We start from the raw sequence: 277,645 nt of genomic DNA on the forward strand, positions 1-277,645 counted from the left end.
TTGCCAAACTTTCATTAATGGCTTGGAATTGCAGTTTTGGGATAATCAATAAAAAGCAGCAAACTGTAAGCTTGATTTTTCAGGAAGTGTATGCTCAGTGCTTGCTCAAAATAAAACCACCTCTATTGAGTCTTCATTATGGAGGCCCTCACAAATCATTAGTATCCTTAAAATCTTTTTTTTTTCCTGACTGTCAGTAATTTATATTAATCATATTAAATGAAGACACTTCTGAACATTTGGGAATGACTTTGCAACTCATTGGGAATGACTGTGATCAAAATCTATTTCCAATAAACTGGAAAACTAAATGTGCAGAAGTTAATTGAAGATCAGCTATACATAGCCGCAAAAGTCAACCCTGACTCTTTATGAGTTTTTTTCATGTTAATCAAGAACAAAGTAGTACCATTACAGAAATAAGACTGTGATCCATCCTACTACAAAAAGTCCACCTAACCAGAGTTTAGACACTTGAAACGGTCTGGCAAACTTTGATATTTTTGCTTGGGAAGACAATTTCTGTTCCTACGTTATGTGAAAATGAAGGAAGACCAAGAGACACTTAGGTATGCCTTAACCTGAGACCTCTAGGAATAATTTACAAAACCTGAGAAGCAGTACACAGCAATATCAAGAAGATTGACCTCTAACATGTATTATACAGTAGCAGCTAGGCATCTTTATCAAAATTAATGACAGACACAGCATTTAAAAAATTCAGACCCATTTTGAAAACCCTATGTCATATTTTAGTTGAACACATAATTAAAAGCTTTAATTGAAGCTCTCTAGTTCTCCTCAAGTCCCTGGTAAGGCTCCTAGTGCCTTCCAGCCCATTCAGACTTACAGGTGCTGGTTCACGCCCTTGGGTAATTTAGAGGGACTGAACCTTAGGCTGCTTCAGCGGGGAGGCAAAATCCCAGCCCAGAGAGAAGAGGTTCATAGACTCTGTGTTGGAGGCAAGAGGAGTACCTTCTATAAATCAGGAAGGAGTAATTTAATCTACCTCTAGGTCAGGCATCAAATTTTTTCCCTTACATCAGTGACCCCTGGGAACTTCTTATAACTGGAGCCTCACTTGGGAGGATTAACAATAGCTCATGCCTTATGGCAAACCAATAAAGTTGTTCCTCTTCAAAACAAAGCACCATAAAGAACCCCAGATACCTGCAAAGGAACATCTCAAACGAGCACCACCACAGCACCAGGAGTGACCCTACCCTGATTACACCACCAGCTGTGGGGCACAGCTGGTTACAAATAGCACCACCTCTTCCCCCCCCATTCCCAGATTTGCCGGTGGGAGCAGGGGAAAGGCAGGACCAGACCTGTGGGGCTAGGGCTCCCAGGCTGCTCCTTGCCGCGCATCCAGGCTCTTGCTGCTCACCCTGAAGAGGTGCACCAGAAAAACTGCAGGAGGGAGAAGATTTCTTTCAGATGTTCCCATTTCGGTCCAGGAAACTAGACACCATTGTAAGTAACAGGAGATGAGTACTGTGGGAAGCACATTCCTCTTTCTAACGGGGAAGATGAAGTGGCTCAGAGGTTCAGGCTCCCAACTTCACGTACAAGAATCTCAACAATTTTATTTTCAGTTGTTAATCATTTTTATGTTTCCTCCGTGGAAAAATGCTTAAATATAATTTATATTCAAGACACCAAAAAGTTATAAACAATTCCCAGGCTGAAGGTTGCCGAACTATGTCAATTAAAAAAAAAAACAAAACAACAAACAAACAAAGGTATTCTTACAAGAAGTACTGCTGAAAAATCTGCAGTCTGAGGAAAATGCGCCAGAGAAATGAAACAATGGGGGAAAAATAGCCTATTTCCTTCAAGGGCTGGGTAAAAATCTCTGGAATGTGTGTAGCCTCCACTGTGTATTTCAGGGCAACCTCTTTCTATGGTTCACATTTTCTTCAGCTTCTTTCTAGTAAGAAGGAGACTCCATGTGTATGTCCAGGTCCTCAGCTGGGGTACGTCAGCTTTGTTGGGTGAAGTCTGTAAGACCAAACTGATTTACAGCAGCTGAGGCACTGGCTCATTGCTCACCAGCTACCCTGAGCAGCATGCTGTGGGCTTTGCCCTGCCCCGGCGCTGGTCCAGTCATGGACCATCAGTGGGACTTGCACAGGGTCAGGCTGCGCTGCGGAGGGAGGGAAGGCTGCAGACAAGGAAGAAATTCTTTACTGTGAGGGTGGTGAGGCACTGGAACAGGTTGCCCAGAGAAGCTGTGGCTGCCCCATCCCTGGAAGTGTTCAAGGCCAGGCTGGATGGGGCTTTGAGCAGCCTGGTCTGGTGGGAGGTGTCCCTGCCCGTGGCAGGGGGGTTGGAACTAGATGATCTTTAAGGTCCGTTCCAACCCAAACCATTCTAGGATTCTATGACAAGGATTGCATTTCCTGAAACTGTGAGTCTGTTGAACTGATGTAAAATTCCTGCCCTGTGGTATTGCGGTTGTTTTTCTCTATTCACCATCTATATGTGCAATAAAGCACTGGATGTTTAGCTGATTTGAAAGTTGAGGTGGGGTATTCTATGTTTACTCCAACCCTGAATAATGTTATCTTTCTTCAGCATCAAAACATAAACTAAAAGGAGACAATCACTGAGTTTGTTAAAACTTTGTAACAGCTCTTTGGTTCATGTTTTTGAATCGTTGCCAGCTAAGGAACAGAAGTTACACCCCTTAAAGCACTATACAACTCCCCCTTCCCCCAAGTTAAGCACCAGGTACTATACCAGAGGTAAGAAATCACCTTGTCCTTAGGGTTTGCACCTGGAACAGTCATACTGTTTATCAGTCTACAGGCTATATTAAGTAATTTGCCAGTACCTGTCTGAAACCTACATAAACAAAAGTATTTTTTGCTTTAATTGTAAGTTATTCTGCCCAACAGCCAAGTAGAATTGTTGAAGGGGATAAACACACACCTGTAGATGTATTTACTGCAGACTTTTTTGCTAAAACTCTGCTTGTATATTGGCTATACCACAATTACATCTGTTGTCTACACCATAAATACAACCAATAAATAAATAAGCACTCCAGTCAAAACCCCACCTAAATTTAGGTAGTATTCAGAACCTGGCTTAGAGTGAAGAAGTTAACATAAGAATTTAGAAGCTGGAGTTTGCCGTGTTTTGTTACGTTCTGCATAGTGTTTGCTCTTCAGAAATTCCCAATTAACGAGTCACACAGAGGTAAACTTCCTTGCTTTCTCAATTCCTTAGTTTTGTGCAGTTCCTTAACTCTGCAGTGATACAGCTTTATTTTTAAAATGTTGGAACCGAAGTTTGGGGGTTCCACAGTACTTGAGTACCATACTCACCTTGGGTTTAAGATAAGATTATGGAGAATGAGCTTTCTTTGCAGCTCTTAAACTTTTTATGTACTTTTGTGCAAGCACTGCAGGACCCAGATTATCAAAGGTATTAATTCATGCTCCCAGATGATTTCAGTAGGAATTGCACACCTAGATAAGGATCCATGCTGTTGTCTTCACCTTTGTGCCTCAGTTTCCAGTCTATAAAATAGAGGCAACGCTTCTTTATTTACAAACCTCGGGATGTTTGCAACAACTCACTCCCTGGTGTCTCTGAAGGATGGTCGGGCTGAGAGCTGAAGAAGGCAGCTGGGCATGCTCTTGGTTTGGTTGGGGTTTTTTTTTTTTGGTTTAACAAAATACTGAAGCACACCAGTCCCACCTGAAGACTTTCCTCCGAGGCAGAGCCTTATGTAAAGGGCCCCTTTTCTGAAGAAAACTGTCCACAGGCTCTGAATTCCCTGGACACACTTTTCCTAGCTAGAGGAGATTTCTTTCTCCATACCCCTAATGCTTTAAGCACGTTGAAAACGTGGCCTGCCGCAGGTAATAAATGGGGGGTGGGGAGACGGGACTGGAGCTCTAGTGCCTTGTTCTTGCTTTTGTTCATAGAACAAAGCATTTTTGAGGGACTTTTTGCTGGAGTGACTGCAGCACTCTTTTGCCATGGCTGAACGACCACGGTAGTATGGTTCGTAGAGCTGTTCTACAGCAACAGACCCCCTGAGCAGGTAGGAAGTCTAATACCTGCTAGTAATTAAGACCAGAAAGAATAAGAACCAAGCAACTGAGTGGCTAATGATGTCCCATTTATAGCTGATCAACTGAAAGGCATCTCTTATGACGAGACTACAGGATGTATGAAGGCGGATTATTTATGTAGTTTGCAGGCAGCCACACTCCAATTCACTGCGGTGGCAGCTGCTCAGTAAAACTTGCTGGAAAATCTGGTGGAGATTAGGTTTTGATGAAAAATGTCAACGTGTTTTCCTCTAGTAGGAGCAAGCATAAACCTCTTGCTGATCTGCAATATAAAATAAACCCAAGATAAGGACGTTTTCTGTCTAAGTGCATGGAAGGCACTGGGGAAATGTGTGGTGCTGCCACTGCAGGTCTGTGGGGCTCTCCAGTGCCAGGCTTCTCCCCAGTCCTGTTCAACAACATCTGCAGGCTGTCATTAGAGGACATGGCTGCAAGTGCCAGGGAGGTGCTCAGGAGGCAATTATCCATTTCTCTGTTAGGACTGACCGCAGCACTAGCACTTGAGCGCGTTAAAGGAAAACACTGGTAGCAAAACAGGATGTTGCAATGGGTACGGAGCTTTCCCTGACCGAGGAGAAAGCAACGCAGCGCACGACTCGAGGGTGTTGCTTGACGTACGAAAACGCTCTTGGCCAAGCGATTAGATGGTACGCGGCATGGCTGACTTGAATTTCTGGTTCTACTTTCTGTTCTCCCTCGTCACCACGCGCAGGGCTGGAAGTTGTGGGAGACAGCTGGGAGGCTGGAAGTGGAGGGAGAGATCGCCTAGACACAGCTTTACAGCTATATATATGTGAAATGGGAGGTTCCAGGGGCTTAACATCCAGTGAGAAAAAACTTCCCTGAACTAGTTTGAACGAACGCTTTTAGATTAATCCCGGGAAATCTCTGTTTTTGTTGCTGGCATCATTACATGACATTGCCCAATTATCAAACTGCCCGACAGCGTGCGCCTCTGGAGGTAAATCGAGCTGTTAAACGGCTTATCCCGGACAAGGCGTGCTGGCAGAGACTGGGGCCTGCCCCCCACTGCTGCCCCCAGCCGAAGGCTGCGGCCCACCGCCTCCCCTCCCCGGCGCAGGCCCGGCGGGCGAGCCGCAGCCGCCGGCACTCTGCCGGGGCGGCGGGAGCCGCAGACCGGAGGCGTCTCGGGGTCCGCCCGCCGGCGGGGGCCGGGTCCGCCCGCGTCCCGCCCGCAGGGGAAGCGGCGGCTGCCAGGGCGGGCGGAGTCGGAAGCACGACAGCACGGGGCGCTGGGGCGGCGCTGGGGGCGGCGGGAGGAGCTCGGCACTTGCTGCCGTGCTGGGGTCGCGGTGCAGGGACGGAGCGGGGCAGCGCCGCCGCCGGACCCGCCGTAGCAGCAGCAGCAGGAGGAGGAGGAGGAGGAGCCGCCGGAGCCGCCTCCCGCCGCCGAGCGCGGGGAGCCGCCGGAGCCGCTGCCCCGGGGCGGCTCATGAGCGCCGGGCTGCGGCGCCGCCGCTCCGCCGGTGAATGAACCTGTCCCGGCCGGCGACGGCGGCTTCGCCTCGGTCTGCGGCACCGGCCTCACCCCCCCCATCACCGCACCGCACCGCACCACGCACAAAATGGACGGTTTCGCCGGGAGTTTGGGTGAGCGGCGGCGGGAAGCGTGAGGGAGAGGGCGGGACGGGACGGGACGGGGCCAGCCTTGCCGGCAGCCGCCCGCCCTGCCGCCGGGCCGGGGGCGAGCACCTGCGGCCGGTGGGGGGAGGCGGCCCCGCCGGTTGGGGCTGCGCGGAGCGCGGCGGGCGGCGGGGACCGGCCCGGGGAGGCGGGGGGGACGCGGGGCCGGGGCGGGCAAACACCGCCCGTGCGGTGGCGGGAGCGGAGGGGAGGGAGCGGAGGGAGGGGATGCCAGCGCGAAATCTGGTCAGCTTCAAACCATCTGTTGCGAGAGGCTCCGGCTGCACTTGCCTCCTTTGTTCTTCCGTCGCCGCCGGCTTGCGCTGCCCCAGAGTTAGTTGCTTGGGTTGGGGCTGTCGTTGGGGCTTTTAAATTTTTCTGGGTTTTCTTAATTTTTTTTTTTAATGTTATTATTTTATTTTTCGTCCCGCCCTTTTGCTCGCTCGCACGCCTTGAAAAGTTGGCGTCGGTGGTGATGGTGGAGACACACGCACACCCCGCGCCTTCCCGGTGTCCGCGCATCCCTCCGTGCCCCCGCGGAGCCCTCCCGGGTCCCCCGGCGCCGGTCCCCTCCGCACGGAGCGGTGGCGTGAGCCAAAACTATCCAAATATGCCCAGAAAAACGGACGGGCTGCGTCTTCTTCGGGTCTGATGGGGCTGCGGCAAATTGTCACACGTTTCTTTAAGAGAAAACACTTCACCCGCTTTCTGAATGACTTGGGGGACAGATTGAGTGTAGCGTGAAGTCGTCCTGATTGAAAGCGTGAGCTGGAAATGCGTCCAGATGTAAGAATTATAAAGCGTGTGCGTTCCTTTTTTTTTTTTTTTCTTCTTCTTCTTTTTCCTGCAAATTATAAGGGTGACGTAGGTCTGACCGCTCGCTTCGCGGTGACATGACGTGTGGTGCCTTACCTGCGCTGCTGCTGCATCTGGTGCAGGCGTGTCGTGGTGGAGCTCACCCCATCTTTTGTGGGAGAATAACTCCGTGCCTCTGAAAATCAGAGTAATTCACTTTTACAGCCCTCCCGTGAAATCTGTAATCACAGTGAATAGTTGTCGATTTTTTTTATATATATATATATTTTTTTTTTTTCGGAAAAATCGACTCATTTGAACACTTCTGAGCGTGATCCTAACCTTTCAGGTTTTTGAAATGTCAACTGGGGCGTCTTGGGCACCCGTCCAAACCAAACTGGCGCACCGTAATTAAGAGTACACTTCGGTAGTTTGGCTCTTTGCCCGATACACTCGCCTTGCTCAAGTAACTTCCACGGTCATTTTGTATCTGGCGATCAGAAAGCGACCCACGGAGGAACTGTACGGGTTCCCGGTTTTCAGAGGGAAGATTGTGCCCGTGGGTGACATATGCAAATGTGCCGTCGTTAATATTTATGAACCCCTTTACCCAGTTGTGGAACTGATCACCATATCAAAGGGCACCGATATGGCTTTTAACTCATGCAGCACTGGCCCCGCTGAGGTCGATATTTAGAAATAACTGTTTTGTGTTGTAAGTGGGGGGAAAAAAGGCCCCCACAATTATTTTGACATAATGAAGCATTTTTCCCGTGTGCAGGCTGCTGGTGGAGCCATGGGGCGGGCTGGCTGGGTGGCCCAGCACCTTGCCCTGGGCTGGAGCGGTGGTGGCTCCTCAGAGCATCCCACTTGCCTTATTAAGGGAGGCTCCAGCTGGACCTTTAATTTGTTTCACTGTTTGGTCAGGAAGGCACTGTGATTTATATTAGAATTTAATGAGGATTAAGCTTAGCTCAACATTTTAAACTGTATATCATGATATTCACTGTTAGTTGGCCTTTGGTTTTGCTTTTATGGCAAGCACTGATGCACAGTGGATTTCTGGACCTGGGCTGAGGAGAGGGCATTCCCAGAATCTTTAGCTTTGAAGCATGAAACTGTATGTGACTTTCTTGTTTTCAGGTTTGAATCATGCTGCTTAGTCCTTCCCTGTATTTGTAATCACTTGTTGGTTGCTTTAGCTGCTAATGAGCATGTAGTGTTCACAAAGATGTGTGAATTGTTCTGAGATTTTTTTTTTTTAAACATCTCTAATTAAAATTTAATGGCTTGAATTTAATTAGCTGTCCGCTAAATGTCTTTTAGGAAGGCCATAAATTAATGTAATTTAGAATGAAATGTAAAAATTAATTAAAATTATTGTTGGCAAAACTGCTATCTATGTATGTGCGTGCTTAACCAGTAAAGCGAGCTTATTAAAGAGCAAGTTGTCCTTTTAATGCCTCCTGTCATTATCTGTAAGGCAAAATGTTATTACAGATTGTGCCCTCCAGCACAGGCAGAAATACCTTCTTACATGTCTCTTGCAGTTGAAAATACTTTACGCAGCTGCTTTCCTTTGGCTTCGACGTTGAAATTTTTATGAGAATAAACAGATGAAAGAAACCATTTTATATGTCATTTAGAAAATTGTTTTGGTTATTGGTTTAGTAAATGCTTATGTAGCACTCTACTTAAGAGTATACAATTGCTGCATAAAGTAAAAAAAAAATAAATCTATGTATTATGAGTTAACTTGCACAGCTGAAATGGGTATTCATTTACTCTTTTGATAAAACACTGAGCTATTTCACATTTACTGGGGCTTCAGTACCTTTTGAATATCACCAGTAGCAAAGTAGTTATCGAATCCTGTTCATTGTCTCAAGTAGGACAGTCGTACCTTACATCTGAGCATTTCCAATGCGAGGGTTGTTGGAGGGCTCAATGGGTTTTGGCCATCTGCTTTTTCAGATGCATCCCTTGAAGTGAAAGAATGTGCTTCTGAATGGGAACAAGAAGTCCGGGAACTTGGACCCAGCCCTTGGGCTTCTGCCTCCTGCCCGTGCCGAGACAGGAGCACAGCATGGGTGTCTGGCTCCGGCTCTGCCAAGTTCTCTCGCGTCCTAGGGTCCTGAGCAAAACAACCCGAAGGCAGCATCTTCAGGGGAAAGAACGCGCTGTTAATACCACCAGAAAAATCAAGCAAGAGAGTTCTACCAGAAAAAAAAAAAAATGCTCTTTGTGCTGCAAACTACTGCCTTGCATCTCATCCACCCTCACACTGGTGCCTGTGAGCCTGTGGTGGGCTGGTTCAGAGAAGCCTAGCGGAGAGGCTTGCAGGAGTGTAGAAGGCTGACCGTTTTGCCAACAATAATTTTAACTTTTACATATCACCATGGATTACATTCATTTATGGCCTTCCTGCTCGCCCCAACTGTTTTGGTGGGTTTCTGCCTAATTGGCTTGTTGGAGAGCAGAAGCCCGATGGGTGGTGGGAAGGAAGTGGTAGGAGCTGAGGGTAGGTGGGACGTGGTGGCACTGTGTAGTTGGCTTTGCTGTGTTGTGAAACTGCTGCAGCATGGAGGGTGATGCCTTTCTTGGGCTTAAAATGTAACTTTCTGGTGCAGCTGATGCCCACCTCCAGCAGGAAGGTGTCTCAGAGTGCTGTCTTTAACGCGAAGCATTTGTCACTGTGTCACTTCTCTCTGGCACCTTTTAAGCCATTCATTTCTCTTTCTTACTTTTTGTAGGGTTAACTGGCTAAGGTATGAGATCTTTCTGATCCTGCTAGATTTAGGCTGATGAAGAGTAAGCCACGACCAGCTCCCTGGGGCTGGTGCGGGGTGCTATTTGGTGGACGGTTTTCCATTGCTGTTAGCTGTTGCATTGTTTTCCCTTCTGAGAAAGCTTCTGCTAATTGAGCTCTGTAACAATAACTCATTGTAAACAAAGATATGGAAGCATTCATCAGATTATGTTAAAAAATGACTACAGCCATTTCCAAGTTTGTCACCAGCGTATGATAACAACATGGTATAAAGCATTTCAGTAGGACTCTCTCCAGCGATGAGGTCTGTGGCAGAAGAGTAACTCATAAAAATAAATAAAGTCTCAACTTCTGAGTTCTAACCATGTTTTTTGTGCAGCTGTGCCGGTTGCCCTGAAGCTTAGAAGTACTCTTTACTGAAAAATTCTCTATGACTGAAAATTAAAAATTAAAAAAAAATTAAAAATCAGTCCTCTCTTGAAGTCTCAGGCAAGCAGAATAATTTATTTTTTTTTTTTTTAAAGAAAGAATAGTTGAGCTTATGCATTTTTTTTCCCAGAGAAATAGAAGGCAAAGGAGAGCTGTAATGACTCAGTGCAGGCCAACGTTTTACCCTGCTGCTGATGCTATTGGAGGGAGAAGTGGAGAAATAATAGGAAAGATTCACTTTTTTCATTTTATGTAGGATCTATGTATTGTTCTGTCACTGTATATGTACTGCTGCTAACTGCAGTATATGTACCAGCTATTTAGTGGAGGGGTGGCGTGTAGGTCATTTCCTAATTTTTTTTCGCCATTTGTTATACTGGGTGTCGTATAGAAGTTGCTGGAGAACGCTCCTGTTCCATAGGTATGGCAGATCTGCATGGCATAACTACTGAGGCAGCGTGATGATTTGTGCTGCCGTTCTGTGTTTGAGGAGCCAACAGAGTCTGTTGAACCCATGGCTTTGCTAAAAACCCGGTAATTCTTCTCTGAAGCCCCCAGTGATGGGCCGGCAGGGATGCTGGAAGGGTCAGGAGAGCTCGAGCAGAGAAGATCTTGTGGTGGCCAGTGCTCTCAGCCTAGGGAGCCTGCGTGCATCATGATTCATCTCTGGCTGGGTTCAGTACTGAGAAAAATGAGCAAGTGGAATGACTGGCTAGAGCACATTGGGGTATTTGTCACTTATTTGGGCTAGAAAATGAAGTTTTACGGTTGCCCGTCTAGACTGCAGAAGCGACTGTGGTGCCGCAGTGCAATTGCTCATAGCGACAGCGAGCTCAGCCGAATCCATGGGGCTGCGTTCGTGGGATCACTGTGTGCCATTGTCAGTGTGCTTGTCTTCTGAAAAATAAAAAAAACTTTGGCAGGACGTCAGTCTGTCGTGCCGGAGAAGGATGGCCTTGGCTGGTGCCAGGGGTGATTAAACTGCAGCAGTGAGGAAGGCAGGCTGTTTGCTGTAGAAACTCCCGCGGTGGCCCACCTTTTCCTAAATGGGGCTTTAGTTAATGGGCAGCGAGGAGGAACCCTGTGCTCTGTAGCCAGCTGGGAAGCAAAGGATCTCGTGTTGAAAAAACAATCTTCTTCTTTTTTTTTTTTTTTTTTTTTTTTCACAGAGCGATTGGCAATATTTGGCCTGGTTGTGAGTAACGCTCTCGCTTTTGAAAACAAAAAAGAAACAGAATTCCAAACACAGGAGTCTCTATTCGAAAGACTCTCTTCTCTCTCCTTTAGAAAGGCTTTTAATGCCTGGGATGCTGAGAGGAGTTTTTGGCCTCACAGTGTGTTTTTCATACTCTTTAACTGAATGTTTTTGATATGGTTGGTACGGTTATCTGACAGGATTTTCTCTTGCCTGAAGAACCTGCTCTGAAAGGTTTTTTTTTCTCTGTGCTTTATATCATGAGGGATGCAAGAGGGGAAAAAATTGGTCAAGAGCAGTGCTCTTACAAATCCTCCGAAGCATTGTTTTGTTTTGTAAGCAGCGTTATGCTGCTAATTGTGCTGTTAGTAATGTACAGGGAGATCTGTATGTCACTCCTTGCTCTTCAGAGGAGCTGCTTCCCTTCTTGGTGTAGTTTCTATCAATTATTGAGGTTTACTTTTTCCCTTCTCTCTTTAGGTCCTTGCTAAATCTCATCCTTAATGAATATGGTTTGAAGGGCAAGAATGTTGTTCCCTGTTTTACCCACACATAATGTAATAGGAAGGGTGTTAGAGGGTAATTAATTTTGTAGCACGTAGCATGTATGATGACAGTGCAAGTCTCTCTGCTCCTGCTGGTGTTGAGCGTTTCTAGTAGGGGCATTCTTCTGTTTAGGAGATGAGAATCACCTGATAAACAACTTTTTATAAGCTTCACTAACTTCCTTTTCAAGAAATCTTCCCACAGTTACTTATGAGCTCAGGTGGAGCCACTGCTCACCTTGTTTTTCCTCTCTGTAAACAAGTGAGCACAGGCACCAACAGTTTAAAGAGGAATCGTTAGCCTTTTTTTTTTCTTTCATCTGCTTGTTGAAAGGGATGCAGAATTTTGGTTTTCTGGGTTTTTCTTTCATTGGGTGCTGGAGGATGGATAGCTGGAAACATCACACGGTGATGTGCAAGCTCTTCTGAGAGTTTTGAGTTGTCTTTAGGAAACACACATGTGCACTGAGACTTGCAAAGGTTGTGTTCGTGGGCAAGCTTGCAGTCGGAGCTGATAATCCAGTCAGTGGCAGTAAATGGGTGGTGCTGCTGGAGGGGTGGGATGTGAAGAGAGACACCAGACACATTAAAGGCCTGAGTTTATTGCTAAATCTTGGAACATGTGAAATGTTTTTCTCTTCTGGTTTTGCTTTTTTTTTTTTTTTTTTCTTCCTGGTTTTTGTTTCTCCTCCTTCCTGCTCCCCTTTGCTTCTTACTTGTATTTATTTATTTTTTTTTTTTTTCCCTATGTTGTAAGTATTCATGCTACGTGCCATCAGTGAGTATTACAATATTCTTCCTAAGCTTTCTGCCCTAAGACTTCTTACTGGGTTGGATGAACTAGGTTTTTTTTTAATTAGTTTTTTTGATTGTTTTGCCTCTCAGTGGGTTGCCTCTTCTACTCATCCTCAATAGTTTCAGTCTAACTTGTTTACTAAATATAGCTGTGTCTTGATGTTCTTTAACTGTTGGTTTCCCGACTACTCTCCTGGCTTTTTTAGTGTCTCTACTGCTCTACTTTGCATGACAGTGGTGTTCATTGGGAAGGACAATTATTTATTTTTTCAGCAAGTGTTGGAGAATCCAGTTTCTTCCTTTGGTGATAGTCTACACTGCCTTTCAGACCCATCTAATGATGTGGATTGCATGCTCTTGCAGCTTTTAGGCAAGATAATTTTGAGTGCAAATATGTCTTATCGTAGAAGTAAGCTTGCTTCTTGTATTTAAATATGTTTTTCTTAGCTTTCTGGAGCTGCTTATGCATGTGAGTGCCTCTTAGGCATAATAAAAATGCAGTGGAAGGACAAGAGATGGAAGCAACATAGCCATGCTCTCTAAACAGTTAGGATATATTTTGGAGAGGTTTTTACCTTGGATTTCAGATGTTGTGTTAAATTAAAGAAAAATACTCTCACTGTTGTTTCTTGCCTGGTTCTCTCTTGTTTCACTGAAACTCAGCTTGTTGCTGTGAAAGCAGTGCTCCAGCCTGGAGCTGGTTCCCACTTCTCCTGCCAGTTTCTTTGGGCTAAAAAAATCCCCAAAAACAAACAAACAAAAAAACCCCCCAAAAACCCAAAACAAGGGTGGGAGAGTGGGGCTGAAACCAAACTGGTTTATGTTTGAATGTATTTTGGACTTGTGTAAACAGTTTTAATGCATCACGCTAAATTGGCAGGCTTTCATAATCCTCTGGGAAAATTGGGAGTTTGAAACCCAGTGGATAAATTAAAGTCACAAATGCTTCTAAGCCCCAGATTTGGCTCCCTAAAGGGACGCTGTAAATTAGTTAGGCCTAGAAATGTGGTTTAGTTAAAGTAAATGAAAATGCTTTTTCATGAGAACTTCATAATTTTAAAGACAAAAGAGTAGGATTTCTTTATTCTGAGTTGAGGACACAAAAGCAAGAAAATGGCTATTAACAAGAGAAATTTATATTTGCTGTCCAAACACAAGAGGTAATGATTTCACCACTTTTCATGGTTTTTAATGAAATTACGACATAAGGGCAATAGAAATTGTTTTAAAATGCGTAAGTTCAGTCAGCTGCTGAGGTAAGCAGGCATTCGCAAGCGTAGCTGAATTAACATTCCCAGATATACATAAAATGAATGGTAGAAGTATTAGATTGCTTACGGTTTACTGTATGGTATATATTTTTCTTTCCTCTCTTGAGAACAAAAGAAAAGCGTTGCTTTTACGTGGGGGCTCTGACGAGCGTTGCGCCCGTCGCTGTACAAATGAGCAGCAGTAGGGTGGGCTGCGGTTTGTTTCCTTCCCCTTATTCAGGGTCAGAAGAAGACCACACCGTTTGCTTAAGAGGTTTCCTGTTGTGTGTGTCGTGTGGATCTTTAGTTGATGAGGCCCCTGAATTTCACTGGCAGGTTCTGCTTAAACATGGCAGAATAAAGACGAAGGCTTTCTCTTGCAGGTTCCGTTTTTGAGGTTGGATGTCACGTCTGAAAATTAACCATGCTTTTTAGACTGTTGTTATACATCTTGCAGCACCTCTGGCTTTTATAACTAATAGGCAAATTTTGGAGTGGCTTGGAACTGTAGGCTTAATCCTTTAGGTAGGGCATGGTTGACCTAATTCCTTTCCAGGAGCAGTAGATATTGGAAACCTGACCGTGTGGAATGGAAGGAAAGATGTTGCTGTTAGAGATGCATGAGAAGATCTCTGTTTTGATATAGCTGTGGTGAAATCATGTGTTGAGTCGGAGCAGTTCTGAGATGATGGCCACACATGTATGTCTGGGCTTCTCTGGGAGAAAGGTCCACTTTGGACGTGTTAACATGCGTTACAAGTGTTATGGTTTAGGGGCTTTTTTTGGATGCAGTTTGATTGAACAGCATTTCAGGAGAGCATTCCTGAAAATGTGCTGCTCTGTTTTCAGAGAGAGGTGTGGAAAGGAGGAACCTTCAGCAGTAGGAATCGTAAATTAAACTCTTTCAGCTGCAAGGCTCGGAGACGTGGCAATACTCGTGTCTGCATAGTATCACTTAGCTTTTTTTAAACAAGAGCTCTAACAAGGAGAAAATTACAACTTTGTTTAGCTATGAAATTCTGCATTGAGCAGCTATAGCCTCTTCTCCCAATGTGTACTGTGCAAATGCCATCAGAGATCTAGCAGGAAATCGGTGGTTCACGTGGCTGTAATACTTGCTTTTTTTTGAATTGCAATACTTTCTCTAAACGCGTCTGTTAAAGTCATGAGGCAAAGGGGACAACAATAACAAGCAGTCCAAGCTTTTTGCCTTTTTTTGCATAGGATAAGCATAAAAGAGCTCTTGAGTCCCCGTTGACAGGTTTGCCATAGCTGTAATAAACACTGCTTTGAGATCCTTCTTGTTTTTAGACACAAGTGAATTGGGATTGGGGTGACGGGGAGGGTTTCTGTGGGTCTGTTTTCTAAACACTTAACCTGTGGGATGGCACTTTTCAGTGAAAATGAAATGACTTGCTGGCAGTACTGTTTCCAGATCTGGATTTTGTGTTGTATTTTCAATGACCTGTGACCACAGTGTTTTTTGAAAGGTGCTTGGAGGGGTGAAGGCTTGGTTAGAGTGGATAAGGCAGCAGTTCTTGGACCAAATCCTTGTTAGAGGAGTGAATGTATATAATTAATGTGAATATATAAGTTGCTTTTGGAGGTAGATACAGTGAAATGCTTAGGAACTTCATTTCTTTGAGTTTATTCTTTACACTAAAGAACCGGAGTAACAAGACCATTTATTTAGCCAGTGTAGACTTGATAGTGATATTCCTGATGTAAATGTCTGTCTTCTTTTCTTAAATATTATTTTTTGAATTAAAAACGTGTTAGGGGAGATGCTGTTTCTATCTGTTCACGCTTTTATTTTAAATGGTTTTATCTTCTTTTTAATTGGCTTGATCTGCAGAAACTACTGTAGCTTGGGCAAGTATTTAGTGTGAAGCTAAGAAATACCCAAAATCTTGTTCTGAGTTTAATATGTGCGCTGCTCTTTCAGAAAAGACATTCTGGAGGATATATACCTTTTCTGCAGATCCTCGCCCACGTTGTTTTCCTTTTAGTATTTATAAGCATTGATGAGGTCCCCTCTCAGTCATCTTCTCTTCCCCGGGTTAACAGGCCCGGGTCTCTCGGCCTTTCCTCATAAGAGAGATGTTCCAGTCCCTTGATGATCTTTGTAGTCCTCCGCTGGGCTCTCTCCAGTAGTTCCTTGTCTTGAACCGGGGAGCCCAGAACTGGACACAGTACTCCAGATGTGGCCTCACCAGGGCGGAATAGAGGGGGAGGATGACCTCCCTCGACCTGCTGGCCACGCCCTTTTTAATGAGCCCCAGGAGACCATTGGCCTTCTTGGCCACAAGGGCACGTTGCTGCCTCATGGTCAACTTCTTGTCCACCAGAACTCCCAGGTCCTTCTCTGCAGAGCACCTTTCCAGCAGGTCAGCCCCCAACCTGTAGTGGTGCATGGGGTTATTCCTCCCTAGGTTCAGGGCCCTAAATGCCCTTGTTGAACTCCATTAGGTTCCTCTCTGCCCAACTCTCCAGCCTGTCCAGGTCTCACTGAATGGTGGCGCAGCCTTCCGGTGTGTCAGCCACTCCTCTCCCAGTTTTGTGCCATCAGCAAACTTGCTGAGGGTGCACTCTGTCCCCTCATGTGGGTCATTGATGAATATGTTGAACAAGACCGGACCCAGTACTGACCCCTGGGGAACACTGCTAGCTACAGGCCTCCAACTGGACTCTGCAAATGGTCAGGTACAAGCATTAAATAGGTGTGTATCCATATCTGTTACTGCCTGCGTGCCAGCGAGGGTGCTGGAGATGTCCCCTTTTCAGTTCTGGAGGTGAACCGTGTTCAAGTGGTACAGGTATGGCCGGGTGACTGGGGTGCTCGGTGGATCATAAGCTAAGGAGTGTCAGTGATGTGCCTTCTCCAGGGGCCTACCGTACCGTGGAGGAACGGAGATACAGAAATTAATTATTTCAGATCTCTTGTACGTGTGTGCAAGAGATTTGGGAGCTGTTGTGTCAGGAGCTCAGTCCTTATCCCGTGGTGGGTTTGGGAGGAAATGATTGCTGACCCCCAGGCGCAGTAGGTCCTCAGGAGGTGCATCTCCAAAATCTACCCAGCACATTAGTCAGTAATTGTATTACAAATTGATAAACGTTTTTATGATTTGATTTCAAAGTGCAGAGAATATAATTAATTTCTGCGTGAGATTAACATCTGGCCTCAAGCTTCTCCATGTTGGCTGGTTTAGAAGCAAAGAAAATAGATCTAAGCTTGCAGTCTGCAAATTTATAAACTCTGATGTTTAGAACAACTGAAGCCAAGAATTGAAACACAATCCAACTTTATTCATGATGTGGGAAAATTATACTATAAGTTAGTGTTTAATGGCAATTTTAATTCTAAAGTAGACTTTTTGTTTTTGTTTTTAGATGCCAAACCTGCTTATGGAATAGTTGTTAGTTATGTAAATTCTGTTGCAGATGCAATCCCTTGTTTTAAGATGTGTTGTATGGAAAGTACCTATTTGTAGTCGATAACAGTGCAAATATACCCAATGAGTTACTTAAAGACTTCAGTGTAATAAATCTTGTTGATTATACGTGCTAGCATTGGAGAAAGGAAGTGGGAAAGATACTGATGCAGCTTAAGGGAGATAAATATTCCAGGTAATCTGCATCAATTATGTCTTGAAGTACTTCTGTTTGGTACATACCATGTACGGCACAGGAGGGAAGACCCCCTCCTCTCCTGGTCTTTTAAGTGTGGACAATTTAATACGCTTAGATTTAATATTTGCAAGAATCCTACCTGTAAGAGGGGGTAGCCCTTGTTATGCTGTTGCGTTCCCTTCTGGGCTTATAGGCCAAACAGCTTCATCACTGCAGGTCTTGCAATTATTTGGGGTGTGTTTTGGACAATTTTTTGATAATAACTTGAAGTATGGTTCTACTTTTCACTATGTTGCTGTTTAAGTAGAGAAATGGGATTCTGTGCTTTGGTGTATCAGTTAAACATCCTACTAGAAGTTCTATTTAAAAAATATTTACAAAGTAAATCTTAGGCCTACTTGGGGATAAAACCCCCTTGGATTTTTTTTTTTTTTTTTTTTTTTTGGTGCCAGTCCAGCATGCTTGTGAACTTTTAAGATGTGTTGAGGATGCTGGCAGGAATAATGAAAGGTACGTGTAGGGTCTGTTGTGTGTAAATGCATTGCCAAGGTAACTGGTGCAAAGGTATTCAAGCTGCGGGCATCAGATTGCCAGTTGTTAATCGATCTCTGTGTACTGCAAAATGGTTTCTTTTGGATTAAATATCCTGGTGTGCTTTAGAAAAGCAGAAAGCATGGTTTGCTTGGAGGAATCTTACATTGCTTTTTCATTGGGATACTTTGTTAGTGAGTTGGGTGGGACTTAATCTGGCATCCTATTTTCTGCACTGGGATGAGACAGGTGGTGGGTTTTTTTTTTTTATATCAAGTCATCTGATTTTTGAACAGATTTTTGATCATTCATTTTGTACGTGTGTGCCAAGCCTGTGGTTTTGCTACAAAAAAAAGTGTTTGCATGTGTGTATTGCGCTCTGCTCTTAGAGGAATATGGGGTTGAGAGAGTATTTAATTTGAATTTTGATAGTCAAATGTTGAAGTAGTTGTCTCTCTCAACCGTGAAGACAGGAAGACAACCATAAGCTGTTTACTACTGCATTAAGGTATTTCTGCTGTAAGTGTTAAGGTATTACTACGGTGTTAAGGTATTTCAAAACCGATGTGTGTAAAGCTTGCCAGCTCTGCAAGCACCAAGCAGTGTCTCTTCCTCCATACCTGCACAAAGCCTTACAGCTGAATAGGTGACCTGATCCTGAATACGGCTGGAACCGCGAGAGGGAGGGGAGGCTCTGGCTGATGGATAAGCACTGCCGTACCTGTGTGCTCCCAACCGCGGGCACTCACTTGGGACCAGACAGGAGTTTTTTGTGGGAGGGAGGAAGCTGCTCAGTGGATTGGGCGAGAGAGCATCTCTAAACCAAGTGCAAACGTGCAGCTTCTCCCCACACGGGGACCACTTGGGATTTTTTCCTTTTGCTTTTACAGGGGGCTTGGATCTTTGAGGCCCCTGTATTCGGTCCATTCCCTCCCATTTATTTGTCAGGTCTTACTACTTTAAGTGGTACTGAAAGTGTGGGCCATAAAAGTCTGTCCTTTAACTCAGATATTTATGGGTTGTAAACTGTGCATTTGAAATTCTGGCCATGCTGAAGTAAATAATAATTAAAAAAAGAAAAGTCCAGTTGGCATTGACAGAGCAGAGATTTTACCATTTGTTTCTGTCCCCTGACAGAGGCCTCGTTCCTGTCCTTGTCCTGCTCTGATTCTGTGACTTTTCTTGTCTGGGTTGGGGGATTCCCCTGTTGGCCCCTGCTCCGGCAGAGCTGGACACCCCTCGCTTCCCCAAAGCCTTACAAATTCGCGGCAAGGGCTGGGGAAAGGTAAAGAGGGGAGGTGTGACGTCTGTGCAGGGGAGATGGGAACCCCAGGTGGGACTTGGCTTATTTCATCATCTCCTCTCCGCTTCCCAGCATATCTAAAGATGGTGATTTGAAACCTTCAGAAATATGAAAATGACAACCATTTCAGTGTGCTGTCTGGATACCAGTTCAGTTATTGCCTAGCTAAACAATACAGGTATGTGCATAGAGGTTCTTGCTAACGTGCTTTTAATTATCAGTGTTTACATAATTATTATTTGCAGTAGAAACATCAGTTTCTTGTTCCTATAGCTATAGCAGCTTTACCAGGAAAAGGGCTCTGACTTGGTTGCTGTTTTTGTGAATTAATGGCAAGTTTTGCTGTTTACATTTTGTAGACCACAAAGGGATCTTATTCCAAAGCTACAGATAAAGTGACAAAGGGAGTTGCGAGAAAGCAAAGGGGGATCGACAGTAAAGCATACATAGAGCATTTGCAGCTTAGAGCATGGATTATATTTACCAGTATATATGCATTTGTGTTTGATCTGCCTTTCAACCTTTAACCAGATAAAATTTGAGTCCTTATTTTTGTTTCCAGAACTAATTGGGAAGCTTCCATACTTTGGTGTGTGTGCATATGTATTCCTCGTTTTATTTAAAGGAACTGAAGTCCGGCCTTTTTAGTTTGTAATTGAGCATTTAAAAGAATGGTAACATCTTACATTTTCAGCAGCAACTACAAGTCGTCACTTTGTCTTCTACAAAAACGGCATAAAATCATTATATAAGGCTTCTATAATCTCATTGAAGTATACATGCATTCTTTAGTTGAAGCATTTCTGTTATATTGTGTAGTCCTGTTTTCACATACTTTTTGGATGTATGATTAATATGTCATCTTTTTGGTATTATTGGTTCTTATTTATCTTATGCATTGTAGTATGTATTTTGTTTTTGCTAAACTTTGAAGGTAGCCTTATTCCTCTTTGCCATATTGCTACTTACAAGTCTTTTGCATACAATATACAGATTAAAACTCAAATATCTTCAAAATTAAACTAAACAGCAGGCAAAGGAAGATAGAAATCTTTACTAGAAAGAAGTGACTTGCTTAGGATGAACAAAAAGCTACTTTTTGGCAAACAGCTCTTCTGTACTACCGTATGATCTTTGTGTATGTATTTTTAGAAGAAAAATGGGTAGGGTTGATGTCATCTAAGAGTTCTCTGTTCACTTTTAACTCTTCTTCATCAGCTTAATTACCCTGCAATGTTATGGACCCTTGTGTTGCAGTACTGGCTGAACAGCCTTGGGTACTGGCTTGTGCTTTTGATGGGCATGGTTCTCTATTATGGAATGGGGTGTAGAAATAACGATTTCACAGTGATTTTCATCAGCTTTGATATATACGTGTTAATGTCCCCTCTTCTGTGCAGTGCATAGTACATGTTGTATCCAACGTTTTCCTCTAAGCACCATGAGGAGTGGCTGGTGGTGGCCTTCAGCCATGTGCTACCCATGGGCACGGGCATGCTGGGAAGCAGAGCGGAGTCCCTGCTGGCGTTTTGGGGTAGCCCATTGGGGGGAAAACTCTCAAGGCGTTGCTCGAGATGAAAACCATCCCTGTGGCTGTTTAACCCGTCTGCACGTGCGGTCCTAAGCCGCATCTGGGGAAGCTGGAGGTGGGTCATGTGACAGCAGACTTCTGTTTGTATGAGGCAGGGATAATGTTAATCATTGGATATTAAATGCAGCTTTGGCTTGCTGTGAGCGAGGAGCATTGTAGTAGGGAAGGGAAAGGCAGTTGTCCCCCCCTGGAAGAAAGGCCTCTAATGGGAGGCCGTGGGAGCCACCCTCGGCTGCTCTCTGGGAAGCGTCGCTGGGATGCTGAGGAGCCGCAGCTGGCTGGAGCGGCGCTCTGCGGAGCAGCTCCTGTTTCTTCCTGTTGTGTTAGGCTGCCATAGCATGTGCTCCTCACTGTAAATACCTGGATTCTTCCAACACTGTAGAATTTTGTAAAACTTCCACCCCCCTGCAGTATCTGTATGGATGTTTTGTTGTGTGGTGGGTGGTTTTCTTTTTTTTAAACTTTTGTTTCTTGGGGAATATAACTTTGTTTTTCACTGACCGCCATTTAACTCAAGTTTTTGCTGGAAAAACTCATGAGCTGGGTCCTGACACTTCTCGCTGTTAGCTGCAAGGCTATACTCTAGTCCTCCGAGAGGAGGCAGGAGAAGGTGGTGATCATTCTGCCAGCGTACTTGACAGCAGAGAAAGATGCTGCGGCAGTCTGCCTTCGCAGTGCTGCTGCGCTAGGGAGAATGAAGGGAACTGGAGGTGACACGCACTTTGTTTCCTTTTATACATTAAAAATAAATAAATTGTGAAATGGGGAGGCCTGTGGATTCCATAGCCCCAGCTGTTGGCTGCGCTCCTGTCGCTGCTGTGCCTCGGTTTCCCCAACATCATGTCCCTGACCTCGTGGTGGTGATGGAATAAAGTGGTGCCTCCAATCTTGGGACCATTGCTCCATGCAGGCAGCAGGGCTAGCACAGCCCTGCTCTGCAAGTCTGTTTGTCAAAATCTGGTGGTGCACAATGTGTCCCCCGTGTTTTCCTACTGCGCTCTTGGTTATCGTGGGCTATTTTATGTCATGTCACTCTTCTAACCTGTGCCCTCCTCGGATGCTGACTTTGAATGGCTTCAGCATTATAGAAACAATTTTCTGTCTCCTGGAAGCAGCTGTTAGAACAGGTTTTAGGAATCTAACTTTTGTGCTACATTAACCATCGATATTCTCGAAATGAAAAACTGAATCATGTTGATGCATCCAAGAACTTGATGTGTTGCTGGGCCGTTTCCAGGGAGCTTAGAGCAGGAGGGTGCTGCTGCTGCTGCTGCACCGAGCTGGCTGTTCAGACCAGTAAGGATCTTCCTTCGGTTCTCCTCTAACCAGAACCATCCTTCTTATTTAATAAGATGATGCTGCCATATGGCTTTCTTCTTTCCCCTCTTCCCTTCCTTTAATTTTACATGTGCGTTTATGTAGTAAAAGCATCAGGAAGAGCATTTTCTATACTGTTATAACACTGAAAGTAGGTAAGCTTCTACTTGTTCTTAGGGACAGTTTACTCACAGTTTAGTGAATTAAGAAAATGTTTTGTTGATGTTTGTAAACTATACTCCCAGAGTTCCTGAAAGTTTTTACATTTGTGGGGTTATTTTGATGTTTAGGTTGGTTTGTTGTTTTGTGTGCTCCCCCCCCCGAATGGTTAATGCATTTTAAAATTACTTTTAACTATGGAACTATTACACAATTTGGTTTTGCAAAATAGAACTATGCTTTTTTTAACATATGACATATAATCTTATTTTAAAATAATTTGTAGTGGAGAAGCTTTTTTTTTTTTATACTGTAAGGTATGTTACACTTCTTTGTTAATCATTATGGTTTGATTATTTTGTTTGACGTTACTCATTTTTCCAAGGACATTTATTGCAGCAATTACACACATACAACAGGAAGCCTAGAAGGAAGTGCAACATGATCACTGAAGATTCTCTGCTGCTTTTACAGCTGATTTTTATGTTTTGTGGTGTTAAAGTTAATGATTTCTTGCTGTGTGTGTTCTGTTTCACATGCACAGTGTATATTGTGTCTACTTTATCACTGAGAATATTTTTTTTTGAGCCCACATACGTCAACATAATTGATAGGAAACTTATCTTTGGTTTTATGATTGAACACACAGTTTCAAGTGCTGCTTCTTTTGTACGAAGTGATCTGTAGTAGCCACATAGAATAGTTACAATTATCAAAAAATAGTGCAGCTCTTCTGCTACGTGTTGTGGTCTTGTTGTTGCCATATGTGTTCTTCTGCAGTAATTTTGCATTCCTCTTTCTGCTGCCTTTTGAGTAAGCCTGAGAGAGGATCTGCATATTGAGCAGTTCAGCTACTTTCTACCTACCAGAAAAAGCTCAGTTTTAATTTTGGGGCAGTATTTATAGTCCTTCGGTAGGTCCTTGTTCCTGTTTGTGTGAAAACATTACTGAAAGTGTCAGCGAGGGCAAACCAGATGGACTCAAGTTCCATCTTCTGGGACCACGGACGATGCGCTGCTGCCTTCGGGACCGTGCTTTGCTCTGTGTGTGTAAGCTCATCTGTGTGGTACCGTGTCGTGCTTGACCCAGCCTGGAGGTGTTCTCCAAAACTCGTGGCTCAAACCATGTGGTGCATGGGGTGGTGTTGGAGGACCACAGAGCATTGGTGAGAGGCCACTCGGGCAGAAGAGGACAATGGGCTGCCCAGTGCTGTTCAAGGAGAAGGCTCTTGAGTGTGGTTCTCCTGCCTCTTGAACCAAAAGATTGTTTTTTTTATTTTACTAGTCAGCTCTTGTAAACACTCTTCAGGTGAAGACTGAGTAGTGGCTGTGTTTGAGCGCAGAGGGATGAGGAAAACAGAAGGTAAGTGCTTGAAGCCCAAATGATCCCTTGAACAAAATGTTTCGGATTAGCTGTATGCCTGTCAGCATGGGTACGTTTCTGCAGAAAATACGCTAACTGGGTTGCTGTTAGTGGCTGTACAGGAGGTTACCAGGAGGATAAATTTGTCACCTTATCTCTGGAGCACAGAAGATGTGAGTCTTACAAGTGAGTGGGCAGGTGGTGGTCTGAAACTCTGGTTTGGAAAGCGTAGCGATAACGCCGTGCCTCTGCCCTTTTGAAGATCTCCTGAGTGTGGGGAGAGAAGTGAGAAGATGGTGCTGGCCTGTTGCGTGCTGCCCGCTGTGGTCCGGTCCCCTTTGCAAAGACCCGTCTCTCTCTGTTGTGGAGCTTCTGTCTGCCAACACGGTGAAGTTGTTTCCCTTCTCACCCCAAAGCGGAAAACACCTCCTCAAGGCACGGCTATGGGGCTGATGCTGCGAGGGAGGAAAAACTACTCGGTGTTGTCGTAGAGCACTTGGGGAGCCAGTCGGGTGCTGTTGAACATCCTTGTTCCTCTCCCCAAAACCTAGCAGCTTGCTTCTCCCTCTCTGCCTTTTCCTCTACTACTCCCTTCTCCTCATGGACTCTCCTCAAAAAAAGGTGTGTGAAAAGAGGGACTGGGCGCTCCCATCTTGGGAATGGATTTACCTTTCCAAAGCTGCCTGAAAAAGGTGGATGCATAGCATTAGGCTATGTCATCGTGTAATCTCAAAAATCATATATAAACAAATGCATTACTGTTTTTTGAACCAAACAAACCCCAGCCTCGAATGCAGCTAATGATATAATTATCTCACTTGATTATCATTATTTGTCTAGCAGTCCATGTTAAGGCAATTATGCATACGTTCCAGACGAGAAAATGTATTTTAAATTGGTTTTACTGTTGCTGCATGCTAAAAGAAAAAAGAAGCCAACCTAATTCAGTTGCTAATTCTTAGCATGTATGTTTTATGGAAATAGCCTCAAATTAATGAGTTAATAACTTTAACTTAATATTTCATTTACAAGATGAGATTGCAAGCCCCATATTCTAAAGCTGTTATGTTGTGGAACAGTTTATCAAAAGAAAGTATCAGATTACGGAATTTTTCTACGTTAAAGATATGACCATATGCGCCTTTGAATAATTGCAGATGGAAGGCTGCTGACTTATAATTCGTTGTTTTGGATTTAATGTCTTCAGAATTCTTTATTTTTTTGTAAACAAGCCAATCCATAGGTGTATTACGAGCAGAAGAAAATGAAGGAATGTGTTTGGTTTGCTAGGTGTATAAATCTAAACTTTTCACCTGTTTATTCTCCCCTCCCACCCCCAACGTTTTGGTTGCGTAGCTGAGCTATCAGGGATGTGTCAGGTTTAGATTGGTTGTGTAGACCTTTGCGTGTATTATTATTATGTAGTCGCTAAGTGATCATATTTTACAGTATGACTATTTTTTTTTAATACGTATTTTTAAGAAGCATATTCCGATGCTTATCAAGAGCGTTCCCAGAGTGGATGTGAAACCCTTTCAAATAAAAAGGTAAATATTTGAGAAAGTTACAAACCTCTGAGAACAATACTATAATGGAAATGGCTTTGCAGCCTTGGCTCTGGCTGCCAACACTAGTGCACCCTGCAACTGCTTTTGAAAGAAACATACTCTGAGAGCTTGCCAGCGTATTCTCTTTAATGATTCCCTTTTTAAAAAAGAATTAAAAAATGTAGTACTTTGTGTTTATCAGGTGATTTTAAGACCCTTTTATTACAAAAGGAACCTTAGAAATAGGCATAAGCTTGGTTCACATTGTCAAAGGCAGTGGTTAAATATCCCCTCTCAGTTAATTGCAGCTGCACTTTCCTGGTAAGGTGAGAAAAATGCAATTTTAGGTCATAGTTAATGAAGTCTTCATTGTTCCTCTACCTGAGGGCACTTGGGACTCCCTTGCTTCAGGGGTGGTTTGTGGTAATCCTCCAGTGCCTTCACCCTCCTGCCCTGGGCTGCTTGATCATTCTTGATCCCCACAGGGAATGCCTGAATAATATTTCATGTCCTTATTAGTGCTCGTTTGCTTATTCTTTATTATAAGGCACTAGGATATCCAAAGCTAATTCAGGATGATTCTTGCAGTTCTTACTATGCATGTCTGTGTTCTCTTTTTTTTTTTTTTTTTATTTGCTACTTTCTCACAACAGTTTTAACAATATTTTATAAGTCAGTACTGTAGGAAATAATAACTGCACCCATGTCAATTGCGTCTTTATTTTTAATTTCACTCAGAGCATCACATGGGGTCCATGCGTGACCTATTAATAACACAGATGATGGGTTTGGCATCAGAAGTGCCTGTTCTAAGTTGCTTTTACATCTTCATCCTTCCTTGTTTTATTTCTGCTGCCACAGTCAAATTTCTGGAGTTTAAGAAAGGCTACGTACTGTATTTACTTCATGGCAGAGAAAGGTATAGGATTTAGTCTTGGCCATGACAAAGTCAGAATATCTGGAAAACTCATTTTCATGGCTGAGAACTTTATCCTTCTTTTACTACTTCTTGGGGCTAAAAATATTGTCTATTGATTATTCAGGAGTCATGTGAAGTATAAAATAGGGCTTTCAGAGCCTTGTGGCTTTTAAGCCTTTATAAGCTTGCCCCAGTGACTTTCAACTGGTCGTTAAGAGGTTCTTCGTATGCTTTTGTGATGTATTAGCTGTTCGTGTCTGCAAAATGTGGGTTTTCTTTATGCAGTGTAAAAAACCAGAGTTCTCCGATATGTCTTTTCTATAAAAGTAAGCATGAATAAAATGTGAGTATTTTTTAAAAATCAGATCAATTTCAACCAATGCTACAAGTATGTGCGATGTAAGAGAGACATCATCTTGATTTCTCAAGAAGCATCAGATTTTATATCATCTTTGTGGAAAAGTGCAACTTGTGTAAAATAGTTTCTGGAGTACAGAACCTACTGTACAGTGCTATTTCTGAAATACCGCTAGGAAAGAGGCCAGGATTAGAAGGAGAGCAAAATTTAGCAGTATGGAGGACTGGGATTGCTAACGGTAAGCATTTTCTCATGCTTGTGACTGTAACGTTTTTACGCAGCAGTCTTTTAAAATGTTCAGAGGAGGGATAATGTGATATGCCCCTTTGGGCTCAAGTACTTCTGCGGTCATCTTTATCTGTGGCTTAGACTTTTTTTGGTTCAAATTCTGTATTTTAAAGGACTTTGTCACTTTTCTATGAAACCTTTGCCCTGGCCCTTCAACATCTGAGATGAGAACAGCCCCGTGCAGCTAGATGTTCCTGTTGACTGGCTTGTATCTCACCTGGCGTGTAAGTTTGAACATTTTCACAAGCCCTTGCGTATAAGGTGGAGGGTGTTTCCATGCAGTTGTTTTGAGAAACCAAGGAATGAATTAGCTTTTGCAATATTAGGCTTGTTTGCGTGGTCGCTAATTGTTAGAAAGCCCTCAGAAATGCTGCTTGGCAAATTAAATCCTACTTACTGTTCAGTTAATTTTAAAAATTCAAGACGATGTATTCGGTGAGCAGTTAACCTGGGAAACTTGCCTTGACACGGGAGGATGGTTAATGTGTGCAGTGTGCGGTTCTTTGCCTGCACTTTTTTATTTTTAAACAGCTGATGTAGCAGTGGTGAGGCACCATCTGGCATTTTTTAAGCTCTGTGATCATTCCTCTGCATCAGGGTTTCAGGAGGACACTGTCACCACACCCACCAGCAGCTCCTTCTTCTCTGGGGACTCCTTTTCCTTGTGTTTCCTATGGTGCCGGTGGGATTCAGCCGTTCAGTAGCATTTGTTTGACTCGTTCTACAAGGGTTTTGCTTGAGAGTCAGAAGCCCTTGAGCAAAACTGCTGCAAGCTGACAAAATCTGGCAGCTTGTGCCCTTGCAAGGGAGAAGGGGGCTGGTGGGGTGATGGTGTGCACTTAGGATCCTGGAGTAAATTATTTGTGTTTTGGAACAGAAATGCGTATATCGCTCAGTTACGTCAGCACCAGTTTTCTGTGCAAAGCACATGGAAGATGTCTGTGGGGTGGGTGCATAGACAGCCTGAAAAGTGGCTGAACCAGTTGATGTTCGGTCTTTCTACAGAAATTGCCTGTGGGAAGAAATTGAGCACGAAGAGCACAGGCCCATGTGGAAGTAATTTGCTGGAGCTATGAGGAATTAAAATTTGGGAAAAGGAAAGGGGATGCTCTAATGGGATGCTGTAACGCGACCCCCAGTGTCCCCTAACACACAAATTGGGCTCCTTCAGGTGAACGTGGGCTAGCAGAATACAAAAGACAGCATTATACCTCTGAGTAAACACGTAAGCATTGAATGTACTACATTAATCTATGTAAAACTAAAGACTTAGGGAGCAGAGGATGCATTAGGAGCTATTACAAGGCATTGTCAATGCATTCCTAAAGCGAAATGGCAGAGATGACTTTTACTTACTCTAAAAAAAGTAAAAATTAATTGAAGTACCACCAAACGTTATTACAAATATGATGATCCATGCTGTCTTCCTCTACAAAGCAAAAGTTCTTAAGTAAGTATGGATTTTTTTTAATATGTAGTAATTTTTATGCTATGCAAATAGTGTGTAGTCTCACTTCTTTATAGTCTGGGTTGCCACAGGCGATTGCTGTAACCAAAATGTGTTGAAAGATGAGGTGATGCATTGCATAAAAATCCAGAGTGTTGTTGAATGGCAAAACTTTGATACAGTTAATTTCTTCATAGATTAGTTCCTCTGGGTTACTCAAAAAACACGCTATGGCTTTTGGCACAGATATGTTCATAAATGGATAATATTCAGTCTGAAAGGCGCCTTTTGGTTACTTTGCTCTTTCTATGTAGGTGCATGTGAAATTTTTAGTTTGAGAGCTCTGAAGAGGAAAATGGTAGGCATGTTCTTGATTTTGTTAAAAGTTGCTGCAGCTGAGTAAAACAGCTAACGAGGAGCTGTAACTGTTTTAAAATTACCTGTAGGCAGGTGTTCACAGGTTAAAATACATAAATGTATAGAAATATATAGAAATGTTTCAGGCTTTTGTTTCCCTAACTGGATTAGACAGTGGTTTCTCCAACTTTTTTTTGGTGGTCTAATCTGATTGCTTTAATTGTCCAAATAAGAAAATCTTGAGTGAAATAAGGGAACCCCCGGGGGACAAAAGACTGCAATTGTACAATTAAACTTTCTTGATGTTTTTAGTAGACACATGTAAACCTCTAATCTGTATAACCTTCCTAGTTTAATGAACCGTGATACCAATATCAGATGCGACTACATACTTTCTTCAAATGTCTAAGTGGTTATTCAGTTTTTCTCTATTTTCTAAAGGGATTAACCAGATGTATCTATTGAAATCCTGAGTTTCTGATGCCTCATTATCTTGAGTCATGAAGTGTGTCTCCTTCACTCAGACTGTGTTTTCGTAAATGCCACTTGACAAGCCAGCAGGCAGGAATTTAGAAACTGATAAATGTTGGCAACTTCAGACACCGATCAAACTCTGCCATGCTGCTCTCTCAAAGGGTTTCAGTGTTCTGAGGGTTTTTTTTCCCTTCCCCTTACATCTGTTCACATTGGGCTTATTCTTTGTGTGTTAGGTGATTTGCAGACATGTTAGTTGGGTTATTTTTGTGTTTATTTCTTTGCAACCAGGGAGCTAACAAAAGCTGTTGGGATTTATGCGTACACATTGCTTACGTTATCGGTCTAGGTGGTTTTGCTTTGCATCAGTATAAGTGTTAATTTGCAACTCGTCAAGAATGGTGAGAAATTTAGCGTTTAACATCTTTCCCATGTTTTTGACAGCATTCCTGCAGTAGCTGGTCAACACGTTCAAATGTACTCCTTTCACTGGATGTCTCAGAAGGCTTAGCATTTTGGCCAGCAAAATGGGAAATTGTCCTAATGCTGAAAGAGTTTTTCCCCTCTCCCATTCTTTGTTATGTTTTTTTCCTTTTTCTTTTCCTTTCCATACATGTATGCTGATATAAATTGCACCCAGCTCAGTAACTCCTTGTGCAGTTCACGCAGAAACTCTTACAATAGAGGCTGTGTTTTCCAAATGTCAGAACTGACATTCTTACTGATGTTTGAGTACCCTCTCTGCAACATGTCTCAACCCCCATTTTTTTTATTACAGACCTTTTAGTGCATACATTCTCCAGTATTTTAACCTCCAAAGTTACTTTTCCCCAAGTCTGGTCACCTCAGTCTCCTTGATTTGCTTGTGGGCTTCTTGTTTGCAAATGCCCACAACTTTAAGCAACATGGAGCGAGTGAATATTTTTGTTGGAGTGTAGTGCTGGATAAGGCTGTTTTCTTTTATCTCCCTTGCTTCTCTCCCCCCGCCTTCCTCCCCCAGGCTATCAGAATTTCCTATTCTGGAGAAAGGGTAAGATTTAGACTCTGCACTTGACAGTGCCCTATTAACCCCCTGAAATTCACAATCCCCAAGTGAAAACAAAATTCTTTAAAATAGTAGATTTGAAATGAAAATAGCATTTTCAATAGCGTAGATGAGGTGTGTCCTTGTAATTACAGGAAGCAGGACGATCAGCGTGTGTGAAAGCCAGTTTATTGCTGGCTCTCATCTTGTCTTCAGGTTCTACTGGCACCTAAATTTTTCACCAATTTGCGTAGGTTCCTCTTACTTGTTTCACCTTGCTAGGAAACTTAAATTATGTCCGGATTCCAGTCTTCAGTTAGTCTTCTAAAGCTAGCATGGATTTTACGCACACAGTATCTTAATTACATTTATTAGCAAAAAGCAGTAATTCCTTCTATATTCTGTGTGTAGAGTAGACTGGTTTCATGTTGTTCAAAAACGTGGTATACTTTCATCCACTCACAACTTAAACTGTCGGATGCTGAAACGACTAATCTCTTACCCTATTCTCTGTAGCAGACTTTGTCATGAGGACTGTCCACCAACATAAATCAAAGTTATCACAACAGACTTTACCAAAGTTCTTTCCACACGTGCAACAAAAGCACAGCAGGCCAGATCCGCTCTCCTTGATGGGGTTCTGTTGATTAACATCAGCTGAACTTCTGGCCCAGCGTGTCCAGTGCTCTCAATTCCCAAACATAGCTGCGCTGGGTCTGTGAGACACCAGGAGGACATTTATATTGGAGGAAAGTTTGTTGTATCAGCTGTGTTACAGAAAATCTATTTTCCATGGGCTGTTTCTTACAGACTTTTTTTATTGTGACTTTGGCTAGCTATCAGATGCTCCTATTTAAGCAAACAAGTTTCTTCCCTGAGTTTTTCTCAAGATGGTCTGCAGTGAAGTACTTCTATCTGAGACAAAATGGGTGATATGTACATGTTTATTAAGTGACATCAGGATTTGTTCAAACACATTGATAAATCAGTCATTGAATTGTGACTTCAGAATAGGATCTAGTGGGAGCAAAACAGTGGAGGGCATCTTAAAAAAGAGAATTTCCATTTCAGAACCTTTCATCCCAGATGTTTGTTCCCCTTTAAGTCAAGTCCGTACTACCAGCATCTGTGCTACCTGTGTCTGTTGCTCAAGGGCGAACCTCAAAATGTATGATCTGCTGCATATAAGGTAGAAGTCCTTATGTACAGACACGTTGGAAAAAATGTGTGTTTGCATTTCTCAGTTTTTTCTTTTTTTTTTTTTTTTTCCCTTCCCACTGCCCTTTCCCAGTGAGTTTTGAGCCAGCGTTTTGGCGCATCTGCTGACAAGGGTATGTTGAAAGGCTGTAGAGTAGATCTTCTATTCTTGCATTTTGGCTGGCAGTGCACTTTGGCTTGCTGGTATATTACATTTGTAATCCTATACTGTGCATGCCCTCCTAGAATAGATCATAGAATCACTGAAAAATGTAGGTTGGAACCTCTGGAGGTCATCTGGTCCAACCCCCCTCAGCTACGGCAGCGCTGGCTTCAAAGACGGATCATGTTACTCAGGGTCTTGCTCCAGTTGAGTTTTGAATATCTCCAAGAATGGGAAGGCTACAATTCTGTGTACAAATGAAAAAAAAAATGCTTATTGAGTGTGGTTAAGAGCTAAAACAGGTTGCTGAGTTGGAGTTTCCCTTGTTGTAGCTTGTGACAGTTGCCTCCTGCGTGCCCCTTCACTGTGCACCTCTGAAAAGGGCTTGGCGTCCCTTGCTCTGTGTGGTAGTGAAGAGTAGAGTTGGATCCCAGTTCTCACAATTATGCTCATACGTCTTGTGCTGCAGCCTCCTTACCATCTTAATGGCCCTCCACCGGGCCATCTCCTCAGTGGTCAATCTCTGCTACACTAGGGGACCCCAAACTGGACGTGTGCCTAGTTGCCACCCAGAGGGGAATAATAATTTCTGCCAACCTGTTGGCTGCACTTTTGCTCATACAGCCTTGGTTTCTGCAAGGGTGCCTTGCTGACCCCTCTTCAGTTTGTCCACCTGGATCTCCAGCTCCTTTCTGCTGGTCACCTCAGCTGACACTGCTGTATGGGCTTATGCTGGTGCTGCTGCAAGAGTCTGCATTTGTCTTTGCTGAATACTGCAAGACTTCCGTGAAGCCAGTCTTCCAGTTTGTCCTGATGCTGGGGAATGGCAGCCCTACGCCCCACCATTTCTGTCCTCCCCCAGTTTGTCCCAATGGGATGTGGGTGTGTCCATCCCACCAACCAGATGAAGCAGTATTGACCTTGGTACTGACACAACTGGGACACCACTCGAAATCAAATGCCAGTTGGATCATTAGACCAGAACCACGGACATTTGGACCAGAACCATTAGAGCGCAACCACTGCATCTGAAGTCTGGTGACCCACCTAGTTTTTCACCCAACTTCTAAAAATGCTCATGTATCATCTTCTCTCACCCAATCCTTACATTTCAGAAATGCAAATTTAATAAACAGATTATTGGAAAGCTGTACAGTGGAAGAGAAACTGTTTGTATTTATACTTCTAAAAATGCATCATTGCTTTTAAGAAGGATTTGGAAGTCGTTTGTGAAAAAGACTGAGTCCAGCAGATGAATGTTTTTTGTTTTTGTTTTTTTTTCTTTTAACCAGTCTATATTCATGTTGAAAGTGGCACATTCAAAGTGATTTGAACTGGAAAGTAATTAAAGGGAGAATTGCAATTGGTTTGAGTTATTTTTTTGGTACGAATTTACGTTGTTTGAGCTTTATTGCACTGGTTGCGTGTGGAGGACCTTTATAGGAAAAGCAATTGAGGAAGAGTGGTCGCAGGGGAAATACACGGTAGTAAAACTACAAAGTATCAGGAGGGCTCAGCACATTGGAACTATTCTAAAATAATTTTTGCTTTAAAATCACTGTCTTGTGTTTCAAATATATACATATAACTGTGCATAATTCAGGTAAATCTTGCCATCACAACTTAGCACATTCATTTTGCTAACCTCAAGAGATCCATTATTACTTAGGTGTTTTCCTTTTTTTGTTTGATTTGGACTTGGAAAAGTTTGCATAACAACAAAAGTGTATTTGAATGCCTTTTAGCTAAGCCAAGCAGCTTTGATTGTTAAAAGATACACAAGTATGTTGACTTTGCAAGTGTTTGATAGGTGATCTATGGATCTATGGAAAATCTAGTCCATGAAGCATCTTGATGAATGAACGTTCATTTTCATTATGCCACAGCTGACTTGTATTATCACATTTAATGGTCAGAACATCATCACCCGCAAAAGAAAATTTGGTGGCAGAGATCAGAACTAGTGTTCTGGAAGTGAGCAAAACATTGAAAGCTTACGTATGATTTTTTTTTTTTGTCCTAAGTGTTGATACAGTTTGTTTAAAGGTTATAATGAAACTGCGTAAAACTTTCTTTCCAAATAGTTGTTTGTTTGTGTGTTTTGGGTTTTTTTTTTTTGATATATCCTAAGAATTCTTGCAGTGAATTTGGAAAAATAATTCCATTCCAGGTATGAATTTATACCGCTATGCATGGTACTAGAGATACTGACTTGTCACATACAAAGGAGGCCGGAGATGCGTTGACTTTTTATTCTTAAACAATCGGGAGTTTGCTAGAAGCACAGAATTAAATAATGATCTGTTGCTTAAGGTGCTGAACTGATGCCAGCAGGAGTACTTACAATAAAGAGAATGCCTTCAGTTTTGAGTAAAAGCCTGCTCACCATACCTTGAGGAGCAGTCACTCTCCTAAAAATAATCTGCTGTCAAATACAGGGGAAAAAAGAGAGCTGTCGATTTGCAACCTAGTTTACCAAATGGAAGATGTTTTGTTTTATATTATTTCTTTTCATTGTTGACAGTGGAAAGTGAGTGGGTTTTTTGTTTGTTCCCCCCCCCCCCCACGTGTTGTCTAAAGCTCTTCTTGTGACTGAAAGTGGAATTGGGCAGCGAGCTGTACCTGCTGGAAGGAGCTGCAAGTTCACCTTTAGCTGCTGTTGCAGCAGGAGAGGACTTTGGTGTTGGGGAAAATGGGGCAGGGTTTTGAGAAGGAAAAGCACATGTGCAGTTGGGAATTTCCCTTATGGTGCCACAGGCAGAAATCGTTGATTCTGTTCTCGCTATACGTAATCACTGGAGATCTTGGCCTTTGTAGTGACTTGGTCAAGATCATGTTCAGTCCCCAAGCTTCTGCCCCAAGTCAGTAACTATAGTTTGGAGAAGACCACTAACTTTTAAGCAGTTCTGTTGGTCATTAGGTACATGTGCCCTGGGTGTAACCCTTGATTTGTGGTTATAAAGATGTTTAAAACATCTTGGTCTGTCACTCTGATTGAAATCTAAAAATCAAGTTAATTTTGGAGAATATAATTGCTATTCTAACCGTTACTAGTAATCCAGTCGTTACTCTGCAGTTGCATCAGTTTGAGGAACATTCGTGTTGAGCTGTTGGTTAATTTGTTTTTTTGTGCTTTTAGAAATAAGCATAAAAAAACTTGTGATAAACATCTGACCCTGCTGTGTGCATGTGTTGCGTGGAGCTAGTGAGGTTGAGTACGGACAGAGCAGCTGGACTGCATGAGACAGCGGTGGCGATGGGATCCAAAACTCCATCTTACAAAGCACGCAGCTTTGTAAGAAATTCCAGAGGAAGAAACTTTTATCAGGTTTTATTCATTATTTTTTTTACAACAGAAATAAAGTTAAGAGGGCACTAGTAGCTTGAGAGCTTGGTTTCTTACTGACAGCATCACATTTGTGCTAAATAGAGGTCATTAAACAAAAACTAGTTTAGATGTGAAAACACACCGGTAGCTTGTGCATCTGATACTAAGTAGAACATATTATCAGATAATGATGTAAAAGTTTTGCTCTTTCACTAATTTTTTTTTGATATTTTTTCCCCGATGCACTAAACATGATACAAATATTGTACTCTTTTTGTCAGTTCCAGAGGTTTAAATCTTAGTAGTACTTTCGAGAAAGATCATTGCTAGAAGCTTTCATCGCAGTCCTCCAAAAGCACCCTTGTATCTCACAGTATACTGAACTTCAAATGCATGGTTCTGATTACGTATGACTTAATTTTTTTGAGGCTGTGATGTAGCTTTTTGTTTGGTGGTTTAGGTTTTTTTTCTGGTGTTCGTCTTGTAGATAAGTTTTGGGGTTTTTTTTGTTGTTGGATTTTTTTTTTTCTTTAATTCAAAGCTTTGCATAATTTCAGTGTATTCTGTGGCTTCAGCAGGTATAAGGCAGTGGATTCTTGACTAGAGCGCTTGAGCTCTGAAAACATCAGAATATACCACCTTGTGTGGAAGAAAGCTGGTGATGAATTTAATATGAATTTTGGGCTTCTCCTTGTGATGAGTTGCTGAAACAGAAAGGAAAAGTTTGTGTGTTGTTTTGGAACTGAGATTTGCTGCTTTCCCGTTACACAGTGGTCTTGTCCGAGATTACCTAAAGCCAAGTCTGTAACGCGGGAGCTCTTGTGGGTTTTCTGTTGTTTGGATGCAGCAGATCTGGAGCTGGTGTTCAGAGCATAACAGCATTACATTTTACATTCACTGAACATCATGGTAGAACAGGAAGAAGAAACCTCATTTCTGCAGGGGGCAGAAAGCCTACAATGAAAAAAAATACTATTTTCTTTGTTTCTGTGGATTACATCAAGGGGTGCCCAGAAATTATCAGAAGAAATGGGAGGATAGCTAGAGTTAACATGAAAGAGTAAATTGAATTAAAAACAAGGTTGGATCTGAAATTAAAGGCAACTTAAGAAATATGTTCACTGACGTCTGTATGATCAGTCCCCAAGATTCATCCAATTCGACAGTTCAGTCGAAACCACGAAACAAAAGAGAAATGCAGAAGTTCCCGCTACCTTCCTGAGTGGTTTGGGTTTTTTTTTTTCCCCCTTGCAGATTTCAAGTGCTGACTGAAGCTTCATTTGCTCTGTGTTTATACATGTGTGTCTACATAAAATTCAGACTGCAAATAATACTTTGTAGCATCAGAGCTTAAGAAATTAAAAGCTTGCCTTGGTGATGCATTACCGTTTTTCTCCCCCACCGTCTCTTGCCGTACTCCATCCCCCTGCTCCCCTGGCGCCGCTGCTGCTTTTTCTTATTTCCCCCCGGTGCAGGCAGGTGCTTAAAACAACTTGCTGGCAGGGACCGACAGCTTTTTCCTCTCTGTTGGCGGGATTTGGTGAGATCACATGGGCGCTTGCTCCAGGAGCTGAGAAACTGCGTTGCAATCTGTTCCAGTTAGGCTTTTGTGAGTAATCGCAAGCTTCCCATATCTGTATTGTCTTAAGGTTTTCTATTGTTAATTGGTTCAGTTACTTGAAGCTGTGACAGCTGTGATAAGCCTTGCCTTTTTTACTTCCAGTTAAATATTTATAAAATGTGAATTTCACTGAATGTGGTTTGAAAGTCAGATGGGGAGTCTCTGAATGTATTTGTTTAACCGTCTGTAGCCAAGTACAATTAGCGTGTACTGTAAGGGCAGTGGTAATTATCCTGTCTAGTAAGCACGCAGAATTCTTCCTTACTGGAAGATTATTTTAATATTCCCTTGGTGTAGCTTGGGGCAGCAGGGAGGTGGATCCCCATGCTAAAAATAATAAAGGAAGATGCGCATTTGTGTGTTGCATCAGTTTTCAGCAAGCTTAAAATAATGTCTTGTGCAAGAACATGTCTCCTTCAGCTGGTTCTCTAAAGACTATTAACGAGTTGAACTGCTTCAAACAACACCCCCCTCCACACGTACATGTACGTACACAGAAATAGTTCATACGGAGAAAGCTGTGTTCACCATTCAGGTTATAAAAGAACTCATCCATTTGCATGTATTGCTTTAAATTCAGGAGGATCTGCACTTCAGGTGCAGATTAAATTGCACTAAAGAAGGGAAAGAATCTGCAAATATTACCAAACGGTGCAAGTAAAAGGAGACTTGAAATGTCTCAGGGCAAAACAATTTTGCTTGCAGATTCTCAATGAACAAGGCGGCTACTGGTTTGTTTGCATGGAAAAGAACAGGTAGTGTTAGCTTTAACTGAAGTGTAGCATTTTGAATTTGATTGCTTTGATGTGAGCCCTGGTCTAATTAAACAAGTGCTTTCTGAAAAGGTTGTTGTTAGGTGTCCACGTACTTTCTTCGGCTTCCTTGTTCCCCATGGAAGGGAACTGGAGAATGGGTGTGTAATGTGAAAAGGTTTTTTGGAAATGGGTGTGCGTGTGGGTTTTTTTTATTTGTTTGGGTTTTTACAAGTGAAATAATATATGGGTATTTTAGCAGTCTTGGAGTTCTGGGAAGTCAAGTCTTATTCATGGACTTATTCATAGACTAGTTTGGGTTGGAAGGGACCTTAAAGATCATCCAGTTCCAACCCCCCTGCCACGGGCAGGGACACCTCCCACTAGACCAGGCTGCTCAAAGCCCCATCCAGCCTGGCCTTGAACACTTCCAGGGATGGGGCATCCACAACCTCCCTGGGCAACCTGTTCCAGTGCCTCACCACCCTCACAGTAAAGAATTTCTTCCCTATATCCAATCTAAATCTCCCCTCTTTCAGTTTGAAACTGTTACCCCTTGTCCTATCATTACACTCCCTGATAAAGAGTCCCTCCCCATCCTTCCTGTAGGCCCCCTTCAGGTACTGGAAGGCTGCTATAAGGTCTCCCTGGAGCCTTCTCTTCTCCAGGCTGAACAACCCCAACTCTCTCAGCCTGTCCTCACAGGAGAGCTGTTCCATCCCTCTCATCATCTTCGTGGCCCTCCTCTGGACCCACTCCAACAGGTCTGTGTCCTTCTAATGTTGGGGCCCCCAGAGCTGGATGCAGTACTCCAGGTGGGGTCTCACCAGAGCAGAGTAGAGGAGGGGAGTTGAATTATTGCATTGCTCACTTTAGAAATGATGTCGTCTTATTGCCTATGTGCAGGGCAGGGCAGGACAAAAAAAAGTTAAGGGATCTGGGTACAGAGTGGGGGAGATCGCTCTGACACTGAAGTACTTCAGCTTGCTGTTTAGGGAAGAGAGAACTTGTGAAAAAGGTGTTATTGTAACTTTTCCAAGTTGAACTGATTGTTACACTGGTTGATGTTTCAGTCAATACTGAACTACAGCTTCTAATATCTTTTTGTATTGGCAGTGGAGCAAAACAAACCCATTTCATGGAAGGACTCACTCTGAGCTTTTTTTTTTTATTTTAACTTGCTGTAACAGGACTGATCTGAAATCATGTCTCTCTCATTCTGTGTGCTAGAACCAGAATCTCTTGATTGCAGCTCTTGGAGATTCAGCAATGAAAGCGTCCTTCCTCAAAGACTGATTATGCACAACTGTGTGTACTTACTTATAAATTGACTAAAGAAAATGTAGTATGAAATATCTTGTACATCTTCCACAGAGGTTCTTAAAAATAACTACACGTTCCTCTCTTCTGTTTTGCTTTAGTTGTAGAATAATATTTTTGTTCTCTGCTTTGGTGAGTTTTGTTTTTTTCTTCAATATATCTGATATTTAAAAAAAAAAGAGCATAAATGGTTGTTCCCAGTAGGCTAAGTAGCTATTGACCTAAACATTTAAAGCTTAGCTCGGAGATGTGAGATTAAAATACAGCTTCCTTAAATGAACTGTCAGCTCCTGCGTTTGAGACATTTAGTTATTTTTTGCTCACTATATTATTTATTTTCTGCTCTATTTCTCACCGTGATTTTCTTTTTTTTTTTTTAGGTGTAAAGTAAAAATAATGGCATCGTTAAGAAGGAAAAGCAGTGACAATGTAATTTGCATCTATTAAGATAGTTGTTTAGAAGTTCGCATGCGCTGTTTCCAAGCAGGTATTTTCCTTCTGAGGCATCCATCCCCTCAGTTGGACTTTGCTTAGTTGTGGTACGTCGCTGCTTACCCTGGTGCTTCTCCTGTTCCTTGTAAAACAGATGGCAGCTGGCTGTAAACCTGATCTGTAAACTTCCCAGGTCCTTGTGTCCGGCCAGTGCTTATTGCTCTGATCTTCGTCTGGCATTTCTTGGGACAACATGTGTACAAATATCTAAACCCATCTGACTCGAGTGACTGGTCTGTTGGAAATACACTGCAAATACACGTTGCAGTATAGCATTATATTTTTTTAATATCAATGGATAGTAGTGGTAGTCTGTACGGTACATTGCGTTGTTGGGGAAGTACTGAATTGTGTAGTATGAGTGCTTGAAAAAACAGGTTTACATTTAACTTGGAAGCGAAAAATGAAGCTGGATAAAAGGCTTTAGAGTATGATCGTAATACTACAGAGGAGGCATGGCGCAGAAAACTGGGCTTTTACTCAGGTGGTTTATTCATGGTCGCAGAATCAGGGCATAGGTAGGCATGAAACAGAAAGTCTTTACCCTCTAAAATGTTAAAAAGAAACTCATCCCGAATAAGGTGGTTTATTTATTTATTTATTTTAAGGAAGACATGCATGTGCTTTCAAAACTTGCATAAAGAGCCGACATTTCTGTTTGTGCTTTTGTAAAACACTCTGGCATGTCTAACAAAATAGATTGAGACGATAAATCGAGGCTATTTTATAATAATCATTTTCTCTACTTGAATTGAAATTTGAACTTGAGTGTAGTTCACAGAATAGACTTTAAAGTGCAACACTGACTTTTGTCTCTAAGAAATGAAAGGTTTACAGATATTATCACACTTGCGAGTTTGAAGTTACAACTCCTACTCTGTTAAACTATATGAAAACACTGCTGTATTAAAAATAGTCCATATAAATGTGCAGAGTAGAAATGATATCATCTGTTGATATTCTGATGAACTTTACTAATCTACAGTTAAAATTAAATAAATATAAATCAACATATGATTTTTGTGGCTTGAATTTTACACCAAATTATACTATAGGGGGCTTAATCATGAGCCCATTACTCTCTACCTCTATTTATGTTTTGTGTACAGTGCAAGGTCTTTTAAAAGTAAATAAATAACCTCTATCTACACAATGAATGTTCCCAGCCTTAACTAACTACCGATACAGATAATATCAGAGGTATAATTAGGGTTGTGTACCTTAGGCTTCTTTTTTGCATATGGTAAACGGAACATTTTCTCACAGTTCATTCTAGTCAGCCGTAGGGTTTTACATCTTGTACTTCTGAGCAACACTTTTCCTTTTTGTGTTTTGCTACTCTGTGTTTCTTACCACTCTGAGTATGAAGGAGGAGGATTTTTCTGCCAGTATAAGAACTGCATTCAAAGGTATTTACTGGATTTCACTAGGACTTACTGATCTGGAAAGATGAGCTAAGCTGCACAACGTGCTTTAACAGGTTTTGAATGCCTGCCTTTTATATGCAGTAAGTACAGAGGCAGCTGATTGGGGTTGGCCAAGCTCTGCCACATCAGTCATAATTATTTAAACTAAAGACATGCCAGCTGTGATTTAACACCCCCCCCCCAAATTAACATTTTAGAAAGGTTTTCCTTTTCTATATTCCCCCCCCCTTTTACTTATTTATAGTGAAAGCACACAAGCTCAGAGTCAAAGATGTTTTGAAAATCTTTGTGATAGACAAAGGAAACTGAGCCATGATATTTTGTCTTTTTTACATATGAGAGGTTTTTCTAGCTATTTTCCTAAATATAGTATGCAAGAGTACTGCTGAAATGGTAACTCTGAACTGATAACGAATGCCATGCCCAAACAATCCCAGCAAATTTGAGGAGGAAGAATTTAATTTCTGCCCTCCTACCACTTCAGACAGAAGTGTGCCACCAATAATTTGACTCAGGAAACAAAGAAACTTGAAGAATTAAATTTAGGTCATAAAAGTCTAAGTAATGTCCGGTTTCAGAAAGGATACATATAGCTGGAGGGGCGTGGGGGGGAGACAAAAGGGAAGCAGGAAGACAGAGTGGAACACCAAGGTTGAGTCAACAGAAGCCCTTCAGAAAAGGGGAATTCAACCCTGGCGAAACCAATACAGAAAGCCATAAAATACATCAGACCAACATATGGGAAGGAAATCAGAAGGGTGATAAGTCTATGAAGCAGATGGTCTACTTTGTAAAAGCGTCATCTTACAAAAATATGAAGTAAGTGAAATAGTTCCTTCTCCAGTAGATAGTTAAAGGGAAAAAATAGGTGGGACCGTGTAGTTCTCTGGTGGCTTTCGGGTTTTTGTCTTGTTAATAAGAATGAATTACTGTCAGGCTTTAGGATGTTCAATAAAAAGATGCTTGAGCTGGTGCATTGAAGAACAGCAAACTGCCGTGATCAGTTGGATATGCCAAAAAATTCTGGTAGAATTTAAGGATGATGGGGTTGCTCTATTCTAGCCATGGGTGTTTTACTGTCAGTGTGAGCAACACGGTGAAATGACAAAAATTGTGTAAGAATAGTCAGTTACTTAACTTCGTTAAGACTAGACAGTTCTATGAGAAAATACAGAGTAACCTGATGAAGCAGCATGAGTAAGCAACAAGGAGACAAGGACAGCAAGCTGGAATAAGAGGATTTACAGAGGCTTAATTACTGTCTTAATTTGTGAAGGAAGGGGGCAGGACAAACAGGAGCTTAGAGAGAAAAGAGGACCTTGATGTAGAGCCTAAATCCAGAATTGGGCAACCAAATTTTAAGTACACGGAAGAAAATAGATTACTTTGTCTTAGTGCTCATTTCCAAGGGATCAAAAAAAAAAAGGAGGGGGGGGAAGCATATGAGACAATGGAAAGGTAGAACATCTCCTGTGAACAATGAACACTCAGCGAAACTAAATCCAAGGAAAAGGAAATACTCCCACCCACTCTTTTTCCCTTATCCTTGTTCTCACAGAATTAGTGTTTACATTGAAAAACACATCTCTGAAGCCAAGAGCTATCCTGAGAATTGAGCTGAGTTAGACGTTCGTATGAGTAGCAAGTGGGTGGTGTTACAGTAAATAATCTGTTTTTATAAAACTGTAGGATTATCATGGTTTTGGGCATAAGCACATTTCAGAGGTTTGGGGGTTTTTTTGGTTGTTTTTTTTTATCCCTCCAGAAGAAGGTATCTCTGAATATGTTATGGAGAAGCAAATGCTGTGCGTTTTTTAGAAACATGGTGTAGATTAGATTCACCAGTAGTCTCACCAGAAATATTGAAAAATTGATTTTTTTTTCAACATTTTGAAAATGTTTTTGCTGAAGTGCAGCTCGTGACCTCAGTGTGCATCAGGCCCTCCTGAGATGGGAGGAACATATTCGTTTACTTCCTTTTTTAAAAAAACAAAACAAAAACCAAAAATCAAATGCTTTGATTTGTATGTTGCTCAACTTTTGCTTGGGAGAATCATCAGGAGCAACTTGTTTTATGAGCATATGAGTATCTTCTCTCCCACTTGTAGGAAGTCGGTACGAGGCTGTAGCACCAATGGAGATGTCGTGGGCTCTTAGCTCTTTGAATATAAACAGAATTAAACAGCAGTTGGTCTGGCTGGAAATTGAACTGCCTTAGCAGTTCAAGTGCTTCCAAGCACTAGTGATTGCTGGATGCACGTTGCCTTTGTCTGCCCCATTTCAGCTACTTTGCAGCCACTGCTGTCACCAGGGAAGATACTTGTGAGGAGTTGAGATCTGCCCTGTAGCACATTAATTTCCATCTCAGATATGCAAATAAAAATCTGAGGGCTGAGCAAAGGCTGGTGCAGTAGAGTCAGTCTTGAAGTTGTCAGATCCAACCCTTGACGACTTTCTTCTCTTACTAAAGAAAAATGTAAGTTGTTTGATACCGGGTTGGGCATGTTGGATCTTCTTGTCGCTCCTTGACGTTTCTGAGATCTGTTGTGCAGTTTCAAAATATGGTGTGGAATTTATAAGCTGAATTTGTAGGACATGAGTATTTTGGCAAATCACACTGGAGAACCATCCAATCTAGTGTAGGTGGTGGCTGGTGGTCATTCCCCCCCTCTTGTGGTACCGGGAGCTCCATAGTTTGTGATTTTCTTTTAATGGTCAGGTTAAATCCTAACCAATTGCCATGAAATGGAATGAAATATTTTTTTCAGGGGGGCTTTAAACTTTATAATGCACTTAACAAGTATTCTTCTCTCATTCACTCTGTGTTACAGAGCACGTCTGCAAAGTGGTTTACGTTCCTACTGCTTTTATACTGGCTTTGTTACATTTTTTTTTTTACCCAGGTATACGTTGTGTAAATCCTTGATGTATGAATTGCTTGCGCAGCTGTGTTCAAGTAGAAACCCCATGCCTCAAAGTCTGTATGTTATGGATGTAAAGTACTTTCTTGGGCATGAGGAGGCCTCACGTCAAAGTGTTATCTCAATACGTGTTTCTGAGGCTTGCGAAAGGAAGGCGCTTAACTTTAACTTTTCTGCTTAGGGGGGGAAAAACACCTTTTATTACTGTTTGCATTGAATTACGGGAGTTAATCATTGCTCGTGTGCGTATGTGCGTTGAGCGAGAAAGGTGTTCACTGAAGGCAGTAAATCTAACAATTCCAGTTGTTTTCTTAGCTCTGCGTGCTCAGCGAGATCTTCAAGTACGATTTTCCTGTGTTAGGTGCTTTTGAAAGCATTTTTAAATCCAGTAACTAACTGGTGAGCAGTGTCTTACCAAAACTGCTCTCGTAATGTTTGGGTAGCGTTGTGTGTTCTGAAGGACGGTAGAGCTGAAGTGGAGCTGTGCATCCTGAAGTACAGTTAAATGTACTGAAGCAGGCGACATGGCAACTCATACGTTCATCAAAGGCAAAAAAAAAATAATACAGCAATCACATCGTTTTCTTCATTATCGCTGAGTATTCAGTTGGCAGTATTCAGTTCACAGTAACTGAAGGAGGAATACACAGGTGAATGAAAAGAAACTGCTGGTTTTAACAATTGTGTAGGAAAACCCATAGTAATAGTTTCCACACACCTGATGACCTTCAGTATAAGAACACACTGTGGCCTGTCTGGTCTGGTATCTCGTATTTAAGTTCAGGCGCCATCAGATAATTTCAAGAAAGGTGTAAAACCTCCCTACCACACAAGTTTCAAAACGGTGTAAAACCTCCCTGCCAGACAAATCTTCCCCCTTATTCTTAATGGTGCTTTGTGTCTCTTCTAAAGCACTTGTGTTTGGGTTTTTTTTAATACTCTATCATGTCTGTTTTTAAAACTGGCTCTTTTTTGTGATTTTTTTTTTTTTTTAAATGCATGTTTTTGTCAATAGTAATCTGAGTGTATTTATTGCACTCCTGAAAAGAAGTGGCATCTCCAGGAATGGCTGCAGCTTTTGACTTTGCATTTGTTAAATGTAAATGTTTTTATTAGTATAAATACAACAATGCTTGTAATTAGAGTGCTGTTCTGTTTTTAAGGAGAATATTGATTTAGGTTACATAGCCTAACAAATACGAAAATGCTTCTTTTCCAAATATGCATTGCATTAGGGTTACTAATATAAAGAACAGAGTCCCCGGTTAATATTTTTTTTCCCTCCTCTTCTTAAAATTGCTTTGAGGGCAACATTTTTTTCTACCAAAGTCCTTAAAACGAGACATTTAATTTTGTTTTACTGTGCCAAAGTAATAAAAAAATAATTTTGGTTGTAAAGAATGTTAAGAATGAAGTGTAATAGAGAAGAATATGAACCTCTGAAATATTTATTGCTTTTTTATGGAGCTCTTTGTTCATGTTTATTTGTGGTCAGTTGGAAGGAAGTAAGCACTTTGCATCCTGCTAAGCGTGGAAGGCTTTAAATATGTATTGCTTGGTGTTAACTTTTTTAAAACATTACTTATGACTGACACATCCTGGTGTAGTTTACTCTTCCCGCTAGTGACCTTGAAAGCACGTCTGTGCAATAATTGCTTATTGCTGGAACAAAAGATAGTTCTGTCTAAGATTTGTTTGAATTCAGGAAGCCGTGTTTGCCAAAGCAAAATCTTGGTGACGCAGCTATGTCAGGTTTCAGCAGCCCCACCTCTGCTGAGCAGTTTCAAGTTTTCAGTTTTAACCTTTGTTCGTAGCTCTATTCCTCTTCCAGCAAAACATCCGAGGCGGTTTTCTCTCTTCCTTTTGCAATGGAGCTGTGCTAAAGAATTGCAGAGTTTCGGCAGAAAAAGCAGGGGCAAGAGGTTTGCAGTAGTTTTATGTTAAGGTAACTGGGCGGCAGAAGGATAAATGGATTCTCTTCCCAATCATTGTGGTAAGGATAACGCTCGATATTCCTAAGTATTCAATGGGATAGGTGGTGTGGGTTTTTGTAGATTAGGATTTCATAATGAACTATACTTGACGTTTGAAAAACAATACGAAATGCCGTCACTGGGCTCTGATTGCCTTCCATTGCGAAGGGATACCGGATCAAATTAAGTAGGTACGTCTTTACTGCCATAATACGGTTTCCGGTGTGGCTCCGGGATATTGCATTAACATTTGTCTTTGGTATTGGTGTTTAATGCAAGAATACCTTTCTAATGAGCCGTGCTGCTGAAAGTGCTCCCTCTAGGACTGTGTGAGCGTAGTTTTGACTGCTTTATGAGGAGGATTTGCTTTTCTGTAATTATGGATTTGTAAGAATCCCTTCAAAATTAATAGGTTTTGGATAGCAATTACAGTTCTGAAGCTTATTTCACTATTAATGTGGTGAGCTGCTGAGTCGGTGCGGTACCTGCCTACGTTGACCTGTATTCCCATGCTGTATGTGCTCCCATGGGTGCGGGACCGGGTCTCTGATTAGCCTCACTTCTCACCATTATCAAACTGAAACTGAGCATGTAATTACAGATTAGCCATTCTAATTGCTTTGGGGGAAAACCAGAGTTTTGAAATCAACTCCTTGAAGGATCAGCATTTCAAAAGCAGATCCATCCAGTTCTGCCTGGAGCCCATCCATATATATGCGCCTGCATACGCAGGCGGCTTTGAATTATCAAATACCGAAGTTTTGTACTGAGACTTCTGAAATTCGCCCCTCAGATGCAAATGCTAATTTTTATCAAGCCCATAAGTGCTTCAAGCATCCTTTTTGGAATGTTTGCTGAATGCGGAGGGCTGAAATCAAGAGCCGAGCTCGTGGAGAGCATTCAGTGCGTTGCTGATACTCCTCCCCAGCCAGGTGCCATGAGAGGGGTCGAACCTTTGTTCACAGCAGAAGTAAATAAAGCAGTCTTTTTACAAATGGCTTGTTGAAGGAGCGATAGTAGTACTGTGCAGAGCCTCTACGGTTTGTCACTGCCTTCAGCTATGCCTCATCTTCACACTGCCTCCATTTGCTGCCAAATCATGGGACAGCTGCCAAAGACCCTCATTGAAAGCAGTTTGTAATCTTCTTCTGGGGCGAGTTACATTAAAATATGGCACCATGTTGAGTACAATGTGACATTCATCAGCGCAGTCCACTGCTGATGAGTTAAAACGGGCATGCAAAATTCATCATTTACAAAAATAGACATTTTTTTTTCTCTAACTTGGCAAGAATGCCATGTTTCTTTCTGTATGTTCCTGCTTTCTGACTTGACTTCTTCCAGAGTTAATCAACACTACTCCTTTCCTAAGTCCCTTGGGGGAGCTGGTGAAGGATATAGGCATATTCTGTACCTTGAGGGACTAAGCTGTAGTTTCCACTAGGCATGGACTAGGAAAATGAACTTGTGAACCTAGGGTTTTTTCATGGGCAGCACTGCCCGACTAACTCGATTGTCACCAGATTCAGAAACTGACTTTTTTTTTTTTTTTCCTTTTAAAGATTTGAATATGGTTACCAAAGTATTTAGTGTGGCTTTCCATTAGAAAAAATAAACTCAATTTCCTCATTGAATGCGTTCCCAGTCATTGATATATGCTGATATATTGCCAGTCATTGATATATGCTGATATATTGCCGGCTGCAATGCAAACGGGGATCTGCTGTGCTCAAGAGTGATCAGAGCTTGCATCTCTCTAGGAGAGAGCAGAGAGAATAGCTTCAGCTTCACTTGAAGTAAATCTGTTACGTGATAGATACGAGATACCTGGAATGAGATCCAGATGCTGAAGAGCAGTGTCTCCCAAATGGTAAACGAAAGAAAACTGTGCGTGCCTCGAGTTGTTTGGGGAACGTACTTCCACCAGGAATCAGGATAATTGCTCAAGTGTTTGATGTTTATTGAAAGTTTCCTTGAAAAAATTGATTATTTTTTTCCTATGTGTGTATGATAGTCAGAAATTGCAGGCCTCAAATTAAAATGAAATAAAAAATGCTTGCTGGAAAAGGCAGCGAGAAAGAGGAGTATACAGCAGCTGTTAGAGATGAAAAACCTCTTTCAGCTTCCAGGAGATTGACTGTTACCTTCCCCTTGGGCCACAAAGTGGTGAACGCTAAGGTGATGTGAAAATGGGATGGTAAAAGACTTGGAAAAAGCATGAAATAATCTAATTTAAGAATGTTTTAATTGAGCATTGGTTTTCTGGCTGTGTTTAGCTAAAACTGATACCTGATTACCTGGTGTGTGACAACCTCTGAGAAAGGGTTTAGGGTATGCTGTGTGGTTTTTTGCTTAGTTAGGGAATATGTAAAATTAAGAGCGTTGATAATTGAGTACTTAAATTTATTCTATACAGAGATGGTCCTTTTACTTGAAGACAGATTTACGTGATATTCACAGCCCATAAATCATTCTTGCATTGCCTCCCTGCAAGACTATTGGCAGTAGTGTGTGTTACTCAAAATATGCCTGTTTTCAATTAGCTCGAGGAAAATTCTCTAGTCATGGAAAGAACATCCATCTCTATTACCTGCTCTGAGAATTAAAGTTACAAATACATTTGCATGAAGATTACCAAAGTTTACTCTGCATAAGTAGTGATAAGTGCTGATTTTTAAATAGGAGAGGATAGAAAGATTTAACAAACTGCCTCAGAAATGTTTCTAATCCCGAGACCGAGAGTTGTGATCCGTTGCGGGATAGCTCCTAAGAAATGGAGAAGTGCAGCAAAAAGCATTTTCGGCTTGGGAAGCAGGGAAGATTTGAGAGATCCATCTGTGGCCAGTACGATGTGTGCTGGAGCTGGTCGGTCACCGCTGCGGGATGCCAGAACACGTCAGCCATTGCGGCAAGGCAAGATGCTGACTTGCTCACCCAAACTCACCCATCTCTTCTGGACGGGAGGGCAGTGCTGGTATTTGTTGCTTTTTCCTCTCTAGCAGCAGTTTTCTGTACGCTCTGTATACAGCCTTCCCCCTTTTGATCTCTGGGGTAGGGCAATAGAGAGCTTTTTGGGTTTGTTTTGTCTTGTCGTCTCCATAGAACACCTAGACACCCCTGGTTTTTATTTGTGGTTTTGCCCGTTTCATTGTGCTTTGGTTAAAAAATAAAAGGTTGTTTGGTCCTTGCAATTACAGGTTACAGCACAGATGGTTCTGTGCTCTCACCGTGTTTCTTGTATAGCTAGTTCCACCTCTCCTGCATCGTTTTTGTTCTCTTAATTGGAGAAAAGGCAAGGGACCTTGCCAACTTTCACGAAAAGCTTCTTTTCTTCCAAGGGGAATTGAAATAGTTCTGGTCTGTGACTTTTTCTATTGAAAACCAAGTTTGTGTGAATTGGCATACTTAGAAATGAACAATGTCCCATTAACGTGGTTGAACCTAAATCCCTTTCTGAAGGCAGAATGGGTGATCTTGATTTGTGTGACGTTGCCAAAGTAAATGTCAGTTGAAGTCTTGTGGCTTGCATTTAGCTGGAACAATATACCTGGCCTTTAAATAAAGCTTTTTTTCACTGCCTGATCCAGGATGAAGAGCTAATTTTATTCTGTTTTGCTGTTAGTTAACAAATTTCTATGGGTACTGAATTAATAAGCACAACGGTTTTCTATTTTTCTAATGAAAGAGGCATTTTCTTCAGGACGTTCTTCTTGGTATGTTAAACTTATGATGAAAATATAACTTCTTTTTAGGAGCATCTTGTCAGCCTGTTCTAGTGGGAAGTGCAGGCTTCTTGAGAATGCAGGCGTGTGTGTATAAATTTGGAGGAGTCTGTTTTGTGAATGTATGTCTGCTGCTTCCAGAATGTGAAAATTTCCATAGAGCAATATCGCTCCGTGTGTTTAGGTTAAAGTCATGGTGGTGTGTGTTTGGGCTGCTAGGGAAATGCTAAGCATCTAATAATTTAAGTCGTCCCCTTTTTCTTGTGGTCAAGAGAAGTGGGTCATTTTGCAATGCGCGTGAAACAGAGAGAAATACGCTCTGTGGCACGATACATTGAGGCTTGTTGCTCAGGCGTGCAAAAGATGTAATGCTAAAGAAATGCTTTCTATACATATATATATGCTCTGTGCTGGGAATTATTGACATTTTTGTTAATAGCACAGAAGTCTGCGTTCATGAGACTTTTAAAAATACTTCAGAGATCTTCACTCCGGTTATGGCTGTTCAAGAACCCGAGGCTGTGGCTGCGTCAGTAGGGGTGTCAGTAGAAAACTGGCCTTTTAATAAAGTTGTAGTAGGGAGTTCTGAAGCGCTGTATTTTATCACGGCCTGCAGTGCCCGACAGAAGATCTGTTGTGGCAGCTACCTGTTGAGGACCTTTGTCTGCTTGCATTACACTTGAGATGCAAAATGTTCTTCACTAAACCTAAAAACCTGGCTGTGCGTTGGATGTAGTATTTGGATGAACACAATCTTTTTATCCTATTTTTAGCTGGAAGGCGAGGATGGGAGAAGAGGAGGGAGGCACTAACCCTGATAAGCTGACGTGTGTAGGTCGTGAGTCAAGGGGTAGCAAGTGTCTTTTTATATATTACCTTTTTAAAATTATTTTTATTTTTATAAATTTATCCATGGCCTCAGGCTCTTGAAGGCTCAAGCAGACTAACACCCAGTAATTATCAATTCAGGTAGCAGATGAGTAGCCCTTTACTGTAGGGTTTTTGGAAAATGTAGTTTGTCCTTTACTTGCACAATAAATAAAAAAAAAAAAAATGTAGAGATGGGAACAGGTTATTTATTACCTAACTATAGGTTCTGTGCTTTAATCACAATCATATGCTTCCCTTTTGCAAATGCTTTTACCTTCTTGACTATTGTATTCTGTGTAAACATCTTGCACTTGAGGAAACTCTTGAACTTCCAAAAAACCACAAGTTTGTGGAAGGAATGGGAAGGGAATATTTTTAATAATAATAAGAATTTAAAGATCCTATGTATGTGTTTGTTTATACACACGTATGTATAAAGCATATACATTTGTGTATAAATAAAGACTCTTTTTTTTTTTTTTTCCAGCTGGCTTCAGTAATGCTTATTAAGATGGCTGATTACTGGAGTTAAAACACTTTTGTATAACCCAAAGAGAAGGAGCATGAGGGTTGGCTCTGCGGAAGTAGCTGTACGGAGCGCAGGTGCTCTGGGCTGAGCAGTGTGCAGGGAAGAGGGAAACGCCACCATCAAACACACACTCATGGTGCCATTCGGCGTGCCCGGTTGTTGCAGTGCCGGTGGCCAGGTCTACTTCAATTTGCTGATAATTGTGTCGGATACTGTTGAGGCTGACAGTTGCGAGAGGTCCTGCTCCTTTTGGAGTTAGTGGCAGCTTTGCCCGTGACTGCTGGGGAGGAGAATGGATGGACTCCCAGAATAAATTGAAATGTGTCCAAAGCTAGAATTACGCGCATCTTGGATGTCTTAATATTTTGTTGCAGTCAGAAGTATTTTCTGGAAGAACTTTTCTGAGGCATTACTAGGTTATCACCACAGCCCTAAATTAAGACTGCTTAGGATGGGTGCTATGCTGGAATGCTGCACTGGAAGTGAAAGGTAGGCAAAACTAGCCCAATACTTTGGGTTGCTTTTCACAAATAGACAACGCTCTTTAAAACTTTTTTTTTTTTTATGCCTTCCAGAGAGCAATTTTTGAATTTAAACATCCTGTCTCTTCAGGTTGTTTGGATAGAGCTCACCCGAGGGCAAGGAGGAGAGAATAGATGCTTTATGCGTGAGGAAGCACTCTGTTCAGCATGGTCAAAGGCTGATATGTGCCAAATACATAAAAGCAAGAAAACTGCTCTGTATTATGGAAGAGTATGTATTTAAAGGGGGGGGTGGGGCAGCGGGAGAGAAGAAGGAAAGAAAAAGTATGATGGGTTTCTTCCAGCCCTGACTGATAGGATCTCTGTTGCTTACATACTTTGTGAAAAGGAAATAGTCCTAATGGTTTTTCATGGATCATTGGTTTATGGGCTTGGCTCCAGAAAACCTTCTTGCGGAGAATAATTTAGTTAAAACGGTGACGCTAATCAAGTGAAACTGAGAGGGTAGACGCTCATCAAGTTCAATAACAGGATGTTGATTCTTTTGTTGATACTGTCTCCTAAGTCCAGTAATGGTGGGCTTCCTGACGTTACCTGACTTGCCTAGGTGGCACATGAGAGCTCCATCTGACTTGAGTTTTTTCGGTGTGGCTGCCACCAGGGTCCAGGCTGGAAGGCAGAGGATTCTCAGTGAGGCTCTAGATTGAAAATGGTGCTTTTTGAAACTCATTTTCCTTAACTGTGTGTCTGAGCCACCTGTGGCTCTAGCAGAGATGGTGTTTTCTAGAGGACTGAATGTGCTGACACCAGGTCCTACTGGCTTCCTCAGAGCTAGGAGCAGCAGCAGGCAGTGACCAGATTCAGTAGTGGGGTCTTGGCTCCCAACCCTGTTTGTTAACAGGTCTTTCTACCACCCTTGGTGGTCTTCCCCTAGCTTCCAAACGTCTCCCTTTTGCTGCTCGGCAATGAATACAGTTTGGGAGTGAATAAGGTCAAGAAAGCCACGAACTGTGGGACATCTGAGGTTGCCAGAATGATAAAATTCTTGTTGCCTACAAGATTTTTATTTTTTTTTTCTAAACAGTATCATAGTTTTTCAAAAGGATTCCTTTTTTACTGGTAACTCCACAAGCAGGCTTATTTTCATCAAGTTGCTAGCTTGAGCTAGAAATGGACATTTTGTTTCTTTCCCTGATGTCAGCTCCCGAGCGGGTCTCTAGTGCAGAAGTAGGTGGTACCACCAGCTGGTACGAACTTGTGCACAGGAGATGTCAGGGCTAGCAATGCAGTGGGGTGACAGTAGCTTCTGGAGCTAAAATTGCTGCTAATCACAATCTCACAATATGGAAAAACTATTGGTGATAGCTAGGTGTTTCATACGTGCTTTAAAAAGTGCTGTGGATGAGTTTATCGCGAGCAGTTAAATACCAGTGCCAGTTTGAAGCCTCCTCCGAACGACACATCGACCAGTTTTTCCAGTGGCTTGAAGGTATAATGGAGTTCCCGTAGGGATGATGGAAACTTGGTGCACCAGGCTGTTACTGACATACAGCGCCAGCACTTCTTTCACTTCTCCCTGCAACCCGTAGGGTGTCCTTCGGCCTCTTTCCAAAAGTCAAACCCAGATCCAAGTTAAGCCTGGCGATGAAGTTCAAACCTACAGTCTCTCGGAACAGTAGTTTCCTGTGTTATTAAAAGGCTAAGGATATAAATGGTTTCTTACATGCGACATGTATCTGCCGTTCATACGGGTGCCAGTTGGGTATCAACTGAAGGATGCTTCGTTATGCTGGTGGAATAAACGGTGCGAACGCTTGCTTAGAATGAGTTCCAGATGGCACCAATATTTAACCAGTGGTGGTAATAAGCCCCATATTTAGCCCCTTGCAATTGAAGAAAACAATTTATATATAAATTTTCTACAAAAATGTGTAGGGTATCAAGTGAATTTTCCTTCTCTTCCTACTGCTACGTGACACCAACAGCTTTGTTCAGGAAGAGGTGTTTTTGCTTTTTGGTGTGTGGGTGTGTGTGTGTGTGGTTGTCATCCCCAAACAAAATTAACTTGCTGTAGTATATTTTAAAAATCAATTTCTAGCTGACAAAATGTGTTAATGTGCTGTCAAAAATAACCACATGTTCCTATGGAGTAGGGAAGGAAAGCAAAGGATGGAGTTCTTATAAGTGGGACTAACTACATTCTTATAAGGCAGAGAAAACTGGTGAGAGAGAACTATTAAATAGTCTGAACAGTTTTGAATAGGTTGTATACTGTCTTTATGCTTTTCTTTGATCAAATCCAGCAAAATAGCCACCACTGCCCTGTGAAGAAAGTTTTGTGAAGCATTTCTAGTGCTTCTACTGAAAGCAATGAAAAAAGAAAAAGTAATTCCCCTGCAGTTGGAAAGTCTTGATTTTTTTTTTTTTAAAGCTGCTTGTCCTACCCAGCTGCTCTTCTTGTATCCTTGCTTACTTTATCAGATGTTGAACAGTAGAAATGTGACATACAGGTTGATGACCTTCAAACAGTAACACTTGAACATAAACCAAAATAAAACAGGATGTTAACTCTAGAACTGTAGGTGCTTAGATCTGTGTGGTATCTTTTCTTATATACCAGTCTTGCCAAGGCTTTTCAGTGAGGTTTGGACATCATCATTTGTACATAGAAAAGGATAAGAAAATAAAAAGAAAATATGCTGAAGTAGGCTTAATATAACTCGCCCTTTATTCTTCCTTTCAGTTATCTTTTTAAATCAAGTGCACTTTCCTCCTTTCATAGTTCATTTTACTGCTTTGGACCTGACAGTAGCCTGCTGCTTTTGGACAACTGCAGACCATTTTCCACAGCTTACCGTTACATAATTTATTAAAAAAATACCCCCACACCATTCCTACACCTCTCCCCCCCCCCCCCAAAAAAAAAAGTCAAAACAACTGAGGATGGAGAGCCGAAGTTCATCTTTAAATAACGTGCAGACATGTTTGCAAGTTGGAGAAGAGAACTTCTTTCAAAGCTAACTGCCCTAAAGTATTATAGGGTATGGCAAGCTGAGCTAGTCTTAAAAAAATCAAAAGGGCAAAACAAAAGATAAGACTAAGGGCATAATACATGCAAAGTAATATGTAAATCTGCTGAAAAACAGGTATTTTGGGGTATGCATATGATTTCTATTGAAGTATCATACAGATACCCTTTGTAGGCCTTATGCCTGCCTTACCAAGAATATGAAAACAAGTAACATGCATGTATGTATACCTTTACAATTTAATGATTACAGATTAATTTTAGGTGCTCCTGTGTTTTGTATATTATACCCAGGGCAGGTAGTCCTGTTTGTGGGATGCCATGCAAACTCGGGAGGAGAACAGAAGTTACTGTGAGGCATTTCTAACCAAATGAATTGGAAAGAAGCGAAGTTTTGTTGGTAGTCCAGGACAGTTAAACAAACCAAAGGTGTTCCCAGTAAAATGGGATTCAAATTCACTTTGCAACATCTAGAGTTTATGTCTGTGAGCTGCTAGACTGTGTGAGCCTGCTTTGCGGTGGAGTAAGCTGGGGGAATTCCAGTTTAGTTTTGAAAACTTATTTCTGTTTGAAACCAAAACCTAAATAAATATTTCCTTTTTCTTTTACCACTGAGATTTTTAGCAGTGGGGAACTTCTTGTCAAAGTGCTTAGTGCATACCTTGTAATGGAAATTGTGGGAGAATGTGAATAGAACAGAAATAGACCCAGCGTTTATCCGATAGTTCAACCGAAAGTAAATATTGAGATTTGTTTCTCTTCTTGTAATGGACTATTAAAATACAGCTGACTTGGGAATGAATGGAGGGCTGAAGGAGACAATTTCCCCAAACGGTCATGTAAAAAAGAAAAGTTTAAATCTAGATGGGCCTGTTGCTCACTCTCCCCACGTGTTCGAACAATTTTAAAGCCTTAATAAAAAGGCTGGAAGAGTGAATAAAGTAGTATGCTGTAGTGTGCCCTAGGGAGGCAGAAAAAAAGATCAGAGACTTTTCTTTCTACATCCCTGTTACAGCAGGGAATGTACTAAATGTAAATGTCTAGCTGAGTGAGGGAATAGGCCATACCTCAATCGCAGAACTCTGACCCAGGAAAGATTAACTCAAAAATATGAGTGAGGTGCTGTGCGACCCTGCTGAAGTTTGTCTTCAAGTTGAAGTCCAGCTTGCCCTTCATCTTTCCGTCTGGAGTAATGCCTCTTGCTCCAGGCATTGGGAGCTCTTCCACTCCTGAGACAGGCAGTGGGTTCTTGGAGAAATGTTTTCCCTGTCTCTCAGATAATCGGCACAAGCTATCAGTACAGAATTTAAATTACTATAATATAGTATGTGGTGCATTAACAAGCTTTCTTCGAACCACCTCTTGGGAAGTTGGTCAGATTGAACACCTGAAGCCTCATACCAGGAGCGCTTGGGTGGCCTTTGTTCCTCACATATTTGAGATTTCATCTTGAAATAGATTTTGCTGCTGATCCGCCCCATCCAGTTTGACAGGTGCTTCTACCTTCTGGGTTGGGACCAGCCTCTGCTTTTCCATCTTGAAAACCCCGTCCTTTCCCTGTGAGGTCTACCCTGCTTTACGCAAGACACCTACAGTTGTTTCAGCACTTAATTGCTAGGCTAGAGCATCCCAAGTGCTTTAGCTTCTCTCATAAAATAGATTTTCTCTGTCCTGTATCTTCTGAGTAGTCTTCTCTGCACCTCTTTCAGTTAAATTGGTTTGGGGGAAGGCATGTCTTTTTGTTTTGCTTTGGACTAGGTAGCCACAACTACATATATAAAATTACAAATAGTGGTTTACTAACACTTTATATAATTGATCAGTCCTGGTTTTCTACTAAAAATACCTTTTTTTTTTTTGTCTCTTTTTTTTTTTGGGTGTGGGGGTGTGTGTGTGTGTGTAGAACTACTGCAAAGCATCAGTATCAAACAGCTGTTAGAAGGGCTAATAGGGTCCTGTGATCTTTTGATGCTCTGACAGCTCCTTTCTCCCCTTCATCTCCTGTTAGTGAGTCCCAGATCATAGCAGAAGTCATTATTCAGAATTGTCTTTCACTTTATACGCTTGAATTTTGTTGCATTTATGTTACTCCAGCTAGTCCAGAAGACTAATTTCTGTGAGATGCTTTAGGAACAGCGAATTCTCCAAACTTTGATCTCCCAGAAGTTGTTAGTGGATACCTGCTTTTTTGTATAGTCACTACGTAACTTATTTAATAGCCCTGATCTCACAAACCTAAGGAACGCAGTACTTTGTCTTTGTCTGGGTATTTATTGTCTGTCTTTCAGCCAGTGCTTTGTTCCTCTTCGGAATGTTATAGGTCTGTACCTTAAATATTACTCCATGAGGTTCTTGCTTTAACTCTGGATTAAGTTCACTGCATTATCCTTTTTTGAGGAGTAAATTACCTGGGTGAAATAAAATTCTTGTCTTCGTTTCACTGTTCAGTTATATTTCCTTGATTTCTCTTGTTCGGATTTTGTATTATCGAGGTCATTCTTATGCACTTGTAGCGCCAAGACTGCTTTTCATTCTCTCCCAAACTACTTCCTTTCCCCCTCCCTCTCGTAATGATTTTTGGCGCATCTGTCATTGTGTGTGCCAATTATTTCAGCGTTGTGGGATGGAGGTTATCCAGATCCCCTTTTTCCTTTATTCTAAATGGCCTAATTTTGTTTCCACGCTGTATGTGATAATAACCGTTATCCTATCCTCATTCTCAGTGTATCATTTTACTATCTTTCTTGAAACAGAAGGCAAAATATTTGCTTTGGTGTTTGTTCCTGCTTGTTTTTTCCTAACCATCCTCTTAAACCTCAGTGTGTAGGTACCTGCCTTTCTCTCCCTCTTTTGAAGCTGTGGTGCATAGTAACAGCGAATCTCCTGTTATTTCCTTTGCATGGTTCAGCTCAAGCAGGCTCCTAGTTGGTTTTCACTCTTCTGATTGTACCTTGTAACCTCTGAGACGGGCTTTTCTTTCTTAAGCTTCTTTCCACTTTGTGGAAAAAAAGGTTTCCTGCTTATTTTTAGCATTACAGGTCAGGTTTTTATTCATCCAGGTAGTCTGGAGTTCTCCTCACCAAGTTTGTTCTTTACTTTGGAAAACAAACCCAATGAGTGAAAACAGGTTTCAGTTAGAGTGCAAATACCTTCTGAAATCGGTCTGCCTCACCAGCCCCATTAACGAATTCCAGTCGTTTCTTGAGCTTTGCCCTTCCCAAATTCCAGACTGTTTGACATGTTCTTGGGAAGTGATTGGAAATGGGCGGAATCGCCTTGTGATTACTTGAGCTACCGTTCATCTCTCCTGTCTGTCCGACAGCGTGAACCAACTCTGAGACAGCATCCCTGTTGACCTGTGACTCATGATGACCGTTGACCAAAGGAATCCTTCAGCTATCATGTCCATGCCATTGCTAACATTCATGGGGGGTTTTTTTTGTTTTGTTTTTAAATATAATAAGTTGATTTCCCAGGAGTTCACACTTTTCATTGGCAATGTATGTGGGGTAATCTATGGACTGCAGCCCTGTGTTCAGGTGTAAATCTCTGTAGAATCCCAGTTGCTCTCCGAAGTGATAATTGCCAAAAGTCTGTTGTGTTTCAACCGTTCTTTATTTCTTAACCGTTTCATTGGTATGCAGTGCCTCCTCATTCCTTTATTTATCATATTTATTTTTTTTTGTCCAGCTTGGATATCGTGCAGGCTTCGGTGCCTGTGTTGAGGTTACCATCGGTGTGTAGAGGGTAGTTGTTGCCCGTGTGCTGCACAGCAACTAGCTCTGCGTTCTGCAGTCAGCCTCATCCTCCTTAGCAGTGAGACGTAGCAAGTCAAGCTCTTAAACTCACCGATACAGTCAATTGCTCAGTCTTTCTACACTAGTCGGTTTTGACGGGTGGATAAATCCAGTGATGAAGATTTGTTTGTGTCTGTACTTCTCTTCCTTTCTTTCTCCTCCCTCATTGACTATCCTACCTGGCATCCCTACTTTGGGAAGGTATTGGCTATCTCTCAAAGGTTATGTTTCTCTGAATCTACTTCTCGCATTTCATAATGTGGCAACGACTTGTCTTTTTCAAGGCTAACGCTTTTTTCTTTTGAATCTCTTAATTGCCTGCTGTGGCATGACACTCCAGTGCTAGCGCTGTCATCTTAATGTGGAAAACGATTCATCGCGCAAGAGAAATGTGCGGCTGAATTATTTTTTGTGCGTGTTTAAAAAAAACCTTTTCTGCAGGAGGCTATTACTTTAGGACCAAAGACTGTGTGGGAGAGCCGAAATTGCTGGAAACATGTTTATAGGGGAAATTCTGGCAGATTTTTAACTGCCATACAAGAAATGTGGCTCTCTAAAAACAAGAAGTTGTACGATTCTTTTTCCAGACACGATCCCTTTACCTTTAATTGCAATTTTAGGATATGAGAAGGTTTAGGAATGGAAAGACTCATATGAAATGTCTAATCACACCAATTTTTTTTCTAATTCCATGTGCCCATTAATGCATCTGCTTGAAGGTGCAGACACTGTCTATGCAGCTGTTAGCGTCTCCTCTCTCTAAAACTGGGGCGATAGATGTTAATTGTGCTGTGTAATTGTGTAAGCTTTGAATGGTTAAAATTTACTTGTGTGTCTGGATATGCTATATTTGTTGGTATACCATTTCTGAATGCTCCTTTCGTTGAGGAGTTGTCCTCCAGACCCTCTCCTGTGCTTGCTGAGTTTTTCTGGCTTTGTTCTCTGTGCATGTTTCTCTCTTTTTTTTTTTTTCTTTTTCTCTTGCTTTTTTCCCCTCTACTTTTTTTTTTTTTTAATTTTGGGCGGATTTCTTTGTTAATTTGCTTTGCTAAGCTCCAGTAGAGGAAGATATCATCAGATCTGTTCTTTGTGGGTCTGTATGTCTGAGTATGCAGAAGATGCAGGATTTGTTTGGTTTTGGTTTTTTTGAGTTAATGGTGAGGAGAGATGGGCAGAGGGAAAGCATTAGCAAGTCTTGATGTCTATCAAGGTTTGATTACATTTGAAATAACTAGTTGTGATTTATGTCATTTTGTTTTTGATGAGGAGGAAGAGGAAGTGGGACACATCCTGCCGAACAGCTTCTTGTAATGCTCTATGATTTATCTTTGCACCATGTGCAGTAATACTGTTCGCATTATTTTCTATGTGAAAAATGTTCAGCAGTGCCAACTGTTGAGACTTCTGCCCGGTATTGTCTGTGCTGGGGGACAACTCCAGTCTTGATTCTTCTCTGTCAACCTTTGTAGCCAAGGAGCCCCAGGCATATTGTTGTTGCTGCTCTCTTAACAGGTGAGCGTGTTTGTAATATTAACGCCATCAGGTACAGGGAAGGATGCCGAGCGATTCAGAAGAGACAGGGTGAGATAAAGTCTCTGTTACTTTTTCTAGAGACCTAGAGAGATGCTAGTGTAATCTTGCCTTGACCAGCGATTCATACCGGAAAAAGGGTCTCAAAAGTTTTGAACCCAGAAACGACTCATTTATAAATATCATTTTGTCTTCTCACTTAACACAGTGCTTCCTTCCTCTTCTTTATGGTCGCTAAACAGATGCAGCCCCTGTTAAAACTTGGGTGCGTTTTACAGTAAACGCTCTCTGCCTTGGTGCTGGGTTTGTCCTTTATGCACCCTGAGTGAGCTGCTCTGTGGGTCCAGGTGGGTACCTGATACTGTAGGTCACAGATGGGTGCATATGTACATCCATATATATGCAAATTGGCCTTACAAACTGTTTTAAACTAAATTTGGGGCTAAGTCACTTCAAAGCCGTGGTGGTTTAAGGTGCTACTGACCTGGCGCAGGAAGTTGGTGTCGGGGACTGTCGCTGCGGGCAGTATGCCCCCTGAGAGCTGCCCTCCTCCATCCACCACAGCGCCAGGTCGGGGCTGCAGCCGAGTCCTCCCCAAGGAGCGGGCACGTAACCACCCCGGCACCAACATGGGGATGCTCTATGGGCACCCACTGCCTGTCTGTGTCTGTAATTGCAATGGGGGAATGAGATACAGCGGGGTGATAACTTCTTAAAGAAGTCTGTGAAATCTTGAAGGCCGCTTTTTTTGGTCCTCTGTGCAGGTGGGATTTTGTTTGCTTGTGTCACCAAGGAACCTGTTTAACCCCATAAGCAGGTTATTTTTAAGATGACTTCATGTTGAGAGCTGGGGAGTATTATAACCAAGTCCCACTTTGTCAAGAAAGAGAGCTTTTAGTCTTTATTTGGGAAAGTGCAAATCTAATTGAGTGTTGAGTTCTATTATTTGCCACTTGACAAAAGAAGGGTTAGTGCCAGGTTTTTCAGCTCTCTGCTTCGGGGCTAGGGAGAAGGGAGAAAAACAAGAAATAAGCATTGGAAATAAATCTTGTTAATGTTTGCTAGTCTAGGTGTAGGTTTCACTTTTATCAAGGCCCTTTTGGAAAGTGGAATGAAGTGTAAATTTTAAATTTCTTTTCTCTGTCTGTCCTCCAGCTCAGAGGGGGCTGGAATTGTGTACGTTGTGAGAAATCCTGGATTAAGGGTATGTTTCTAAGCAGAAATACTAAGACAAACCTTTAAATAGGCAAGAAAAGCAAAAACAAGGTAAAAGGAAATACTTCAAGGAAATAAAGGTATTCCGTTGGCCCTCTGTTCTCCCCTCAAGTTAATGTCCCCTGTATATTATTTCCTGCTTGGTGGTTAGTGTTGAACATGCCCGTTTTACACCTTCTCTCTTCCCAAGGCGGTGGAGTTACCACCTTGGTGCGTGTTGACAAAGTGGAGCAAACAGTTTTAGTGTCGTTATTTAAAGGCAGTCCCCGGAGGAATTTGGAAAGGGAGACAAGACCCGTGGTGCGAGCGCTGCGGGGAGTTCGCGGCGTCTCCTTCGGTGGTGCTCCCAGGAGATCGTCGTTGCTTTGGAGAGGCTGCAGGGCTGGTGTGTGTCACATCTGTCACTGAGCTGGAAGCAGCCCTCGCCTCGCATTCACTAGAAAAGCATTGCAGCCGAGGGTTCCGCTCGGGCTTGGGAAACAAAATACTGGCTGAAGTGGAGAAATCCATCCCATCACTGGGAGAGCGTAGGAGGGTTTGCAGGGTGCTCTGTGTTCGTGTGGCTTGGGTTTTGTGTATCTGGAATACTGTTGTGTGTGTACCTCTGACTTGCTGGGCATGTCTAATAAATTACTCCTTCGCTAGATTTTACAGTGGGGTGGAAATGTGACTGTTTCCTTAATATGGAAAACCCATGAGTTTGTTTTCATTGATGTGTTTTACTGTTTTGTTTTCATGATCTGCCAAGGAGTTATAAAATTGTAGTGGGCACAAAATTTTGGCATACATCTGGAAGAATGAGCAGAAGCAAAAAATATACAATCTTAAACTGAAATTTGAGAAAACTTGCACTGGTAATTTAGATGTGTGGATTTACTGTTGATGTGCAGCCCCTCCTAACTGTGCTGGGAATAATCCAGCAATGTCAGCAATGCCTAGAGCAGGGTATGTGGTTATTTTTTTAAGGAACCTGAAACTGTGTTAATCTGTGGGAAGGTTAGAAAGGCAAACTCATAGTTCTTCCTTATCAGTTGTGTGTTTTGAAATTCCTTTGGAAATGTACCTGGCTATATATACGGCTACGGGTTATTTTGCAGAATGGCACATGCTTTCTGATAGAGCCACTTGCAATTCAGATAGGTTCAACAGAAAAGAGTTTTAAAGGCTCTCTGCTTAATGCTCCACTCCAATTAAATCCTGGCTTTGTTTGTAGAAGATATGATCAGCATGCGTTGGAACAATTTATACAACCCATAAAAATAGGAGACTTCGGTCACTTTTGTTGTAGCTGTTCAAGTAAGCCAAACTGAAGCGAGCTTTACCAAGAGCTGCGTATTCAGGGACTGAACTCCAGCAATCCTTCTGGTAGAGGAGGCCTTGGGTAGCTCCTCCTGAGGTGGGGTTTTTTACATCACCATCTCTGTTGCTAATGGGTATGACGCTGTTGTGAATATTTCAAAAGTTCGGTTTTCTTTAAAGCCACTCTTGATGAAGCTATGAAGTATGAGGAAGAGGATTTCTGGATGCGTTTAATAAAACTGGGAACTTAGTAGCCCTCAAAAAAGCAAAAGGAAAAAGCATGAAAACGGACATCTTGGGGGTGCAGTGTTAAGGAAAAAAAAAAAAGTATCCTGAATTAAAAACACAAGATGACCAAAAAACTTTGCCCCCCTCCCAATAATTCAGCCTTGAATTTGGCCTTGTATTTCAGATCTGCTTCATAAGTTATAAGAACTTGGATGTGGCAGATACCTGTCGTATAACATATGGTTTAAACAAACTTATTAAATTTAAACTGACGCTGTTCATAGCTGTTCTGTTCAAGCTGCTGTCTCACTGAGCCGATGCCAGCCGACAGCCTCTTTCAGCTGTAGGGACTTCACTCTACTCCAGCTACCCCATTAGTGAAAAATATTTTTGCAATTGTAGAAGAAATTTGTTTTCCCCCCCAATAAGAGGCTGATATTCCTCCCCTCCCCATTCTCTGTAAACACTGCATCATTTCTAAAGCAAATCCAGAGTACTGATGGTACATCAGTGCTTTATGTCAGCTGTGTTCAGTTCAGGCAAACTGGAAACACCGATGCTCCCGCACCTCTTTAGTGTTTTGTGAAGCCAGCAGAATGCTTTGCCTAAGTTAATGCTTTGCGTGGGACCGAGAGCTGTCTTGCTTATGCTGCTTAGGTTAGATCGTAAAGAAACCCAAAGCAGTGGAACATTTGAAAAAAAGACATAGTGAAAAATGGAATGCCTTACTTGGGGAGTTAGTTTATATTATTCCATAACATGAGGGGTGGTATCTATAACAGTAGTAGGGCAACAGCCTATAGTGGGCAAAGATGACTTTCTATTATTAACTACAAAGACATTTATTTTTCAGACTTCAATTATACAATCTTACTTTTTCTGTTTAAGAGAGAGCTAAAACATAAATGACAAACCAGTGACATTTTTCTCTCTAAGGAAAATGCCTGTGATAGTAACTAGTGTTTCAGATTTTAATAATGAATTAACTGGTGTGGACCAATTTTCAAGTTTACAGCCTCCTAGGAGGCAAAACTGTCCTTAACATATTACTGTATAATACAAAATAATTCCAGTACTTAGACTCATTTACACAGCATTTTAATACCTGTTAGTGGAATTAATCTGGTGAAGAAGCAAGTCAGTAAAACCTGTGCTGGTCCTGCTTCATTGGGTACTCTAAAGCAGTTTTTTTCTACGGAATTCTATTAAGTCAGCATACTTTTAGTTTTGTCATCTTTATGAATTTATTAAACGTTTTTCTTTTCTAGCAAAGCAAGTATGAGAAATCAAAGTACTTGAATATTTTGCAAAAGCAATTTTTTTAACTGATAGAGTAATAATATTAATAGTCATTCTTTTTACGAAAGTAGATCTGATAATCACTGGGAACATGATGCTATAAAAGAAGGAATGACAGTATCGTGTCACATTTACTATAGCCCAAGTTGTCCAAAGGTATATAATACTTTATATTTAGGTGTAGTTTTATTAAAATGTTATTTTTCAAAAGACTACGAGGATCATCTCGAGGACGCCTTGTTTTGGTAACCTGTCGGAATTGCCGTGTTATGTTAAATTGTATGAGAGCAAAGGGTATGATAGCCTTGAGGTGAGTCCCCGTTCCCTTTTCAGTCAGCTGGGGTTTCTCACTGGTTTTTAGCCTCTCCAGCACCTCACTTAGGAGATGGTCTGTGTTCAGAGCACTGTCCTCCTTTTGCCTGGTGCCGCAGGCAGTGCCAGGCAAATTCCTTCGGGCAGATTTGTGCAGCAGGATCTAAAGATTTCTTACCAAATCAAATCTTCCAGCAGGTGAATCTAGTTTAAGCGGCTAATTTGCTAATGATCTAAACCAAACTCCTGACTCAAGAGGTTCGTGCCAAGTACGGGTTATTTCCACTCCAATCCTTTCACTGAAGAGTGGTACCTTGAAAGCAGTTACCTGCAAGCGTTTTCTGGCGAGTTTTCAGGGGTGGCTGGATTCCTTCCCACAGCCGGCGCCTGGCTCCGTCCTGCCTGTAGGAGAGTGGACCTGTGCTGAAAAGCCACCGCACTCTCCCCACCTGCATCAAGGTACTCCACACCATGTATCCATGTGTCTGTGATACAGACAGCCCAAGGTGTTGCTTTGGGTTTGGAAATCAGTAATGTGTTCTTGTATAGAGCGGAGGGCTTTTCCTAATTAACATTTAAAAATTATTGTCACTGCAGATTCAGGCAGCTTTTATTTTTAAAGAAAATAAACATCCAAGGTTTTCTGTAGACTAAATGCTCGTCACACGTTGACGCTGACACATGATGTCTATACTCATTGGTCTCAGATGCAGTCTACCTCTGGACCATTTTGTATGGCTCTTGGGGTGGATGATTAGGTTTGGATTGCAAATTCAGTTTACTGTTTTGCTAGTTTGTTCCTTCCAATGTCTATCCTGCCTAAGCGTAGCAATTGATTTTTAAATAAGGAAAGGAAGGAGACGATGCAAATAAGCAGTGTTCTTTCATGTCGGTTTTAATGCCATAGACCTGATTTCATCAGTGGAGACAGAAAACAGCAAGATGCTTCCTCCAAATTGTTGTTTAATTTAATCCTCTCTACTTCTCCCCACTTCCCTCCAGTACACATATCCTCCACGGGTTTTGAGGATGATGCAAGAACAAACCGATTTCCTCTGATTGCAGGTACGCTTCAAAAACCTGTAATTTACCTTAATGGAAAGTAACACTGACCACTTCATAGCAATGAAACAGATACAATCGGTTGCCTGATTACCAATCAAATGAGTTAATCATTAAATCAAATACTCCTCCTTTGGTGAAACAAAATGAGTGACTGGAATTCCGTCAAGAGACTAGCAGAGAAAAATACTGAGATATAAATCCTCTGTTAAGAAACTCTTGAAAGGTATGAAGTATAGTCATTAGCAATCCACAGCTGCTCTCTCTTGGCCTTGTTTTGGAGGGGCTGGGGGGAGCTGCCTCCTCGTGAGCCACCTCGCAGGGTGAACAGACGCTTTTCAACAAGGAGGTGTATAGTGACAGGAAAAAAAACGGCCAAGCAGTTATTTCGAGAATTACTTTTGAGATTACACATGTTCTTATGTTAAAATATAAATATCCTAGCTATTCAAGTGTAGGAAAGCTGCACAAGTGACTTGCAACAATTTATTAATTCCTGATTGCTGTAGTATAATTTTGCACTTTATTTTCCTATGGGATGGCAGAGTATTGAGCAATTTGACAGAAGAGTGAAAACGTGTATTTTTGATTGGATGATGCCTCTAAGGTTGCTTCAAATCTTTTACCTACAAACTGAATGCATCCTCAAATGATGCCTAAAGAAACACATGCCATTTAGTAACAACCTTAGAAAAAGGGACTGGAATTTTCTCTTCCTTGGTATTTTAGCCTGTCTTCTCATTGCTACTCAATATCATTCCTTTAATTCTGGTGTCCTGTAATGTAACTTGGTACCGTACGCTGTCCTGTAGAATGATTTTCATTTATGTTGGAAATAGAAAAAGCATATTCATGCTGTAAATACAGCCAAGGGAGTTGTATAGTAAAATGCCCAGCATTACAGGTTTGTTACTTTCAAGCAGATGTTGCTGCAGGCTCTGTTATGTCACTAAGTCTCTAGCACTTGGTTGAAGGAAATAGCTGACTCTTCCTGTTTATAGAGATCGCAGGCAAAACTTTTCTAACTAAGTAAAACTTATGCTGCAAATGTAATTTTGTCAGTTGCTCAGTGTCCTGTAAGCTCCTGTGTGTGTTGATTACAAACTTATTGATAAATAAATCCTTTCTACAGTTTGTCTTCTGAAGCTTTGTTTTGACAAGGACTTTTTAAAAACAATGAAACTCATTTGGCTTGGGGATAGAGAAAGGAAAAACATGTGAGTTTTGGGGCTTGAATACTGGACTGAGTATTTCGATGGTGAGATGTGACTTATGGTATATGTGATTTTAAACAATAATCTTATTGTTAAATAACTTAGAGCATTTTACTAAGCCTCGGACATCTTTTATGTCTCAAGACTGTCTCGAGATCAAGTCTCACTTTAAAATTTGGAATATGAAGGAAAAGCATAGACTGTAAATATAACGATGCTTTATTACATCCATAATTTAAAAGCTGTGTAGCCATGTGCAGTTGCAATTCTGTGATCCTCCATTTGGCTTTGTTGAGTGCTTTAAACATCATACAAGCTGACACGAGAAAAAGGGTTTACAGTCCATTTCATAGAGAATACATAATTCAAATTGAAGTTGTATGTTTAGGTTGTCTGTAGGTTAGAACTTTGTGTTGGAAAAGAAACACTCGCAAACAAAAATCCTCAAAACTTGGATTAAAAAAATCCATGTGTAAAGGTATTTGTCAAGTTTCTGTCTAAAAATCCTGTGGTGGGATTGTGCTCATATCAGTCTTGATCGTGTAAACTTGCACGTAAACAGCTAGTTACATGAAGCCTTCTGACTTCATGGATTGGGGATACCCTCTTGTATTAAGAAAAAATACAAATGCTGCCATAGTCTGTATTTCAAAATAAGGGGATGGGAGGGGGGGAAGGAGGAGAGAATAGGTTTTATTCTTTTCATTTACTTCCTATGCAAATATATATATATATTTTATATATATATAATTATTCTTTATCCTAAGCCTTTGGGATTCCTCAGAGCAGTTGGTACTGTTGTGTCTTCTGCTAGTGAAGAAGCTGCTTTTAATTGTAGTCCCATCACCCCTGGTATTTTATTCACCTAGATCATGGATTTTCATCCTTCTCAAAGAACAGATAGGTAAACTCTTCATTCGTTTTGGATTGTTCTCGTTTTCCAGCTCGTTACTTGAAGATGACTAGGTAGAGCTGGAGCACAGAAGCTTCTTGTGGTGAAGTAAGGACGTAGAGAGCTTCATCGCATACTGCCGTAACCATCCCCACCTCCTAAGGCTGGTGGTTTTGCAGTGTATGAAAATACCTCTCATGTAACACGATACCATCAAATTCCTGCTGCTTCTGACCTTTAGTAGGTGTCGGAAGCTTTGGTAAGCTGGATTCTTGGAAAATACAACTGCATTTCTTAAAGCCACCAAGGACCTTCTCCATTTTTCTTGTGTGGTGTTTTCCCCCCCTCCCCATAGTGTGGGGTGTCCTTGTCTACACCACGGCTGTTGAATCTGTCAATTCAGCTAGACCTGTACTGCTGTACACCAAAGTTTCCTCTCTCCTCTAATTAGCCATTTTGTTCTTTGCTTTGACCTTTAGCTGTCATAACAGGATTGATGATCCAGAGGAAGAAATTATTTTTCCCGACCTATAGAACGTTTTTTCTGGCACTGTCAACACACACTTCTGTAGTCAAAAGTTGACCTTGGTCTTGACCTATGCAAGAGCTACCAATTGAAATGGTGGCTTACTTGTTGTCTCTTACTGTCCTTTGGTTTTTCTCCAGAGAGGCTGGCAAAGGTATCAGCTTTGTCGGTTATTTGTAACATTACTATTCCGACAGGAAGAATAAATTGGAAACCAATACCTAATTTTGTGTCAATAATGTTATGCAGACTTTCAAGTAAGCCTGACTTCTAGTCTGGCAGATTTCATTTGTTGACTTTGAAAGGTCTCTTTTGACCTCTGTCTGTGAACCAAGCTGGGTCTTTCTAATGACAATTTTTTGTCAAACAATTCATGGGAATACTGTGGCTTGTTCTTTCCATTTTATATTCACTGAGTTTTAAAGTGAAGCTGAAATATAATACTGAGAACACTATTGAAAAACAAGAGAAGTAAACAGGAATTTCCATATTTGTCTTAAAAAAAAAATAAATATATACCTTTTATGTTCTTCCAACAGCATAGGCCATAAGCCCTGCCTGAGGATTTCACAATAGTTCAATCCCATATTTGTAAATAAACCATGATGTTTATTATTGTGACCCATTTTACTGAGAGTACAAAATCTGCTGTCAACTAAATTTAAAGGAATGACACAGATATAAAACTGTCTCTACAAATTCCCTTTAAACCACTTCGTTTAGTAGTCTGTGCCATCAGATGGGTAATTAATTTATGGACTGTACAGCTGTTATATATAATATGGCAAAACTGTGTGGCTGTAAATGATCTTTTGATAAGGTCAAACTCTGAAGTGTTGTAATAGTAAGGTCTGACACGTACATTGCATTTTTGTGTACCAGATAACATGTAAATTGGAGATACTGTGTTTGTGCGGCGTGGTCACAAATGCAGAGAGGATCACCCCACCCCTCAGGTGGAAGGTGTAGGTTCTGCTGGCATATGCAGAAGTTTGGAAGCTGAAAGGTGTTCCTAGCTATCTAGATTAAGCCAGGCTAGTGTCTGTGGGTTTTCTTCCTCATTTACGTGCCGTACCAAGACGTGTGCTTATGTCCGAGCCCTGCTCAGGGATGCATTTCCCATCCCTATCTGCTGCCCACGGACTATCTTTCTGCGCACAGCCAGAACTGTGTTGTCCCAGTGCGCTGCTGAGCCCTCGGCGCAGCCGCCGGACATCCTCAGTAAGAATTAGTTTTCTGTCAAGGATTGCCCGTTTTGTTGGTGGTGTTTTCGTAAAGGCTCTTCTACTTCCTCAGCATCTCAAAGTGGATAGTAAGTGAGAAACTCTCTGGTCTCTGTCATAAATAGTGGACTCTTGAATTCTGTTGGGTTTTTTACATTTAGTTTATTTTTAGCTACTCTTAAAAGTAGTAAAAATAGTGAAAATTGCAGCAATATGTTAGTGGAAACAGCCCCTGTTTTGAGATGTTTTGATATGCAAGAATGACGTTTAATCGTTTTTTGAAAGAATACACAACTCTTAAGCAGTGTAATATTTCTAGAAGTAGATGCTTTATTTTGAAAGCGCTTTGTTAGAAAACACTTTTGCAAGTTGGTCTCTCCCCTGCTGTTTCCCCGCTTCTGCATGACAAAAGCAGCATTTTTCCTTCTGTTGGCATGATTTAAATGATTAGACAGCAGTTACTTAACTATAGCTAGTCCATAACCATAGCTTTGATATGACTGAGACTACCAGTTAGCCGTCTTTATTAAGAGTCAAACTTTTGCTGATCGCTTTCAGAAAATGGAGTCACTTCATAGTTAACAACCCTGTATGATTTACCTGTAGCTTTAAAAATTTCACTTTTGCAAAACTTCTGTGTTTGAAGCTGCATAGGTCCTTGACCAGAGATGACACTGATTATCTCCACAAAAATGCAGACTCTACCTAACAAGGATGCTGCTGTTCAGACTCCCCCTTTTCCCAGGGGCAGGGTCGCACGTTTTCATGGTCCACCATGTAGGATACATGGTCTGGAATATATGCCCAAAATCAAATTTGCAGGAGAAACCTCTTTGTGGCTGGGTTTTAAATTTCATACCTTTTTGTCTCATTTGCTGGCTGTTTCTATATTGCTGTTGATGGGTAGGCAGGAAAGCAGCTGCAGGCAGTCTGCTGTGCAAGTGCTCCAAGCAGGCAGCGGAAGGTGTGCTACGGCTGTGGTTTGATGTTCTGCTGGGTGAAATACCAGCCTTAAACATTGCCATCCTTCCTACTCTCCACATCAGCCTGCTGCCACCTCCTTCGTGTCGGTGCAGCTGCCTCTGCAGACTAGGCTACGCAACTGATGCAGCAGAAAACCCACCTGACAAAACCATTCATTCAGGTGGTTATTCTTAAAATATGCATTTGCATTTGGTGGGCTTTGTATTGTTTGTGGGTTCTCTTTTTTGAGTTAGGCAACGTGGTTTTGGGGAAAACTTTTTTCCCCCATTCAGATGCCTTTCCTGGGATGGTCGACCGCATGGACACAAGTATGGTTTAGTTGTGGAGGACAGCCTCAGGTCAACTTCTAAAATCTGATGTATCTGTTTGAGAAAAATGCCCGTAGGATGAAAGAGCTCAGTTTAGAGTCTGGGAGGGGGTGATAAGCGAACGGCCTCCAGCACTGCTGTGTGCTCTCTGCCACGTCCTGCCCTGGCACTGCTCACTTGAGGACTTCACTCTCTTCTGTATCAGTTCTTGTTTCGCTCAGTTTTCTGGCAATGAAATGTGATTTACAAGTGTAGCTGTTTCACAATCCCCTTAAGTCATCCAGGGGCAGAGCTGCTGTTGACGGGCACGGTTCCCGCCGCTCTTTCCAAAGGGTGCTGCCCCCTCCCTGCTGCTGCAACACGGCTCATTGTGCCCTACACCATACGACTGGCCTGGTGAGTTTTCCTGTTTTAGTATTGATGGGTTAGTTTTCATGCTGTTCCATCTCCCGGTGTGCTTCCCTCTGCAGCCCTGCGAGCGGTTGTGCCAGTGGCAAGAGCAGGATGATGATGGGAAGGATGCAGAAGAAGGGCAGGGATGCTTATTTTAGCAGTAGCGCTGCCGTATGCCAACTGTAAGTGACCTTAATCGCAGCCAAAGCTCCTGCCTTCCATCGCTCTTGGTATTAATGCTTCAGAGAATGGGTCTTTAATAGGTTTTATTGCAGTGCCAGCACCTGGAGTGAAGAGGAGGAGCGAGCAGAGGCTGCTGGATCCTGCAGGCCTTAATGAGAGTCCTGGATCCTGCAAGGCTGTCCTTGTCCTTTGTAGCTCGCTAACCTCTGTACACCTCGCAAGTCCTGCTGGAAACAGGCCTGCTGCAATGAGCGTCCTTAACAGCAGTGTTATTTTAAAACTATGCTTAATTATTTTTGTCTAACTTCATGAGATGGTTTTGATCTGGTGCGCTAGTTAGGTGATTGCACAAAAATCAGGGTTTTAAAAACAATCTGTTGATTTCAGAAAGGATTTTATATTTTTCCCCCCGCTAAGGAAAAAAGAATAAAAGGGCTCAAGTCTTTAGCAATTGGGTAGTTATCAAAGAAATCATTGTTAGTCTCCCTTTTCCATGGGGTAAAGGTAATACTGGAACAGAGATGCACGCAGCTGCTGAAAGGTGGTACTGTTCGGCCATGAGGTTAATTGCCAACTAAAACATTGCTGCAGTTTCTTTTCAGAAAGAAGAAAGCAAAATAATTGAAGGATTGTTTGCCAGTGGAAACACAATTTGTTTTATACATATGAAGAAGCAGAATTAACTAGTGCTGCCCTCTTGCAGCTCAACAGCAAGAGAGTCATTAAACAAGTCTCAGTACAGTTATCACTTTATCTTGTTCAGGTACAGTTACAGCTACAGGTTTTCTGAAGGAAAGGTAGGCAGGGAGGGTTTCCAGTGATCTTTTGAAGAGACGATAAGGTGATTCCTTTGTGCAGTAGCTCTTGGACCTACAGTCTCCTAAATTTGAAGGAGATGGAAAAGACCCTTGTTCTGTGAAAACAGGCTTAGACTTCTTCCAAATTCCATGTAACTGCAGCTGTTTTCTTGGTATCAGGATCACTTGCTAAGGAAACTCAATAAATAATTTTCCTCTTTGATTTTTTTAATGACTAAAGGTGTCCTGGGGAGAAGGTTCTGCAGTCTGGTCAGTTGGGGGTGTGATGGCTTTGGTTATCGGCAGGCAATGGTTAGGCTGCAGAGCAGGGGACCCTCTTCTTCCTCCTCTTCACGTGGAAGTGATGACTCCAAAGAGTTCATGCCTTCCTATGACTCTCTTCAAAAGTTGGAGGAACTGTTTGCTCCCGCCTGTGAAGAAAAGAAGGTGGGTTGGAGTGGTTTTTGGTGCATGAAAACCTGAACTGTGTCTAAAATGACTGCTTTCATAGGTTCCTAATCTGACTACTGCCGCTGCGGTCTTTGAGGCGTCGTCTGTTCTTGCCAGGTGTGTAATGCTGTTAAATATCTGTATGTTGGGGACAAACAAATAAAAAAACCAGTTTGTACTTGCGCAATGTGCGGGGCTCTGTTCCTGATCTTTAACTGGCTTTACGATGTTAGATTGAAGAGGGTTGGTTTCTTCACGGTGTAACGTTGTACTTTGAACCACTAATATTCTGAGAGGTTTTTATCTAGGCACATGTTTTGTTCTGGTCTGTGCCATATTTTAAGTACTTGTTTCATCATTTGTGCTTACCTAAAATACTTCAGGAGTTACGTCCTCGTCCCCCACCCCCATGTTATTCATGTTGAATAACAGCAAGAAGAGGAGCTTGAGATGGTGTTTAAGCCTGAAAAGGTTAGAGGTAGACATCTGTTGAAGATAGCGAGATTGCTTACGGGCCTGAGCTGGGAGAGTGAGAAGTCCTGATGAGGAGTTAAGGCTTTCATGAGAGACTGAACGGCAAATCAAGGAATTTTAATCCAAGTCCTCAGCCCACCAGGGAACAGGTGATGGGTGGATTGAGACTGCTTCTGCCATTTTCAAGGTGAGCTGTATCCAGTGGGCCATCTGAAATCTAATTTCAAGTGTTAGCGTTCAGAGAATCATTCCGAAGGTGCTCTAACATTTGCTTTGGTTCCTTCTGTCTCACCCTGCATGCTCTTGATTCGCCAGGCATTAAGCTCTGTTTAAAATACTGCTTGAACGCAACTTTTTTTTTTCCTATGCTGAGGTAATCCATTCTTTTTAGAGCTAAAAATCAGAGTCATAGATATCTGCAAATATCAGTAATTTATGTCCTTTTACAACAGTAGGAGAGCCTAACATTTTTTTATACAAAGTGTTTAAATATGAGACATTCTAAAAAATTCTATTAGTTTGAACTACATTGGATGCTTCCTGCCAGTTGTATGTAATCTGTCATCGTTTGGAGCGCTGATGGCCACTTCAAACGGCAAATCAAGCCTCGTTTTGCTCTCTGTGCTGGTAAAGACCAGCACAAAGAATGTGTGTTTGGCCTCATGGAGGATTTTTGCCTGTAATTTCTTTCAAGGCTTCATAGTTGTATAAGGAAGGATGTTGAGTTTGAAGGAATACCAAAATGTGTGTCTGTGTGTGTTAAATAATTCTGGTGTCCAACCCACCCAAGATGAGACTCAGTTTAATCTGATGAAGATTGTCTAATCTGATGAAGATTGTCTAATCTGACGACGTGATGCAACACAGTGGTTGGGACAAGTTGATAGCACGCGTTCTTGGTCAATTGCGGTGCCATGGCTGTGCGTTGAAAACCTTGACTTTAGTTAGGGCCCTTTCCTTAGTTGTGTGCCCTTACCTTTTCCCTTTATCATCTTTCACCGTGCAGTTTCTTAGTCCCTTCCGTTTATTAATCAGGGTAGTAGTCTGGCTGGCTTCCTACTGCAGAGCTGTGCTCTGCTGACTGCCTTTCCCTTTTTTTAAATCGCTGCAGAGGTCAATTCCTCTAGTATAACAGGAGCTGCTAGAAAATGAAGATACTGCTGAAATTATGTAGATTAATAATTCTGGGGAAAACATACAAACTCTATTGTGTGCTGTCTTAACTATATGTGTTGTTATGAACCTTCTTATCAACCGTTCGTGAGGGTGGAAAAACAGTGCGGCCCCTCCTTGTTTTTTGAATGGAGGCATGGGCTTCCAACATGTTTTTTTTTTTTTTTTTTTTTTGCTATCCCACTGTTGTCTAGAAATCAAAACTTTAATCCAGAGTTATTTAATATGCTTGCAAAGCTTGAGAATAATAAACTATTTGAAGTATGACAGAGAAAAGAGGCAAAATATATGCAGTACATATTCACAAATAGTTTTGTTTTGACATTTATCTTGCTGTAGTCATTCTGCCAACTGGCTTCAGGCACGGCTACCAAAAGAATGAACACATGTTGCATTCATTAGTTCTCATCTGGCTGTGCTTCATCTTGCAAGACAGGCGAAATCATGATCACGCTAAATAGATTGTAATGCGTTTGTAATACGAGTTCCTTTCTGCAGCGCGGAGCGGAGCGATAGCTTTGCAGAGCCTGCTGCTTTTCAGCCCCGGTGCTTTGCTTCGTTTTAATAGCGTGGGGACGAGCATGTTGCTAGTGATGTAAGTGCTTTTTCGTCTCAGAAGATGTCATGTGAAAAATATTCAAATATAATACTGTACAAACAACCACCCCCCTTTCTCTCTCTTCCCCCCCCCGTGTGAACTTTTGATGTCAGGTTGTGCTGTGACTGACATCAGGTCTGGGGTGTATCAGGCACGCCGATGGAACGCGCTTTGCAGCAATAATGGTTTTATCCGGATCGGCCCGACTACAAACCCCCGTGTTCTCTAGTCGTTTGCGGCGTTTCTCTACGCTCCGAGCGCGGGCACGTTGATTGCTGTCGCCTTGTTATCGTTAATGTCGCGACTTCAACACGGGCCGTCAGCACCGTGCGGCGCGATGGCGACGGGGTAGGGGGGGTGGTGCTGGCGGGCAGCCGGCGCCGCAGCCCCCCTTCCCGCCAGGTTTCAGGCGGGGAGGGGGTGCCAGCCCCCGTCATGTCCCTAAACCGCCGCCGGTTCCCCGCCTGGGAGGCGGTGGCCGGGCCCCGCTTCTCTCGGGACGAGGCACCTGAAGCTGCCCAGGCCGCGGCCTGCGGGGGGCGGCCGCCGTCCCGCGCCCCGCCAGCGCCCGGCTGACGTCTGCGGGCCGCGGCCCCTCCCTGCGGCGGCCGCCGGGCCCCGGCCCCGGCCCACCCCCTCTCGCCGGGGACCGGCCGCCTCCGGCAGGGCTGCGCGGCCCGGGAGGGGTCTCCTCACAGCCCGCCGGGCCGGGGCGCGGGGGAGGCTCGCTCTGAGCCTGGCCGGGAAGAGCGGAGGGGCCGGGGGGGTGGGTGGCTTGGCGTCGGGGAGAGGGATGGAAGACAGCCTGCCCTGCCTGGCCGCTGCCTGCGACCCCTCGGCGCTCGTCGGCTTCTGCACGGGTAAAGTACCGCCGCCTGCCCCGCGAGGGGAGGGGACCGGCACCGGGCACCCGCCGCCCCGCCAGTCTGTGAGGGCTCCCTGAAAGTGACCGCCCGCTCTTTTCGCTCAGCGGCTCCCTTCCCTGGAGGTGTGGGGGGGTGGGAAGGGAAACGTGTGAAGTAAACAGCGGGGTTAAATATTTAAATATTTATCCGTGCCGATTAAGTTAGCGCTGCGCCCTCCTGAGCAGCCGGCGAGGTGTGCTGCACTCCGGGGCTGCGCTGCGGCATCCTAACCTTGAGAAAGTTTTAAAAAAAAAACAAACAAAAAAACAAAAAAAAAACACCCCAAAAAAACCCCATGCCTGTGGATAGGGGATAACGTGAGGGGAAGGAGGGATGAGGAGGTTAGTAGTGGTTGAGCAGAGGGCTCCGGGCGTGGGTGCCGCTGGGCGCTCCCGCCCCCACGGGACGCCGGCGAGGGGCCCGTCCCGCCGGGTCGCGGTCCGGCCCGGCCCTTAGATGGGGAGTATTTTGTGGGAAACGCCCTTCTCAGACCTCGGGAAGGAGCTGCTGCTGTGTGTCCCTTTCGTTTCGACCCCTCGCTTTTAGGGTTTTCCGAAGGAAAAGCGGGAGGGAATGCCGTCGGGAAGCCGTCGGGCCTCAGGCAGGAGGCGGTGCAGGCTCGGCCAGCGGGGGCTGCTGCGGCTCCGTGCACATGGCTGTGCTGCTGCTCTCTCTGCGAAACCCTTCAGGACTAAGAGTTTGGTCCCGTTCCCCCCCCCCCGCTTTATTTTTACTATTTTCATTGTAAAAACAAAATATTTCAACACATATATCCTTTCTTTAAACAGCTGCTATCAAGCCAGCCTCTCTTCGAGTGTAAATCGGGTAATTAATCGCAGCATTCTAGCTGTATCAACCCAAAGTATGAGAGTTAAGTCGTAAAAAGACCAACCGAACAAATAAACCCCACTAATAAATCAGATGGTATATGCATACAACGTATGTATATACAATACATAAAACGCATTGCTCTTGTATGTGGTGAAGTGTGTTATTGCGAATGAAACAAACATCGCCGAGCAGCTCTTCTTTGTTTGCTGATTCATACCCTGCGGTTTTGATACGAATAGAGCATCTTGCATAGAAAACCTTATACTTTTATCCTGAAATATGATGGTCAACAGGAAAGTTTGTTTAAAAAATAAATAAATAAATAAACAAAACCACCCAAGGGCAGGTGTTCAATGTATAAATTTCTGTGTGTATTTAGTGGGAGAGAGGAACGACCTTGCTATGGTGTACTTTCTTAAAGTGAGCAATGCAGTGTACTTTATCTGCTTCAGAATTCAAAGCATTCAGTTTAGAATTCAAGATGTTGCAATGCTTGGGAAAGAGGGAGGGCGAATTGGAAATTTTAAAATTACAAGTGCTTCGTACAGTCTTTTGCAGGCTTGCAAGGATTTTTACGGTAGAAAAGAAAGGGAAATATTTAACTGTTTATCTTTAGAACGAAATTCAAAGAACAGCAGGTTTTATGGCTGTAACTTGCAGCTTTGTTTCTGATGAGTTAAGATATTTCAGTTGACTTTAATGGCTTTTAGCAAGAGTTTCTGTGATCGTCTGTAAAAAGAGTAGCAGTGTCTCAGACTTGAGCTTGCGGCGTATCTTGAATTTCAGAAGTGAGTGTGGTGTGATGGACTTGCCTTTGAGATTTGTCTAGAAATCCGGCAGAATAAGGTGCAAGAAATACATTATTTTCTTAATGCATGCATTCTACTTTAATTTGTTTCTGTATCTTAGAAAAAAATCTTGACTGAAATCTTGACACAAGACGGAGGATTTTGCCGAAAGAGTTTAAGACAGCATTTGTAATTAAAAAAAAAAACATGGCTTTGGATACTTTTAGCAGTGTAATATATTCTGCTGTTTTAAAATTTGATTCCTTATATCATTAGACCTAATGTATCTTTATATAAAGGTTTCTGAGGAATGTGTGTTGGCTGGCAAATAAACTTACAGCGATAAGAAACTGGTATTATGGAGAATCAACAAGTGCTTTGTTCATGTGAAATTTCTAACCTTGTCCTCAAGGGCTCCTTGCCCTGAGGGCTTTTAGTAACTTTGCAGTGGTAACAAGTAGGAAAAAGCCTGAGATTAAGCTGTAGAAAGAATTTGAATTTATTTTTCTTTGTCCATAACGTGCTCATTCTTGCTTTGAGGAGACTCATTCTGCTATTTGAAGGAGACTAAGGCTTTGTACTAACAGTAGGGTAGTCCAGGTGAGGTTTTTGGGGAAAACTTTTTTAATAAGTATTCTATAGATATATGCTTTTCTACAGGAACTTCCCTACCTTACCTTTAATTGTGGTTTATTTTTATACATACATCCAATTGCTCATTTCTTGGCAAAGTTGAGAATAGGTTCCTAATTCAGCAGCGAAGCACTAGCACTCCCTTTTACCATATGGGATATCGGCGCTGATGGGCAGCTTGATCAGATTTTTAAAAAAGCTTGTTTGATGTCAGTAGGGACAACTTCTCTTTTTCTACTTGTTAAGTAAGGCTTAATTAGCCTTTTATAATTAAAACTAAGTTAAAACTAAATTAAAACTTTTATAATTAAAACTAAGGCAAAGGCTTATGTCATATTGTGTCCCTTCAGGAAGTTCTTAGCTATCACATTAGATCTGGGCTAGAATTTAGCTTAGGTCATACAGATCAGGATAGAAATTTTCAGTTTGAACACGGAAAATCCTTACCTACAAAGAAAACTTTAGTTTTGCATGCTTCTTGATTAAACTTTTCCCTCCAGTGACACTTAGCATTGTAAACAGTATTTAAAAATGGAAGAAAAAAGCCCACCAGTGTCCCCAAATTTGTAAACTCTGTTGCTTTCAGACTCTTAAATTGATTAGGATAAATTTATTTTTAATGTTAGGATTAGTAGAGAGTTTGCTGAGGTGGTGTTTCATAGCGGGGGTTTGCCAGTTGCTGGAGGCATTGATGGTAAAGGTATTGTGGGGGCTCTTTGTGGCTTCTGCAGAGGTGAAACCAGGTCTTCCTTGAGCTTGGTGCTGCTCACCGAGGAGGTGACACCTGCCTGAGAGGCCACCTTGGCCAGCAGAGGCTTTGCCTTCCACAGTGCTGGCAGGGGCGGACAGTGGCTGGTGCATGGTGCTGCTCCTGATGCTTTGCTTCCCTGCCCAGGTGCCCGAGGAGAAGTACCTACTTTGAAATAGTGCCTAACATATGGAACTTTGCTTTTAGTATTCAAATGTTACAGAGGCTTTTTTCTTTCTAGTCCCTGTTACGTAAGCAAAAATAGACAAATTTGACATAAAACCCCTACTTTCAGCTTGATATTTTACTTAAAAGGGTGGTTAGTTACTGGTTGGAGATCAGCGAAATAAACCAAGTATCAGCCTATTCCAGGGGATTACATCTCTCTAAATAGTGTTCTTCTTATAGTCTTGGACTGCCACAACTACAACGTTTGTGTTGATGCAGTGAAGACTTTTTAAATGAGACAACTTTTGCTGTAATTGCATTGAAAACTTTTGAGCTAGCCTTACTCTAGGCGCTGCCAATAATAATGATGATAAATGTAAAACTCCATATCACTGTCTTAATACTTCTAAAAAAATAAAATTTAAAAAAAGTCTGAAAGAATCTGTATCATCTTAGTTGATTCACCTAAAATGTTATAATATTCAGTGTTTGATTAAATATTTAACTTCCTGTACGTTTCAGTGTATTTGATGCACAATTTGATTATGTGAGAGTCAGTGCTGTCATAGCGAGTTTGAAAACTACTTTAAATTATTTGTTCTGAGTAATTGGGAAGTAATCAATCCACATTATCGTTTCCATCACCCAAAAGTATCAGACTCAGACTCAAGCAGTCCTCCCTTCAATTGATGTATTTTTATGAAGGAGGGGAGAGTTCCCACCAGCCTATGCTGGCTTACCTAGTATGAGATTTCCAACTGGGAAGATGGGCGAAGCCTTTTTGACGTACTGTGAGCACTGCTGTAGGTCCAAATCCAGTGTTCAGTGAGCAGGCGTTTGCCCTGGGGGATGAGGGTCAGCCTTGCCGAGTGTCCCAAAACTCATTTAAGCATTTTTGCTGTTGGGAAGTTACATTAGTGAGGAGGTTTAAAGAATGAAAAGCTATATTAGAATAGTATTGTCCACAGTCCTGGGCTAGAAATATGTTGATAGTTTGTCTGAACTTGCTTTCCTGTTTTCCAGGAAGAAAACCTATTTGATAGTAGCACTCTTAAAGAACCTCAGTGAGTTTGCTGGGCAAAGGAGGCAGAATGTTTTATTTTCTAGAAATAATGAAACGCAACCTAGCTATTTCACAAGAGCTGGGGCTCCTTCTCCCCAAGGTTATGGTAGTCCAAATGCTTTAGGTTGTATTTTGGGAAAATTCTCTGCTTCCTATTGATCCCCTGACTGAAGGGCAAACTGGTCCCTCGCAATCAGGATGGTAGTCACCAAGAAATGAATGCAAAGGGTTCCTTTTTTGTAGAAATGGCCATTCATGCTTGTAATTGAAGGGTTTAAATGCCTGTGAATGGGGGTCTCTGAATGTAGGGACAAATGAAATATTACTCTCCTTTTGTATGCTTCTCTGCTAATTATTCCATAATTTATAGGAGTAGTTGATGGCAGCCACCACTCTTTACTGGCATAATTTCCCACATCATTTCAACATCTTCAGCTAGGATCCTTGTCTCATGTATAGAGATGAAATCCCATCTCATTATAGTTCATGAAAATACCATTGCTGCCTCTTACGCAGCTGTAAGTTGACTAGAATTTGCAGAATAATGTATACTTGTTTTTAAGTTCTACTTCCTTACCAGATAAGTATGGTTTTATGTGCCACCTTCTACTAATTTGGCAGACTTAAATTAAGCTTTTATTGAGTGGTTATATTGAGTAATTATAAGCACAGCTGGGCTAAGCAGTATTTACTTGCTTGATGAGTTAGCTGAGCCTATGCTTAATGAAGTGAGCTATAAGCTAGATGAGCTAGCTGTTTCCAGGCTTCATTACGTTAAATTTAGTGTCAAAGTGCCATTTCCTCTTCAGGAACCCACTTTCCATGTAACTGAGAGAAGTGATGCGCCTGGTCCCACCCAGCTGTGTGCAGGACGGGTGGGTGCGGTGGCGTCGGGCAGAGCCATGGGGGTCCCTCTGTCAGGTCAAACACGGTGTTCGACTCTGCATGTTGTCGACTGCAGATGTGTTGTACACGTTTGCATGTACACAGCTCATCAAAAATCTTCCAATGTATGTCTCAACTGAGAAACAAAAGAAAAAGTCTATCTGGTACATACTTTGGTAAATATCTGCATTATTGCACTTTAGCATGTGACTAAATATCTGCAATATTGCACTGTAACAGCAGTGCTATGTAGATAGGACATAAAATTACGAATATCATAAAGGTCTGTAGGGGTTTTCATCTCATACTGTTTAGAAGGTTAATACTTGCCTTGACTCAATGGAAAAGTCTCACTTCTTTAACTTAATAGTTAACTTTCAAAAATGTGGTTACATTTTTTGGTGATGTTTCTTCTGCTTTGCTATTCATGTCACTTCTGACAGTTCTAGGAATAAGTCTTAGTCATCAAAAGGGGGTTGATGAGGACTTGGGCAGGGTAGCAGTTGGCATTTTCTTAGCAGTTGCAGAAAGTAATTGCAAGGTGAAGTAACTGCAAGCTTGAAGCTGCTGAAGTACCAAATTTGGTGAAATTTCAGAGGTGCAGTTGACGCAGCAGACTTTTCATTAAAGGTCAGATAAAAAGGTTCAGGCTGCACACACTTCCTTAGCACCGAGTCTTTGCTCTCAAATTTTGAGTAATGCCCAGATTAAGAAACCTAAGAAAGTATCTTTATGAGCCCTACGTCACACCCTCGCTTCACACAGGTAAGTAAATTAATCAGGAAAGCCGCAGCATTGGAAACCTCCCCTTAGTTTTGCGTGCTGCAAAAGTGCTGCTTCAACCCACTCCTTCTGCAGGGAGCCAGAGCAGCTCTGAAAGCGGAAGCTGCAATGAAACACAGAAAAACTGCTGGACATGCAAAACCCACCTGGCGAGCAGGGAAAGGAGAAGGTATGACCAGATGTGACAGTCATTAGTCACAGTTGTTTATAGTGTGTTGAGAAGATGCTCTGATGTATCATAAGAACAGATAGAATTTAGTTACTATGTCTTCTGCCTTTGCTCTTCTCTGCCCGCGCCTTTTTTGTTCTTCATATGCTCTAAAAATGCATGAATTTGTTGGGTTTTGCCCTTGTTTGCCTGTGGTGCTCTTCAGAAGCATTTAAAACCATGAGAATAACCACAGTCAGATTTCTGATACCTATGACATGCACCAAAGGGAGCGTTCCCTTCCAGGAGAAGCTGATTGAGCTGGTCCTTCAGGTTTCTGCATGCTATTGCCACTGTTTTCACCCGTTTGGTCAATGGCTTAAGTGGCACAGTGTCTTGAGCAATAAGGTTTTTGAGGAGTTGGTTTGTGTTTTGGTTTTGTTTTTAGATGATAAAGGGGCAAAAATCGGAGCTGGAAGTGGCTTTTGATTCCTGAGTGGTTTGCACTGACGACGCGCGGTTTCTGTATCGGGTTTACATTATGTGGCTGGTGGTGAAGTGGTGCCGGGGGCTGTTGGGCAGGAGCTGGCAGGGGCAAAGCCATGCTCCTGGCCCTGCTCCCTCCACAGCAGAGCTGTGACACTGCTGGCGCAGGGTCACTTGTCCTCTCCACCTGCGGGTCGATGCCGGGAGTCTTCCCCAGCTCTCTGAGGTAGAGGTACAGGCTGCGGTTCGTGTAGTGCTCTCGTACGAGGACTTCTTGCTATGCGAGTTGCAGGTTGCAAAGCACGGTCACACCTGGTTAGAGCGTGGGCTTGCACAGCAGCTGCAGAGGGCTAAGCGAAGGGAGAAACTTACAGCATGTTGACACAATGGGTTAGTAAATGTGGATTAATAGGTTAAACAGCCTGGCATTTATTCTTGAGTAAGAGCGTGCACTTAAGTAGTTACTACATGGAAGCAGTGATGCTGTCAGCTCCCTCTTGGGCTCGCTCCCTGGTAGTTTATGCAGCCGTACCCGAGGTCGTAGCCCAAGGAACACGCTCGTGCTAGCTCAGTTTTGATTCTTTCCTTGCTAACGCCAAAAATTAAAAATAAAATTTCTAAAATGAGATTATTGGAAAGGTTAGAAGATGCTGAATATGTATAAAACGATTTTGTTCTTATTGACATATTCTGTTGTGGCAGGGGGATCCTTTCATGCATGAAGGATCCTGTTATTTTGGCTGGCAGTATTATGCAGAAATAGCATGCTCCCGGATGGTTCTTTTATACGTATAAATAGCTGAATTAGTGTAGCTAATGCTTAGTAAGTGTATGTGGAATTAATCAGTCTTAAAACACAAGCATTAAAGGAATAAACTGGATAATTCTGTTGTTTAAGGTGATGGCTGTTTCCAGAATAACTATTATTTTTTGGCTTTATATTATTCCCCTCACAGATATCAAACAAAGTTGCAGAAATCTCCAGGATTTTTAAAAGGGAAGAGAACTGAATTGCAAACACCAGTGACCTACAACATAATAGCTTTTTCCAGTATGCTTTTGCAGTTCGTTAGTTGGAAGTCTGTTAGTGTGAAGCTATAAACTTTCTTTCTGTGGGCTGCAAGCAGATTTTTACCCAGCATCGCTGTTGCTGGTGTGTTACAGAAAGTCGGAAGAGATACCCCGTGTGCTGAGGGGAAGAGCTTTGCGGTTGGGCTGCCAGGGAGTGATGGCTGACACAGCGGTGGCAGGTTGAGCAGCAACAGAGAGGCTTTAAGCTCCTGCTGTTTTTTTAACTTGTGTACTTCAGCACACAATGATTCCCATTTCTGAGGATACTTTGGTTGGTGTTGGTTCTTGATTAATTAATCCCTTGATTTTGGGGGGAAAAGGAGGAAAATGGGAAAAAATGGAGCTGTTACATAGTCACAACAGGTTTAATTCTTGTTTCCCTATCAAGTATTTCTAATGCACATCCATGATCAGTCCCGTATCCCGTGCTATGTGTAGGGGTGTTTTCTTTACCTAAAACCTGTTACTTTGTAGCAAATAACGGGAAAAGAAAGCTGAAGATTTTTTTTCCACTTCAGAACCTCCATTTATTCAAAGAACAGACTATAAGTAATCTGTTTGTTTATGATACAAAACGTGATGTATTTAAGCACCTTCAATAGAAATACGGTCCCTTTTGAGAAGGAAGGAAAAGGGATCCCCCATGGAAGCGTGATGTTTTTCCCATGTGGGCAAATTCCATGCACACATTCATGATGGTTTCATATGATTTATCAATAGCGATTATGACACTTCAATTTTGTGTAGGACTTCTACATAACATATGTTCAAGGTGAAATCTTAGAAGTTTTTAGCATGCCTACGTCTTCCAAAATGTTCTGTTCAGTGATTGATTTTTCTCTGAGAAGCTGTAGCATCACATAACACTGTTTCCATGCATTTGTGTTTGTTTGCAGGTGAATTGATTCTGAAACCTGCTTTGCGTCTTAGCCTGAATAAAGATGAGACCTAATTCTTCCCTTTCCAGTGCAGTTTTCCATTTTAGGCATAATAGCGCCAGGATTAGCAACTGAAATTATCATTGAATCTGGCTTCATTTTTATGTATTCATTTCTGTGGACGCAGGTTAACTATAGCTTTTTAAAATACATGTATAGTCACACATAGAGAAGTCTGTCATGTTGTTGAGGAGTTCTTCCTTTTCATGAATTAAATTAGTTTAATCTCATTGTTACCTCATTTGTTTGTAGAGCATTTGTGGAAACTTATTGTTGGTAGTGTCCGTGCTGAGGAAAACGTGGCAGCACTTGGTGGTAGATCTGCAATCTGAATTGTTTAAAAGAGTATCTTTGTTTGCAAAATAATAAACATTAATATCAAATATTTCTACAGCTGTTCAGATGCAGCATGTTGCAGAATGGCAGCATCGATGATGGGCCAGTCCGTCCCCTGTCAGGCAGCAGCAGCCACAGCGGCAGGAAAGGTGTGAGCAATGCTTTCCACCCACACCTTGTTTATAGGCGTTAACTTCAAAGCTTCTTTTTAATTGCTAACATAATGAAACAAAAGGAGCTTAACTAAAGAACTAGTCGTTTTTTAATTGTATTTATGCTCAGCTCCCCTTGTTGAGGGTGGCTGTTGACTTACACCAGTGTAGATATTTCTGCTTGCTGTCTGGACTGAAATGTTTTCTGTGACACACGGTGTGCGAATATTCCCTTTATTTCTCAATACTTGCTCCTCTGTAGTAACTGAAATGGAGATTGTGAGTAATGTGCGATGGGTAGTTGCAGATACCATCTTACAGGTTGGCTGTGTGGGAGTCATGCAGCTTGTGCTTTATTCTTGAAACTAAGCAGATAGCTTTGCAGCGTCTATACTATGACTAGTCTGTACAGAGAAGTTTTAGTTCTTGTGTATGTAAAAAAAAAAAACAAAAAAAACAAACAAACAAACAAACAAAAAAAAAAAACCAAAAAAAACCCCAACCCAACCAAACCCACTGTTTGTTGGTTCGGTTCCACCTGGAGTAAGGATTAGCTGGCGTAGAGATGCTCCTCTAGTACCAAAGCTGCCAGCATTTGCAGAAGTTGAGGAAGCATCTTAGTGGAGGTAAACAAAAGTGGGATTTTGACTGCAGCTGTTGGAACTGCGTGTTGGATCTAGCTTGTGATTAGAGAGATTTAGTCTCACTCCCAAGAAACAATGGACTTCTAAAAATACCAAAAGCAAATCTTATGTCTGTTCTTGCCCAGGAGATACAGGAGGGGTTTAATGACTGTAAGATGGTATTCCCTGCTGCAGCAGCAAGTGAAACGTTTCCAACGCAGAGCTGGGATAAGGAGTGCCTTCTGCAGGAGATGCTTCCTGTTGGGATGGAGCATGACGCGCATGCAAGCACAACCGGTTGCCCTGGCCCACTGCGTCAGTGCCTCAGCCATGGTGGGTGGGCATGGGAGAAAGCTTAACCCTGGAATTAATACTCCCACCAGAAGGCTTGTCTCTTAATAGAGCTTATTTTTTTACAAGGGATGGAGTGTATTGTCATCCTTAGCTTTTGGATAAGAAAATGTAAAAAGGACAGGGACTTTTCAAGGTCGCTTTAGCTTGTCAGAGAGAAAGGTGGTGTTTTACTGAATAGGCTCTGGTATTAAGAGGCAATGAAGAAGCGGCTGCATAGGGCTGTGAGTAAGGGACAGGCATTCTTGTACCTGAAATACCAGAAAACTAAGATAAGACAGTGAGTTGCTAAGTCTCTTTCCAAATAGATTTTCCCTTTATTTGAAATCACTATGTCCATCCTGTGACTCGGAGAGATAAGAGCTGTCGAGTACCCTGCTGTGTACACCAGCCCTGGTCCCCTTCCCGTTGAAGCTGCTGAGCACAAAAACCCGCCAGATCCTGCTCTTGCCTGCAGAGCCAAAAGGGGAGGCTTCCCCCATGGGGGAGTGGAGTGTTTTGGGAGAGGGAGCTCGGAGAGCCCGGGGGGATGCCAGCACCACAAAACCAAATTGCAGGGGGTTGATGGCCTGTGGGGAGCCACCAGTCTCACTGGGAAGGGGGCACAGGGCTCTTCCATGGGAAGAGCATGGCATCCTGCCCTGCTGCCCTGGCACCCACGAGAGGTTCGCTGTGAATTTGGGGGAGTGCTGATGAAGAGGGCTGTCTGTGTTTTAAGGCTGAATTTTGAGCTTGAAATGACGCTGCAAAGGACAGGCTTGGGCAGCTTTCCCTTAAGCATGAAGAAAGATGAAGATCAGTAAGACAAGCATACACTATGCTCTGTGTTTGGTAGCAATATCAAGAAGTGAATCTCTTTAATGTGGCAGTATATGCTAATACTGATATTTTTATATGCATGTCCATCATTCCGATAGGAGACTCTTCTTGTTGCATAAACATAATACTAAATCTACAAGATAACATCGTATTGCCTGTGAAACACAAACAACTGCTGACAGCTGCACAACCTGTACAGCCTAGATTCACAGGCAAACATTATTGACAAAACCATATTTCTTTGGGATAGGAAATTAATAAAATAGGACAGGACTCTATTTTTCCTGACTCAATGGAGTTTTGCATAGTGGGATTTACGATAGAGTGGCTTAGAATAGCACAGAAGGAGATCAAAGAAACTTAGTTTGTACAGTGGTATTTTTGATGTTACAAATTAGATAGTTAGTTATGAGTCCTGGGGGAAGGAAAAAAGAACGGCACAATGAAGCAGCCAGTACAACAGATTTCAGAAATGTTCCAACACTTCCATTTACAGAGATAATGTCTAACTTGATTGCTAGATAACAGAAGCTGGAGATTATTCATTTGTGTTTCAGGATTTGAGACGAGTAAAATTTTGCAAATAAACACCGCATGGTACAAAATAAATTGTACCCATAAAAGAAGAGGGTATGTTGCTTTGCCTGACGTTATCATGCTGTCTCGCTTAATGATTTCAATGCTTATTTGTTTTGCTGCTGAAATTATACCCTAGAATTGATGAGAATATAGCAAGTTTAAAGAGTAGAAACAGCTTTCCTCTGGGGCAAAAATGTACTTGTTAAAAGCACACCACAAACAAACACTCAGAGAAGTTTGTTGCCCTAATAAGCAATAAATATTTAAGATGTTGGAAGGTTTCCTTAAGTTTCAGATTAAAAGTATGTTGGTACTACTGAATTCAAATGCCTCGCAGCAGAGGATATGCACTGCAGTGATGGGGAATGTCGAACTTCCCCTGTGTTTTTGCAATCTGAAGATTGAATGTTTTACAAACTGGATTTTATTTGCATGTTACTGGAAAAATATATGTTGGAAACATATTTTGGAAATACAGCGTGGAAAATCAGTGGCAACCTGTATGAACTGGGGCTTAAATTCTGGAAAAAACCCAGATACCCTAAATATACAGAGACTTCTCTGAGCAGGAACTGGCATCCTGTCTTTGACAAGAGCTGTTAAAAAATAAGTGGCCCCAGGGGGAGGGAGGGGTGCAGAGAGAGGTGGAGAATGAGATTACTGTGCCTTTTTTTGCCTCTTAAATTATTTTTTTTTTTCCATTTTTTGCCTTTTTCTTTTTTGGCTCTCTTTCAGCCTTTTTCTTTTTGTCTTTTGTGTCCTTTTTCTTTTCTACGACATTTACTGGACTTTGTCATGTTTTGTATGCTGCTGCCTTTTTTCTGAGCCTGAATACGGTTATCATCATCATTCATTTTGTTGAGCAGGTCAGTGATAGTTAATGCTGCTGTCTTTGTAGATGTATACAGTAATGAAATATAGTAAAGAAAAGTGGTGTGAGTGGGAAGTCAAAGGCTGAACCTAAAAGACAGAATTGGGGTAGTCTTTCAAGTCTATATTTAATCTTCTGGATCATATAGGTATTAAGATGCAGCCTTTAATTACTTGATCATAGCCTCCCCCAAGTCAGTACTCAGAAAAGGTGATTCTGCTTAAAAAGCAATTGCTCAGTACTTTGAGTTGCCTTCGTTTTCTCTGCGTGGCTTCCTATGTTATTTTTATGGCAAGGCTTTTAGTCTTGTTTTTCAAGGAAATGTGTGAATTTCAACATTGACTTTGCTACAACACTTAATGGTAGTGCCTCAGTAGCCCACAAGTGTTAATTAACCTTTATGTGGTGTGGGATGATGCTTGCATTTAACAGGTGAAGAGTTAAAAAAGAGATTAAGGTCAAAAGCACCTGCTAATTACCAATATTCTAATTAAGTAATTGCCCAATTTGAAACTCGGAAGACTTGATTGTCAAAGTGCATAGTTAGGACAGCCCTTTACATGTCAAAAGCCTGGTTGGTGTCAGGTACCTGTGAGAGCTCAGCACTTTTCCATGCTGATGTTTGGTGTTTCAGGCTAGGCAGAACATGCAGGTTCTTCCTTCTTTCGGCCTTGGGAGTGTGGGAGGGACGTTTTCCTGCTCTCCATGTCCTGCTCTGGCCACCTTGGAGCCCTGGGCAGTGTCAGGCCTCCGTCCTGCAAAGCTGGAGCCTGTTGAGTGTCTCCACGGGGCGGCTGGGATGCCATCTGCTTGTGGTGCGGGAGGTGAGCAGCGTCAGAGCCCTCGATGAAGACCTGAGAGATCTGGTCCAATGTGAAAAGTTGTTTTCTTAGAAAATTTTAACTAGATCAGTTTGGGCATGGGGGAGGATAGGGGAAAGGAACTCCAGGTGCTGAAATTTTTAGCCTACGTAGTTTCATGCTTGGCATAGTTATTAATTTGTAACTTTTAAATTAGCATTTTTATCATGGAAATGTTCTAACACTTCTAGCACAATGCGAAACATTTTTGACAATGTAATACTAATATATGTGTGCTGAAGTGTTATTTTCAATGCATGTGTAACTTAGAGTGGAGCAGTTCATTGCAGCTGTCTCTTTGGTTGCTATGTGACCTTCCAGGCATATGTGTTAGAAAAGCTGCTCTCTGCTCCTCCCTTTCTTATAGTGTGACATGAAAATAGGGTGCCATCAGATATTAAAAAGAGCTTGGGGTGACTGCGACTGCTGCTAAGTGAGTTTAGCAGGGGATCCTGAGCCAGGTGCCAGTAGCTACCATCAGCTCTTTCTACAGAGTGTAGAGGTCGCTCATCTGTTTGGCAGAAACACCATTTTGGAAGATACAGGCGTGTCCTGCTGGTGGAAGGCCAAGCGTTGAAGAGTCTTGAGCTTCAGAACAGTAATCAGGAGCATCAAGTGCTAAGCAATGCTAGGGGAAGAAAAATACTTAAAAACCACAAGGCCTTTTAAGTAGTGGGTGGTGAAAATCCTGTGAATGGTCTTCCTGTTGAGATTCATCATAATGGAGGTGGAGCTGATACGAAGTATGCAGTTGGGGGAGGATACGTGAGAGCGCCAGCATAATGACTTGCCTCTTCAAGTAATTATGTGGAAACCAGTGTCAAATATAAGAAGTGTGTGTAAGTGTTGGCTTTGTTTTGTTTTCTCAGTCTATGTATCAAAATTAGTATCGGCAGGTATAAAGGCGGATCTGTTTCTTCTTAAAACTTGTGTGCCCAATAAATAATAGTTACCGGAAACTTAGGCAAGCAGGACACTCATGTTGGTCAAATACAGCATGGGTGGAGCCATGCCCTGTGAATCTCGTGCTGATGTATTTCTAGATTATAAGTATTAAAAATAATGGGAGTGTTTATAGCAGCAGATGCAAAGGATTATTACAAAAATATTTTTGTCGTAACAGCTGCAATTTGTGGTTATTATGAAGTTATTTTTTCAGGATGTTTTTGTGTCATCTTTTAATCTTTCTCCTCCCCTTGCTTTTTCATGTCAGCAAAAATAATAAATAAATTTGAAAGCCTATGTGCACAAATCTGTTTAGCATACACAAGTAGAACTGCTGATTATTAGGCATGAAGCTGTAGATCATTTTAGGTGTCAAGCCAACCCTTTAAAATGAGATTGCCTGAAAACACAGGGGAGGTTCTCTGCAATATAACGGTGCAGTAGTAGGCTCACAGACAGGAAGTCGCTTCAAGTGAACCATAAAGCAGTCCACAAACAGCAAAGACCAGTAGTGGCTATTGCATTGCAGAATATTCACATGCCAGGGTAAAATCTTCTTACGAATCATCTACAGAAAAAACACTGCAGTTGTATATATGTTGTGCTTAATTTAAAAGTCCTAAGGAAGCTTTTTCTGGTGTAGTTATATGTCTTTGTTCTTATTTCAGAATTTAATGCAATGCTTTAATGATTTAAATTTAAAGTTTATGGCCCATTTTTGTTGTTTCGTTTGGGAATTTTTTGAGTTTTGGGGTGTATGATTATCTATATAGATCTGTTTATATCTGTACAGATAATTCCAGATGGGCCAGTCAAGTCATGCATAAATAAATTCTTAACAGCATAAATTATATTCCTGTCTGGGTTTTAACTGAGGTTTTTAGGCCAGTCTAGATTTTCAGACTTGAGTGAGGGTTGGGTTTTTTGTCGTTGGTTTGTCGAGGTTTTTTATGGTTAAGATCTGTTTCCATCAGTTAACATGGTGGATTGCACTGCTGTGTTTTATAAGCAGTCTTTTAACATAGTTTATGATTAATAATGCAGATTAGCCATTGGGGTGGTCACTTTTGATGTTTAAGGCACTACTGCTAGACATTGCACTTTATGGTCTGATTCTGCAGTAGGATCTGTGCAAAATGTAGACTTGTGTTTCAAGTGGCTTGTGAAAGGCTAGTGGACAGTAATACATCTTTCTTTATTTACTAGCATGTAGGGGACTAAAATAAGATTGGAGTATGAAACATTAAACAGTGTAATGATCTGCACAAGGAAGACAGTTTCCTCAATGTGTTGGTCCTCGTGCAGCGTCAATCCTGAGAAAACGAGTGGTGTATGACAACATGCATTTTTCCTGAAAACCTGAAGAAATGCCTGTGGAAGAGAAAAATCCAAGGCTTAGCTGGTTTTGGAAGTACTAAGAATGCCGCATATTTGAGAGGTGTGAGTTGAGGACCACTGTCTGTAGTCAATGACTTATCTGTACAAAGGATCTGCATTATTGTTCCACAAGAAAGTACAGAAAGAGCTTTTACCTTTGTCTCCAATAATTAATGTGAGATCAAGCAGTGCATTGTTTTTAATGTGGAATGAAAAAATTGGAACATTAGGGCAAGAGCATGAAAAAGTAAGACAGGAAGTAAAAAATTATGTGGAGTAAATCCGGAGTGTTAAAGGACAGTGTCTTGCATTTATAGGAAGGGAAAACTTGGGCACAACTTCTCACTCCACTTCCATGCCACCAGATCTAGCTTCTAGGGAAACATCAGAAGCTAATACAGTATCATTTGGGGGGAGGAGGGAGCTTTTTTAATCTTCCATGTTTAATCTTTTGTGTTGTGTGTTTTAATTCCCGTTCTCATGTTCCTTCCATGACTCACATCCTTTACAAAACCGAGATCATTTGTGTGTGTGTGCTGACATTTGGAGGAGGTGAAGGAGATACTGTGGGCAAAAGTCTAGAGTCTAATTCTACCTTTTTTTAAAAAGAGAATTACATGTTAAGAGATATGGAGTGAAATTCCTGATCTTTTATAAGCTAATCTTAAAACAAGTGGGCTGCAGAAAACTGCAGAGAATTTTATTTCACTTAACAGGGTAGGAAAAATAAATATGTCAGTTATCTCTCTGGAAATATAAGCCTCATCTAGAGTCAAATTATTCACTGCCCTTCAGAGTAAAAATTACAAGTTGTGCAAATAATACCTTCCTGCACACATGGACGGATCATAGTCCTAGTGAGAAATGGTTCTTTTGGGCCAATTATCTCTTGAAATAGTCAGCCAGATCCTTATACCAGTCCAAGTAATTTCTGTTGCATTTCTGTAATAAAAGACTCTTTACACTCTGGGGAAAACATAGAAAACCGTGTGGGTGCCTTGGCAGGCAGGGGTTTAAAAATACCTGTGGCTTGTGTGGTTTTATTGGATAAAATGTAGGATTTTCCACCCTGTGGTTTAAATTTCTATGTGCTGGAGTTTGTAGAATTTGTTTTTCTGAAATGTTGCTTATGTCTAAAATGAAGCCCTTATTTATGTTTAGTCAGGGCTGGCAGGAGTCACTCAGAGAAGTGATAATGGATGCTCTGGAATTGTTGAGGGGCCCCGGAATAGACGGTTCAGTAGTAAGATATATTGTTTTCAAATGCAGCCAGTTCAAATCTCTCCTAGGCAGTGAGTGATGAAGGGTGATGCTTTTCAAAAGCTGTTATCCTCACGTGCCTGGTTGGTGACATGTGAGGAGAAAAGTGATATGTAGGTTGGGAGGTTTGTTAAGTACCATCACTATGTATTGGATACCCCTTTCAAAGTTCCTGGCTGAAGTCTAAGGGGCGGTTTGAGCTGCTGCTTTGTTCAGTCTGCTGGGAGGGGTTTGACGCAGGTGACTGTGAGGGGTCACATGTAGTGTAATGCATCTGTTTAATGCTGTTTGTTGGCAATTAAAAATGAACCCTAATTTTTAGGCTCATCCAGATGTCTCAAGAGTGAATTGAATACAAACGTCCCATATACATCCCTGCTTACTCCAAAAGCAGGGGAAGAATTGATGTTTTTATGGCTAAAATTAAAAATCAAACTAGTGAACTATGATAAAATAACAAGACATCTTACTTTGAAAGTTACAGTTGTGTGTTTAGACCTAGCATGTTTTTGCTGTCATTTGAGTACCAATACTCGTATCTTATACCACTTTTTAAGATGGAAGGACCTTAGATCCACATCTGTGTGGATGTCTTCTCACTACGACCAGCAGGCATTGCAGATGGTGCTTTTTTTGCAATGGATGTTGTTCCCAGTGGCTACCTTGAAGGCACAGATCATGGACAGCTTGGGAAATGTGACCGACACATCAGAAAGGATGCTGTGTTGTTACAATAAAAATAACCAGATGACTAAAAAGGTCTTCTGAAAATGGATTAAGTGAATGAATCAATAGTCAATTACGCTTACAAATGTCTTGCTATATTTCCTAGTCTGGTTTCCCTCTTTAAATAAGTAAATAAATCTCCCTCTGGTTTAGTAACTTAAGAGTGGCTCATGGAAGGCCTGGATAGATGTCTGAGAACAGCATGAGGGAAAGGCCAGATGTTTAGGAGTGGGAAAAGAGAAAGGGAGGAGATGGACTTTTGCTTCTTAAGTGACTGACTTTGTACTTGCACAAGAGCTCTTACCACTCTGAAGGGGGAAGGGCATGCCCTTGAAGGAAGCTTTTTCTTTAAACTTCTTTTGAAGTAGTTCTTTAGATTATAAGAATGTATTTTTAACGGAAGAGGAAATCTGGACGAGATTTTGTAAACTTCTGCGACAAAAAAAAAAAAAAAAAAACCAAAAAAAAAAAATCCAACCAAAACAACTCTAGTTTTGCCTTGTGCAGATTTGTCAGAATGATCTCAAGGATTGCAGTTGTGTTTACTGTCAAGGCATATCCTTTTAAGCTAATCCCTACCTGACTTACTTTTCAAGACATTGACAAGAAGGGCATGTTGGAGTTCAGTTGAATATTTGCTGTCATGGATGAGGTATTTGGGTTGGGAATTGCTCGTTTTAATTCTCTAATAGTTGCCAGTGTAATGTATGATTGTCATCACTTGAAACAGATGCTGCTTCTGTAGAGTGATAAAGAACAATAAAATGTCTTCCCAGCGTGCTACTGTGTTCTTTGATCAACCAAAATGTTCTTGATTTCCAAGTAATCTTCTTGCTGTCCAACTTCTCCTTTCAGTCGCTGTGTCTCATGTGCCCTCTCTGCAGTGCAAAGCGTCCGCTGGTGGTTTGAAACCTCTTCTCTCCCGTTGTACACATGTAGCCCATTGCTTGCCTATTTTTGAATCAGATGAGTGGCTTAACCTTCTTGGTTTCCTACTCATGCCCCACTTACACAGCTACAACCTCTGACAAGCTGTTGTGATGATGTTGCGTTTGAGGGTCCTTCTGCCCCTGCATGCCATGTCTAGGGGTGAAGCCTCCATAGTGCAGGTCACAGAGGTGAACATTGGCCAACTCTGCTACCATCTCATTTGATGTGTTGAGGAGGTGAAAGCATTGCAGTTCACCCTTATTGGGCAGAAGGATTTGCTCTCCTGTTCACCTTTGAAGTTAGTGACATAACTGTAGCTTTGGGAGCTGCAGGAGCCGTCTAATATGCCCATTTTGGGGAGTGCTGGGGTTCAGCAGAAGCAGTGTAGCCAACGTTAGTAGTCAGTGGGAAAAAGGATGCCCGTGTCAGGCAGCCAGCGCTCTACCAGAGTGCTTGCTTCTGTGCTCATCAGAGAGACCGACCAACAGCGGAGCCTTTCCTGGTTTGGTAATTACTGTTATTTGGACTCCACACTGGGAACACAGTAATATCTGGCTTATAAATTGATTATTTGACATAGCTACATGCTACTTACTCTTTTTACAAATGTTTTATAGTAATCTGTATATTTATACAGCCTGGGAATTCATCCGTAATTTATCCATTATAAGACCTTTTAATAGTTCATTAATTGAGGGCTTTAGCAGGCAAAAAAGGAAAAAATTAAGCTTTCTCTCTCCTTTTTTTTTTTTTTTTAAAAAAAAAAAAAGGAAATGTTAAACTTCTCTCTTCTGTGTTTGGACTACTACTCCAGTGTAAGATGAGATATAAAGATCATAGTATTTTGAAAATAATTGTCACTATTTTCTGCAATGGTCGTTTGTCCACTGCATGTATTTAAAGGCTAATATTGTAAGGATAGGGAAAGCATTAATTATATGGTACTTCTTTCAGTCCGTTTACTTCCCTAAAATAAAACCTTTTCTTCATGAATTAATTTATGTAAATGTACCTTAGTTCCTTTTTATGTGCTGTATAGGTACATGTGCTTGTAGGAAATTCTGCTAGCTCCTTAAAACAGATGGATTTTTAAGTTTTGAAAATGGAGGTTTGAATAAAAGAATCTTACACAGTCCTTCCCAGTCTGGGGTAGCTGTCACCTGGTCTGGATTTGTAAAGTTCTATTGAGAGAGCATCAGATATGCTGGGCTGTAGAGTCGTTAAAATAACTTTTCTGCATAGAGGAGGTTCAGTTGTGGCTGGTGATATTAAAGGCATTTCGTTCAGAGTTGTTCTGATCTGTTGTCTCTGGATCTCTGTTTGATTGCCTGCCTTATTAATTCCCCTGCAGTTCTTTTTATTTGTTAGCCTGAATGAATATAGTATTAACCATGAAGTGATACACTTCTGCTTTTCGTTTAACCAAATAGTGAATTAAATCAATATGCAAAACTGTCGTCTTGTAGGAGTTGTTTTTTCAAAGTAATCTTAACTGTTCCTTTCAGTTTAATAATATTTGTGAATACATTTCACTACTACTATTAGTTTGCTGTACTAATTCCTTGTAGGAATTTTGTTAGTGTTGTGAAAGTATTACTGTGATTCTTTATTTTGGTTAGTTCAATTCTTGGTTCCTCAGTAGTGTTTTTTAACTGAATGAAAGTTGGCATTAAACTCCATAATCTCTTTCACATTTAATTCATTGGAGGGGTTTGGCTCAGTGTTTCTTCTGCATACAGTTATTTTAAAAGTGCCTTTATGCAAGTATTTCAAAGATTAAGGCATTTTTAGTGGAAAAATAGAGTTTTAGGATTGTGGCTTATATTAACTTTTTTTTTTCCTTAGTATGTCTTCGTAAGATTAGTGAACTAAAGTTTAGATTATATATAATCGCAATAATAATACCAGCTATTTACCCTTACATGTAAATTTGCTGTTTGTGTATATTTCATAGAACATGGACTTACACTGTCTGTTTGTATAATACAGGTAAATTTTGTAAATCTGTATTAGAAGTTCCTTCCTGAGTTTCTGATAAGCCTAAATCAGGATGGATAAGGAGTTCAGTACTTTGTGATGGAGCAACATATTCTTTTATGTTGGTTTTTTTTTTTTAAGTGGTTGGCCTGTGATTTATTGGAACAGCCAAATACAAAAATCTGTTATGTGTTATTTTGGCTTGGCAGAAATAATGCAAAGAACTGTCAAAGGCAAAGAGTATGCAGAAGCTGTAATTTCCTTTTTACCACTGAAGAATAGATTTGGCTGGATTATGCCTTCAATGCTAATCTATCTCTGTGTGGCCAAACAGATTTTTGGAACCTTTGTGTAGCGTATTTATTTTCTGTTCACTTCAGGCCAAATGTTATAATGTCATATATTTTTTTGGCACGTACAGGGTGGTGATGTGAAAAAAGTTAAAGAGGAGGAATTGGAGTGAAGAACTCTGATCTAGACCATTTGAATTGAGATTGACATTTGATGCAATTAGGTCATGGCTAGCTATACTTGCATGTTCAACTGCTGAATTTTATTTTATTTTATTTTTACTTTACATCTTGATTTAAAATTAAGGATCGTGTTTAAAATTCTTCAACAGTTCCAAAAGAATATATTGTGAAATATGACCACAATTTTATACCTTTTTAGTTAATTCTGTTGGCTATTTAAATAAACTTAATTTCGGTCTTCCTTCTACTGGTAAGCACTTTTCTTTTTATGCCATTTTAACAGAAAATGCATTGCCTTTTTGATTGTAAAAAGGCCACACTCCTTAAGCCTTCTGTTGAAGCTAATGATTAGTAACGTTTCTGTCTTGAACCATTAATTTTATACATTTAGCATAATATCCACTCCTCCTTTGCCTGAACATGTTTGAAAGTCCTTGTTATTTCAAAGTGATGGGACAGACGTACTCATGTTTCACGTGCTTCTTTCTGTCGCTTCTAGTTTTAGAACAAAAAGTTAAGTGCCTCTTTCTACTCTATTTTCCCACTGTACAGATGACAGCATCTCAGCTGCGAGTACGTCTGATGTCCAGGACCGTCTCTCAGCCCTGGAGCTGAGAGTACAGCAACAAGAAGATGAAATCACTGTGCTAAAAGCAGCGTTGGCTGATGTGCTAAGGCGTCTTGCGATCTCTGAAGACCATGTAGCTTCTGTGAGAAAATCAGCACCAAGTAAAGGTAAGCCTGTATTTGGGGGCTCTTTCTAGAGTCAGAATGTTATCACTTAGAATGTTTTCCGTTGATCACTTCTTTTTTTCTCTTTTCTGTCTCATTGGAAAGGCAGGTGTATTTTGAGCTGGAAGGGTTAGTTTTTTAAGAGTGGCTTTATAGTATATGGCTGATAGATATCTGAAATATGCTTATAATTATAATTTTGCTGTTTGCTAACATTTTTATGTACTTAATGTCCCTGAAAATTTACCTTACTTCTTGTTAAAAGGTTCCCGTTTTAATTTAAACCGTGAAATGCTTTACAGCTGCAATCTTTAATCTGCCACTGGAGGTTCTGGGACTTATGAACAGCTCTTGAGTCTCAGCTTTGACTTCATCTAGAAGTTATACAACTGAAGGAATCTACTAGAGGCTACATTTCCCCCTGCTCCTAAATTAAAAAAAAACCAAACAACTAAACTAAACAAAGACCCCAAAACACATTGCCATCAAATAAGGAAGTTTTCTGAATATAGTTAGGTTTTATTCAGCTACAGAGATAACTCATCAGCACTAGGTTTCTTGTAAGGAATAGCCATGTAGACGCTCAGCGATATCTCTTTTGTGTAGTGGCTAGTAACTTTTACATTGTAACTTAGAAAGATATATGATTGTTTAAAAGTAAAGAAACTGGATGCCGTTTGTGCTAATTTTCGGCATACTCCACCCCCCACCCCCCACCCCCCCCCATGAACATTTCCTTTTCTATTCTGGAGAGCTATCTGAATCGAGTTATTTGAATTTGCTCCAACTTAAAATTGTGTATTCAGAGAGAACTAAGGCTACATCTGTTTGTGGTACATATTAAGCTTCTGATTAAATAAAAGTTTAGGTCATACTTCAGATAATTCATGGTTCTGATTCACCATAAATGCATGTATGCATTTATGCAAACCATGCAGCGCAGAGTTTTCTGGGCTCAATCCCTGTATTTCAGCCTTGAATTACGCCCATTACACCAACACCAGTATAACACTGAACACATCATAGCCTATGTTTGTTTGGGTGGCTGGGTTACACGGGCTAAAAATGCAAAAGCTGAAAATGCTGAAAGTTTCAATTATTTTAGATGTGACAGAGAGATCAAATTCCTTAATCAAGTGTTTCTGCAGTCTTTCTGCCAGATGGAAGGAAGTGATGATGCCTAATTGGCTTGGGATCTGAATCCTACCGTTCTCTCTTGCTTGCTAAATGGTAGACTGTTGTCATCCCAGCTTATAAAGGCAGCTTTTTAGTACGCGATATGCATCTCTGGTCTCGTCAAGATTGAGACTTCCTTCTCTAACTCTCTGTAAATAGAGCTTTAGCAAGTATTTTGACTAAATCGATCTTTGCAGTCTGCTGTCCATTAAGACAAAAAGAAAATGTCCAAGTGGAAGACTGAGGGCAAAAAAAATGTGTCCAACATAGGACCTTATTCTTCCCATTTAAATGCAGAGGAGCTGGGATATTGCACAACCATGGCTAAAGACCTTTGTCTTGGAGCTAGTACCCAGCAAACTCCGTGCACTGGCAGGGCAAATGTGCTGTGTTCTGCAAAATGCCTTGGGGCCATGTCCTTACTGGGACTCTGGGCGTCCTGGGGCCATATGAAGTTCTCCAGGTGAATTTGTTCAGTGAAAAATAAATTAATTATTTCTCAGGGGGGAAAATATGTGGAATATCTAAATACCTTCAGCTTTGTGCTATTGCATCTTTACTGTTTAATGACAACAGCGTGTAACTGTGAAGAAAGAGATGGGGGCTGGGGCAAACATGTATGCATATGAGCTAATACATTGAACTTAAATGAATTATGACTAATTGCCACTGTATTTAATTTGTGGTGGATGTGTCCCCATTGTGTTCAGCAACATATTAACTTCATTGTTTATCATGAAATAGGCTGCATATAGATGGTATAAAGATGTCACAAAAGAGAATGTTCACATATGGTCACTGGAATTTTGTACAAGTGTAAAAGTGGACTTGAAGAATGAGCTTGAGATTAATATTGATTTAAACTTAAACATCAGTATTTTAATAAATATTTCAAAACAAGTTTGTACATAGCTTTTTGCAATACTGTAGGTTCTACTTTTGATTTCTGTATTTTAGGTTCATTCAATAGATAAAGAACCCTTGAAATGTTTTAACAAAGAGTAATGTATTATTTTTGTGGATGAGTACTATTGGCAGATCTGAACTGTCATACAAAAATAATAATCCAAGTAGTCACTGTTAATTTTTCTTTGAAGTTTTTTATGGGTACTAGTTGAGTCATGGTTGCTACAAAGGTAATTGTATTCCTCCAAAACTCTCTTTGGTGTTCGTGATCTTGTCAAGAATCTGGATTTCTGCATTACAACCATTACAGTTTCATGGTAAATATTATAGATATGGGGGTTTTTTAAAAAAATGCTGAGGATTTAATTCACAGAAATATTTGTCTCAACAGCAGCCCTTAAATACATGCTGACATAAATAATGAGCAAAGAGAATAGATGTGTATATATTTCTGAATACATTGAGAAAAATGTGTTCAATTGGCAGTATGGCAACACGGTGAGATAAATAGTTTTAAAATAAACTGAATTAGCAAGAATCATAGTACCGGAAAAAGCCAACTTGAATCTTTCCGTCAAACAAGAGTTTTAATCTGAGTAAGAGACAATATCTAACCTAGTTCTAAGGGGTCTTTCCTACTTGTTGCTGAAATGAGTTTGTCTAAAACCTCTTCATTTTTTTATCTTGTTGAAACCTCAGCAGTGTCTTTGAAGAGAGGTTTTTCATAGGCTAAAAATAAGTGTTGTGAACGGATCACTTTTTCACTGATTTTTTCACTGAAGTTGATGGCCAAAATTAGTTCAAAAAGAGATCTCTTCATCCTTTGTGTTGGTTTGTCTGCATTGCATATCTGGTGAGCTAATTCTATTCTTATTTTTCTTATCCCTTTATTTGAGATTGACAGATTGAATCAATCATAGCTGAAGCTAAAATTTTTTTGCATTATCCTTGTAGTCTTTTCCTTTTTTCCTGCGTTTCTGTTGTGTGCTTATTTTGAACTTAGTTCAGTCTTCAGTGAAAAAATTCAGGTGGGCATGGGTAGATTTTTATTTCTAACCCATGGGCTATCAGTCAGGAGGTTACTATCTAGGATTTTATCTGTCTAGCCCTGCCTCGGAAGCAAGCTGCTCTTTGTGTAGGGATAGGTGATTTGCGAACTGTACGAGATAAGCTAGAGAGAGGGTTTTTTAGCCACCGTAATGCCTCTGAGTAAAGCATGAAGTGAGCATACTGTATGAAGGAAATACAAGCCCAAGTAGGGCTTGTGACAGAATTAGCACTTTGTCATTGCACAGTGAAAAGCAGACAGGGAGTGTTTGCATGTGGCTTGTTTTCTTCTTTAGTACTTCTCAATGCAAAGTCATCCTAAATAGAGAAAATCTTTTCAAAATAAAAAGGCTACGGTAGTACTTCTCCATCTCTGCACACAGCTAAGAATAGCTACACGAAGGAGAAATTACCAGGTCCAAAGGCAGTGTTGAGGATTAGAAATGTGAAAGGGCTTGATGAGGGAACAGGTTCCCAGCAGCTACAGGGTTTGGGGGGACTGTAGTGTGTGGGTGCATTTGTGGGTTTTGGTTTGGGTATTTTCCCTTTCTTTCGCTCTTTCTTTTCTTCCTGAATAGATGACTTGGTAAGAAGAATTTCTTTGGTGAGAAGTTCTTTGCTTTTGGCAGCTCTGCGCTCTTGTTGCCACATGTCTCTGCTGTTGATGCATGATTGATGCTGTTAACGTTCACAAAAAGTTCCAAAAACAAAGATTACCTGGACACTGAAGAAAAGGAAAGCATAAAGCAGTCTGGTACTTGAGGCTGCCAGCAAGATAGAATGGCTCACAGCTGGTGCCTGGTAAACCTATTAAAATCTTCCAGGGTGTCAAAATGTGTGTAACAGGAGAATTCATCCCTCAGGCTCTGGGTGTGGAGACAAGTCTGTGGCACACAGTGGCACAAGTAAAATATCTCAGACCAATCATATCACTGGGTAGGAGCTCTTGCCTGAAAAAGTGGCCATCTACCAGAAAGTACATCAGATGTCTGCCTAGAGAGAAACAAAGAGTTCATGTCCTTTTTCTGGAGTCAGAAGTAATGAGGAGGCTTGTCACAGGTTAAACCTTTGGAGGAACATTTCCTGTTGCTTGGACAAGAGTTGGTATCAGATAACTCCTATGCAAATTCAACTCATAAAGTGAAATTGAAGCAGTTTGCAAAAGGCAGTTTGCATAAAGGGATCTCCCATGGCAGTGCAGGCTGGCAGACTGAGAGGCATTTATTTTACTTAAAGCAGTGGTTTTGGGGACCTGCAAAAGCAGCCATGTACGGGGACGCAGATTATTTTTTATTTTATTTTTTATTTATTTTTTTCCTTTGTGCAGTGGATTTTCATAATAGGGAATTTTCCTGGGTTTCCTGCTCCCTTCTCTCGTGTGAAATAGCACGTCTCTTCAATAGGAAAATCCTAAGCAGTATCTTGCATCAAATTCCATCTCATTGCACTAATGTAAGCAAAGCACTTCAGATGTAATTTTCACCTTATCTCAACAATGGTTTAATTTCAATAACATTAAGTCATTTTGGTTTATATTAACAAAACTTGACTTCATTAATGAAAGCACAACATAGACTTACATTTGTGGTTTTAGTCTTAACAAATTTAATGTGCAGAATTGTTCTAATAACTGGGTACATGTTTATGTTGTCAAATCAGTAAATGTTAAAAGGAACAGAAAATATAAGCGTAGATAGGAAAATGCTTATGGTAGAGGTAAGATACAGGCTTTTATTCACGATATTAAAACTAACCTGGCAAGCTTATACATGTGTCATTTTACTCATGGGAATAGTCCAATTGAAGTCTGCAGGCTGTATGCTCACATAACAAATAATGATACTCTTGAGGTCTTAATGGATTTTCCAGGTACTGGTTTTAGTGCCATCTGTTCTTTCTGCATTAAAATTATTTTTCCCCATTTTTTCTTTCTTCTCCTCTGTCTTTAATTTCTTCTATTAAACTTACTATTTTTGATATTCTTCATAAATTTTCCTTTTTCAAAGAATTTGGATCTAGAGGGCATTAATGAACTACAGATCCCTAACCAGCTAAAACAAGTTTAAGGAAAGAGACCAGAAAAAGAAGAAAATGCAATTATTTTTTTTTAAACTTTTGTAACGTAATAATCTTGTTCATTGGAGAAGAGATTCAGAGCACTGTAGAGGAGTGTTTTTCAGTTGTGGTGATAAGTGTCCTTATTCTTTTTCCATATGCTTCTTACAGTTTTGGGCATGTTTTCTGCATTTGCGTGCTTTTTTTAGAACAGTGTGGGCAAATTCTCCTGAGAAGTACTCTGGTGTTCTACATGATGCTTCTCAAACTAAGAATTGCAGTGTTGGAAGAGTTAAATGGTGCCACTAACTTCTTCAAATAAAGCCTCTTGTTGTTTATAACACTCGAGTAGCTCTTCCATCACTGTTTGCCAGAGTATATCAAATTGTTTCAGATCACCACAGTTAAAGTTTTATTTTGTCTGCTTGGGTATAGCTCATTTGGCAAATGGTTGAGGAAGTAGATGGTGCCTCTGGGAAAATATGGCAAAATAATAAGATGGCAGGGAGAGAGGACGAAAAGGGCTGTGTGGTTTGAATAAGTAACTGGCTGTCCCACGCCAAAGTCGTCTTCAGTTTCCCTGGGTAGTAGGTTTTAAAATGCCTGCCCAAAGAGCCAAGTGTCAGAGAAAGGGCATGGCTCCCCTAGACTCTTAAGGGTTTTATGTCACTAGGAGGACCAGTTATAGTGAGAAATGTATGTGTTGCCGGGTTAAGTCACTAGCTATTAAAAAAACTTTGTAGGAAATCTCGAAATAAATATTTAATTATTCTTAACGTTGTAGTTAATTTATCTACCAATTGGGAGGGATTCACTTGCATCTCAAGATGTTTATGCATTATCTATATTGTCTCAAACTGTTGCATAGTAACATGCCTCTATTCAGATTTCTTTTCCTTTTGATAGGAAATGACAAATAACGTAAGTTTAATAGCCAGTTGTCAGTTGAGATTTGTCAAATTGGGCTTCAATAAAAAAAGTATTAAAAGCATCTGATTTTTTTTTCCAGCTAGATATAATGGTAAGAATAATAAAGTTAGTAAAAACTTAATTTTGTCTTAAAACTGGATCATTAAACAAGATAAAGTATAATCCATAGATAGTGAACTGAATTATTTTTTCCTGATAAATATTGGTCATTATTTGAGAACTAGTATCTTGCCCTGACCTGTAATGTTTGTTCATGTGATAGAAGAAGAGGACTTTTTTTTCTACTTAAGAAGTCTCAATCAGAATTTGACTCTTACTCCCGAAGTGTAGTAGTTGAGTAAAAGAAAACGCTGAAGAAAATTTTCCCGTACCCTTCAGAATAAAGTACTCGTTTTGAAAAGAGTTTTAGTGCTCCCAAGCTATTTCTCTGCCAGCATCTTCCATGAGACGAAGGACTTGACATCCTTTGAAATGGCTCTGGTACAATTTATTATAACATCTTGAAGTAAGTTTAGGATTTGTCATAATTTCTAGTTCACTTTTGATGTCGTTATTTTAGGAAGGAAGTGCAGATAAAATCTTACATTCCGCTACACTTAGAACTATTTCAGTCTGTTTTTCAGTGGCTCACCTGTGTGGGTTCTTCGGTGACTAATCGTGTGGTTGAACCCACACTGAACACTTCTTAAGCAAGACTGTAAGAACCCCCACTAAATTGGGTTCCTGTCCTTCAATCCATCAGTTTTATTTGCACAAAACCCCATGGCATGTAATATATTTGAAATACAGCAATCTTTGTCAAGTTTTGCTGAGAATGAAGTATTCTAAAGTTGTAGAAGGACTTGGATATTGTATGCCTTATTTTTGTAAACAAAAATAAAAGAGGCAAACTTAAAGAAAAACACTTCAAGTAAATCCTTTTTTTTTTTTTTCCAACATGTGATTTGTTGAGCTTTTTGTTATAAATCCACTTGAATGAAGTATCTAGAGAATTTATTTTAACATAGCTGTAGCTATTTACTTTAAATGGAAATTACCTGAAGAAGAGAAAAGAAGGGTTTGTTTTTTCTTTGGAAGAAAGGCAGTTTACGTCTCAGGATATCAGCAAACAAAGATATGAAGCAAATCGTTCTAGTTAACACAAGTAATAACATAATAAACTATATTTTAACACAAAACCCTGTAACTTTTGGGTTTGGGAAAAAGTGAATTACTAACTGATCCTTGGCTCTAGTACCTTGTATGTATGTTTGGAAAGAAAAGCTATCATGTTATCACAGGACACACATTTTCAAAACTTACCACTGTCTCTTACAGCTTGACTTCAGTTTTTCCCCAGTTAGCTAATCAAGGCTGATAAAGAGTTGGAAATAGATTCTTGGTTTGTTGTGGTCTGTTTTTTCTAATCCTACTTATCTTTCATTCACACACTTGTATACTTGACAGATGTTAATGAAATGCTTCTTTTGAACTCAACAGATACTATTCTATGAAAATTATCAGAACAGAGATGAATCCGTTATCCATAAAAAACATTTTTTACCACTTTGATCTCTGACAATTTGGATTTAATCCTGGTCTCCATACACTGGCTTTCATTTTATGTTCAGTTTATGTCTGGCTTTTGTTCCAAACTAGCAGATAAAGCTGAGCACTATTCAGTCTGAAAAATTTCAGACTGTTTATGCTAGCAGGTGACGTATGACACGATATTGGCAGAGATGTGCAATCCGAGTGCTGGGAGAACTCAATTGGTTTAGTCTATTGATCTGGAATTTTTTTGTTCTCCTATGCCGCTTTGTTATTTCCCGGGTCTCTAAAGCAAAGTTGCTTGACTGCTATGAAGGACTATCTCTGTAGTGAAGAAGGTTTAGAGCGTTGTTAATTTTTTGACTTTTTTGACTGTAGAGATCACAGAATCACAGAATTAATCACAGAACGATTGGGGTTGGAAGGGACCTCTGGAGATCATCCAGTCCAACCCCCCTGCCAGAGCAGGGTCACCTAGAGCAGGTTGCACAGGAACGCGTCCAGGCGGGTTTTGAATGTCTCCAGAGATGGAGATTCCACCATCTCTCTGGGCAGCTTGTTCTAGTGCTCTGCCACCCTCAGGGTAAAGCAGTTCCTACTCATGTTTAGATGGAACTTTCTGTGTTCAATTTGTGCCCATTACCTCTTGTCCTGTCACTAGGCACCACTGAAAAAAGACAGAAGATGTCCAGATGCCCTAGTTAAAAGTCATGAAGAGAGCTCTGGGTGGTTTGGGACTGGTGTGTCAGCTTCCCTGGGCTTCTGATCCACCTGGGAAGATCCTGGTTGTGTGTGTCTGACCCTGTGGGCAGCCAGGCTTCACTGCTCCACTGCCTGGGATGTGCACAGGGCTTAAACTTGCCCTTCCGTCTCACAGCTTAAAATCTAAATGCATTTTCTTTACATACAATTGCAGATTAATTGAATTTTTAATTTTTTCCCCCCTTTAAAAATAGGTATTCTAGAGGTCACTTTTGAATGCCCAGTTAAAATGGAATACATAGAGAGCTTGGAAGGGGGCTTGTTTCTTAGGGTTGTTGGGTTTAGGGTTTGGGGGGGTTTGTATGGGTTTTTTTTCTCCATTGTTTTTGTTGTTTTCTATATTTTATTGCACATTGAGTGTGGCACACTCAACTGTGACTGACCAAGATTTTGTTCTGGAGTGTAAGAAAGCGTGATATATTTTTGACACTTGAAAAAATCTGCCAGTGCAGTTTTTCCTCGATCTTGATGTTTTGGTCTGTGGCCAAATGTTTCGGTCACTTTTTCAAGAAATGAGTGATTGAAGAGATCTGGATTACGTGTAATTGTTAGTCATTTTACAGAAATTGTTTTTACTTTGATTCCAAAATCTTCATCTCAAACTTAATTTTGCATGTCGCTTGTTGAAATTAGGAAGTACTCTGCAGATCTACCATCAACATCCACTTTACTGAAAAAAAAATAACCCCAAAGCTGCTGTACAGATCCTTTTGTTATTATTACTATTATTATTATTATTGCATTCATCATTGCGTGGAGCAGAGCACATTCCTGTCATGGGTATGCATTGGTGTACAGTTTTATTTGTCATCAGTTTTGTCCTTGGATGTAAGCAGGAACTAACACTTTTCATACTTAGTAGGGGGAATTCTTCTAGCTACCATCAGTGAACAAAATAGCAACGTGCTCCTTGCTTGAGAAAACGGAGCAATTTTTTTTTTCCTCCATCTTATTAAGTTCTTATACCCTGTCTGTAGTGCCCCTGTTCTTTACACTTTCTGCTGAATACTTTCCCCACTGTCGTGAGAATTACTGCTATTTTGTCTCCTGATTCATGTTTCTGGAAAGCCGTGCTAGTGCTGGTTGGAGAGGCATTGATCTATTACGATGCACAGACGGAGATGTTAAGGTCATGTGCAGTTCAAGAGTGAATCATAGGCCTTGATATTATGCATCTCCACAAAGAAAATGGTTTACTTTGTCACTGAAAAGAAAAGAAACTAATTTATAGGCTTCTAATACTAAAAGTGCTTTTTAAGCTCGTGCACTTTTGTTCTTGCGTCTTAAGTTACACAGGGGGGTAAAAATCTCTCAAGCTTTAGAGGTTTTGTACAGTATATTAACTTTTAAAATAAAATCTGTATTCCAAATGTGTATATTGTGAATAAAACGGTCTCCAAGAAGTACCAGTGGGAAGGAAGTTGATTTATGCAGAATTTAGGAAGAACAACAATGATCTTTGCAGTGTTTCTGTATTTAAGCGTGTCTTTACTTTCTTCAGATTTCCTTTATTCTCGTTTCTGCCTGGGATATTCTGCATGCTCCTTTTGCCTTTCCTCATCTGAATTTCAGATGTGGTCACGTGCTGCTTGGTGCGTTTGAAGCGGTGTACGGTTAGCGCAGGTCAGCCCATTTCTGCCTCCATACATATAGTTCTGAAATCTAATATTCCCTTGATGGGTATCTCTTGTGAAGTGCTTGTTTAAAATAAGAATTAATTTGCCTCTCAGACCGCCTGATAGAGCTGCGATGTGACAAATGGACCAAATTGCTGGTTTTGTTCAAATGATGCATCTGTGCGAGTTTGCCCTCAGTGCACAGAGCAGTCGATTCCACCCCTGACTGCTTTTTTTACTCCTCGCTTTTATCTTCAACGTATGGCCTCATGCCTTATCTATCTCACACTATTCCAAGCCTGCCGTGAACACAGACCTGTTATTTTCCTGTCAGTCATGTCCTTCGTGCTTGTTGCTGAAGTCAGGAGTGGCTGGATATCACAACCCCATGAGACACAGTAACAACTTGCTGTTTGTGAAACGTGGATGTGGCACAGAGATGGGTCAAAAGTGACCGCTGAGTTTTGGATGGTTAATGTGAGATTAGCCCAGGGATTTTTGTGGGGGCTTCAGAGGCGAAAAGCACAAGTTTAGCACTTGGGGGGGGAAGGGGGCAAAATTCTTTTCTGAATAAGACCTTAGAAATAAGGCAGGCATGCAAAAAGGAGAGACATACAATTAGTGGGAAAGGGTGAAATGTCAGGTTCGAGTAAAATGCCTTGTATTTCACTGATGGTCTGTGGCAGAGGCAGGTTTGGGAGCTGATTGCTAGGCTACTGTTCAGCTCTTTAAATAGAAGAGCCTTCGTTCCCCCCGTCTTCCTTGCAGTCCCCTCCCACATTCACTGCATAGTTTCAAACTTCTGCAATGAGTGAAGTGGGCATCTGACAGACAACAGCCTTCTTCACATATACAGTCTTGATTTGTCCCCGGAGGGAGTCTGTAATGTTCACTGGATGCGGCAGATGTTCTACGGAGTAAGCTATATCAGAAACTTAATAACTATATCATAGTGCATATACTGAAATGTCAATACCTTTTTAATGTGGAAGGGGCAGCTGAAAAACTTGATTTTTGTATCCTTAGAGTCACAACCCTTAAATGACTTAATAATTCTTTCAGTATAGGGAGGGCTTCTGTCTATAGCTTCTTTGAACTTTACTAAAAAACAAACTGAAAACAACAAACCTCATGTGGTATATTATTTGAGCTGTGATGATTTTGAACAACAGAGTTGAAATAAGCAGATCTGCTGTCCCACAGCTGTTGAAGCTACCAGCTTCCCAATGCTAGCTGTAATCTAATTCTCCCTGTGGATCACAACTGGAAAGAGAGATGTGGCACGTTGCTGAATTAAAAGTATTTGCTGGCAGCATGGCAATAGAGAAGCTGACTCCTGTCAGAGCATATTCTTGCTTTAGTGTCCCAGGTCTCCCATCTCCAGCTGCCTAGGTTAAGGCTTTCATGAATGTTATGTCACTGGATATAGGCTAGGTGGTTGTCCTGAATGCTGGGGCTGCTGAGAGGTGATACCAGGTCCACATCGGAGAGCTTTGGTTTTTTCAGATGCATCTTTGGATACAGCTGTAAAACCTTGTGTTCTTCAATTATTTTTTTTCTAGGTCAGACAAGCCTCCGAGAAGCTATCTCCATGTCCTGTATAACTAACGGGAGTACAGGAAGCAGGAAAACAAGCCACAGTTCCTCTGTTTCTGTTGCCAGAAAAGAAACTTTTTCATCTGCTGCAAAAAGGTACTGACTTTTTATTTAAATTGTTTGTTTAAAAAAAAAAATACAAAAAATTCCAAACCAAACAACACAAGAGTTTGAGTTTTGCCTCTGCATGACCCTCAGCAGAGCTTCCTGAAGTCTAGTAAGGCACAAATAAACTTTGGAGATGTACCATGTTGTTGGGCTGCTTACAGCAGGGTTCTAAAAAGAATTCATAAACGGAAAGTATTTCTGTAGTGTATAGTGTCCAAAATGCATTCTGACTAAGGGACAGAACAGGCAAATGTATTTCCAATAAAAATGGAAATTTTTTCCTTCTGGTACTCATCTGCATGTTTTTTGGTTTTTTGTTTGTTTTTTTTTTCAAGGAAACTAAAGGACAAAACTGACTCCATTGTCTGGATGTTAAATAGCAGGCAATAGCAAAATAACTATGAAACAATAGTGAACTGTGTAAGATAAAAGTTTACATTTTTGTGTAGAAAATCTTAACCCAAAATATATCTACTTAGTCTTTATGAAGAATATCTGTATCAGATGACACTGCTTGAGTATTTGTAAGTTAAATGAGCCAAGTACCAAACAATAGTTTTTTTTCCCTCCATGTAATGGTTTCATCTGCATACAGTAAACAAAGTGTTTGTTTAACTTTCTTCTGTTACTTAGTGATTATGTGGCTTCTTTAATCAGTAGGTTTTGCACCTATTCCTGTTTGTTGGGAAGAACTGGCGGCCAGATACAGACACAGGACAGAGAATACTCTAATGTATAACTGCAGTAAATTATGTGAACAAATTCTTTGCCTCTGTAGAGTACTCTGGTAACTCCAGTGGCTGGATTATCTTCAAGTGTGAATGTAAATACTGTGCTATACAACAAGACAGGGAAATGATATACTTCAGGGAATAAAAATGCTGTATGCAAATATAAACTGTATGAGAACACCAGAAAAAGCTTTAGTGCCCTTCGGAATTTGGAAAGCAAGGGTAATGCCGTGCTTTTCACTCTTCTCCATTGTGTAGCATTGCATATTTTTCTTTTTATTGACTCCTTATGTTTACTCTTCAACAATAAATCAGAAAGTGATCACTTTATGTCTCTATCTGCTAGTGTGACAGGCACTGGGACAAAAAACATTCCTGCAGGAAGGTATTTCTTAGCACTTTTCCATTAATCTTACCCCTGTGGCTCTTGGCACTTTGATGAGAGCCAGTCCGGTTCCCGTGTTGTTCAGCCTGTGTTTGTGCTGAATCACCTTCTTGATTCATTGGCTGCTCAACGCTTGACTGCCGCAGAAGAGCAGAGCGGAGTGGCCGGCATCCCTTTCATCTGAGTTAAGGTCTTTAAAAGGAGACCTGGATAGGCCACAAGAGGAAAGCCTTAATATGCAGAGGGCAGCTCTCCTCAGGCACTTTCCAGGGTAGGTTTTGGTGGATTCAACGCATCTGAAGATACACGAGTCCCTTTTTCAAGGCTTGTTTTAGGAGGGCTTAAGGTTCCCTCTTTAGTTACCTTTTCAGCAGTTCCTTTCACTCTCCTGTCTTTAGACGCTCTTCCATTAAATTTGTTTGGTATTTGGAAGAAAACAGAGTTTCCTTTTTGTAAAATTACCAGCTCAAGAAAGGTGGAAGTAAAGGTCAAATCTCAGGCTTTGTGGTTGCATGTTTTTAACAACAGCAAAACTGTTCAGTACCAAATAGTGTTCCCAGTAGGAGACACTAGGATTGACATTTACATTGACATAAGTGAATGTCAATAGTAGTCACATTTCCTTAAAGTTAGGGTAAGTGTGTCTAAAATTTTTGTCACAGTTGAAAAGGAAGGATGCCAAAGGAGAATATCTCAGCTGATCATGGGATGCTTCCGCCCAGCTTGTCCAAGCTTTTCTTCAGGCTGGAGGTTGAACTAGTGCAGCAGGTGGACACGGTCATCTGTCGATGGAGAATTACACTTTAGTTACCAAACAGCCCCCATAAACTGCCTGTAGCTTCTCATGTTCTAAATATATGTAGCCATACATCTGGTCACAAAATAACAGAAGGCCTGCTTGTGTCCAAACTATTACTGTTGTTGAAGTTTAGTGTCTGTATTTTGTGCAGTCTTAATATTGTACATTTCTGGGGCTCTGGCCTCTGTAGACCTGCCATCTCTGAGAATGTCTTTTGGTTCATTTCCTGGACTGTTTAATCTTTGTTCTGTCAACTGGAACAATGAGATCATGGATATGATCTGATGGCTCAGTAACTGCACAACAGCACCACGTCTCATTTCATCAAAGGTATGCTAAAATATCAGCTGTTGCTAAAACGAGAGCCCAGGAATGTACCACATACAACACGTAGATGATGTCCCATTGACAGAGATGAAATCACATAAATGTTGGGAAAATTTCAGCCCCGTACTCGAGAACTGAGTGGTCACAGAGGTGTCGAAACGCTTTAGAACAAAAAACATGCTGCATACCTTATATTATCACTAGGGTTGGAAGCAGGTTTGTACTTCGTACTGCAGATGACTGTCACAAAGAACTGCTTGATCATTTTCCTTAGGAATAAACATTCTTCTGAAAATGGCTTCTGGTAAGAATAGTCGTCCTGTTTCACAATGACCACCCTCCACAGTAGCTGCCAATGTGTTGTGGTCCAAAGGATGAAACATTGTGTTAAGTGAAATTAGAGAATCTGCAAAATTAGGACAGATAGTAATATGTCTCAACTACTCACATGTAGACTGAAGAAATGCCTCATCGGGTTGGGATTTGGAAAGAATTTTTGGATGCATTAAATAACTGCTTCCCAGAACAACTAGTCTTTAGAAACCCACAAGAAAAGGTGCTGTTCTTGATTTGATTTCAGTTGTCGCACACGACCTAGTTCAAGAGGTATTAGTGGGAGAGCTGCTCTGTAATAACAGTCATAATACAACCAAGCTGAGGAGTTTAGCAGGAGAGAGCAAACCAAATGAGTTCAGCACAAAGATATTCAGTACCAAGACTGCCACATATCTACATAATTTACTTTCACGTTAAAATGGCAGTCAAAAAAAGAAGCCCACTTGCAACCTGATGGTAGATACAAGCACTATGTTGGAACCCAAGGTATACCTTGTGCTGCAACTCAGAGAAACCAGAGTGGTCCAGTGACTCTCATAGTCCAACAGAGAAGTTAAGGAGTGAACTTAATGGCAAAGGTGTGAAACGGGTAGTCCACAGCTGACAAGCTCAGGGAGCTGTTGAAGAGATTCCCGCACTGAACCCGTGGATCAGATGGATCAGATGAGCTCAATGATTTGGGGTAAGAATACAAAAAATAGGAGACCGAATTGATAAGTTAGATGATGTGCTGCTGACAGCAGGTGGCATTCGCCTGAGCGTGCTGGAGGAGTGCGGAGGTGAATTGCAGGATTGCTGGTATGTCGTTATAAACAGGATATTACAAAAAGTATGGGGAAAGGGATTGCAGGTAATGACCTCACTGGTGAGCTCTTTTATGCCACCATCAGAGACAGAACATGGTGCCAGGTGTGAGCCATTGTTCTGACCAAGTAGGACATTCTTTGTAGACTTGCAATCTGGAGTTGCAAAAGTCATTACGTTTGTGTATTCTCTCTCCTCCTGCGTCCCTCATCTCTTTTACAATTATTAGACTGTATATGGGAGACTGAATGCGGAGGTCTATGAGTGTACCTGTCGCAGTAGGAGTAGAAAGACTCTTGTTTTCTTTAGTGACAACAGATTCCGAGAATTTATTTCAATGTACTGCATTTCTTGCCACAGACAAGGAAAAGATTAAGATTGCGTAGTGTGCTTTTGAATCCAGCAATGCAAGCTAAGACTTCTGATTAAAAAATAACAATAATTTTTATGCTTCTAGTTAATTAAGGACTTCTGGCTATAAATTATTAACCAAAACCCCACAGTTCTTCAGGCTTTGTTCTCTATTATCACACGTATTCCCTCAAGAAATGCGAAAGCTCTTTCTGGTTTGTTTTCATCTGTTTTTCTGAAAAGAAAATGTAACTGATGGACTATATTGACATTTTAAAGTACTTAATATGGTTTATGGAAGAAGTCCTGAGTGATCCTTATATTTTGGGCTTTATATTATTTCTCAGGTTTTGAACTGTTCTTCAGTGCTTCTTTGGAAGCATTTAGAAAAGTTGAACTCATGTAAGCATTGAGGGCTTTGTCTCTGTGGTAGACGATGTACTTTAATTGAAATAAAAAATTAAACAAAAAGAGGATCCTATGAATGTTATTTTTATTCGTTTATTTTGAATATTATCTTACTGTTTTGTAGTGTTTTGTGGGGAAAGGTAAATGGAAACACAAATAATTAAGATTATACAAGGCTTTGAGGGGAGAATTGGTGTGAGGGAATAGAAATCTAGATTCTCCCGTTAAGAAAGATGCGATTTCTTCTTTATTTTGCAGGTTACATCAAACCTAAGAGAAAAATCTTTCTTTTTACTTTTTAGCCAGTATATGTATCTTGTTTTGTTCGTGCACTGAGAAATTTATCTTGGAAGGTGTGGTTTTTTTAATCTAAAAAAAAAAAGGTGCAATAAAGAATAATCTTGTCTTTCAGGTCCTGCTATTGTTTGCGTGATTCAGTATATTGCAAAGCATGCTATTTTATAAAAGAATTTTTAACGAATCTTTCTGTTAATTTAGCGGACTTTTGGTGAGGTTCTTAATGAATTTAAGGCTGTTAATGACATGTATTTAAAGCTCTTTCAAATGTTAACCTAATACATACAATGTTATGAAAATAAAGATACATTCTTAGCTGTTGTTTATGGAAGGCATTAAAGCGGGAAGACAGTCTGATGTTAGTCAACTACAGATCAAAACAGCGATGAGTTTTCAGGGATGATTTCCTTTGAACTCTGGTGCAGCCAGGGAGAGCCAAGGGACCAGCAACAGCATTTCACTGTTTTGGTGACAGCACAAAGATAAGCGGTACCGTGCGCACCCAGCAATACGGAGAGAGAAAGGTATAGTTTCATGGAGGGCTTAAGCTAATCGGAGATAGTGCAAGTCGCACTCCTGCCTTCCACTTGCACTGAGTTGGCTGGCAGCACGGAAAGGCAGTCGGTGAGCTGAACCACAGGATGATTTTTTTTCTGAGGGACAGCAAACTGATGGTGCATCAAGTTGTGTCAGCTTTGAACTCTGTAGAAGCACCCGTGAATGAAGGACATAGTCAAATCAAAGCTGTATTCTTTCCAAAACCAGACTAAATTTACTACAACTGTGCAGTAAAAATAAGTAAATAATCTTCCATGCCACCCTCACCCTTTTTTATTTTTGAAGCTTGTGAATAAATCTTATTTTAGCAAAGTGCTAACCTGAAGAAAGTGAGTAAATAACCAAAGTGTTCTTTTGGTGATTATAATATAGTAAGTAGTTACATGCTTCTCCCATCTCTTCACAGAGGGCATTTTCTCCCACCTTTTAAATTTATTTGTTTGTTCTCTTTTTTTTTTTTCCCCCCTATGTTATACTTTATTTTACAGCGGTACAGAAAAAAAGAAGGAAAAACCTCCAGGACAGAAAGAAAAAAAAGAGGAATCTCATTCTAATGATCAAAGTCCACAAACTCAAGCATCACCTTCTCCCCAGCCCTCCTCACAGACTCTGCAAACACACAGGCAAACTCAAGAAAGCAAGAGTTCTGCTCCAGCTAAAAGGTTTTCACAGTACCACAGTACAGAACTAGAAGATGATTGCAATGATACTGAGTTCATATTTGACAAGCCATGTGGAGTAGTTCCACTCTCATGATCAAATTCATAAATGTTTTATATTTTCTGTGCTAGAGAAGATGCATTCAACATGCATTGCAACAGAGCAAATATGTAAAAATGCGGTTTTTCTTTGACTAAATTTGTAAGATTACAACGGATTTTTTTGTTCTCTGATTGAAATCCTAATATGGTAGATTACCTCTAATCAGTCATTATTCTGAAATATCTAATAATGACTCTGACTTGATTGTTCCCAAAATACACATCATAAGCTTTTCTGGCACAGCTGAATTGCAGAGTGTATTTTGCACATGGCCGTTTACTACATCTCGGAACAGCATTTAATAAATACTAGTATCATTGCAACTCTTCCTTCGGGAGTTTTTCTTCTCAAATTATTCTATGAAGTGACCCCAGTTTGGAATTTTTTTGTGGCCCTTCCCTTTTCAGCCCCCTACTGGGTTGCAGGGCGGTTCACTTCACTTTTATTCTGATTCTTTAATTGAGTGAAGCTTTGGTTTCACACCCAAATCATAGAACTACTTGACTTGAGTGAACGTAGAAGTTTGTTTAGGATTGCCTCATTAAGTTCCCACTGATTTTACTGGGAATTAGGCACATTTTTATTTTTTTTTAAATGGCTTTTCAAAATCAAGTAAATGGTTTTTAAGGTTTGGGTGATTATTTCTGAGTTTCAAAACTACACAGATCACTCAATGTGGTTTGGTTTTTTTCTTTTTTCTTCATTTGGTTCCTTGTCACCATATTGTTTTAGAAGGTGTGAAATCTTTTACTGTTTGGCATTTCGGAGACTGAAACAAGCTCTTAAATAAAATGTTCTTCTGAAATTTACTGTAGTTCACAAGATTATGTTGTCTTGCATTGCTCGGATTCACAGCTCTAATAAATATTTAAACTTTCACTTGACTGATGCATGTTGTAACACTCCATAAAGGCTCTGTCTCCATGTCTTGCACAAACTCTTCAGTTGCCTGCAGCTGAACTTGTGGCCTGTTTTTCTCCTGCCTGGTATCTCACTGTAAAGATGTTTGTCTGAAGTCTCGCTTACTAATCTTTTGCAGTGTGGGGGAAAAAATAAATGGCTTTTTTTGTCTCCTAATGGTTTAACTTGATTTGATTAACTTGTTTGTCGCAGGACCTTTCAGCTTCTTGAGGTGCTGTGGAAGGAGCTTGCCTTTTCTAAGGTTGCAGTTCAAGACTTACTCCTGCAAAAAGCATTTCTGACGGGATGAAGTTTAATACTGTTAGCAGGACATAGTCACACTCTAAATGAGCTGGTTGATGAATAATTTGAGCTAGATCAGTTTGGAACATGTTTTCCATGGTTAAGATGTGTGTGAAACTAATGAACTAGTGACTGCAGAACTTGCAGGTTCCCGTAAGTGTAAATTGACTACAATAAGAGTGCTGAAAAATTATATTAGAACTCATGGATTTAATTGTCCGTAGTATTGGGCCAAACCTAATTTGCCTTACTCATGCAAGAAGTTTGCAGACTTTTGTTTCAAAAAGATTAAAGCCATTAATGTGGTTTAGAACGGGCTGTCTGCAAAACAGCCCTATGAAGCTGTAATCTGATAGAACTGTTCTGCTTCAGAAATCAGCATGTTAAAGCTGTTGAACAGTTAATCAGGGGAAAAAATAAATCTACTTTTCTTTCTTACCTTCTTAAGTGATTATTTTTTTTTTTAATAATTTGTTCTTTAAGGCCAATATACTGTAGCCTCATTTTTTTCCACTTTTGTAATTCGTTAGCAATATAGTAATGAAGTGTAGAGTTATTCTGGTCAAGTCTTTATGTAAGAGCATTTGGAAATGGAAAGGAATGGATAAAACATTTGGCAACTGTCTTGCTCAATTGTTTTCATTCATCCAGTTAGAAATTTTTGACTAATCTTTTTTTTCCTGTTTCATGCTTCAGCTTGAAGGAAGACCTAGCTCTGCTTTTGTCTCCTGCTGCTTGATCTGTCCGTTGCATACCAGTTCCAGTTATTGTTATCTTATTATCTTGTCATTTTAAAATATATTTTTGTTTCTTCTAGCATAAAGAAATCCTTGACTGCTGAAAAACCTCACAGTGCTTGGGAGAGTTCAGATGACAGTCGTAACAAGCTGCTGAGAGTAGCGTCAACATCTAAGTTAATATCAAAAGTGGCAAAGAATGCAGACAAGTACGTATCAGTTTGATACATAAAAGCAAGTGAACTTTAGAGTCAAAATACTATGAAATTGCGTAATTTTAATGAACTTATTTATGTGTATGCTAAGGCCATTTACATCTTTGTTTTTACCAGGAGTAATTGCATAACCTGCCAATGTGGCGCTCCAGGTGCCTGTAGAATCTTAAAATTATTATAAAATGTGAGTTAGCAGAATTATGCACTTTGAGTTAAGATTTATGGCTTAATGCCACTGTTGTGAAGTTTCCAACCAGTTTTTCCCTAATTAAAATTGATATGAAAACGCAAGTGTATTTCCTTGAAGTTAGTTTACTGGTTTTGACGTAGTATGTGTGTTTCTAGCATAGACTGTAATAGTAAGAATATACTTTTATGGTTTCAGGTAGGTCTCTCAAATTAACTTTTTAACAGGCTCCTTATTGCAGGTTCTAGATATTAGGCAGGGGATCACCTTTTCAGCTTCACCTTCAGTTGGTGATGTGCTGTAGCCCATCCTTCCTCTCGTGCTCCTCTTCTGCAGGAGGTTTTCTCAGTTTGTGGTCTCCAGTGGAGGCCTCACCAGGGATGAACCGCACAGAGTAGTTACTTCTACTCCTGTCAGCACAGGGACAAGAGTTTGCTTTTTTCTGTAACTCCACACTGTTGACCCCTGTTGTGACCCGCTTCTTGTCCTCAGTAGTCTTTGCCAATTGGGCTTCCTGCTTCATGTTCACAGACTTAGTTCCTTTTTTTGACTTTGAAGTTTTGCTGAATTTGTTGAAATTGTTGTGTTGACTTTTTAACTGACCCCTTTCCAATTTGCTGAGATCCCCCCAGTGTGGTAGCAGCTTCCCCCAGCTTGATGTCATCTGCAGACTTCATACACCTGCTCATTAATCTTCATTCAAATAGCCATTAACTGGTCCAAGGCAGAACTACCTGAAAACCCCTCCCACTATGACAAATACAAGTATTCAGACCTTTCAGAGTAATTTCCAGTCTTTTTATGATCGTGTCTTTAGTGCTCTCCTTAGCTTGCATATAAGACTGTCAAATACATCAAATACATACTGTACAAATACAAGAGCGGTGCAAGTGCATTCCTTCTTTCCTAGGAACGGGAAGAACAAAAACATCTCAAATTAATCTTGGGTGTGGATATCGGTGCATTTACTAAAAGCTTTTTGCTTAGCCTGAAGAGTTCTGCAGAGCAGTGAAGTGCTCTGTGTGAGGGATTATGGGTTACATATTTTGCAAGTATTTCTTTTCCTTTTATGATTGGTTTTCAGCGTTGGAATTTAAAAGCCCTTTGGCAATTTAGATTATAGCAGGGTACGGCTAGATAATATTTTGGAATGAAAAAACCCTCTGTCTTGATTTCTACTTATCAAGTTTCTTGGTTTTTGTTATGCTACTAAAATATCTTTCACAATGTGGTATATACTTCAAATTTGCTAATAATAAAAAATAAATTTGACTTTTGTTGACATTTTGTATATTGGTTCAGGCATGGTCAAAATAGAGGTATCTTGTTTCATTTCCCTGTGGTTCTGCTTATTTTGTAAAAGACTTTAAATGCTGCTCTTCTACAGTCTCTAATGTAAAAAAAAAATCGGGTATCTAACAAAAGAGAGGACAAGGAAAGTTTGGTATTAATTATTGTTAGAGTTAAGTTGTCTGTTCAAAACTTGAAGCTGTTGTTTCTTAAAGTATTTGGCAAAAAAAGAGCTTCAAACATTATCAGTTGTAGACCATCACCTGTTTGAAGACTGGGTGTTGTATTGTTTGTGTGCCTTGTTCTTATGCTCAGATATATAATCAAAGCACTATTTGCACTCAGGAGCACACATTAACACTCATTTCTTGCTCACACCCTGTGTGCCCAACTTCTATAAGAATTGGTTGATATTGTGCTAAGACATATTGTTTTATTGCAGTTATCGTTCACAATTAAGAAATGTTGGCCTAATCTGCCTGAAGTTACCCGAGTCTTTTGCAAGGGAATAGAATTCAGCCCCTCATGTGGGCCCCAAGACAGAAATGTTTTACATATGCTTTGCACTACTAGCCCAGGATATGAACTTTGTTTAGTAAGCTCAGTCTTTAAGCCAGCACTGAGCTGTAAATCAGTTTGATAACGCCATAAGAAGTAAGAGGGTTCCCACGGCAGCCCATCATTCAGTTTTTTTCAAGCAAGACTGGGAATCCAGTTTTAATTTTTCATTTGGCAATGTGGTGAAGGGTGATTCTACCAATAGCCAGAGATGGCTTTCCTCATGCATATGCTTGACCCTTTGTCGCTGTTACAAAAATTTGACCTCCATCCAGCTAAAAATACTGGATGCCACTCATACCTTTCTGCTGATTTTCAAATGAATTCAAGAGGGTTTTTTTGTGCAATACGTTCTTCCGTCAAGGAGTGTTACTCTGGTAAGAAGTAGCTCTAATGCTGGAAATTAGTATTTCTTCCCTCTTCACCCAAAAAAAAGGATTGAGGTTTTTTGTGAGTAGTTCATTCCTGGCTCTGGTGAGGAGAAATGTCTCAGCTGCACTGCTTTGAAGACTTTGTGTTTGTTGTACATCCAGTAACGCTGCATGGATCCAATTTAAATGAAACTGCAACTTGCTTACATCTAATCCATGTGTCCAACAGGGTTAATTCCTAGAAAAATTTGTGTTGTTGTGTGCTGACAGCTTATTTTGACAGGTGTTAAATGCTTTGCATGCAGGCCTGAGGGTGTTTGGCAGCTTAAAACATTTGGTTGTTGCAAGTTTGCACTCTCAAAATGGAATTTTCCATGCCCAAGGAGTATATCCTCCATTTTTAAAAGCTTTTTGTATTTTGTTGTTATCACAGTAATTCTTAGGAACCCTTGCCATAGGTTTTAAGTTACTTGAAAGATACAGTGAACTGCATAAAGTAATGTGTGGGTTAAAATGCACTATGATGACCAAGATTAGTTTTTTAGCATCCTATATTACAGTGACTGTACATAGAATCTGATGAGATTGCCAAATGCAGTAATGTGTAAGAACTAGAAGGTATTGGCTTGATAAGCACTTCACATATTACTAACAATAATATATTGAATTTTTCCCCAGGCACAAAGATGTCATCGTCAGCCAAGGTAAATAAAAACATTTATTTTTAAATATTGGATGAAGTTGAAAAAATTTGCTTTTTCTGAATAGCATTTCCTGTAAATAAATACATTGGGGCATATGCTTACGAAATAGGGATGTAGAGCTAAAATAAATGTTTGAAATTTTTGGTGGGTGGTGGGAAGATTTGTTTTACTTTTGTGAAACAAAAAGCCGCCTTTGATTATTTTTCTCTGTGTGTATGTGCGTAAATAGGGAGGGTTATGAAAACAAAAATTTAAAGTTTTGACCTATGTGCCAGTCTTCATCCAAGCAGGTGTGAGTGAGACTTTAGAAATAGTTTTAAGATATTTTATTTCTGTCCCATAACCAGCAAAAATGTCAACTCGTGAAAAAAACAGCCAAGGTAAGAATTAAGCTATGCCCTTTGGTCGCTTTCTAATTCAGCGCTGTAACGAATCTTTTATTTGGCTTTTCACCATCAAAGAGCATCAGTGCGAGATGACTTAAAAACTTTGAGCTTTTAAATAAATATTTCAGCTTTCTTATTATGGAAACTTATATGCATATGCACGTTACAGTCTATGTGAGGATTATTTGGGGGTAGTCTAAAATAAATTACGACATGCATAATTTCCTCAGAGAGGAATGTGTGTTCAAATAAGGTTCTAGAAGTCTTGCGTTGTTGCCTAAGATATCAGAATATTAAGAACTGCCAACTAAAAGATTTGTTTTATCTCAGCTTTCTGTCTTGCCAATATTACAACATATACACACTGATTAGACAAGAATGGAGACCGAAGGTTTTAATATAGTCTCCTAAAATGAAAAATGAGTCTCTTCTCAAGTGTATGTCTTTGCACCGATGAATCTTGCATTCTGTGGCTACCTGCTGCCGCTGGCGTGTTCAGGCAGGAAAAGGAGCCATCTATCTGAACGTGGCGGGATGTGACAAGAGAAGAAATCCACTTCTTGTGTCGCTAAACTACGCTGCTTTGATGTCCTGCAAACTGTACTGAAGCATGCTGTTACCCAACTAAAGCATGTAACCTGAGTGCATGCAGTACACAACATGTATCTACGTACAGAGGTTCTGTCTCATGCTTCTTTGCTGCTAATTAACAACTCTGTGGCCTCCAAATTCTGCTCTGTAAGCAAGATTACATTATACAGTTTGATTACTTTTGATCTCCTCTGGATTTTCTTTCAAAAAATAAAAAACGCTCAAATTTTTTGGAAGTTAATATATGAATTGTTGTAATGAAAGCAAAATCAGGTTGAATCCAATTGCTTTATCTTTTTCTAATTCATAGATAAGTTATAGATTTAAAAATATTCAAAATCGATGCTTACCAAAAGCATTCTTCAAAGACAAGAGGGCTGAAAGAGAGTGAATAAGCATCAGGAACAAAGAAGAAATGTTTCTTTATGCCAGGTTGCTTAACACCAGCTGTGGAATGGTACATATGTGCAGCAATGGTTACTGTAAAAAGAGAACTAATCAGTAGCGTCCAGACCAGCTGCGATCTAGCTTTGCAAGAATTAAATAAAACTGTTATATTAAAAATACCCTTTCTACCAAACACAGCTTTTCACAAAAACAAGTTGCATACAGCTAAAGTACCTTCAATACTAATTCTTTCCTTACAATGTGCTTCTACAATTCTACGTGTTCTGCCAAGAACGGGCCGTCCTTCAGTTCCCTCGTCCTGGTGGCTCTAACTTAGGTTGGCCTCGATGCTTGCCCGGCTGTCTGTCGTGTTACTCTGCAGACGGTGTGAGCTTGCACTGACTGAGGAAGTGGGTACCTTCCACGTGTGTGATGCTCTGGTCTGTTCTGAGCCCAACTGGAATGAAAGAGAAATATGATGCAGGTGACAGTGGCCCCAGGGGTACGGAAGATGGAGAGAAAGTCTTGTCATAAAAAAGGCATTTACTAACATTAAACACACATAGTGGCAAAACATCATTCCGCCTTTAACATGGATGACGTTGCGATTAGCAGGATTCAGCCTCCAAAGATACTGTTGGGGTTTTTTTTAATGTGGACAAATGAATGTATTTTTTGACAGCTTTTAGAGTATGTGTGTACGTGTGTGTAAGGCTGTGTTAGGTTTTGTGTTGTGTTTCCTGACACAGGAGTTAACTATCTATTAGTTACCGTAATTGCAGAGGGTCCTCCCATCCCTTCCAGTATCAGCTTAGCAGTACTCAGCCTGTTCTCTGTCCTGCAGTGTCCTGTTCAGGGCCACGGACATTAGCCTGTTCTGTACTTGATAGTTGCCACATAAAAAAAACAAAACTGCTTTGAAACATGTCAATATAGTATGGAACCACAAAATGTAGAGAAGCATGTTTTTGTGTGTTTAGTTCTTGGAATCTTATTTTTCTAGCAGCAGAAGTTACTGCAGTGTTACCTGTGTTGTGACCCTCTGTGTGCGTTCGTTGTGATTTCTATTGATAGTATGTTATTAGCTATAAAAGTGAAAGACTTGAGGAGCAAGTGAGAATCTCAGATGAGCTTCTGTGGTGAAAGGCATTAACTTCAATGGCTGAATTGGCTTTGGTGTGGACCCTGGAGAGCATGCTACAGGTGTTGCATGTAGATGTCAGCAAGACCTGAGCAATTTTCTCCTCCTGCCAGCAGCGGCAGTGAGGGGAGATGCAGCCTGCAGCTGCCTTGCGGGCAGTCCCTTCAGTTTCCTCCGTTTGGCGCCATGCCGAGACCATGCGTGTTACCAGAGTTCCTCATGGACCTTCAGTCTCACCACCCAGTTTTGTTCCTTCAGTGCCTCTATCTCTTGCGCTTGGGTTGAGTTGCATCTGCTCCACGTTAAGGTTAGTCCTGAGCTGTACACACCTGGAACACTTTGGTGATGACAATCCAATGAGGGAAGTATTGTAGACACTTCCATACATTTGCTGAAAAGATTTTTGGGTTTAGGTTTTTCAGCTTATTTTTGAACATTTGTTTGCTTATCCTTGTAAACCAGGACAATAAAATCCAGTTCTAAGGAGATATTAAAATTCTGTGAAAATCTAATAAAGCTATGGGTAAAATGAACAGGTGCTTACTACAGCCTTAAAAGGACGCTAACTAAAGTTGCTATTTTAAATTCTTTACCAGCAGGTATTTATAATTGCCTATAAAAGCCATCTTGCTTTTTTGACTGCAGCAGAGACGTTTTTAAAGGATTAATCATTAAGCATTCATATTTGCATACCCAGAAGTTAAAGACCTGGCTTATTTTAAGAGAAAAGGTGATTTTTTTTTTCGATGAGATGGCGTGTTTGAGTTTGGTTTTCAGTGATAGCTCCTTTATATGAATCACTTGTTCACTTATTATAAAGTAATAAGAGTCACTTAAGACAGTTTTGGATGGCAATAAAAACCATATGTGAAAGAATTAATGAAAAACATTCACTGCATTCCTAAGTTTGTTTCTTTTTAGATTGTGCTTTATTAGTTTCCAGTACTTTTTCTTCTGTTAGTTTAACTGCACTATGGTTCTAGCTTCACAGGATGGGGCAAGTCTGAAGCACACAATGGAAAAATTTACCCTGCTGACAGTGTGTCCTGTCCACGGAGAGTGCAGAATTCACGAAATACCTCGGGTCCGATTTTTGCTCAGATTTTTCTGTCAGATGCTTATTGAAGGTGCTCACGTACCTGAGAGCAAATGGAGATCCAGTCTGTCTCATTGTTATTGGGCTATTGCTGTCATTCAGGCACAGTGCATGTTATCAGAACCATAGCTACTGTCAGAAAAATAAATCGGTATTTGAGAGTTTATATCAGTGATTCTTGGTGAAGTCAGGATTTTATTATTTAAGCAGGAAGTGTTTAGGTACAGTCTTATTGAGGTTGTGTGTGTCCAGTACTCCTTTTTGAGTCCCCCCTTTTTTTTTTTAATAAAAAGCTAGAGTTTAATATTAAACTTGATTTAAATGCGAATGGTAACTGTTGTTAATACCTAGATTCTTAATGTCCCCTGGTACATGCAAAAACAGGGTTTTAACTGTGATTTACTTATCAATTTATATAAAATTAGTAACCAAAGATCTACTAAGAAATCACACAGCAAAGCTGTAAAATCATTCCAAACCAAGGCAAATTTCTTGTCTCATCTGCTTTTTTCCAGCTGTTTGGTTTGCATTGCATCAGTGCTCAGTAGTGACAGTGCATGTCTGCTTGTCGGGTTCAGCAAGCATTGACACACAGCTCAGGGTGAGAGACGGCAGACCTGCAGCTGCTTTTTAATTCCATTGTAACTTAAAATGTAATGGTCTGGGCATGGTGGCTGCATATGGTTGTATTCGTCTCTGTGCTGTTAGCACTGGTTTAAATTAGAAACAGGCTTCTAAGCCTTTGTCCCTCAGGTTAGTGGTCCTACAGTGTTCTTGGACACAGGCCTGGAAGCAGAAAGCTTGTGGGAAAGAAGCTATTTGTAGTATTACTAAAGCATAACTTCACTGGTCAAGCAACTAGAAGGTGAAGACAGATTAATAAATGTACTCTGGATGTGGTAGTTTATTGTATATTATTAGAGAGTTCTGCTTGGCCAAGCTAGTTGGAGTCTTTTGGGGTTTTTCCTTTGCTTGTAGTTCACTTTAGGGGTAAGATTCATATGCTAAACACAAGTAGAACTGAGCTGAGGGTTTTGATGCATCAGTCCATGTTGCTCTTTCAAACTAGATGGGGTAGGACCTGTTGAAAAATAGTCACTAATAATTTGCAAGATAAGATTATTGTAATGATTCCTTAAGAATTAAACTTGCGTACAAAACCAGATAATTTTGTTATTTATTGTTATCTACTCTGTGAGTGTGTGTGTGTGTATATGTGTGTGTATGCTCATTAGACTTCCCATTATGCATATACTTTCTAGCTGAAGAGCAGTTAATTACAGCACAGGCTTGGGGGGCCACCTCAGGGTCTGTCTAAATAATGAGGAATAGCATGGTACAAAAGACATTTTTCTAATAATTTGTCCAGTTTTGTTGAAGAAATCAGTAATTGAGGATGAGGGCTTCTCACGTGCTTCTAGGAAACTACTGTGTATTCCTTGAAAATTTCATTTTAAGGCGTGTTTTTTGGAAACCAGGAGGATTTTGGTTTTGTTGTGTCACTGTCTTCAAATTTCTGAAGGACCTAAACAGTAGGTTTCGTGTCTCCTGAATTGCTCTTCTCTGTAGATACTTCTGAGTTAATCTACAAAGGCTCCTTTGATCTTTTTTTTCTCCTCCTTTCAGTTCCTATTATTTTTATTATTTTCCTCTGAAAATCTTCCATATTCCCCTAAGAATATGATTCACAGAAAGTAATAAATTGCTCAAGTGTCACTGGATAAGTCCTTCCATGCTGACTTCATGGAAGCACTAATTTCAGCCTTTCAGATGGTTTTTATTGCCATATCTTTCCTGTCTGTTATCACCTGCAGTCTTTTAATTGGTCTTACCATCCAGCTTGCTCTCCCTGAATTCTTGCGTTTTAAACTTTCTTCCAAAGTGAATTAATAGGCATTGTTTGAAGTTGAATTTTACTGTTACCTTTGTGCTGCTTTTTCTTTTCTTGGTGTTTTATTTTTTTGTTTTGGTTTGGGTTTTTTGCTTGTTGTTTTTTGTTTGATTTTTTTTGGTTGGGTTTTGTTTTTTGTGTATCAGGCCTGATTAAAAGCTTATTTATGTTAATGGGAATCTCTTTTTGGTACAAGGAGGCTTTGCAGAAAATTTTTAGCCACTGTCCACTGTTTGCCTGTTTTGTTTTGTTTGCCCCTAGTTTTAGTCCTGGATTTTTGGTGTTGCATGCTTCACCAACAGTTTTTTGTGTGCAAGGTAAGCACGCTGGCTTGCAGTGACTGTCGATAAAGAAGATACACTTCTTCCCTTGCAGATCAGTCAGGCTTCTACGGTTCCCTCTTCGTAGCAGCACCTTGTTTCACTGACATACTTATTCCTCTCTTCTCTAGCAGGCTATAAACTTTCAAAGAACCCGCAGTAGATACTCTGGTTGCTAACATCTGCCTGCAGCCTGTTGGGACCTGTTTGGCTTAGTGTTTACACTAATGAACTTAACACAGGAAAGTAGGAGCGCTGATGAAATTTCACTGATGACATGAAGCTGAGAGACCAAACCGACACAGTGGAAGCTGAGATTTTATTTAGTACAGTAAGACCTGGATGTTCCTGAGGCCTGGAGTAGTATAAGACAAAATTAAATTATGCAAAGTACAAGATCACACATGCAGGAATTGCTAGCAACTTTTTAGCTATAAACGGGTTGTCTGACAGAATTAAATGGTGAGAAAAAGGGCTCTAACATGCTAGTTAATCACACAAAGATTGAACCACTCGGTTTGTATGAAAGCACAAATGCAGTCCCAGGATGTATCAGAAGTAATTCTGAAAGAGATACACAGCCCTATGGAAAATGCTAATGCATCAAAACCCTGGCAGGTTCTTTTCTGTAACACTGCCTGCAGTTATAGCCACTCACAAGCATAAAATGTTGACTTTGTCGTGGCGTGGAGGCAGACTGAAACCTTATCATGAAAAAAAAAAAGTTAAATAGCTGGATGTTTTTATATTTGCAAAATGAAGGCTGGGAGGAGGAAGGGCACGATTGCTGTTTCCACGCTCACCTGATGCACTTTCAGACAGCAGATGGGCAGGGCTGTGCTGAAGTTAAGAGCTATGCGGTCACGCGCACAAAAAGTAAACAACCTGGCCGTGCTTTATTGTTGCCTGGAAGTTGAGGGGTTCCCAGCTATTGGGAGAAAGAGGTTTTTAGATGGTGTTCTGAAATCAGCAGAGTGTATTTGTGCGTACGCCAGTGACGGCCAAGTCCCTGCTGCTGGAAGCAAGCGCTGCAGTACCCTGATCAGGGCAAAAACCAGAGCGATGCAGGCAGAGAGAGGGCACTGGGGGGGCATGTTGAGCATCCGCTCAGCTGTGGTGTTCCTCCAGATCATTACATGGATTTGCAGAGCCTTGTGGCTGTTTGGCGCTCAAATCCACCTTTCAGTGAGCCCTTGCCAAGTCGCTGGGCTCTGTCTTTGTGCCACTCTCCCTGAGAGATGTTTTGTGTCCCTTCAGCTGACTGGGGCTATGGTGTAGTCAGATCTAGTGTTTCTGCATCTTTGGGGCTGAGTTAAAAATTTCCCCAGACCTCTGGGGATCACACAGAGAGTTGAGACCTGCATGGATTTTGCTCGGGTCCAGCACAGCCAGGGGGCTCCCACATGAGGCTAATAAGCCTGAGCCGATCCTGGGAGAAAAAAAATGGGAGTGCTGGTCCTGTGTCCCCTGGCGCTTGTGCAAAGAGATTGTTGAGGCTCCAGCGCAGAGGTGAATTATTGCGGAGCCACGCAGAGTCTGGCAAGGGCTGTGAATTTGAGCTCAAAGCTGCACAAAAAGCAGCTACAGCTGTTCCTGGTGAAGAGCTGGCCCCTGAAGCCAGAGGACTGCATCTGTGTGATGCTGCCTTGTCTAGCAGCCCTGGGCTTGAGCTGTTCCTTTTTGTGTGGCGTGGATAATCCTCCGCACCTGGGTGTGCTGTCTACGGAGCTTCAACTGTAGTTTTAGATTGGTTTGATCCATATTTGAAAGGATTTAGAGGACGTCTGCAGTTGCTGATTAACAAGTGCCAAGGGCCTTTCAGGTATGGCCTCCTGCCCCTCCACCTTCCCATCCCTCCCCAGATGCTGCTGCACAGAGGGTAGTGGGGTCTGAACATCTCTTTATATGGGGTAGAGAATTTTTACTTTCATAGCTACTGCGTTTAGACTGGTAGGTACCAGAATTGTTGAGGATTTTTTGTTTGTTGGAACTTTTTTCCCCCCACTCTCTTAAAAACTTCTGACTTTATCTCCCCTACAGCCCCCACTACGTATCTGTTATGACATGGCTAAGGCTCTTTCTTTCAAAAAGATCAAGTGAGGAAAAAAATATCTTGGCATATTGCTTTGTACCTGGAAATAGTGAGAATGCAGGAAAGAAGCACTTTAATGCTCTTGAGCATTCAGTTGAGCCAGTATGCTAGGAAAGAGTTAAATCACTGGGGTTTTTAACTTGCAAGTACAAGAATTTGGCCTCAGGCAATTAGTTGCTGTTTGAGAATGGTTTTGTTGATATGCTGCCATCCTCTTTAGTATTTCAAAAGATTTCTACATTAATATTATATCTGCCCTAAAGGTTATTCTGAAAGGAAATCTACAGTCTTAGACAAAAATCTTTCAGTGGGTTGTCTCTTATTTTTTTAATCCTTCCTCTTCTGTAGGGAGAGACTTAATCAAGTTATACCTAGCCTGTGTCTCTCTAACAAGTGTGTTAAATATGTATCTACAAAGGTAATCTTGAATAACATGCAGCTAGCTAATAAAAGCAAAAAATGTTCGTTCTTTAATGGGGAAGTTCAGAGGGCTAATTTGTATCTGAATGCCCTGCAGATAATCTTTTCCCTGAGCTCCAGCAGAGCCTCTTCTCTTCTGGCCAAAGACCTCACTGAATTCCTCTTGGACTCTTCATCTCCCTCATCTGCAGAGTCTGACAGGTGCAGCTGCCTCCATCCGTACGAATTTCAGTTGCAGCTTTTCTCCACTGTTCTAAGCAGCGATGAGAAATTTGATCCTAAATTCGTGGTGTCATTTTGCACTGATCTTGTGGAACCAGAAGTGCCAAGCTCAGTGTTAAATCAAGAATTTGACTTGTACAAATGAATCGTCTCTTCTAAATACCCTCAGGCTATGCTGTGCTTTAATTTATAAGCGTGTGAGCCCCACATTTTAATAGAAAGGTCATTATTAAGATGTTACTCTTGGGTTTGGCCAGTGTTATTTTATCTCTGTAAAATAAATACTATAAAAAATATTTTGGTGGAAAAATGAGACATGTTACTAGTTTAGAGTAATTATCTAAGTATTTGTGTCAAACTAGTGACAACACCGATCTTTAGCTTTTCTCAGCAATTCAATTAAGCAACGCACATTTGGTAAAATAACTGTTGCTTCCAGTTTAGCTACTGAGAAGTGATTTTCTTTGTTCTTTGATACTTGAACTGAGGCAAGTTTTCTACTGTTGTCAGTGGATGGACTTGCAGGGTTCTTATTCAAAGGAGCTGTATTTGTTCTTAGAAGTGGGACAATGTTTTTTAATCTTCTCGATATTTGTTCTTTGATACTGGACTTAAATGGTTCAACTTTCATTGTATTAATATTCTAAATAAGGAAAAACCTTTATGCATGTGTTAGTTTTACATTGCTCAGTTATTACGATTTGTGTTCAGGAATTATTTTTTGAGCCTGTGGGTTTTTTGCACTAGCTTTGGACTACTATTTGGACTGTCATAGGAAAATTCCCTTCTCTTGCCTCCATTGCAGAGTAAACCTACTCTCAGGGTCAGAAGCAACAAAAAATTCAAGTAAAATGAATTCTTCATCTTAGAAGGTTGACTTGAGCACACTAAAAGTGGAAAATGAGTCACACTAATCATATCTTTTAAGTATGGGAACTTGGTAAATTTGATAAAATGTGATCTGTTTCATCAAACAAAAAAAAAAATTGCCTGAACTGTTAAGCACGAAGAATCATAGAAATCCTAGAATGCCAGGTTGGAAGGGATCACAAGGATCATCTGGCTGAACCTTTCTTGGCAAAAGCACTGTCTAGACAAGATGGCCCAGCACCCTGTCCAGCTGAATCTTAAAAGCGTCCAATGTTGGTGAATCCACCACTTGCCTGGGGAGATTATTGCAATGGCTCATTGTTGTCACTGTAAAATATTTTCCTCTTGTGTCCAATCGGAATCTCCCCAGGAGTAACTTGTACCCATTACCCCCCGTCTTTTCCATGTGACCCCTTGTAAAAAGGGAGTCTCCGTCTTCTTTATAGCCACCCTTTAAATACTGGAACATGGTGATAAGGTCTCCCTTAAGCCTTCTTTTCACAAGGCTGATCAAGCCCAATTCTCTCAGCCTTTCCTCATATGGCAGGCTTCTCAGTCCTTTGATCATCTTTGTGGCCCTTCTCTGGACCCTCTCCATCCTGTCCACATCTTTGTATAGTGGGGACCAAAACTGAACACAGTATGCCAGGTGTGGCCTAACAAGGGCTGAGTATAGTGGGTTAATGACCTCTTTATCTCTGCTGGTGATGCCCCTGTTGATGCAGCCCAGCATTGTGTTGGCTTTCTTTGCCGCAGCAGTACGCTGTTTGCTCATATTGAGCTTGTTGTTCACCAGGACCCCCAGGTCCCTTTCCACAGAGCTGTTCTCCAGCCAGGTAGATCCCAGTCTGTGCTGCACTCCTGGATTATGTTTTCCCAGGTGCAAGACCTTACACTTGTCCTTGTTGAACTTCATAAGATTCTTGTTAGCCCACTCTTCCAACCTACCCAGGTCTTCCTGCAGGGTGGCTCTCCCTTCCAAAGTGTCCACTACCCCACTCAGTTTTGTATCATCAGCAAACATCATCAGGGTGCACTTGATCCCATCATCCAGATCACTTATGAAGATATTAAACAGCATTGAGCCCAGTATCGATCCCTGGGGGACCCCACTTGTGACGGATTACTAGTTTGAAAGGAGCAATTTAGCACCACCCTCTGGGTGTGGCCTGTCGGCCAGTTCCCCACCCACCGTACAGACCACTTGTCTAGATTGTAACACATCAGTTTCTCTAGGAGGTGGCTGTGGGGAACTGTGTCCAAAGCCTTGGAGAAATCCAGGTAGACAATGTCCATTGTTCACCCCACATCAACAGAGCAGGTTACTTTGTCATAGAGGGCGATCAGGTTTGTCAAGTGTTACTTGCCCTTGGTGAGTGCGTGCTGGCTTTTCCCAGTCATGTGCTTCATTTGACTGTGATAGCCCCCAGGAGGATTCCTTCCGTAACTTTCCCAGAAAGAAATCAAACTACATTGTGTTAAGAGGAAAACCAAAAATTTTTGACAAATTAAGCCATATGGGTTGTGAAATTATCATGCGCGTACTAGAATGCTTTTAAATAGCTTATGTTCAGGTGCATGGATGCATTGACCTAGTTAAGTTTGAGTAATGCTGTGACAAGTGATGTTAAAAACCACACAAGCTCATGGGTAGTTCTTTCTCTGCTTAGGAGCTACTGAATATGATTTGGTCACCGTAGATTTTTTCCCTGTATGTGTCAGTGTTGTCCAAGTCATTGGTGTGTGCTGCGATCATCACTGCTGTATTCAAAGCTAGCACCTTCTGATGTCTTAAGAGATGGGGTGGGATTTCCTAGAATTTCACACAACTCTGATAAAAGTCCTCTATGATCAGAAATACTTCTTTTTAAATAACCTAGAATATTCATCACATTTTTTTCATTAGACTGATGATTGTTGGTCTTCTATCTTGTCTAGCTGTAGAAGAAAGACCTTAAGTGTCAAGAATTCATTTCCAGACTTCGTGCCAGACTGCTTTGTGTCTTAGATGGATGGAAAGTAGTTACAGATTTTTCCTCCCTTGTTCTTTTCTGACTGCAGTAAGACAGAACGTATTTCTGCAGTTTGTATAGTAGGGGTATTTCAAATTCAGAGAAGGGTAGAGGCCCTGGCTTAAGGTTAGTCTCACAACTTTGATTATTTTTTGATCTTTGCATCTTCTGAAATATTTCTGTAAGCAAGAGACAATTTTGGAGTCTACGTTGCTTCTGCTTTCACTGAAATTATTTGCTTTCTCTTGCCTTTTCAGATCTTCAAGTTTGAGTTGGGCTATGAAGCTATAATTTTGAGGGAATAAGTCTGAGATTCTCGTAATTTCAATTTTAGATATTTTAGGGAATGAAAAACATAAAATGCACATTATTGCAGTCTGAGTAATAATTTACACTTAATTGGGGAAATATTTACAAGCATTCCCTGGGCATTTATGGGAAATGTGTCTCATGTTTGTCTTTTGAAAGAAATATAAAAGTAATTGTTTAAAGTTCTTAATTTTAGAGCACCATATTGTTTGCATCAAATGTGATTAGAGATTTCTGAATACTGTATTGCTAATTCACAACTATTCTTCTCCTCAGTCCTACTCAACTATTTACATTTAGGTTTGGAGCTCTGACTTCCCTCTGTCAGCTGTGATTTTCAAATCCCTACTCAAAAAACATCGAACTTCCAGATTCACAGCAGACTATTATAATACTTTGAATTTGTGATACTAGTTACATTAACAATGGATATTAATTACTAAAGAAGTTGAAGGGCGATAAAAAGTTACCATTTCATTGATGCAAAATTAGTGAAATACTTGGGTCTTTGACATCTGTGCTTTTTTGAAATGAAACTCCTGCATCAGCAGCGTTGGAGTTTAAAGGCTTTTAAAAGTCTCCAAGGGCTTTTCTGGCCTTCTGAAGTTAGAAAATTATTATTGTCACAGTGTGGAGGGAAGAATCCCGTAGGGCACCTAATATACTGGTTGCAATTGTGTATTGCTTAAATCCAGATGATTTACCTTCCAACAGCTAGCTAATGTGTTTGACCAAGCCACTCAGCTACTCTGTAATTAGTTTTCTCTGGTGGAAAATAATCTTATGTTCCTTGAAAAGGATCTCCTGAAGGCTTGCGAAGTGCTCGGGTGTCACAATAGAGATATGCATGTATTTTGTCACGACTATAAGCAGTTTTACAGCTGGAGTCATTAGGAGCTGTTGCTTCTTTCCATTCTTCAGGATATGATGCAGTATGCAATAGCATGCAGCTGGAATGATTTCAATAAATTAATACTTCGGGTTAGTGTATTATTTTGTGATGATATATAATTTCATATTATATTCCTCAGCAAAGCTTTTGATGCTTTTTCCTGCAGTATTCTTGTGTCTTAGCTTCGCTGTTATGATTTGGATAGGTGGGTAAAAGAATCGGTTGGATGTCTGGCCTCAGAGCGTCGTGGTTAATGGGTCATTCTCTACCTGGTGGCCAATAGGTAACAAGTGGAGTCTGTAGGAGGTCTGTCCTAGACCTGTCCTGTTCAACATCTTTAGCAATGACCTGGAGCAGGCAGCACAGTACACTCTCAAGTTTGCGGGTGACAGCAGACCACGGGGCCCTCCAGTTGATATATACTGGAGGGTAGAGCTACCAACCAGGGGTACCTGGGCAGGCTGGAGGGATGGGCCTGCAGGAACCTTGCAAAATTAAGCAAGGACAAATGCCAAGTCCTGCACCTGCGGGAAAGAAAGAGCCCCTGGCAGGGATACAGGCTGTGGACAGAGCAGCCTTCAACCTGAAATTCCTTATCCTGTGATTCTATGACTACTTATTTATTCAATTTCATTTTTTAATTTGAATTTGAAATTTTCCTTTGTAATTTAATTTGCTTGTCTAAAATGTTACATGCTCAGTCTATCCTATCACAAATTCAACTAACACTCTGTATTTGTGCGTGTGTGTGTGTTTTAGCGTTCTGTTTGGAAAAAAAAGTAATCTGGGCCTTTACCAAGCTCGCATTTCAAAAATAATTGTTGTATCACAAGCGTTATTTGCATCTCTGTGCTTATTACTTGTTCCTTTTGTGCCTATTTCTTGTGTAAACTTGCCACATGATTAATACACTTTTTTGTTTCAACAGAGGGAGAATATATCAAGATGTTCATGCGAGGGCGACCAATCACAATGTTCATTCCTTCTGATGTAGAAAACTATGATGATATTAGGACAGAGCTGCCTCCTGAAAAGTTAAAACTGGAGTGGGTGTATCCTTGATATCAGTAACTACTTGCTGTTCCCTTTTTGTCTTGTCTTGCCTTTTTTTTTTTCCCTTTAGAATCTGGTCTTGTGTCTTCTATGTTCAGAGATAAAAATTAACTAAAAGTGGGGGAAAAAGTTCAATGTAATGTAACAATTGAAATGGTTGGTAGCTATTGTATAGTACATCTTTAAGCTGCAAAATATGTAGACACAGAAAAAGTGTACTTTTTCTTTGTTTGTTTTGCTGTTGAAACTAATTGAAATTTATTTTTTGTTAGAAATTGTCTTAGGAGAGTTACTGAGTTTGAAAAATCTCCCCCTCTGACCCTCCCCCCCTTGCTTTCCATATATTAACGTAAGCTTCGTGTTCAGGAACTTTGTTAGTTTTCAATCTGTCTTCATTTTTAGGAGGTTTTAGAACTATGGAAGATCTTGAATCAAGATCCAGAATTTCTCATTGTCCTTACCTACGGATCGAGGATTGTGGAAGCAGTCATCTGCAAGGTTCTTTGCACTACTTCTGTGTTTCAACTCCGAAGTTAAGGGGTTCGCTTCTTAGAGAATAGTATGCATTTAACTGTATTTATCCTGTGAAGAATGGATTTAGTTCATGTGTGGCTGACAGCAACTCTCCAGGCTTAGTAGATCGGACATTAAGTTCATTATAAGAGATGTGCTTCTGCACACATTGGGGTTTTCCTGCAGCTCTCCCCATCTCTGCAGATTCTTCCAGTAAGCCGTGATTGTATAAGTAAGTTTCTTAGTACTTCAGTAAAATAACATGTCTAGGCAGCACTTGAGTTGATGTAATAATCTCAAGTTTGATCCTTCTGATGTTGCTGAAAGCAGGAAGATTTTTAGGAATGTTGATGATACACTGTCATGTGTCAGGATATGTACAGACAGAGGCTGCCCATACCTCCTTCAGCATATCTGTTAGTGACTGAGGCACAGATATATTTTAAGCCAGCCCTTGTTACTTGCTTTAGGAAAGAAGATTTTTCTATTACTTTTCCTGCCTTTATTAACTAATAGATGTTTGAAAGAGATAATGCTGAGTACTTGGTTATGAAGAGCAGCTGTTGAGCTCATGTCCTCTGAACTTTTCAGTCATACTGGAAGCTTAGACCATAGAGGAGGAAAGTCTTGGATTAAAAGTCTGACTAGAAGGGAAAATGGAGCTCTTATTCATGCTTTGCAAAGCTGTGGTGCCCAGCTTTCCTACTGTCACAGCTCTTGGGTGCTGATGCTGGCACTCACATGACTGTGAAGTGAACTGGGTCAGCCACTGATCTGTCTGAAATGTAATCTTTTTCTGTGGAGTTAACTCTCAGCAGGATCAACTCATTAATTTGATTTGCACCACAAACACGCACGGGCTAGCACTGGCATACTGGAGGAAGATCAGATCTACTTTTTCATCAGCCGTGAGGAGTTTGGACTGATGAAAACTGATCATTAAATCACACCCTCAGCTAAGTAGGTGCAAATCTCAGTGTGGACACACTTCTTTAATGTCCAAGGACCTTAAGTTCAGGTTAAACCAGTTTCCTGCTGAGGGCTAATTGAAGTGAAATAAATCTAGTCTAAACAGACTGTCCATATGTTTTTGGAGTCTGTTTAAGGAAATATCATCCTAAAACAGAGCAGTATATTTATGAATGTAGGGTATCTTTCGGATGCAATGGTGAGGAAAAGGCAGTAAAATTTCGAGGGCTAAACGTTGGTCTCTATGAAGTTGCATAGAATTGCTCTTCAGTTTTGGAGACAGGAAGATACAGCAGCAGAAGATCTTGTACTTCATGCACAGGTTTAGCAAGGGAAAGAAATCTGCAAGCCAGCTGTAGTTTCCAAATAACGATGGCAAAATGAAGCCTGTACACCTTATTAAAAAGGCATAGGGACAGTGATTCACAGAATATTTTAGTAATGCCAGTGTTTTGCAACTGAAAGGTCAATTGAGTGTTGAATTGTTCAATCTATAAGTTTTGTTTTGAACTCTCATTCTCCTGCCTTCTGTATGATTGTTTCTAATTGGGTTTTCCTTCGATATCACTGTGGAAGATGTTGATCAGCTATGAACAACTTCAAGGCAAAACCAGAAGGATTCTTAGGCTGGGAGTTTTATTCAGGTTTGGGTTTTTTTGGTTGGTTGGTGGGTTTGGGAGGGGGGATGTCCTTTTTAGATGAACTGTGTCCTGCAGGTATATTCAACTACTGATAGCCAGCACTGTAGATTCAACAGACCACACTTAGCTTTTATCTGTCCTGCAGATTACTGTCAATTGAAGAAACACCTAAGCTCCTTGGCAAGATAAAGTAGCTCATGGGGAAGTCTGAGCTCTTGACTGTGTCTGTTTCCTGAGTGATTTCATTTAAATTTAATAGGGTTTTTTTTGGGTATCCCTGCTTTGTAGTGCAATCTTTCCTGGTGGACTTCAGAACTGGTTAAAAGATACCCGGCGTTGCTAGGAATAGCAAAATGGGCTTATTTAGTAGCTACAGAGGTCACTGTCAGTGCTGCTGTTGACAGGCAGTAACTTTATAGATTCTTTCTTCTAATGTATAGTAGCTCAGTTTCTGGAGGGTATTTCTGACTCCATTTTATAAGCACTGGTGCTCTTCTTTTTAAGAATTGAAGCCAGCGGTAAATAAACTGTTGAATTCCGGTGTAGAGTGGATAACTTTTCATGAGGGCCATGGCTATTCTTAGCCAATTAGAAACAAAAACCAAAATGAAAAGCTTTTAAGCATATCGAATGTTGTGACAAAACAGTCCTTTTAATTGGTGAGAAACATTCACAATATGAAGACAACTATCTCTGAATTTCCCTGGTTGAAACAGTTTCATTGAAAGATTAACATTGAAATTTAGTGGAAATTAGGCATCGAAGTTGTGCCACCCCTTTTTCTGTCGAGAGAGTCAATTATTGTACTAGTATATCTGCTGCTTTGTTCTGAGTGTGTGGAGAAGGAAAGACCTGCTGTGGAGCAGCAACCCCTCTCGTTTTCTCTCAAAATAGTCTGGGATGGAGAATGAAGAAAGCGAAAAATTTCTCCCACGAAACAGGTTGTTCCTTTACACTCTCCTAAAAAACACGCTCCTAGAAAATGCACCCGCTCTTTGGTACTTCATTATGTAGGAGGGTTAAAGGAAAGGAATGGAGTGAGAAAAAGTAACCATTTTTGCAGCCTTATGAATGCCAGAGCTCAATGGTGGGTGCCAAAATATTTAGCCTTAGCTTTGCATGGTAGACTTCTGCTCTGGAAAGGCACGTTTGTGGAAATCATTAATACTTTTTTAGGATGAATGTGCAAAGATGTCAATCTTAATAAATCCTTATCAATACACTTCCTATTATATGCAGCAGATCAACAAGATCTGTCTTTCTCCTCTGCTAAGGTATTTAGAATAGCATTCTTCATGCTTCAGAATAGAAAAAATATTTTCATTGGTTTATAGCCCATTGTTTTTGAAAGTTCAGTGGTCTGGTTGTTTTCTTTTGGTTTGTGTTTTGGTTTTTTTTTTTTATAAGGGGCCACTCTGGACTTTCTTTTTGTCCCATCAGTGTTTAAAGAAGAAGAAAGTGGAAAATTCAGTGGGAAAGTAAATAGTGATGAAGGAGACACAGAGGTGTCCTTTTTTCTGCCCTCAGCATTGTGTTGCATCAGCATTTCTCTTGGTATCATTTGCTAAGCAAACCAGTGAATAATCTCTGCTTCAGCAGAGCCATTGTATTCTTCTGAAATAAATGGAAGACAGCAAGATATAAATCTGGTTTTGTTTTCCATACTCGTAAGAGATTTGATTGACGACTGAATGCAGTGTCCCTCTTTGAACCATTATTTAGTTACAGCGTGTGTTTAATTTTGCAAGTGTTCCTGTGGTACTGCAGTCCTGTTGTTTGATGGGACTAGAAAAGAGAAAACGGTAGTGTGGTGGGTGGATTTTGGGGGTGAGGGGGTGGCATTGGGAAGGGGTGTGGTGGTATTTTTGGTAGAAAGGTAGCCTTTCCCAAGGAGGCCAGGCTGCCAGTTTAGGAGGTCAGTTTACGTACTCCCAAGCGTGGACTACGGCACCTGCCTTCATTTATGAGAAGGGGCCAACTTCATTAATCCAGCTTTCTCCTTGTGGGTCTTCAGCTCCCTTTTATCTTCCTGATTAACCAGGACCTAAGGCTTGGAACCCTTCAGCTAAAGCTGCTTGATACATATCCCATGTTTCCCTTGCTGTCGCAGGTGTATTAGTTGGCAATGAAGTGGGGAGCTCTCTGAAGTGCAGGACATAACAGGGAAATTGTATTTTTTGAGGCTACAGAGCTACAATTAAAGTCTGAGTTATGATGTTAATTGTACCTAGTGGTCCTGGGAACTGAAATACAGGCGACAGCCACATTAATAGTCTAGGTGAAGAAAATTGCACCTGTTTCAAAGAAATAATGAGTTGTGACAATGTTTGATCAGAGCTGACCAAGGCTGGTTCGCAGTGTGTAAAACTTCTGAATGTTGTTAGGAGTCATGCAGGTTTCGTACAAAAATCATCCCTTTTATGTATTTTGGGTAGATGTGGATAGAATATTTTTCACTGTGTCAGTTCCTTTTGAGTTTTGTTTGTTTTAAAAATACTCTAAAACATTCTAAAGAAATATTTCCTGAACTTGGCAGCTGCTGTGCAGAAGCTTGCCTTTTTCTGAAGGGCATTAGGAATTTTCACACGCTTGTTTTAAAAGGCCAAATGGAAGTAATACTCTAGTGCCCAGGGTGCAGATGCACAGCTCTGTCGCTGTAAAAAATGTTAAGCTAGTGCAGTGAGTCCTGTACGGTGAGGATATTTATAAAATGGCAATACTGTACTTCTTTTACTTGAGTGTGCATTGTATATGTTTGGTTTTTTTTAAATCAATGAATATCACTTTTAATTCCTGAAGTCCAATTGTGTGAGGTTTGGTTTGTTTTTTTAAACTGTGTTACTGAAATTGTGCTATAGTTCCACAGGAAAAGCATAAAGGGCATTTGCTGACATGAGAGCGCCCCGGGAATCCTTTAAGGGGAAAAAAATAAAGTTGGGTGGGGTTTTTTTGTGGTATCCAGTGATTATGAAAACCTTGACTTTAAAAAAAAAAAATAAATGTATAGATATGGGTATCGTGGAAGAGACTGTCGAGCCAATGTTTACCTCCTTCCTACCGGAGAAATTGTATATTTCATAGCATCAGTGGTGGTACTATTTAACTATGAGGAGAGAACTCAGCGACACTACTTGGGTCATACAGACTGCGTTAAATGGTTAGTATATAACATTTGTATGTAAGTATGTGTGTAATAATGCAGAAATGTATTTTTTTTATTCTCTCCTACTGTATGTATGAGCTCATTAATGTCATCATAATTGTAGTTATTTTCTGTTTCATCAGTCCCAGTAGATTTCACTACAGTAGACACTGCACAAATGAACGGTGCTAGGGCAGTCCATGCTAGCTTAGGGTTTCTGGCTTAAATGTAAAACAACGGGATATGTGGACAATCTCAGAGTGCAGGATTTAGAGAAAGGCTCTTTGTGTAAATTATTCTAAGTAGATGTCCCAGAAATTAAAAATTGTTGTCAGCCTAATTCTAAATCAGTGATTTACAGGCAGTATGGCAAAGATGTAGTCTTAAAGGAGAATTAGGCAACCAAATGGAAAACTGAGCAATTATTTTACCATTTTTTTACTAGATACCCCATCCCATCCAGTATTAAGACTGTCTGGGAAATCAGAAAGACGTTTGCAAAACAAAACAGAGAAGCAGGGAAATAGAAGCCAACATCATTGTGGGTGCAAAGGTGGTTGCTGACTTTACGATGTTAGTCTGAAGAGTAATGCACATAATGTAATGGTGAACGCAAGCCCCCTACTGTACCTGAATGGAGAAGAGTTGCCATCTGAACCTCTTTTCTCCTGGCTGTGCTTTGCTAACTCTAATTGCTTCCCGTGGGAGGAATGCTGTCAGTCTTGTGTTCTTCACTTTCATTCAAAAAATGAGACTGAATTGTCAGTGCTTTTGGTGTCCATCACTTTTACCTTTTCAGTCCCCCGCCTGCTCTCCCCTTCCCATTTCAATGGCTTTCATCACCTTTGCAATTTTACAGAGAGAGCAAAAGAGAAGGTTGGTCAAAAAATCACGAGTAAGAGAGTATGTACTCTGAAATCTGGTTTTTCACATCAGCTCCAAAGCAAAATGTGATAAGCAAAAGCAGATTTTTATTTACACTCGTAGTACACCATACTAGAGAATTTCATTAGTACAATTACATCAGTAACTCATTTCAAGTGGCAGTAATCCCAGACTCCTGGGTGCACAAGCCCTCGGCCAACTTTTCAGCTCTTTTTTCCCCAGTTCCATGCTATCTGTAGGTTTAGGCATAAAATATGCCGTAGTGTTTATAAATATGGCATATAACTACATGTAGGAAGTTCATCATGAGACATGTATATTTTGTTACAGTGGACTCCCGATACAGTGCAAACCTTCGATTTGTCAGAGCACATGTGGAGGTGGTCCTTCTGGCACTCCTGGTTTTGTGCCAGCAGCCATCGCAAAAGCCTGATCAAGCCATCAGTACAGTGTGTAATGAAACAGTCTGCTGAAAAACATTCAAGCTGTCTCATTAATAATAGGATCTAGGATCTTAAGTGTCTTCATGGGCTTCTGTTGAGAAAGAAAAAAAAATATACAAAAAACCTCTCAGTTTTGAAGACCTATGACAGCAAAAGCAAGTCATATTTCTGTCTGTCTTAGTCTTGCAGTTCATCCAGACAAAATTAGAATTGCAACAGGACAGTTAGCTGGAGTGGATAAAGATGGAAGGGTAAGTAATAGAGCTGTTGAGCAGTAGTATCTTGTTTTAAAAAATCAGGAAAAAGTGTTTTGGGTTTTTTTAATCTCATCACCACCTTCTGTTTGCAGTTTATTTTATGCAGTACATTTACTGAGATACTTCGCTGTTCCTAAGGTAACAGCCGATCTCTCTAGCAAAAGACAGTAACAACTAAGCACTCAACCATACATTGAAAAGAGCAGAAGCTCATAAAGTCCTTTATCTGTGATAAAGGAAACTCAGTTTTAATTCTGCAAGCAAATGTAAAGTTTGTAATTAATTTATAAGGCCACATAATTTTTGTCACATTTCTTTCAATAAGTCTTCTCCCAGAGGAGATTAAGTCCCCAGTTCGGTGGGTCGGTGCACTCTTAAGGCTTCACGGAAGAGGAAACCAACTTTGAGAATTCGTGGAAGGTGTGTCAACCTTTCCCACGAACTTGCTCACTTGAGAGCAAATGTATTTAAATGCGTTCAAAAGAGCTCTTTTAAATGCTCTATTGGCGAACTCTGTCAGAATTTGCATAATTGGATTATCTTCATGAAGTTATAGACACAGGAAAAAAAAGGGGGGAGGGAAGACATATTATGAGGTGTAGAAGCACATTAAATAACCTTTATTCAGATGTTCAACTTAATTTCTTGGATTTTGTAAGAAATTGATTTGGGGGTTTTTGTATAGATATTGCTATGGCTTCCAATGAACATCTATTGCATCTCTTGTTGGGGCTTGTTGGTTTGTTTTTCCATCAGTGGGATGATTTATTGTGACTTTCTATGGTGAACGCTGTCCTTAAGCCAATTTAATTCCTACTTTATTTGTGATTGTTTCACATTTATGAAGCTAAGCTGGTTTGGGATAGTACTTGTATGAAATATAAACTTGGAAATTTTCATTGAGTGGTTGGTGATGGTTAGGGGACTCTGCACCAGGGTTTATTTTTTTTTATTTTTTTTTTCCCTACTTTATATATAAAAAACCATGGCTTGATCATTATTTTCAATTGTTGCATAAAATTGCTAGGTCTGGGGTCTGAAATGCAGAATGACTCTTCCATTATTTTTTTCAATGACTTAAATTGGGCAAAGATTTATTTTTCACAACTACCAAATGCCACCATACTTAATTTCTTGCCTCGATGGCGCTGCTGCCATGTTTGTAGCCCAGACATAGGGAGCAAGACTGTCTTGACTCTCGCCTTTTGAGCTTCAAGATACTATCCAGCAGCATCGTTAGCACAGGTCATCCTGCATTTCAGTCTGCGGTTTGTAATTCAGGTAGCATCTGCTTAACAAAACTTGGCACCTGCGTGTGATGCTTTCACTGTTGGTGACGCTGTTTGTCCCGTTGCTTTTTTCACGCAGCCCCTGCAGCCCCATGTTAGAGTATGGGACTCGGTGAGCCTGGTGACGCTGCAGGTTATCGGCCTCGGGACTTTTGAACGTGGAGTGGGGTGTTTGGATTTTTCCAAAGCGGTAAGACGGGTGCGATTACTTGGTGTGTTAAATAATTTATCCAGCCCTATGTAAACGGGAAGCAAACCTCTGGATGTTTTTGTAAGTGGTTATCTAGCTGATCCATTTCGGTATTAAAAGTGTGTCAGTAGAGTTTATGTTTACTTTATAGAACCAGCTGACGGTGAGCTAGCTGGAAAAACAGGAAATTGCACATGTAAAATTGCGGTAACAAACTAACATAGCGAATCAATAGCAGACAAGAAAAGCCTTAACTAGAAATTGAAGTCTGTGCTGGGTTTGGTGGTTTGGTTTTGTTTGTGAGGGGCTTGGGTTTTTGTTTGAATGTTGCGAACAAGTTTGTTAGTGAGGTTCATGAAGACAAATTGTAGTGAATTCTGATATAAAGGGTAACTTTTCTGCTTGCGCAGCTGGAGTAGGTTTTTATCCACCAACAGGAAATTAAAAAAAAATCCTAACACATTATCTTGTGCTTTTCTTCCCCAAGGAATAATTTGTTCAATTTGTGCCTCTACTTCTACATAGAAAAAAAAAATAGAAGGCTTGTTACTGGGCCCACAGAATTTATCAAAAAAATCAGTAATAAATGGGGATGTGCTACTTGTCATTGATAAAGTTGTCATTTCAAAACTGGCAATAACTTTATTTTTTTGTAAAATATGTGTATTTTCACCAAAGCTCTGAGACATACCAGACCTGAAAACCCAGGCTGTGATTCTCACATGCCAGCAAGAAGTAATATGTGTTTAAAAAAAAAAAAAAAAAAAGGCAGAAAAAGAATGTCTTTTGTATTTTGCTAACAGAAGAGGAGAGAGTCACAGGACAGCTGGGGTGGGACGGGAGGTCTGGAGATCACCTCATCCACCTTCCTGCTCACGGCAGGCTCAGCCAGAGTAGGCTGCTCAGGGCTGTGTCCAGCTGGGTTCTGGGTATGTCCAAGGATGGAGACTCAACAGTCTCGCTGGGTGACCCGTTAAAAAGAAACGCTTACACATTCTTGCTGCAGTTTCACTTAACGTTGAAATGTTGCTAGGTTAGTTATATCTAGGTTTTGTCTTTCAGTAAATATTTTTTTTTTTTAGTTTTTTTCTTTTAAGAAAGGGGGTGGCATAAATGAGATAGAATAATGTGAGAGAGGTACTGTCATTCCCGTCACTGTAACTAACCAATAAAGCTTTTAAACTCAGACACTTTTTTTTAAGGTGAAAAAATATATCTGTTCCATCATTTAAAAAAAAAAAAAAGCAAATAAACAAACAAACCAGTAAGGAATTTTTGAGGACTAGATTTTACGTTTTATTAGTTCTGTTTTGCAGCTGAAACTGATTTTGATACCTTATTACAGTCTCATGTCATTCCTCACTAGACTGAAACACTGAATCTGCAGTGTCTAGTTTACCACATAATTTCATTAACCCAGACAAGAGCTGCGTATGCCACCAATGCTGGCTTCAGGGCTTCTTCCCGCTTAATAATTGACATGTATATTTGCATATTATTGCTCATAATAGTATTTGGGAATAAAAATTTCAGCCACCTCTATTTTCATAATTTGTTAGAGAATGCAGTTGAACTGACAGAATCAACTTTAAAATAAATAAGGCCTCCTCCAAATCTTTCTACACATGTCCTTGAAACAACTGGTTTGTGCAAGTATGCGTTGCTGTGAATAAGTATGTTTTTGTTCTAAGATTTTCTGTCTGCTCTTTTAATTCTGCATAGCCATATTTACGATTTTATTGTAAAATTGTTCAAAGTAAGCTGTTTCGGTTATTTAATACCGTAGATGCCAGTATTTCTGCTCTGAAAGCATAATTTTATTCAGGCAGTGTTACCTTTGCTGCAGTTTTACCAACCACATGATGAAACTGCAGGTACTTAATGCTCCATGAGGAAGAAATGAGTTGTGCTTACAAAATTTGCTAATGTAAAGTTGTGGTGGTGTTTAAGAAAAAAAAAAAAAAAACCACAAGTGGAGCTGTGTGTCTGTCCTCTGAGACCTGAGGAAAAACAAAATATTTGCCGAATAATAAAAAGGGAGCAACCTCTTTGCTACTAGTCTGATATTGCAAACAAGAAAGCGAAAAAAAGACAGCAACGACAATCTAAAAGGGAAAGATTTTTGTCATTGGTCAATGGTCATTTTTTATAAGATTATGCAAAAATCTATGTCTTCAAGAGTAAAGGAAAATAGCAGATATACCAATCTTAGAATTCCTTTAAAAGGACTTGCTTAATTTATATTTGTACCTATGTGTGGTTTTTTTTAAATATTAATGCCCTGCTCTGTTTCTAAATGAGGTATGATAGTTCTTTGTCAGCGCTTCTTTTCTTTTTCCTTTAGGATTCTGGTACTCATTTGTGTGTAATTGATGATTCTAATGAGCATATGCTCACCGTGTGGGATTGGCAGAGGAAATCGAAAATAGCAGAAATAAAGGTAATTATTGCACAAATTAATATTCTGAAATACAAGCGGGTTTAATCCCATAAATAAAACCATTGGTGAGACACACATTTGATCTTACTTGGAAACTGCAACTATGTAATACTGATGGCTTGTGTAAGGGCACAAAAGAAATGCATTCTTAATTTGTATATTGGAAGGGGTTTGAATATTGGAGCGCTTATAATTACATTTTATTCATCCCTAAGGGCTAATCCAAATAAAGCAATTCTCTAATATTTTCCTAATTTAAAACAAATAAACCCTGGGAACTTTAAGAAACTGAATGATGATTCAGTTCGTAGTTGTTTATTTTTTAACAAAACCCCAACTTTTAGACATTCCTTATTTTCATTTTTGTCTGAATTGAGTTCCAGATGTTGATTTTCGGTCATGTGTCTCTTCTAATTTGAAGTCCATTAGTACTTTTGTAGACTGCAGTCTTGTTTGCTTTCCTGTTTCTTTTGTAACCTTTTAAATTTTGATCAATAAATTTTTGATCGATGAGAAGCGTTCAGAGGTGTTAACGCTCAATGTTCATGTAAAGTTGATTGCACTGGAAACACCCAATCCAATAATAACTTGCTGTTGAAGTCCATATTTTGAGACATCTTGCTTTGCATTATACTATATCAAGCAAGGAGATATGACATGGATGTGGGACTGAGTATTTTTTAATCTTTTTAATCATGAGTTGGCAAGTGGAATACTCTACAAGCACGTATGTCTATATGATTACAAACTTGCAATTTCAGATAACAAAATCAGGTTGGTTTGACCCATTTTCTTTAAATTATGTTGACTAATACTAATTATATTCCATTCCGTAAGTTTTAATGTAACTCTATGTCAGTATTTTTATTTCCCTGCTGATATTTAATGTGAAGCTATTTGGCATATGTCCATTTTATTTGACACCATGTTTTAACTATTTTCACTCTTTAAGGAGTTCCCTGGTGTTTCAGAATTGTCTAAAAACAATTTGGCAGGGATAACCTGACCTTCAGTATTTATTCATGTTTAGGACTTGATCTTGCAGTATCCTAAGCACCTTCTATGCTAGTGGGGTTTGGTGTGAGCAGAATTTCATCCCTTGAGCTCAGGTGCAGAATAGAAGCCTTTTCTCAGCTGAACTCAGTTAAATTTTTCAGTCCTTAGTTTCCATACGATCTGTGGATATAGCAGATCCAATCATGTGGAGGAAACCATGTATGAGAAGCATAATTCAATAAATATGGCCATCAATAAAAAATGAAACTTAAGAAGGTTGTTTTCCCAAAGTGAGCCAACAATGGTGGCGTGGGAAAGGGCACTCCTACAGGTGCTGATTCAGCAGTGCTTTTAAGTTTAATCTTCTGAAGCATGGGCTTAAATCTCATAGAAGTAAATGCGATGATGCATTGGTGTTTTTTAGAGCCATTGCCTTCAGGAGGTTGTCTTCAAAGACGGTTTGGTTTAATATACATTAGATGTTAGATAAATGACCGGTCAGGTTTTTATGTTTATAAAAAAGGATGAAATATTTGGTGAGGTGTTAGTAATTCAGTAACAATACTTGTGGCCAGTAAAAATACAAAGGTGGGACCCTATGTTTCAGAGTTCCAAGTTATGCAGGCTTCTTCTTTTTTCTCCTTTGTGAGGAGGAAAGGAGAAGAAGAAAGAACCCAAAGGAATTTTTATAGAATTTCAGAAAGAGAATGATGTATATAATCCTACTATGTTACCATTGTCTCAGTTGCCTCTGTCAAAGCTTTGTTATCTAGAATAGCAAACTAGTCTGTGCAGAAACTAAGCAGGATTTTCAACCCAAAAAAGTGTCTTTTATACATCACTCATTTTTGTAGCAGAAGTCGTAGCTATTCCAGAGGGCAGAAGCTTTCATGATTTAAAAAGTGAATGTAAACGCTTGGCTTTTCTACTGAAGTTTTATAAAGATCTCTTATGAATATAAAAAAATCAATATCTATAAAATGATACGTGCAGTCATTCAGATAGTTGATTTAGCACAGAACACTTACAGATTCTTTCAAGCATACAATGAGCTGTCTAGTTACAAGTATCTCTGTTCTAAAACTTGGGATTTTACATGTGCTTGTAGCAGTTAATGTCATATCTGAATAAACAGTATTCCTGGTATTGTTTCAGACTACAAACGAAGTGGTTCTTGCTGTAGAATTCCATCCAACTGATGCAAATACCATAATAACATGTGGCAAATCTCATATATTTTTCTGGACCTGGAGTGGCAATTCATTATCAAGGAAGCAAGGGATATTTGGGGTAAGAATGTCTTGATATCACGTCATTTTTAAGTCAATGGAACAATCTGTTCATGCTTTCTATAAATTTGCTCCGTTGTTACCATGTACTGTTTGAGCAGAGATGTAAACAAACAAAAAAGGTTAAATTCTGCTTATATGTATGCAGGGTGTATGGGTGTGGATACATTATACTAATCACATAAAGAGTATAAGCAATTATCCCTTTCTTTTGCTTATTTTGTTTCAGAAATATGAAAAACCCAAATTTGTTCAGTGTTTGGCTTTTTTGGGCAATGGTGATGTGCTCACTGGAGACTCAGGTGGGATAATACTTATATGGGGCAAAACTACTGTAGAATCTACTCCAGGAAAAGGACCTAAAGGTAGGATATATTCACAGTTAATCACAGATTTTAGATAGTCTGTAGAAGACTGTGTGTGTGTATATATATATTTAAAAAAAAATAAATATATAAAGGATTGCATTAGAAAAGGGAAATAGACCTGACTAAGGGTGTACGCTTCCTGTTATTAAGAGGTGATACTAAACTCCTTCAAGCTTCATGAATTTTCTGACTTAAGAGCAATCTAGAGTTTTTTAATAATTAATGGGACTGTGCCTGAAATTAATGAAAACGATTTAATCTAAATGTTTCGCCTTTAAAAAAAATGTGCAGTTAATCAGCTTTCCTTTCATCCTGAGATTTGAAAAAGGCTGTAGGATCAGTTTGAGGATTCTGCAGGCTACCTTTGCCTCTGAAATCTTATGTTGTACCACACTTAGTCTCAGAGGAGTACCATTAAGTGTTGAAGCTGAAGTTAATAGGACTTACATGTGAAGGAAAAATATCATGCGTAGTTGTACCAGTTACACAAATAACAGTATCTGGTTTAGCAGATGCTCAAGTCTTGGCTGTAAAATATATTTTAAACCCCACCTTATTTGAAATTTGAGTTAAACTTACTCTTTAGGGCACAGCTTTTATAAAAAAAAAGAAAGGAAAATGATTTGTTACCCAACATATGAAGACCTGGCACAGCTGAGCCCTAAGGTAACGTATAAATTCAAGGATAATTTATTTCACTTGGCAGCTATTTCAAACACTCTGGTTTAAATTGGTATGCCAGGAAAACATTCATGTAAAAAGTAAATTTTTAATGGTAAGTCTGTTTTTGTAGGTAAATCTTTTTCTTGTCTTTCAAACTAACTGCAATGGAAAAGTAATTTAACAAATTATTTGATGTTTAATTTTGAAGTGAAAAAATAACCTTTTCCCAGTATAATATTAAAAGATACTGAATAGAACATTTATTTACACTGGCTTAATTAAATATGGGATCTCTTAGTTGTTTTATTGTATTAGATTGGTCGCAGGACTTGATCTCAAACTCTTTTTCTCAGTGTTGAGAGCATGCTGACTTGAACTGACTGGAGTCATAGGCAGAGTCAGCAAAGTTAATCTGGTATTTATTTGAGTGGTGTTTTAGGCTTTTTCTGTGATTGTTATTTGAAAATATGCCAGTCTCAAAGCACCATAATCTTGCTTTTTTAAAAATATGCTTTCTTACAGTAGTTCTTTTGACACGAAGACCGAATTAGGATGCAAAAGGATTGCTACCTTTGTTGTTTCATTTTCTCATCTCTCTATCATTCTTCCTAGTGTTTTCCTTTGGATATGTTGATAGACACCAAATGCTGGTTATACTATTTTTAAGTGAGGCAACGTCCAGCATTAGATATTAGGTTTACGCATCCTGGAAACTTCGCTATAAATAATTTGCCTTTTATTCCCGTAAGACTATAGACAAGTCTTTGAGTTTCTTTTAATAAAATAACTTTAATTCTTTCCTAATAATGACTTGCTAAATATTTATTGACTCTGAAGGACAGTTTCTCTTGCATCTGGAAAAACTGTGTTCCTTGGAGAGCAGAGAAAGGAAAGCATTTTGGAAATAGTTTTTGTTCTTGCCTTCACAAGTTTTAGGACAATCAGTCTCAAAAAAGTTTGTATTCAGAAAGGCAGGTCCTTTGTTTTATCTTCTTATCCTGTAAGAAAACACTACCACCTTGTGTTTGCAATACTAAGGCAATGCTAATAGCCTGACAGTCCAAATGTAGTTATTTATTAAACACTGTTACTTTATTCTTCTGCCAAAAGGCACAGCTTCTTGTAAACCCCAGGTGGAAAGACGAGTAGTGTTCTTTATTGTTTTCTTTTTTGCGCATGTAGGAGTATATCAGATAAGCAAACAAATCAAAGCTCACGATGGCAGTGTGTTTACGCTCTGTCAAATGAGGAATGGGATGCTGCTAACTGGAGGTGGGAAAGACCGAAAGATCATCCTGTGGGATCATGATTTGAATCCCGAAAGGGAAATTGAGGTAAGAAAGCAAGAGTGACGAGGAGATTGCCTTGAGCAAGGTATTGACTAGCAAGACGGAGCCCCCCTCCCCCCTTTGGTAGTTAGGATGATAGAATATCTTCTGGTTGCCGTCCTTTGAAGTGTTTGACAATGCTTTATAATAAAAAGGTTTAAATTTTCAGCCTATAAATGAGCCTGTATGAGGTTTCAGTTCTCCTCTGTTTAAGTTGAACAGAAAATTTAACATTTTTCTTTCCTCCAAGCCCTTCCTTAGTTTCTCTTATTTGCCCCTTTTTTGAGGATTTTCCTTAGTATCGCCTGCATTTTTCTTAGGTTTGCCTGTCTGGAGAAAGGTAGTGTTACCAGGATTTGAGTTGTTGCCTTCAAAAACAAGCACCTATCCAGATGCATGATGTGGTTTTACAGATGTTCCTTTTTGTAGGTTCCTGACCAGTATGGAACAATCAGAGCAGTAGCAGAAGGAAAAGCAGATCAGTTTTTAGTGGGTACTTCACGAAACTTTGTTTTGCGGGGAACATTTGATGATGGCTTCCTAGTAGAGGTACAGGTGAGCACAACTTTTTTTTTCTTTTTTTTTCTTTCTTTTTTTTTTTTTTTTAAAAAAAAAAAACCTATAATCCAAAAACAAAGGCTTTCCTTGCTGGTGTGTTATTTTTAGAGAGTCTTTGTTTTATTCTTTGCTAAATATGTTCATAATTATAATAATATAGTTCATATGTGTTTTCTTTCCAGGGACATACAGATGAACTCTGGGGACTGGCATCCCATCCTTTCAAAGACTTATTTTTAACATGTGCTCAAGATAGGCAAGTTTGTATGTGGAACTCCGTGGACCACACGCTGGAATGGACCAGGCTGCTAGATGTATGTAATGTCATATATAAAGCTGAAAAATAGGAAAAAACATTAGTTTTCTGTAACACCTTTGTCCCATCTGATTGCAAGAGAAGCAAAAATCCTGTAGTTAGGGCTTTAAAAAAAAAGCCATTCGGAAACTTTGATAAACTTAACTATGCTCATCAGACTGTAATCTGGTTACCATTATGTGATGCCTTTGTTCTTGTAACAGTTAAACTTTTTTCCCAATTATTCAAACAAGCTGAAGATAGGGTTGTGCAAGGTTTGGCTTTAGATGTCCTTCCTTACTGTCATTGTTCATTTCATGTTTTGGCTAGTTCTGTCTGAACACTCAAACAGAAGTATGCTTTTACACAGAAATTTAGACTTTTGACTTTCAAGAAGGTCATGTAGCGCATGTCACTGATACGTTACATAAATCTGTCTGAGGATTATAAGCAGTGCTGCTAACTGATTGGTTTTCCCCGCGTCAGTTCACCTCAGGCTTCTAGGATGGCTTTGGTACGAGAGGTTTTTGACTGTAAGATGAACGATGTGTCCATGTTTCTCCATTCAGGAACCAGGGCACTGTGCTGACTTCCATCCCAGTGGAGCAGTGGTTGCGATAGGAACGCACTCGGGCAGGTAAATGTCTTTCGACTGAATTGTGATGATTGAAAGAAAGGTTAAAGCAGACAATTTGATACTACGCGTCTTCTATATAGGAATTCATTTGCTTTTTATTCTTTTTGCTTAAGGTTAAGTAGCCTAAAAAGCTTGGGGGAAGGGGCAGATCTTTCTTACATGGGTTAGATGAAGACAGAAGGATTATTTGACTGTTCTTAGGCTGTTTTGGTTTTTTAACTTCTCTTTCATGAAAGCCCAGATCTTGATTTTTGGGGGGTTTTTATATTATATTTTTTGCAGGGGTTTCCGTGAGCACTCCTTATTTTCTTTACATAGTATCATATATTTTAATATCATGTGTATGTTACATTAGTTTATAAGACAGGTACAGTACAGATCTTTCTCAAACACGCTTGCAGCCTTTTAAATTGATGTGGAGAGGCAAGTGAACAGGCTAGGATTTTTCTTTTTGTGTAAGACAAAAAGTTCAACACGGCACATTGCTGCAATGAAGTGCTGTTGAGCTGTTCATATTCTTCCTGAAATAGTTGCGTATTTGAAAGCTATCAAAACACAAGCTGAATCTTTTAACTCAGGCTTCTTTCAGTGGTGGAAAAAAATTGTTTTAATTCATAATCAAGCTCTGGCTTGGAATCATCTCACAAGAAAGGAGTCTCATGCAGTGGGTTTTTAGCAAGTACCAATTAAAAGAAAAAACAAGATATTCATAGCATTAGAAAGGTGAGAGGAGCAGATATTAAATCTACTAGCATTTTTGACCTGTTTTTTAGTTATACCTCATGGTTGACAAGTGGATGGTAAAATAGTGCACAGTGCATGTAAGGAAACTGGTATTTTTTGGGGCGTTTAAATTGCACCCTTTTATATCTAACCTCATGCCTAAAAACCAAAATGTTAGATACTTTTTTAAGGAGTTTCCTTCTTCAGGATGAAGATGCAGTCTGCACTAAATTCATTAGGTATAATATCAGGCTAGAAAACCCAGTTTACCTCCCTGAGAAGAATCATGCTGAGCTCTTGTATATTCAGTTTCCATGTTTTACCTTTCCATTTTTTCATCTCTTTCTAATGATAGCATTAAATTGAACAAGTGTTTGTACCTTCATTAAACAGAGCAGAAGATACTGGCCTAATAGTACTTGAGACAGGGAAAAGGGAATAGAAGGTCAGGCTGCATTTCTTGAGAGTTATTAGGCATGTTTGAAATCACATCAAAGCACAATGAAGGCATATTGAGTGGCCGAAGTGTTCAGTCTTTGCTTTTAACCCTCCTCCCCCACTCTCCCTCCACCCCGGAGTGTTTTAACGTTACTTTTTCAGTTCAGCACTTTTCAGTTTAAATTCATATATTTTAGTTACTTGAGGCAACGGATTTATACTGTGTTGGATAAATTTATTATGATGGCCTTGGGTTTTGGTTGGGTTGGTTTGTTGGGTTTTTTTACCCCATTCTTTTTGGAACTGAGCAGTTATATTTTCACCATTATATTTTATTGCGTTCTGAAATTACATGATTCAATGATAGGTTTGAGATATACAAATGAAACTGAATTGATACAAGGCCTGGTAAGCGTACAAGTGTATGAGAAATAAGTGGAGTTGTGAATCAAGATAAACAGAACTGTTTTAAATTTACTGCCTAACCAGTGGCGTCACGCAGTGCTTTCTGTGCCAGATAATCCAGTCCAAGGGAGTTATTTCCCAAGCAATGAGAGCTGCATGATGTATCTCGAATAACATACGAGAGAAGACAGTCTCACTCAGGCCCTTAACAAGTTATTTAATAACTTAGTTGATTCATAGCCCAGAATGCATAAAGCCAATGTTAAATGACTCTTAATTTGTTTAGAGTTCAATAAACCTTGGATGATGTCTATCTATTGTCATTTTAGTGCTGCTCTGCTTCCAGTAAGGAGGTCAGTAAGACAGGGGTAGGGAGTGGAGCATTAGGAAAGTTGGGTTTGATGGTTAAAATTGTGACAGGAAAAAGAAAACTGCATTTTCTACCTCTCTTCTCATTCTTGTCTGCTGTTTCACAGCAGTGGGTTTTTACCAGACCAACACATCATGGTTTTGGTGTGCTTTTCACGTACCACTTCCCACGATGAGTATTTCGGTATCATTTCCCTTTTTGGGCTGTCTGCAAATGGTCTGTGCTGCAGGTTTTGTTAACCACTTCTTTAAATACCTCTGTGTGCCTGATCATCAGTTGCCTGGGATTAAGCCTGCTTTGGAAAGAACTAATACTTTTTGTGGATCCTGCTGTTTGCTGTAAATGCACAGCTCAAAAACTAAAAAGGGCTGGCAATCAGAAATCCTACCAGAACAGTGGGTTTTTCGAGGCACAGTGCAGATCCTTTTGCCATGCTGCCAGTGTTATTATTTGCAGGGAAGTAGACCTTCCTGGGCCTAATTGTGTAGAATATCTTGAGTGCTGTGCACTGCAGAAAAAAAGACTAATAAGATTCTTACAAAAGTACTAACATTAAGAAAACTGAAGGCTGGAGGACAAGACCAGCGTAAGCCAGAGCCACAGGGAGGTAAATCAGTCAGTAGAACTATTAAAATTTACACCATTTCTGGTACTAAGATGTTGTGGTACTAAGATGAAGAAGCCGAAATATCCCAGGGAACTAATCTTGTAAGATTGGTTGGTTTGGTGACTCTGATTAATTAATGCCTTGCAGGTTCAACATTCGGTATTAACTAAACGTGGGAATTGCAAGTCTAAGTGCAAAAATATATTACTACTTTGGAACACTGTTTCCCCGCTGATTTCATCAGAAAAATTCTGCATTCACAGATGTGAATTGTCAGTAATAAATGTCTGTCATGGGTCAGAACTTGTTTTCCAAAGAGAGTAGTTTAAGGGGTTTTGTTTCTAAAAACATATCTTTTTTAGATAGGTTATTAGTATTTTTTTAAAAGTAAAGAAATAGGAAGGCAAGAAACAGATGAAAATGGCAAAAGTTCTGTCCTGTTTATGTGAACTCATGAACAAGTTTTATGTTATCTTCAGTAACAATTGGGAGAAAAATCAATAAAAATCAGAAAAAGCAAAGGAGCCGCTATCTTACAGCTGGGATACCCTTCGTACATTTATTTCATCCAGTCTGTGGATCAGGAGTTCACTTGGCAGCCAAGCTTTGTGTTTCACAGCCCGGTTAGGACTCTTTCAGGGTCAGCTGCCATTTGTGTGTTGCATACCTTCGTGTTGGAAAGAAGATCCTCTCCCGAAGCCCAGTCTCAAGGTGGACCCCAGCTGTTTGCGAGAAGGGCCTGTGTGAGGCATGCAGATGAACTGCCTTAGCCACTAGACTGGAGACACATTTGATGGAGATGTTCTTGCTGGCAAATGCAGTGTCTGCCACGGCATTGGGAGAGCTTGGAAGATTGAAGAGAGCATGTCTGATTACAGCTTGTGGAAGCATCAAGAAACAGCTGAACTAGACATGACCAGTGCTTCCTTTCTTAAATTAACATCAGAATTGGTGCACTGACTCTTTCCATGGTCAGCTAAGATTGCTGCTAGTACCTCTTGTTCAGAAGAATTTGTGGAGGACCGGTGTCATTAAATGCTGTCTCCTAATGCCAGACGAAGTTCAGTGTGCCGTCTTGAGAGCAGCAGCAGTTTTGCATTGTGTTTGATACTGCACAATACCACCTCTGTGCTTGCAGTAAAACAGGGGGTTTTTGCATATTTTTCTGGTTGCATTTGGCTTTGGGTATTTTTCACTTTATATAATATTAGCTGGAGGGTTACCTGGTTCAGGTAACACTCTCAAAGGACCAACCTAAAGAGGCTAGCATCAAGAGGCATGTCCCCACCACAGCAGGCTCCCTGCCCTGCCCTGGCTGTGTATTTTGGGACACGAGGGCTCAGCGCTCCCCTTGGCTCTCTGGCAGAAGCACAGTGCAGCATGGTCACCCACAGGAGGGCATGGGAAGGGGGTACCCGTCTGCTTCATGGAAGAAGGCTGCTGTTGGGTGTTACTGTGCTCATAATCAGGTTTTTTTTGGTGTGCCGCAATTATGCTGCTCGAAATGAACAAATCATGTCGTGTCATCTTGCTAGATAAATAGATTTTACAGCGTAAGTTTTCTGGTAAAGCAAAAGGTCTGTGTGTTGCCCACCTGAGCTGAAGCAGTGAGGACCCTCCACCCTGTGCTGGATTCAGGAAAAGACAAATAAGAATGAGACAGTGGGACACTGGCTTTCAGACCAGCTTCTTGTCTGGTTTTCAAGCAACATGACTCCAATTCAGTGATGCCTCCGTGTGTGTTCTTCACACTTCTGTTGTCATCCCATCAGGATGTACTTTCAGAGCAGTCTTGCCATCATGATGGAGTGATTGGTTTTCTTTCTATGGTGGCAAAATGGCATAGGTACCCTCTCTCTTCGCCCCTGCCAAACCCTTTTGTGGTTTGGAGAGGTTTTTTCTTTAATATCCACACCCCATCAGAGTTATCAGCCAGGTAACATTTTAGTGAAGTATTTGGCAGGGCCAAAGCGGGACATAGTTTGAACTAAGTAGCAGAATGGTAACTCCTAATGCATTCAGAGAACCTTCAAAGCTTCAGTGTGTAGAAACCAAAAGTCAACTTTCAGCAAGGAGCCTCAGCAGAGAAACTCTTAAGTGTAGTTTCTACTGCTTTCCAGTGCAAACATTAGCTGTTCTCCACTGGTTCCATCTGTCTTGCACACAGATTATTCAGCAGTCTGTGGCATGTGGGGCTGAGGTTCTTTTACGTGTATGTCATTTAATTTCTTTCATGTGGTTCCTTAACCACAAGCTGGTTTTAAGCCACTTGGGACCAGGCCACTTTCTAGATACCTAGCTGCTGGACACTGGATCAGCACAAGCTGGAATCTCATCTCCATCAATAGAAAGCAGCAATGGGCGCTGTTGTTCCTGGAGTTTGTTTTAGGTTATATAAGTTTGTTATGGAATAAGTGGTCCTAGCTTTAGCGATGTTCCATGGAGTTCACTAGGAGACAGTGGGTGGAATTGCCTTAGTCATTTCCACAGTGTGTGAACTCGAGGTTTGCCGCTGGGGACGGAAACCTGGCTGCAGTGTGTGCACGTGGTCGTGAGATCAGTTCAGGGCAAATAAATTAAATTCTGAGTACAGCTTTACTGTATTTAGCCATGTTGCCATGTTCCATTTTCATGATAAACATGTCTGTGTATATATATATTTATTAAATTGTTATTGTCTTGCTAATGTTCTCTATATTTAGGAGTTAGATGGGCATCAGAACTGTTGCAAAATGCCCAGGTTCTGCTGATCTTGCCCATCTTGCTATCAGGGGATGTCTCAGTGTACTGGCCACTGAATTTTTGTAAGCTTCTCTGAGCTTTTTACATGTGCCTCGTAACTAATAATGCAGCTTAAAAGTTATTGTTAATTACCTTAGTTATAAATCATCCAAGCAGGAAATTAAAAAAAAAAGCTAGGTTATGAACCATCACATTTCAGTAAATGGTTATTCCTTCTTACTTTGATAAAATAATTCATTTATGGTCTGAGGGGAAAATACCGAATTAGAATATACTTTGTGTTTAAAATGAGTATGGAAATGTTTTCCACTCCCTACTTAACTACTTTTGGTTTTGGGGTTTTTTTTAACTTTGCTTCATACAATTTGAAAGATCGGGTTTTATATTAAAGCTGTTCTTCAAAATGGGTAAGAAGTAGATTAAAATTCAGCTGTAGCCTTATGGCTTCAGGATGATAAGATGCAGTCATATTAGCTATCTGGTGGCATGTTTATCATCCAGTGGACAATTTGGTGATTACTACAATGTTCAGGGGAGGGGGAGAAAATGGGCCGTATCTAGAATCTTTTATATATTCTTCAGTGAAACTTGTATTGCTTTGTGAACCAGAAAAGCGTTCCATTAAAAACAGATGTTCGCTGTGCTGCCCTTGAGGGGCTAGCATAAGGAGATGAAGGCAGGCAGTGATTATTGCTCTTTTGCTTGCTTTTTTGTTTAGTGGAAGTGATACTTACTGGAATTCTCCTCTCCCTAGGTGGTTTGTTTTGGATGCAGAAACGAGGGATCTGGTTTCAATACACACTGATGGCAATGAACAGCTCTCAGTGATGCGCTACTCAGTAGGTAGGCAGACTTTTATGTCCAGAATAATTGCTGATAAATGAGATGTCTGTTCTGTTAAACAGCGTTAAACTACTCCTCAGTCACTAGAAAAGGCAGAGCTTTGAAAAAAATTGTTTTCACATGCTTAATATATAACTGAATACACATTTGTTTTTGTATAACTGCAAACATTACAGTCGCCTTTCCTTCACGTTGAACCCTGCTGTTATAATAAATGTTAGCTTTGCTCCCAGAAAAATTAAAAGTTCTCAACTAAATAGTTGACAGGTTAACAGAAAAGTCTGTAAAAAGCTTAGTATTTCAATGATGTTTTAATATACTACTTACTTAATTTTCAAGTTTATTAATACAAAACCATAAAACCAAGCTCAGGTCTGTCTGAAACTCAGAGCTGTTTGTTAGGTATTTCTATGGGGATTACACGGAGCCCAAGCCAGCGTTGAGTCTCTTTTTCAGACGTGATGTGACAGATCATCAGAGGCTGACTCCTCTCTGTTAAAACTGGATGGAAGAACACTCTTGTAAATCTGTTTCTTGTTTTCTTTTGGATAACATGCCATGTCAGTGGGCAAAATGTTTCTCTGCTGCTGCCACATCTGCCAAGTGCAGCAATTTATCTTAAAGCACTAAAGCACTGGTGTTCATTGACACTAGAGGCATTTGATTGGGATTCAAGGCAACTGTTGTCCATGTACTTTTTTTTTTTTTAATCAAGACAACACAGGTTAGAAAACTGCTTATAATATTTAAATGCTCCACTTCTTTAGACATTATTTAGTGCTGATTTATATTCAGCCCCCCGCCCCCAAAGCTAAGCTAACTATAGAGTAAATACTGTACTGCGTTTTTTGTGATATAGAAAACTCAAGCCTGCCTGCTGTCAACTGTTCCCAGAAATCCAGTGCAGTCTGATGACTTACACCCTGTCCGTTGGACACTTAAAAAAGAAGTGAAAGATCTTTCTCAAAATACAAACCCACAAAGTAAACAGATACTGAAAAACAACATGATGTAAACAGTTATGTATCCTTAAATACACTTTGTAAGCTCTAGTTTAATTGAGACTATTGTCTTAGTGATAAATCTGAAATCATTAAGATTTGGAAAGCAAACATTCTGTTAATTTATGTCAAATATTTTGTCTTGCAGATGGCACCTTACTTGCAGTTGGATCCCATGACAACTTTATTTACCTCTACGTAGTAACAGAAAATGGAAGAAAGTATAGCAGATATGGAAAATGCACTGTAAGTTTTGGAGCAAATATAATCAGTAGTTCTTGCATTTTGATCTTATACATAACACTAAGATGTTAAGCAGTGGATGCTTTTCTGGTTTTAGTTTTGGTTATACGTTTTATGGAGTTTTTTTCAGCACTTGATGGATTTTAAACTTCAGTCTGATGAGTGCTGCAGCCATTAGTATTAGGTGAACACTTTTGCATAAAATATGGCTAATTTCTCCAACTACTGACATTCTTTGAAATGGGAAATTAGCAGTAAGATGGAGAAATGCCTTGTTACCTATATTCTGAAACTTTTTTGGGGAAAATATTATACTTGTTTGGGGGGTATTTTCCCCCTATTGGTAAAGTACTCCTTGGACCAACATAACATTAGATGGTGGAATTTCGTTAGAATATGTAATTTTGGAGGTTGCAAATATGCACTATTTTCATCTGTAATTGTTACTACAAAATTTGGAATTGGAGGATGTGTTAACAATAAATTTCTGGCTCAGGGTGAATAAATGTAAGTGTAGCAGAAGTAGTGGAGTTTATATTAGTCCTTACACTTACATAAGGTTGTCCTAGTGCTGAAAAGACATACCTGTTTTTTTTTCCTTAAGTGTTTAGTTATCTAATGACCTGGCTTAAAGTTCAGCTATTTCTTTAGGTTATTAGGAATATTTACATAAAGAACATCTGAACCTTAATGGGATTTGTAAATGATATCATAAGAATAGGTTCACATTTCACATGTGAAATGTTGGGGTTTTTAAGGAATGCATCCCCTGCTCAAACACTGTTCACGTTTGTCACCAGTTGCATTTCTTCACTTTTAAAAATACAAGAGCTTCTTAAGCTGCTTTGTTAATTTGAAAAGGGAAGGTAAGGAGATCATAAGGCTGAAGTGTGGGGTTTTGTTTTCTTTTAATTTCTAACTTTGGTTGGGTTTTTTTGCCTTTTCTACAGCCTTTGATGCAAGTCTTGCAGTGGAAGCTGTTAGTTAGGGGGAAGGCTGGCATTAGCCAGTCCTTTAGTGCCATGTACAGTGTCTTTGAGAGATTTCTACCCATTGTTTGGCTGAGGACGCCCCGTGTTGCTGGAGCAGGGGGGTCCAGACCAGCCTGGGTCCAGCTGCTGCTGGGGGCAGAGGGCTGCCAAGGCAGTCAGGAGTGGTGGGTTTGCCCCACCCCTGTGGTCCGGAGGCTGGAAGTGGGGGCTTGGCGCTGGCATGGGATGTGGCTGGGAGGGAAGAGGCTGTTGGGTGCGCTGGGGACTCCTCAGTGGCAGGGTTGTGGTGCGGGGTGAGCCAGGGCGTCCTGCAGCCCTCGAGGAGGGTGGTGATGGGATTAGCTTCATAGCGCAATGGTCGTGAGACAAGAAGTTGGATCTGCAGCCTTCCTGGGGAGCTCAGGCAGTGAGGAAAAGGCTGAGCCTACAGGCAGGTCAGACTGGGGGCCCGGTGCTGCCCGGGGATGGCAGCAGATGACAGTGCCTCAGTACAGCATTTCACCCCATCACTTATTTTTTTTCAACCATAAAAGATAAAGTCACTCAAAGATGGCTAATCTTAACGTATGTAACATTTAGCTCACTATGTTCTTTAGGGCCTCTGTGAGCTCTTTGAAGATGTATGAGATCATTTATTTCTGTATATTATATGCATTATGTTCAGGAGAGAGCATATGGCAATTTAAACCAGCGTCGATTGATGCTTGGGCCCCCTTGCCCCTACGTTGTAGGACAGTGTTTCGGAGGTGCAATTAGTTTGCAGAGAATACCACTTTATTTAATAATGTTACTAGTAAGTGATCTCGTAATTCTAAAGCTGGGAATATTAAGCAATAACCAGTTTCCCGTGTACCTAAGTATGGTGAAACTGCATTGAAACAGAAAGCACCACCCCACTGAAAAGGATTTCTCTCCTTCCTCGCCTTTTTCCTCCTGTATGCAGCTTCTTGTCAGGCATCTGTACGTCTGTCTGTACCTCTGCCTTGGCAAGAAAGGGGTTTGTAGAAATTGGGATGGGAGAAATGAACGTTGTTATGCTCGTGCAGAAGGGTTAAGGCTCAAAGCAGATTTCAGTTAACCACTTTTTATTATTTTTTTCTTCAGTCTGAGTGACTGTGCGTAGAAGCCAAAATTAGCAGCCTGGTTTGTGTCGGGGCTGAGCTGCCCTGACCCTCCCCGCCTGCGCAGAAGGCAGCAGCGTGTCGGCTGGCCCGAGCTCGCGCTGCCGGTCGGGTTTCAGGCGCCCTGTGCCTCCCCTCAGCTGCCTGCCAGCACCCTGACGGCTCGGTACCAGCTTGATGCTGAGCAGGGGGGACACCCAGGCACGCTCGGGACCCGGAACGCTCTCCTGGCCGGTGCTGGGGCCCTGGCACCGCGTCCTTCTGGCGTTCTTCTGTCATTCAGTAGCCTTGCGGGTGACCTCCAAGTAGTATGACTCAGTCCTCCTGGTAGTCAACTTCTGGTTGTTTCTTCCAACTCGAATACGTTATTTGAATACTTTCACAAGGATTTTATCTACTGAACCGGCATCAGCTTGTGCATAAGGGCTGTATGCCCACTGTTGCGTTTAAATCCCCTTTCAGTCACAACCAGGCTTTCTGCGGCTGCCAGAGAGGCGAGCCGCTGATCTGTGAGCGTGTTTCCACGGTGAGGGATGGTGTTGGTTGGGATCAGAAAGAATTTCAGATGAGCCGAAACAACCGTTTCGACTTGTGCAGCTGTTTTTTGAGGGCTCCAGCTATGCAGACAGCAATGTGAAGGTATGGGCTGGGTTATGAACTTCCAGCTTGTCAGCAGCTCCGAGGTAGCTGGAGCTGTCTCTGTTTGTCTTACATTGCAGATATCTGTTAGCAAAGGAGAAGCAAGTGCCCTGCATTTACGAAGAGGGCCATGGAGCGTGACAGGCAGCCACCCTGCAGTATTTGATACACTGGACTTAACCTGAAATAATTAGCGTGCCTGTCCTATAGGCTGTGGGCGTTTCAGCCCTTGCACCACTTAAGTCTGAAGCAGATAAACATTGCCAATGAAGGAGAGGGGTTTTGTTTAGTCGGATAGTTTTACTAGCCAGTGATAATGTGAGTAATTATGTTTGCTGTATATAAAGGCACAGAAAAGGAAAGAGTAAAAAGTTGCCTTATCAGTGGGCAGCTACCAGAGAAAGATTTTAATAGAAAATGGGATCGTCCCATTGAAAATATTATGACAGTGTTATGTTCCAGTTCATCATTCGGTGATCGCTTGCCTGAAGGGATTTTGCAGCGTGGAGCCCCCTGGCCAATTGCTTTGTTCCCTCCCCCACCGCCCGCAGGAATTGTAACAGCTGCCAAATGTCTGGCAGGATTTAGTAAATGACTGACCAGTTCTTTTCCATGTTGGAGTTTCCTTGCAAATTTGAAGACTTGGAAAATATTGGGGGGGAGAAAAAAATCCTAGCCAATTGTGCATTTGTTTGGGTTTTTTTCGAAATACCAAGTTTGCATGTTGATATCATATATCTCACCCATGACTGCAGAGTAGTTATGTCAATACACAGTTCCTCTACTTGAGGCAGAGACTAGTTCATAAGTAAATAAATCTTAAAGGCTAGCTTTTCTCCTAAATGTTTTTGCAGTCTCACAGAGAGGACCTGGGGACAGGGAGACAGGCATGGGTGTATTTCTACATGTAATTCTGGAAGCCATCAGCATCTCTTGGAGCTGTCTCTAGTGGAAGCTGGCGTGGTGGGTGGCACGGCAGCCAGCACAGTGCTCCAGCAAGGAGCTGGCACGGCGGCTGCAGGCTGGGCCAAGAGACCTTGCAGGGGACCAAGGGACACCATCTTCATAATGCCCACTGATGAATTGGCATCTGTCACTCAAGAAGGTTTTGTTGGCTGGCAGAATGACTAGGAAGGGGAGAAAATGGATGGTCTTAACAAGGGGAAGAGGGGCAGTAAGAAGAAATGGAAGGGCAGAAGAAGCAGCGAGTGACATAGATGTCACTTTAATGAATTTTCTACCCCTTCCGCTACACAGAAATAATTTATTCCTACCTTATACAGCTTGTCTGGAGCTTCTCAAGTCTTTATTATTACTAGTAATATTATTATTACTACAAAAAAGTTTGCACACAGGAAAAATATTCTGACCAGCTGCATTTAGCTTCTCCCTGAAAAACAAAGATGGGTGTTTAGCCCTCAGGGTGCTCGTGGTAGTGATAACTAAGCAATTAGGCTCAAGTATTTAGATTCTTATATAGATGCCCCTGTGTCTATAGAGAAGACTCCTTTCGAAGCTGGCACTAACATGTATGCAGTGTAAGCAGCGTGGCAGAAACTTTCAAAAAGCTTACAAGGGTGTTCTTGTAACACCAGTCCTTGATCTTGTAGTTTTACATGGTGGTTGTTAACTGAGGTAGCCTAATTTTTTAGGATGAGCAAAGATTATTTGAAAGTGTGTGCGTTTAATGGGAGTTACTTTGAATGGATAGAGAAATAAAATAGAGTCCTATTTGTCACTTTCCTGTTGGGATCTAAAAATGATCCTGTGCAAACTACTCACCTTTCTCAATTAGTAGCCATGTATGCCTTCTTAATTCAAGTACGAATGTGAGTTCATCAATATTTTAGTAACATACCTTCCGGGAGTAAATCATTCTGGGGTCTGAGAGGGACGACACCGTTTATAAGTGAAGAATCTACCGTGCGGTGGGAGAGGCACGATGCCCAGCCTGCGGTTGTTTAGCTGTTAGTGAGCGTGGCACTGGGGAGTAAAGAGCCTTTCAAAGGAGCACCAGTGAATCGTGGCGGACCTGGGGTGGGTGGGGAGATGCTTTTTTTGCTGTTAACTACCCCATCTGTGGGTGCAACTTCTGTTTGAATTAAAATACATGTTTCACACTGGTGTTACTGCATTCTTCTCCAGGGACATTCCAGCTATATTACACACCTTGACTGGTCCCCGGACAACAAGTATATAATGTCAAACTCAGGAGACTATGAAATACTATACTGTAAGTATGATATTAAACACACTGGAAACAGAAGTATGTATTAGCTGTCAGAATATTTAGAAGAGTGTGTTTGATCAGGACTGTACAAAATGCTTACTGACAAAGGAACCAATTTGAACTTGTGTAACCCGATATCTTGATGTTATTCAGAGCTGTGTGTTACCTAATGGCAACGCCAAATATAGCTTACTTCTTTACAAGGTCATAAATCAGTTTAACAGCGTAGAATTTACAGAACAAGCGGCACTACATTTTGATGTTGGCCCAAAGTTCTGTAGATTGAAAATAATATATACAGTTATCTAATTAATGTCAACGCTACCAGTTATTTGGGGGGAATAAAATCAATGGGTCTGTGCCACTGTTCTGTTCTGGGCTTTCTTTTTTTAAACTTTCTCTTGGCTGGTGGTGTTGGAAACTAAGCAAAGCAAGGATACTACTTTAATGAGTTAGTGGTAATAATGTTTTTGTGATTGTCTTTTTTTAATAAGTGAAAATATGAATTTAATAGATAGTGATTGTGTCAAAAGTTCATCATGCATGTTGCGTATCACTCTGGTTTTAAATTGGTTTTTGTATTCTTGCCTTTCTGTGGCTTTAACGAGATCCAGGAGGATTGTAGTTCTGCTCCTGTTCAAGCAAGAAGAGCCATCCGTTTAAATATCTGTCACCTTAACATGCTCTTTCTGCGTGTTACAACTTAGGTTTCAAATCTGGATAATGCAATACCTCAATCTACCAAAAGGAAGTGTTGGTGTTTATAGCTGCCTGTGTAGGAAGGCAGAGCTGTGACCTATTAGTAGTGGGCTGGTGTATTGAAAGATGGACATTCTTTTGGGAAACAGTCTTTTCTTTTCTAATTGGAAAGAAAGAAAAGCAGCCTAAGGCTTCTCCAGCAGGAGTTTATCACTGTTTTAAAAGCAGAGCTTCCCAAATGATTGATTGAGTTTTAACACATCAATGGAGCTGGTAGGAAGGAGAAATTATTCTATTATAGATTCTGTTAAAGCAATTTGTACAGTAGGTAGCAGGGGACCCAAGCTGCAGGGAAGTGTTTTCAAGATACGCTGATCTGAAGAGGGAAATAAGAAGTAAATGTGAATCTTAAATACCAAGCGAAGCTCCAAGTTATCTGGAATTTATAAAGGTACTGGTCTGTCTTTACCTCTACGATGTGATTCCAGATTGGTTTTAAGATGTGTTTATTTACTGTCTTAGCACCTTCAAAGAGTACGTATGTAAATATAAAATTATATGGCATAACTCATCATTCACTTTTTTTACAGGGGACATTCCAAGTGGCTGTAAGCTAATCAGGAATCGTTCTGACTGTAAGGATATAGATTGGACGACATACACTTGCGTGCTAGGCTTCCAGGTGTTTGGTAAGCACCATTTAACTGGCTTTTAAGCTGTTCACACTGTGCTTTTGTGTTTTCTTTTGCTTCAATTTGTCATTAGAAACAAGCTGTTAATGATTATTGAGAATGGTGCTGAGATGACAGACCAAAGAGACTGGCCGCAATACTTGTCTGTGATACAGAGCACTGGCTGCTCTATAGACAATGTGTAATTGATTTCTATTTAGTCTTGAAGTTTGGGACTTGATTTTTCTGCTGTCATTTTAGGCTGCCAGTTTTGGAGGCACTGAAGCAAAAAGCTGATATTTTGAAGTGCTCATATGGCACATGTGCATTCTCCTTTGCTTACCTTGTTTTGGGATAGGAACAAGACTATGTGAGCATAGGTTATAGTTCATAACTTAAAATCAGGACAACACTTTTATACCTGTAGTCAAAGCTGAGTAATATATACTGCTTTTAAAGGGTAAAAATGCTTTAAAGATTAAATAGATTCTTTACCTAGTAGTTGTGGGGCAGTTTTTTAAATGTACAGAAAATTTACAAAGCTGACAGATCTGGTTTTAACAGTGCGGTTTGAGACTGCGGCAAAACAGTTCACACTGCTTTTGCTGAAGGCAGCTCTGTTGGCCATACAAGAGGAGTCTCTCTGTGAGGGGTTCAAAAGTGTGGTTCAGCCTGTCAGTGCTGTGAAACCAAGTTGTGTGAGCAGGATGCTGAATGTCTCGCTTCCACCGCTGAGATCAGAAACCTGCCTCTATTCTTCATGTAGAAAACATCAAAAACAGGTAAATCAGCAAATTCTGTAGAGGTGAGAGTTAGGTCTACAAATCTTTCCTTTTACAAGGAATTAAACTTTTGAGTATTGGTTCATATGCAGGGTAGAAGAAAATCAGGTAAGTCTTTCCATAGCTTTTGACGCCTATCGTGCGTATTTTAGGACTGTCATGTGTCCAGTGAGTAAGTAGTCGTAAAGGATTGCAGTGGATTTGTGGGTCAACACTGACACTCTTCTGTGGCATGTTGGTTGCGGGGAGGACATTTGGTGCTTGTAACCAGGCTTGATTTCCCTTCTGGGTACCAAAAATCTGAGGCAGAGCAGGGAAAAGAAAGGGATCAGAGAAGGAAGCTGAATGGTTGATAAACTGCGTAAATATTTTTGAGTTGTTTGGAGCTGGAGGTAGGTAGCAGAAATAAATAGGAGCGTGCTGTTTCTGGAGCTGAATACTGTTGCTTATTGCTACTTTGATGAAAATATTGGCTCCCATTAGCCTGAGAATCATGAACTGCATTGTGTACGTGTTTGTTTTTATTCAGTCTGTCTGGGGGAAGTAGAGAGTGGGTGGCTGTTTCCTCCTGATGCTCTGTGCATGGAAGCCTAGGCTAGCAAGGAACTGGTCCACAGCAGTCGTTTCCTCCCTGTCTTTGCTACTGCAACTGAAATAATAGTGCAACAGAAATATCTCTTTTTTAAAATGGAGTGTCAGAAGATTCAGGAGACACTAGAGAAAATGAAAAGCAAAACTCTCTGTTTGACACTACTGTGACATCTTTCTCCAGGAGCAATGAAAAAAAATTTTGTAAGGACTCCTTCTGGAATAGCCTTGGAGCTGAAGCCATTTTACATTTTATGCAGAGTACTTAAATCTACCAGAAAGGTGGAGGTAGCAGACGGTGGCTCTGTTCCTACTGAACTCTTATCACGACGTTTGGTAGTTGGTAGAGCAGACTGGATAAGGGGAGCAGCTCTGTGAATCCCAGTGCTTTCCCCGAAGTGTCCTTTACTCCTGACCTATGGAGATGAGGTGTGGGAGTGCAGAAAGAGTTTTGTTTCACGTCTAAACCATTGGCTTTGTCTCTTTAACAGCTGTTGGATAGAAGCTACTGGTGACTCAGGCGAGGCTGGAGATGAGCAGCTCCCATAACTGCTGTTTTGAGAAGCCTTTTTACTTTTTGTTTTTAAGTAGTGGATAAGTCCGCTCATCCTGTCTGCATTCTGCTTTGGATTAATATGAACTTGAACCACTCTGGATTAAGTTTAATTAGTCTCAACTGCTTTCAAAATCTTCAGTGTTCCAGAGGACCTGGGAGTGAAGTAGATAAAGCAGATAATGTGATGTTATTCTGGGGCAGAACAGAACATATTTAAACTTCCTAGCCAAGATTCATCATGTTTTAATTTTATATTGTCTGGTAGTCTGACACCCTTTGCAGAATCTTAAAATTATGGCTTGGTCTCAGACAAAGGCAAGTATTTTCCCATTAAATCAGACAGTGCAGCTAAGCCAACCTAGCAGATACTTGCTGCCCGAAGGAAAAGTCTGGCTTTGACCCCAGGGTCAGCTGGCTCAGGGATCCAAACAAGCTGGGGGCCGCTCGCTTTGATGTTCAGGAGAGAGGGTTACGTTTATGGGATTTGGGCTTTTGGGGTATGTGTTTTACTAATTAAGCTCTGTGGATAGTGTGTCCGTAGGCTCAGGCATTGAACTGTTGTCAGCAGAAGAAAGGGGATGGAAATGCACGGTTCGGATGAGAATAGCATCGCTCCTTTTTGGCAGTTGATATTACTGTATTGGCTCAGCAGTATCAGCAGTCTGCACCCCGAGCACTTGAAGTCACTCTCTCATTTACTGCACGCTTCCCACACTTCCTCTGAGCAGATTCTTTTGAGACGTTTACTCCTGCCTAGCAGAATTTATTAAAATTTAAGTGCTGCTGTCGTACTTAATAACTAACAAAGTCCTATTATTTTGGGGGGGTTGTTATTTTTACAGTTATTAAGAACTAAGAACTTGGTCATATTAATGTCCTGTTTTTTCCATGTTTGCTTGATGCATTGAAAGCAAATCCTGCTGTCTTATGACAAAAGGTTTGTCTTACCTTTAGAGCTGCTAAAGGAATTTGTGAACACAAAAGATGTTTAATAAGAGATGCAATCTTGAATATTAGTCTTTTCAATCTAAAATTGAAAAGAAGAAGAAATGGCGTAGCTGTTTGGCACAGTCTGCCTAGGGTGGTAGCTGAAACTTCAGGAAACTGATTTGAAATTCATTTATTATTCCCATCTGATAACAGTATTTTGTATATAGAATGCAGGAGAAAGTTAAAATTCATTCATTTTATGCTACTTGAAAATTCTTAAATCATATATGTTTTTCAGATTGATTTCATTGATGTGTGAGCACTAAAATATTTCCGAATACTTTCCTTAGCATTTCATGTCTTTGTGTAGTAAATTACCTGCAGTGTAATTTATTGGCGTTGTAACAAGCTTAACAAGCTGCATTTGTTATTGTTCAGAGAAAATAAAGTTCTTACTCCACCCACTGACAATGGAAAAAAAACACATTAAAGTTAAACGCTATTTGCCATTTTGCTTAAAAATAAGAAGAGATACTGTGGGAGTTTGAAAAAGATAAGGCAATTCTAAGTCAACGTTTTGTGCTGTACAAAATAGTAGACAGCACATGTGTTTTATTTTACCAAAGTCAATGGGAGGAAGAAGATATTTTCATACTTGATAATGGACATCCCTCTCAGTCAATCACACATACAGTTTTTTGGGGTGGGGGGTGAAATTTGAGGGGCAGAAAATTCCTTCTAACTCCTGAGCTAATCAGAAACCCAAGTCTGAGCTGTAAAAATATGGGACCTTTGACACAAATTAGCGTCTTATAACCTCTTGCTTACCTTTTGTTCAGCTTTTCTTGCAGATGTGAATCATAAGTTTTGTTATGGGAATCTCTAGGGTCTTTATTTTTTGTTAAAACTAGAGCCTCCCCCCTCCCCAATTTGTTCAGTGCTTTTCCTCCAGGCAATGTTGTTATTCTTTTGTCTAGACATATCAGTGTCATTCTTTTCACATAAAAGCATATTGAATTGTACTTAAGCACTTGACAGCACTTACGTCTATGAAACTTGCACAAGATGGCTTTCTGTGCAAAGTATCATCAGTCGTCTCCTTTGAATCATGCAAATACTAAAAGTTGTTCCAGTTTTAAAATAAAACCAAAAGAAATCTTTGCATAATGTACAATACCTGGGCCTGTTCCATGCTTCAGCATCAGTCTTGCTTTTAAAATGCCTGTGCATGAATGAAAGTGTTAAATTAAGAGTTGCCAGATTTAGCAGCAAACTTATAATAAGCGTTAAAGAAGACTGAGGTTTTGAAGGGGAAACGTATCGAGCCCAAGAGGTTATCCCGGCCAAGGCCAAGGGTTTGGAGGAACCAGGGGCGCGGGAGCAGCGTTAGACTCGCAAAGTATCAATGACATTTAATTCAACGCATATTCTGTTTTCCAGTTGAATGTCTTATTTACCTTTTGTTAAGCTTCCCTTTTGTCGCAGCTTTATAAATTTTATTTTTATTTATGGATTGTCTTTTAATTTGTTTCTAAAACTACCACCACTAAATATCTGCTCTTCTCTCTCCTAGGAGTTTGGCCCGAAGGATCAGATGGGACAGACATAAATGCCCTTGTCAGATCCCATAACCGAAAAGTGATAGCAGTTGCTGATGATTTTTGTAAGGTCCATCTCTTTCAGTATCCCTGTTCCAAGCCAAAGGTAAGTCTAGACCAGTCTCGTCTATGTGCTTGTTTGCATAAAGCTTTCCTTGCCAGACACCTGCTTCCAGCTCGGTTTTTTTGGAACCTGGCAGTCAAATAGCTCATTTATATTTGAGAACAGTGCTAGAGGTGAAAGCATAGTTTTCCCCATTAAGTTTATATATAAAATAGAAAATATGAAATAATACAAAATATGAAATAATATACCTAAAAGTGAAGTGGCAATAGTTATCCTTAAGTCCTGGAGCAGAGGCTTGGTGCTTTCTGTTTGCTGGCCTTGGTGTTAAGTCCATTACTTTTTGCACAGAGAACTAAATCTGTCCCACGTCACAAGACTTAAGAAGAGAGGATGTATTGTGGGGGGAAACCTAATATATATATGTAATTCTTTACTGTTATGTGAATAAAGAGCTGTCTTGAAGGGCTAAGCAAAAATAGTAGTAGTTTTAGATTTCGGTATCATGTGCTCTTCTGGTCAAGCATGTGATTTATCTTTCTGCTTGTTTTCCATAGGCTCCAAGTCACAAATACAGCGCTCACAGTAGTCATGTGACAAATGTCAGCTTCACCCATAGCGATGGTCACTTGATTTCAACTGGAGGGAAAGACATGAGTATTATTCAATGGAAACTCGTGGAGAAGGTTACCCTACCGCAAAATGACATTGTCGTAGACATCGGTGCAACCAAAGTGCCCGTCCCTGCCAGTGAAAACGCTGTACAGTCTCCTGCACCCCTTCCACAGCCTTTTAATGAAATGAACCAAAACGAAAGTGTAACTGGCAGCTCTCCGGCTTCTTTGGAGAGCAACTTGGAGCAGTCTGCGGAGGCCAGCGAGGAGCAAAGCGAGGAGCAAAGTGAGGGGAGCAGCCTGGATCCCGCCGAGCCGGGCTACGAGGAGCCCTCCAACGAGACAAGCGAGGAGCACAGTGAATCCACGGTGACTGAAGAGCAGGCAGATAACTCACCGGTGTCTTAACGCTCCCAGCTCAGGCGGTTGTTATTTTCCCTTGGTGTGCGTGCTTTCATTACAGGGTGAGGGTTCAAATAGGGAAAAGTAGCTGAGATTCATGACCACTCCAGCTTTTGAGTTTCAGTGAGATTTTTAGTCTGAGCTTCAGTTCAATGTGTGGTGGAACCATCCCAAGGGGCCTGGCTTGATGGCGTGTGTCAAGATCTGGTCACGGTTAGTAGTGAACATTACCATAGATCCATTTCAGTTCTGAAATTGCTGTCAGGAAGTGGCATGAAATATATACTGGAAAAAAGGTTAGCTCTGAGAATTAGCTGAAGTAGACCACCTTAACGATGTGAAAGTGCTTTCTGAAAGAACTAAGCTGATGGGAAGCGCTGAGCTGTTCCAGCTGGGGAGTACAGTGCTGCTTTTTCCAGGTGCAAAGACAAACCGAACAAAAAAGCAACCAAAAAGCTCTTTGTAGGGCTGTCTTCCTTTGTTTTTTCTTAACAAGAAAAATAGAGGAAAAACAATGTAACGATGCCACATGTATGGCAATGCCTTCTTGATCTAACACGTATGCAATTTTCTAACACTACTAATTCTTAGTGGAGTCTGGATGCGTTCGCAGTTGGTCTGCCCTGGGTGCTGCTAGTTCTAAGGCAAACCCTGTCGAGGAACGGTGTCAGCTGTTCCATTTTCACAGACTATTTAATAACAGACTAACCAAATACTGGCGTGTTTTCACTTTTCATGACCTGAAAGCTGATTTAAACTGCAGGACGTAATTGTCTTTTCAGAGAATTGCTTGCCTAGAGAGTTTGAAACTTAAGAGGGTCTTTACGGTGACTTTGATGTGAACGGCAGCGAAAGCGTGGCAAGAACACAGAAGTCAGATGGGCTCCAGAGTTAAACTTTAAGCCTTCAAGCAGAACTTGCTCCATCCTAGTAGGAGAAATATAAATACGGTTAACTTAAATTATTAAATTGGTGCTTAGGATTAGTATATTAAGTTGATATTTTTTTCCTCTGAATTTTTAGAGGTAACTCTAAGAATCGTTAAACTGCAATCTCTCTTCCCCCTTCCCCTCTGTCCCCCAGCTCCTTTAGCAGTTGTGATATAAGCATACAGTACTTTAGATGATGATGTGATTTTTTTTTTCCTAGACTTGCTGATTTTTGTGATTATTTTTTTTTGTTTGTTTCCACCCCACCACTCCCTGGGTTGCTCTAAGCCATGCAGCTCTCATGTGGCTATACCTGGCCAGTTACGGGATATCTTGGCATTTGTTATGCATTTGGAAAGTACTTTTTTTTACAAAGTTTGTCAGATAGCTACATTTTTTTTCTTAAGTGCATATGTTTCCTACTTTAAAAAGATATAGATTTACTGACAGATATCCATTTCCTATGTACTTGTTTATATTTTGATTACATAGAATTTTCTTTTTTAACTTGCTGCATTGTGCTGGTATTTTAGTTCTTAGTTAGAATATCATGTTTAGAAACTTTGGATGAGTTCATAAGTCTTAATTGTGCAAGCGTTTACGTGATTGTGCCATTCCAAAGTGCATCAAAACTGTCATTCCCTTTCTAGTATCTTCTCAGGAGAAATGCTACAGATCAGGTATTTAGTCATCATTTGGAAAGATAAAAACAAATGGACTCCCAAAGGACATTTAGAACATTTATATATAAAATATATAAATATATATATACACACACATATATATATATATAAAAAAAATATCCTCTTGTTTACAACAGTTCCAGAAAACCTCAAAGTAGTTCCCTTCAGATGGAGGGAGATATGGATTCCAAGCAACCCATCTGTTTAAACTGTGCTCTGTGCACAGAGTTTTGCTGGAGAGCTCTAGTATGCCTGACTTGCAAATTTGCCAAATAGCAGCAATGGAAGATAAAGGTCGACTCATCAAAGTTCTTGGTTGCAAATGAGGAATACGCTGTAGGTTTAGCAAATAATCTTAGTAAAGGAGAAAGGATTTTAGAGCTAACGAGGCACAGAGCTCTCTCTGTCATTTTTATGAACTCCACGTAAGCAACACATTTCTTTTTGGAACATCTGCCACCTGGGGTTGCCATGTAAAGTGAGAGTTATAGTTGTGATATTCTTGTGTTTGTAGTTCAGAAGACTCTACTAATATGCAAAAAGCCTTACAGCTTTCAATTGCTGGCAACTACTGTTTAACAAATAATTAAATCTGTGATAATGGATGGAAATGGGTGGGATTATGTAACTGTAGATGTTTTAGAAAAATAATTGTGAATGAATTATGATTAAGAGTGTTTCATGTGAAGATGTTTGAGCCATTTCTATCTATCATGCATTCCTGTCTCAAGGCAGAAAATTTTGAAGATAAAAAAATAAAATAATCAAAACAATACATTGCAGTGTCTTTCTCCATATCTGTTCTGCTTCCTTCTGTACTTAAAGTGGATGCTGTGATCACAGTTGCAATGTCTGGGTCTGTGCTTTTGGAAGAACCTTTTTAACTTAGGCTTTTTCGATAAACTCCCAGACTGCGTAAAAATAAGTTAATTCAGCACCATGAATAATGCCGTCGCTCCTAAATATTGACTTTGTTTACTTTTTGAAAGTTTTATGACGTTTCCCTTTTCCATTTTTGATTAACGGCCTACTAGCATTATCCTGCTGTAGCTAATTGATGGGCAGCAGAGGATTACAAATAGGTATTTGTCCTCATGCAAAGTCCAGTCGACCTTCCAGGGTTCTGCCAGAAGCTTGCTCCTGGAAGTCATGTGAAAAGTACAAGCTTATTTTGGATATAACGTGTTAAATACCTTGATGCTTCCACATTCCTGATCATCTCTGTCCAATTGCAGATCGGTGCAGAAGGTCGCAATAAGCTTAATATATTCCTTGTGAAAGATTCTCGGCCTTTTAAAACGCCTTTGAATCATCTCCATTTCTTGCAGCTGGTTTCTGTCCTTCGCAAAAGGGGAGGGTGGGGCAGAGAAGAAAGAAACCTGCAAGATAGCCAAATACCTCAAGTTTATCCTCGCTTAAAGGAAAAACAAACAAAAAAACATCAGTGCCACCCCCTGAGTTTGACTGGAAACCTCAACGTCCCCTCTTTTCCACCAAATTGTCAGGAGAATGCTGCTGTTCTAACTCGAGCAACAAGCAGATGTCCTCAGGTCATGCTGTGCTGTTTCCAGCTCGCTTGGCAACACCCCGTACCACTTTGCCCCGGGGGCAGCTGTGCAGTGATGCGCTTTTGTAGGCTCTGCTCCCTTTCTCTCCAAATTCACCTCATGGCTTTTGTTGCCGCTTCTCCTGGGATGCTTGGTAAGGCGGGAGTCTTTCTGAAGAGCAGGTCAGCTGGTCTTCTGCAAGCCTCCCTCAGCGTGGAGGCAGGGTAGGGCTCCAAGCGCCCGCGCTGTTGTTTGGGACAGCAGCATCTGCTGCCAGCTTGGGTGGCTGCAGCGATGGTACTTGTTACGCGAAGCTGAAGGTCAGGGTGGGAGCTCCACTAAGGCATAAAACTGTAGCAGCATCCCATTTTACACGATTGAACCTTCAGATTCTGCATCAAAATTTTTGTTTAGGTTGCATGGTAAAATACCTGAATAATATGAAATGCCAAGCTTATGGATTCTTCCAGTACATGTCCATGTTGGCCAGATGTCATGAAAAGTGATATTAATTGGATTTACATATAAAGGGCACTTTTAAGGATATGAGCACGTACTTTGGTTTGGGTTTTTTTCCCCCATATAAGTTCCAGGATAGGCGAGGAAGAGGCCTGGGGGTGTAATGATGAACCAAGGGTTCATCGGTAATGAATCATACCCATCATACCCATGGGATGGGTAATGATGAACCAAACATTTCTTAGGTTTGATCTCACTGTAATTCACATTAGAAATAACAAGTACTAGTTTTTGCATACGATGCGTGGCAAGTTCCAGCCTCTAATTTTTTTAAGCATCCTGAGAATGCATTGATAACGGCTTTGTCTCTGAAAATAAAGCAAAAATTAAATTTTGATTGTTATATTGATTACAGTCTGCATTGAACAGTACATTTTTCTACTATGTGCTTCAGCCTTTTTATTTCCTTCAGTTGGGTGCAGTATTTTGGTTGAATCAGGACAAAAATAAGTAGAACATCCTTGTGAAATTTAAGCTTGGCCGAGCCAAACAAACAACAAACTCTCCCTTCCGCTGCCTGATGCCAATGAAGTCTTGGTTCCTGGCAATGAAAGGATTAATATTAAGTGAGGCGGATTTTACTTGCGTGATATTTGTGCTGTTGGTTTGCTTTCCTTCTGAGCAAGTCCGAGCCCATTGCCTAATCTTTATTTCTGACAGATGTTTTATGTACTAATACTTTAATCAACGGAGAATGAAAAACTGCTTACAGTAGGATTATACAATTTGGAAGACTGGGCAGTGTACACGTTTTAATGCATTTAATGTGCGTGGTGGTGTCTTTGTACGCGTACACGTCTACAAGCATCAGGCAGATACGGCTGCTCAAGGCTGTTTCTTTTGTTTGAAAGAGGAATGTGGGTGACTTCTCACCACAGGGAATTAAGAAGGTTTAGGAGCATGGAGTAAAAAGATGTTCCCAGCAGGACAGCAAGGCGAGAGGACTGGTTTTGTAAAAGCGGACTGGACGAGGAGGCACGGTGGTGGGACAGTGGTTGTACCAGAGCTGTTTTTCCAAGGTCAGGTCCCCAGTACCCTTCTGTGTGCGGGTCCAGCTGTCCCCCTCCATCGGGGTGGGCTAAGCAGGAGCTCCTGACACGTCCTCTGAAGGCTGAAGTTTCCTAAGTGATATTTCACAAATGCAGGACACTCGTATAAATGAAAACCCCCTTCAGAGGTCTGCTAACCTAAAACTCGCTCGGTTACCTTAAACTGAGTGTAGGCCTCAGATTCCTCTTTATAAAAAGAGAGAAAAAAATGAAATGTGGAAGCTCGGGTGCCTCCAGGCACGGCTGAGCGTGTTACAGGGGTGCTGGGGAGGGAGGAGGAATGAAATGCCCCATTGAGGAGAGTCTCCAGTGGGTGGACTTCTGTTGCATTGAAGAAGGAAGGAAAAAAATCTAACCAAAACAAAAACCTGCTGGTACTGTTCTTAATGGGGGAACATTTAGACAAAACGACTAGACCAATTTTAAGGAAAGAAAGCAACATTACCACTAGATAATAAAAAAAAAAATAAATGTATAATTAACTCTTTCCACACACGTAGCCACCCAAATTGCTTTCTGCTAGGTTTTGTCTGTGTGCTAAAACCTAGAAGAGCTTTCACTTCTTCTGTTAGAAGTACTGGGTGGTTTTGAGAAACAGCAAGTTCATGGAGATTTTGGCCAGGTTTTATTTTTAACAAACAATTCTAGAAAACTTTGTTTTTTTCCCAAAAGTCCTACTAACAATCCAAAATCTGGAAAGAGTCTGCGTCTTCAAGGGGTATGTGTGGCCTTGTGATTTAAGAGGTGGGTTTTACAGCTCGGTGTCTGCTTCTGAAGGGGACCTCTGGGCACATCCCACCTCTCGCCAGACAACTGATCCCCTGCAGCCCCTGCTGCGTCCTTCTGTGTCTGTCACATTATTTGCTCTCCAGTAACCACCACACTTTGTTGGTTCTTTGGGACTGCTGTAAAAAACACTTCCTATACATTCTTAAAGACTGTATGAATTATGGTTGGTTATGTTGTCCCAGCTTTTTTTGATAAAGTCCCTTTAAGTTACTATTTTTAGAACACACTTTTGTATGGTGAGCCAAGTAAGTGCTCCACATAGCTCTTCAGACTTTATTCCCTATTGTGGGATGTTTCAGCAATTCCATGTTTCTGTCATGCATCGCTTGTTTCGCAACTTGACCTTGCTCTGCATCCTCCCCGTCGCGCAGCCCGCTCTTCGTCCTGCGTACGTCCCTGCCCTCCCAGGCTAAAAGCAAGAGGTGATGTTTGCTCTTAATGCTGCTTCAGAATTTATTTCAGCTTCCTTTAAATATGCTGTCTTGTCATTCCAGTATGCATGTGTGTGTTTGTCCCCTTTTCTCCTTCCCACAGCTTTATCAAATAAGATCAGTCCTTGCACTGGCAATAATTTTTCTTTTTAGTCTCTCTTAAGTCCGTTCACACTTTCCTATACATCTGTAACTGCATACAGAAAAATCATAGGGAAGGAAAATTGTAACCTGTCTGCATCAGACAAGGGATACAGCTTCAAAAGCTACCTAGTATGTAAGTATAAAAATCCCCAGTATTTTGTATTATATAAATGAGTGTTTCTGGTGTTGTGTGGACACTGGCAGTAGAATTGGAAACTTAAAAAACTATAGAATCCTAGAATGGTTTGGGTCGGAAGGAACCTTAAAGATCATCCAGTTCCAACCCCCCTGCCCTGGGCAGGGACACCTCCCACTAGACCAGGCTGCTCAAAGCCCCATCCAGCCTGGCCTTGAACACCTCCAGGGATGGGGCATCCACAGCTTCCCTGGGCAAACTGTTCAGTGCCTCACCACCCTCACAGTAAAGAATTTCTTCCCGATATCCAATCTAAATCTACCCTCTTTCAGTTTGAGGTTGTTACCCCTCATCCTACCATTACAATCCCTGATAAAGAGTCCCTCCCCATCTCTCCTGTAGGCCCCCTTTAGGTACTGGAAGGCCGCTGTAAGGTCTCCCTGGAGCCTTCTCTTCTCCAGGCTGAACAACCCCAACTCTCTCAGCCTGTCCTCACAGGAGAGGTGCTCCAGCCCTCTCATCATCTTTGTGGCCCTCTTCCGTACCCGTCTTATGTCCTAGGTAAAGGGAACTTGGAACAAACTTGGTGTTATTGCTACATCAGAGAGGCCTGAAGACTTGCCTCATAGCTCAGGAAAACAATAAGAACAACAAAATAAACCCAACAGCTAAAGCCTTTGGCTTCAGCAAGGCAGACCAAAAAAAAGTTTTCAATTTGACAGGGGAAGAGGAGGGAGCAAGCAGAGCTTCGCAGTGTTGTGTGTGCAGAGGAGGTGAGTGTGAGCCGGACTTGCTCTTACTGTGTTTCTCCTGGTCCAGAGGTGGGTATGAGCAGCCCCCTGCTGCGGGTGGGCAGTCTCTTTACTAGTGACGCTGCAGATTCTACCGTGGGTGGAATTTCAGTGGAAAACCTTGGTTTTCAGAACTGAGTTGATTGGAATTTTTCCTTGAAGAACTGGACAAGACAGAATTAAACTGGAGAGAGCGGTCGGCTTCTTGGCCATACACAGGTATGCAATGTTGCTAATGCTAAACAGAGATCCGCCATGAATGTTTAATGTGAAATGGCTGTAGTATACACTGGGTGCTTGAAAAGATCCTATTTGCCCCAAGTTTTGCAAATAGAAAATTAAATATCAATTGAGCCTGTGAGGCTGGGTTTCTGATGTCAAAGTTGCAATGCGTTTTTCAGATTGATTCACAAATCGGGAGATCTGCAATCCTGCCAGCTGGGATGGAAACAGATGTGAAGCATTTTAAACTTTCAAGAAAGCGTACCTAGGAGGGATTTTTCAGGACAGATGTCCGTTCTACTCTTTGCCGGGACGTTACAGATCTGCTTATATGTTTTTGTGCGTATGAACACATTAAGTTCTGCCTATATTGGAGTATTTTGAATTGACTCAATAATTCTCTAGAAAAAAAACAAAACAAACCAACAAACAATTCCATGAATAGTTATCTTCCAGACTACTCTATCAGAGGCCTTCCTAGAGTTGTGCCTCTGAAACATCTTTCCCTGAATAGGCCTCTTGCTCTGATAGATATTTGGGTTTTGATGGGGTTTTTTTCAGTTATACGTAAGGTTTCGAAATGGTTTTTCTCTTTTAAGAATAAGATGACCTTTCAGGTTATTTCCAGCAATGAAATCAGAGTCAGTCTCCCTAACCATCAAAGAGGGGAACAGTGGCAACTGGCATAGACCTTCTGTCTGCTGAAAATTTTGGCTAAGGCTTCAGCTGTCAAGACAAAGTCATCCTGTGCTGATGTTGTCAACTGTGTCAACCATGCCAACTAAATAGGGTTGGTTGTGTTTGTGGGTACCTGCAGATGCTGAAGGGGTGGGTGGAGGGCAGGGGCTCGCCGAGCCCCATCACGGCCGCCCTGTTCCCGCCGTCACTGCGCTGTGCCACCTCAGCGTTACCCACCCGCGGGATGTTCCTGCAGCACCTTCGCTTCCTTGGATGGCTTTCTCCTGGAGTGTTTCCAGTTTAGCGGCAGCAGGCAGGCTATCCCAATCCATGAATTTCTCAGAGAGGAGGGGATTATATGCAGCATTCTCATGTACTGCCTTGATTTTTTTTCCTTTTTTTTCTTCACTATTCCACAGATTCAGATTTATTTATTTTTGACTGGAAATAGGCATGCATTGTCACAAAGCCTGCCACAGGTTTGACTGGAAAGCTTATTCCTATGTTCCTCCCATGTCTTTGGAGCCTGACCAATATCATGGATTTTAATGTCACAGATAGCACGAAAGTCTGGTTTAGCTCTGCTGTAAGGAAAGAACTGGGGAAACGATGGGCTGTATCTCATTTTTGGGTCCTGAATTATTGCCAACTACAATATCTCCCCAGAATCACCACGTGGGAATAAATCATAACCTTACAGCACAGAGCAGAAAGGATTTCTGTGTGTGGAGGGGGAGGGCTGCAGATGGGGAGAGCTGCCATAAACGGCTTGCTTGACGGTCCAGCTTTTTGCTGAATTGAAAACATTTCGAGAGACTTGTCTTGCTGAAAATCAGGGGAATCGGCTCCCAAGTTTTAGGCTAGGTGCATCTGCATGAAGCTGTATCGGCAGAGGGCTTGGCCTGGGGGTACTCTGCTCTGTGCACATGTTCTCGCTGCACATCTGTCATGCCGTGTCTCTGTAAAATATGTATTTAATGAAATGGAGGGAATGAATATCATGTGTGCAAAGGAATGGGTGAGTTTTTGATCAGCCCAACATGCAACTCTCTTGTAATCCTTAACCTGATTTGTTTATTTTCCCTTGTTCCTTCAAATGTTCAAAGGCCCTCCGTGAGGTTTATTCCTGGTAGCTCTCAAGGAGTTCCAGCCCAGAGTCATTTTTAGGGCAGAGCTGCATTTAAACAGCACTAAAACGCACCACCTTTTTCTCCTGTTATCCAAAATCGATCAAGCTACTGCTGATGGTTTGATGAAGCATTACAGTAGTGAGGCTGCGTGGTTACTGCGTATAGTAGTGAGAAAAAGCCAATTCTAAATAGTAATGGCAAATAAAAGCCAAGGGCGGTAAAGGCATACTGGTTTAGTACAGGCATGTAGACTTGATAATTAGACTTTTTTGCCTTTATTGGTTGCTTTGGCTGAGCAACCCTGATGCTTGTTTTTCCTTGACTCTCATGCTCCGACCAGTGACCGTGTATGAAGATAATGGCAATTGCTGCCTCCTGACCCGTCGTGCTGCATAGGAACTTGTGACTTTTTGTTGACATCCATTTGGAAGAAGATCCTCCCCTTCATATCACGGACATGGGAATTTCACACCAGGCGAGTTTTAAACTGGCATTAACAAATATTCCCAGAAGAGATTTCACAGGTACAAATTTAAGCTTTGAAGTGGAAAGGTGGCTCTCAGAGTTGATTTCGGGAAGGAAATATGTGGTCTCATACGACTGACACAACAAAAGAAGGGGATTGCACCACTGAGTTTTCTTAATCGTAACAGACAAGTGGTCTCCAAACACTGGCATAGCTACCTGGGTTAGTTCAGCTGTGACTGTATTCTAGGAAATAATTATATTGAGTAATTTGAAAACTGAAGGGAGGTAGAAAGCTGTAAAAGGGGATTTGCATGGATGGGTCGTCCTGCTTTTCTTAGCAAAGGAGTGTGCTCACTGCTACAGCACATTGCAAGCTAGACGGTGGCTTTGTGATTCTCATTCTCTAAACTACAAGAATTTGACCTTTCAAAAGTTTCTACTTATAGTTCCTACTTATATTCTAGTAGAGAAAAGGCAGTAGGAAATATGTTGTGCAATGCTTTGTCAAAACTGGTCACAAAGCAGACTTTCCTACAGGATTTTCCTCACTGATTGTTTTTAAACATTTTTTTCAGTGCTCTTCTTTTCTACGGCCACTAGAATTAGACATACTCTCAGTAGTGCTCTTAGCATTTGTTTGTAATCCTCGTTTTCCAATACCTGTCTTTATCCGTGGATGTTATTCCATTAAAAAAGAGCTCATGGAGTCAGTGTGTGGATACAAGCTTTCTGTTCCTCAGGAATCATGCCCTCGCCCTCCCGCACATCCTCCAGGAGACTTGGATTTCATTATTTTGCTCTTCTATTCAAGCATGTTCTGAATATCTTCCTTCCCTCGGGTATTCTGTGGCTCTGCGTTAGCACTTTCCTTAACACGCAGAAATTGATAACGGTTAATTCGACCATTGCCCTTAAAATAAATACATTGCCATTTGACGAATTACGTATTCGAGTTTAATCTTTTGAACTTTGTCCTCCGATTTTCCATCTGTAATACAGGTATATAGGCTACCTCTCTCTACCTATGAGATCCTGGGATATTCCGTTTTGTAGCAATGGCCAGTCCCCTTCTTCCACCTGTGCTACAGTGCCCCTTACTCACCTCTGACCACCACCTCAGTATAAATTAGAGCTGGATTGATAGGCAGCTGTGTTGCTGCCTTTCTTACCAGCAGGTGAAAATCTGCCTGGGTGGAAAGATGCTCACACCTCCCAAATTAGGCCTGTAAAACTCCTGTACCCAATGAAGATGGGAAGGTGCCCAATGAGACTGTTTTCTTTCTCATGTTGCGCCAAGCGTACAGCTTACAAAACCCTACAGCTTTGCATAAATTTCTACAAAGTCATTCTGGATTTTTTTTTTAGATATTTTCTCTTTTTTGATGAAATATTTTGATTAATTTCCATTACCTTTTTTGTCGCTCTGATTGTCTAAGTTGGCCCCGCATAGGCTTGTGCTGAGACTGAAACTAAGCAATGCTGCACAGTTGCTTTTTAACTTTGGAAATGTTTTCCAAAAACATATCCCGTTGTGGATATATTTTTCATGTTGCTTATTTTTACTTTCTCATTCACTTACAGAACATCTGGTATTTCTCTTTGCTGCAGGTAGAAACTATTTAATCTCTCTACCAAAACTTTGACCCCATAGCGTATGGTATCAAGCACCAGGATCTCTATTCCGGGCAGTCGCCAAAAAGGCATTTCTCTTTTTTTCACCAGAGCAGACTGTGAGCATGTAGAAATAGGATTTACTTTTCAAGAACATTTAGAGATGAGTTTTTGTTGCTGGTTTTGATTGTGGTTTTATTTTTTTTTTTATTAGCAAGTTGTATTTTGATGCAGCTGGTCTATAAGGCTCAGATTTAAGCTGGTTATTTTCTGGGAAGGGTTTCCACAGGTATCCTGCTGGCACGGACGATGTTTTGTTGCTCTGTTTGCCTGTGAGCAAACTCTTCTCCCCAGCTCAATGTCTGTGTTGCAAACAACTTCTTCAAGAAACTGCGAAGGGCAAGAGAAATTCCACAAAATACCTCCAGCAACCTCTTAAATCAAAGGTATCGGTCTCTTTTTTGCAGACAGTGAAAAACCTTTCCACTGGCCAAATATAGGTGTCCTATCCTCACACCGCGCTTCTTGCTGCTGACATCTGCTTCTGTGTGTGCAGTGTGGGTGGAAACCCTTCCACGATGAGCAGCTGCACCCAGGCGCCAGCAGGGAGGCTGAACTCTGCCTTGGAAATTAAATTCAGCTGCTCGACCTGGTCATCCACAATATGGAACCAAATATTTGTATCAGTTTGCAATTTTCTTTATATATTCTGCTTCTAACGCACAAATTTCTTGCATTCAGCTTTTTCACTGAAAGGAGGAAGTAGACCTTCTAAATCAAGGGAGATATCCATGTGTCCATGTGTCTCCGTGGAGCTGTGGTGGTTTGCATCGGCTCAAATGAGCCATTTTAGCCAGGGACTCTCACTCTGCCTCTCCTAAGCTGTGAAAGACAGACTCGGTAGTGAATTATTGGGTTTGTTCTCCTGAAGGGACCAAGACTATGTGAGGTAGTGATGACTGAGTACTAATAAGCTTCTTGTCATGAAGAACAGCACTGAAAGGGTTGAGTTTTATGGAGAGGTCTTTCTGATGCAGATGTGAAGTCTGACCTGCCACCCTAAAACTGCTGTGAAGAGTCCCACACAAAGCGGGGTCAGGGACTGTCCTACCCCTGCTCTGACCCCGGTCAGCTCCAGTTGCCATCTGGGCTGGTGGGGCTTTTCCATCCCCTGCTCTCGGAGGTGGCCCTCCTGCCGTGATGGGTTTTGCAGCATTAGCTACATGGGCTTACCCTGAGCTCCGCGATATTGCAACGAATGTTGAAACATTTAGACACCAGGGATATGACTCAGATGCCTGTGCCAGATACGTGAAAAGAAAATAAGAACAAAAAGTAAACCCTCCAGAAGGACGGGAGCGCCTGCGTGCATGTTTAATTGAACAAGAAGCAGGCATTTTAAAGTCTTTTGGACAAAAACAAGCCTAAACCTTAGGTAAAATGCTCCACGGCCATTTTGAAAGCCATTGTTCCCTCCCCTCCAGCTGATAAAACAACTGGAACCAGTTTCCACCCCCATCCCTCTTTTATCTGTTTCCCTTCAGTAAAGTCTGAAGAAAGTATTTCCGTTCCCTCGCCCTCCTCAAGCCGTGAGGCTGCCTGATATCCCCTCGGTCCAGGGGAAACAGAAAGAGAACTGCGATGGGACTTGTTCCCTTACAGATGTGCACAGCCCTTTATCCCCAGGACACAGGCTTACCGAAAGGTGACAGTTCTGTACATGCCTGTGACTGCCTCAAAAACCTGGTCTGAAAAATATATATATGTGTGTATATATATATATATATATATGCTGTGGGAGGGAAGCATGAAGTTTTTAAGCACACTTCTTTGAAAATATGAGAGCTTAAGAAGAATTGGGTCACATCTGACTGCTACCATCTGGCCCACTTCACTCCAAGATTACCCAGGAATGTATTTCACATGTGCCTTTGGAACAAGATTGTGAGCTGCCAAAAAGAAAATATTTTACAGCTGAGCATTGCGTTTCGCTCTGAGCAGTTCAAATGCAATAACCCAAGGAGGAGGATTCCACCGGAGGGTATCACACAGCCTGTTCGGGCTCGGCCCCTTTGTTTTGGCTGCACAGTTTTGTAAGACGGGACTCCGTGTTGATTGCTGGGTTGGGTTTAAAGGTCCTTGGTTGGGACAGCAGCTTCCCAATGGAGAGTGATTTTTTTAAACTGGGGTGCTGGGTAGGTGGCTGACCTTGCATTAAACCGGAGTCCCAGCTTAAACAAGGCAGCTGACCTTATCCAAATGGTGCCTCAGGAGCACCAGTGAGGAAAGCGGTGGCTGGGGACACCTTGGATGGAGGCTGGGGACATCAGAGTGCTGCTCCCAACTCAACGAGGAAGCTTTCGCCAAAGGGCTTCATCCTTTGTGTCTCAGTTTCCCTGTGTATGTGGAACGAGGGCATTTCACTTCTGTAAAACTGAGGTGTGCTGCCCTGCCAGAAATAGATATATATATTTATATAAAGATAAATATTATTTAACAATATGTCTTAAAACATATAAAAATAGGTGTTGTGACGAGGATGATATTTACTTGCAAAGATGCACAAATTTCTCCATGGCAAATTGGCACGTGGACCAGGAACTTACCTGATGAAAGAGCGCGTTGTGCTTCTTGTACTTGGGCTGAAGTCGGTTCATTCCACGCAGCATGAGAAACCCTTCTCAGTAAAACGGGAAATGTGGGGGACAGCAGCACCTCCCTTTGCCTCCACCTGGGCATCCTCTAAGAGGAAAGGGGGCTTTTTCCCAACTACTCTAACCAGGATGGAGTTAATCCTCTCTCTGCCTCAGGCAAGAAGGTTTGCTGGACCAGAGCACTGAGCCAGCTGTGGAGGTTTCATTTCTTGCCAGCAGGCTGGAAATGGTGGGATGCTGAGGTTAGTGCAAGATATAGGCTCTCTGGGGGATGCTGGGATGATCCTGAGAAGAAGGGAGTGGGAGTGCATCATACCTCTTTTTTTTTTTTTTTTTTTTTTTTAAATAGAATCATAGAATGTGTTGGGTTGCAAAGGACCTGTGAAGGTCATCTAGTCCAACCACCCTGCAGTAAGCAGGGACAACTAGATCAGATGATTGCTAAATAATTGGAATCAGCCACTGTTCGAGGTCAGTTTTGTCTTAATAATTATTTTAAGTTTAGAATTAGGGGAGTTCTGCTTTTTAAGACTTAAAAAATGGGGCACTTTCATTTACCTGTAGGATATGAGCTCTGTCACACAGAGCGCAGTACGGAACTGTACGCAAGTACGCAACCCTTCTTCAGGGTGGCACCTCTCTCGTCTTTCAAGATAAGACTTTTACGTCAGAGCAGATGACTCGGTTGCAACGTGAGGACAGTAGTTCAGGTTGCTTTTGTTCATACAAGAGTGGCACAGTAGACAAAGGGTTTGAATTGCTACACCTTTGTGTTTCATTCGTCTCAAACTCGACCTTAACCAAAAAGAAAAGAAAAAGCAACTCGTGAATCATGCTAATTTCTCCCATTGCAAGGGTGTATTTGCCATATTTGGAAATATTTGCTAAGCAGCTATGAAATCTTGTTTGTCCTCTAAAACAGAAGAATTTGATAACTTTTATGCAGTCCATATTTGTAAATTATAACTCCAAATACCAACAGCGAAAGTGGTGTTTCTTGGCTTTGTTACAGTCTGAAAGCACGGAACAGCATGAGACAAGAATCAGAATAATAATTCAGAATAATTCATTGAATTATTTCTTGATCCACTCTGCCCATTTCTACTAGCCTAAATATAGGCTGTGTTTTTCATAGTAAATGTCAATTAATCTCAGCTTTCTCTCAAACACACCCAAGGAAGAAGACAGCAGCGAGCAGCAAATAGACTTTACCTCAGACTGTGTTTTCCTGGGAATATCTGCGCTCCACCCCGACGGTCTGTGGGATCCAGTTGTTCATAACCGCGTGTAGTGCTCACCAAGAGAAGGGACTGAGGCTTCTGTAGTCTGGGTATCATTTTCTGGGAAATCTTGTTTTACAAAACACCTGTTGTTGGGTATGTTGAAGATTTAAGAAATTAAAAAAAAAAAAAAGACACTTCTCAATTTTTCCTTTGTCTCAGAGAAGAACATCTACATCATGGGAACATCATCCTAGCCAGGGAAATGCTTTCCCTAGCTTAATACTAGGAAATGCTTAATCTCTGTTGGAGCTATCAGGGAACTTCTTCCTACCCCTACCCTCTCTCAGCCTAAAATCTCCCGTGGAACACCAGTAAAAGCATTTAGGGAGTGAAAGTTTTTGTGTGTCTCATCTCTTCTCGTGGATAAGGCCATTTTCAGAGCCCACAAGCAGAGCTTTCACCTCATATCTCTCCAGGGAGCTGTTGGGCGTATAAAGCTTTCAGCAGATGTTTGCTGGGGTCAGTAGGTGCCTTTCATCTAAAATAAAGAGAATGTTCCTGGCCCTGTCTGACGTGTTCAGTTCAGCAGAGGATTTAGATTGTCTCTTGGTGGGGAAAACAAATTAAATTCTGTTAAGCAAAGTTTGATATAAACATGAATTCCCCCCCCCCCCGATTCTTGGGCATTTATAAAGTAGTTTGAGCATATTCTTGTCACATTTTCTTCTTCCATTCATGTACATCGTGTTCTGTGCTAAAACCTAGACCATGTCTAACAGTCCAAATACTCTCACCTAGAAGTGCAGGGCTTTGTTAACGGCAGAGCCTTGTCGACTTTACAAAGAACATAATTAGGTCAGGCTCTTTTATAATTTTCCTCTCTGTTATTTCATCTGCTCTCCTTGCACCCTCTCAGAGAGAACGGGTCTGTTATACTACCAGTACAACTCTAAGAATGAATTTGTGGACGATAATTTCTTACAGATAAGAGCACATCTTTTGAATTCAAACCTGTTTAGCACTAGGTGGCACTCTGCTATAATCTAAATTAGTTTGCCTTAGTTTTGTAGTTTGGTAAACATTTCAGCCATGGGAACAACAAGAGGAGATTAGATTCATCAGTAAGTTACCGGGATATGCACCAATCTTGCGATATGAGGGGAATTTTAACTAGATCGTAAAGCTGTCTGAGCCTCTCTAATGTCCGCTGGATGAGAGAGCAGGGAGGAAATTAGATCCATGTACTTATTCTAATAGTGCTGTTCGTTGTACTTACTGTTGAGACATCAGTATCGTGTTTTGTAGGGTAAATAATGTGGTGCCCTTTAGGGAAGAGTTGCAGTCTGAAATAATTCAAGGCCACGTCAGTAGAGAATAGGATGGGGATTCTGGAACACCTACTAAAAGAGTGGCCGTCCTGCCCCGTTTGTTCTTAGTACATTTTGCATCATGGAGACTAAGAGAGGGAAAGCTGTGTTATTTATAATTTTCACGGTTTTGCATTGCCAGGTTGTTTTTATTTTAATGGGACTGAATGTATGGTGTCTCTGAATATTATATGGAGAGATGGATTTCTGGGACAAATACTGCCTTAGTGGGGTGCAAGACCAACTATCAGTCCGAGGGGAGGATGGAGCCCTGGTAGTGGGTAACAATGTGGGCATGTTTGCAGAGCGAATCATTAGAGGAGGAAATGAAATCAATGGATGCAGAGCTTGAGTGCTGGAACTCAGTTTCTAGTGATAAATACTAATCTGGAAACTCTGTAGTGAGGCATTGTGATCCATCCAAACTCTAATTCCAGGAAGAGGTGTAGTCTGGGAACGCTGCTGAAGTTCTCCTTTAATGGCATCAATAGCGTGACAAATGGAAGAGGAGTGTCTCATGCACCACATACCTGAGAATGAGCTCTGAAATTCTGTCTCGTGGGGCCAACTATGGGCAATAAGACAATTTCCTGGAATATGACTGAGTGAAAATCCTCTGCAACCAAATATTCCAGGGACATAATCAGGTGCCCTAATTTCATTAACGGATGTTGCGTCTATGTTAAAAATAATGTGGCCCAGCAGGAGAAAAACCCGTGGATCTAAACACTTGAAGGTGAACTCCCAGCATCCATGCTTTACAGATTTTAAGTGCATATACTTTGGGCTAGCTCTAGCCTGGCCCCACTGAGTGCCCCTACCAGGTGGAGGATGTTAGGTGTCCTCTTGAGGCTCATCTTCTAAGCAGGTTTCCCATGAAAGGAGCCTGGTTTGCAACCTGTGAGACTGCTTGGAAGTGTGAACTGAACACTCAGGTGATGACAACCAGAAGATTTGCTTTAGAGATTCTCTCCTGATCCAGGTTAAAAAAAACCAAACCCTGTGCCCTAGGGCAGCCAACATTTAGAAATTGAGCCTTCCTCCCTCCCTTGGAGGTGATCAAAGCACTGGAAGGCATTACTGTTCTTGGAAGCTCCTACCCCATCCCTCCTCGCACAGCTGAGTTGCATGTCGTAGACTGTCAGCCAGCATCAGTGAACAGCCCCGAGCAGCATAGCACAACGCCACGTATGATCTCTGCATACGCTCAAACCATTTTTATTCATGGATGGGACAGAATTTGTATATGTGCTGCTTATGAGGAAGAAATAGTGTTAGAAAACGTCGGCTTGTGAATGCTATTAAGAAAAATATGTGACTTGGAAAATGACTGTCAACAATTGATCCTTACGTCAGTGTTGTTTCTGGGCAGCTTCAGAGGAAGGGTGACCTATTGCTCAGGACAGAAACCCAGCCTGGGGATTACTGCTTTGATGTTTGAATTCTGATAATACAGACGTCCTATGTGACCATGGACACTGAGGGCTGGATTCAGTCAAGGGCTCAGCTGCTCTAGCCTAGCTCATCCCCGAACTCACCAAGTTTAAGACCTCAGACTCTGCAGCCAGTACGTGACGAGAGTTAGGATGCGAGATGGGCAAATGAAGCATCTCTGCTGCTGACCAGAGAAGAGAGAATTTTCGTTAAGATGAGGCATGTGGGGAAATTTCTTGTGTTCGACAGAGCTGGAAAGCGTGTCCGAGGCTGCTGGAGATACCTGTCCCCTCGGGAGCCAGAGATAGGGGTCCCCCCAGCGGGCAGGTAGCCAAAGGCGTTTTCTGAAAAACCTGAGAAGAACTCACTGTTCGTCCTTGAAAATGGGGCTGGCAGAGGAGGAGAAGGGCACCAGTTTTTATCAACTAATTTAGGTCTTAGATATCTTAGGCAGATATCTTGGGGACCTTGGGCTCAGATTCTTGTGGAATTGCATGCCCAGATTTGCTGTTCATCAGGAGAGCTCCAGGGTACCTGCAGCACCCGGCTGAGGAGCTGCAGGGCTTCCACCTCCCACTTGAAGCTGTGCCGGTGGGCAGGAGAATGGAGGGAAAGAGGAGAGAGCCTGGGCCAGCCTGGAGCTTAGAGTATTCACTCGGGAGGGAGGACTGGGCTTCAGGTGCCTCTAAATGCCAGACTTTGCCAAAACAGAGCAAATTTGTTTTATATAAAGTGGGTGTGTGTCTGTAAGTTTCTCGCTGGTGAATGTTGTCTTTTTAGTGCTAGTCCATGACCTTTGTGGTTTGGGCCCTGTCCCTAGCATTAAAGGCTCCCTCCTGAGATACCTTTTCTTGTGCTCCGTGTAGATCAGTTCTTATAACCCCAGGTGACTGGTGCCATTTTCCTTGGCTGTCTCGGCATATCATTTGTTTACCAGTTTTCTTCCAACAGTCACTTTACTGGGTTGTTTTCTTTTCTCCTGAATTTTAGCCCAGGGCTTTTTTTTGTGCTGTAAGACAGCTCTGTTTTCTTGGAATGCCTTTATTATTTGCTCCTCTTCAAATACTTGCAAGTAATTAACTTAAATTTCTGTTCCGTAGCAGATCTTTGGTTGTTGCGATGGCAAAAAGGGGCGTATTTTGTGAATTTCTTCCTTTCTAAGGGGAAAGCAAGCTCAAAACTTCTGTGTTTCTATCTGTAGGCATGCGTGCAAAGAAAGATAAAACCAAATGAGAGTAAATGGCTATCCGTGCATACTTGTGTAAAGGCTATTTTTTTTTTTCTTTAATCTTTCTGTGAGCTATTGCTTCCCTCCCTGTAAAGATTACATTACAAAAATTTCCATATAAATTCAGATCCTTCTGAGGTGGTTCGTGGTGAAATGTGCCTGATTTTAACTGTTCTTTGTGGTGGAATACAACTGCAATTGGTGGTTTCAAATCAGTCCAATATGTGGTGGAGTACTGGTAAAACACACTGAGGCAGCCTGTCTTCCAGTGTATATTTCTGCTGGCAGAGACCCTAGATCTCCTTGGCCAAGCATTCAGCGCTGGGATATAATCTAGATTCCCAGCAAATTCTCAGTTAAGTGCAAGATATTTCTCGAGCACGGAGCCAGAGATCAAACTGAAATAAGGCTCACTCTCAGAAATATCTTGAAAACTGTTTGAATAACCTAGTGTATACAAATATTTTAGGTCAACTCTCATATTCTCTCAAGACTTGTAGGCGTTTCTGTATGGGTGCCAGCAGCACTGCATCTCTAAAGAATGGAACCAACGCTGATTTCGTACTTCCACTCCTGTGTCAGTGAATCCACCCACGGCTTGATAATGTCAGTGCAATGTGATGGAAAGTTTTAATTACCATTTGGCTCTTGTGTTGTTTTAGTGATTTTTGCGTCAGCATTGTGAGAAAAAGGAGCGGGTAGTATCCAGGGATATGAATCAAAAAGTAAATCATCCAACCATTTGAAGACAAACTCACCTGGTCTCAGTTTGCAAAGTGGTTCTGGCAGCCGGTCTTTCATTTTTTTTTCACCTTTAAAAGCCTGCGTTTAAATTGGAGGATAAACAACCCTCAGCAATTTCTTCTGGTGCATTCCTGAAGGTCTATAGCATCACATCTGTGAATAGCACACACCCACTCACATGCCTTCCTAGAGCCACAGACACGTTTGGATACTCGGTTGATGGGAGCAAGTATGACTTAGGATGCATTATACCAAGAGATGAGCCCAGACCAACAGGCTGTACCGCGAACCAGCTACCAGCTTGGTTAAATTTGTGGTGCAGACAGAGCTTAAGCTGGTGTCTCACTTCATCACGGTAACCACTGTGCAGTCTGCTGACCAGCTATATTTAAGTATTTTGGCAGGATCCCGTGTAAAATTGGAAGGAATGCTTTTAATAGCCTGCATTTCTCTTGGAGGCCTGCACTAAGGATATAGTTGCATCCCACACATACGTAAGTCTGATTGGAAAGCACGGTATGGCATGGATGTACGTTGTGGCTTCGGGATGTCAGCAAGACAGATTTACATACCGTTGGCTGAATGACAGAAGAAAGATTCCGACATTTTAAGGTTAGAGGCCAGATTCAGGTCTTTCATATATGAGAGCCGCAGCAGCAACTTTGAAGTCAGGGGTGTTACTGTGCTGTAATGCAAGTGAAAAGATTCTGCATAGTTAATTATTTGAACCAAAGCACATCCGTGCCTTTATGTCACTTTGAGATTTTTGTACGTGGAGCTCTTGAACCTCCTAAGAAGCCACTGCACTTGCCAGCTCCTGTTCGTTTTCGCACAGGAGAATTTAGCTCATCCAGAATTCACGCAGCAGTTGAGAAGATGAGAAATCCGTTGCTACTCTGCAGTCTGTGGTATCTGGAAAGGGATGAGGTTTCCGTATACTTACAGTCAGGGTTTTGGGGTTGTTGAAAAGATACCTGGTCGGCTTCTGAGTTCTGAGAGTTAGAGAGAGAGCTCTGTGGTTTGCACGTACAATGTACAGGTCTCGCTTGGCACAAAATGTTTGCACATACTGTAACAGGGCTGTGTCAGCATGTGGGTTGGATGAAAGAGCTGTCAACCACAAGAATTCACAGCTTAAACATTAGTCCCTTCCCTCCTCCCCAATTAAATTACAATAAGGAGGATTTATTTTCATATTAAATATTTTGGCTGCTTTTTTTTTTTATGGCTCACAAAATGAAACGACGCTCTTGGATTACACTATAAAGCTTTCCTTTAGAGCTACCAGGACTAGCAACTTATTTTAAAAAACAAGTGAAAATGTATCCAAGAGATGAAAGTGAGGATCTTTCCAAAAGTTGCTGGTTCCTGAAAGAGGCTTGAGGGAGAACACCAATACCCGGAGCCTATTGATAGGACCCTGAGAAGAGACAAGAGTGAAAGAAAGGATGTCCTTTTATTATTATTATTATAATTAAGCTAAAGCATGAGCAAAATGAGCAGAGCATCAGTTATGCCCTGAGCAGGAGTAACTATTTCCTGGAAAACAGTGATGAGCAAAAGCACCTGGAAAAGGGAACGTGTAAACTGTCATCCCACCCATCAGAATTTTGCTGAGCAGAAGACAACCTATTCTACCTGATGTGCGAGTGTGTCACTTCATGATATCCTCTTTTTCTTTGGAGGATCAGAGAATGTTCTACAGAGTCTGAGTCTACTCAAATTAGGTGGTGTGGATCCAAGGTTACTCTTCAAATGGGAACTTTGATAGCAACTTAATGTTTTGTGGTACTTAAATATTTTTTTTAATGCTTCCATGCAGAATTATGGAATCAGACGCTGGTCTGGGCTGTGGATGTGGCTTCTCTTTTTTATATACAATTCCTCTACTAGTTGCAGTGAGGAACTTGAATTGTGGTCATCTCAACAACCCTGACTGCTGGCAAGCCTTTTAGTAATCCGTATTGGATATACACTGACTGCATGTGGGCAAAACCGTTTCTAAGTATAAGAAGACGTGTGAATCTGCAGCTAGGTGATCCCATCCTTAGAAGCCTTGGTAGTGAATTCTGCAGGACACCCATGCCTTTGACAGCATCTTTATGAGGACATGTGGGAGAAAGTATTGCCTGTGATTATGTTTGGACACCTACGCCAACAGACCCACCTCTTCTAATAGGAATCGTGGGACTCGCTGTGACAATGACAAATATTGAGAGGTATAAAGGAGGTATGTCTGAGAAAGGTGTATTTGTAGGTCAGATGTTGTGGGTGGAAAACCAGTCAAAAGAAGGTGAATTACAATACAATGTCTATGAGTAGACAACACAAGGCAGAATAAACCTCTTCAGGCCTCACTTGATTCCTTTTCAGATTGGTTTGGATGAGCTAATCATTCCTCTAAGGTTATGCCGAAGTTAACAAAAAATGGTCTGCAGTAAGAGATGATTTTTAAGGTAAAACAGTTAATGCTGGGGAGCCTGATGTCTGCAGCATATGCCTTGGGGGAATTTATTTTTTAATAGCTCTAGGCTGATCCTGTGGACTTGTTCTCCATTAGAACAGTATGTGCACTCCTGAAGCACATTGTCCTGTTGAATTTAGTGCATAAGGAATTAATTGCGTGCTCTGAGATATTCTTGGGATACAAACCAAAATGCAGTGAGTGAGATCAACCAGGAGATTTGCTTCAAGATTCTGCTTCTGACCCAAAGGAACACGGAGGCGCTCCAGGCCGTGCAGTTTATCCGCTCTGCACCTGGGGATCTTAACCCTCCTCATGCCTGGGCGTCCGCCAGTCCGACCTGCTGGAGGCTTTGGGAAGCACGGCCAAGCACCCCTGCCGTCGGCAGCTTGACTGTACAGAAACAGGGGATCTTCTCCATCTTGTCTGCACAGTTTTAAGTATCAAATCAACACGAAGGAAGTCAGAAAGGAAGATGGGAATGAATCCGCCTGATGTTTGTTATTTACTACACAAGCTTTTCTCTCAAAGCCAGGATACTGGAGAGACAGGGCTCACCTGCAGGCAGCAGGTTCTCCCCTGTATGTTCACACTGAATACTCACAGGCTGGATCTGAAAATCTACTCTTTGCATGTCAGTAAAAAAAGGTGCATGCTCGCTTCATTATGGCACAGTTCCTTGCATTAAGAAGTCCTAAAGCTTCCTTCCCTATTGTCTGACTTTCCATTTTTAGCTTACATTTTTATATTCCTCTGGGAGGTTCCCCGCTTTCATTTCCATACAGTCTTGAAGCTGGGAATCCCATTACTGTTGTTCATATGACCTCTGGAATGTGAGTAAATGTTTCATAGTAGTATATCTTCTTGGCTGTTCTCCAGCGCCTGTAATTAACTCCACATATATTCCTCTATCTATTGTGCCAGCTTAAGATCTGACCTAATAGAAGCAGTGGAAGACGGAATAAGAAGTAAAGCTTTACGGAAAAAATCAAATCGGTATAAAAGGGTGTCTGCCTAAAGGCCCCCCCCAGCAAGTGCCCCACTTGCTGATAAGTCTATGCGTTTACTGTTCATGCTCTCTCCTTTTAATAAGACTGCACTGCGAGGAAAACGCTGCAAGTATAAAGCAGCCCTTTTAAAATCATCACTCCCACTTGCAGTGTGCAAGAGCACGCAAAATGTTTGGGCATCCTTAGTTTTTTAAACCATGATGTCGAGCACATGTCACTTGTGAGTGGGTTCAATTAACCTTTACTTAGACAAAAAAATATTTTCATTTAATAAGTCACTTAAATATCTTATCATCCTGACTAGCTGGCGCATTTTTCAAAAGTAGCTGCTTTTCAAGTGATTTGCTTACGTCCTTTTTCCTTTTACCTGCTCTGATATTTGCTTCTGGAAAATACTTATTCACTCTGTGTTTAATTCTCTCATGATTTTACACCAAGTCCTTGACAAGACTGAAACAATTGTAGTCATGGTGGAAAAAAAAGGTAGGATTTGTAAAAGATTTAGAGGTACAACACGCATCCTTTGCTGGGATATCAGTTAATTCTCAACCAATACTTAGATCAGACCAGATTCAGATCTTAGCTTTGCCGCTCTAAATCTGGAGCGGTAACGCTGAAATCAATGCACCAGCAGAGCTGAAAGTAGAACTTGGCCTTTATTTTGTTAAGTGCCACATTAGAATTTCCTGTCTTTGATCAATTTGCTTTTCTGTGCACTCAGTTTGTCTTCCGTATCCGATTATGTATATTTAACCTTGATTAGCATAACTAGTCAGAAACAAAGGCTTTCTTACGGTTTCTAGGCTTAGGCTATTGAGATGCATTAGGCACTGCTTGTAGAGAAATGTTAGTGGCTCAGCCAGCCTTTGTATATCCCTGTTGATGGCTTTTATGTGTGTCATTCACCTGGAACAGATGTTTTTCCTCCTGCTTTCACCGTTCACTGAAAATATCTGAAAGAAAAATTAAAAAACAATTAAATATGCATGTCTATCCAATTAATTTAAATAAATTAGCATTAAAATTGATTCTGGATTTATTTAGGCGCTTTCTGCAGTAGCCAAAAATAATCTTGATGCAGGACTGAATTTTGTCAGATGCTTCAGTAAACAGCAGAGACCTTTCTTTACAAAACAGGAACCTTTACTACAGGAAGGTAATTCAGTCCTAGAACTGGCCTCTCTTTTCTGTGAGCTGTGTGAACCCTTGGGTTTTGGTCTGCTGGGAAAATGGTAGAGAAGAGCACTGAAAAACCTGAAATAAGAGAGGATGACAGTCAGTCACTCAGTGAATCTACTGAGTTTTTGGGAGAGGACAGTGCAGATCAACTGCATTGACAGTATGGACTACAAAGTTCTGCACTGAGCACTAGTTAACTTGGCGACTCCTAGGCTAGAGGTATTTCTAATACACTGGAAATATGTATTACGGGGTGTTGGAGGCTCAGGTAAGGAGAACTGTCCATCTGTGATCAGAGGATTTGACATGACAAATTTGCCAGCTCCTCTAGAGGCCATGGGCTAACTGTGATGACAATGTGGAGGCACGTTTAAAGAGAATCTCCTATGAAATAAGTCCGATGCCAGCTCCAATCATTCTCCAAGCCAAGCTACATATAAATATGTTTTTAAGATTGGCCATGATCCCATAGCTAAATAGCTAGCTGTTTTGGACTTTCCTGACTATATAGTCTTAATTGAGATAGACAGGACATAACTTTTCACGGGCTTTTAGGGTTGACAGAGTTGGAAATGTCATGTCAGTGTGGAAACCAAGTAAAATGCAGATGCCAGGGCTTTTATCAAGGCCATTTCAAACTCAGTCACAAGATGATAATGGAGTGTGAACACTAAAATATTGCCTACTCATAGTGTGAAAAAAAATCAGGAAAAGCTGAAGGGGTTGGGATTAGAAATGGCTATACGTTCTGGCATGTGTTTTCCTCCTCTCCAGATTGCTTTCTATGACTCGAGATCCGCCCTCCAAATCATGGCGCTGCAGTCTTAGGAGTGGGCTGGTGAGGCGAGAGTTGTGGTGGCTCCCGCATGTGGCCTTGGGCTCCTGCAGATACCAGCAGTGCAGAGAAGCATCCACTCCTGGCCGTGCAGTAGGTCAGTCTGGACCTTTGTCACCAAGGAAGGGGTGACACCAAGATCTCTGCTAGGACAGCTCTCTTCCTCTTTCTTTTGGATTTGATTTTGTGCATAAAACCACTAAACAACCAAGCACAAGTTGATGGAAGTTCCCTGTCGTACATTCTAATGAAGCCTATAAAAATAGCAAATAATAACAAGCCATTTTAAAAAAAGGAACAAAATGAATCACGATCATTTTCCCTTTCCTCCCCCAGAATATCAGCAGTTAATCTTGTTCCTCCCACGGGCTAGTGATATAAGATCCTTCAAACAACAGGTGAAAGCTAGAGTCGAACCAGAATACTAAAGAATATTTACTCTGAGATAGTCGGAAAGATTTACTAAGTAAGCTTGAGTCAGCTGTATTTTTTTTTTAATCTAGAGTCTGAGCTTTCAGAAAACTGATAACTTTGAATTTGTACCTCACTACAAGAAAAACAATGTAAACATACCCAATACTTGTTGTTTTCTTTCAATGAAATGATGCAGTGAAAAGACCCATTTTGCTGGCTAAATAACGGTTTTGTCAGCATACCAGTGAAAATGATGAATTGTATTGTGGTTTGTGCATACCTTTTGTGTGCAGTTTGGTATACTTCTATATGCAGGAAACTCTTACGGAATCTGCAAAAACAGATAGATAGATGAGCATGAGTCATGAAGTGCTTCCTGGTCTGTCTGTCTGTCTTTCCTGAATGATTTAGTGCGAAATTTTTGACGTGATTTGGCAGCGTATTGCTTTAATTTATAAGACCTTCTGAGCTGAGTAGGTGTGTGAGGTCAGGTGCGGGATGAGCACTTGGGATGTCAGTGCTGCTGCTTCCCCCACCCAGGGACATGCTCTGGTCAGGGTATGATATGGCAGTGCATCCTCATTCTGGCAAGGAATCAATATTAATGTCGCAGATTATGAACTTACTGCAGCGATCTTGCAAAAACGGAGACTCATTGCATGATGCAGGTAGCCAAGACAGCCATCAAAATTACCACTTTTCATTAAGGCAGAATCTTTCCCTTCTGAGGCTAAAATGCTGCTTGAGAAAGGCAGCTTTTTTTTTCATCATTCAAGAAATGTTGATGAGATGCTTGTCAATGCAAAAAGAAAAAAAATGGATATTTTTGCCCTTTATGAAAACATTTAAAAATTAATATTTGAATAGCTCTGCAACTACAAGTTGAGAACTGACATTTGGCAGGGATTATAGCTTTCATTGGGAAGGACTTTGGAGAGTTTCAGTGGAAATTGGGTTTGATTTGGCCAACTTTCTGAGCCTTTGAAAAGTATAACATGGATAATGCCCAGTATGTTTTTTTCCACTAAGCTCGTATGGATGTATTCATCACACATTCCAGTGTGGATAACCAGAGGTATTATGAAATAGGAAATGAAAGTCCACAGGAACCCACGGGGCTCGGTTTCTGGTAAATGACCCGTTCTATGAGCCGTGCAGGACACACCTCTGCGGCGAGGCACCTGGGAGCTGTGCTCTTGGTGGATGGACCTTCCCGGGCTCTGGAGATGTGTGGGATTGCAGGGAAAGGAAGGTTTCATCGTGGAGCTTCAAGACAGACAGGTGCAACGTTACTTAGAGGCTCCTCTCCATAGAGTAAACGTTGGGCACGCAGCTGTTAGGAAACGCTAACTTGGATGCTGTCACCCTAACTTGGACCTCTTAATGCACATGCTACATTTGACTGCTTGACTGTACTTGTTTATGAAAGAGCAAGACGTGGTAGCATGTGATCCTTACCGCTACCCTCGATTCTTCTGGGTTGTACTGGGCTGTGCCGTGCCTCCTGTCCCAATGCAAATGGGTACGTGCACCTCCTGGGCAAGAAGCAGCGATGCAATGGTGAGGAGTGTCATGGGGAAATTCTGCTGGCGCTTATAGGCCAGTAGCGATTAGAGACCACCTGCATTTCCAGTTCATTTAGTTTCTTTAGTGCTGTTGTTACCCGAGTTATGCCCTGATCATAAAAGCAATCCCTGACTAGGAATTTTGAAACACCGTTTTGGTAAACTGCTCCTGAGTTTCTCCACCTTAATTATTAGAATTGCTTCCTAATATCTAACTTGCACCTCTCTGGCAAGTTTGTTGTTTTTACAGATAGCAAAGTATGTACATCCTTTTTCATAAGTCTTTGAAATACCAAAGCTGTCATTGAGGCCTTTTCTTGGCTTGGACACACTGCTTACCTTTTTTTCTTGTGTTTTACAAACAATTCTTTGCTGTCTTTGCAATCCACTCTAATAATCAGTTCAGTGGGAAAAATATGTCCAAAGAAGTTTGGGAGGTAGTAGCCAAGTGGGTAGTGTTCTCACACACAAAGCAGGAAAGCTGGAATGAATCCACACATCTCATTTTTCCTACTTTTTCTTCATTTCTCAGAAAATCCTACCCATCAGGGTAAAGTAGGTGGAAGACACAGCTTCTGTGTCTCCTTTTCAAGCACTGCAGCAGCTGGTGAAGAACTCAAGATTTCAAGAGTAAGTGTGAACCTGGCTCTGCAAATCAGCGGCTTTCACTCAGGAGGAGGAAACAGTGGATTCCGGGCCACGTACGCTGTGTCTGTGCCTTTTTATGTAAAAACATTCAGGAGCAGAAATCAAAGCTGGGCACACATCCCCATATGTAACCTCATCAGTTGGCTACTTGGTGGACACTTTTCTGCAAGCAGGGATTTAGCCTCAGAAAGCTCACTGCTGAAATAATCTGCTGATAGGCGCAGCTGACGCACATCCTGGGGCTGCAAGTGAGGAACTGTGGAGAGTAAGTAAACTGGAGAGGGAAATTCCTTACCCGTTTCTCTCTAGTGTGACATTTCTTGGGTGGCTGCAAGGTCAAACGCTAGCAGGCAGCAGGAGGACTCGAAGGGGAGGAGATTGTGTAGGAGAAGCCATGCTAAAGGTACACTTTGCAATGGGTTGCCATCTTTCCTGGGAACACCTTTTATATCCCCTGGGAGCCAACATACTCTTTCAATAAATGCCTCTCCCCTCTTTATGAGGAGACAGAACTTCACAAACTAGACTCTATTTTTATTTAAAACCATTCAGTAAATTATGAATATAAAACTATTTATTCACATTTTCAAGTGTATCCAAAGAGAACGTTCTCTAAAACACTTGGCAGACTTTTCACGTTTCTTTCCATGAAAAAAATTCTATTGTTCTCCATTAACCATCCCCAAAGATTTCAGTTGCTCTCACATAACAGTATAGAGCTTTTCACATGTCAGGGGATAATTTATTTCTTGAATTAATGAATGTAATTTCATTGAGTTTAATATTTTAGCCAGGATTTATTATAGTGCAGTCTCTAATTTACGTTCAGCTCAGGTGAATAGTGCCTTACATTTGTCATCATAATGATGATTGATTGGAGGTCTCTTATTACAAAGCAGCGGTGTGATGGCTCCCATTTTATTCTGAATAGGAACGACGACAAAAAACACTGCTCTATGTGACATTTTCTTGTCATTTTTCTGCAGTCTCAGCTGAGGCTAACTGAACTGGAAGGAATCTTTTTCTTTATTTCTGAGGTCCTCTTTCAGGCCCAATTTGAGGCAGGTGCCTCAAATCTGGGACACCACCCACTCCCTGCCCAAACCCAGCATTTCTGGTGTCTGCTATGTGCCTATGGTCTTTGGCTTCTAATCTTTCATTTTCTCTTGAGCCTAAAACTCACTCCTAGGTAAAAATCTACCCTTAGTAAATTTTCATTTTTGTGAATTTGACGAAGTCCTCACTCACTTCTGCCATAACAACGATCGAGGAAATAAAAATTATCTTAACTGCATCAATGTCTTTATAACAGTAACACGAAAGCAGTGATCTGTATCTAAGAAGCGCTGGTACCTATAGTATTTCCCAGTTATATTCTCTCTCTTTCTTTAGAGGTATGGATTTTGGCTTTTTAAGTATTTGTTCAGTATTTGTGCCAGCCGTAGGAGTTAAAGTAACTACAAGTGGGATATTTGGTATTTGCAGTATAGAAAAATAACAATTCACCGATTAAAGTTGCTGCTTTGTTTGCTTGTGTAAATAGAGTAAAAGGACTGTTTGTCTCTGAGCAGACAGTGAGTAGGCACCAGAGACACAGATGAGGAATAAAAACTGTCCCATTGAAGAACAAAATGACGTTGAATTCTAAGCGTGCACACCACTCTCGACATGGACACCAAAGTCTGGTGAAACTTTATAATTGCACAAAGCATAAAAGTTAAAACCCCGTGTCTTTTTCTGGCTGGACCCTGAAACATTACAGAATCAGGCATCACTTCTACTTAGATCTGAAGACTTCTGCTGACCTAATCTCTAAGAGCATAGGGTGCCTTTAGGCCAAACTGGACCTGAAAATCAAAACTCTTGAGGTCCTTGGGTTTGCTGCTTTCTTGCAATTTATCTTGGATTAAAGCACTGTTATATAATCAAGGATTAAAAGCATTAAACTATCCTAAAGAAACATAAGCATGTAATTTTATCTGAGTTACCGGATAACAGATGTGAAAGCTTTTTTTTTATTGTTTAATTAGAGCATACTCCTTGTTTGGTTTGCACTTACTAGCCAAGCAATTTAAAAATAAATTATTAAAATCTGAGGACTTCTCCTCCTCCTTTCCATATTTGACGCTCAAGAATATGTCACAGGCTGACCATCTTCCTCATCTACTTAAGCTTCAATCAGATTTAAGCGTAGGCAGCTCACTAAACTGCAGTGACATGTATGCCTTACTTGATCATGTGGGAATTAGAGCTAGGGCTTACTCCAGCCAGATATAATCCCAGCGACCAAATTTGAAATACAAACATAGGTCATTGCTTGTACTGTATTGGCAAGCTGGGGGTATTTATTTGAAACATTCTAAACTCTCTCAGAGTTCAAAAATAATAATTTTGAATATTTGAATGTAATATTTATTTTACGTTTAAAATTAAACCTTACATTAAAATTTTATTTAACAATTATTACTATTGGTATTAAAATAAAAAGTAATATTCCATAAAATCACAAAACAGACCTAATTTTTTTTTTTTTAAATAACCTACATAATGTGCTGTAAATATTAGACTGAAATACAGAATTCATTTGGCGGGAGAGAATTCATAGCATGCACTAAGAATGACTAGGTTAACTAAGCTATAAATTTGTCAGACGGTGCCTTATATGAGCTGAAATAGGTAATAGTGGTTTGTGAGAGACGCACACAGGTACATTCAGCCAGAAAAGACCTGCTCTCCCTTTCCACAGTAGGAATGAAATCATCCCAAATCATAAAACACAAGCTGTCAGGAAGAAGTGTGTGCTGTAAGGAGGTGAGTGGCACTGACAGGGGAACAAAAATCTCCAGTGGCATTCAGGGAAATCTAGAAAAGGGCATTCAGATATTAAATCCAGGGTCAGATGCTGCGCTTAGCCTCCCACAGGTGTATGCTGGAAAACACAGGCCATGTGTTTTATATCCTAATTTCTGGTCTGATTCAAAGCTGGAAGAGTTCCTAGACTAATTTAGGCAGCTCATGGAGTTCTAAATTTTAATACCTCCCTGGGTTTGCCATTGGCCTTCATTTTCATCACTGGGTGCACCGCTGCCTTTGCCTGCGCTTTGGGCTAGCAAGGTAAGGGCAGGGTGCACCCAGCATCCACGGGCATCTGGGCTCACCAGCCTTGAACAAGGACTACCAGGGCACGCTAAAGCCTTTGTCTGAGCTGACAGCTGTTGCTTTCAACTGTTATTCAAGAATGCATTAAAAATTCAATCGTTTCTGAATTGTGATGTAAGTGATTCTCCCCCTCTACTCCGCTCTCGTGAAGCCCCACCTGGAGTACTGCGTCCAGCTCTGGAGCCCTCAGCACAAGAAGGATGTGGACCTGTTGGAGCGGGTCCAGAGGAGGGCCACGAAGATGACCAAAGGGCTGTAGCACCTCTCCTGTGAAGACAGGCTGAGAGAGTTGGGGTTGTTCAGCCTGGAGAAGAGAAGGCTCCAGGGAGACCTTACAGCAGCCTTCCAGTACCTGAAGGGGGCCTACAAGAAAGCTGGGGAGGGGCTGTTTGCAAGGGCATGCAGCGACAGGATGAGGGGCAATGGTTTTAAACTAGGGCAGGGCAGGTTTAGATTAGACATTAAGAAGAAGTTCTTTACAATGAGGGTGGTGAGACACTGGCACAGGTTGCCTAGAGAGGTGGTGGAGGCCCCATCCCTGGAGACATTCAAGGCCAGGCTTGATGAGGCTCTGAGCATCCTGATCTAGTGGAAGATGTCCCTGCTTTACTGCAGGGCGGTTAGACCAGATGACCTTTAAACGTCCCTTCCAACCCAACGCATTCTATGATTGTAGGCAGGCAATGTCTCCCCTGCTCTCCCAATAATTGGATTTTACTTGTTTGTCACTCTATTTTCCAGGCTTCTCAATACTAATAAATATTTTCTTATGTTAGTGCTCTCAAAGCCAATTTTGATGGCAACTACCTTGCCTGTGCTGATTGCTACAAGCACAGAGAGGAGGTACAGTCCCTGACGCAAAAAGCTAAGAATCAAAATGTGTTATTCTCAGTAAACGCTGCGATGTGCTCTTGTGCAAACACACTTACTAGATCTTTATTTCCATGTATTTTCTGTTCTTTGCTCTAGGAGCAGTGCACTTAAACAAGGATCTCTCTTTCAGAGACATACAACTTGTTTCACCAGGAGCTCCAAAGGAACGTAGTTGTTTTTCTACAGGTGCTCTGCAAACATCGATTGAGTCGCAGGTAGAAAGGATTTAATCTATTAAGGATTAGCTATTTAAATTTGCCCTCTAAGCATATAACTCAAAGTACCTTGATTGGAGAAACCAAATTTTCTAGGGAACTACAGATAAAACAGCTGAGTATTAAACTGGTAGCAATTGGAAATCAAATTTTTTAGCAACTGGTCACCAAATCACATAAGACTTGCAAAGAAAGACACTTGCAAAGGATCAGAAAGATTTTTTAACATTTTTTTATTGTGGATTTGCTGTAAGAAATTTTACCGGGAGTAAAAAAAAAACCCAATCCACCAACGGTTCTGTTTCATGTGGTTGCATTACACTGGTAACTGGAGTCTTAACTGGTGTTCTGCTGGTAAATCCTATTTCCAGCCCTGCAGCCTGACCGTGCCAGTAGTTTTTGGTTCCTCTTCTCCTGTCTCCATAAAGGGCCTAGACTTCCTAACCACCTTCCTATTCCTCACCAGCCTTTCTGTCAGCCATCGTATGCTGGTGCTTCTTGATCTACTTTTCTCTTGGGCAACCTTATCTTTTCTCTCGTCTTCTCTGATGCATGGCTGTGGTCAGCTCTTTTCAACTTGCTTTTCATTCACAGCTGTTCTCAGTAAACAGCCTTTCCTTGCTCCTTGCAAGCTGCAGAATAAGTTTTATCAAGATATATGTATCATATAAATGATTATCTCATAATTGTTGATGCTGAATAATCCTGGTATTCCATATTTTTCCCTAGTTTGACATCTGGTCCTTGAAGTCACGGTGCTGTAGTCCTTCACTGGTGATGACTTACAACCTGAATTGAAATCATCTCGTCTAATCTCGGCCAAAAGCATTATTTTCAGGAGTAAGTGTTCTAATTACACATCCCGTGGTAGATATTCAGTGTGGGAGTGTTTTCTAACTTGACTTTCGTCGGCAGCCCTGCCAATAATTCCATAGGACCAGAGGCTACTCTGCCATGAGCCCAGCTGTCAGCCTTCACTCTCAAGTTTACTGGTAAAATGCCATTTTCATCATAAACAAATATTTAAATTAGTTTATCTTGCATAGTCCAATAGTTTCAAATTCATCATGATCTAGCAAGAGATACTTACGGTTGTTTTTTTAAGAAAACACAGAAAGCAGCTTGTATTTGTTAAGTGTTTATTTCAGTGAATATCAAGTGCAGAAGAGTGGGCTGAGTTAGTACTGTGCGTTAACAAAGAAAGGGAGAGGAAAACACAGTGACTGATATCATTGTTCAGGCTTGTGCTCTAAGTAATGTCACATTTGTGGTAAAGAGATAAGAAGCGAGTAGTCTGAGGTACCCTTAGGGAGCTGATAAGTGAACTACTGGAACAAATGGAAGGAGGATTATGAGACTGGGAGGGAATAAAATTAAGAGTGATAACATATGGAGTCTTGCAGCTATTTCTTCTGCCTCCCAAAGATTAATTTTAGCTGATGGTATTTTTTAGAATGATTTAATAATGAACGGAGGGTTATGGCTTAAAATGCTGGCAAAGGGAGGAATTTAGCAAATGACTGCAACATGGAGGTCACAAGAGCTGAAGATGTATCAGCCAATTCCTACCAAAGCGATTTTCTTGCAAACTGAGGAGTGGTAAATTTATTTCTGACTCAAAAAAAAAAAAAAAAAATCAGTGAATAAGAGGAGGTATGCATCATGATATGTTTGATTGTGGTCAAGCACTTATATTGATTTTAAAATGGCGCTACTGCTCCATGAGGTACTTGCAAGAGGATTTGCAAAGAGTGTGACTTCTGGCTAGCGGTGGATGCAGAGTAAAGGAGGCCTTGAAAGATATTGACGTTGCTCAGAAGGGCAGGTGACAGCAGAAACTTTATGATATTGCCACGTGATACTGAACTGACCTGAGCTCAAACAGGATTCAGATTTATTCACCAGTGAACATTAATCCCCGAAAAAGAAGTAAGATAGCCTCTCTTTTGATTTAGTTTCATCAAACATACTGCAGTGAGATGTGTCTCTGCATCACCAGAGATTCACCAGAACTTAAAGTAAAAAAATAAAAAGTAGTGGGGTGTATAAGCCAAATAGACAGGATTTTGGTGGGAGTTGAATGAGATGAAATTCTCCTGTTCCTAATGCAGAACACAAATATCTGTGCAGAGGAAATGAGTGAGAAGGCTGCAGTCTTTATCGTGTCTCCTATGTTTCGCTGTCTCTCTTTTTTTTTTTCTTTTACAATTTGTAGTCTTGTCCACTGTCTCTTTTCCTACTCAAAGACTTGCTGACATTTTCTATCTCTTCAACAGTTATCCTTGCTCCTTCCCTCTCTACACTATTTAATTCTCTGCTTATCTATCTTAAACCCTGCCAAACCAATTCTGTAGCACGTTCTCCGCCACCTCAAACTACTTGTTTCCCCTCTCCTATTCAGAAAAATCCACCGAGCGATGATGATCATCAGCCTGAAGTCCTTCCTCAAGAAATTTCTCAATGTAGCCATTCACCTTCCAGGAGTCACAGATTTTCTCTTCAGAATAGCTCCTAACTCTCCTCTCCGCTGTTAACGCAGCGAAGTCTTTCCCTCCCATCCAGAAACTATCTGGTGTGCCTCATTACGTGTTAGCAAGCCTGCAGAAGCTAGAGCAAAGAAAAGAGAAGGCCTGAACATATTCTGAGTTAATGAGGCTAGTCTGAATTTTTCTACTGACTTGCCTATTATTACCCTGGAGCAAAACGGTGTACGTCTGGCTGCGCGCCTGTGAGGTGCAGCTTAAAGCCCCGGTACCCTGTGCACAGCAAAGCATTTGCGCAACCCGGGCCAGCCCAGGGTACCTCTCAGAAGATGTAATGCTGTTCTCTTGGAAGTTTTTTTTCGCTCGAGAAAAGGTTGTGGGGATAGCATCCTGAAGGTGAAGTGAATCTAAAATCAAATTGCATGAAAAAAACCAACAAATATATGAGGGGGGAAATTTTGTTTGCAGAACCGTTGCCACTAAGTCTCCTCTGTCACTCACTTGCCCATTGAGTCCCACTTGCATGGCTGTAATGAACAAAATGTATGTCTCCCTCACATTTCGCCCTTTTTACAGGTTTAACAGCAAAGTATACGTTTATGATTGCGTGACAGCTACACCTCTGAATCTCAGCAGTGCTGGTGTGCGATTTAGGCACCAAACTTCCAGCCTCGCTGACATGTAGTCCTGATCATTCTCTGACATTTAAGTGTGTGGCTTAAATCTAATCTCCTCTAAGGTGAGGTGGCAGCTGAGAAGGTCATCGCAGCTCCATCTCATATGCCTCAGAAGGGAATGCATACTCTATTTTCCTATCTTGTGGAGAGGAGATTGCTGCCAACCAGCACTGAGCCCTGTGCAGCACGTGTTTTACCTTGCATGGGGTGTCTCCTGTGAAATTTAATTAGAAAGAAGTCAAAAATTACTCTCAGGAAGGAACTGCAATTGTATTTTATCACATTGGAAGGAAAGAAAAGAATCTTCCTTACAAAAAGGAGTGACTAAATCGCTTTTTCAGCATGTAATCTACTTTACACTTGTGTGCATGGTTCTGTGACTAGTTTGTTGGGGCCAGAAATTTATGGCTTTAAGAAACTGGCTTCAAGTTTCCCATAGTTAAGAAGATAAATTGTGTGAAAATCAACAAGCTATTCTTTTGGTAGGCATTTGTTTCTTATGTCTTGCTTGTCTGATAGATCTCTCTTTTAACAAAGAGAAGAAACCTCAACTGGTGATGTTATTGAAATCAGTGTTTTTCAAACCTTTTTCCTAAAGTTTTCAAGTGGGTGCATGGACTCCATGCAAATGATGTAGGCTTAGGGACAAGGGACTTGCTTTCCTTAGTTAACTTCCATAGCCTGTTTAGAAGTATTTCAGAGCTCCCCAACAATCTGTGTACCACCGCCTGAAAAACAACCACTTGGGTTCACTTCATTTGTCTACATATTATTCACGTAACTTTTGTTATTCTTAAGGGTGAAATATAGAGAGTATTTATTATGTTTTGGCTTGTTTGTGCGTGTGGGAGCGATGGAGGGTAGATGTTCTTTGCTTTTGGAGACAGTTCCTTCTGGTAGCTTGTACCAAACCTGCAGACAGCCCTTGCATTGATGAGAGTGACCAAAACTTGTGCCATCCTGTGCCAGAAAGCAGCCTATAGTCCCTTTACTGTCCTCTCACAGAAAAATCTTTCTCTCTTAATCTAATTTGTGCATCAATCAGAGGAGAGAAGAGTTTAAAGTGACAAGGGATGGAAGGAGGTGTTGGAAGATCTAGTTAATGGCTTGCTTGAACATTTTCATGTACAGTACAGACTGAACCCCCTCCTCCCATTATTTAAACTCCCACTGTCTACAGAATGGAGCTTTTGTGCCCGTATCAGTTATATGAAAATGCAGAACAATTACAGGCTGACATACCTCATTCGTTGGTTTTGCTGGACTGCCGCTGCCAGAATCTGTCACTTCGAGAAACCTATTGTAATCCTATTCCACTGCTTTTGTAAAGCATGTTTACATAAAGCCCCACTCACAGCAGTTACTCAAACAAATGCCTTTGTGGACAGAGAAATAAAGAAGCAGCAACAGGAATATGTTAAAAGCAGTCATTAGCATGTACCTCACATCAAATAAAAAAGTACTGCAAGTAATCATAAGGACATCATTTTTCTTAAGCCCATTTTAGATTGCCGTTTTAAGTGCAATTTATGCCACACACCCACCCATGTCTATTTTAATCAAACATGTTGTTCTGATGGGTAAATTGAAGTCATGTAAGACGAGAGAGCTGAGATATGTGATAGAACAAACAAAAGGTTGTTAGACCCCTCATTCCAGCACTACAATATACCAGATAAAAAAGCAAAACCAAAACAGGTAACTTTTTTGTCAAATGAAAAACCTATAAATGTTCCAAACCAGTGTGACAAAAAGTCAAAGTAACATAACGTCTTTTCCATTAACCATTTGGTGTCACCAGAGCATCTACAAAAGAGTGGAGAAATTTCACAATTCCCATGCAGACATAAGGTTGTCTGATCACTGCTCATCTCTGGCAAACATCGTAGATGTGGAAGAAATAATTGCATTTAAATACAAATAGTTTTGTTCCACTGGCAGAGTCTTCCTGTATGACCATGTGACGAGGTCATTTGTGTCCTAGCAGTCACTTATAAATGGCATTGATCTATTGATATTCTTGGTGTAGATCTATTGTACGTTACCCAAAATTGGCTGCTACTCTTTGCTTTGAACTGATTTTGTTTTTCAAAGGGGAAATTTTCTGTATGAGCAACAGTGAAATTGGAGAGAGTGTGTCTTGGCAGCAAAAATTAAAAAAACATTGATGTAAGCTGTCTCACTATGTCACTAGCCCTCCTACTGTTTCTTGTACTTGAATTTCCTCTCTCTGAATATACCATCTATCTGCATGTACGTGCTGAAACTTCAGTCCAAAATGTGTATTAGATCAACTTCTGTTAATGAGCAAATGGGAGTGTAAATTATTCTTGGTTTTGCCACTAGTCTAGCAAAGCCTCTCTGTCTAAATCAACAGGAACCATTCTCAAAATATTCTGCCAATGACATTTCTTCCCCCCCACCCCCCAATAGAACATACTGGGAAATCATTGCTAATATTGGTATTTTTGACAGCACAATATGGTGCTATAGCTTAATTCTTCCCACCCCTCTTTTTTTTTTTTTTTTTAAATGTAGTTGATACATCCCTCTATGATGTTCTTTTCTGGCTCATTTCATTCCATTTCAGACATCTGATTACTGTTTTTAGTATATTAATAAATAGCCTAAACTAAGTTACTCTGTAGTCTCAGTTCAAAGCATTACAAGAATCCATGATGAAGTGTTCAAAATACCTGTTCTAGTGAAAATGTCAAGGTAAGTAATCTTCTGAATAAAAGAGAAGGGGAAAAAAAAAAGTCAGCTTTCCACTTGAACAGAAATTATGTTTGAAACTATGTACTTCTGAATGAATAACAAATCTGCTTCATAAATTCACTTTCCTTCAATTACTCAAACACCAGAACAGCTGTATCATGCCAAGGTCCATCTAACTTGTATCTCTGATGCAAATGATAACTAATATTTAAGGAAAGGTGTGAGAACAAAGGAGGCACAGAGTGATGGGCACATCAAGCCTTCAGCCTTGAAAATCTGGCTGGTAACTTCCTGAAACTGTAGCAAACAAGGATTTCATGTTCATGTTAATGCCCAATAGATGAACCAAAACTGGAAGTTTTCAGAATTTGGCTCAAATTTTTGAGAAACAGCATTTCCAGCACTACCAAAAGAAAACAGTAAGTAGTTTACATATCATTTTCCAAACAACTCTGATGTTTAGATGCAAGCAGGATTTGACTTTATCAATAGAAGGAAAGAATACTGCATCCCCTGCAAGGTTAATGTTACTTATTACCAATATGGACTGAATCTACTTTGGATGAAAACTCTTTGTAAATCAGAAAACCTGAGACTGTGATCCATATTTGCTAAATGGAGAACATCCTGTATAGGTATGCCTGATTTAGGGGGTTAAAAACGTTTATTTGACCAGTTCCTCCTCCTTTGTGCATCCATTTCTTCCCTTGTGTCATTAATTTGTTCTGAAGAAGCAGGAATTGCTACAATGCAGCCATTATCTGTCCAGTCTTGAGAGAAATGCTCACAGTGAACAATCCTGCTTTTTAAGCCCCAGGATGCAGTGTGGATATTTGCATTGGTATGTCCATGCCATGGGTTTCTTCACTCATAAAATATTCAGCGTAGCTGGACTCAAAGCTTCCAGGGGCATTTGGCCGCATGACAGTTAATCTTCCTTGAGCTGTCTGTGATGGGATGCTACCCTTACTAATCAGCGGCTGTGTGTGGAGAGGGGATTTGATGAGGTGATCTGGCTTGAGCTGTTTGTTTAGTTTGCTGCAGGCGCTGAATTTGTATTTATTTCATTGGGCTCTAGCCATGCAGGTAATTCACTTGCCTGGCAGTCAACTACACCCAGGCTTGGTTTTGGAGCAGATGTCTGCCACTCAATCCTGGCAGGTTAACATCATGCTACTGGGTTGCAGAAAATACTACATAATTATTGGGGAAAAGATTCATCCCTTAACTGGGTTTAGAGGACTCTACACTTCCTTGAAACTTACAGCTTTGTTCATCTCCAGAAAAAGCAGGACCACCACCAGATGTAGGCAGATAAATGTACATCTGCACTGTGCCATTAAAATCCCTCTGTGTCCGTGCATCTATATCGTGCCATTTAAAGCCCTCTGGCAAAGTTTCTGCCTGCAAACCTTGTTAATCAAGTCTTGCCCTCTTCAAAAGATTTATTACAGTTCCTAAATCTTCTTCATTGATGAACTATTTCTGTGATGCATATGTATATGCCAAGTCACCTCGAGGTTTTTTTCCTCTTCTCCTCTTGCAGCTTGTGTGCTGTCAGGGCACCCTGAGGGGCTAGAAGCCAAGGGTGACCTTGGCAACTGTGCCCTCACCGATGGTGTGCAGTCCCACGGCATCCAGGTACTGCAGGCAGAGTTGGGTGCTGCTCTCTTAGAGAGTCCGTCAACTTAGAGGGTCCATCAACAGCCCCTGATGTTGTGAGGGGATGAACCAGCTCTGGTGTCCACCCAGGGAGCCCAGCCAGGAGTAAAAGGAGACAGGGCCAGAGACAGGACTGGAGGCACAGCTGTAAGGCACATCCAAAGAGTCCATCCCGGAGGCAGGCTACTCACAGTGTAGGGTTTGAAGTCCATCCAGGAAGCAGGGTCAGAGATGGGGCTTGAGACCAGCAGTGCAGTGGTGTCACCAGGGCAGGGACTGACAGCCCTGGACTGAGCTGAAATGGGACTCCTGGACAGTGGGCGGGGAGGGGGGAGGCCCAGGGGAGGCAGGACAAGGACAGCAAGGGCTGTTAGTGCCCTCAAGGTCTTGACATCAATGCCCAAATCCTCAGTTTGTGTTTTTGCACTCTGCATATGTGCATTTGTTTAAAAACAGTCTCAAAATGTTAGTTATAAAGATATCATTGTCAAAATCCAAGCAGGAACACTTTCAGAGCCTGGAGATGTATTGTAATTCTGAGCTGCTGACTGAAACTCCTGAGAAGGAGTCAATGACCTGAGAAAGTGACTCTGAACTACGACAGGGCGATGGCATGGCCCTACACCAAAGAGCCTTCATGCCGTGTGCTCCGTGGTTAGAACACAGGTAAGAGATGGGGAGCAAGGGCTGTGGAGGGGATGTCTTGTCTCCTTAACACGCTGCAGAAAGCAGCAGGTTACGTTATTGAAGAGATTTGGGGCAGTGAAATCAATGGCAGGGTAAAGAAAATGGAACTGTATTCAATAGCCATTGACCAACAGTTCAGTGCCTCAAAGGACTGGAAAAAGATGGGAAAAATTGGTAAGAGAAACGAAAATAAAAGCCAGGTAACCATTTAACCACCAGGAAGTTTCCTTTGCAAGCTCTGACTTGTAAGGAAAGCAAAAGAAATTAAGATGGAGATCTAAAGCTGGTGCTGCTGGTAGCTTTGCTATCTCCTCTTTTTTTAAACCAGGGGCTGGGTCAGAACTCTCCTTGGGCTGCAGGAGATTCGAGCTCACTCCTCAACCTGTCCCAAAAGACCTGAACTCGGACACAGACACACACAGAGACACGTCCCGGCTCCCTGAAATCAGAATTCATACAGAACTCATTTTCCTTGCATCTCTGGCAGCCGCCCCACCTTTTCTTGTCTCTTATAGAATTTTCTATTCTTCAGTGTTTTGGTTTAAGCTCTAGGAAATTAAGAGTTGCAGAAGTACTAGTTATGTTTTTGCAAAGCCCCATTGCCTCCTCTATATGACGGATGTTAGAAGGAATAGAAATGAAAAACTGTACTAAATACTCTGAGACATCTTGATTAGCAGAACATTTTTCCATAAACAGGCTTATATTTTACAACATTTGAAACCCATCTAATTAGCACAGAACAGCAGAATGAGCTCAGGATGTTGAGAGGATCTGGAAGGCTGTTATTTTGCAGTAAATGGCTTTAATCATCCTGATAACAGAACTGTGCTTTGTGCATAAAAAGTCTTGTTTCCCTCCCCCCCCCGGGCCCCCACCAAAATATTCCATATCAGCTTTCTCTCTGAGCTCAAGCCACAGCGGATGCAGCCAGTCATGTTATATCCCATTTGCTCTGTCTGCTGATTAAACAGGAAAGATTAGGCGCATGTCATGTTACCCTTTTAAAAATTATTGCTTTTACAAGTATGTGTTCTGTATTTTAAAGACATTTACCCTTTGAAAGAGAGAGGTTACAAGAGCATAAAATCAACGTAAAGAGAGGCTAGAATTGTGCCTAGTCTACATTTTTGCCTTTAAATCAAAAAACGCCTTCATATTGTATTCTATCTTGCAGTTCTTCCGCAGCCGTAGCTGGATGCTTTGGAACAGATCATCTTTCATCGTCTCAGATGTGGATCTGGCAAGGAGCTTCTGTGTTGAGGTTGGATTCTGGGAAGCCCGAGCTCCGCATGGTTTGCTTCTGTCAGAAGGAGGAAGGTCACAGATAAAGTTACTTAATTGTGATGTTACCGCACAATTAGGATTATGAGACAATGTCTGGAAATAATTTAATCTGCAATTAAAATCCAAAAGGCAGCAGAAAGAAAGTAGTACATTTACAAAAACAACAAAAGGCGTACAGCATCCTAGGTATTGAGAGTCAGTTGGACAGATGCTGAGTATTTTTGGCTTACTTGACAATAACAGTTCACGAAAGTAGCTCACAAAAGTGATGTAAATTTCATAAACTGTAAATTTCATTGTCAGTGGGCTGCATTTATGCAAAACCAACAAATACTTGCTCTACAAAGTTGTGCCTTGCTGTGGAAGAGCATGCCTCCCCTGGGCTTTCAAACCCCTTCAGGCTGACTTCCTCACGCAAGGTCCTCTCCCTCCTGCTCCCACCGTCGGTGGGACTCCGGGATCTCTGGGGGGCAGCTGAGCCTCTGCTTTGCCTCAGGTCCTGCTTCGCAAGATGTGCTGGGTTCAAGGGAGGCCGAAAGCGATGGGAGAGGAGGAAGTCCTGCACGACAGGCTCACATGCCAAGCACTGGATGAACTATAACTTCACCTATAGACTTGCTTCATAAAGAATGTTCCTGTGACACCATTTTCAATGATCATTTACTTTATCATTATCATTACGACGGCTGGCAACATTTTAAAACACACACAGGTAAGTCTGAAGGCAAATCCCAACAGAAAGTCAGAAAGCAAATCCTAACAGGTCACTTTGCTTTTATAATCCACTATCGTAAATAAATGCACATGGTTGAACCGACTGATTGCTTCCTTTCCAGTGCAAGCACAATTATTCATTGATTCAGTTTTGACAGGCAAGTTCCAGGTCCCTTTACATTTCACAGCTCCTCATAATGGAAAAGGGAGCTTTGGCAGCCACGTGAATCACTTCACTAGGTATTTAAGAGCAAACAGGCTGTAGGAGACAGCTGCAGCAGGAGGATCCAGGAGAAATGCTGCTGCACCTGGGAGCATCCTTCTGGCACTACCCCAAAGGGGCTGCCGCTGGGCGGGCAGAGAGAGGGACAGATACTGCTGCTGCTGCGTTTGTGTTGGCTTTCCAGAGCTATTTTACACAGAAACAGAGAAAAAATACTACTATTGTGAACATCTGGTTAACCTTTTCATTTTCAGGTGGTCTTTTTCTCTCTCTGTAGATCAAGATTTAAATGTATCAGCAGAGCTGCCTGGAGAGTACCCAGGTCTTCCCCAGGACCTCAGCACGCCTTTTCTCAGTTCCTTCCAAGGAAGCAAAGCAGGCAAGGAATTTGATGGGGTAGAAATCTAGCTTGGTTGGATGGGGTAGAAATCCAGCTGGTTGGCCAGCTGTAACTGATGCCAAGTAGCATCCGTGTTTTGTTTTCAAATAACACGTATATGATACAAAGCTGCTTTTGGAGATTTTAGATTAATTTTTTTTTAATCCATTGTTACCACTAATACACTAGTTGCATCTTTGGTTATTACAGCTGGAGTTTCTTATTAAGCCATCAAGTTTGTTCCCATGGCCTAAGATCTCTTTTGAGGAAGAATGCTTTCAGCGTGCTGGTGAAAGACTTTAAAAAATCCCAAACAACTAACAGCAGCCAACAATTAGGTTACAACTATCAGGGAACTATGCCTGCCGTGAACAAATGCTAAATAATCAGTGTGGTAATTCACTACTGTGTGAGCCTGGGTAGGACTGGATAGGAATTGATAAGGTGCCACGACTCATATCTTGAAATTGTTCTCTATGTCTTAATAAATTATTTAAACTAGACACATCCCTATCCTGCTGCTACTCAGACAGTTTTGCTGATTGTTTTACTGACACCAAAGATCAACTTTCCACTGATAATGCTGAGGTCTGTATGTAAGTAGCTAATGCTTGTTATAAAATTGCACCCAAGAAGGGACTTTAAACTCCCACGAAAGTCTGATTAAGGCCAGGGTTTCTGAGAGGCGATGGCTGCCACGTAGCAGCTCTAGTATGCATATCCCTCCAGAGGTTTGCTCCTGTTCTCAGCTACCTGTCTGAAATCTGAACACCTTTGCCCGTGGTTTGGTACGATGGGTCCTATAGCTGTGCTGCTAGTGGTACCTGCATGTGCGTGTGGCTCTGGTTCCTTATGCAGCTTATTTCTTGTAGTATTTCTAGTGGGAAAACCCAGGAAAAAGACATACAGCCCAAGGTAATTAAATGCATAAATTTCTAGTCTAGTATATGGTCTACCTGACCTCAGAATCTGATGGTTTTGGTGGATTCCAGTGGAGAGGTTATGAATTAATTTCTTTATAAAGAGGTATAAAAGGCAACATAATTTTTCTTATAGGGGTCTCCCAGCTGGTGTATAGAACATCCTCCAACGTTTTGGCATCGATCACGTGCAGCCTTCAAAATTCAGCAAGTACAGAGATCTGGTAGTAGATTAGTTTACTATTAGACCTTATACAGTTGTGTTCAGTTATTTTTATTTTTCCCCAGTATTTCTGAGGATCTCTGGGGGCCAACAGACAAGGGTCATGGGGACACAAGGAAAACGCTGTTGCAGATTGTGCTCCACAATCCAGCCTGAGTGCAGGAGCTGGGGCACGTTTCTGAGGCTGTCAGATGGGGACGCGCTTGGTTTTGCTGGGATTTTGATGCCTAAAGAGGCTCTAACTTATAGCACCTTTCACATATCCTGTATGCATCTAGGGAAAAATAATGAAAGAACAAAGAGAAGGGGAGAATTTCCTCTTGTGATAAATGTCTCTATGGCTGAGCACAGAAGCGCTGGGATGAGGGAGGGTCGGGTCTATCACAGTGGTTGCCCGCATCTCCTGATGGAAGTTGCGGTGTTACTGCACAGGCTCCCACCCACATCGCAGCCACAGGCAGCTACATCCAGCCCTGTCTATAGCACTCCTAACATGCATGTGTCCAAACACAGCTGTGAATAATATTTTTAGACGTGCACAGGAAGACTGACTATTCTGCATTGTGTGATTGGAAGACTATGAAAGGTTCTGGGACGCCTCAGTAAATCCAGAAGGGATGCTTTCAGCACAGTGGAACATTAAAAGTTCCCAATATTTTTCAAGTTTTATAATGCAGTGACAAAAAATATCACTCAGACTAGGCAATCTTCATGGAAATATTTAGTCTTCTATCATGTGGGAAACAGACTGCAGCTCTTAAATTCTGTTCTGCAAATTCAGAGTCAAAGGGTAATGATTCCCCACGTGGGACAAAATTGATATATTATATGCAGTTGCTGAGAGCAATGATTAGGAATTAGGAGAAGTCCTCGCAAGACTCCTGAACTCTAACTTTTTGTTATGTCAATGATATTGCTTTAACAGAGGTAATTTAATAAGTAAAACAATACGGTCCCCAAAATGGACATTCTTCATTTTTTCCAATGCTTTGGACTTTCTCTTGCATTAGACACATTAGCCTAAATCCATCCTTGCCATAATTTCACTGGTGTGACTGGAGCAATGTGAAGGAGGTAGGCACATGCCAGCTTGCAGCCACAACACGTGAAACTCTTCATAATAAGCGGGACAGTCTGGATTGCGCAATCTCTGGTGGTTTTCCAATGTATTCTCATCCTGTTTAAACTGACGGCAGACAGGGATGGGCAAGAAACCTCCTGTTTGGATGATTGTGCTGTAGGGAGGTTCATTGGAACACCAGTATTTGTTAATTACTCCGTGATGCTCAGATTTTACTTTGCTTATGTGATCTAATGCATTTATGCAAAGATATTGTGTTTCAAGAATACTCATGACTAAATTTCATAACCACAGCTTAATTAAGCTATAGTAACTTAAAAAAACCCAACAAACCACAACACGCTCTTGAACAATATACTTATGCTATTTTTGCTTTGTGTGAAACATTAATATTTTGTACCAGTATCCTACATTTTAGCAGTATAAAGAGCTTTGAAACAATGATCACTAATATATGTTTGCATATACACCCACTCAGATGACACTGTGTATGTAGCATCTGGTAGTCACGATTAACCTTTCCAGACTGCCCAGCACAGATGTCAAATGGCACTAATTATCCCTCTCCTGATCATGTGCCAGGTTTTATATATAGAGAGAGGTAATGATGCGATTTCCACCTTTATTGAACTATGCTCTGTCTTTTTGCCTGTCTCTCCATTTCTTGCCTTGAGTTCACAAAACAAAACCCCCAAAACCCCCACAACTATTATGTTGAATTAGATATTCTTGAAATATGCCCCAAGTACCTTTTATGTCAGATTACTAGTATTACAGAAGGTATATGATCATTTCCACGTCAAATGTAAAGACAGAAAGAGATCATGTAAAATTTTCATAAACTGGAAAAGGTGCTGCCAAGTATAAAGCTTATCTCTCCTCCTTCTTAGAGCCTGGCTTTGCTGCTCTGTAGCTCAGGGCTTTCAAAGGTGAGGGGTTTTTTCCCATGCTTGGGAGAAAAAGTAGCCCAAGAGAAAAATACCCAAATCTGCTGGGTATTCAAGAAGAATTCTTCTTCTCAAAACATATGAAACACAGACCTTGGGGAGGAAGGAATGACTAAATGACACAGAAAATCTGCGCTTTTTTTCCCCACCGAGGTGGTGGGGAAAGGCGTGCTTTATGTCTGTTACAGGGAGCCACGGGAGAGGATTGTGTGCAAATGAATTTGGGGATGTCGAGTCTCCAGGTGGTGACTGTCACAGGTGCGAGGTGTTAATTAGGCAGCCCTGCCTTGCAGTGAGCCCCAGCTCTTTCTCACTCGGATGGTTCACACAGAATAATTCATTACCCAGCGCTGCTCTTTGACCGTCACAAACAAATCAGGGGCTGGAATTTTTTGCATCCTTCTCTCCACTTAGGAGACTGTATTTTCAGTATAATGAAATTTTGGCATTACAATTTTTTTTTTTTAGGGCAACAGGTCAAGAAACAAGATTTTAATATGATTTTGTTTATTCATATAGCATCTAGTGCACTCAAATATCATATCCACTTGAGGGAAAAGCCGTATGTCATTACATAGAAGCATTTCTCTCCCAGGGTTTGATTTGGTCACTGAAATTTTTTTAAGCTAAGTTTTATTTTCTATTGCTGCACTTATTCATCTTACCCAGAATCAGGATGTGTCAAGACAGTGCAGGAAATGATGTTCTCACTCTTTAGAAATAAGATGCAAAAGAAATTTCATAAGAAACTCTCTACAAATATGCCTTTTATTAATGATTGAAAACGTAAATGAGTGTGTGGATATGATAGTGATTATTCAAACAGAAAAAGAACATCTACACTTGCCTACTGTCATTTCAAAAACTACAGTGAGTTTTGCTGCAATCATAGAGAAAACTCAGTCACGTATTTTTAAATGACAGAGTTGTGGACCTAAGTCCCTTACAATCGGAGGAGCCGTTTTTCACAGATAAAGCAGAGATACGCATGGAGATGTAATTCAGTGATACACTGAGGCAGTGATGAGTAGTGTTGAGAATTGTCCTGTTATGGTTGCCACTGTGGTGCCCATATGGGATATTTCCAAGTTTGTAAACTATGAGCACCTGGGAAGGTACTTTAACTGTAGCCTGACATTTAGTGCATCAGAGACTGTGGATTTTTGACCTTTTTTACCCTCCCCTGCAGTGCTGAGACATGAGCATTGGAAAGCATGGAAAACTAAGTTGAGGACATTTGGTCTTAACTCTATGCTGAATTCTTACTCCAACATACCACAACGATTACCGCAAGATAGACAGAAATTATCCCACCTGCAGACGGCCCAGGCAAGACCTCGAAGATCAGTGCTGCAGAAGCAGCTCAGGCAGAACAGCCATTCAAGAGTCCTTTTTTTTTTTTCTTTAGACACTTCCCAGGAACTTGGATGACATTTCTAAGGTGGGGAAGGGTAATATTCCTCACACTGTGGCAAGGGCAAGCTGCGGTGTTTTCAAGGGATTAAGCTACAGCCCTGAGCATTGTTCACTAGAAAGAGGAAATTTTTCCCTCCCTGCTAACTAAAGAGTTCTCAGCTGCAAACAAAATTTTCTTGAATCACACAGAAAATAAAGAGATCTTTATTTCATCCTAAAACTTTTCATCCTAAACCTTTGTCTTAAAACATCCTGAAACTTTTTTCTTTTTTTTTTTTTTTTTTTAGGATGAGAAGAGTTAAGCTCTTGATTTTCAAAGGGAGCTCAGTTTGGCTCTCAAAATTTTATTCTTGCTTTTTCACCTGCACAGAATTATGGCTAGAAATGCATATAATTTCTTTCAGTGGTTGAAGGCTAAGCATGCATTTGTTGGCACCATCAGATAATTATCTATCCAAGTAATATAAAACAATTGTAAAGATATTTGCAGCCCACTTCACTTTACTCACAATTACCATAAAACTACAGGAATGTGAGGAATGAGGTCTGGCTTCATCTCTGAACAAAGCAGAGACCTATAGAAAATAACTTTAATTACATTCCTCCTCTTGTTGGAAAGGTTGTACATCAGGAAAAGTCTTCTGAGTCTTTTTTGTGGCAGAAATGTAGCCACCATATAAAACCCGTAATAAGAATTGTCAAATATAACAATTTTATGATGTCTGTTCGTCATTTGGGCAGTAAAAGGAAGCTTTCCTTAATGAATGCATTGATCTGACAGATGAGGGCCAAGGAAGAAGCGGCACAAAAGCAACACCATGGCTTCACAGAAGACCACAGAGGTGAATATTTGAAAGATGGAGGCACAAAAAGGTTTCACTTGTGTGCGGTTGTTCTGCCATTGCTGATGGCGACAGGTTCAAGGTGGATGCTAGGTGTGAATTCAGCCAGGAGGACTGGGCAGGGCCGAGAGCCCAGCGTGTATTGCCCAAAGAGACCAGGGGGTCAGAAGCACAGGTTATCAGATACCTTGGGGGGCATGTAAATCAGTAGCTATGTTATTGAAGTTTGGGTTCTTGGATTTCTTTAAAACCAGAGTGAGGTTACAACTGACTACAGTACATTATCTATTTATAGCAGGTTAAATAAAATAGCAAGGATTTTTGAAAAGCACATCGTTTTCTCTCTCTCCATGCTGAAATACAGCTTTAGCCTCTGTGTGGGTGGCTAAGAGAATATCATAGTGTCAATAAATGATAGGCACTTTCCTTTTTTTTTTTAATCAAACTTTGCAGGGGCTGAGAGACATTATTATTAAAACAGTCAGGACCTGAATGCTCCCACTAGCATCAGTACAAACTTGACCAAAGTGGTTATGCTCCAGTAGGATGAGGTCCTGCTGGCCATGCCTCCGGTTGTTTACACAGGTGTAAATTAAGTGTGAATCTACTGTGGTCAGCGCAGGCATTAATCATCGTGTCAGCGTAATAGAGAGTTGCCTTCAACCCTCCACTGAATTTGTTGAGGTTCCTACCCCATGATAAATGTACCATAGCAGAAGTGGTGTGGAAATGCTCATCATGCATCATGATGCCCCTTCCCATGCACGCAGGCATTTGGGAGCTGGTACTTCCATCATCACAGTGGTGCTTTAGGAAACTGCTCCGGTGTTTGTGCTTTGTGACCATTTTTGCGACAACGCTCGCTGTCGTTTGTTTGATTGGGCTCAAAATCTGTTTGCTGAAGCTCTTTGCTACTACATGAGACCTTTTTTTCTTCTCCCACAGCCTTATTATGTCTGATTCGGTAACGCCAGCTCCCGAGGAGCCGTGGTTCAGCTCAGAGGATGGAGCAGCATCTGCAGAGGACAAATTAAGTCAGCCACAGCTCTGAGGCAGTTCTGGCCCTGAAAGACAATGATGCATCAGCTGCTTGGAAGGGAGCCTTAATTCCTGGTGGAAGTCAAGATTTACATGGTAAAATGGACTAATTGCTACTACAGTAAAGTATCTGTAGGGAAATGTTGGGGATCCACAAGAAGATAGTAGGGGATATAAGAAGAATTTATTATCACGGCAGTCTAGCTTTTTTCTTTCTCACTGAATTGCAAAATTGAGTTTCATGTTGAGATAGACTCAGGTAGTTCAGATTGTTCTTAGCAATTTGTTATTGACGTTAGTAATAAAGATTGCAAAATATGGCTGTAAGTTGTTTGTTCATCTTTAAAATACAACAGGCAAAACTGTTGTTCTGAAGTTCATACTGAAAAGTTGGCTCTCGCTCTTTGTAAACACACACACAAACACAAAGGGAATGTGCCCGTGCCTAAATGGGTCCCGAGAGAATCACTGCTTTCTGCATGTGTTTTCTTTTTTATGCTGGTTTTCTGCAAGGCTGGTTAAAATGAAGTTTAAAAAGAGATATTTTTATTAAAAAAAAAAATAAATTTGACTCTTCATAACTGATGGTTTCCTTATTGTTTTGGAACGTTCAAGATGATGGATTTTTTTATTATCGTTGTTGTTATTAGGAAAGTAAGCCAGGGCAAGGACACAAGCCATGGGCTTCACCTAGAGCGTACCACTACTTGTTCTGTGTGTGTTGGAGCAGATTGCAGCTGTGCTATGGGGAGGAGGAGTGTGTGCCCGTGCAACACAACTGGTATGCAGGAATCCTTTCGGGATGCTGTGAGTGAGCCTGAGACACAGACACCGTGATCACGCTCTGCTCAGGTCAGGTCTGAAACCTTCCAGCGGGTCACAAGAATGGGCCATGTCTATTACTCTTTCCCATTTTCCTATAAACTTGGAAGAACACTGAACAAACAAGGGTGCATATTTTGTTCTGTGGTGTCCAGAAATACGGCATTGCATAGTTTTAGTCATGGAACACACTTTTCTGGAGAGCTTTTATTTTGTACTATCAGAACTTTCTGAAATCAAAAGTTCTGGATTAAAGAAAGCGTTTGGGAACTGAAGTTGAATCTTGCCAGTGGCCTTATGAATAGGATTTTTACTTTCAGATTTTAAGACTCTTCACGCGTTTTCCTTGGAAAGCTCAAATTTCTATTTTGGGGTCTGGGTTTGTATTTTAATGAATCAGAAAGTGTGAAAGCAATGCGAAAATAAGTTGTTAAGTCTTGGGAGGAACAGTCATTCAGAACTGGCTATCAATAGAAAGCTGCCTTCAATAGGCTACAGCTTTGCAAATAATGAAGGGAAAAAGGACTAACTATATAGATAGTAATCTACATAAACATAGCTGTTTTAAGACAGTTTCTGCCTTTGTCCTCAGAAAGAACAGCATGAATGAAGGCTTAGTATTTTCTGTGTTAGGTAAGTTTCTATCCACTTATTTCACAACCAACATAAAAATATAGAATGTACCTAAAGATATAGATAATATAAAATTCTTAGGAAAATTTAGAAAGAAATAGTTGAGTCACCAAAAGCCTGCTCAAATAAATTGGGGTGAAAACCTGACCTTGCCTTCTAACTGCCCAGGCAATGGTCCTGTGGCTGCCCTGGAGGTCCCTGGCATGCATTCTTTCTGAAGATTGGGTAGGCATAGGCAATGCAATGTTGCAAACAATTTTGATTTAGGAAGTAGTCTTTTTTTCCCTGTTAACTTGAAGTACCAAAGGAATTTCTTCCTTGTTTCTATTTTTCCATCATGGATGTGCTGAAGGGAGGTTGCCCAAACAGTTTTGCTCACTGATACTGTAATAAGGTTGAGGGATGAAGAAGGTGGGCATCAGTATCCCCAAGCATTCGTTTGACCCAGAAGTTAAAAAGGCCTAAATGCAACAAGAATAGAGTCAACATTTAAACAGGATAAGCAAGAATCTGTGGTGTAGTTTGGCCAGGGAGCCACAAAGAAGAAGGCACAAGTACAACTCATAGATGCAACTTCAATGAGAGATGGTAGCAGCATGGCAGCATTAATGTTTTCCTTTTTAGGGCAAATCAAATTACAGATTATTTGTCCAGTTTTTACAATAATATTCTTTCAGGCCCCAGGACACAGTATTAAAGAAAAGACAAGACTTGGGTTCAGATGTCACTGGGTTACTCAATGACATCTGAAAAGCACAGGGTTTACAAGCCATCTGGGGTTTTAAGTTAGGTTTGCCGAATGTTACATAAAACAATCAGACTTGTGCAAATCAAAGCTGTTGAAAACCATTTGCATGCTGGATTATAGGGAGATAAACCTCAATGAATATTACTACCACCAGATAATATCTGACTCGTCTCTGCAATAAGTATGGAGTACTTGAGATGACTGGTGTCACATTTTAGGTAACAGTGCTGACTTAAAATAAAAAATAGCCCTACCCTTCCTGTGACTTGAAATCTGGAAAGACCACTAATATCACCTGCAATTTTTCAAGGGCAGACAAAGGCTGTTTCATGCTGATAATTTTATTTATGTTCATAATTTTGAGATATCACGGGACCTCGGCTGTTACCAGACTCTAAGCAAAACAGGAAAAGTGTCCATTTTAAAAATCCTTGCTTAACTTTTTAGTCAAATTTACCAATTACTGTCTTCTTACGGGGGAAAAAGAATTAGGAATCCATTTTTTCTGGAAATCCTGGTGCGCTTTTTAAAGGTTTGCTTTGATTTGCCAACATGCTTTTCTTTTGAAACCTTATGCTTCTCTAGGTGGAAAGATGTAATATTAGTTCGATCAGCTCACGTGCAAAGTAGTCCAACTTTTTCACTGGGTTTCCCACCTCAGCTAGTATTTTGGATCAAGGAGAACTCTCGTGGCTTTATACCAGAACTAAATTTGGGTAAATCGGAGGAGAATTGGGGCCTCTAATGATTTATGGTCAAACGTTATGACTTGAGATGACATATGCCTCTTTTTTGTTTTCCTCAGGACGGCAAGAGTTTCGACCAACCTGTGTGTTGGTTTAGAGCAACTCAAAACAGATGAATTGTACTTGGTAACTCGGTGAGAGCTTGGCAAAATACTGCCAGTGAAAACTTGGCTGTCACTGGACGGTAGCAGGAATTTTGCCATCAGCTTCATCTGGGATAAATTTCTTCCTTTTCCTTCTCATCCCTGATGGAGTCTGCGTAATCCCCTCTTGGGCCAGCGAGAAGGAGCAGCGTCGAAGATGGCATGGTGATGTAAAGCATTGGAACTAGATAAATATTAATCTGTCCTACGCACAACCACAGAAGGCAAGGGACTGATACATGTAGCTCTTCTTTCAAGAACAGACAGAAATCCTTCTTAGATCCTTATAATCCCTGAGCAAAATTCTCAAAAATCCCCTTTATATTGTGGAAAGACTTTAAAGTAGAGTAGAAAGTTTGTTTCTTAGAGAAAAAAAAAAGCACAACTGCTTAGCATAAGAAATCACCTGTTCATCATATAAATCAATGAAAAGTCTTCTATTTTTTAATTTAAATGACTAAAGTTTTATATATGGCAGAAAGTAAATTCAGAATATATCAAATATTCCAGAACTGTATATATGTTACAAATTGCTATGTCTGACTAAATTATCCTTACTGGATTTTTGTTGCAAAGGCGAGTTTCAGCAATACTACAAAATTGTCATAAATAATCCTTAACAAAGGTGATATTTCAGCAAGGAGACCTGGCAAATGTGTTCCATATGCCAATGTCATTTCCAGGTTCATGTGCAGTCAGCGTTTCCTACAACTCCAGTCTGTCACTCCCTATTTAGGTCCTGTTTTTCAATTTCCATTGTTTTCCACAGAAATTAGCTAAACCTGCCAGAGAAACAAACGTTCTTAAAACTCAATCCAGAATTATTAGTAATAGGATATTTATAAAAGAGGCCAATTTCTGTCCCTTACAATTCTATAAATGGTAGCCAAGATACAGATAGGTATTTTGCTACAATAAAGGAGCAAATGAGGAGGAGAAAATGGTATGTGTGATAGGAGAATGTATTCCATATTCACTGCAAAGAACTGTCTTCATGCTTAAAAAAACCCAACAGTTTTGCTAAATTGCCAAGGTGAATGTTATACTACACCCAAACTGTACAATCTTTTAAATATGCTTTAAATGGATGTCTAAATACAGGTTTTATTTTCATTCCCTAGGTATGCTCAAATATTTGCAGACTACACTGGGTTTAGTCCAAATGTCCTTTCCTACCATCCAGTGTATAAGTTTACATCCAGACATTGCTTTTGATGGCTGTATCCGTTGATTCTTGTCCCTTGTAAGTGACATTGTCTTCTACACTGCTGTTTTAGGTGTGAATACGACTGTTAAATTTTTTTCTGGTCATGGTAACATTCGAAATGTAGCTGGTGAGACTGTATGTCCCCAAATACACAATGACTGCAGGTGTTCTTCCCACACGCTTCTCCTTGTGGGTGCTCTATTTGTAGTTCTTGCATTGCTGTCTTTATATGAAGCTTTGGTCCTCAGGGGCATGGGGAACGTCAGCCTGCAACCCAAAAGCTATGAATAATTTTTAGGGGTGCTGTAATTATATAAAGAAATGAATTATTACTCTGTGTGTGAGCTGCCACTGAGGTAGCTGAGAACCTCAGCAATGGACTGATGTTCTATTCCATTCGGTATTGGGAAAAACACTACAAGATTACTTACTAATTTGAATCAACACGTTCTTTTCTGGCACCTTCAGTCTCAGAAATCTAACTTAGTTGGTTTATATAAAGCACTGACTACTGAAAGAAATGAAAAAAAAACTAGGGGGAATCCATGTGGTCAAACATTCTTCAGTGATAAAACAGTTGCTTTTTGTGTGTGATTTGGCCAAATTTAATTGATATAAGTGGGAAAATTCATATGAATCCCTTAGAACTAATATGAGATCCACTGGATCTCAGTCTTGAACGAACCGAGTGTCAGGAGCATACAACATCTTATATGTATGTAAATCAATCATTCTTTGTACCCTTTAGTACAATTAAGCGTTGTTTACTGAGAAGAAAGAGTCAGAGGACTTGAAACACCAAAGACAAGAATTTGTCATTCCTTTCAGATGCAGATATTTGAAATATTAATTTGAACAGCTTGTTTCAGAGTTTGGATCTTCCGGTATATTTTTCCAGTGATCCCTTTTAAACCATGCATGCCTACAGAGGAGCAGAGCACAAAGTGTGACAGCGACATTTACATCCCATTAGAGATGATGAATTACAAATCGCCACAAAGCCATTTGTGTGATAAAAGAAAGTAGCCAAGTTTAACATCAGTCTTTTAGTGCAGCAGCAAACAAGTGAATATGCATTGTAGACAGTTTTGCTTCTTTTTAACTAAAATCTAGTTTTTGCTACAAGTAATCTTGCAAGAGCAAAAGATTATTTTTTACTGAAGAAATCTGAAATTCATGGTGGCTTAAAATTACATTACTGAAATGTAAATACACTCACCAGGACCAAAAATGTTGGCTATGCAGTTATCCAGCAAATGAAATGTAATTTTACTTGCAGCAACTACCACAGTAAACATAATTTATATAAGTAATAAAGCCAATATTCATACACCATCTAGAGTATTTACATGAACTGAAATCTCTTTGCATAAAACAGCACCTCTGTCTCCTCCTCTCTCAGAATTCAGGCCAGATTTATTGATTTCAAAGTCACAAGGAAATTCAGTGGAAGTTGAATTCATTGCAAAGTGTTGCCCAACCGCGTAGTACAGAATTTGGTCGCTAGTGACTTCCTAACCAAACTTCTGCCTGAGTGGATTCATATCCCTAGTCCCTGTCAGACTGAAATAGCTACTGGGCTATTGGTATTTTTGAGATGATGCTCATTAAGCTCCGCTTACTTACGTGGTTCCCCTTGCATGAACTGAGTCCCTATCAGCTTAGGGGAGTAAATACAGACTGGTAACTGGAGGGCCTATGGAGGGGAAGGGCTGGAGTTCAGTTCCTTTCAAATGTATGCTTAACAAAACACCTAAATAAATGCTGGAGCGGTGACAGGGAGACAAGTTCCCCACTGAAGAAAAATTTCCTCACCTTTTAATCATGCTCAAGATCATTCCCTGTCCCAAGGCATATTTAAATAGCCTGTTGAAGTTGAACTGTTTCCAAAGAAGAGATTAATAAATGTAGTAAACCAATTACAGGTGTGTCTCAGCACAGGCATGCTGGAGCTGATATCTGATGTGATAAATCAAGAGGAAGAAAAAGGAGATGGCAAGGATGAAGAGACAGAAATGGAGAGGCAAGGAGACCTTGGCAATGAAAGTAGCTCGTAAAAGTAGACTACTCTGCTCCTCTTCCTTGCAGGGCCCAACCCAGCAGATGTTCTTTGAGCGTGCCCGTCAGATCAGGCTTTGCAGAAGAGCCAGAGCAGTAACAAGTTCATAGTTCCCAGTAAGGCTCAAGACCAAGCTGGAAGTTTTTTTGCTTTGGCTTGTCCTGTCGTAGGTAGTTTGTGGTTGCCCAGAAGCAAACCCTATCCCCTCTATCTCTCTCCAGAGCACTACTTTTCAAGTGCCACAGGACTCTTGAAACAGACGAACATGGGGTTTGAGGAATGAAATTTTACTCTTGGATGCCCGGCTCAGCAGTTAGCCTAATTATTATTGTTGATTTGGCAGGCAAGTTGTCTTTCTAATGTGTTCCCACTCTTTTGAACTATCCACACAGATTGTGAAGATTTTTTTCCCTACAGCTTTAAGATGCCACAGTTCAGTTTTAAAACGGAACAGCCCAGAAGCTGGAAAGACCTTGCTCTGCTATCTAGCATAACCTCACCTCTCAAGCATTTGAAAGCCTGAAGGGCTGGGAGAGAAAATGAAGAAGCGCGTCTAACTTTCAGGGAAGCATATACTTCCTCCCTGATCTCTCTATTTATTTTGGTAATTATACAGAAAAAGGAAAAATATGTTGAAATTAATCATGTGGAGCTGATTTCTGCAGGAGAGGCCATGAGATAACTGCAGGAACCCAAGCAAAGCACAGATCCTGCTGCTGTGATGTGCTGATGGACGGGAACCCGCACGACAGCCAATGAAGCACCCTGTGACACACACAGTGTTGAGCTGTTGTCAAGGCCACAGTCTGGTTACATGGGGCAGACCAAACACCACCTGGAAGATAAAATTGAGGCCTTGTGCAGTGAATAACACAAGCAGAGAGAAGATGAGGTGGAGCTATAAGGTGGTGTTCCAGCACCAGTGTCACCAAAGAAAGTGTGGGGGACCAATCCTGACCTGCGTGCTGTGGCTGGTAGATACCAACCTCACCCCCTTGCAGGAAAGAAACTGGAAGCTTCTGGGTAAGGAGACTGCTCATATTTAAATATTTCTGCTGTGTTTTTATGCTATGATCATCACCAGAGAGAGAAATTCCAAGAGAATTAGTGTTTGGTCAGTGCTCAGTGGGTATAGGAAATGTAGGGGGGCCGTGCATTCAGCAAGCCAAGCACTGAAGCTTTGGGAAGATTTGCTCCCAGACACAAGATACCCCTGTGAAAAGCACATAGCAATGTAATCCATGATGTATGAGATTGAACTTTAAGAATGAGATCTTCCAAAATAAACTGCTAGCAGCAAGGTCTGTGCAATCCTGGAACATTTAGCTATTAAGTACTGTCTTTTTTTTTTTTTTTTTCTCATTAGCGGTATAATTTGCATATTGATTAAACTAGCCAAATATTTTGCTGAACAAAGGAGTCTCTTAGTAAACATAATTATGGTTTTGGTCTAGATGACCTTTTTCCTGAAAAAAAATATCCTGGTTACCTTTTCTATTAATAAAAAGTTGATTAATGTAGTTGGATAAATTAATAAAGAACAGATAACCGAATTAATCATACTTAATATAACAGCAAATTGCTAGGAGCTTATAGATTAGTCTAAGAATTTCCCTCCATGTTATAGGTTCATATAAATAGACTTAATTCAAAAAAATTCCATTTTTTTCCTGGCCTTACCCACACAATAACAGTGCACTAGAGAAAACTCCTGGCATATAACAGACACAGGGTAAAGCTTGGGATAAAAGAACCACAGAGGTCCGTGTTTTTCGCTACTTGTTTTTAACAGGAACTGGAAATCTATTCTGTTTGAAAATAAAGATTTTTCTTGTCACACAGAGTAAAAGTCCAGTATTGAGCCAAGATGGATTTGGAGATATTCAGACCTTGTGGCTGATGAATCAGTTTTGAGCTGCTCTTGAACTCCCCAGTTGCTTTGTTAAATAGCTACTTGTAGGTGTGTTTCCTGAGATCTGAGATAGATAGTGCAGCAGTTGATGGACACGCTTTCTCATGTTAGTATTTTAGGAGAAAAGAAAGTCAATTCTATTCTTCCTTTTCTTTTTCAGACCTTGCCATCGCACAACCTGTAATTATATCGACAGCTGGGACACATGCAGAGGATGAACAAAGCGAGGGGGAGCCAGATGATAACACTTTTCCATTCTTTGGGAGTGTGTGATTCTTCTTGAGGAAGAGACTGTCTGAAACCATTGGATTCCAATGTAGCTCAGCCTATGACAGACCCAAATGTATAATCGCAGCCCTTAAAATGTAATGAGTCCCTAACGCACAGTGAAACAATTCCAGACATACATATGTGACATGGGAAGAACCAGGTGCCAAAAATTTCTCTTTTGTCTGGCCATAAAGTGCAAAAATATTCTTTCTAAAAGGTAAAAATCCAATGAGCTCTCTAACATAAAACTTTGTTTATAGCTGTTCTTCTCCGCCATACTGCTCTTCAGAATTTTTTAAGCACCTTCAGGAAATGTTTTTATTTAAAAAAGGACTCGAATCCTCCTCTTCTGTTCAAGAGGCTGTTGTAAAAAAACCTATATCATTTTTATGCCTGCGAATGTATGAGCATGTATGTAAATCCAGAGTTGTACTGGACTTTTAGTAGCATCTGGCTCACCAGACGGTGACCAGCAGAAGAGACCTAGCCAGCTTGTCTGCACAGTCATTGGCAGCTCCCACGCTCACCCTGAGCTTGCGGAAGAGATGAGAGGAAGGATAAGGCACCACCTACCAATCAGAGACTGAGAGGTGACGGCTCTGGACGGAGAGGACAGTAGCATGAAAAAGCAGGTGACGTTCAAAAGGAGTTGTGCAATAAGCAGCTCAGGAGGCGACCCATGATTTTAACAGCTGGTTCAGCTGGACGGGGCTATATCCCATCCCACAGGTTACATGCATATGAGAAGCAGATAGGGCCCTCTTTTTTTATCTTCTTGTCTCCTTAGAACACTTAAGGTAATGAAATATCTGCTGCTAAGGTGACAAAATAGTTGAGCTGTTGGAGGCAAGCTGCAGGGTTTGCAGGGGAGAAGCCTGTCAGAGGGCTGGCCAGACTGGCTCAGGCCAGGGGTTTGGCTGCTTTGACGTCTTGCATGTTCTCAGAGACAGCGTTCAGCACGTGGGGAGGGTGCAAGAAGCACAGCAGAAAATTGAAGCAGGGCAACCAAGCCAGCAATCCTTAGTGGTTGTAATGGACCTCATCGTACCAGGCAGCTTCTGTGTGTAGTCCCATTAACCCCTGGTATTTCTCATATCAGTTTAACGTCCCGTTCTCTTTGAACTTACTAATAAATTCTGAGGCAATGAGGTCTGTAATTTAATCATGTACAAAGGATGCACGTGTGTGTGGGGAAGGAGGGGGAGGCACCTCTTGTATTGGAGTTGATGTTTGCAAATTTTCATTTTCATGGAATTTCACTTCTTTGTTAGATCTGAAGCTGTGCCCGGTGCTCTCCCTGCTTTAATTTAGTTCTAACGCTTATAAATACAAATAGCAAAAGCTGAGCAAACAAGTGGAGCAACACACTGTATTTTCTCACAATATTTATGATATGACCAGTTAAAACATTCCTGAGATAAATTTTTGCTTATCAAAGACATTTTACAAACTATATTTCAAAGATTAAAAAAATCCCAATGTTTTCATCCAAAAGCTTCTTTATATTTAGCTCCAAAATAGTCTGATACTTTCGGGCTGTAGAAAATAACAGAGTTCCCATTAGCAAACCCGAATGGTTCTAAAAACACTGTTACACATTTTTATATTTTTTTTAAAGTATTTAATCTCAAGTTTAAAGTTGCCTACAATCTGCTAAACAGCTTTCAAGACTGAGATATAAGTAGAAGGAAGGACGGTCTCTAGAGAGCTAATCTTGCAGCTAGTAATCCTCTGGGTTTTCAGCCAAATAGGATTGGAGACCGGGTTTTTCTATGAAGAATGATTAAGATGTCTATATAAAGCTCAGATTAGGAATTAAAAAAAAAAAAAAAAAGAGGCCGAGAAAAGGTTTTCATGGAAAACTAAAATCTCACAAATATCCTGTTTCATTAAAATCAGTACTCCTCATCTCAATGGAAGAATTTTTGTTTTATTTTGTTTTAATTGCATGCAATTTCCACGGTTGTACTTCAAATTGCAGGAAACTGGGTTCATGCAGGAGAAATTATGCATCTCATGATGTATTTGTTATACCCAAACCAGTACACCAGCACAGTATCCCAAACACTAAAGTGAACCAAAAATGTCCGTATATTCTTTAACAATACCATGGAAGTGCGAAAAATTTTATAGGGGAGTCAAAGAGTAGAAAAACTAATTTTTATATCTCAAGTGAGTGCAGATAAGGACACCAATGACCCAGTGGAAAACAACGAGAATTTTATGGTCCAAGAGGAAAATAAATTTCCCAAGAGTTTTTTGATTTCAAGAGTAGATTGATTTCACACATAGGCTGGAGAAGTTAAAGTGGGAAGCAGGGCAAAGACTTGAGAAAGGCAAAGCTGACACCAGGATTAAACTACATGCTGAAGTTGTTAATTTTTGTGCGAAATAGTAGGTCATATTGTACGTGTATAAAATATAAGCATTTTTCACAATATACAAAATGGGCGTGAGGTTGCAAAACGTTAACTTGATAGTCTAAGAAGAGAGGGAAAAAGGTATAACTATTCGCTGCCAAGTCCTTCAACGACTATGATTTTGGCATAGTCTTTCTGATCATATGATGTGCATTCTACTAGGGAAATCAGAGTTGTGTAAATTCTTGCAAAGTATTTTTAGAAAGCTATGAAGAATTGTCTGGAAGCAAATCAGAGGAGGAGAGAATTGCTCTAAATGACAGAAATATTTTAATTTCGTTGTTAAATATCTGAGAAAACTTAAAGAAAAAATAACAAGTGTCTCTAAAAAGGCTATAATAAACCCCTCTGTATAAATTTTACATTCCTGTGTGTTGTTATTGCCTAGGTTTGTCATTTAGTTTCTACTAGTACTGTGAGAAACCATTTTGCCTGGAAGGTTTTCAGGCTTCTATTACTTTTTGGAAACTGAAAATCCCTCTGTGAGTCCATATCCCGAACTGCCATTCTGCTGTTAGAGCTGCAAGTTTGATGAACTCACAATGTTACATTAATAACTCTAAAGGTGTAGTTGCCCAAATAGGTATTTATAAGTAGTCTTTAAAAGTGGCAGAATTTTTCTTACCGATAATTTAAATCACCATACTGCAGCTTTTGCATCTGCTGGCAAAGAAGTCCTGATCTGACCAGTTTGATTCAAGCACAGGCACCTGAGGCTATTTGGTTATATTTCCTCTATATCTGATGCAATGCGTTCCTCTGAATATGAACATTTCCAAACAAAACCTTGTTTTCATCTGTAACAGTCACTTGCATCCCTCCCTCCCAGCATTAATTATTACAAGCAGTACTAGAACATTCTTTTCTTATGTTTTGGTAGTGGGTTATTTTGTCTCATAATGATTTCAAGACTAATGGAGGCACCCGGATTATCACGGCCAAGTGCAAGACCTTGGCAGTAGAGGGGGTTACTGCTCTCTTGCTGGAGACCATCCCATCTCTGTTCTCAAAGGGTTTTTGCACATCTCCCAAACTGCACGTGACATCATTGCTGAATGAAGAAGGAAAAGGTCATCCAGGTGAAGATTTTTTTCACAGCAGTCATTAGGTGAATTTTGTGAGGTGATTCATTTTTCTTAAGTGATGGTCCTATAGATAGTGATGAAATAACATAAAAAACTCCTTTTTTTCCAGACCCAAAAGGTGAATGTTTAACATTCACTTAAGTCATTAGGAGTCCAAGGTACTCAGCAGGTTGAAATCCAATCATTGTTCCACTATAAAGAATGGAAAAACTGGTAAGAGATCGGTACGGTAGGCAGAGTGCACAACAATAACTGCAACAAGGGCAGAAAGAATGGAGACTGAAAGTTGCTGAAAGTCTAATTTTAGGAATAATCTTTATATAATCTGTTAACAACAAATGGTATGAAATCGTGTTGTATAAAACACAGTCCTCCGATCAAGATTAAAGCAGTACTTTCCTTCCTCTCGTTGCATCATTAAAATCTTTACTAAAAATAGTCTTTAGTCTTTACAGTTTCATCCTATTGCTAATGGGAAGGATGGCCAATATAAAAAAGTGGAGGAGCTATGAGAAATGTGATCACAGTTCCAGGAACAGACTGAAATCTCTTTAGAAAACTCAACAAAACAGTTTATTCCCCTTATATTAAACAGCAGCATTTGTCAATGTCTTTGGTACAATATATAATTACAAGACCCTCAGTGAATGAGCTGCTGTATATTTCTCTATTATTGTCAGTACAAAAATCCATCAGCAACAAAGTTTCCTTTAAGGATCAACAAAAACAACCTTGTAGACTCCACTTACAGAATAAATGTAGTCAAAAATAGTGAAGAAAAATGTGAAGTAAATTAAGCAAAAATTATACTGTGTCTCATCCAACTTCAAAGTGGGAGCTATCTTCATTTTATACCCTTAGTGAATGTATTTGTAAAGCCTAATAAAATACCAATCAGTATTTTTGCTCAGTGTTCCTTCCCACATTGAGCTTGGTATGTCTTTTGCATTAAGCAAGAAAATGTATGACTGTGTAAATGTATTAGTGCCAGTAAGGATGCAAGTAATGATGTCAGGATGGTGAAGCTGACTTGGATGAATGGGAATCGGAGAGGGTCTCCCTGGAAAGCAAAAGCGGAATATCTGATGGGGGTATGGGGAGAGTAAAGATGGGGAATAGACCAGGGTACTAGCTAGAAAGGTAAGATCAGAGAAAGAAATACAGCTGAACTGGGAGATGTTATACATTCTAGGATGTTGGTTAATAATACTGGAGGACTCCATGTGTATGAAGCCAAAATGCCTCTTCTTTTAAGTCAAACGGTTATATGCCACAGACTTGTCCTATTACTCCTAACCATTTTGAGTACACAGACTCCCTGGCTTTCCTCTAATCCCATCGTACAGCAGTGCAAGATTGCTTCTCCAAGCTTCAAAAAGGTGGCAAATAATGAAACAAGAAAGGCCTGGCTGAGCTGAATAGATAGCAAGCTGGAAATTTTCAGATGCAGCAGCCTCAGAAATTATGCATTAATATTTTCTCTAGTAACAGAGTTTTGACTGAAAGAGGCATCTTTCTTTATAAGAAACTGTTTTGGCTTATTTTATATTCAATATATTTTTTAATCAAAGCCCTCCAGATGCTACTGTGTTCTCCTCATTCAAAACCATCAACAGCCATATGCTACGGAACCAAAGGCTTAATTGCAAGGATGTATCTGGAATCCAACAAAGTCAGGGGAGACGAGGTGGAATTTCATGAGTAATCAGGGAAGCAGACACGGGCTAGAAGGATAAGTAGCAAAGAAATACGCTCAGCATTCTCACTACTGAACAGGCTTTTGATTGCTTCTAGGCCCTACAAAAAAGGGAATGAAATTCAGGTCTCCTGTACATGTATACGTTCACCCCTTATTTCTTTAAGTACCAGCCAGTGATTGTTACAGGAGAGGTGAAATTAGGGAATACACACAGTGGGGAAAACAAAAAAAAAATGTGAGGAAAACACATACGGCTACATTTTTGTGATGCGTCTACACTGATCTTGTGAGGAACCAGCATCTGTCCAAGAATGGAGCTGAAATGGAGCCAGCGGGAAGGTGGCATTTGGGGATGGATGAAACTGATGCATAAAGATGAAAATGTATGAGGTTGTTGAGTGAGAGTTTGTGGTAATTGATAATGACTAAGTGTTTTTGACCAACACAGAGTAAGTAGCTGGGTCTGTGCCCTGTTACAGAGCACCGTTAGCCTGTGGCTCTGTTATTGGCACATTTCACGTGCTGCCATTTTAGATTTACTTAGTTTGAATAAAACTTAAGAGCTGGCTTCTGCATGTGCAGCATAATAGGCATTGTGATTTATCACTGCTGTTGTTCTAGAGTCTGGTTTCATCCTGCCATTCCAATAATGTATTTGGATATACTTTGAGAAGAAAAGTCATGTGTAGGCAGATTTGTTTTTATTTTTACACAGTCAAGCATATAATGCAAATTAAATAAATTTTTAGCACCGCAAAATCCCATAGTCCTCATAATATCCAATACCAACTTAAAAATTATTCCAGAATTTACGCAACTTCCACTAGAGGTCAGTCAATAGATGGTAAACTTTCATGTTTTAGAAACGCATATTGTTATCTTCTTTACCTGTGTAACTTGTGCAAACATGCTGGACAAGAAAATTATTGTATGTGAAAAACTTATGCATGAAAAATTCTTTTAACCGTATGCTGAATCTTTGGAAGCTCATCCATCATTATTGCAAGGTGAAGTGTCACTAAATGCTTAGCCATCGAACAGAAAATGTGTGTGAGGAATTGCTGTTACACAGTTGCAGCACAGTCTGGATAGAAAGACGCTGTTTATTGTGTTTTGTAAATTATAGAAATTGATTGGAAATCTATATAAGCCTTTTATGAAGCTGAAAACTCAGTAAAACTACTCGGTTTTTTTAAAGGCAATTTGTCTTAACATAAAATTTGAAAGTACCAAAGCACTTTAGTAAGGCTCTGTGGAATTAAAGCTATTTGTCAGGTGAGTGGGAATTAAAAAGAGGTTGCACCGGTCACATCTACCGCTGCCCTTATTTGCAGTCTCCAAATCTGGGGTATTCCCCAGGTGTCTTGATGTTCAAGAGATGTGGCTGTTAATTTGCTTGATTTATCATGGTTTTACTTATTACCTTTTCTATAAGCAGCATGTTCAAAATTTCACTCCTTTACGTTGTTTCTGGGCATTGAGTTTAGTTTCTTTTTAATGTAATTGCATTGTTTATTGATCTTTCTCATCTTAGATGAAGCCTTGCTCAATAATGAGGTTCTCAGCCTCAGATGCTCTTCTTTGCCTCCAGACATGAAGGTCTTCAACCTAGAAAGCAATTTTATTGTCCAAGATGGTCTCTTGGGAACCATTAAAACTGGTCAATATCTGTGTTTTTTTCTCGGTGAGTTTTTACCTAATATTTCAATTTAAATGCTTCCACTATACTTGCAAAGATCTCCCATTTTCCACTAAGTGTCACTAATGATGATGACTTTAATCACGCTCAAATGCACCTTTTTGTTGCCACCCCTCTGCTGCAACTGCTCAAGTCTGAGACACAAGCAATTTCTCCTAAGGACTCACCACAACAGGGTTGATGTGTGGACTGAGAACATCATAAATGTGAGCACCAGTGCTGAATCTATCAAGATATTACATACATACAAAGACTATATTCTTTCATATCTCTGCTTGTTACTCAGATATAGATATGAGCCCTATTTGGCATTACTCAGGTACAACACTCAGATATAACCACCCAACTTCAGGAAAACTGAAGTGCAGTGTTTCTAGTTCAGGAATCATCAGCCGGCATCTGCTGCAAATCACGTGATGCATGATTACGAAAAGCTTTTAGATACTTACAACATCTTAAAATTGTTTTATAAAAGGTCATTTTTACGCAGATTCTGGTAGCCCCAAATTACAAGTCACAAACATCTTAACCAAGATTCATGAAGTAGGAGTACCATTAGCACTTGAATTGTTTCACTGTAATTGAACTTGACACTTAACTATGAGACAAAAAAAGCTCATCTCTGTGAAGCCCCTGGAGGAGCAGAACTAGCATTTTCAAAAATTCTTATTTTCCTAAAACCATCTGTTGGACTGGCCCTCTCAGTATTAAGCTAAAGTGGCAGGCACAGTTTTGAGCATAGGTCAGAGGATTTTGGAATTCAGTGGCAGTATTTTCAAAAGTAGTTGCGTCTTTTGCTCTGCTAACTGTGCTTTTTCTGACACATGACATTTGAAAATCTAGTTCTGGGTGTTTTAGCAAGAGAAGGATAAGCTTGTAGAGCTCCTGAATCCTGTTTAAAATACATTCATTTCAGTGTTTCACAGCCATGATGTTATAAAATAGCAATGTGCTTTGAGATAAGCTTGTTGAGCTGGTATCTGATAGCTCAAAACGTTAGAGTTTTTTTGTTCTTTGGCTTTCAGTCCTCAAGATCCTCTGCTTCAATTTGAATCAGCTGAAGTTTCAGTTTGTGGCATCTATGTGAAAGTGATGAAGCAAATACATCTGTAATCTTGTTCATTTACAGCAGCCAAGGATTTGGCAGTTATACCCGTTTGTGCCTTTTGGTATGACCTGCCGCAGAAGACCACCTTCAGAAACCTGCAAAATGTCACTCTTGTCATATCCCTTTTGTGCTTTTACCTTGACAGATAGCTTTTCCCGAGAGAAAGCAGGAGGGGTGGTGGGAGGACAGTAGAACTGCACAAAGTGATGAACACGCATGGAAAACTGGTAGAAGAAACTTATTTTGCTTGCGTGTCAGAAGAGATGGGGGAAATGCCCAAGGGAAGGAGGTTTCAGATGAAAGTTGCTGAACTTCTGATGCTCAGAAGTGAGCACTTTGCCTAATGGCTACGCTGGGAAATTTGCCCTGGAGCATTCTAAACAGATGCTGACTACAACAAACGGATTTTTTCCTTACCACGTGAGGCAAGGGTAAACAAATGTGAGTTTTCACTAAATCAAGCTTTTCTGAAGATGCCCATCACTCTTTGTTCTCCTGTTGGGTGGGTTTACTGAGGAGGCACAGGGCTTTGTGGACCATGGTCTCCCTCACATCACTGCTTGGTGCTGTTGCAGTCTACTTGCAGCAGCGGGGAACACCAGCCTGCCTTGGAGCTGCTAAACAGCCACAGCTGAGGCGTGTTGGCTCATTACCCCATCCACATTAATACCTGGGACATTCCCATCCCTCCTTCTCCTCGCTGCCTTAGGTCCTTCCTGGCAGGCTGAACAGACAAAATAAACCCCTGCAGAGACCTCATATTAAGGCCTTTATTCACGGTAAAAAAAAATTCCACTAGGTATGTGTATTAGTGATTTCAGATGCGCATCTGGGGTACAACTCTAGTGTAGTTTTTGCCCCTTTAGTGAAACTGCGGATGCATCATCTCCAGCTGCGTGTCCTGAAAGCAGGTAAGCTGTGGAAGTGTTAAGTGTTTCTAGGGATAGTGCCTTGCTGTGAATATCCCAAATGAGCAAGCCCACTTTGGCTGGGTTTATAAATCTTGGTAAATTATGACCCCCTCCCTCAGCATGAAGAACTCTTGAGGGCTCTTAAGATGTGCTTGAAAAAAATGTTATGCATCCTTCAGATTTATATTCACATAGCTCCTATGATGGATGTGCAAATTTTATCATTTTATACCAGTCCTGCTTCAGTCTCTGCCGTCTGAAGTTCTGGTCCAGCAAAAGTTATTAAAGAAAAAGCTGTGAGAAACCTTGTTCATTTACATCAACTGGTCTTCAGAATCAGACTGGCTGCTTGTGCAGTTTTATTTGAGGACATATTAAAAATCACCTTGAGTACATAGAGGACTAATATATATATATAGAGATGTGTGTGTATATAATGAGGTATTATAGCCTTATCTGTTCAGTTGCATTGGTCTTTGGTCGAATTCAATAGGAAGATGAGTATGGAAGGGTAAAAAGTAATTGAAAGAAGAGCTGAGGATTCATAAGAAAAAATATATCTTTTGATATGGATTTTAAGACTGGTCAGTGCGTGCTTTTTCGCATGTTAGTTTTATTCTAAGTTCAATGCTTTCTACTGTGCCATGAAGCATGGCTGTAGACAACACTGAGCAAGTCCAGCTGTTAGAATGCCAGGTAAAGCAAGACTGTGGGAAGCATTTCTCATTGTATATCACAGAAAAAATTGATATCAAGAAAATACTTTGGCTTTTTTGAACTCATAGTGGCTGGTGAGTCTTCTGAGGGGGAAAAAGGTTCAGTTTGAATACCATTCCCTTTGCCAGTACGTACAAGAGTGCAATGTGAAGAACAGAATACTTTAAAAGCTGATACAATAAGACAGCTGCAAAGTCCCACAAGAAAAAATCCACAGAGAAGCAGAGAGATGAAAACAGACTGGACATACGATACCCTGTTCAGGGCTGGGAATCCAAACCTTGGCTGCTCAGCCATAATCAACATCAGTCTGCTATCCGATCTTCTTGATTCCTCACATACCCGTGAGAGAAATTAAGAAGTACTGAGCGTTTTGATAGCTGGAGCTGCTCAGAAGTGATTGGGGAAAAAAAGAAAGGCTAATATGGTGCTGTGAAATGTTGATTATTGTACGACAAGCGTCCCAGACTTCCTCCTGCCAAATCCATGACAATGTCAGGATGCTGAAAAAAAATAGAAAACCAAAGTGTTTTGTCTCTCCGTCCCTCGTGCAAAACCAAGGAGATGGAGGATATTGTATGATTAACAGCTCACCCTCGCAATGAAGTTACCATAACTCAGCAAGTTAAGTTGTCAACCTGTGTCAGCTGAGCTGTGGCAATTGTTCATGTGTGCGGTTGACACATGAAATGCCAAGCAATGTTATCTAACTCTCTTTCATTGCATCAGATTACTCCCAGTGTGCCGTGGGTTAGGAGCGCACATTAGGAGGGATTCACTGCTCCAAATTTAGATCTCTGTATTAGAGGGGTCTAAGTCTCAGCTAGTTGTCTAAGTTCATGCTAAAGTCAATGGAAAGAAACAGGTGCTTCTGGAGTGCGCTTCACTTTATCTTGGGATAGCTGTTCAAAACAGAGCAGGTGAATCTCCCACTCTGCTGATCCTAAAAGGCATCTACATGACTGTTCAGATATAACTGTCTAAGGATAAGTGAGATTAATCTTTGGAGAGTTACCGCATCTCAGCTGATGACTTGATCATGAATCCGAGCATGAAGAGATAGTGTTTGGTATAATCTTTTGCTGGTTATAGTAAAGAGAAATTTACTCAGATTTTACTGAGTATCAGTAAGAAAAATCTTAATCAAGATATTTTTAGAGTTTAGAGGGATTTTTCTGGTTTCTTAAACTCCCTAAGTAAACGGGCAGATCATATGCTGGGCAGCGTCAAAAGAAGTGTGGCCAGCAGGTCGAGGGAGTTGATTCTGACCCTCTACTCTGCTCTGGTGAGATCCCACCTGGAGTACTGCATCCAGCTCTGGAGTCCTCAGCACAAGAAGGACATGGACCTGTTGGAGTGGGTCCAGCAGAGGCCATGAAATTGATCAGAGGGCTGGAGCACCTCTGCTATGAGGACAGGCTCAAGAGTTGGGGTGGTTCACCCTGGAGAAGAGAAAGCTCCGGGGAGACCTTATAGTGGTCTTCCAGTACCGGGGGGCTACAGGAGAGATGGGGAGGGACTCTATCAGGGAGTGGAGCGATAGGATGAGGGGTAATGGTTTTAAACTGGAAGAGGGGAGATTTAGATGAGATATTAGGAAGAAATTCTTTACTGTGAGGGTGGTGATGCACTGGAACAGGCTGCCCAGAGAAGCTGTGGATGCCCCATCCCTGGAAGCGTTCAAGGCCAGGCTGGATGGGGCTTTGAGCAGCCTGGTCTAGTGGGAGGTGTCCCTGCCCGTGGCAGGGGGGTTGGAACTAGGTGGTCTTCAAGGTCCCTTCCAACCCAAACCATTCTATGATTCTATGATATAGAGAGATCACTCAAACAGCATCTGCTGTATTTCCTAGCATTCTTCATGTTTAGGTACATACTGATTCCTCCCAGACTCTTATTTTTTTTATCTTGTTGCTTCTAATCTTGCAGAAACTGGATGAATTTATATTTTGCAGTACAAACAGACCTGCCACTGCAATCCAGCGAGACTGCGAACTCAAGCAGCACTAAAGAAAAAGTACAGCTCCTCATCTGGTATGATGACTCATTTTTTTCAACAATTTATTGTCAGAGAATTATTTACTGGAGTTTTACTTCATACAGTGTTTCTGAAAGCCTACGAGTCCTGAACATCCCATGTGGTTTGGTAGTTTTTTTCTTGTGGTAAACTTGCAAAATGTCTGGAGACCTGGTTTTACTGTCCTATCTTAATCGCCTTTGCCCAAGAGTGATTCCTACAGGGTATGGAGAACCCCTGCTCCAGCATCCCATCTTCTCTGTTTCACGGTGGGAATGGGTGAGAGCTTTGGGAAAAAGAGCTTGGTTGTTTGAAAAGGTATCTGAGAGTATTAATGATAAAATATAGGGCAGCCTCCAGGTTGCTTTATGCTTTATTCCCATTGCTGAATGTTATTAGGCGGATGAGGTAAAGCTGCCTTTAATAATTGCATTCCACTTACCTAATCTAGCTCAGTCTCAACCTCATCCTCTTTTAATGAGTTATGTGAGTATTACAAATAAGTTATACTGCAATATTGGCTAAGCAGTTACCACTTCGTTCCTATCTCACGTTAGGCCATCCAGTCCTGTTGTACACACTACCTTGTGCTGCCATGAGATTGATTATTAAAAAAAACAAACAAACAAATAAAAAAAACCCAACCGCATTTGGGGCATCATTTTTTCCACATGAATCTGTCTCACAGTGTAGCTGCCCAAGCACTTGCCCCAGCACAGCGCAAAAGATGGGGAAGGAGGAGAGCCGCTCAACGCTTGAGTACAGACTCAGGACTAAGGACAGAAAATTGTTGTTTTTCCCTCTAGCAATATACAAACAGTGGGGGGAAAAGAAAAGTTCCCCCTCATTCCTAATAAAAATGAAGTTTAAATTTAGGATTGTGACGCTGACAAGTTACAAAAGCTTTAACTGCATGTGAGGGCGATATTTGGCTTTCTTCCTCAAACTCTGTTTTCTCTCAGTGCAGCACTTTATGGCTTATTTGTCCTTTCCAATCTTTGCACCATTTCCTTCATTTATGGTATCTATCAGCTAATTAGTCATAAGAAACCTAAATCTAAGCTCAGCCTCATATGAGACTCTGATTCCATCAGGAAAACCCTGATGGCTGGCTTGCAGCCCGTCTCCCTCTATGTTCAGAGACACCCCTCACGTCTCTGGAGAGGCTGGCTGCACTCAAGTCTTCATGCAGAACTATGCATGATCACATTTTACTTCCCTCGTCTTGGGGTGTGCCGCAGCTTTTCTTGCAGCCTCCTGTGTGTACAGCTGGATAAAATAATGCACGGGCGGAAGTGAACGGGATTTCAGTCTTTGACTTCAGCGGTGTCAGAACTTGGCTCTGGATTACTCCTGATTACTGGTGGTCTTGTGAAATAATGTGATATACCCTGTGTATCTTAACTGTGTTTTGTAAAATACATGCAAATGTAATTCAGTTCTCTGTGAAGAGTTCATCAAATTCTAGAACATCAGTAATACTTAATTTACTTGTTAAATTCACAGAGGATACATTGGGGTGTGTTTCAAAAGCAGCGGCACTCAAGATTTCACTGACTGCTTCTATAGGCACAGGGGAAAACTACACCAATTCCGCTAGATTTCAGTGAGTTACTTAGGGCCTTAGTCTGTGTTCCTTCACTTTGTCTGGACGTCTGCAGTGAGGTCAGGTAAACACACAGGGATTTGCCATTCTTTTTTTGCAATGTTTCCCATCTCCCCCGCGCTGCAGCAGGCAACTGGGCGATGGAGGATCTGATGCTCGGTGGGTACCAAGTGCAAGTATTGCCGTATCTTGTCATGGTTAGCACTGGCTTATTTCAAGTGGTATTCTATCTCATTTTATACACACCATCATGCTGCTTTTAATTAAAAATGGCACAAATTCTTTTGCGGCACATAGTATAAAAGGTTTGATAAAGGATTTGATATCCTGGCTGACAACTTCCTCTGAACTGATATTTTGAGGAGGAAGGTACTATAGCTTATAGTGGCTTTTCAAAGCTCCCTTCTTCAGAGAGCTGGGTTTTTTTTTTCTGCTTTGAGAGAAAAAAAATCATAATTTCTTAATTAGTTTCATCATTTAACATGACATGTTTGTTGATTATAAATGTAAAAGAGGTCATTTGCATTTCTATGACACATACCGGGAATATACTGGCATTGAATATGCACCTGCCATGTTATTCTTACAGTTTCATGGCAGAAATACATCCCTTATATAGGTTAAAAACAAACAGAAATCAAGGAGAAGGTGTTCAGTAGGAGAATACTTCCTGTACTTAGGTTTAGCAGAGAGTTGCTGCTCTCCTACACAAGTAATTCTTCCAGTATTGGGATCTAACCTAATTGATTTTTAGAGAGATTTGTTAGCATTACACTCTGGCTCTGCAGATAAGACTTTTAGAAAGTATAGGTTGTTAGTGTAAGAAATGGCTAAAATGACTGTGATAAGCCTGTTTCCACGCTGTCTGAGAGGGTGTTATGTGAGACGCTGGCCTGAAATGTTTACGCTTGCACAGATGATTGACTTAAAATCCCAGCACCTGTGATCTTTATAATGTTCAATCTATTTGTGCAGCTGTTCCTCTGAGACCGTTACATGCAGTAATTGATTAGTTCAGCAGTTCTTCAACAGCATCGCAGCGTTATGAAAGCTGGTGAATTCATAAACTACATTTCAGCAGTGGACAGCCTCTTCGTCTCAATTTGCATGATACTTCTCAGGTACCAATATTTTGCTGTAGACGCCCTACTTTTCCAAAATGGCTAGAACACTTAAAAATATGGATTTTAACATTAAGAGGAAAAAAAGCTTCTGTCTTCATCGCTTCCTTTCACTAAGTCAAATAGTCTTTCTATATCTCTAGTCTGTCTGTATCTGAAGATAATTATCTTTAAAAGAGGACAAGGAGGTGGAGGAAGTTCAGTGGAGAACAAGAAACCAAGATACCTTGTCTTTATTTCTTGTCTGAGGGGAAAATGTCATGTTTGAAATAAAGTGATGATGATAGAGTTTAACTGTATTCACAGAATTAATATAATGTTATTGTTTTTGAGGGACTGGTGTGGTGCGTGGTGCAAAGAAAAAATGGTCTTAATTAATCTTTTCCCATGTTATCTAGTTGTCAGAGAATACTTCATTAAATCTCCCACACATAGTATTAAAATATTCTCTCCTACGTAACAATGTTTAAAACTATGCTATCACATAGTCTGTTGAAATTAGAAAGGAAAATAGCGCAGTCTGTGGTCATTTTCCTGTTTGATGTGCACAATTAAGTCTATTTTTCAGACTAACATTTTTCTAGGAATATCACAGCAAACAATAATCAAACTGCCTTAAAAGCACTGCATGCGTTATAGGCTTTATATATATATATATATATATATAAATATAAAAAGAACTATGTTCTTGTGCTTGCACGACCCTAGCGCTCTCCTGGATGGGTGTCATGTTGGTTCCTATTTGACAGTTCAAGTTCTCCAGAGTAAGAATTGACTTAAAACAGTTTTACATCTGTCAAATCAGATGGAGTCTGACAGGGGACACTTTACAAATATGAGAACTGAGCCTCATTCTTTCAAGATGCTTCTGCCCATCTTTCTTCAGTTCACAGATCTACTTTGGGCTGCTTAAATGCATGCCCTCTGGTTGGGTTTTTTTTGGTGGCAACAGTTAATTGCAGGTATGAACCTCACAATTTTTATTACTCATCGGGTCATGGTCCTACAAAATGCTGGACACTAGGCATGCACTGGTATTCTCATGCTGAAGATGATCATGCACCCAAATGTTTTCTTACATTAATTATTTATAAAGTCAGATTCTGCATCATTTGTATTCATGTTCAGGATGCATACCTAGATAATGTATTAACAAAGTGATCTTTAGGAGAATATCTTGATTTGGATCAAATGAATAAAATTGCACATGTAGGTGCAGATGCAAAACAAGGTCAGCAGAGTGAGAGGCTGGTTTTTTTTGTAAATTTGGGCTTGGGAATTGAAAGACTGAAACTCAAATACTCATGATTTAAATGGCAAAAAAAATGGGGAAGAAAAGATGAAAATACATCACTGTGATGTAATACGTAAAAATCGGTATAAAAGCAATACAGAAAAGGTGGAATTGCTTCAGATTTTTAATTAAAATTCTTTTTGATACTAGAAGAAAATTTCTATTGCTTTGTCTCATGACCAGTTCTGAACATTTAAAAAATAGTTCATTGAGCTTTTGAAAACCAAAGTTACAAAAAGTGAGTATCATTCCCTTTGATTTCTGAGTCTTAGATGGTACTTTGGTTACCTTGTCAAGTTTTCATCTGTATCTGCAAGGACTATAAAGTTTGATAGGAGCTGTGTAGTTTTTTGGTTTTTATTAAGTGAAAACTAGTATTCCCATAAAATCTTATGAATGATAAGCTGAGGTCTTAAAGTCAATCAATACCTTGAAGGTCCCCATAAAGTTCTGAGCTTGCAAGAGTTACGATAGATATCTGGGACTGACTTTGAAATCAATATGTGAAAATCTCTAAGAAAAATACAGATGTATTGGAAACCGTGAGGAAAATGCTCTTCTAAAATATATGAAACACAGAATCTGAGAAATAAAGAGCTGGAAGATATATCATGTTTTGCTTTTTCATCTTTTTGCTGTGAGGTAAGAGAGGTCACATTGAAATGCTCTTTAGCAGATATTTACCTGACAAGTTCCAGCTTAATTTTCATAACCTTTGAAGGCACTCTAGTAGAATTTTGTTGTCCTTGTTATTAAGTAGAACGTTGCTCTAAGCCACAGTCTAGCCTCTAACCTTTCCCTGCTATGGAACAAACCAATTATTTTTTGTGTCACCCTCAATAACCTTGGAGAATAATTAACCACTATGCTGCTCTTAACCATTTTTGATATACATGAAAATGGCTATGTCTGCTGTATCACCCTACTATCCTCTATGTACTTACAAATTGATCATTTAACATTTGCTCTGGTGCCTTTTAGGGCATGAAACAGGCTGATATATGATTCCCTGGCCGCTTTCTATGGTAGGGAAAGTACAGTGCTTGCCTTTCGCCAGCTTTCCATGACTTCTCAAGGATAATGATTCAGAAGAGATTCCTTTGGCTTTAGGGTACATTTCAGCATGCCCCGCTGACTTCAATACAGTCAATTTATCCATTCTCTAACATGCCCTTTAACTGTTCTGCCCTGCTTTCTACCCACCTGCTAATACTAATTGTGTTAAGCGACTCGTCACAAATTTTGTGAACGCTAATGAAGGGCAACTCAGCCTCCTCCTTGTCACCCCTAATGTGCTCGCTGCCTGCTCATGTGGCAAAGCAGCCAGACAAGACTGCTTAGGTGGCCTTGCTCCCTTCGCAGCAGCCCATGGCTTCTGTTCTCCTCTCCTCCACCTCGGCAGGAGTGCCGCCGCCTCACCTCCTCACCCCACCATCGTTGCCTTCCCTGGTGTTGAGTGCTATTGCTCACGACGTCATTTCCTCCAAAGTGCATTCTGCCTTTAGCATCTCAGGCTTTTCCTCCCTATTCGTCAGGCTTGAATAAAAAATAGCTGCCCACCTAGTGGTTTCTTCTAATTTAAAACACATAAATAAAGTAAATCTGGGGACCTGAGGCATCTGCGTCCTGCTATATTACCTTTCCTGAAGCTCTCAAATTAAAGCCTTTCCTTATTAAGGTTGTTAAGCGAACCTGCCTTTTGTTACCTGTTAGATAGCTGTTAGAAAAGTGACAGCATAAATTTTACAAATACGAAGAGTAGATTTATGTCCTCTCAGATGCAACATTTTGAATAAACTATCTCGAAGCTAATCTAAAGGCTAGCAAGATTATCCTAGAACACAAATGAAAGTGTTACACAGGCATCCTTCAAAATGGAGATATTCCATAAAGATACTGCAAAACCTTGATGATTTGCTTGTTAGAGAAACCAACATCCTGCTAAGAAAATGTAAGTAAATTCCCTGATTTCAGGCTAATAAAGCAAAAGCAACTATCTTGCTTGCATAGTGTTCATATTCAAGCATTATAATAAAATGTGGTTTTTACTTCTATCGAGAAGAGACAAAACGGGTCTCTCAGTTCTTAAACTGATACTCTGAAAGTAACATCTTTATGGAAGGTATATGCAATCAGCAAATAATGTGGTTTAAGAAGATCTAGTACTGCTCAGAATACATTTCAATCACTGGTTCCTGCAGCTCAAAGAAGTTTTCTTGTGCCTTTGCCAGGCAGGTTTTCTTCTTTCCTGCTAGAAACAACCCAAGCCCAAATGTTAGACTATTGGTTTAGCTTCAGGTCAAATGCGTGAACACAGAACAGTTAGATTTATGTCAGGTCTTTTTTTTTTCGACTGGTGCGTAGTAGAGAGGTCAACTGAAGAAAAGAGTAGGTGTGGTATGGAGATACCAAATCATAACATAAATCACTTATTTAGAACAGTGGAGGGAGAGCAGATTTTAAAAAATAACCAATAATTCAAACCATAAGCCTCAGTGAAGGTGCGTGGCAAATCGATGGATTGTTACCTTTTTTGCTGCTGACATGTGGCTACAAGGCAGAAGGAAATATAGTAACAGAATGGAAGAGAAGACAAGAAAAGCCTGACATTCACCTTCTCCTGGCCTTTGAGGGGGTGGTGAATCCCTGTGCACTTCTCAGGTGTCCCTGAATGGTGAGTCCCCCCCTATTTTGCGCTTAACCTAAACCTGTACCTGAGCAGTTGTGATTCTGTAGGCTCTTTCTTCATCTCCAAGACACTTGCACGTATTGAATCCCCTCCTGATTACCTCATTCAGCTGCCTTTCAAGCATTCAAGTAAATTAATTTAACTTAAAATTAATATCTTGCCAAAAGAAAATGTTTTATAAATGCTCATTGCCTTTGTGGGACTTATCTGAAATATTAGTCTAAATGATCACATTTTATTATCTTTCCATAACATTTTGCTGCTTGTGAAATAAAAATCAGTTTAAATGTAGTTCGCTGTTGTCTGCCCAGAGATAATGAATATCTCTGAAATAAATCCAAATACATTAGCGGCTTGTTCAATAGACTTCTTACTCCCATCTAGAAATCTTATTAATTTCTATGTGTTGGAATATTTCATGTTCTCCTTGTTGATCGAGCTATTATTTTGTGCATTAATGGAGATAGAAATGTCAGCACTACATTCACCGAGGAAATTCCAGATATGCTGATTAAGCTAAAGCAAAATGTATGTCCTTTATGACCCTATTAGATTGTCTCCATTTTTTAAGTGCAACTAGCACTTTATGCTTGTGGGCATCCTGTCCGTGAATGAACAGCTAATTGCCTTATTATTAAACTGAAAGGCTGCAAATGAAGAGGAACAAGTTAAAACCTCCCGACTTGAAAGCTTACTACACGTGCTCGCTTTCTTTGCCTCCTCTTCTCCGGTAGCTCTGCGGTCAGTGTGTTTTCAGTGAAGTCACCTCACTGCCACGGAGGTTTATTTTCATCCTCCTTCTTAGACTGCGTGCTTCCTGAGGCAGGGGTTCTTGTTTTATGCCTCCAGCATCGAGCAGGGATCTCAGGATGCAATCACGATAGAGATCAGCATGAACAAAAACGCCTGCCTTCAAGAGAATCCTGCCCTTCCTTTGAAGTGATTTTTATTTGCAATGAGGCCATTAACTGCATGAGTTGCACTCATGTTCATCAACAGGTTGTTTTCAAATGGATTTGCCTATTTACTATTCATTATTAACAATAATGGTGTTGCATGGGTATAAAATGGGTTTAACGGGGCAGAGAGCAGGATTTTAAATGTTCATCAGCCCTTTTGCAATTTACTCATGTGCAAGAGCCCTATATGCCACTTCTACATCATGATAGCAAGCGTGCTTTGAATAATGATGTTTGCCAGTTCTTAATAGGTTTTGCCACCTTTAGGTTTTATCATCTGTTTACTGGGGTTCACTTTTGAATGTGCAAAACCCAATGCTGTCACGCACTAACTCACATTAGCCTTGTTTATGCACATTTAGAAACTATGCTTTCCAGCTTTCAGACAAGCAGTGTGGTGTCTTTGTAGTAGTATGTATGTTTCTCCTGTAATTAATATGTACTTCTTCAGCATACGTTTTCCTGATTTGAAGGGTAATTTAAAAGCATAACTATCCACAGCCAGGCAGAAAGACTTCTTTACAAAGTAGTATATTCTTTACAAACCAACAACACACAGGTACCTTGATACGAAAAGCTTACCCATGGGTGTTTTACATTTAAAAATTGCAACATAAAGAGGTGCACCAAAAATGGATACAGCAAACCATGCGCTCAAATTTAACTAAGTTTCCCGTGTCAATTCCGGTCAGCTGGGGATCAGCGGCACCCAGGAGGCAGCTACTCAAGGCACCCCTTGTCCCCCTTGCCTGCCCTGGGTCTGTGCCTGGGCTGATGGGCTCGCTTTCAGTTTGTCAGACCAAGTTTAGGAAACCCGCGTGACACTTCCATCCATTGAGAAAAGCTGCCCACTGCCTCACTGGCAGCGTTCAGTGGGATCCCAGTTTTTGAACAACATGGGGACGTGTTGGCACCCGGATGGTGGAGTAAGTGCCATTTTACCTCTCGAGGGTGCATTTGACACTACAGTAACTGTGAAAAAGGTATTTCTCAGGCCTGCCTTACACATTTTGGGTACCTTTTGATGGCAGCAAAGAAAAAGTACAGGTGTACCATTGATATTGTTGTCCTTAGGACACGTTTTCTATATTTCTTTAACAGAAACAGATCACTTCCATAAAAACAATAGAATAACACCCTCTGCATGCGACCTTCTTATCTGCTGAATTCAGCAGCCTTTCACATTTCAGGAAACCCTGAAAAAGCTCTCATGGTCTCTGAAAGCACCCACCCTATGGGCTCAAGCCATGTAGTTGACCAGCACTCAGGAGCATTTGATTTAACTTATTTGCATGTCAGAAGTATGAAGGTGAGAAATGTTTTTAGTGTAGTAGTCTGGAAAAACCTTCATTATCTGTGCTTCTCCTCCTAAAATAGCATCCACTTTTTGAACGGTGGGAGGACAAAGGTATACCGAGTAGTCTCAAAATGCAACCAGTTCCTATAAACTTTTCAGTGCAGATGGTGCTGTGAAAGCTGAACTATTCCAGAGATTCGGAGTGGCGGATGGCAGCACCTGAGCACGTGTGACCAAAGGCAGATACCCCCTCTCTGCGCTGGCTGGGCCCAAACCACACAGCCCAGGTGACAACAGCAGGGAAGCTGTGCCCAGGTAGCCACATCCTTGAATTTAGTCCATCCTGCTGTGTCACCTTATTCACGCAAGTGAATTGCATTTAAAGAGCATTATGGCAAATTGGACTCAGCAACTGGCTATCTGAAAAATTATGCTAAGCCATCATCTCTGAATCTTGATAAACAACAGAAACGTATTTCTCTAATGCGTTTACATTATCTGTACTATAGCAGCTAAAGACTCCATCAGCTTTCTCAAATCAGTAAAAAAGGGACTGTGGACCAATCTACCTTTTCCCTTTTTAAGTGTATTCTGATGTCATTTCTTGGTCAGTAATTTCTGTGCCCTCTCTACAGAGACAATCTCTTAAAAATTTAAGAGAGTCCTCAGAATTTTGCTGACACTATATGCGTTTCTCTTATAATATCTAGTGGGATTTTTAGTACGCAGAGTATTTAGTCTTTAGGCGAAACTGTCAACAGCACTTTATAAATGAAGGTCTAAGCCAGTTTGGATACCGTATGGGAACTGTCTCTGATTGTATTGCCATCAGTTCAGAGATTCATTTTTCTGTTTTCTGTTGGATCAAAGAAAATGTGGCTCCTAAGACGAGACAAAAAAATTCTGCTTTTGAAAACTGTCCCAGTGGTCCATTTGCAAACAGTTTGCCATTGCTGGTTTTACAAAGAAACACCTCTAATTGCTGCGTTGTGCATCTTAAACAAAACTAAAGTCTTCCCTGAAGTAAACCAGCCTGACAAAGCTAATTTACTTTTACTCAGTTGCCTGTGAAATTTGGGCTCTTTTTGGGAAGCAACATTTTCAAAAATAATTTTTAACTTTGTTGGTCTAAAATGATACTACTGCATTTTTATTCACTTGTTTTTCAGCTTCAGAATATTTTTACTATATCTGAGGCCCCACTCTCATGAATGGACATGCTAAAATAATTTTGTGAATTATTCGATGGGTCCTTAAATGTTGCCTAGCACTCACAGTACTGTATCCCATCTTTGTGCTCTTTTCTTGGCATACTATTCCCAGGTAATTTCTTCTCTTTTCTCGTTGTTGGTTTTGAGCTGTCACTCCCTGATTTTTTTTACTCTCAAATAAGTGGCCAGATAACTTTTATGAATGTATTAATAAGCAGAGTGTTCTTTGTTTGCTGGTAGGTATCCAGTTGGATCTGGAAATGGATCTATTGTATCTACCTGGTTAAATTTCCAGACAGCCTCATAGACAGCATCCCCCTGTCAGTGCGTTTTCACCTATGTCTGAAAGACTTGCACATAATTCATACATACAGAAGGGCAGACACCAAAAATCACTCACACCCATCTAGAAAGCACTGAACAGAAAGTATTTTTAAGTAAAATAAACTTACAGGAAACGCTGAAGTGTAAACAGAGGATAAAGATGTAATTCCAAGGTATGGAGGCAATCGTAGGAGAGCACCTAGAGACCACAGCCTTCAGTCCTCTGGCTCCTTCTCAAGGAAGGCGTTCCTAGAAGACCTAAGGTCTGATAATGTTTTCATCACTGACTTACGAGACTGTGGACAAAACACTTCATCTTCTCTTGCTTTGCAACTATGAAATAATACTTGTGTCTTTTTATGAAGTGCTTAGAGTTCCTAGGGAAAAGGGGTTGTGGATAAATCACCTCTTTATGTCCTCTCAGCCACGCTTGTCGCATAACTTACATGCAAGTTTTGAGAGGAGCTTCTCTTTTTGTTCTTGAGGTATGCTAGAGAAGGTTATTGGGCAATACGAATGCTTGCCTAAACTGTTATTTGTTCTGCATGATGCATTTTCAGTTGAAAAGAGTTTCGTCAGAATTTGGTTTTGGTGATAAAAATGTCAAGTGTCAAACAGGGCAGGACTGTAGCTACAGTCTTGAAGAATAGCAAGAAATCCACATAACTAGGTTCTTATCAGATCACATTTGATAGTTACGTCCTGCAGCCTACTGTCTTTCCATGGCACTGAAAGTCAAGGAAATATTGTATTTTGCACCTGAAAAAAAGCAACTATGTTTATTGTAATAGTCACGCATTTAGAAATTATCTGATGGCCTTTCACAGCATCAAAAGGAGAATATTTTTGGCTTGTTTTTAGAGCCTGTAATTCCACAGGCTTGAGAAAGATAACGTAAGCTCTACGGTGACTCTAAATATCTGAGTTTTGTGGAGTCTTAAACAGCTCAGTAAGGAGTTCGGAGGAAGCAAGCACATACAGAAAAGAAATGCCTGACTGAAGAAGGCGGCTGCTCGCAGGGAAGACAGCCATGAGAACCAAGGAGGGGTTCTCATTAATCCCATGCATGGTTCAAAGGAAGTTATGAAGGGAGGGAAGGGTAGCTTAGAGAATCCTTTTTCCTTTGTAAGTAAAATTTCTGTCTCATTATGGCGAAGGAAAGCATAACTGGGAAAGCGATGAAGTCTATTCACTAGCAAGAAATGTACAGACCTTGTTCAGCAGTGACTAGGTGGTGTCTGGAGGAGGGGACTGGTGGAAAATTGTCACCCGGAACACTCGAGGCAGAGTCTGCTCAAAGCTTGTTCCTGTCTTTATTTCTCAAAGTGAAAAACCTGCTTTTTGAAGCATATTTCTCTGCTCTCCAATACAGATTATGTGGCATATAATAGGTATAGTTACAATTGTGCTAGATGGAAAGGATCGAGACTTTGTTGCCTGTAATAGGTGTAGTTACGATCATGCTAGACAGAAAGGAAAGGATTAAGACTTTTTTTCTGACAGGGATGATTGTACAGTGCCTGAAAAGAGGGTGACCCCAAACCAGAGCACAGAAGAGAGACGTGAAAGCAAACTCCAACCTGGCAGCAGAATTTAACAGGGGGAGCCCCCCGCAGCACAGTGCTGGGAAACCTGCTGGGGTTTGCCCCAGCTTCTGGCAGCACTCGGTCTCCTGACTCCCTGGTGGGAAGCACCAGAGACTTACATCAAGCACACGCAGTTTATTTCTACAGACTCTAAGACTCCATTAGCAGAAGTCATACAAAAAAATGTTATCAGAAACATTACGATAGCTCAGTACCCATGTAAATAAAAAACAGCCCAAAACCAAACAAACCAAAAAAACAAACTAAAAAAAAAAAACCAGAAAAAGCGTCAAGCTAGTGTTCCTGAGGTCTTTCCATGCTACGTATCTGAGTAAAAATGATGGGCAAGAGGAAACCATTAAGCCTACAAAGCGGTAAATTATTTTCTTTGGTCTTCCCTCTTCCTGTAATGGATGGGGAAACTGTTTGGTTTACGTCTCTGCCGTTTGTAATTGTGTGCTGACCTGTGCAGCAAAACGAGCTGCGTTTCGTGGCTGTTCCTGTGTTGGGCCCTTCACGACATTGTTATATTACCATGCTGAGGACCAACATGTGAAAAAAAACATAGGATATGCCAGTAATCAGTGGTCTAGCAGCAGAGCTGGTATTTAGGGATACTTAAGTCTATGTTTTTACTGCATTCCATAAAATATATCTCTCTATAAAAATGAAGCTAGTCACAACTTTGTCAGCTTTAACTACAAGAGGAATTGAAAGAAAAAAAGGTTGCAACTCCAGGAAAATAACCTTTAAATATAATCCTTTTCTAATTTAGTGTCTGATAAATGCTGCTAGAGAAGAAGGAGAAAATTGATTTTTCTCAGAATTTTTAAGGCGATATTCCTTTTCAGCTGAGATTACCTGTAAAAGGCTACTCAAGGTTAACATGTTTGAAGCTGTGAAGACACATAATAATCCATCAATTAATCTCAGTATCCAACAGCTGTCATGTGAAAAACTGTTCATACAGCTAAACAAAACAACAGATTCATTGGCTTTTTAAACATTAATGCAAAGAGTTAGCTTAATGGCATCCTATCAGGCTCATGGGCACCCTATCATCCATGGTTTGCCTGCAGGGCCTACTTCATCAATTTTTTCAGAGATTAAGATGAAAAGAAGACAGTTATTATTCAAACAGAATTGTTCCCTGCCTGAGCTACTCGCTAGCTCTCACAGCATCGCAGCAAATTATTTGTATGAGTTCCATATATTAACTGAAATCGATAGAATCACATTCAGTAATGCTCATTTGCTCTCATGGCCTGGGGTCGTTGCTCTGCTAATGTATGTTAAATCTCTGAAGTACTCTGGGGTCTACCCAGAGAAAAACAGAGGTGCTCTGTAAATGCAGCCCATCTGCTTCCCTTCCTCGCCAAATGTATAGGGAGAATCAAATTCAACAGCGGTGGCTGCAGAAGAGCCGGGCAGCTCAGGGATGTTCCGCAAGATGTGGGTTCACTCTACAGAGCCACCCAGCCTTGCTCCGCTCCAAAATAGAAGAAGAAAAATGAATGCAAAATTGGCTCATAAAGGCAGAAGTGGTGGATGGCTGATTTTGTTTGAGATGCTTTTAATTTCTCACTGTATTCTTTTTGATTATTCTACAAAACCAGAAAGGACAGCACGGGTTAGTGGACCTCGATACGCTGGTAATCACAGTGCTGCGCTTGAACTTGCTGTGGACAGCAATGGTCTTGTACAAAAGCCTTGTTCTTTGTTCTTTCCAGAAAAAAAAAAAAAAAGAAAAAAGATTACTTGCCTGTTTAAATGTTCCTTACAGTTTAAATTGTGTGTGATTGTCTATTCTGATTCCTCTATAGTTTACTGAATTTCACCAGAGTTGTATGCAGTTGAAATCATCATGTCCTATTGGGAGTACTACAAGAATTTTTCAACATAGAGAACATTATGGGAAAAGTCTCTGCATGTTTAAAGAAAAGATGTAACAGTGAATATGTTGGTAGAAAGACAGGAAGTTGTTTTGTAGATGACCAGAGCAACATAACTTAATTTTTATGGATGTCGTTTTACTTGGCCTCAGTATTTTCCTCACAGGATTGGGAGAGCCTTATCAAATGCTCAAAATAAAAGCAGGTCTGAAACTGCAAACTGGTTTCTTCCAAGCTGGTGCTTCCTTATCTTTCAGGCTCTGGCCTATCAACAGTGCTCAAAATTTCCTAGTGATGACCACGGTGCCTTTATAAAAAGTTTCTAAGTTGAAATGATTTTGGTACTGTCTAGTTCACAGCTCATCTTGTTCTTAAAATTCAGTACAACCAGGACAAACAAGATATTTTAAAATAATACCTGGCTGTTCGTTCCTTAAAGAAGTTGAGTGCCTATGGATGTTAGGTTTCTTTAATGTGTTCTTAATGTGACTCTATTTTAAAGAAATGGCTGGTATGCCAATATTATTTTCTTGCTCTAGTAAGTAATGAAGCTTGGCTGGAAGAAAGGGAACACAATTCTAGTGAAAAAAAACCAGAACTGTTTACAGTGAAATTAGGCCTGATCCACATTGCTTCATGACAGTTAAACAAAAAGTGTTTGCTTTGTTAGCACTGATTTAAAACTCCTTGGTCTCTGGCATAGGAAGCAGAGGACTTTCTGCCACTTTAGTGTTGGGAAATAAATTATTGCCAAGCTCAAATAACGAATCCTCTCTGCTTCATAGCCGTTTGATGTGTGGTGCAACAGGAGTGGCACCTCACCTTTGTGGTTTTGTATTTCAGCAGTTTGACGCTTCCTTGAACAAAAAATATGTTTCTTCAGATAACATTTTTATCTTCTGTTAAACACGGGATCCATTTCTTTAAAAGTATCGTAAACACATCCTTGTTCACAGTGGAACAATTTTGAGCACAAGCTTGTATTCAAGACTGGGAAAAAACACACCCAAGCTTGTAGCCAACAGCTACAAATCAATCAGGAAATATTTGGAAGTCTCTATTTCTAATCCAGTTGATTTCACTGTTTGCTTTAGAAGAGCTGACTCGTTCTGAGGTGGTTTGTGTGTCCTTACAAAACCTTGCTTCACCAATCTCCCCGTGCCCATGCCCCTGCCCTTTATGATCAGAACAATTTCTGTTCCTAGGATTTGTGCCAAGGAAACTAAACAGACTATTGGAAATCTTGATGGCATCGGTAAGTGGAATGTCTCCAGCTCAGCTTTCATGATTTGTTTACTGCACGCTATAATTTGGTTATGAGAATAATACCAATTTTTAAATGTTAATGAAACAGCCAAACTTTGGGTGATTTTTTTTCCATTTGCTTTTAGCCAGCTCTTCTTAGATGTGTGGGAGAGTTGCTTGGAGCCTTAACCTTTCAATTCAGCTTCTTCAATTATTCATAATACAATAACCCTGCAAGGGCTAAAACAATGGGATTCCCCCTGCTTGTGGAAAACAAATCTTCCAGCTATATTTAATATTTAAAGCACTCAGAAGCTATTACTCAATGGAACTGGCGGTGGGAAATCACCATTCAGACACCTACACTGATCAATAAAATATCAGAAACAGAACGTATAAGCACTGGTCATTACCAGTTGTTCTTTATGGAGCTATAATTTAACTCAGCCTTCAGAAGGTAGTTGTTGCCAGCAGAGCTGAGTCACTTCATCCATGCATTAGACAAAATGGGGTGGCTACTTTATTTAGCTGCCTTAAAAATCCTTCTTTGTAGCAAGACTTTAAGTAAAAAGGATCTCACTGAAATGTCATAGATAATTTGCTCCTGAAAGGTGACCTATACCGTGATTTTAAGAGAACAACATGGGCTGTATATCACTAAGTATTTATGGATAGGACAGCTGGTTGCAATTCCTGCTGCTAGAAGTGCTCCTCCTAATGGACTCCAAAGCCAGGATGCGCTGCTTGTCCATGCAGAGCCTCTATCCTCCTTTACAGCTTCTGTTCTACATGTGAAAAGTATACTTGTACATGTATTATAGTCCTTGTTGGCATAAAATCTCTGCCAAGGCTGTTTAAAACTGTTATCACTACTCTTTACTTCTTTTGAGAAGTCAGATGCTGTAAGTAATATGTATAGAATTACTAATTGTGATTACAGTGTTAAAAGAAAAAGGAAATTCCTAACAGTAAACGAATTGTTTAGGGGACGCTGCATTATCCCTAAATATATTTTTATCTTCACTTTTGGTTAACATCTGCTTAATATTTTGTCCAAGTCAAATAAAGGAAAACATGAGTGTCTTGAGGTGGAAAGAGCAAGGCAAGCAACAGGGTAACTACTAGAAAAGGACAAGAAAGGACTGAACGAAACAATCATTGATTAGGAGGATCAATGATTGCCAGAGTTAGAGCTTCAGAAGAATATTTATTCTTGTGTCCTGGCCCTAAAGGAATAGCACAGGCTCAGCTTCTGCTGGCTCAGGAGAAGGGTTGTCTCTTTGTTACCTGGCCTCTTGCAGGGATCCTGTGTTCTGTATTAGCCCTTTCGCATTGCTGAGGTCTTGGAGACAGATTGCCACCGTAGCCCGTGTAATGAGCCAGAGAGGATCCAGGCGCCAGCAAGCTCTGAAAGAATTAACTGGTTGTTTACATTAACAATATATTTGTTGTCTGTAGTGGAACTGATGTGAGGAGGGCCGTTTTTACTGTCCTGTAAGACTGAAAAGAACCAAAGCAAGATGTATTTGTCTGTGATAGTATACAAAAAATCTGAAAATAAAAATTAATTAAGTTCTGTTGTCCAGCTAAGGTAAAATAGAGTTACAAACCTTTCTTTCCTTTGTTTGTTGTAAAATGGCTTTTAGAATCTTTTAGTCAGTCTCTAAGTTATGACATTGTACTTTAAGATAGTGACAGAAGCAACATATGACAGCATAGGTCTTGCAGGTTGGTCCCCCAAAAGACTCCTAGAGTAACTGGAGATCCTAAATTGATTGGACAAGTATCAAATCCCTGTACCTGGCTCTGAATATTATTTTCTATACAGTGATAGTAGTGGAGTTGGTTTTGGTTTTGACTGTAAACGGTCACAGAAAAGCATCACTTTGGTGCCATAGCTGGCAGGTGGCCTATCAAAGTACATCTGGTGGAGATAACAGTTAATTGTCAGCACCAGACCTACAGCACCAGACAGAGTATTCAATCCTATCATCACCGTCACCATGGAGGGTCAAGCATGGGAATGGCCAATGGAAAGGACAGGGAGAACATGGGACATATTCCCTAAAAATTTTTCATTTCACAAGTGACGGGCAGTACCTATTGACAGTGAAAGCAAGTTCCGCCTTTACATCCTGCCAGGGGAGGGATTGTATGGCAAGAAAAGTAGAGCTTTATTGAAGTAAAGGTGAATGTCTGAAGTCAGCAGCAGGGAAGGCCATCTTTAAATCTCTCTTTGATGGGCTATAAATCCTAGTTCTCCTCCTATCTGGGTTGAACCCTCTTACAGAAATAGCTTTTTCAGACAGGTGTGGGTTTTTCTTCAGGCGTGAAAGCTGTAAAATTCAGGAGGTCAAAGGAAAGCTATTTGAACTCTTCATCTAGCAAGTGTATTACTAAAGTCTGTGATATTGGCAAAGTGCTGCTAACTCTCCTCATTTCCAAATCACCAGGGTAAGCTGAAAAAACTGCTCCATAAAATAAAATCAATATAAGGAAAAAAAGAATTCTTTCCTGAAATTTGGCAATACTTTTGGACACGGTTTGCTGGTAGTCAAGCAATACTTTCTCATATACAGCAAATGACACAGGTGCTGTAGATCTTTATCTCTCAGATAACAAATTAACCCAAAACTGGTTTGCATGGCAAACACCTCATACTAGTGTCATTATCCAGAAGAGAACCTAAGAGGAAAGGCCTTGGAAAACATGATGATAACATACTGTAAGATAAGAACAAGGACAGCAATATCTAAAAGATGCTCTTCCCACATCATCTAATTTGGGTGACACTAGTAATTTGTACTGATCATCTAGTATTACCAACCTTAGGCCCATTCTAACAGCACACTACAAGAGTTCTTTCATTGTGAGCCATTTGCTACCTGGTAGAATTCAGATATCAGGGTCAAGAAAGAACATGAGATACCTTACCCCCAACATTTTCCAAAAACATAAAGACCAACTGGGGAAGCCTTATTTCTACAGCAGAAGCTGCTATGACTGATAGCTGGTGTCAAAGATGACTTTGGCACTCTCACTCACAAATATCAAGACTTCGGCTGTCATTAGCTCTTGCTAGTATTGTTAAATGGAGTTCTGCAAACAGATGAAAGAGAATGAGGGCAGCTGTGTCAAAAATTATATGATGTTCAGGAAATTCTGAACTAGTCAATTAACAAGAGGAAAGAGAGCTCTATAATCCTAGATCAAAAGTAATAAATCGAGACCTCTAGATATAATTAGCTAAGTTGTGTTGGGATTTCTTTAACAACTGCCATGGCATCTTCTTATATCACTAGAAAGTTGCCTCCTTTTGACTCCTTTTAATATGCTTTCTCTTCTCTAGACTTGCTAATTAACAGCAGAAGTGCAACGGAAGTGGAGGACGAAGACTGTTTTGCATTCATTACCAGAAAAGTAAGTAAAATTGTCATGTATGCATCCAGCAACATAGATATAGTTCTGTTTAAAATACTAGTTTAATTTCTGGGCGAGGCCTTGCTGTTTCTCTCTTGGATGTGAAATTATATTGGCAAAACAGGTTTTACAAATGGTTTTCTTTGCTTGTCGTCCAGGACTTACCAACTAGAAGTCTAGATAGATTTCAAGGAGATCATGGGCATTGTATAACTACTGCCCTTTCATGGTCTTCCTTTTAGAAAACATGTCTTTAATTCAAGCAGTTGTAGATCAAACCTTGGAGACAGTTTAAGCATAAACATACCCAGCCTTGTGACCCGCTACTGCAAGCAGCCTTCAGGTGGGGAGCAGTACCTGCCACTGAGATCACCTTGTGTCAACCTTGGAGAGGGGGGTTTTTAGGTAAGTATGAAAGTGTCTTTTATATATTGGAAGTCAGTGAATAGAGGAGACTTGTCAGATTTCTTGGCTGTGAATGACATTGAGCACCACTGCAACCACCCTATCTCTCCAAGTTACCAGGTAGAAGGGATAGACTTTACTTCAGACGTTTCCTACTTGGAGGCCAAATGCCAGAAATCTTGCCTCAGGAAGAGATGAAGAGGGCTACCTGCTGCCTAATATCCACCCATTCCTGGCAGTGGCAAAGCTCCGAGCTGTGCCTCTTTGAATGGAAATTCCCTTTCTCAATTCTTAAGCACAGCCGAAGCTCAAGCTCTCTGCACGCTCTCCTACAATGGGATCTTCCATTCAGTACCTCTCTTTCCGTTGCCTAGGACTAAGGAATTCGTAGTATGAAAGATTTGGAGTCCACTTACTTCCAGTGTCTGCGGACACAATGTAATTTATTTTGGCATGACAAAATAGGATCTGCCCTACGGTTTGAGTGTTCACGTGGGTGTTTGTAGGAAGGTGTCAGTCACTAAGGATACCAGATGCTTACGAGCTGAACCAGAAGGCTAGGAAGTTATCTTGGATGCTTCCCTCATGCTAATAGTGCTTATGAGGAGAGTCCAGAGTAGCGTTTCCTACAATGAGGATTATATTGATAAAAGAAGTTACTTGTTTTCAGGAATCTCCAACTGTACTTGAAATGTCCCTGATCAGCGCAGCCTACAATCATCTGCTGAAATCACAGTGTCTTTCATCATTCTGCATGAACAATTTTAAATTGAAAATTTAATTCCACCTCAACCACCTTTTCTCAGCTTAAGCTCTACAGATCCAAGAACTTAGGCTACTATACTAGGAGGGGTTGGACTGGATGATCTCCAGAGGTCCCTTCCAACCCCTACCATTCTGTGATTCTGTGATATACTCTATTATCATACTATGGCTTGTTTTATATACCTCATTCTCTGAATATATTTTTCTGCAAGAAATGAGAAATACTGAAGCCTCAAGACTCTGAGCTGGAGCTGTTTTTCAAATTCAGAAGAAAATAGAAAGACTCATTAATAAACCCCTTTCATTTTGTAGCAACAGTACCATGAGCAGTTTCCATGGAAACATCATTTGCAGGAGCAGGAAGTGTTCATTTTACAATTAAATTATAGGAGGTAGTTAAATTTTTGATCAAACACACATTAGAGCATGGAGAATTCCCAGCCAAGTGCCTCACACTGTTAAAAATAGGAGAAGTACTGCAGTATCCATGCAGTGCTGTCTGGAATAATGTGTGGAGAGAAGGTGAATCTGCTGAAAGTGAAAGAGCATCTGCAATTTCCACTGGTGAAAGACTCCAGTTTTTGGTTCCCGGATGGCAAGGATTGAGCAATGGCTGGATTTGGCTCATGCTCGCAGTCTGACCTCAGATGTACTCTTTGGCTCATTAGCCATCAGGACAAACGTAGGACTGCAACATTTTACAATTTTCGGGGTATCAGGTAGATAATGATATAAATAAGCCCCAGTTCCCAAGGGTCTGCCTACACTGTGGTTATTGCTGTGCCACCTTTACCTAACACAGCTCATGTGGATTTGGCAGTATTGTTTACAATTAGCTAGCTCCAGTATATGTTGTAGTTCAGCCACATGGAACATTGCATAAAATAATTAGATGCCTTGAAAGTTAGTTAATTTAAGCAATTATTCTATCAAGACCTCTCTCTATTTCTGCAAGTGGACTGCCAGTGATACCATAGTTAGCTATTTTAAATAGAAATCGGGCCTGTATGTCCTAGTATATACATGCCCTAGTAGATTTTTTGGGGAGAAAGCAGCAAGCAGCAAGAGAAGCTGTAAGAAGCTGGGCTGAAGGGAAGAGGCTCAGCAATGGGAAAAAGCAGTAAGTGGAAGGACACTGGATATGCTGCTAAAAAGCAACATGTGTAAATGCCCTTGGCCAAAGGTGGACAAGGTCCAAATAGCAGAAAGGACCAAGTGTGAGGCTCCTTGAGTTGGGGAAGAAGCAAGTGGAGGATGATCACCCACGTGCAGAGTCTAGCCCAAGTGGCCATCAGATGTCAGATTTACAGAGATATTGTCAGAAGTGTGTGCTTGTGCCCACAGCGGGTGTCAAGGCAGCTTCTGATATTTACCTTTCAAGAAGGAGCCTCTGTTCTGATTAGCGTTGGGATCAATGTCCTTGGGACTCTATCTTTTCCTGAGCTAGTTATTCATCAGAAAACTTAAATCACTACCTAAGCCAATGCTAGGAAGTTGGCATATTTCTGCTTTTTTAAAAAAGAAATACAAGAATATGGAATTACTGTTATTAGATTTGGAATTCCAAATTCCAGCTACAGTAGAAAGTCTTTACTTACCTGGAAATTGTAATGGTCTTCATGATAACAGATTGCCAGGCAGGGGTGAGTTGCTGATCTTTAGAAACCGTGACTCTGATTCGCCACCTTCCAAATCATAAGATTAATTTAAAAAAAGAAGTGATACCGTTTTTCTTAAAAGGCTGTTTCCACAGCCTTTATGATCAGGTTTTCCTGAAGATATGAGCACTATGATGTCTGTTTCTCTGAAACAAAATTTGAGAATTTTGGGTGTATTAGACCTTTAAAGAATGCACTATCATAAGACTCATGATAATCATGGAAGTTTAAGGCACAAAAGTTAAAGTCCACAAATTAAAAGGATTAAGAACCTAAAAACATTTTTTGGCAGAGCCTTAGTCAACTCGATTCTCTGGTGGTGAAAATTCTTTGTATATATTTGTGTCTCTACAACATGCTGGTCTGAAAGGAAATTGGATTGAATGCTGTTTTATGTGCATTGCTACATGTTAGTGAGCCCACGAGCTGGGAAGTGCCGAGAAGAAATGCACTTAGCTTTGGGGTTAAAGTGAGACTGTGATTATGCTGAGTACAGCTACACGGAATACCAGAATAAGCCATAATTGTGTCTCCAGAGATTCTACAGCAGCTTTGGTATCTGTTCTCATTTTCCACTGTAAACTATAGCACTACAATTTTTATTATCAAATGCAACAGTTTGCCTCAGCAGTATGGCTACATATCACTAACTGCTTTGTAAAATGACCTCCCCCCAGCAGTCCTGTGTAAATAAGACAAAAATCCTGTGAAAAATGTGAATGGTCATTAGGATTGCATCTCAGAAAGCCATTTTTCTAATGCGACCTAATGAGCATAAGCCTCATGGTCTCCTACTGGTTCACTGGGCATCAAGTGCAGAGGTTTTAAATCCACATTTATTTGCAAGTGGAAAATTGAATTAACTTATGAAATTACTTCTAGCTTTTAGAAAAAGTATCCCCTGTCATTGAAACAACTCTAGAAAACAAACTCTTCTGAAGTTACACAGATGTAAGCTTCAGACACAGGCATTTTGAATACATGGAGCCATGAGCACAGTAAGTTTGCACTAGCACAGAAAGATTTCTATGCGCAGTGCAGAGCTGGCGGTAAGGATAGGACCAGGTCACACTCCACAGCTCTACAAAGTGCTCTGTTGGGCTCGTCAAGGAGCCACGCTCTTTGGGGGGCGAGAAAGCCCGTTCAGGCTAGTCATGCTTTTCCTGTTCCATGTGCTGCTTCAGAGGAACTTATTTTCTAGGTTAAGCTATGATTGCTCTAGGGCAGGTCTTCAGAGACGTTGCTTTCCATGTGTATTTTCTTTTCTTTTTCTTCTCTTGATTTGTGGAATTGTGGATGGAAGGGGAATTAAATGGACTGTGACCCTTCCTTAGTCTTTTGCAGCTGTATAGGTAACATGCTGAGAGGAAATGACTTTGTAAATAACAGTATTTCAGTAAAAGAACAGCTGCCTTAATAGCAAGACATTGGGATCCCCCAAGAATATGTGTTATTACTGTTAGTAGCTGTTAGGGGACACTGAGCAAACATTTACCACAGTCTGAAATGAATTAGGCAGGACTTATGGTAAACAAATGTCCAATTTCTCTCATTAAGAGAAAGAAATACTTCAGTAATCAACAGAGTCACACTTAAGCAATGTGTCACATTGCTACTATACTGGAAAGGCACCGCAGGGAGGACAGGAGGAGTGCTGGAAAAACAGGGGGAAGGCAAAAGATCGGTTTTACCATTTTCCTTGCTCTTTCTGAATATAGGATGGACAAGGAAAAGAATTTTCAGGGTATGTAAGAGAAAAGCAGCATAAGGGTTTTGCTGACTGCAGAAGGGGAGAAACATTGGTTTTGCTTTGTAAAGGAGTACCAGTGTTAAACTTTCCAGCCTGAGGTTGGGGATGAAGAGTCCCAGTCCTGTGCTGCCCCCGGAGCGGGGACCTGCAGAGGTCATGCAGAAGGACTTCGGATAAACATATAGGCTGTCAGAAAGGAGTCTTTCTACCTGCCCTACAACTTTTTGGGTGCATCGATGGGTATGTGAAGTGACTAAGTAAGACTGAGCTTCCCCAGGTGTGTTTCAACTTTCCAAAAGATGCCTGTTTGGCTTTTTTCACAGCTTGCACATTTGATTGAAGAATTAGAAGCATCAGGTCACTGTCAGATACTCATAAGTCACTTGACTCGGTGCTCTGCAATGCATGAAAGGTCCAGTGTTTCAGCAACGTTTTGCTGCAAGGGAAAGACGGTGATTGGAACCGGAACAGACGACTATCCAGTGCATGCATTTTTAGGGTGAAGAGTAAAATCTAAATAGTTTCAAGAAGAAACTGAAGCTGAAACAGACTTACTCCTGCCGAGTATGGAATGACATTATTTTAATATTTAATTACCCATAAACACCTCTGGCAGGGTTTGAATTTTCGATTGAATTCTATAGCTCACTTATAAAACCCTATTGCCAATCATTTTTCATACTATTGTACATAAGTTATGAGGATAAAGGGATGAAACGGATAGATTTTTTTAGTTATTATTTGCCTAGAATGAAAGCACAAATCTTTCCTAAAGCCTGTTTATGTTGTAAAAACTACATTAACTGGTGGAAATTTATAGATTTTTTTTAAATTTCTGTTATCTTCAGGAAGTGCCACCTTCCACAGCAGTAAATCTGAACAGTGGCTGTTTTGTAAAACAGTCAGAGGTTTATTCTTTATAGTGATAAGGGCTTTATTTATCTGAGAGGTGGGAAAATGCTGAAGGGAACACATGTTGCTTTAGATGTACGTGGTGCACTGAATAAAAATTTCTGCCTTCAATGACACACTCCTCCTTGATCTAAGACTCCCCTGATATATTTCAAAACTTCTTTAATAAATGTCCATACTAGCTACTGCTGGGCAGGAATACATTGAGCAAGTTCCTCCAATCATGTAAATATTGAAGCATTAAACAAGGAAATTAAATTTCATATTATGACCTAATAAAATACCTTTTTGTGAAACCTGTTTAGCACAGTTGCTTTGATTTCAGTGATGAGCACTAGGTCATCAGCCTAATTTCTCTTTTGGAGTTATCTGAGTCACAAGGATCACTCAAACAAAACAGCAAATTATTTATTTTAGCATCAACAGGTGCCTTTAATATTCTGACAGTGGCTGAAAATGGAGTTTCTGCACATAATTCCTTGACACCAGGAACAGTATCTGAGTAACAGAATAGGCAGAGTAGGCAGCAGAAAGGCACATAAAGAGTTGCAGGGAGGGGTTAAAGTTGTCTCTAGTCACACTGTTTGCACAATTTTTCCTGAAACTCTTTTATGTGGGATTTCTCTTCTGCGGACTGCATTTCACCTGTGGGGAAGGGTTTTTAAGATTGGCTGATTTTAATTAGTAACTTACTGGTAATCAAAACCATGATTCTGGTTACCTGGGGCTATGGGAACTTGTGTTTGCAAAGACCTGCTTCTTAGGCCCATAAAAAATTATAATTAATTTCTGGTGGTTTCTTATTGGCGGAAGGGAGAAGACTTCTCTAAAATATAATCTACAGAACTACTTTAAAACTTTTCTACGTATAAGCAGTTATTTGTGTAATAGAATCTACCTGGAAGGTCTCCTTAGGAGAAAGATCTCGTTCTCAAGAGTGATGATTGGTGTTAAGTGCTTCTCACCAGGTCTTCATGGAAGGGCTGCTCCCTTTCATGGTAAGCCTGTGGAAAACCACAGGACAGCCTAAAAGTTCTCCTAATGCAATAGACCAAGCTTGGTAAAATAAGAGGAGACATTGGAGGTTGCAAGAAAAAAATTTTGAAGAAATTGGTGGCCTCCTACAAGTGGCAGTTGTCTGTGATGAATACCTTTGAAACTCTTCTTTTCATAGAAATCGAGGAAGTTACTTGTCCAGCGCTAATTTACTACTGAGTGGGAAGAGCAAGCCTCACAACGAACATTTTATTAAATATCAAAAAAATTACAGAGTAGCCTAATAATTCATAGTCATTGTAGCATCTGTCTAGATAAGGTGTTATTTTCCTTCTGTTTGCATTAGTACAGTCTCTCTAAATTGATACCGGATGTCGCTGTGCAAGTGCTGAAAACCTTCACCTCCAGAAAGGGACTGTAGAGGCTGTTTAAGTTTTCCTAGTTTTGGGGAGAACATCTATAATGCTCCTGTAGTTTAACTTATACCTTTCTTCTGGTTGTTGGAAATTCAACAGTGAATAATTGGATTCAATCTTGCTAAACTGCAAGACAGTTAAAACGTAGAGCGAAATTATAAAATCTTAATCGTCTTCAGAGAGGGAAAGGACACGTGACTGTGAGCATGAGGTTACCCGCCAGCCCTGCAGGTCCCTCTGCCAGGAAAAGGGGGAATGTTAGGGTGAGAACAATCTTCTTTCCGTGGCTGTTTGGTCATTATTTCTTGAAAAAAGGTGCTGGCTTCTCAACTGAAGTGAGGCAAGTTGATAAAACAGGAACTTAAGAAAGCGTGATTTGGGGACTTTCAGTTGAGGTTGTATTAGAAATTGTATGCTTATTTGCCAAGCTGACCAGTTCCTCTGCTGCTGTTCTTATGAGTTTGTGGTCCTCTCACAAGTGTCCACGTCTGCAGGGCAGTCTTGGGGACCAGCCTTTCTAAGACAGAAACATTTCCTCTGTCTGGCCCTTACTGCATAGGAGTTAAATGTGTCTCCTGTACAACAAACTAAATGTTAATGTGCCAAAACTCTTCCCCATCAGGAAATGTTTGCAGATAAGCAAGCCCAAAGGATGATGGAGGGGAGAAAAGTGAAGAGAAAAGACAGAACAGACATTGCAAACAATTGAAGACAACGACTGAAATCCAGGAGGCCTCAAGAAGCACCTCAACAGACAACTAGTCTTGCTGAGTTTTGAGCAGTAAAATTAAGGTGGAAAAATGAGAAATTCAGGGAAGGGAGGAGAGGATACACATGGAAATTTAAAAGAAAGAGGCTAGATGGCAATTTAAACAAATTCTGTAGAGAATAAGCCAGCAAGGAAAACAGCCTGGGAATAAGAAAGAGGATAGAGCATATGGGAGCTGGGTGGGCAGAGCTGGAAAGGGACAGGTGGCAGATGGGTGGCTTTGCCAAGACAACACGTGCACGTTTACGCTAGTCTGCCTTCTTGTAAGTGATTTGAAGGTCGTCTTCAGACTTCTCTGAGATCTGCAAATCTTGGGTTTCGCTGAAGCTGGCAGATGTCTCCCAGAGATATTATTGACATACTGGGTTTTTTGAAGTTCTGCTTCCATGGAGGTTGCCCCCCCCCCAAAAAAAAAAGCCATTTGACTATTTTGCTATCACCTCAGTGTCCTTATGTCTGGCCTTCACATAATAACTTTATCATATTAACTATCTGATGACAGCCCATTATACATTATTATACAAAGATTTTATTGTTGTTGGTTAGGAATATTCACATTATTCACAGGTAGCGAGGGCATAGCTGTGTTGGGCAAGGAATTTTAGGTAAGTGTTGATAAAGTGACATGTCCTCATGAATTTTGCTACACTGTATTTCAGAGACATTTGCACAACCTCAGGGACTTTTAGTTCTACCAGTAATGTGACATATAATTTCTCTGCTCTATCTAAACCATGTATTCTTGCATTATTTAATCCTGGCATTTCTTTATTGAGAGAGTTTAAAATGCGTTTGAAAAATCTTTTATGTACTTGAGGTCAAATAGTTAAACCATCATGTATCTCTGGGCACTCATATTCTAAAGACACCAGACAAACATTTTTGACCCAGGAAAAAAGCAGGATGACTTCATATTGAAGCTATAGCTATGCTTTTATTACATTGTCTTCTTTAAAACAAACTTTAAAAAAAAATACATCTTGGCAAAAGGAATTAATCTGTAAGTGTGATGGTTTCTACTATTAAAAAAACCAAACCCAAACAACAAAACCATGCCAAGATACAACTAATTGTTCTGCATGTACAGTATTTTTTCCTAGAATAGCTTTGTAAAGCATGCTTAGCACATTAATGTTGGCTCTGATTTGATCTCGGCATGGAAATTGGCCAGCGCTCCATTCATTCTAAGAGAAGCATCTTTCTAAGTAATTAGATTCTTTCCTTATGACATTTTTCATACTTCATATGCATCCAGTCTATTGCAGAAAGTACTTGTGGAATAATTACTAAATTGGCCAAGAATACAAAAGTACAGCATTGTTCACACATTAAGGAAAGTCATAAAATCAAGAGGCTTCTGAGGTAGAATACAGCCGCGGCTAGCACACGAAGAATGCAACATCTGTGATTCCCTGTACAAGGTTGTTTGTGAAACTACACGAGGGATGGAACGGAACACGCTTGTTCCGTGGCCTTCCCTTGTGACAAGTAGCAGATATGGGGACGAGATGGTACTACGGAACTGATAAGCAGCCTACACGCTACCCGAGCCAACATTTCGTCTAATGTTGATGAAATGCTGTCCTTTTGTGCGAACTTTGCTCACCACAATGTACCAAAACACACCTCCATCCCGGAGGCTATCCGCCCCCGAGGTGTGAACACTCCTCCTTGAATACATTAATCATAATAAAAGTATGTATGACTAAAGTCACTCAAACTCCACTTTGAAGATAAAAAAATAATATAAAAATAGCCCAAGAGAGAGGGGATGTCAGGGAAGACACCATCGCGAAGAATTCCACCGCTGATTTCCGGGATCAGTCGACAGGCTGAGCCTCTCTTCCCCCCCATAGGGACGCCTTTGGGTAAGACTTCGATTACACCGAGCGCTTTCTCGGGGACTTAGAAATTTCTCTAGAGAATCTCTACCCTACATTTATAGCCAGGCTGTATCGTTTATAATTTTGTCGCGCGTTTGTATACTTAGCAATATCTTTATTTGCACGTGCTTTGCAGACAGTGTATTTATCACCGGCAATCCTAAAGAACCTGTATATCTGTTGTTTAAATAAACTGCACTGTTTAAGTAGCTAGTCGTTCCGCTTTCTCACTGAACGCGACCAAAACTACAGAGAGGCCGTGCTAGTTCAGGAGCACGACTAGACTGAAGGTGCAGTCCACTATTAGTGTATCCAAATCGTAGTAGTTTAATATATATTAAACGCGATTGGACTGATAGTGCTGAATTGGGCATCACTCAGAATTTAAACCTAGCCGCACCTAGCCTCCCACCTCGGTGAGGAGTGTTAGAACGCAAGGGGGTTTATCTTCTGCCAAAACCGCTTGGCCCCGTTTCACGCAACAGAATTGGCGTAGTCGGCAGGATTGCCATGGATAAACTGCTGCAAAAATATGATTGTGCCCCTTCCCAGGCTGGGAAGGAGTGGGCCCAAAAATTTTGGAAGGATGAAGAGAAAGTGGTGGAACGTATTGAAGAGTGTCGGGTTTCACAGAAGCTCAGAGCAGGGAAAGGCAAGGGTGTGATTTGTGCTGTGTTAGGCGCCTGTTTATCTTGTGCACAACAAGAAGCTAGAGAAACCCCTGCTCCTAATCTGATTTCAGCTGTAGAATACGCAACCCTGAAATCGGAGAATGAGGTGCTGAAGTCATCATTAGCCTTGCAAAAGGAGACAGGAGAAAAATTAAGAACTCAAGTTGATAAGCTTGTGAGCGAGAATGAATGTTTAGGAAACCGGAATGCTCAACTTGGGAGTGAAAATCTCCAACTTAAAATGTTATTGGAAAGGGTGACTGGGCTCTTAGATAAAATGCAGCCCTCGACCCAGGTCCAACAGATTCGTAAGTTAATGTGTTATCCAAATTCCGGAACCCAGACCGGAGATTTTTTGTCTAATAGTGAGGATGGCGAAGAAGATGAGGAGGAAAGGACTTTTACTTTGAAATCCCAAGTTTTTCCTTTACGTCCTCTGGTTAAAACTGAAACTGCGGTTGATGACGATGATGAAATTCACACCACTGTGTGTACCGTTCCATGGACACCAACCGAGTTAACAAAAATAAGGGAGAAATATTCGAGGCGACCAGAAGAGTCAGCTGTTGAGTACGTGTGGCGAGTTTCTTCTGAAGGGGGGGACAGAATTATGCTGAGTGAGGAAGAAGCAGGAGATTCTTGGGGACCAGGAGTGTTTTTAACAACTATTCCTGGTGGACCTCGCTGTCTTTTTAACCCCATCGGTCAAGTAAGACCGAGCAGATTCCCTTTTCTTTTGTGTCTTACAGGAACCTTAAATGAACTGTACGTGGACAGACGAACTTTTGCCACCTCACAACGACTGAAGAGAGAGGTGACTGGTATCTTAGGAACAGGACTGGGAGTCTTAAATAGTATAGATGCTGAGATACTTGCAAACAAACTAGTCACAACTACTAGTGATCTAGACAAATTAAAACATCCTCTACAGTCCTCTCTATCAGCATTGGGAAATCACCAATGGCTTTTATCGAATATATTGCCTCAGTGGGAGGAAACAGGTGAAAAAGACCATCAGCTGATCACAAATGCACTTGGTACAACCCAAAACAATGTTTCCTTGGCCCTTAGTTGTATCCAAGCCCAACTGTGGATGCAATCTATGACAGCCGCAATTATAAGGGAAGGTGAAGAAGGCACCTTGCCCACTGAAATTCGAAAAGTAATATGGGATAATGCAATTGAGTTTGAGAGAAAATTTCAATCCTGGTGGTATCTGGTTAATTTCACCTATGATCCCACTGAGAGCAAAGCCACAGCTTTTGTCTTAACGATACGCAATGCCTCAGTACACACCATATACCCAATCATTGCACTGGGGTTGAATCACCATGGAGCTATACTCCATCCAGTAGAGCATAGAGTGTGGGCACAACAAAACGAGAATAAATGGCAAACTGTTGATGTTGAAGCATGCATTTCACGAGATCAACAAGGATTCATTTGTGAGAGTAATACTCTCAAGGCACAAGACATTTGTCTTGACACCAACCAGAATGTTTGTCATTTTGAGATACAACCTGATGAAACCCCAGAAACTGTGCTTGTATATATTGGGAAAGGGTGTGTTTGCATGAGGTCTCCCTATACTTTTGTATTCGTAGATGACATAGCAGTAGATACAAGTAATAACTCAAATCTTTGTGTTTGTAACTTTACTAACATCATTGGATGTGACTTCAGTTATTCAGCTCCTGTTACGTCTTTTCAATTGCTACAATCTAATTACACATTGATTCGAGATTTGCTGCCTACCCCTATTGGAATGAATCTCTCACTAGTGAAGAAGTTGCTACAACACGATGAATTGAAGCGATTGTTGAAAGAGGCCCAAGAAAATGGACAAAGAACTCTGATTACTGTCCATCATGATGTTGAAGAAATACACCATGTACTGGAAAGGGTCAAGAGAGACGGAGGACATGAATGGTGGGACACCCTCTTTGGATGGTCACCAACAGCTACAGGACTTTTTAACAAGATGCTCCATCCTGTTGTTGTTCTACTAGTACTCACTGTATTGTGCTTTGCTTTGACAGTTGTTTTGTATGTTAGACTTTGGATTATGATGAAACGCTTAACTCGCTTAATCACCCCACAAGAAGTATTTGCACTTGATATCCCTCGCCATAAGAGGACATGTGATATTCCCCATCAGTATTGATTATCGTGGAGCTTGAGTGACTGTAGTCACGGGGTGGATTATGTGGAATAATTACTAAATTGGCCAAGAATACAAAAGTACAGCATTGTTCACACATTAAGGAAAGTCATAAAATCAAGAGGCTTCTGAGGTAGAATACAGCCGCGGCTAGCACACGAAGAATGCAACATCTGTGATTCCCTGTACAAGGTTGTTTGTGAAACTACACGAGGGATGGAACGGAACACGCTTGTTCCGTGGCCTTCCCTTGTGACAAGTAGCAGATATGGGGACGAGATGGTACTACGGAACTGATAAGCAGCCTACACGCTACCCGAGCCAACATTTCGTCTAATGTTGATGAAATGCTGTCCTTTTGTGCGAACTTTGCTCACCACAATGTACCAAAACACACCTCCATCCCGGAGGCTATCCGCCCCCGAGGTGTGAACACTCCTCCTTGAATACATTAATCATAATAAAAGTATGTATGACTAAAGTCACTCAAACTCCACTTTGAAGATAAAAAAATAATATAAAAATAGCCCAAGAGAGAGGGGATGTCAGGGAAGACACCATCGCGAAGAATTCCACCGCTGATTTCCGGGATCAGTCGACAGGCTGAGCCTCTCTTCCCCCCCATAGGGACGCCTTTGGGTAAGACTTCGATTACACCGAGCGCTTTCTCGGGGACTTAGAAATTTCTCTAGAGAATCTCTACCCTACATTTATAGCCAGGCTGTATCGTTTATAATTTTGTCGCGCGTTTGTATACTTAGCAATATCTTTATTTGCACGTGCTTTGCAGACAGTGTATTTATCACCGGCAATCCTAAAGAACCTGTATATCTGTTGTTTAAATAAACTGCACTGTTTAAGTAGCTAGTCGTTCCGCTTTCTCACTGAACGCGACCAAAACTACAGAGAGGCCGTGCTAGTTCAGGAGCACGACTAGACTGAAGGTGCAGTCCACTATTAGTGTATCCAAATCGTAGTAGTTTAATATATATTAAACGCGATTGGACTGATAGTGCTGAATTGGGCATCACTCAGAATTTAAACCTAGCCGCACCTAGCCTCCCACCTCGGTGAGGAGTGTTAGAACGCAAGGGGGTTTATCTTCTGCCAAAACCGCTTGGCCCCGTTTCACGCAACAGTACTTTATTGCTCCTTGGTTTTCCGTGGTGAGTGATTAGGAAATCAGCTCTTATTAAAGTCACGGGTAGTAGAAACAGGTCTCTGTAGCATGGGCAAGACTGGTTCTTTCAGACAGCGTAGCATTAACTTCAGCATCACTATGTGACAGTTAAACTGGTCAGGATCCAGCCTCAGGTGATAGCTCACGTTTTATAGGATTAGCGTATTTATGTTGCATTCAATTATGAATGAAGTCAGGAAATGGGAGTTCTTAAATAAGCTCAAATGCTCTAAACGTATGCAACAATATAGCTCTTTTTTGAGATCAGTCAACTATAGTGATTTCCAATACCGACCTTGTAACCTAACTACTTGTTAGGTTACAAGTCTCAGCTAAACCATGGTATTCAACAGTCTGAAATGAGAATAAAATAGCTTAGCTACAGTTTAGATTCATAACGCAAAATATGACCCAAGTCTCTAAAATATGAGAATGTGAAATGAACAAAATATTCACAATTTAAAAAGATGGTAGGAATATCCTGTGATTTTTCCCTTAAGTGTAGAAAGCTTTGCTATGTACTCCAAGCTCTAGGTTCAAATGCAGAAAACCACAACAGAAATTGGGCGTTAGACCAAATTTGTCTTCATGTGTTTAATATTGCAGTGAAAATACTGTGAATGATTCATTAAGTGAAGCTTTATAAAGGGTTAAAACACATCTTGGCTTAAACCATACGTTGTGCTTCTGAGGCTTAGTCTGTCTTCCTTCTTCTCCAAGATAAGAGCTGTGATCACCAAATAACTACTTCCACTATACTTATTATAGTACCCACACATTTCAGACTGCTTTATTCTTCTTATCGAAGTGGACATGTCGCTGAAGAGGTAAGAAGGAGATAACAGATGTCTGCATCCTGCAATGTGGAAAATCACTTCAGGCTTCATCTTGTTTTGTGCAAAGGCAAACGATGCAATATCTTCATCTCTGGGAAAGAGAAAATATTAGTGTTGCATGCTGAGATGCTTAGAGAGCAAAGGTATCGCTCAAGTGTCACTGTGTTTGTTGGGGTTCACAGCCTCATCAAATGAGATAATATGATGGAATATTTTGCAAGTCATTAAATGTGTTCCCTACGATGTGAAGCTGCTTCCTGCTTCTCATTATTCTTGACGTTAGTCATCTGCAGTAAATATTTTACTGGTGACTCTCTAAACTAAGCATGAGAACCGGTCTCTGACAGAGGAGAGTCATTACCGGCACAGCATCAGGCAGCTCTACGGGTTTTCCCTGGGCAGGTTGATGCAGCAAGGTGAGTTTTGGTGGGAACTGCTCTGCCACGAGATAGGAGTGTTTGGCCAGGCGTAGGGGTCTGGATGGCGGTGATGAAGTGGCTGCCCTGGTGTGCAGCTGCTCCTCACCCCGCACAGGTTGGCAGACAGATGTGAGGAGGGCTGCCTGGGTTTTGCCTGAGCTAAGCACATTATTAGCTTCTTGCTTTTCACAAAGACTCAATTACGGCAGAGATTGCTTTCAAATAATTAGCACCAAATTTCCCCCTTGGAACAACAGAAATTTAACCTAAGAAGAGGCAGCAGCCTCACTTGCTCTCTCCCTGAAAGTCACTGCTGGGCTCAGAGAAGATGCTCTTCTCCTCAAACGCTTACTGAAACCGTAGGCTTTGCTGCTGTGCTCCATAAACAATATTGAATATTAGCTCCTCCATTAAGGCTTTTGTCTCACCAAACTCCTGATGAAAATTGCAGGTTTTCTCTCTCTTTTTTTTTTCAGCACGTTATAAAGCTCATTAATTGCTGTGTGTGATGGTTTCCTTCACTTGCCTGAGGGTCACTGGATTTTTAAGAATTAATATGAGCAAGTACTGACCTCTTCTCAAACTTCAGATCTTGCAGGGTTGCAGTTCAAACACACCAACTTTTAGGTCCAATACATAGCGAAGACAGATCTTGACTCATATTTGGCGGGTGTTCTGACTGGACCAACTTACAACTCTTTACACCAGTATTTTTGCACCAGTCTCTTATGACACCCCACCTGGAGTACTGCGTCCTGTTGGAATGCATCCAGCAGAGGACCAGAAAGATGATCAGAGGGCTGAGCACATCTCCTATGAAGACAGGCTGAGAGCTGGGGTTGTTCAGCCTGGAGAAGAGAAGGCTCCAGGGAGACCTTACAGCAGCCTTTCAGTACCTAAAGGGGGCCTACAGGAGAGATGGGGAGGGACTCTTTATCAGGGAGTGTAGCAATAGGATGAGGAGTAACCATTTTAAACTGAAAGAGGGTAGATTTAGATTCAAAATTAGGAAAAAATTCTTTACTGTGAGGGTGGTGAGACACTCGAACAGGCTGCCCGGAGAAGTTGTGGATGCCCCATCCCTGGAAGTGTTCAAGGCCAGGCTGGATGGGGCTTTGAGCAGCCTGGTCTAGTGGGAGGTGTCCCTGCCCAGGGCAGGGGGGTTGGAACTAGGTGATCTTCAAGGTCCCTTCCAACCCAAACCATTCTATGATTCTGTGATTTTTCCTCTATTTGCTATACATTGCACTCCAGATTTTCAGCTTTTCACATATGAAAAATTAGTGACCTGATCTTAGGGGAATAGAGAAAAAAAGGTGGAGGGTAAGATAAGCAAGTCCCTTACCAACACAACAAGCAGTGTGGGTGTCTGCAGGCAGTGCAGAGCACTGAGCCGCACTGGTGCAGGCTGATGCTTGGGATGGGTTAGGAGTCCAGACCACCAAAATGCCTTCTGTGGGCAGAAGGGAGACTAAAACTGCCTCTCCTGCTTTCCTGAGAGGATCTGCAGAGATCTCAGCTTGTCCTTGGTGTCTACATTGCGGTGGCTATGAAGCCCCACAGGAGGACAGGCAGGTTGAATGTACCTCGAGGGGTGATTCTGAAGCTCACCTAAGTAATAGCCACCTGTATTTTCCATCTGTTCTTTCTTTACTCTCACAATAAGCATTTTTCCTGAATAGATTTGTGAAAAGATTGAAACTAGTCCTTAAAAACTAGGAGACCCCCTCTTTCCTTATGCATTAGCAAAAGGAGGAATGAGAGGGTGGCTTTCCTTGGCCTGCACTCGTCTACTCCTCACCCTTTTTTTCTCATTTTATCATTATGATGTGCGTTCAGACTATCTCAAGATTAAAATTAGTCCACCTCAGCTTTTCCAGCTAACTTTAATTATGGTTTTAATCAGTGTTTGCAACACAGGCAGCCATCAAAGTCTTATTTATATGCATAGAAGCCATTCCGATTCATTACCAAGGCAGACTTGAGGTTATCATCTACTGCAGTCAGATTTAAACTTTTGACACAGGCTATTATTTTACTAAACATTTAAATTATTAAATGAAAGAATCATACAACAACATGACAAGTGAAGTACCTAGAAAATTACTTTTTTCCACTTAATACAATTTTAAATAAGCAAATAACTCTTAATCAAATCTTTCATCCCAAAACTCTAAGTTCAACACCTCATCACCAGCGACGTTCATACCACCTGCGGCATTTATAGCACCATTTAAATTGTGTCTAATACATGCTGTTTCTTGTTCAGGTAGGTAAGGATTAAAAAATATCAGGCTCCGAGCACCACAATGGCTAATCAGATGTGAAGATAAATCATGCCTGAACACGCTTTACTATCACTATTGCTGAGTAGAGGGCTCAGAAATAGGATCAGTAGTTGGCTAAATAGTGGTGATTAGGAGGATGAATCAGTATGCCTCCTGCTGAAATGACTTCTTTTTGACAGTAAGCTTTTAGAAGATGTTTTTACTGTGAAAGTGAAAAGCTAATAGAGGTTGTTTTTAAACAGTTGCAGTAAAGAGAGCAGGCTTAAGGGAATTGTCTTCTGGGTTATTTTTTTTAAAGAAGCTGGTATTAGCAATTTTTTTTTGGTTTTAGTTCTGAGTAGAGATACCATTAGACAGATGGATGTTCCCATGGTTTATGGCAGTCTACTAAATTACTTTTAATATCTTGAATATAAACCGCAATAACATCCGCTTAAAAGTGCCTCAAGGTTAACAAATGCTTAAGAGCTTGTGCCAGTTCAGATGGTTTTGTATTGGGCCTTCAGAGCAAGGAATGAATTCTAAGAGCACGTGTCAGCTACCAAGAAATGCAAAAAAAAAAAAAAGGATAATTATTTGGTTTTCCAGTATTCTTTGACAGAAACCCTGCAGCTTAGCAGTGCAAATAATTCCATGAAAAGAAAACTGCACAAGAGAAGAAAATGAACTCGTTCACAAAGAAGAATGTTTAGTGTTCAGTTCAAAGAAAGGCTTCTGCTACTTGTCTAAGTCTGGAATAGAGCTGACACTATTATCATAATATATGTAAAGCAGCAATGTAACACATTCAGCGATTTCTCAATCCTCCAGGCTCCACTAGAGTTTAAAACAGTGGGGATTTTATGATTGATAATCTGATATAGATTTCCTAGGCTTAGCTTCTTCTGTGATAAGTAGAGTTCCATTGTTGAAAAAACGTTTAAACAAAAAAAAATAATAGTGTCAAACTCCATATATCCTTCCATTAAGACAGAGGAGAAACAGCTAATACACTGTTGGTACACTACAAATTCAGTGTCATGTTACAATGTCCTGGTCCAAAGAAACCTATTTAAACCATCCCAATAAAGCTTTCTTATCGGAGCAATCCCTTCTTGCCACTACTCATTAAGTTAAAGGTCAACTGAAGTCCTGCGGAAGAGTCTTTCATCTATTTTATGTGCTTTGGGAGAAAACCATAACACATAAGCAACGTCATAGCTTCTAACAGAGCTAAGAGGTGACTGAAAGGCCTTAAAATACAGTCAATAACAGATAGAAACACATAAAAAAGAAAATAAGAATTGCACAATGGCCTGGAAGTTCGTATCGTAGTTGACTACCGTCAGCACTGTGCTACTGTGTTCTACAGAGCACTCTGTAAGGAATGCAATGATCTGTCATCTGAACTATAAAATCCGTTTGTAGTTTCAGTTAAATTAATTTATGGCTGCAATCAGTCCTGTTAATTGGTCAGCATGGAATATAAAAAACAGCAACACCCCTGTACTTGAGAGTTACAATATTATAGAGGATTTACCTTTAGTGTGACAATAAGTATAAAATTATTCACTGACCATGAAGACAAACTTATCACAATTTGGGTTCCTTATTCAAATAGATCTCCAAAGTGTGTTACCAGTTTATCATTTTGATTGTACGGACAATGAAGCATGCAGCACACTCATGTAAATATAGCATAAACCTAGATTTGTAATTGTTCAAATCACACTTTTTTTTTGAGGCTCAATATTACAATCATTCGCCTGAGCATGTAATTTTATACCCTGATGGTACTTCTATTGGTTTATGTAAAATCAATGTATTTAAACTAAAGGGATTGAATTACTGCAATTTAGTGTAACACAAAATCTGCTGAGAGTTTATTTGAAATTATTTGATGTACACGAATTATTTAGGAGCCTTAATTTATTTTAAGATATACTTTGTATATCGTGATGTAAGCGGAATTAGATGCCCAGGTCCAGAACGGATATCATGACTCTTCCCACTTAACACTTGCCTGATAGTGGTAGAAACTTTAAAATCCACAGACGGCCACCAGAGTGGCCCAGCTCCACCCACCCATGACAGGGCTAAGCAAGCACAGGCAGCCAGAAATGGGGCTTTTCCTCGAGGACATGGGCAGAGGAGATGCGCTGCTCCTCTGAGACCAGAGAGCACCTGGCAGTGTCTCTGGGAAGCCTACGGCCGTCAGAGAAGCCTGGGAGAATGGCACCCTGGCTGTTTTTTGTTGTGCGAATGGCAGGTATGAGGTGCACAGAACATTTAGTTTTACAATTTTATTGCCACAGAGGGGCACATACAGAAAAGCTGGTCTGCAGAAGGCAATTTTCATAAAGAAAGCTTCACATTATTTGAAGGTCAGGTGCCCATTGCTGAGGGGAAACATAAAGCTCATGTACTTTTTCTTCTAAACTAAAAGGCTAGTTATAGTCATACTGTAGTAAACACACACACACAGAGAAACAAACTCTGGAGGTTTGGTTTTGTGTCTGAATGATGCTGACAGTTCCAGTTCTGCACCCTGAGCACTTAACGTCAGTTTTCGGTTGACAAGAAAAGGATTAGATTAAGAAAGCAGAGAATTAAAACCAAGCTGCATTAACAGTTGATTACTTTCACCATGTAAATCAGCTTGGTTTTATTCAGTAGCATTTTTGACTGACTTTTGCCATTGCTGTTGCATTAATTTTGGACGTTGTTACTTCGTAGAAAGTAATTACCCGGCCTACATATTTTCTTGACTCAGCGAACAGATAAAAATCAAAACTAAATTTAGGCATCTGATGGAACAAAATGCTCAAATACTGGTTTTGTATAAGAGTTTCTAAATGTTGAAGAATTCCTTTATAAGCAAATAATCTGTAATTGTTTGACAGGTCTTGTGAAAAGATGTTTGTTTAAGCCATAAGCCAAAATTTCGAGTAGAGGGTAATTATCCCAAAGGCTGCTGTCTCTATTGTGCTTCCACAGCTGTAGGTGTATATAGCTGTAGAGATATCAAGAATAAAAATGTTAATAAAAATCCATGAGCATAAAACAAGCCGGTTTTGGTATAAGAGAGTGGATGGTGAGATGACATGAATGGCGTGGGCTGTGGAGAGCTGCAGCTGACTGCGGTTCTGCCTCCGTTCTGCTACGTAGCAATTCATAAATTTTGGCTTCAGCTCAGGATATCAAAAGAATATTTCAATGTCTCTAAGTTATGTGCGTATTTCCCAGCATTGTTTTAGTTTGTGCTGTAAGACATATACACAGAAGAATAAATCTTGCCTTCTCAGATGTCCCGTAAATAGGGAGTGTTAGCACAATATGAGATGAACACTGTACGTTCCCCATTGGAGTAAGAAAAGTGAGTGGAGGTGACGTCTCGTGGCACTGTGACACCAGAAAGCATCGAATTCATCTCAGTGCTGGCAGAAAAATATATCTTTTAATTGTTATTTCACACAGTTAATGCTAGGCTATGATGAACACAGGCTCCTACGTTATGGGAGACCCCCGTGGGTGAGTGTATAACCAGCACAGTAACTCATCTGGAAGCATGGAAGGGTGCAAGGAGGTATTTGTACCAGTCAGGCTTGCAAAGCACGAGATAAATGATTAC

The 277,645-nt window shown here is 40.8% G+C and overlaps 1 protein-coding gene across 3 annotated transcripts; it reads left to right on the forward strand.

Moving 5' to 3' along the window:
- Positions 1-5,387: 5,387 nt before the first annotated feature.
- EML4 (EMAP like 4) lies at positions 5,388-169,076 on the forward strand. 3 transcript variants are annotated; one of them, XM_074579551.1, is made up of 24 exons: positions 5,388-5,702; positions 95,882-96,064; positions 107,646-107,775; positions 113,272-113,445; positions 115,566-115,694; positions 118,785-118,810; positions 119,158-119,190; positions 132,368-132,491; positions 137,623-137,772; positions 139,267-139,336; positions 140,711-140,821; positions 143,166-143,261; positions 145,413-145,547; positions 145,776-145,911; positions 147,760-147,911; positions 148,335-148,460; positions 148,646-148,777; positions 149,328-149,395; positions 155,435-155,523; positions 156,673-156,770; positions 161,665-161,752; positions 163,039-163,137; positions 167,549-167,679; positions 168,195-169,076. In XM_074579551.1, the coding sequence occupies exons 1-24, from the start codon at positions 5,678-5,680 to the stop codon at positions 168,657-168,659; spliced, it is 2,970 nt and encodes a 989-aa protein (XP_074435652.1). In that variant the 5' UTR covers positions 5,388-5,677; the 3' UTR covers positions 168,660-169,076. The 3 variants fall into 3 exon arrangements, with proteins under 3 accessions (XP_074435652.1, XP_074435651.1, XP_074435655.1); XM_074579550.1 differs by lacking the exon at positions 5,388-5,702 and adding an exon at positions 74,365-74,463; XM_074579554.1 differs by lacking the exons at positions 5,388-5,702; positions 113,272-113,445 and adding an exon at positions 74,365-74,463 and having other exon boundaries at positions 168,195-168,810.
- The last annotated feature ends 108,569 nt before the right edge of the window (positions 169,077-277,645 follow it).

The sequence above is a fragment of the Larus michahellis genome, chromosome 3 (genome assembly GCF_964199755.1).
Source record: "Larus michahellis chromosome 3, bLarMic1.1, whole genome shotgun sequence".
NCBI lineage: Eukaryota > Metazoa > Chordata > Aves > Charadriiformes > Laridae > Larus > Larus michahellis.

What these genes read in the sequence shown, in the direction of transcription:
- EML4 (XM_074579550.1), top strand. Translation starts at nt 74,397, where the DNA reads ATGGAAGACAGCCTGCCCTGCCTGGCCGCTGCCTGCGACCCCTCGGCG. An exon ending in TTTTCATCTGCTGCAAAAAG is followed by an intron (nt 107,776 to 113,271) that starts GTACTGACTTTT and finishes TTTATTTTACAG; the next exon opens with CGGTACAGAAAAAAAGAAGG. An exon ending in GTTTGGATTTTTCCAAAGCG is followed by an intron (nt 140,822 to 143,165) that starts GTAAGACGGGTG and finishes TTTTTCCTTTAG; the next exon opens with GATTCTGGTACTCATTTGTG.